General features: G+C 40.7%; 8 protein-coding genes across 15 annotated transcripts in view; 5 read left to right on the forward strand and 3 right to left on the reverse strand.

Moving 5' to 3' along the window:
• LOC127013044 (sodium-dependent neutral amino acid transporter B(0)AT1-like) overlaps window positions 1–17,365 on the reverse strand; it is a 22,924-nt gene extending 5,559 nt beyond the window's left edge. Inside the window, exons 1-7 of the mRNA XM_050891601.1 lie at window positions 17,164–17,365; window positions 8,374–8,514; window positions 6,689–6,826; window positions 5,220–5,401; window positions 4,601–4,711; window positions 3,724–3,836; window positions 1,273–1,401 (exon numbers count right to left, since the gene is read on the reverse strand). Coding sequence (XP_050747558.1) covers window positions 1,273–1,401; window positions 3,724–3,836; window positions 4,601–4,711; window positions 5,220–5,401; window positions 6,689–6,826; window positions 8,374–8,514; window positions 17,164–17,365 — 1,016 coding nt within the window. The remainder of the gene's footprint in view (window positions 1–1,272; window positions 1,402–3,723; window positions 3,837–4,600; window positions 4,712–5,219; window positions 5,402–6,688; window positions 6,827–8,373; window positions 8,515–17,163) is intronic.
• Window positions 17,366–27,945: 10,580 nt separating this feature from the next.
• Window positions 27,946–33,478, reverse strand: CCDC127 (coiled-coil domain containing 127). 2 transcript variants are annotated; one of them, XM_050892433.1, is made up of 3 exons: window positions 33,431–33,478; window positions 32,808–32,936; window positions 27,946–32,130 (listed from the first exon to the last, which is right to left on the reverse strand). In XM_050892433.1, exons 2-3 carry the CDS (start codon window positions 32,926–32,928, stop codon window positions 31,457–31,459), a joined length of 795 nt encoding a protein of 264 aa, XP_050748390.1. In that variant the 5' UTR covers window positions 32,929–32,936; window positions 33,431–33,478; the 3' UTR covers window positions 27,946–31,456. The 2 variants fall into 2 exon arrangements, with proteins under 2 accessions (XP_050748390.1, XP_050748389.1); XM_050892432.1 differs by lacking the exon at window positions 33,431–33,478 and adding an exon at window positions 33,221–33,243.
• Window positions 33,479–33,737: 259 nt separating this feature from the next.
• SDHA (succinate dehydrogenase complex flavoprotein subunit A) lies at window positions 33,738–50,363 on the forward strand. Of its 2 annotated transcripts, none has more exons than XM_050891869.1 (15): window positions 33,738–33,809; window positions 37,128–37,214; window positions 37,523–37,684; window positions 38,138–38,281; window positions 38,428–38,592; window positions 39,810–39,958; window positions 41,259–41,383; window positions 42,656–42,824; window positions 44,018–44,213; window positions 45,012–45,183; window positions 46,558–46,676; window positions 47,062–47,173; window positions 48,336–48,466; window positions 48,994–49,107; window positions 50,014–50,363. In XM_050891869.1, exons 1-15 carry the CDS (start codon window positions 33,738–33,740, stop codon window positions 50,098–50,100), a joined length of 2,004 nt encoding a protein of 667 aa, XP_050747826.1. In that variant the 3' UTR covers window positions 50,101–50,363. The 2 variants fall into 2 exon arrangements, with proteins under 2 accessions (XP_050747826.1, XP_050747825.1); XM_050891868.1 differs by having other exon boundaries at window positions 33,738–33,803.
• A 1,311-nt stretch (window positions 50,364–51,674) lies between these two features.
• On the forward strand, window positions 51,675–68,556 carry FH (fumarate hydratase). Of its 2 annotated transcripts, none has more exons than XM_050892098.1 (10): window positions 51,675–51,791; window positions 57,269–57,403; window positions 58,181–58,291; window positions 60,118–60,294; window positions 61,268–61,450; window positions 62,437–62,602; window positions 64,469–64,672; window positions 65,881–66,008; window positions 67,620–67,773; window positions 68,349–68,556. In XM_050892098.1, the coding sequence occupies exons 1-10, from the start codon at window positions 51,675–51,677 to the stop codon at window positions 68,489–68,491; spliced, it is 1,518 nt and encodes a 505-aa protein (XP_050748055.1). In that variant the 3' UTR covers window positions 68,492–68,556. The 2 variants fall into 2 exon arrangements, with proteins under 2 accessions (XP_050748055.1, XP_050748056.1); XM_050892099.1 differs by lacking the exon at window positions 51,675–51,791 and adding an exon at window positions 55,361–55,553.
• Window positions 68,557–69,008: 452 nt separating this feature from the next.
• CHMP5 (charged multivesicular body protein 5) lies at window positions 69,009–79,254 on the forward strand. Its single transcript, XM_050892491.1, has 8 exons — window positions 69,009–69,077; window positions 74,103–74,207; window positions 74,969–75,015; window positions 76,613–76,706; window positions 76,787–76,858; window positions 77,963–78,071; window positions 78,465–78,577; window positions 79,064–79,254. Exons 1-8 carry the CDS (start codon window positions 69,009–69,011, stop codon window positions 79,112–79,114), a joined length of 660 nt encoding a protein of 219 aa, XP_050748448.1. The 3' UTR covers window positions 79,115–79,254.
• A 1,088-nt stretch (window positions 79,255–80,342) lies between these two features.
• Window positions 80,343–100,465, forward strand: BAG1 (BAG cochaperone 1). Its single transcript, XM_050891462.1, has 7 exons — window positions 80,343–80,385; window positions 83,788–83,916; window positions 84,067–84,149; window positions 84,864–84,977; window positions 85,484–85,591; window positions 97,042–97,104; window positions 99,566–100,465. The coding sequence occupies exons 1-7, from the start codon at window positions 80,343–80,345 to the stop codon at window positions 99,653–99,655; spliced, it is 630 nt and encodes a 209-aa protein (XP_050747419.1). The 3' UTR covers window positions 99,656–100,465.
• Window positions 100,466–103,674: 3,209 nt separating this feature from the next.
• Window positions 103,675–115,877, forward strand: ZNF830 (zinc finger protein 830). The gene is made up of 10 exons (XM_050890791.1): window positions 103,675–103,796; window positions 103,944–104,043; window positions 105,192–105,312; window positions 105,872–105,905; window positions 107,289–107,509; window positions 107,859–107,949; window positions 108,600–108,663; window positions 111,677–111,757; window positions 113,105–113,181; window positions 115,086–115,877. The coding sequence occupies exons 1-10, from the start codon at window positions 103,675–103,677 to the stop codon at window positions 115,267–115,269; spliced, it is 1,095 nt and encodes a 364-aa protein (XP_050746748.1). The 3' UTR covers window positions 115,270–115,877.
• LOC127012593 (poly(rC)-binding protein 3-like) lies at window positions 110,531–178,249 on the reverse strand. 5 transcript variants are annotated; one of them, XM_050890794.1, is made up of 12 exons: window positions 178,127–178,249; window positions 164,356–164,379; window positions 164,225–164,257; window positions 160,311–160,427; window positions 154,249–154,380; window positions 150,184–150,312; window positions 147,871–148,014; window positions 142,923–142,964; window positions 142,349–142,424; window positions 140,493–140,545; window positions 130,915–131,084; window positions 110,531–112,679 (listed from the first exon to the last, which is right to left on the reverse strand). In XM_050890794.1, exons 1-12 carry the CDS (start codon window positions 178,202–178,204, stop codon window positions 112,619–112,621), a joined length of 1,059 nt encoding a protein of 352 aa, XP_050746751.1. In that variant the 5' UTR covers window positions 178,205–178,249; the 3' UTR covers window positions 110,531–112,618. The 5 variants fall into 5 exon arrangements, with proteins under 5 accessions (XP_050746751.1, XP_050746754.1, XP_050746752.1 ...); XM_050890797.1 differs by lacking the exon at window positions 110,531–112,679 and adding an exon at window positions 122,881–122,984 and having other exon boundaries at window positions 147,940–148,014; XM_050890795.1 differs by lacking the exon at window positions 110,531–112,679 and adding an exon at window positions 122,881–122,984.
• Between the last annotated feature and the right edge of the window lie 110,109 nt (window positions 178,250–288,358).

Raw genomic sequence — 288,358 nt, forward strand, 5'->3', positions numbered from 1 at the left:
GCACTCTAGGGACCTGCGCAGAAGTTAGGCGCCCATCTTTGCACTGCAGACTTGGCACCAGTTCCCAGACCGGGCAGCTTCTGGGAATGTGTAAGGTGTCTGCAGTTGTGTATCATGCACTTTTACAGCTGATGTGGGGAACTTGACTGGAACCCACAGGGTCTGGCAGCCCCGGTTAGAAGGGAGTCTGAATTGCTCTGGTAAAATTAGGTACCTCTGATGAGACCTAAGCATTTAAGCTCTCCAGGAGGCAACCTAAATACTGAGCTGACACAGGGACCAGGGTATATTACATTCGTGTCATATGTCAGCTCAGCGGGCATCGATTATTGTGAATTCTGCTTTTTTTTTTTTTTTTACAGAGTTTCTAGACAATTTTCCAGTGGTTGGTAGAGCTTCATCTAATGAATTAAAATGGGAAGAATTTAATGAATTATTTTGGGTAATTTCCCAATGTAGCACGCAGAGTCACTAGCAGTAACTGAGGTGCCTACTCCCAGTCCTGGCTGTGGCCAGCACTCTGTCAGAACTGCCTGGTCACAGGGAGCTTTCTTAAAATGGGCAGTGCTTTCAGTGGCTCGTTGCAAGTGATCTCCAAGGCAGAACTGCATAGTTTGGCCACTATGTCAGGAGGCCTTTGAGGATTTGGCATCAGCCATAGTAGAAATAGCAACAGCAGCAGCCTAGTATCCTTTGGTTGGTTGGTTGTTGTTGAAGTATGTAATGTAAAATCCAATTTTTCACAGAACCAGTTTTATTGAAACTTGCCTTATCCAGTTAAGTAAATACATTCTTTCAGAATGTTTCATATCCATTGCTGCAAATGAATACTTTTTCACATTTACCTCTAAAACTATAGATATTCTAGCATGTTTTAGTGAAATAATGTATCACAAACTGAATAAACCTTTATGTAAATAGAAATTGTTACATAAACTGCAGTTATACTTGAAAGAACTCTTTCAAAAAAACACATTAAAATATGGAATATCCTCTTCCTCCCTTGTTACTTTTTGAAAATGTCAGGGAATAATGTAAAATATGGTTGCTTACGCAACATCTACCTAGGAGATAAGGTGGCTCAAATAATTATCACTCGCTATGGGGCTGATACCACATGATTTAAATTTTTTGAAGTAATGAGTGGTCTGATACCACGTGGGTCAGGAGCTGCAATTGTTCAGAAATAATAAGTCCATTATCATCAGGCTAACAGAGCTGCCTCAGCCAAACAAACACCTGTATATTCTGGGGTTTTTTTCAATAACTTACTTGTCAAAACAGTCATCATATCTTTCTGTGGCTCTGAATCCAATGATGGAGTATATGACAGTTGCTGCATAGATGGATGTGAAACCATTGATCACTGAGATAATCAGGGCATCTTTCTCACAGTTATTGCTGCAATTCAAAGAGAAAAAAAAGAATGGATTTCAAACACATTCCCAAAATAAATACTAAAAACTGGCTAACAAGACTAACAAAAAAGTAGTCTACAGATGGCATAGGTGCATCAGTACGCTCTCTAAGAATATACAAGTACAGGTGTTCAAGAGAGATTTAGTGAAGTTAAACTTGGTGCTTTAAGCAGTTTAATAGCTATGCTTTTTTTTTTCCCCTCAAATAATCCTATTCATAAAGAATAACTGCCTGAGTTGTTGCCATGTCTGGCTCATGGAAAGTAAAACATGAAGGGCAAAAAAGTATTTCTCCTTTTCATGCCTGGCATGCATGTGTGCAGACATACATTGGCATCAGCTGTACCTTAGCTGCTGGGGTGTTCTGTTGTAAGGTGAAAAATTTGGATTTGAATTTGGACAGTCAGAAGGGAAAAGTGACCAAAAGTTTCCATAGCACTTTGTTATGGTGAAGTTGCAGTAGCCAAGAGCACTTGGGAACAGGGTTTTTTGATCGTTGGACAGAAGGTGGTTCAAAATGTCCTCAAGTTTTGGAAATACAATGGGAAGTTATGCTGATAAGGTCGGACAGACAAGCTATTACATTGTGAAAGTTAAACTGCTTTGTAGAGACTTCTGCGCTGCAGGCACTTGCTAGTGTATCTGTGCTAAGATGTAAAAATTGCAGAGCCAGAAAGAGACTTTCATCTGAGAGAGAAGATAAAGAATCAATATTAAATTAGTTAACGGTTTTATGTGAAGGCTGTAAAGCTTTAGATGTTGTATTTCTCTCAGGCAAGAGAGCACTGTTGAGGTTAACTTGATGCTGTTATATTTAATTTTCTGATCACCTTCAAGAGGAGAGGAAAGACAAGCCTGTCCAGCCAAGACCTGTGACATTGTGACCTTTCCTCGTTGCAACCTTACAGCGTTGCAAACAGCTCTCTAGTGGGCATAAGGCATTGAATTGATTTTCCTTGCTGTACTCTCATGTCAGTTTTTTCACTGTAACATGAGATTCTCAATGACAGGCTTGATAAAAATATTTCATCCCTTCAGAGAAAGTAAGATGCTCAAGCTCCTCCTGGTTATGAATGAGTGAATCCCTGACGGCATTGAAACCTCACAGTATTTCCTGAGATATTTATACTCCCAAACCTCCTGGGAGCGGAGTCACTCACACCTGATCCAACCGGTGCTGGACTGCAGCACCACAGTGTAACACTATGGTATTTGCACATTCTTTTTCTTATATCTCCATGGGAATTTCATTACTTTCCGCAGTTTCCTCCTTAAGAAGTCGTGAATGATTGAGAATTGAAAGAACGTGGCCTGGTGCCACAGCCCTGTGTGTTGGAAAAGCAGGAGGACACTGCTCCTTTTCTTTGGGTCTTTTGGAAAGATGCAGAACATTCTCAGCCCTGTTCCTCACAGTTGTGGGAACATTGACTTGGACCTGAAGCAGGGCTTGTCACCTCGCACTGAGACTCGCAGGCACCAAACGTTCCAGATGAACTTTTGAAAAACATCTGAAATCAAGAGTGGTGGCAGGGAATTACACCAGTGACCGAAATGGTGGTGTGGTGTGGTCGAACCTGAGCCAAAACTGAAACACAGATTTCTGTGTGCATGACCAAACCAGATGATAATGAAAACTTAATTCAGAGACATTTATAAAAAATATTAGGTTCAGAGAATGCTGCACAGTTTGACTTTCAAGAGGACAGTGCTGAAGGGATGGAAGGCACCAAGAGGCACTGGCGGTTGCTCCAATATTTTGGGAGGGTGAGTGTAGAATATAGTACCATGTCGTAATTTGCTGACTGGGTCATTCCCTGGGTGGTGGGAGTTTGCACTCCATCTCTTCGCTGGCCCCATCGCATATATAAAGGAAGGAACTGAATTTGAATTTCAAAACTCCTAGATAAGTCTTCTAATCTCTAAGCTAAAGATTTAAACTTTGGTCTGTAAATTGCTTTGAAATGTGTGTACCATCACCCAGCTCCAACAGTGTGGAGACAAAGGGCGTCACCGTGCATTGAGCACTCCCGCAAAGGAAGCTCCTGCTCAGCAGCTGGTGGTGGGCAGCCAGTCCCCTTCTCCCTCGCCTGTGCCACCACATCTTTCTGCAGGAAATCAGCCAGCACTGGGACCTGAAATCTTGGCTCGGGAGAGCTATGATCAGTCAGAGATGTGCCTTACATAGCTGAGGGGATGGTGTCCCGGTCCCAAGTAATTACTGTGTAACAATGGGGCAGAAGTGGACATGCCTCATTTGGAAGAATGAAATATTCATATGAAATTTGGCTTTTGCCGGGCTACTTACTGAACAGAGTTGTAACTGGAGAATGAAATGAGGCCTCCAAAGGCCAGGGAGAAAGAGTAAAACACCTGAGCACCTGCATCCAGCCACGTCACTGGGTTAGCCAGCTCGGTAACCTGAGGCATCAGACATACAGCTTTAAGCATATGCAACGTTGCTATTTAGACTGAATATGAGGGATTTAAAACAATAATTAAAACAAGAACACTAACCATGCAGAACTCACCATTTTTGAAGAATGTTAACAAACAGGTCAATACTTTTGTCAAACTTACTTTTTTTTCCAAAAGAAAACCTATGTGTAGGTTTTCTACAAGTATTTTGAAAACTGATAAACAAATTACTTTCCATAGCTGACAGCTACCATGCCTGTTTCCAGAAAAGGTGTTTATTATTTAGCATTAATAATGACCATTCAGAGATGTTCTCATGGAAAATGAAACCCCTTTTAATTTTGTTCAAAAACTTGTATAGTTAAACAATTCTCTTAGGCCTTTTGTCCATATAGCCATACTGATTAGATGGGTTCTACTCCCAACGGCACGATTTGTGCTTTAAAGTTAGACTTGTCCTTAACTGCAATACAGGAGAAGAAAGCAAACCCCCTTAGGGCAACCCCATTGCATTGCTCTGTGATGATCCTTCCATTTTTTATAACAGATTTTGATGGGGGGTGGGGGGAGAAAGAGAGAGAATGTGTGTGTATGTGTATAGTTTTTACATCCAATGCAAAGGATTCACCTCCCAGAATCAAGATTTTAAAGGTCTCTGAAGGATAGTTAGAAAAGCACCAATGGAGGGGACTAATTTTCAATTGGTTGTTAATTACAGAGAGAACTACATTGTGTTTCACTAAGGGACGAACCATGCAGTGACTTACATTAGGGGTGAAGAGATACACAATTCCATTGGTTGATCCTTTCAGCGTCAAGCCACGGATTAGAAAAATGGTGAGCACAAGGTATGGAAGAGTTGATGTTACATACACGGCCTGCACAAGAAGCATGTAAATAAAACACTTAAATAAAACAGAACACGTGAATAAAAATAACACTGCAGGGAAGAAAAGAGGGGAATAAACAAGGTACTGTGACTAACAATAATGGCAAGTTTCAAGCGAGTCACAGTTAACATACTACAGAAAACTATGTTCAAGAGAAACAGTATGTGCAGCACATTTTCATAATAAAAATTTTTACAGTTATAGTGCTCTATTTAAGACAAATCATCATTGTTGAAATTCAACTCAGATGATTCAAAAGCAGCATAAAAAATAATCTACACCCTGAGATCAGGTTGATGCTCCTGATGCAAGGATGGGCTCTTAGGGCTTCGCTGGGCTTCTTTCTTCAGAAAGCAGCCCCAGTGATGACACACGAACTTTTAGACATGCTTTTACTCAAGAAACGGGCAGTTTCTGCAGTATGATTAAGTCTGTATGAATAAGGAATCACAACAGCATAATGAATATCATCTCATAAAAAAACAAAATAGAGTACCTTTCCGGTTGTTTCGATGCCTCTGATTGTGCACACGTACAGTACACCCCATGCGCATGTTAAACATAACAAAAGCCACCACTGTATAGTGCCTGAATCGTCAATGGAAGTGGAGATGTTTAATGTTTCTCTGTACCAGAAATAATCTACAGGAGAGCTCCTGGCACACTCTTCTATGTAATCTGTAACCACAAAATGGTTGTCATTCTGTATGTCTTTTATTTACTTGAAAAAAAGGAAGTTAAATAATAAACACCAGTGTTCTAAATTATACCACCTAATGCCAATGAATTTGTTGTTGGCAAATTTCAGATTCTTAGAGGCTGGTTTCATGGAAAAATGAGAGATTTAGAAGAGAATTGTTTAACAGGGATTTCAATACAGATTTTATTGTTATTTCTATTAATTCAACCATGCATATAAAACCTTTGAAGCTCACTCAAAGACTCTTCTATCTTTATAATTTTTCTTTTTTCCTATAAAAATGTGAGGCTAGAAGCCTCTTGTGCCAAAGAAAGTGTGGAGAGGATTTCTGAGCATAAATGTATGTATATTGCATGGAATATTTTTTTTTTTAGTAGAAGAAAAGCAGTTAGGCAGATGTTTTTCAATGATTGTACACTTCCTACCTCATCTTAGAAAAAACCCCAAACAACTTTGGGCTTTCCACATGCATCCTGCTCTTTCTTGCCTGACGGAGTGTGGGCACCTGCCCACAGCTTCCTGCAGCCAGGCGGCTCTTCCCCTCCCACACCTCCTTCAGATCAGCACTACTTCGTCTTTCTGTTTTGTGGGGCATCGTTCAAGGTCTTGTCAGCTCAGGCTGGATTCTCATCTCCCTGCAATGCGCTGACCTGTGCAGTATTCTGCCCTGGCCTGCCCTTATATGAGGCTATTTATACTTATTCTGGGAGGAGAGGAGCAAAGCTCTCTGAAGAGCTCTTCACTGACCCACCAGAAAAACCTGCTTCATACAGTTTCATGCAGGGCTGACTATGGAAAACAAAGCTGCTGTCACCAAGCAGTCTCCAAGGAGCTATAGACTGTTGTCATATTGAGAGATACAGGTGTTTCATATGGATTATGCATGTCTCTTTCTTTTTTTTTCCTTTTCAATATGCTAACGGAGGGCTGTTGGTGAAGAGATGGATGAAACACATTGTCTCAATTTGGAAAATGTTAATGTTTATGCTAGACTTGCACTTTGTGAATATTCTATATGTGAACACACCTGTCAAAATCAGCCCTGAAGTTTCATATAAAAAGTCAAAGTTTGTCTCAAAGATTCAGCGTTGATCACATTTTATATAATGTGATTTTTTACAAAACACAGGTATTAAAATAGCACAATGTTCCTGACAGGACTGCCATGCCTTACTGTTGTTTTACAGAAAGAGGCTCAATTAGGCTAGTTGCTAGAAACAGAAAAATGTGCTGCGCAACAAAATACAATATTTCATAAAATATACCTGTTCTGTTGTCATTGAGAGGACAGCTACTCCAAGGCAGGGGCTCTTGGAAGGAGTTGAAGAAATACCACATTACCCAGGCAATAATAGTATTATAATATAAACCCACCAGGAAGGATACAAACATTGCTGCTATGCCTGAAAAAAATAAAACCAGAACACAGTGTAAATTTCAATACTCTTGTCTTCAAGACATATCAAAATATATGACATAAGCCTCAACCTTGCCCTACTCTTCTCCCCACCCTAATGCCATGGTTTATAACCTTTCCCCTCTCCTCTATTTTGGATGTAGGTTTAATCACTGTGAATTTGTTACCTAAAGTTTGGACAGGTGAGTTCTACATAGACGTACAGCCTAAAATTACTCTGGGCCTGAAGCTGATACCCACTTAGGAGCCAATATTATGGGTGGACTAACTCCCTACAGACACCAGACAATCCTGTTCACACTCTTGCCAGCTGATATCTAGGGAGTTTGGGATGCTGGGTACATGTAAAGCTCAACTGACTTGGGATTTTGCCTAAATGAGACCCAGATTGTCTTCCTCTTCCACAGTGTCACTGCAGAGGTCAGCAGAGGTGTTGCTGTATGGGATGGATGGCTGCCAGGAGGCACAGTCCATGAAAAAGTGCAGGATTCAACCTCGTATCTCTCCTTCTCCACTTGCTCCCAAGTAATCAACCTCTGGTGACTTCTCTGGTAGACAGTAAATGCTAATGATTAGCTCTTGAGGGCTCTAAAGAAGTTTGTTAAATTCCAGATGCAACGACCAAATATCTTTTGTAACTGATTTACAGATGCAGTGGATGCCAACAACAGTCCTAACTGGCTGTGTTTCTTCCCTTTCAAGTGTGTGGTAATCACAGAATCACAGCATGGCTGAGGCTGGAAAGGACCTCTGGACGTCATCTGTTCTAGCCCCCTGCTCAAGCAGGGCCACCTAGAGCTGGTTGCCCAGGACCATGTCCAGGCAGATTTTGAATATCTCTAAGGATGGAGACTCCACAACCTCCCTGGGCAACCTGTGCCCAGTGCTTGGTCACCCTGCCAGTGCTCCCTGATGTTCAGATGGCACCTCCTGTGTTTCCTGGGTAATGAGGTATCTCTCTGTGGAGTTTTTTATGCTCTGTGCATAATGCTGCTTTTACTACATTGCTAGACTGAGTGTTTGGATACTCAGAAGTCTAGTACAGATGTGAAGAAGTATTTTCTGCAAAATACTGTCTCCGTGGCTTTTGGTATGGTACCTCTCTCAGATGTAAGAAAGTAACTTTACACGGAGCTGAAATCTGGTAGACCAGCTTAGAGAAAGATTCAGCTATTATTTATCCACAGAACAGTTACAGAACAAATTTTTGGCAGACTTAAACATTCATCCTACTAGTAAAACCAGCCAATATCGATAATATAGAAAATATCTCTGAAGCCTGAAATTGGTCTCAAATTAGAGAAAGGTTTTAACTGGACCCACAGTACCTGGGAATGTGGACACAAAATTGTCGTAGTGCCTTATCATGATTACTTTGACCTATCAATGGAGAGCTAGTGAGAAGGGAAAAGTAATAGATCCTGGAATCTTTTATGGCACACTGGAATAAAATCCTGAAGATTTGCTCTTCAGATTGTCAGTTCAGAGACTTGTGCTTTCCCAGGCGGCTTTTTGTATCCTCTTCAGACTTACCAACCCCTTTCAGGGTAGGGTGGATAGAGCTCCAGACACCCACACTGCCTTTCCTCAGCCTTTGACCAATGGCAAACTCAAGATGAAGCAGGGGGATACCCTCCAGGACTAGCAAAATCAGGAAAGGGATCATAAAGGCTCCTGAAATGGATAAGAAAAAAAAAAAAATATTCCCATCAGTGAAGTACTACAATAAAACACAAATATTAGATTTGTGGGCTTTTGACATAGTAAGTGACTTGTAAGCATACTTGTGGAAACCCTTCTGTGGTTTCTGAGCAATACTTTTGCCTGATTGCCCAAGCAGGGAACTTGATTACGTATGTGGTTTCAAGTAGGAATTCTTATTCTTCCCAAGTGACAAACATAAATACAAATTATACACTCCCAAGGTTAAACTTTGAAGAAGCCACCTTTGGATTGCAAACGGAGGAAAGGTAACTACTTTCCTGGAATGTCTTCCTTTTTCTTCTGCAAAAGATTATGGCTTTATAATTGTGAATCATGCAAATTATATGAAGTAGTTGAATGAAGTAAGCAACATGCCTTGAAAGATTAGGCAGGAGCCTGGGGCTGTCTACATAAAATAAGCAATAACTTCCTGGCAGCTGTGTTCAACAGCTTTTATGTTTGAGTAGAAGAGATCTGAAGTTCAGGGTTCAAACCTTGTTAATTAAGACAAGGTTGGTTAGTATAGGACAAGTTTTTTAAATTAATTTTTTCCTGAACAAAGTGTACCTCGGACATGGGAGATAACACATAACACCACACTGGAATACCAAAGTGCAGAGTCAAATGCTTGAATATTGCTACATATTAGAATTATGGTTACCTGTCATTACAAAAAGCCTTTAACGTTCTAATCATAGGCAGTAAATAATCTAAGTGCATTAAAAAAATGCAAACCAGTACGTGAATGGTTCAGGTTTGGGTATTTGCTGACTTTTTCCTCAGGTATGCAATGAAAATCAGATCGTGAGCGAAAGAGGAGATTTGAAGAGTGGAAACTATAGTTTTGAATTCAAGGAAGTTAAGTGTTTTTTGGAAGAGCTGAACTGCATGCTTGTCTGCTCCATCAGCTATCTTCTTGATGTCATCTACACCGGGTTAGAAACGATCATTGCTGCAAAGTCTTCATTTTCTGTGTACTTCAATATAGTCTGCTAAAACCAATATTGTTGTATCAAGTGGCTACTATTATAATGAAATCAGCCAACTATGCTTTCTGCTTTCCACTCCTATGGAATTCAAGTAATGCTAGTTAGTTACTCACCTGTCTTTCATTGACATTTTTAAGATTTGCTAAACAAAATCAGTAGTTTTGAATACATAAAATGCTATTCAAAGTGCTCAGCATTTTGAAAATGCACATGCCACACATCAAGTTGAATGACTAATCACTGATGCACCAGAAAATATATTTTTTTGTTGAAGCCAGTTGCCAAAGGTATCTGTATAGACATGATATTCTCAGACTTCTATAAAACATGTCATTTAGCAACACAAAAACTTCTTACTAAACATTTAACACTTTTTAAAATCAGTGTAGCTCATCTTGCATGCATTAAAAACTAGCTATCACTGTAAAAATGGAGACTGACAAACTGAAAAGGTTTCAGAGGAGCGCCAGAAGAATAACTGACTCGGGACATATTTTTTATTAGTTAAAAACTGAAGGACTCATTATGAATTGTTATTTGTAGAGAAGTTTGCTAAACTTCCAACTTTGCTGACTCTTCCTCTCTTTCATCTGTGTCAATCACCTCAGGAAAAGGATTATATGGACATCATCACCAAGGAGGACAGTATCCTATTTGTTTTCTTCCCCACTTCTCACATCTAAGCTACATTCCCTTTTCCAGAGACTATGTAGTCTTTGCAAGAACAAAAGCCTTGCATTACTGGGGAGCAGCTACCTGTTAGATCTAGGAGCCTCAAGCTGGTACTCTCTCATCTTGGAGGAAAGTGGCTATTTTGTAATGCCAGAAAGGAATGAAGTATGGTGGTCCACCCTAGATTTGAGGAAACTGAACTCCTCTAGTTGCAAATTCAAATTTAGCACTGTGGTCTTAGCTGAGATATCATTACAAATGGTGTCAGTGCTAAAGCAATCAGTTCCTGACTCGTGTCTTTCTGAATATGTATTTTCATATCACAAACATGTGAAACATATAGGGCATATTTCAATTTTAGAGGGACTAGGATCACTTCCAAAACAAGGTTCTTCCCCTCTGTCTTCCCACCACTCCAGGGACTTCTACAAAATTATTGACAGCAAGAGCTACTAATGTTAGATGTAATGGGGCAGTCCTCTCTCCATGCTTTGTTGACTGGCTGCTGAAAGGCAACTATGCCAGAAATGGCGATGTACTCTTCAGCTGCCTGTGCCCCGGTGTCATTGTTGACAATACAAAAGTCTTAACCAATGCTGGCAGAGGTTCTGGGATTCGTTGAAACTGTGTCAGACTCGGTCACTGCAAGGAACTGACTCCCTCTGTCTTTTCAGTTTCTGGCATTTCTAAAGGTTTGTCCCATTTTGTCTGTATGGACTTGCTTAGCTGTGCTGGAACATGCACAGGCATGCACGTAAGGACCCCTCTTCATCTGATTAGACATGCAGTGCATGCAGATTTGGCTTCAAAGAGTTTGCTCTCTACTGATAGCCCACCCTATTTCTGTGAATAACGCTTCTCCCAACTGTTTTACTCTTGCTTTGATAGGAAACAGGATTTTTGCAGTGTACGTGATGAGTGCCCTCTCACTGTTGAGCTCTGTCCCCCTACATCCTGATGGCTTCCTTCCTACATGGGAGGGTCAGTGGGACAACCTCCACACACAGAACCTCTGGCCTTCCACAGAGACAAAGTTACTTATCAATGCGTGGAGCTGCAAGCAGCCAGCAATATGTCATGTGCTCCAACCTCATCTCAGGCTGGCACAGTTTCCCTCCTGTTGCACTCTGTCCAGGAGCTGTCATGAGGGTAAGATGAGATAAGGACAAGATAATTGTGTTTATACCAGCAATTTTTAGTTCCAGAGCATTCTCTCTGTTTTAAGCCCAAGACACCTCCTAAGAGTCTGAACCCTGACCCTACAGAGTTTGTATGGCTGCTCCATCTGGATCTTTTCTTTTTACCTCCCCTTTCGGACGCCAGAGAGGTCTCTGCTGTACCGCAATCTCACTTCTCTCTGGTAAAGCCCTTCCTCAGCAATGGTAGTATTTAAGTCCAGAAGATGGATCTGCACAGCTACCTGATCCAAATACTCCTCATGTGCACTCAGGGTAAGTCCTTGTCACCCTTTGAAACTCAACTTGCAGTGATTTTAGATCGTCTCTTGAAACGTAACAATGGATTGGCAGTTAGTTCTGCTAAGGTGCATTGCTCAGCCATCTTTGCTCCTAATGGAGACACGTCACTTTTTTTTCATCAGGTCACAGTAAGATTGCTTAAGGACTTGATTAGAAATTCTCCCCCTGGTCAAAGATCTTGTTGCGTAAGGAAATACAGAGCCTTTATAGTCCTTTCAATCTATGACCACTTGTTTCTTATCATACCTGTCAAAGAAAATACTTTTTTTGGTAGTTACCATCTCTGTTAGCAGAAGGGAGGGAAGATCAGGCCATTTCCTATGAAGCATTAGAAGCATTTCCTTTAGAAAGCATTCAAAGGTAGTCTCAACTTTTCACTTTCAGTAGAAAGCAGGCTGATTGATATTCTGATTTGGGCTCCATTTTTCTCCATGCTTGAGACATTCTTGCAAACCTTAAATGCAAAGTGCACCTCCACTCACACAGATCTAGCAGTCTGGGTAGACATCATGCCTCATCTTCCAAGACAGCGAGATTCAGCAGCAGCACTGTCCCTCCATTATAACTCTCCCTGTGGACAGCACAGTGCATCAAATTTGCTGCAAGACTCTCAGAACTGAACCATCTTCTGTGGTGGACATGCCATGAGCTCCCTATCAACCTCAGGGGATTTCCTGAGGTCCCGAGATACTTACAGAGGTACCTTTATTAAGATGTCATAAAAGAAGGCTTTAAGCGTGACACACCTTTGACAGAGCAGTCAGATAAAGGGACTTCATGACCTTCCTTGCACAGCCACAAAAAGGGGAAAGGATGTCCTTCGAGGAGACATCTATCACATGAAAAAGGTGTGCTGCCCAACTATGTGCTCACAGCTCCCCAGCTTCCTCGCTACCTTGGAATCACTGGGAAATAGATTTCAGGTTCTGGGATGGACACAAATGGAGAAGGTGAGTCTCTGTCCACCCCTTTTGTTATCACAGACATAAAGTACATGGTGTGTGTATACACCTGCAGTGCAGAATCTATATCCCCACACAAGCAGATACAACTAAAACATTTATGGCTTAAAAGGCTAGCCATGTATAGTATGGTAGCTCTGATGGGTTAAAAATGCAGGGTGTGCCATGTCAGAACTGGGCAAATTAGTAAAACTACCTATATTTGGGTGTAGGAATATTGGTATATTTTCAAGAGAAATAAAATGGCAGTTCTCAATTATGTGTGCCACTTTTTTCTCTTTCTTGTATTCTTCTTTTTCCAGGGTTCAATTCTAACAGCCCGCTCAGAAATCCAACTCTGCTGTATTTTCCATTTATCTCAATTTCTCCCCAACCTTTCTGAAAAAAGGTATAATGGAAAAATAAGTGATAATGACTCTGCAAAGCTGCTGTATGGGACATAAAAAAAAAAATCAATGCTTTTTAAGCTGTCACAATTTTATGAACCTAACAAATAAACCAATGATCTGAAAATAAATGCTGTATAGATGTATATAAACAATGAGTAATCTTCCAGTCTGAAAACCTTACAGCTAAGATATTAGATTCTCATGCAGTTTCAGTACTGTATTTCAGAACACATAATATTTGGTTTGAACATCTGTATAGCTATTAATCTCTCTTTAAAAGTTTCTAATGTGAAATTGAAAAAAATTATTACTGCTTTCACATAATTCCTCATAAAGGGAAGAGAGAGAGACTTCAGACAGAGATGTTTTTCTATACTATCATATTCTTAGACCTCAGCTGTAGTGAGGGTACCAGCACCAGTGAGGAACTGCTGATGTCATTACTGTCACTTCATTCAGTGTGGCATGCACAGAGATGAAAAAGTTCTCCCTCACGCAGCGGCAAGGTTTACTGCAGGCGTATGTGAGCTGTAGACTTAAAGACTTTTTTTTTATCAATGGTTTAAACATTAAATATACATCCTCTTTTTTACAATACTAATCAGAGATGTAACAAAAATGTTTAACAGTTGATTAAATGACATGTTGCTCAAGAAAGATTAAACAAAAGCTATGTGTAATGTCAGAGATAGCTATCAAATGAAAGGAAATTTCAATGTCATTAAGCTGGTGAAAGCACTGAGGCAAACACCATAGCTTTTACATTGTGTGTATATTGAAATCTACTTCACCTGTGGTAATGATGTATTTTACAACTTTTAAGACTTGAAAAGGATAAAGTGTGCTTTACTCTACTAAATTTTACTGGAGCAAACACTCCATTTTTAAAAATATAAACTCATAATCTATGACAACAAAAGTAAGTAAATTATGTAACTATTGATTTCTTTTTGTATACTTGGGTATCACAGTGTTAAAGCACTATCATAGTGTTGTGTTTAGGAAGAAGCAGCCCTCAAATAATTCTAGATTTAAGTTTGAACATCTGAAAATAAGAGTTATCTATAAACTCAGTGTTCCAAACTACCTTCACTACAATCTGCAGAGAAAAAATCCACTTTCCTTGAAGTCCAAGTACTACAAGGGTAAATTTTATACTTCACTATAGTCTATTTATGTTTCATGAGGGATATAAAACATGCAAACACTGATTCACAAAGTAGGTGGACATCCAGTCTCATTTGGGCGTGTCCTAGCTGAAATACTATCTACACCCTTGCTACCAGACCTCACTCATGCTAAATGACTCCAAATGTTCATCCATATAATTCATATTTCAAAAAGAAAGAAGTTAAGATAGCAAAGCCAACCCTCAGAAATTAGAAACTATTTTCATGAGGTAGTCTATGCAACCTTGATTCTGCATGCACCTTATGAGACAACCTCTAATTATGTGATCACATAGGACTTTTTCTCATCCTCTACAGATATTTACTGTGTGGTAAATAGCTGTATTTTTTTCTATTTCTTAATGCACGGCCATAATCCACCATCATATCCGAAGTGAGCTTTAGGACTCTATAAAATAATCATGCCAGGGACAGACTGAGGAGCAGCATAATCCCCACCTCCAGTGAAAGAGAGCAGCAGCAGGGATACCTGCTGCTCTGCACCCAGGATTCAATGAAGACATATCTTGAAGACACGAAGTGTGAAGACATACACCAGCCAGGGTAAAGGCACTGGACAGATTAGGGGAAAATGGAGCTTCCTCAGTGCACTCATGAGTGTGGTGTATGCTTTGTATTAGTTAACTTGGAAGAAGGTACATGATGTTGCAGTTTTCCCCTACTGTGTTACAGGGGCACATCTGTGTCCCTGAGTGGGCCACACAAATGCAAAGATGAATGAATCATCTTGGCCACCATGTTGAGTGGCAAAGGCTAAGGCAAAACTTGTCCAAAATGTCTAGTAAATACGTATTTCCAATGAGAGGTAGCTGAAGCCAGACTTAAGAGTGTCTGTGCAATCAAAGATGATGCAGAGTGCCGCATCTATTGGGTGTTTGCTATGCTGTGAACATGGCTGAATGGGAATTAGAGATGCAGGAGCCAGAAAACCTCATGAGGCAGAAAATGTCTCAACACCAAAATATCTTCAGAAATAAGAACTTCAAGATCTGTTTTTACAATACAGATAGCCACATGTTCATTTTCAAAGCCATCCATCCAAAGAACAGCAAGAGCTATTTTTTTTTCTGATTCAAGGGAGAAGTTGGAGAACAGGCGCTGTAATGAGAGGATGGCAGTGGTGGCAGGAGTTGGATTTAGACCTACCAGAAAAGGCTGAGGTGCACTGTACAGCAGGGAGGGAGGAGGGATTGCACAACAGCTCTCCACCCTCACGTGTGATGAAGTTAAGGAGCCCTTTCTAGAAAGCCACGGGAAGGCATTGCTGCTCACTCTTATGTATTGATATGAGTCACAGCGTTTGGTGTTATGCAGAAGAATTGATAGAGAAAGTAGCAACTCTGGCTACAAGGACCCATATCTGTATAGTAGCTCTAAGCCCAGAGCCAGCTACGTCATTTCTTTGCTATATGTGCTGCCTTTCAACTTTTGCCTAAAATTTGAGTGAGAGTGTCCCAGGGAAGCAAGAAGCCGGGGATAACTGTTGTTAGTGTTCCTGAGCGAGGACAAGCCACAGGATGATGAGAAAGAAAAATAATTGCTGCCAAAGGATAAATTAAAACACAGTACTGACACACTCACACAAGCAATTAATAAATCTTCACTGACATCAGTCAGAAAACCATGATCCATACCAAGTTCTTTGCATGTTCATTTTTCAGCTGCATTTCATACCGCTAGAATACAAGAGAAAGGAAAGACAGACAGAAAAGCAGGAAAGTGCCTATAAATCAACCCTGGGAAACAGGGCATGTCCACTTTCTAAGACTAAGTAGAAGAACCCGAGAAGCCAATGAGTGCCATGAATTTTGGAGATATCCATCCACTTTTTCAAATTAAAATTGTCACACATGGAAAGAGGGTTATGATTTTTTTTGTGTGCCTTGTAACTTTTTTGTTACAAGAGTTGGCTATGCTGCAAATGACCTTCAGTTTGCACTGCAAACTGTAAACATCAGCCCGTGTTAGAAAAATCTCAACGTTAAAAGCATCTCTTCTTGCAATTGAGCCATCTGTTGTTAAATGTCCCTAAGTTTGCACCAGCAACTCCCCACAGAGCCCTCGTTGGTCCCTACTCTAACTAGGAAGAGCAATTTTTAAACATCTCACCTTGTACCTTTAATGAAAATTACTTTGAAATAAGCCAAAAGTTTTCTTTCAAGATCAACCATCACAAAGCAACAAACACTTTTTACATGTATCCCAGCGTGAAATGCAGATAACAAGTAGATAGTGGGCAGAAAAGACTGTCAGAAAATGAGAAATCTATGTTGTCATGTAATATTTAAGCAATGGTTCAGCTCAAGATCATATTTAAAAACAAACAGCAAAGCAGTGAAGCAAAATTTTAATATGGTCCTTCAGTTCTAATCTGAACCCTAAGGAGTCACAGTAAATTATATGGTAAATAGCATACATTTGGATTTTATATTACTTAATAACATCAACTGCTAAAAACATTCTTAACGTTAACTACTTTCACGCTGTTACTCCTATCATAAATTACACACACACTGACCCTACAGCCAATACACAGATCAGTCCAAAACCAATGAAAACCCTATTATGAAAAGATCATTTGGGATTGTGATCAGAATCATACTCGCAAGTAGTTTATTAATATTTTTAAACATACATTACATATATGTATGTATGTAAAGTAACATTAGTTTTAGATTGAGAAAATATACTTGACAGTGCAAGACTGATGTGATCAATCCTGTGTCCCAAAATAAAAACAGTCCCTTCCTTTTCTTCCATCACTAACATAACTTCACAACCTGTGAAATAACCTCCTTCATTAGACAGTCTGCTAGAAACGAACATCACCGTTCTTATAGGAACTGACCAGGTCTAAGCATATTCCATTATTTGTTCCCCAAAAGAGAGATTAAACCTAGCTTATAGCCAAAGTTAGATAAGATATATTAAAGACATACCTCCTCCATGGCTCTGACAGAGATACGGAAACCGCCACACATTTCCTAAGCCCACACAAAACCCTACGCACGTCAGCATATACTGAGCCTTGTTATCCCATTTTGGTCTGGAGTCTGCCTCTTCTTTCTCAAGGACCTCAAGTTCTGCATGGGAAGGTATCCTGTCCTCCAGGCCAGGATTGGGCAACTGTAGCTTCACCATATTTTAAATTTCCTGACTGAAAACGCTGCCCCAGTGAGGAAATAATGAAACAGGCAGCTAGTTAGAAATCTGCGCAAAAAGAGAACATCTATTTGCTGTCTTCAGCTATATATAGTGAACCTTTGGCACTAAACTTGAAAGTGCAGGCTTGTGGTAAAAAGAAGCGTCAGCAAATCATTCGATTGACCAAGTCAGCTCTGACACTTATTAATGCTTTATCTGTCAAGGTTTTATGGAACAGTCTGTTCATCTAGTAGAAGACATCGATTTCAGCTAATGTAATTCAGGAGATAATTTGGCTATAAACTGTAATCGCCTATAAGGTTAGGAAACACCCCTTGCCGCTCCCCTGTTTAAACTCACTTAAATACATATATAGCCCTAGCAAATATGGAGTAAAAAGATTCCACTGGCCTCAGACTGAACATAGAGGTTTCATACTATTTCTTATCAGGAAGATAAACTGCTTGTGAATCACTATCACATTCGGTTTCCCATAGTGTATGCTTACAAAATTGTATGTTTCGTGATAATTACCGAAAGATGTTCTTCCTTCTCTGTAAGAGACCTTACTCTACTAAATGCTCTGACAAAAAGGATGGAGAATGAAAGGGATTATAAAATCTGACCTTTAAAATCATAAGCGTAAGCTGCTTACCCTAACACATCTAATCATTATAGAACAAGGTCTGAAGAACATAACAGTTTTCTTGTAAATGGGCTTGAAATCAAAGGTCCCTTCACCTTTTCAATGACCCTATGATACACCAGTCAAAAAAAAAAAAAAAAAAAAGAGACATTGGTTAACAAATATCACAGATACTACGCACATCCTCATTCTTTCAGTACAATCATAACAAGACTGTTTCGCTTGTACCTCAGTGTTATCAAAAGGTAAGTACTTGCCACTGAAAACTATATATAAAATCTAACACAGTATATGTCGTGAGAAAGAATTTTGTCAGCTAAGCCCTACAGGCTCATTGCATACAATGATACAGGGTGGTCAAAATAAAGAATTAGAAGGGATCTTGTAAGTCCAGCCCCTGCCAAAGAAGGTGAACACATCACAGCATCCCTTTGCAACCTTTTCATGTTGATTCAAAATTGATTTTTTTGTACTCCCTATTTCTAGAAGGCTGGTCTAGAATTTCAGTCCTCTTGTGCCCCAAGAAGGCTGTTCATTATCTTTTGAATAGAAAAGTTACAAAAAAAGTCTTCATCCTTGACATGGACAACTGTATACAGTAGCCCAGATGGATTTTCCCTGTGCCTTGTAATCAGGTATTAATATTTCCCTAACTTGACTTGAAATACCTCTATCAGTCTGCCTAGCGATAGCACTTGCCTTTTTCATGACCACGTCAGTTCTGTGAATGAGCTGTCTCCTGATTAACCACTGGATCAACACCTTTCTTCTCCTTTGGCGGTTCCAACTAAGGATTCCCTAGCTTGCAGCAGGACTTCTTTTTCTAAGTTACCAAAAGCATATTGTAAATTTCACCCAGTTTCTGCTACTTCAGTACACTGAGCTACTCAGTTCTTCCTGAATGATACTTTTTCAGTATTCACAATACTTCTGAGATTGTGTCATGAGTATTTCACTAACATGCTACTATTTTTTGTCCTTAGTTATTAGTGGAAGAATGACAAAAGACTGTTCCTAAACTGATCCTTGAGGAACTGCATTAGTAACCTCCCCTTAGACCACCATTTCTGCTTTCAGCACAGCTAACCATCATCATATCTTCACCTAGTTCTTTGTTCACATTGTATCTCCTATTGAGCTCAGGTAACATATGCAGTTGTGGTCAAGTGGCAACTGGTCTACTGAAGTCCAAAAGGACTACGTTTACTGTACTTCCCTTGTCTAGAAGAATCAAATTTCACTTATAAGTGGCAATAGAGAACTTTCAAATTGCAGCTCTTCAACTTCCAATTTCACAGAAAGACATTGACCTATAGGTCAATAGCAAGAAACTGCACGGTCCAGGAGCTCCCAAGTCATCTGTGTTATTACTCTGCCTCCTGAATCATTGGAAGATAATCCTAGTATTCATGCTATAGGGAATATGAGGCAGTAATAAAGAGCAGACAGAAGACAAATAGGAAATCCCAACATCCTCCCCATAATATTTCTACATTCCCTGATTTGTAGGCTTTAGTTCTAAATCTTTGCAAAGTCGTATGTAGAATGTGTTTCAATAACTGAATCAGATCATGGTTACATGTGTCCACACAACATATCTTACAGCTACAATCTAATGACTCTTTGTAATCAGAAATCTTTGACAATCAAGAGTCGGTATAGAATTTAGTGAACCTGAAATAGCATGTTTCTCTTTAAGCACAGTGCAAGCTGACATGGAAGGAATGAATGTAGCTTCCTTTGTGAATCAAATTATACGAGGACAAATTGATAGGATATGAAATAAATTCACACTTGTGTTAGGATGATCTGAAAATTTCTCTCTGCTAAGTTTCATGTGCAAGCAGTTTTCATCAGGATCCAAAAATATATTCCAGATTGCTTTCTGCTGAAAAAATCCAAAGTGTCTTTCCGGAGAAGTTTATCTTCCTTTGGTAATGCCAGGTTCCAGTGGTTGTTAGTTATCTATCAGTTGTTAAATATTTGCAGAAGCAAATATGCTGGTTTTTAAATTTCTTTATCAGTGTAATTGCATGGCTAATGATCTTGGAAGGCACAGCACCTTTTTCTGAAGGACCTGCTGTAGCAATGACACCAGCTCGAACACGACCCGCAATTGCACGGAGGGGTTGTCTATATTGCCACCCTGTGGATTTGAACAAACAAGTTGGGGCTGCTCTGCGGTAGTCACAGTCACTCGCTTATTCGACAGAGCCCTTTCCTTTGCTCTAAGGTAAACTTCTCCTTCAAGTAATGCAAGGCTTAGGTTTGGCACATCCCACGGGGTTTGTTATGGCTAATAAACCTCTATGAAATCAATCCTTTCACAATATAGGCTGCTAAATAAGACATGTTTTGCAAATTGCTAATTATAAATGCAGGAGAAAATGGATCGTACATTTAGATTGGATTACTTGTGCTAAAACATTTCTAATGACACATTTGTCTTTTTGTCTACTACTCCCATATTTTTAATGTACTATTTTTTCAAAAGTTGAAAGAGGCTATACAAAAAAGTAAGCCAACTTGTCTGTAAGTAACTCACAATTTTACAAAACCTCGATTAAAAAGGAAAGATCCCCTTTCTAAGTCATATATTTTAATGGAATATACACACATACACATTGGTGGAAGAATATGGGCATATTCCTTTTCTTAGATGAAAATGTCTTTCATCTTGCAGGACAATGACGATGTTAGGAAAGAGTATGAGAGGGGGTAGCAGTAAAGAAAAGAAATGGCAGTAGAAGGATATCGGGGATGTAAATCAAGACAACAGCAAGGATGGAGCCTCTTGCTTCTCTCTGCGAGGCCAGGTCTGGGCATGGTGCAGTACCCACCTGGGTTGAGGGGCTCCTGGCTACAGGTAGCCGACAACGTGTCTGTGGTAGCCTGGGCTCCACGGGGACTATCCCTGGCTGGGAGACAAGCCGTCCTCCCCTGAAGTGCAGATGGGGCCTGACACCCTCTCCCAAACAGACCACCTAGCAGCTGCTCCTGCTTCTGACCTTGCAGGGGTCTCTCTTCGTGCTGGCGTGGGCACTCCTGGTCCAGCACAGCTCACTCGCCCTTGCAGGAAGCCATCCCTGTATGGAGAACGACAGGTTCTTCTCTCCCGTGAACGAGTTGAGTTGACTGACTGAAGGACCTGGCTGAAGCGCCTGTCTTCTTCTGCCCTCCACCATGGGCTGGAGGGGACTGCACTGCGGGAACCTCTTCTGGCTGAATCCTGTGAAGGGGAGGACAAGGAGCAACCAGCAAGACAGGGCAGGGGCTTGTTCTTTAAGAAACCCAATTCTTTTCATTTAAAGCCATTGAGAAAAGCAGAGAGCCGTGGCAATATATGTGGTTTGCATCCAGTCATAGTTTCAGGAATGAAATACAATATGGTCCTTTCCTTGTGATCCCATCATCCCTGGTATGACATAGGACAAGTCGGTAACTCTCCAAATATTTTCAGAGTGACATTTACAGAGCGTTGCAGCTAAAGGCAATTAATCATAAACACGAAGTTTGTTCTCTAATCTTGCCTTACAATATACCATGCTATTAGGATTAACTACATTATTTTCTGACCCTTTTTAGTACTGTAGCAGATACTGGTGCGAAATCTCTTACCCTAGTGATTCTATAGCAATATCTCACCAGCATTAATAATTTTTTTTTTCAGTCAGCTTCTACTTTGTAGTCAAAGCAACGTATACAGCAACCACAATTACTGTTGGTTGTGTGATAAGCCTAAAATAGGAAAAGATGGAAATGTAAAGATGGTGGTAACTATACAGCCAAATGCCTAAAGCACAGGATTCTCATTTCGAAGCATAAAGTGGTAAAGATGTAATAAAAGCAAAGAAGAAGAAGAAGAAGAAGAAGAAAATTCATAGGTTAAATGAAATGCTCTCTCTGACAGCCTGTCCCTGGCAAAATCTGCTTGGACCATCTTTTAAAATATGCGGAGAAAACACAAAATCCTTTTATGAGCTGCCAGTGGGTAAAATCCTTGGCCAGCTATGCAAAAAGGGAGCACTGAACCCCAGGCTCAGGAGGAGACTCAAAATCCCCAGCCTAGGGGACACTAATGATCATATTAGAACAGGAGATAGATATGCAGGCAAAATGTTTCAGAGTTGCTTAGTTTTAAGGCTAATAATCAACGGCAGGTGGTTACGGAGTTTACTTTGCCAAGAAATTTTCTGTAGATCTTTAACTTGATCTAAGTTTTATGCTCTGTTGTTCTCAAACTCTACCTGATAAGTAACCAAAAGACACAGCTCCTCAGCTGGCATGATTTGATTTCCCGTGTGTGTGCTTCAAGGCTGCTGCCATCAGCCCACAGCAGTTCAAGCAGGGATATCTTGAAGGCTTTGGAGAAGTCCAATAAACTTTGGAGGCTAAATCTCTTTCCATGCGATTGTAAACTTCTCCAGATGGGAGAGAAGTCCTTTTGGGCCAGCAGGTATCACTGCAGAGGAGAAACAGGACAGCACTGAGCTGTCATTGAAACTCTGTCTCAGGCTATTGGGAATGCAACAGAGGTAGGATGTCTTATACAATGACTCTCACAAGCATCCATTCTGGAGTGTTTTTATGGTATCAGGGAGTTTCCTTCAGCAATCTGACATGCCTGGAAATTGCCAGTCCATGTTTATTGTGGAAGTAGCAGTGTCCTTAGCCACAGAAGAATAAAAGGGAAGAAGCTACTTACATCATGTCTGCTTAGTTCATCCAGAACTGAGCTGACACTGATGCCCATGTGACACTTTTCTCCTTTTTATCTTCCAGAAATAGGCACGATCTTTATTTTTGTATATACTGGTAGTTTGCATAATACTTACTTCAGCTTTGTATATAAATATTTCACTGAAGTAATATCAGCTCCAGCAGCATCATCCTTCTTCTTTGTTTTGTTCTTCTTGTTGACACCAGAGAGGGAGATGTGCTGTCCTTAATGTTGCACTGCATACATTCAGAAGATCCCCAAAATACTGCTTTCATCTTTGAAGAATACATTTCATCTTTGGAATCACTTTGGGGGGAACTACAGGTAAGGTGCATAGGTGTAGAAATACTTCTGTGGACAGCACCATCTGATCTCATGATGGCCAGCGTCACCCTAAATTTCTTAGCCAGTAAAGTGCTATTGCTTGGATCTCTCTCACCACATGCATCTCTTCTTTAGCAGGCAGCAGAACATATTGACAGTTGTAGGTTGTTGCTTGCCATGTTCATTAAGCAATGAACAGTGTTCTTTAATCAAGGTTGTTACTGTTTTCTTTTCCAGTGCTGTAGTATACAGTGAGATGCTAATAGGTTGCTGAACTACATCCAACTCCTGCATGCCACCTTTGCATAGAGGTCTACCGCAATACCCACTTTGGTGGAGACAAGTTCATTCTGTCTTGGTCACCAAACCCCGCGTTTTTTCTCATCTTTCTTGTTATTACACTCCAGTTGTGTTTGGACCAGAGAGCTCTGATCGTGTAGCGTCGGAGATGTGCTCCAGAGGAGCTCACGGGAACAGAAGGTGCCGCTGGGGCTGCTGGCTACAAGAGCCATTAGCCACAAGGGGGAGGTAGCATTTCATAATACAAAACACCAACCACTTTAGCTGAGGATTTCGTTCTGATTGTGTAAGTCAAGTTTAGAAGTGAGGTGTCTCAGAAATACAAACCTGCAGGAAAAGTTAGAAAGAGCAGGGTGAAGAGGCATTTTTCCAGCAGCTGGATGGCTGGGGCTGGGATCAGCCTGGAGCACGGGGCTGTTGGAGGTGCACGACAGCAAACGGCTGTCACCGCAGGTCTCACAATCCCTCTGCACTCTTCAAACTCTTCCACAGAATGTTTCCAGAGACATCATTTACTTTCAGTTGTTTGGTTGTTGCCATTAGTATTATACACAGTAGCTATCACTTTCAGGGCTATTTGACCAGTTGTCGTGGTTTAACCCGTCAGCAGCCAAGCAGCACCACGCAGCCGCTCCCTCACTCCCCCCCCCCCCCCCAGTGGGATGGGGAGGAGAATCGGGAAAGAAGGTAGAACTTGTGGGCTGAGATAAGAGCAGTTTAATAACTAAAGTAAATTATAATACTAACAATAATACTAATGAAATAATAATAGCAATGAAAAGGAATATAACAAAAAAGAAGAGGGAAAAAAAAAGGGAAAAAACCCCAGTGATGCACAATGCAATTGCTCACCACCTGCTGACTGATGCCAGAGCCATGATCCACTGCTCCCAGCAAACTCCCCCCTGTTTATATACTGAGCATGATGTTCCATGGTATGGAATACCCCTTTGGCTAATTCAGGTCAGCTGCCCCGGCTCTGCTCCCTCCCAGCTTCTTGCACACCTGCTTGCTGGCAGAGCATGGGAAACTGAAAAGTCCTCGGCTTAAGATAAGTGCTACTTAGCAACAACTAAAACATCAGCATGTTATCAACACTATTCTCATACTAAATCCAAAACACAGCATTGTACCAGCTACTAAGAAGAGAGTTAACTCTGTCTCAGCCGAAACCAGGACACCAGCAATGTTTCATCTTTTCACTTTCTCCGACGGCTATCCATAATCTGTCTGTAATTAGTCTTTTTGCACAACTGCTTCCCCAGTAATTTCTCAGGCAGTGGTACCTTGTGAGTAGGATTGTATGCTAGGACTGCACTTGTCCATTTGAAATAAAGCTTGCCACACAGGTGACTTGTTGGCCACCACCCTTAGTGCCGTTGTACAGTAGGCTATCATGTGTACAAGCTGGGAGGTGTGACCATTCTTTAACAGCCCTTCTGATGTTAAGGTCCACGTTGCCCCCTTTGCATCTGCATGGTTCGCCAAGTATGTGAGTCTTGGTACTATGTAGGTCTTCAAAGCTGTGAGCTTTCTGTAAAGGTTTTGACAGAGCTTTTCCCATGTTAGAAAACCAAGAATCAAGTTTCAACATTCAGATTTAGGTGTCCCTATCCAGAGGTAAATTTTCAACCCGGGGTATTTTTCAGAGTCTCCTGGAGCAATTGTGTTCGGCTTATATTGAACATCTTCCAGTGGCTGCAGTCATTGATCGTGTAAGAGTCATGGGTGGGGTTGATGAAAAAGCCATGACATTCTCCCTCCTCGGTTTTTAGATCAGTGCAGACACAGAAAGGTTGCTACAATGGAGACGGTGTTTTGCATCCCCTCCCATGTGCTGCTTGGCAGGACCAAGTCGTCAACAGAGGCCAAGGTGGTGATCTGGTTTTGCCACATCGCGGCATTTGCTCTGGTGGAATCCATAGCCATCTTTTTCTAGGCTGCAGAGTAATGGATTGATTTGGTGACATTGGATCCCCTTGTTTGACACTGACCTTGATGGTAATTGGCTCAGCATGATGCTTTTTCAATTCCAGATGAGTGGTGGCACTTCCAGATCAAGTTTCATCTGACCACATGCTCAGATAGTGTTTTTTACTTCAGAACCAGAAGGTATGTTCATGTGTCACTGAGTAGCAGGCCTTGGCTGATTCTGTGAATACTGCCCACAAGGGTTATGGTTTTTCCTAGCATATTGAAAGATGACTTAGAGTGATTGTACACTCTCAGAGAACCCAGGTTCAGCTACAAGGCCTCTTTGCCACACATTGACCATTAATAGGCCAAGCTTTTGTTACCCGTGTTGTCAGAATCCATGGAAAGAGTATTAAGATGGTTGATCAGGTTGTGATAGGTCTCTCAGTTTTGCCACATAAGTTGATTTCAGTATTAAAATAGTTCTGTGTTCCTTGATACTACTCAGTACACGTTGCCATCCATAAGTCAAAATTCTGCTAATACCAGTCCTTTGGGGGTCTGTCTGTATGAGGTCTTTCAAACTTATTTGATCTAGGTCAGGTGCTGAGGTTTTACTTGTTTATTTTATCTCCTTCAAAATGTATTTAGGTGTTATCAGTTTAAAAGGCCAATTTGTCCACTTTACAAGACTTTGAAACTTCACTGTGCTGAGAAATGGTTTCTCACTCTCTCACTTGGACTTCACTGACTGAATATACTGCTGCACACATTCACAGACGGAACGTTTATTATTTTTAACAGGATATTTTGCACAGGGTAATGCTCACAGGGGGAATTGGATCTCTTGACCAAGACAGCTGCCTGGATGCTGATGTTGCAAACATCCCTTAATGGTGTCTTCAGCTAGATGGACTAAGACTCCCCAAACTGTTGTTCCGGTGAATTCTGTGTGATCACTACAGTGTACGCATGATCAGTTCTTGTTGATTAGCTTAAACTATGTAAGAAACTATGAACAAAAGACAGCCGCATGTGCCCATCCTTGCATAGGCAGGAGCAATTTCCACTGACTATATAAAATTATGCATGGTTTGGTCAATTCCTTCATCGACAACAGGAACTGCTTGGGGAAATCCCTGGCTGTGCACTAGATCTTTCACCCCAAGTGGTTAAGCAATATTTCTAAACATACAGACAGTGTCTATCAGCTTACAGAGCAGAGCTTCTGCGTATCAGCAGGAGCTCCCTGGGGAAACCTCTGGCGCGGCCACAGCTGCTGGGAGAGCACCTGCAGCAATCAGTGGGTTGTTTTGTTGTGAAGTGGCTGGCAGATCAGTTGATCTCCTCATTGTCAAGCTACCCTAAACTTCAGTGAGTTACTTCTTTGCAGATCCATCTGTTGTCTCAGCTATGCAGTGATCAGCTGGAGAGCTCCTGGACCAGGCAGTCAATTAATGGCTAAGTGGCCTTGACGTGCACACAGGCAAAGCCTTCATATCCAGCTGCACCATGACTGTAACTATAGACTAAACTTGAATTTCATCCTTTTATCACAGCAGTAACTTAAATTCCTTTGATTTTGCCACAGTACCTCAACCGTCGACCACTGTTTCTGCCTTCTATCCTCCACAGAGGAACACTTGCTATTTTCTCATCCTCACATAGGAGTGCTCAAAAGCATGACTTAAAGAGCAAGAGGCAATGGGCAGCTTCCTAAGACCCTTCCCTTCAGGGGGGCTTGAACCGAGCTGTCACTTCCAGAGCACAGCATCCCTTTGAGCAAGACATGTTGTCATGTCAGCGGTCTTCTGGCAGCTCCTATTTAGGCAAAAGAGTGAGAGAAGGCCAGACCCTCCAGGCTGCTCCTCTTTACCCACCCCTCTACAGGAGCATTTTCTAAGGAAGATTTCCCTTTTCTAGCACTCAGTCCAAGTTTGTGAAGTCCAGAGTGTGTTTTGTGTTTCTTTTTGTGCTGCATGCACCCAGGACAGCAGCTGTATTGCACAACAGACAGACCAAGCAGAACGTGTTTTTTGCTTTTATTGAAAGCACAAGATGTCTCGGGGCGTTTCCTTACCCGTGTCTAAATGTAGAAAGTCATATGAACACAGCTACTGCCCTGCGGGGCATGGACTGGGGACAACTTAGCTGTGACGATGAGGGATGGGTAAATGCGAAGGACTGTGTCAAATACAAAAAGATTAAGGATCTTTTACGAAGGGAACGAGGACTTCCAGAGTGTCTGAACACTGTCCTAGAGCAGCTGGATTGTAGTTCCTCACAGAGAGCAGGAAGAGAAAATCCACACGGGAACAAAAAGGAGCTGATGTGCGGAATGAGACATCTGAGGGATTCTGGAGGAAGGCAGAATACCCTATGTAACAACCCCAGTCTTTCAGTGGGATGGTCATCTTTAATCACTCATCTTTAGTTAAAGCTGCTGCACTTATCTGTTTAATGACGCTGTTCTTTCCTAAGAAACAAAAAACTTTCCAACAGATTCTCTTCTCAGCACCAAGACCAAAACTTTTTACATGCCAATTTAAAAATTGTCCAATTTGTAAAACCTTAAAATTGTGCAATTTGCTTGGAAAGTTGGAATAAAATAGCAAATTCCACTCCTCCCACCCACCTTGCCCAAGTTACAAAACAGTGCAGAAATATGCAAGGGGTTTTATTAATTGTTATTATTCAACAGGTGAGTGACCATTTTCATAACAAAAAAAAGTTCATTAAATATTTTGAAAACAAATTATTCTTGCATTCTACATATATATGGGCATTTCCAAACAAATAACCAATTCAGAACAATAGCTGTTGGGCAATATAAAGCTCACAACAGAACTTTCAACATAACAACCTACAAAGGGGGAATGTTTCAAAAATATGTAACGCACCAACAAACATGAGTTTTGGTAGAAACTAACAGGACCGGTGCTTCTAAATCAGTTACACACTTTTAAAAATCCTCCTCAAATAACTCTTCAGTCTTAATATACTGATCTGCAAAGTGTCCATGAACAATAGTTTAACAATTAGTTGTACAAATAATTGACACTTCTAAAAAAGTGAAAGCAAATACCAAACATTTATTACATTGCATCCAACCCTGTACAATCGAGCGTATGATGCTTCAACTTACATATTTATACTGAAAAAAGTATTTTACCCTCTTGATTACATTTTCTTTAAACATTTTGAGTGATGTCAGTGACCATGAAAAAAAAGAAAAAGCATAAAATGTTTGATCATTTAATACCAAGAACTAATGAATATGTACAAATTCAGGGCACGAATCTCAAATACACTGGCATTGATTCACTGGCTGCCGTTTGTCAGCCGAGTCGCTTAACTGCCTGTACATACGTATGAAATGCACCACAGCTGTGTGGTCGGACACTCTCCGCATCCTGGAAGAATTACACACAGGGTAAGTTATTCAAACTAATTTGTTCTATTGGGCAATTAGGGCATGTGCATATGGCCAGCTACAGCAGCTTTGCTCAGGCTGTCACACAGGAGTAGTAACTCAATTGCGTTCTCATCTCCCAACCCGCATACGCTTGGCATCCAGACAAACTTCAGCCTTTCTGGTGTTTGTGATGGTATCTCTTTTTTTTTTTTTTCCCCACGTCTGTCTATCTACTTCAACTTTATTTAAAAAAAAAATAATAATAAAAAAAAAATCAGTACATAACAGACTAATAAATCAATACAACAGTATAATTAGCACCACCAAGGTGAGCAAAATCACAACTAGAAAACTGAGTAGTTGGGAAACATGCATTCTGTTTAAGAATTTTGTTTCATGTTAGATATTTTTGCTGAGTAACTGGATCAGGTTGCACACACTACTTCAAAAGATTTATCTGCTGTCTTCTGTGCCCAGACTGAAATGAAACCAGGAGGAAATAATAAGAGAAAAACCCACATCTGCTGGAGTTCTCTGTTAAACTTGGATGGGCATGCACTTAGCTGGGTTGCTTCCAAGCCATGCAGTAGCTGATTGCCTAGAGCAAACATGTTTGTCAAGTCTAGCCCTCAGTAAATACAAACCTGTTAATTAAAGAACAGACAACCTACCAACACTAATTAAAGTCAAGTAACAGAGAAGACTGGATGTTATAAACAAAAGGGTAAACACTGCCCCTTGAGGTCTAAGGCTGGATTAGAAAGGAGGAAGAAAAAAAAGTTATTCTCCAAAATACATGGCACATTTGAAAAAGAAGGTGGTTCCTACTGCTACAAGGACCCAAAGAATACTCAAAAGTTTTAAGGGATTTCAAGCATGGAAATGCACTGTTTTGTTGTTGTGGTATTTTTAATCTAGATCTGTTTATTTTACTGTGCTAAGTAAATTAAAAAGCCCCCTTTCCTAAATGTGTGCAAAGCTTGTATATCTGTAGGCTTTCATGGTCATGTGTACGTGAAGTGGTGAACCATAAGCTCAAAATTTAAGAGTCGTAGAAAAGTATACTTCAGTTCTGGGAGAACTGAGGCAGTCAGAGAGGGAGGTAGTGGTTACCAGTGCAGGTTGCATTTAGGTTCCTATCTGCAAATAACAAACAGGACCTGTCCAAGGAACAGAACCAGGTGCAATGGCTGTAACCCATGGAGGTTCCTGCAAACTAACCAGGTAGCAGCCAGTGCACTGGGATGCAGAGGCAGCAGCACGGTGACATCTATAATGGAGGCACACTGTTGGGTTACAACTAAAACCTTGACTGAAAAAAACCCATAAGTATTCTTAACATATGTCCAGTATGATGTGAATATCATTTCAACTTTATACACTCTCTAGTATTCAAGCATAGATCCCTAGCTCCAATGAGACTTTCATCAATCTGTTTCTTTATGTGTTATTTTAATTAGCATCTTTTGGATGTTTCATTCATAAAGTACTATCTGTATATTAAACTGGAAGACAATGCAAGACTGATTAATTTGAAACATGGTCATACTATTCCTCCCCTCAGAATATATACATTTATACACACACACATTCACACATATATATATATTTATATAAATGTAAGTATATGTCCTGGTTTCGGCTGGGATAGAGTTAATTATCTTCTTAGTAGCTGGTACAGTGCTGTGTTTTGGATTTCGTGTGAGAATAATGTTGATAATACACTGATGTTTTAGTTGTTGCTAAGTAGCGCTTAGCCTAAGTTAAGGATTTTTTCAGTTTCCCACGCTTTGCCAGCACGCAGGTGCACAAGGAGCTGGGAGGGAGCATAGCCAGGACAGCTGACCCAAACTAGTCAAAGGGATATTCCATACCAGAGAGCATCATGCTCAGTATATAAACCGGGGGGAGTTGGCCGGGAAGGGTGGATCGCTGCTCAGGCATTGGTCAGTGGGTAGTGAGCAACTGCATTGTGCATCACTGGTTTTTTTCCTTGGGTTTTATTTCTTTTTTTTTTCTTTTTTTTGTTATATTCCTTTTTATTACAATTACTATAATAATAATATTATTATTATTATTGTTAGTAGTAGTATATTTTATTTTACTTTAGTTATTAAACTGTTCTTATCTCAATCCACAAGTTTTACCTTTTTTTTATTTTCCCTCCTCCCCATCCCACTGGGAGAGGGGAGGGGGAAGTGGCTGCATGGTGCTTAGTTGCTGGCTGGGGTTAAACCATGACAGTATATACACATAGGATTTATGTGGCAAGCAGCTTGCTCAAACACGGTCTCTTCCAACATCTGCCTCAAAATCAGTCTTACTTAAACAAACAAACTTTAAAAAAAAAAAAAAAAAGGCTTTGAGACACCATGTAAAACATCAGGGATAAGGAGCACAATGTGCTACCCCACTTGGGGGAGACAAATCACACTGTTGATGGAGTATGACCATCAGCTAGGTAAATCACTCGAAACAGAGCTGTGTTTTGCTGCTTCTGATACCTATTGAAGCTGGTGTATGTCTATACTACACTGCAGTCTGTAATACAAACACACTCACAGAGTTTAAGAGCATGCATAGCTCACTGGAACATCTGTTGTTAAACAGTGAAAGGAAAGGCACCAACACTGCACGTCCCATGCAAATACAAGTGCAACACGGAGGAGAAACGGAAACACAGTAGGAGAATTTAACAGCTTTAGACTACAACTGTGATTGTCCCTACAATGCACAGCGGATGACATGAAATCCCATTACTTCCCCTACTCATCGTTTCCCTAACATGGCCTTTTCTGCCCTCTTGAACTTCTGTAGTTCAATAGCTAGTTCCCAGTATCTCAGATACAGCCACATAAGTCTTCCGTTTTGACTTTTGTTTCTGTTCAGCAGATTGCCACAGCAGTTATCATGTTTGAAAATATCTTTTAAGCCACTTTCCATATGTAGAGCCACAGCAACAGGATCAGTTGCTGCTTTAACTAGCAGATTTTTCTCTATTTCTAGTCTCTGGCTTCTGGGTACAAGAAGACTGCAGTAGATGTCCTGTCTTTCTTTAAGTCCCTCTTCAAACTCTTTTAGTAAAATATTGGCTCTCTTTTGCCACTCTTCTTCCTTTGCCAGACAACTTTGGTACAAGTTACCTTCTGCTCCTGAGCGCAAAAGGACTTGTTTTTCTCGCTCTAACTTCTCCTGCTCCTGTTCTAGGATCCTTCTTTCTTCTACTAGTTTGCGACTCTGGGACACGAGGGCTTCACGGTAACTCAAGGTTCTGTTGCGTTCCTTTTCAAGCTCCAACTCCAAATGAGCAACTGTGCGACGATTTTCTGTGATTATATCCCGGTACTTGGCTTCCAGGTCTTTTTGTAAAGATGAATGTTTTTTATAATATTCTTTTTTTTCTCTTTCTATTTCTTTTTGACATTCTCTGGTCCAGATCCAACCTATCATATATAAATGAGACTTCAGACATGAGTATAACACATATAACATTGATGGGTATGATTAATTAACTATGCCTCTAAAGAAGCTATTAAGTGATAAAAAACTTTCTCTCCTGCCCTCCCCAGTGATATTCACTTCTATTCACATGTCCCACAAAATGTATGTCTGTGGGTCCATGTTTCACAGTAAGTCACTTTAAATGATCATGTCTCCTTTGAAGTAAAATCTCCCCTAGTCTTTTATTGCTAATACATACACTTCTTGAAAAGAAGAAGGAGGAAAATAAAGTTATGGGGAAACAAACTGGAGGTTTCCAATGCAGGAACTGCACTGAGAACTTTTCAGGTCCAGTAAATAAATACACCTAAGCAGCTCCTTGGGTTGTTACCTTTGGGCTTTCTAGCACATCATATGTCCACTCTTCTGAGAGAGCTCTATAAATTGGAGCTAATTAAATATGGATTCAATTCCATGTATGAAAAATGGCCGTTGCCTTAATGCTATAAACAGTGCTTACTCTTTATAACATTATAAATGAGTAGACCAGAGGAAATCCCTAGATGGGCTATTACTTTATCACTGTACTGCTTCAGAGATTGCCCTTTGGCTGGCGGGTGAGACGCCTGAGCACAGCCACGCACTCCAGCTCCAGCAAAGAGGCCTGGATGCTACTTACGGAAGGCGGCCAAGCCCAGCATGGGGACCAGCAAGGCGTAGTTCCATCTGCTGCCTTCATCCCCGGGCTCTCGTTGATTTGGCAGGATGTTCCAGTTGGGAGGGTCATTTAAGTTATTCATGAAGGCACCTTAGATGTACAGGAGAGAAACACGGCGTTACTTGCGTGCAAAGGACCAGGACCGCTCCCACAGCCACCCTCTCACCCGGACCACAGCTAACTCTGGGACTGGCATTTCCGCCCCAGACCCTCAAACGGCGGCCTCCTCACTTTGGAACTTTGCACGGACGCCCTTTACGTCCAGCGAGAGGCTCCCCGGCCTGCTCAGGAACTACCGGCCGGGGCGCGGCCGCGACCGCACCGCGGCGGCCCCCCCTCCCCCGGGCCTCGGCGCTGCCGCTGTTACCGCCCACCCCCTTCCCCGGCCGGCGGCACGTTAGCTGATGTTGCCGCCGACCCCGAAGGCCTCCAGGCCCCTCGGCGTTGCAGGCCCCGGCCCCGACGCCAGCCCAGCGGCGGCCTGGGGCAGGGGCGCGGGCCCAGCCGGCTGTCCCCGGAGCGGGACCGACACCTACCAGCCCGGGAGCGCGGAGCCGCGGCGGAGCGTTGTCGCTGTCACTTACCTGCCGGCCCCGCCCCCTCCCGGGCCGGCTCATTAGCCTCGAGAAAGAGGGGGGAAGCCTCGGGGTACAACAAGCGGACTCGCCCGAGTCCTAAGCGCTCCCGGTCGTCTGGCCCCGTCCCAGCCCGTTCAGATGGCGGGATGAGGCGGAGGACTCGGGGGGGACCCCGCATGCAAGTATGCACGCACCCCCTGAGTCCCCCCGCCTCCAGCACAATTGGTCTCTCCCGCCGAGTCTTGCGGGTAGCGGCGCCGTTAGCGGCGGTCTTGGGCATGCGCCCTTGTTCGCTCCTCCGGGTCCGTGCGAAATGGCGGCAACGGTAGCGGCTTCGCGGAGCTTGGCGAAGCGCTGGCTGCGGCCGGCGGCGCGGGCGGTGAGTGTCTGTCCTCGGCCCGCTCTGCTCTGCCCTCTCGCCGGCGTCCCGGCGGAGGGGAAAGGGTCAGGCCGCGGGGCTGGTGTGGAGAAGCCCCTTCGGGAGGGAGATGGGCAGGCTAGGCCTGGGGACCCTCTGCGTCTCCTGCCTCTCCCCTCAGCCGTGATGGGGGAGCGTGCCTGGCCCCGTCCTGGCTCGCCCTACCCCGCGGCCTGGTGCGTGGCGGCCGGCGGCGGCCCGTACCCGCTGTCTCCCCCGTGACCTTGGCGGGGGAGCATCCGCCCCGGGGCGGGGAGCCGCGGCTGGGCTCCGGGAGCGGGGCAGCCAGGGCCGTGCGGGGCCGAGTGCCCCCTCGGCAGGCTCGGTCCCTCCGGTTCTTTTTTCGGAGCGGGGCTGTCCTTGCTCTTCGGGTCCTGGGGCAGGTTACTGGGAGGTAACTGACTGTGGGCATGGCCGGGCCGCTCCTCCTGGCTTGGGAAGCAAGCGCCGTAGCCTTAGGCCGTGAGCAGGCTCACTGAGGGACAGAGGAAGGCAGCGGGTACGGGATGTGCTGGTGAAAGGGTCTGGAAGAGTCTGGCGGGTGCGGCACCTTCCAGTCCCAGCGCCTGGGTAGAAAGCTTACTGCTGGCTCCTTCTGGACCTGTGTGGGAAGCTGGTGTATATCTGTATGTTGCTTAAATCTGGCTAGCAGTTGTTTCCAGGACGTGCTTCTTAAACGTTTGACATTTTTGTTTTAGCTGATCGGTAAGCAGTCCTTAGTGAAGGCTTGTTTTTCCCCTGTGGCGAAGTGGGAGTTCTCAGTTTCTTTCCGCTGTTCTCACCGTGTGTGTCCCTAATGAGCTTGGGATTACAAAAGATAAATGCGTGGGAAAGGAACCCTTGTAAATGCAGCTGTAGTTGTCCCTGTCTTGTAAAGCAAGTGCGGAAACGACAGCCTCCTGAGAGGGAGAAAGGCGTAAAGAATGTCATGATGTTTTAGATGGCGGTGAACTGGCCCTGGCGGGACCTTTAATTTCATAAGAGCCATGATGTTCCTGGTAGCATAACAATTCAGGATTAGTGTGACCAGTGTTTACTTCAAATTTAGTGGAACATCTTTTTCTGCTTTGTGGACTTTTGTTCAGACTCATTCTGAACAAAACTTAGTGGCAGCAGAAATTCTTATGTATAGCTTCAACAAAAAAGTGTATGTGGACGGGAATAGCAGTTCTGAAAACTCTTGTTTTGCGAAGACTTAGATGTGAAAAGCAATCTGCTAAACAGTTGTGTGGTTTTGGGTTTTTATAATATATTTCCAGAGTCCTCTGATGCAAAATATATTTGATAACTGTTTATAGCAACTTCAGAAAATAACAGTTTTTTAAAAGGAAATGAGTTGCAAGGCATTGTGGCAGAATTCTGACTAGAGATTGTAGCAGGCTGTTTACTCTGAGGGGAGAAAAAAAATGGGTCAATTTCTTTTGGGGCTTTAGGGCATAACCACAGTTTATAGCTCTTGGGGGTTTTTTTGTGTTGGTTTTTCCCCTCAGTCATTTGCACTTTCTTTAAGCAATGCTAAGTATGCACAAACCTGTTTGTTGTGTGCTGTCTTTACATACAGTAAAGGTTTTCTTTGAACTGCTTTATGCAATAACCAAATGTATTGTTGCTCACCTATGAGAAATAATTTATTGCAGTAAAAAGAGCTGTACTGTTGCTGGAACAACATTTTGGAAATAAGCAGTAATAGTATATGCTAGAGAGTGTATGGCTGCTGCATTTGAAGTGTGCAATGTAGCCTGCCACGTCAATTAGAGTTCTGCTAGTCTAACTTCAGTTGCACTCAGGCCAGTGAAAGCAGTTTTGCTTCAGAGGACACCCCGTTTGAGCTTGAGCTGTGATTGTTGGGAAAGCTGTTTTGCAGATAAATTGCATCTGATACTTAGGTTTCATCTGGCTCTTGGTGAACTAGTTGATCTAATTCTGTATGTGAAGTATTAATGAAGGTGATTAATATAGGGATTAAGATGGACATGGAATTGCCCCAAAGCATGGTAACAGCAGGGTGGAAGCGGGAGAGTAACTGCCTGGAGGAGGGTACTCGTAGAACTCCTTATGAAATAGGTGTTAAGACTGATCTTATTTAAAGATGGCTGTAAAAACCAGAAGCGTGTTAGCAAATATGATGACACATTAGATTCACTGTTATGCAAGAAGATAATTTGGGGAAACTGGTATGAGCAATGATAAAACTAGGTCAAGGAAAGTGTACTGTAGTTCACCTCAGGGATAGGGGAAGAGATGGATATTTGGAAGTGATAAGGAGGGAAGACCTGCCTGTTAGCATATTATCGGGTGATTGAACCATGAATATAACTGTTGCTGGAAAAGGCAAATATCACTCCAGTGCATTTTAGGATATATTTCAAATAGGGAAGTGCTGATGTTACTGCACAGGTCACTAGTTTGGCTTTGTGTTGCTGTTGTCATCAATTAACATGGTGAGTTAGGTGTATTTTTCTGAATGGTGTACAGAAGGAATACCAGGTTCCAAGACATTGGAGATTTATATGGTGGAGACTAAAATTCTGATTGTTTTAACCTATCAAAGCAAAGACTGGATACTGGGTAGGTTTGCGTGCTGTTGTTTGTTTTTTTTTTTTTCCTTTTCCTTTTCTTTTTGAACATGCCAGGGGAGGGGGAATAGCATTACAGAAAAGGAAAACTGTGCCCTTGCGCTTCATTTAATAAAGGGTTCTAAATTGGTCAATAATTAATAGAGAACGAAAGCAAGAGAAATATCTCTGACTTCTGAAGCAATGATGAGCTGGAACAGCTTTCCCTACCACCTAATTTTTTTATCTTCATTACTCTTGACTGCCTGAAATAATTCAAATTCTGAGGATTGCTTGACATGAGAGGTATTTTCCATTAATTCCTGTGGTTCCCATAAAGCTGTCTTCATCTTTGTTTACTTATGGAAAAAATGCGAGAATACTACAGCATTAATTGCAAACATATTCTTCTGTCAGTGCAGCCTCAGATAGGTCTGAGAGACTGGTTAGTGTCAATGAAGTAAATAACAGATAGTCTGTGACACCCTGTTCCTTACTTGCAGGCTGTTCTCTCATCCAGTCAAAACTTTTTTTTTTCCCCTGAGTATGAATATAGGAAAGCCAGAACTTCATTGCATGTAGCTCTAAAATGTGTCGATACAATATTCTCGTATATGTGCTATCAGTGGTAAGTAAAGGTTTGTTATAAATGTAGGGTAGCCGAGAATGCTGAAAGTCTTCCTTGTGGAAACATTTGTTCTATAATAGTTGTCTTGACTTCTTTCCGTAGTGGCCAGCGGCATGCCAGACTCTTGCACGCAACTTACACTTCACAGTCTATGGAAAGAAAAATGTTTCTACGAAGGTTTCTGATTCGGTATGTTTGTACTTCTTTATATCTTAAGTAACAGGTTAGATAATACACGTAATGCTTGAGAGACATGAAACAACCAGATACTTGGCTTTTAGTGGAGTGTTGTGTTCAAGTACATAATGAGATTGAGTTGCTGAAATGCATGGCTTTTTTTAATGATAGTTTCCACCCAAGAGAGTATATAAACAGATGTAGCATTTGCTGCAGGAGTCTATTAAGAACATTAAACCTATACTGCTTGTGACTTCATGAAACTTAAGTTTGACCTAGTTTGAAATATGTGATCATAACAAACTGACTTATTTTTCCAGATTTCTACACAATATCCAGTAGTGGACCATGAATTTGATGCAGTTGTTGTGGGTGCAGGAGGAGCAGGTCTGCGGGCTGCATTTGGTTTGTCAGAAGCTGGATTTAATACAGCATGTGTTACAAAGCTGTTTCCCACCAGATCTCATACTGTTGCTGCACAGGTGAGAAATGAGGTAGAACAAATGTTTAAAAAATGCCTGCTGTCAGAAAGCTGATTTGGATATGCACATGAACATCACGTTTCAAGGCCACGCTTCCTTTTATAAATATTGCATATTTAGTTGAAACTTTTGGAGGGCAATATATGTTTAGATTCTATTCGGTGCTTTTTCACTGCATTCAGTGTAACTTTGCAATTCATTATGTTACACAAAACAGAACAAGATAAGAGTGATTGTGAAACTGATAAATTGCACAGGTTTTTCACAGCCGTGTTAAATCTGACTTTACTGTATTTCTTGTACACCTCTGTGTACCAATAAATATGGTATATTTACCAATAGTTATGGTATATGTACCAATAAATGGTATGTGATTTTTAACAGAAATGAGGAAAACCTACTAGGACTGTATTTCAGTAATATAATTCCAGGAAAATGGATTTTCATTTTCAGGGAGGGATCAATGCTGCTCTGGGAAACATGGAGGATGATAACTGGAGGTGGCATTTCTATGACACAGTGAAAGGGTCTGACTGGCTGGGTGACCAGGATGCCATACACTACATGACCGAGCAAGCCCCAGCTGCGGTAATAGAGGTGAGGCTCACTGGAATTGATGTCAGCTCTAAGCGTTTATAACACGGACTAGCTTCCAAAGAGATCTCCTTACTAGGAACATAGTAAAATAACTTGTTGGATTGTTATGCACAAGAGTTTCTGATGCTTGTATTTGGGTTCAACAGCTGGAAAATTATGGGATGCCATTCAGCAGAACTGAAGAAGGAAAAATCTATCAGCGTGCATTTGGTGGACAGAGTCTTCAGTTTGGAAAAGGAGGACAGGCTCACAGATGCTGTTGTGTTGCAGACAGGACAGGACACTCACTGTTACATACTCTGTATGGCAGGGTAAGCAGCTGTGAAGTAAACTTGGTTTGGGTTTTTGTATTTGCAATTAATGATTTTTTTTCTTTTTCCCCCTGGAGTTTGGAAAAAACAAACAAAAAAACCACCCAAAAAAACAAACCAAAAAAACCCCCAACAAAACGTGTAGCTGTTCACATGTGAATGAGGAATCCGGGGAATGACTGATAACAATTCTGGATTTCCTTCCTTCCTGAGGCAATGTGGAAGGATGTAGCCTAGGTGATGCTTGTTTTTTGTCAAGAGTATGCAGAAATAGAAGAAATTGGCAGATCGTAATTGTAATGGCTCTGGTGAAGACAACGGATGTTAATTAGTGTACACTTAGCTTTGTGGTCTGTAGTAGTTCTTCACTGTTAATACTTTCGTGTCTGTTAACTAGACCCAAAGAGAATTTGTGTAAAACTTCCCCAAAAAACTTTTATCAAAAAATCTGACACAGCAGCATTGGGGAACTCTGAAAAGAGGTACAAGGCAGTCTTGTCTTTCCCTCATCTTCAAACAGGGAGCAGGGGGAAACAAGAGGTGTAAATGCATGAAGGCTTACTGTGCACTTCTGAGCTTGCTCTATGGCAAGTGACTGGTGTTCCAGCATCTGTTCCTATCAGTTCTACAAACCATAACTGAAGAAAGATTTGGTTATTTTATAAATGGTAGTAAGCTACTTGAAACCTGAAATTAAGTAGCTAGTAGCTATGGGTTTTTTTTTTTAATTTACTTAGTAGCTAGCTAATTGCTCTCCTTCAGGTTCACACTATATATGCTGCTGCAGTAGAAATGCTCAGTGCTGCCAAACACTGATCTGATCCTTGAGGGCATGAAAGAATGTTTGACTTGATGCCTGCTGGTATAGTAGGCTCCCAGAGATGTATTCTGCTTCTCTGTGAGAGGTTAAGTAAAACGTGCTTGTACATGTATCAAGCACCGCAGCTGACTAAAGTGTTGCCAAATGTAGAGGGAAATAACAAGTCTTGCTGACTAGCTATGACTTCTCAGAATTAAGTGGTTTGGTAGCTACTTGTGTCTCTAAGCTAGAATAGATTCATTAGCAAATTTTTGTAAAGGTTTGTGAGGAAACTGGCTTGCCTGACGGTGGGGGTGGTTTTTATCCTCATACAGCCCATATGCATTGACAGTTTTTAAGAGAGGTTACTTTGGTTTCTGGATTTTTCTTGAAGTTCCTTTTTTTTATCTTCCTCCAGTCTCTAAGATATGATACAAGCTACTTTGTTGAATATTTTGCCTTGGACCTACTTATGGAAAATGGAGAATGTCGTGGTGTTATTGCCCTCTGCATAGAAGATGGCACTATACATCGTTTTAGAGCGAAGAACACTGTCATTGCCACAGGGTAATGTAGTGTTTATGATGAAGAACAGAAACTGGAGAGTGCTACTAGTTGGAAGTCTGTGTGTTTGTACATATATTTGAATCCACAGTGTAGAGATGACATGTTGGCGTGAAAAACATAACTATATGTTCATCTCTTTTCCCCACTTTGATCAAAAGCAATATAACTGAATTCAGTCATTCCCTCTGAAAGAAAGCACCTATTAATTTTGTGACCAAGTATAAATTTAATATGAGGTCTAACTTTGAATTCTAGAACAATGACATAAAGATGAAATGTGTAAGAGCAGTATTTGTGATCCAAATGGTCTGAGATTTTTAAAATATGCTGTTTAAAGCAGACATTGTTGTAATGCTACCAATGTGTATATATCTGTAGAGTTCTGTTTCCTGTAGGAAACAACTTTTTTCAAAATTTGGGAGAATCTGTTACCTTAAGATAACAAAATTTTAAGTCTAATTGTTGTAGGATGAAATTATCGGATGAATGTAACTTAACATTACTTGGTTGCAAAAGTATGTGTACCTTTATTAGAATGCTATGTGCATTAGACACCGATAAGCAGCAAAAAATCTCTTATCTGTTTCGGTATGACAGATATGTTTACAAATATCTTGCATAGCAAAATACTGAGTTTAGTTGCCTATATAATTTGGCTTTATTAAAGCTGAGGCTGTTTTCATACTTGAGTACTTTGAGGTACATAAAATACGTAGATTGATATTTCTCTTGAGAGTTTGTCCTGAAATTGGGGGTACTTGCAGTGCTCAATAACATTGGAAGCTAAGATGTTTGTTTTAGGCATAAGAATTCTCTTTTAATATCTAATTTTTGGCAACTGAGTTTTGAAATCTAAGAATATAAAACGAGGGCCATATTGAGCATATACAGTGGTTTAAATCCTATTTTTGATAAAACTGCTAGTAATAGTTCAAATGGAGTCTAATGCTATCGGATTGTATTGAGAGAACTTTCTGAAGTAACTCTTTTTCTGGCAAAAAGACTTCTGATACTAACCTAACCATCCTGCTTTGGAATTGTTATTCCTTTTCTTGGGCCTTCTGTCACCGGCCACTTTTCAAATATGGTTGAGCATACCAGGACAATACCAATTTTCTTTTCTTTTGTTTGAACTCAGTACAGGCGATGGCAAAACTTATGCATCTTGCTTATTAACCCTCTGCTCTATTTGCACTTTGTGCAAAGAGCATAGTTGAGTGGTATGTTCTAGTGATTTTTTTTTTTTTTTGGGGGGGTGTGGGGGGCACCTGCTAATTCTCTTAACTTTTGTGTCCTGTAGTGGGTACGGCCGCACTTACTTCAGTTGTACATCTGCTCATACTAGTACGGGTGATGGCACTGCTATGGTCACACGAGCTGGTCTTCCTTGCCAGGACTTAGAATTTGTACAGTTTCACCCTACAGGTACAGAATATGAAATAATACTTACAACATTATTTTTAATTATTTGAACAGATTTTGTTGTTGTTTTAAAACGTGCTCAAGTCAGTTTGCACTTTTCTGCAGCACTTCATTAGTTCATTAGTTGCTTGTGACAGGTGTTCAGACTTGTCTGCAACTGCTGTGGAATATAAATCTGAGAGTAAGACTTACAATATGAGAGAGAGGTCTCAGCTGTTCTAATTTAAAGGCCAGTGTTAAATATTTTAAGGTGCTGTCTTTACTATACTAACAGGTTTTATGAGTTCCAAGTTGAAACCACTTCACGTCTTGAACTTATGTTTCCTCTCGTCTTTAAAATATTAAAGGGTTTGATATTCGATACAGGAGCAACGTGATAGATGCAAATGTTAGGGAGTTATATACTAGAATCTTTTGTGGAAGTGGGGCAGTTGAAGTAAAGGTATATATTTAGGAGTGTAGTTTTATAGCACAGGATCAGTATCTAAACTATTCACAACAATGGTCACAGACTAAAAAGTGAAGATCTGCTTTTTTGGTTGTAGCTAAATAAATGCTCAGTTTTAACTTGTGATTTTTTAATTGTTCACTTAATTTTACAATGTTATCCTTGTTATATCATAGAGATCCAATGTTCATTTGACTTAGCTAAGGTTTTTCTAGTCAAAGAAGCTTCATTGCTTGCCTGATAATTCCATAGCTTTTAACATAATTATCAAGTGCATAAGTTGGTTAGCATTTTTGTTTTCTGTGATGACTGGTGCTGAAGGCTAACAGGTAGGCCTTCCTCCTCTAAAGGAAAAGAAGACTTACTGAGTAGGCTTTGACATTCCACACAATTTGAAGCCGTCCTGTACTGCCTTAGCACAGGAGAAGAGGAAACAAAGATGAGTAAACTGGCCTTGAGATAATCAACTTCTGGTGTACTTAAAAATCTTGAACAAAGTAATTGCTGAAGGTCTACAAAATCTTTGTAAAAGTCTCCTTACATATTGCTGGGTGCAGATCTCTTCTAGTTCTAATATTTTAGACACCATGGGTGTTCTAAATCAACTTGCTCACCTTCCAGGAAGAGTGTTTGAAAGGAATAACAGTACTTGTTTCTGAGCAGTCTTGGGGGACAGTTACTAGTGGTATGAGAAGGGTGGAATAAAATCTACCCCTGTGACTTGTTTGCAATATTTTAAGACCACCTTGTTTATTCAGTCCTGTTTGTCCTGATTATGAAGCTGTTGAGAGAATATCTCATTTGATGGTTATTTTCTTTCTTGACAGGTATCTATGGGGCTGGCTGCCTTATAACGGAAGGATGTCGTGGAGAGGGAGGCATTCTAATTAACAGTCAAGGTGAAAGATTTATGGAGAGATACGCACCTGTTGCTAAGGATCTGGCTTCCAGGGACGTAGTATCTCGTTCTATGACCATAGAAATCCGTGAAGGAAGGTTAGTTAAATATTCTAACGAAGCTGCAGAATGAATATTTAATCATACTAGACTATGTGGTACAATAATTCATTTGATAAGCACCTGATAATTCATGGGAGTGAGCTTTAATAACTGTTAGCCGAACACTGCATGTAGGGCAAAAATTTTGCTTGTTAATTCCTAATGATACTAAAAGGGAACACAATATGTTAGGAGCATCCTGTTTGAATTTGGTGCATCTAGAGACAGTTGCCCCAACAAGTTGTCATGGTTTAACCCCAGCCGGCAACAAAGCACCACGCAGCCACTCACTCACTCCCCCCCGGTGGGATGGGGGAGAGAATCAGAAGAGTAAAAGTGAGAAAACTCGTGGGTTGAGATAAAGACAGTTTAATAGGGAAAGCAAAAGCCCCGCACGCAAACAAAGCAAAACAAGGAATTCATTCACCACTTCCCATCGGCAGGCAGGTCTTCAGCCATCTCCAGGAAAGCAGGGCTCCATCACGCGTAATGGTTACTTGGGAAGACAAATGCCATCACTCTGAATGTCCGTTCCCCCCTTCCTTCTTTTTCTCCCAGCTTTATCTGCTGAGCATGACATCATATGGTATGGAATATCCCTTTGGTCAGTTGGGGTCAGCTGTCCCGGCTGTGTCCCCTCCCAACTTCTGCACATCCCCAGCCTCCTCGCTGGTGGGGTGGTGTGAGAAGCAGAAAAGGCCTTGACTCTGTGTAAGCACTGCTCAGCAGTATCTAAAACGCCTCTGCATTATCAACACTGTTTTCAGCACAAATCCAAAACATAGCCCCATACTAGGTACTATGAAGAAAACTAACTCTATCCCAGCCAAAACCAGCACACAAGTTTAATGTATATGCTCTTACTGCAAACAGTGGAAATAATTTGGTGCTCTGTTCTCTTGATTAATTATCTTCAATTCTTACATATTTCTGCAGTGATATAGTGGTTTAAAGTCTTAACTACTGTGAATTATTGTGAAAAGAAAGTTGGGAGGTGAAAACTACACGTAAATTCTGCCAGGTTCAACAGTCTTCTCAAATATGCTAGATATTAATTTTTGTCAGATAACCTTTGAAAAAATTAAGTTACATTTTTCACAAATGAAACAAATTGGATTAGAAATATTACTGATGTTTGCAGAATTCCTGTTGTGTGTTCCAATGTTGACCTGTTTCTTTCTTTTTGGTAGGGGGTGTGGTCCTGAAAAAGACCATGTGTACTTGCAGTTACACCACTTACCACCGCAGCAGCTAGCAACCCGTCTCCCAGGAATTTCAGAAACAGCTATGATATTTGCTGGAGTTGATGTCACTAAAGAGCCTATTCCTGTTCTGCCTACTGTGCATTATAATATGGGAGGTATTCCTACTAACTACAAAGGACAGGTAAGTAATAGATAACTTTTTTAGGATTTTTTTTTCCCAGTGTGATAATAGGAAATTATTTTCCAAATAGAAAAGCATTAGCAATTTTTTTCATAAATGTAAGGATGCTGAATAACATTAGCTTAATAATAATATTATAATAATGATGTTAGAGTACTTAAAACATGCAATCTCGTTTGTTTTTGTAAATAACTTGAGAGCCATGTTCCAGCCCATCTGGAGATGGGAGTCCAAGAAACATCTAAAATGAAGTTACTGTCACGTCTGACAACAATTCTCTTGTTTGTCATATAGTTGAACAGGGATCAAACTAGGGCTCTATTACAATCTATAACTGAAGTTAATGTATATTCTCTGTACCTCATGTAATCTCTACACTAAAGCAGATTTCTTCAACTCATACTAGTTAGAAATCAATGTGATGGTGTCAGCTGATTTTTTTCCTGTTTCAGTGTATTGTACTTGTTAAATTTTTTTAATGTAAAATTTTGCCTTAGAAATGTGTGCAGATCAGATTTTCTTCCTGTGCTTTTCTGACTTGCTGCAGAATTGTGATGAAGAGTACATGGTTCTGTTTTATAAGCATAACTAAAGAAATCTTAGATTTTAGTGCCACCTGTATTTACATAGTATTACTACTTACCCTTTAGAACTAAGGTATTTATGGTTTTAGAGTTGGAGAAAACTCTAGATTGCTGTGTTTCATCCTTACATGCACATGGCCGTTGCAAATAAGGAGGTTTGCACTGTTATAAACTGTTTAAAAAATGAGTATTAATTGACTGTCTGAAACAATAGGTGATCACACATGTGAATGGTGAGGATAAAGTGGTGCCTGGTTTATATGCTTGTGGGGAAGCAGCCTCTGCATCTGTCCATGGAGCAAATCGACTTGGAGCAAACTCACTTCTGGATTTGGTGGTCTTTGGTCGTGCTTGTGCCCTTACTATTGCAGAGACATGCAGGCCTGGTAAGTTTTACAGTTTGTCTCACTTTTTTAGAGACATTTGCCTTTATGATTACATTTCTGCCCAACAAAGAGTTGTTGCTACCTAATTCAAATTCAGAATGCTAGACATAGACTTTTATTTGTTAGAAAAGGCAGAAATCAGTGTTTATGCTTTTTATAGGCATGTTCTTTGCGATGCAAATGCTTATCATTAACGTTTGCTTTGTGAGTTGATCTTCTTAAAACTAGAATTGGGTCAATGCTATTGGCAAAAACAGTTCAGATTTTTCACAAACTAGCAAAACAGAATATTGAACATGAAGACTGACTTCTCTACATCCTGCATTGCATCTTCTACATCAAGATGTACTCTGTCTTATGCTTGGCACTTTACTATAGTGGGATTTGCTGCCACCTTGTTGATTTATAAGGTGGACTGCATATGCAAATGATGAGAGAGTACGATTTTTAGTATCTGTCTCATCCCCTATATGTGGATTATCACGGCTGAATGTTATCTTTAAATAATCTCGTTCAGCAACAGTTACTGAGCTGAAAAAAAAAAAAAAAAACCCTAACCAACCAACAAACAAAATACTGTAAGAGGCAGTTATATTGCCAGAGCAGCTCAAGTCCAGAAGTAGTCATCTATTTTCTTACTGCTTAATGTCCAAAATAATAAGACTGTTTTTTCAGTCTGACTCTGCACAAAGTGCACAGAGTAATGGTTCCTGATGGAATCAGCTTGGATCTAGCAATGCCTATTGGCTCTGGCTTTGTGCAGACACTTATTTGGATCAGTCTTTCTGTGGCTCCTTTGATTTTGAAGTTGCAGGAAGGTTTTTATTAGTCTGAATGCAAAGCTACATGAGAGATGAAGTGTGCTGGTAAGATGCTGTGTTTGATTTGTTACCCAGTAACAGATGGGTTCCAGTATTAGAAATAAGATGCAGAGCTCATGTGTAACTGCCAAGCTTATTGACTGATCCCTGGTCCCTTAACAGGTCCAAGAGAGGGTGGGAGGTTTGGTGGTGAGGAGACAAGGGAAGTGTAGGAGAAGGTGGTAAGGAGCCACGAGCTTATTCCATAGTTCAGAAGAATTTGCATCAAGTGCTGTTTTTAAGGAATTAACAGCAGAATTTAGCCAAACCTATAAATTCCCTACTAACTGTCACAGGAAAGAATGTGATTCATACATTCCACTGAGAACTCTATTTTTAAGTGTATGGATACTATTGGTGTGAGTTCAGGAAAGTTACAGTTAACCTGTACCTCAGAGGAAGAAAAGAGATTGTGTTTTAGTCAAATCTGACTTTTAGTAGTTGCTAGTCTATGAAACTGCCAGAAACCAAAACCAAACCCGACCTACTAAACTTAATGAAACTTTCTTATTAGGAGAGCCAGTTCCCTCCATTAAACCAAATGCTGGTGAAGAGTCAGTTGCTAATCTTGACAAGTTAAGATTTGCTAATGGAACCATAAGAACTTCAGAAGTACGACTTAACATGCAGAAGGTAAGCCTGGTGAAGCTCTCAAGTATAAGGTGGGAGAAGCTATAAGCAACGGAGGTGGTTTGGTCACTTTGCGAAGTACGCTTCAGGATTTGCTTTGCAGAAGTAAAAAGCAGTGTGAGAAGATTGTCTGTGTGTAGCAAAGGCTGTATCAGTTTTGCTAGTTTCTTCTTCCCTTCATGGTTATTCCTCTTGGGTAGTTTACCCACTGTGTAATAGAGTGGCGTTTCCTCTGTTTGGGGTGAACAGAAGAATGTTTTTTCTTCAGGCTGCAGACATGTCTGAAGTCAAAACAGCTCTGTATCAAGCTCTTCTGGAACTAATGAAGTTATGTGGGATATTATACATATGCAGCATATGAAACTGATTTTGTTTTACTGTCTTGCAGACAATGCAAAACCATGCTGCTGTATTTCGTACTGGCTCTGTACTCCAAGAAGGCTGTGAAAAACTTAGCCAAATTTATAGTGATCTGGCTCATCTAAAGACATTTGACAGAGGTAACTCGATAGCAAAGAATACACATTGGCCAGAGTACTCTCTGGGAAAAGTGGTTTTGTTTTGTTTTTTTTTCTTCTGTAAACCTTCTTATGTGTTTCTTGAAACTTTGGCAGAAGACTTTGACCATTTTGAATCTTTCAAAATATTTTGTAGAGCCCTACTTGCTAAACATGGTAATCAGTAAAGTACTTGATCTTACTGGTCATTTTCTGGTTGCATACTCTTTCAAAGAAGCAGACACTGAAATCAGATTTAACTGTATAAGGTATTAACTGCTCTTCTCTCAGAACATGATGTGAAGTTGTTCAAATACTAAGATGAACTTTGTAAGTATCTTCTGAAAAGGCCAGGGAGTTGCAAAAAGGTGGCAAGACTATTCATAGGCTGAACACTCAGTTTTCATTCTTCAGCTGAGCAGATAGCTCTGCATACAGATACAATGTGAGACATGGCAGTATCTTAGGAGAACTTGGTTAATTAAGTACCACCGGTGATGTACCTTTTGTCTACTCACATTGTGTGTTTCTCTCCAACTACTGCTATTGGACATGTATCCTAACACTGAAAGTAGAACTGGCTTTCTTGGACAGCTCTCACTGAGCTTCAGGAAAAGTGTTACAATAGCTTAGAATGTAGGGATCAAAATGAAGATACATTCATGTAAGTGAACTTGGGTCCACCTTGGAGATACAAGGTTCTTCTTCATTTAAGTATAACTAGCAGGTTGGTTTTTTCCCCTCTCTCTGGGGGTGGGAAGGAAGGGAAAGCCCTGTTGTCTGGATCTGCTAGGGATCTACTTAAAGAGCTACCGTCTAGCCAGATCTTGTGATCTGAAATGAGGTATGGGTACTGAGTTGTAGGTATGATATAAAGCAGGCAAGAATCTACAAAATTACAGGTGTAATTTTGTCTCAGTAGTACACACGCAACAGGGACACCTGGTGGAACTACTGAATTTTTCTAAGATTCATTACAATTGTTAGGGTGTAGGAATTGTTACTGAGCCTTGCAGGCAAGAGTAATTCAGTATTGCAGAGTACTGTGACTGCAGTAGGTAGAGCATTGGCTAGTTCAATTCTAAGTGTCAGCAATAGGACAGAAGTAAATTGAGGAATAAATTGTTTGTAGAACATCTTCCATAGTATTTTAATATTTTACTAGGTATTGTGTGGAACACTGACTTGGTGGAGACCCTCGAACTGCAAAACCTGATGCTTTGTGCTCTACAAACCATTTATGGTGCTGAGGCTCGCAAAGAGTCCCGGGGTGCTCATGCCAGAGAGGACTACAAGGTATAAATATTTTCTGTGACCTGGATGTAGGATTGCATTTCCTTGTTACGTGTCCTTGGATGGATTATTTAAAAGTTGTAGTTTCTTCAAAGTACAGTCTTCAGAGTCTTGAGTTAAGATTAGTGTAGTATTTGTTTGGAGTCCCATCTGCTCCGTCTTATCTGTTCTTATTTGTTATATATAAAATGACCGATGCATGCAACATTGGGTGATGATCTTGAGAGAAGAGTTGTTCCATGTGTGCATCCAAATGATTAGAGAGGTCTAAACCAGGACTATAGTAGTGATAAGGTGATGCATGAACAGGACTTCAAGCAGAATAATTGTCCTATGCAAGGAACATTACCTTAGAGCCCTTGTTAAGCCTCAGTATTTAAAATTTGACAAGGGCAGTGTTAAGATCAAGCTTGCTGGCTATTAGGAGACACATTGTGTTACAGTTGTAATTGGAATGCAACTAATCATGTGGTTGTAAAGTGATTTGCAGATGTAACTTCTGGTCTCTACTAACCTAATTTTTTCCTTAGTTACGGATAGATGAGTTTGACTATTCTAAGCCACTCCAAGGTCAACAGCGGAAGCCATTTGAACAGCACTGGAGAAAGCACACCCTTTCGTATGTGGATGTCCCATCTGGGAAGGTAGGTTGACTCTGATGCTTGAAGGTCTTTCTCACTGTCAACAGACAGCTGCTGTAATAGACAGCTCTTGATATCACGATAATACTGCAAATGATTGTCACTGTCTGAGGTACCTAATACAGTTTAGTCTATTTAGAGCAAAAAAAACCCCCACCAAACCCCAACATTACTCTGTTGTTGAACACTAGGCATAACTGGGAGAAGTTACTGTTGATCTTTGGGAAGTGATGTGCTTTGAGCTGGAATTGTTTTTCCCCTTGTATCAGGCTAGTTCAAAAGCTTTTTTCTTTTCCTCTGATGGTGACAAAACCTGTTTTTTGGTGTTTAGCATAAAGTTTTTACGGTATTTCAAAGATAGAACTGAAATCTGACCCTATAAAAATCTTGAGTGTTGTTTTTTGTACCCCATTCTCTGAATCCTCTTCGTTTCCTCTCCCCCAGTTCCAGCTTCCTTGAACCTAGTTTGAGGACAAGTGAGAACACTTCACTTCCTGAATAGCTGCTGAGGACAGAAAAATAGTGTGACACAGTTCTGTCTCCTAACTGATCCATTGGGTTCTCTTATCTTCAAGACTTTCCTAGCTTAAAGAACTAGGAACTAGCTATCTTAGCCAAAACTTTACTTTTGTCCAAAAGGCCTTTTTAAAAGAGTAGTCATCTTATACCATTTCTGGTCAGGCTTTGCTTTTAAGGAATTCAGTCTTGAATTGGTGGAACTTAAATGTTCCTTGTAGCTTACTAACTGTTCATTTTCTATGGAAGGAAAATAATAATGGAGAAATTAGCTTAACATCAATTAAGTCATTCAGTTATCTGTGTTATTTGGTCATTCCTGTTAGCTGGGCTGTCTTGTTTAGATAAAAGAGGTTTGTTTGTCTTAAAGTTCTTTGTTCTCTTTTACTTTAGGTTACCTTGAAATACAGACCTGTGATCGACAGAACTTTGAATGAAGAAGACTGCTCAACTGTCCCACCTGCTATTCGCTCATACTAGTAACTTACATTTAACTGGCAGCCCTCTCCCAGGGGGGGTTAGTGTACATAAGCATAGCACAAGCAAATCAAAAGAGTACTGTCGCTATCAATTAATGGAAAATGCTGACTAAACTTTTCTCCAGCTTGTATTCTGCTGTGGCTTACTGTACAATTATGAAAATGGAATGCAGGACAGCTTATGTTCTTTCACCCATCTGTCAAAACTGACAGGGAAAACACAAAATGTGTCTAAATAAAGTGATTAGAAGTCTTGTATTTGTATTTGTTTGAATATGCTGTTATGTATATAATTACAATGCTTTTATTTTGAATGTATAGTTATTTCTGTATTTTAAGAGCAAGAAATGCATTGCAGTAGTTGTAGACAAGATTGAGATGCTGAACTTTGTGATATGGGGACTTAAAATTTTAAGTGTCATAGTTGCTGATTGTAAGTAACATGAAAGAAAAGAAAATGATGCACTAGTAATTATAACTTTGTTTTTTCTAAAGCTAAAATTCTAAAAATTGTCATACTGTTGTTTTCTTGAAGGAAACAAGATACTTCTACTCCAGTTACTTCCTCCAGAATATACCACAAACAGAATATAATTTTAATAGCTAATCTCTGCTATCTCTGGAACTTCCGAAGCCATTTTTGTGGCATGTCCTGTGTATTTCCTCAACTGTCTCTGCTCTCAGAGGAACCAAGGGGCAGTTTTGCAGACTTACCTAAATGTTAAAGCTTGCCAGACTTGAACTTAAGTGTGCTTTAGTGCCAAGATGTAACTTGTAAGGCATTAGTATTGCTATGAATAACTCCCTGTTCTTCAGTTACACTGAAGTGTAACTATGCAGAGTGCAACTGAATGGAGCATTTCTGGATTTTTGACAATTTTTTTGTCTTCTCAACTGCTGAATGGTGGCTGTTGTTGGAAACAATGAGTGTTGGAAAAACTGGAATGTTTGAATGTTGCTGATGGTGGTCAGAAAAATTGAATACACCACATTTCACTCTTGTAGTGAACCAGGGAGTTGAGACCGGACTCGGAGAAATGTACCATGTCGAAGCACTACCCTTGCACGGGCAGGAAGGGAAAAGGGGACTGTATCTTGACCTGGCTTTTTTTACGGAAAGAGTCCTGACTGTTGTTAAGGGGGAAGGAAATAATGTTTCGTACATCTTTAAAAAGATCACAATAAAGCAGCATAAGCTAATACCTTCTTTCCATCGTCTGGAAATCGCTGTGCTGGCGGCTTCCCCGCTGCCCTTCGCACTGGGCAGGCGGGTTTTCCTCAGGCCGGGCGGAACCTGCCCTGCGGGGGGCGGGAAGGGGCTGAGGGCCCGCGCTCGGCCCGCTGCTGCGCAGGCGCCGGCACTTCGGCCCCGCCCCGCCGCGCAGGCGGTTCTTCCGCCGCTGGCTGTCCCTCGCCTGAGCCCGGCTCCCGCCCCGCCCGCGGCAGCCGATTGGCGCAGCGGAGCCTCTACGGTGATGGACGCCGCTACCGCCTTGACGCTCGTCCGGGGCGGCCCCGCTCTCTGTCTCCCCTCCCCGCGGCCGGCCCCCGGCGGTGCTCCCCGCCGCCGTCACCATGCACCGCTCACTCCGCGCCTGCCGCCGCCTGGGCTGCTCCGCCGGCCTCCTCGCCCGCCAGCCGCCCCCGCGCGCCGCCGCCGCCCGCTGGGGCCCGCCGCCGCGCGCCGCCATGGTGAGCACCCGGGCGAGGGGAGCGGTGACCTCTAACTGCCACTGCCCGCCGCTGCCGCCGTGACTCCTCCCCCTGCGCCCGCCGGCGCTCGCGACCCTCCGTCCGCACCCTCCCCCCTCTCCGGTCGGGGACCGGGAGGGAGGGAGGGAGGGGCGAGCGGCCGCCGGTGGGGCCGCGGCGGGCACGGGGGCTTCGGCCCGGTGTGTTCCCCCGTGGGGAGGGCGCCGCCGTCCCCTGTCAAGCTTGCGCGGCCGTTTCTCTCTTCCGCCGGCGAGGCTGCGGGGCCTGTTCCCGCCCGGCGCCGTGCGGCCTGCGGCGGAGTGCGTGGGCAGCGCCGGGGCCCGGCTCGGACCCGGCTCGGCAGCGCTGGCGCACCCAGATTTGCAGCCCCGGGGCGGTGGTTGCTCCCGGTGACGGGCTGGCTGGTGGTATCTGCAGCGCGCGGCTGTCCGGGTGCGCTGCCCAGGGGATGAGATTTAGGTCGTGAGCACGGCCGTTGGCTGTCTTGTCATGGCCGGGCAGGGCAGGGGTGGCATCCGACCACCGGCAGGAAAGGTGTTAGTGCAGGACCTGCTGTGACAGAGCTGTGGCGTGCAGCAGCTTCTTCCACAGAAATTGCAGGCCCTTAGAGCTGCTGGGGTACGAATAAGAAAAAAGCTGTATCCTCGCAGAAATGGGCGTGTCTGGAAAATCTTTGGGGCTGCCTCAAAACTAGGAAGCTTTCAGCTGAGAACTGCCCGTGGCCTCTAGCAAGCATCCTCAGTTATTGTTCAAGTATAGTCAGTTGACTGTCAGGCTGAAACGTGAGTGGGATTTGCTTATTGCACGTGGCTCGATGTAGAAATGAAAATGCTGTTCGAATAGGGAACTTTGAATCTCAGTGCTGCCAGCTAGGACATTGCATGGAAACCTTAGTCTCAGGTGCATCTCTGTAAGTTCACTCCTTAAAACAAGCGGATAACTTGAGCGTGTTGGAAGAATTCCAGCAGAAAGTGGGATGTTTAGGATTTGATTAATTAATAAATTAAGTTTATTACTTAGTTTACTAAAGTAGTTAATAAATTTAACTAGAACATTAGTTCCCAGTCTGTGATATTTATTATGGTATAGAAAATAGCATTAAAAAACAAACTTCCAAATGGGCCAATAAGCTGCCTGGTAATGAAACATACCTGTATAAGAAAACCTGTGTCAGAGCAGACTATGTAACGTATAAACCATTGGCCTGTCAGATGGTTCCCTTTTTTATTTTTCCGTTTGGCATCATCCAAGAAAAACATTATAGATCGTGGCCTTCATTAACTTGCTGAAGACCTGGTATTTATGAAAGGCTGCAATCTTACAAAAAAAGTATGTGTTTTGATCTTTGCTGGTCAGAAATATGACCTGTCCTGTAAATAGGCGTTATGAATTGCTTGGGTTTAAATAACAGCAGTAGTTATAGCAGAATGTCCCTCAGTGAATTTGGAACTCAAGCAGCTGTTGAATTCTTACAGGAAAACTTTGCATGTTTTTATTTCCAAGAGGACCACCAAAAAATGTACCAACCAGTATATAAATTTAAAAAAAAACCCACCACTTTTTGATGTTTGTAGAGATTTTTCAGCAGCGAGAGTTGTTTTGGAACATGTCCTGTAGACACAACCACACGTACGTGTTGTCCTAGGGTATGACTATTGTGTTGCCTTAACTTAAAGCTAAATTGCACAAGATGTTTTAAATGGAATTGTGGTCATAATGTTGTAAAATATTTGGTATTGTTTTCTAAAGAGTAAATTTCAGAATTTGTGACTAAATGGATATTATAAAGGAGAGATGATGCTTAAAAGTGGAAACATTCTTCATCTGCTAAAGGAGAGCAGTTGAGCACAAATTCCATTTTCCCCTGGCCTTGAAAGATTGGTTTTGACATGCTAGAAATGATGATTCTTTGACTTGAAATACTTATATCCAAAAGTTGCTGCATCCTTAAATCAGAAAGTAATTTTCCACGGGAAGCATTATTGCAGCCGTTCTGCCATTTGAATATCTCCAGTGCGTTATGGTGCAATCAGTTCTAAATGATTAGTTCCCTTCAGCAAGGCAAAAGTACAGTTATATTTGCCTAACTGTGTCAGCATTGGACTATGGGTTCTTGGGATTTTGGAGGGCAGAGCACACCTTGTCAGGCCTCTTTAAAAAAAGAAAATATGTATATATTTGTTTTGTAAAGGTGAGGAATAGTAGTTTTGAGCTGAGACTTGCTGTAGCTATGATAGAAACTAAGTGAGCATAGGAGTTTGCCTTGGCTTGCGACAGAGTTGCTAGGTCTCCTTTTGGCTTCTCCTGTGGCCGGCTGGTGGGGGAGTAGAGGGTTGACGCAAGTGTGCTACTGTTGCACCATTTTACAGCAGGTTCCCTAGGTCAGGGAGTGACTGCAGAAACCGCTTTAGATAGGGGAACTGGGACCTTCAGCTCATAAAGCCACTCAAGAGGGTGAATTCTCTCTAAGGAGTGAGGGAAGCATGTTTCTTACATAAAAATTCAGACAGTGACTTCTGCAGGCTGCTACGTTAGTCTGAAGGTAATGCTGAAGTTTAGTTTAGTTACTTCAGTATGTATGAAAAATATCACTTTGCTTTTTTACCTAATGACACTTGTTACTCTATTAATTAGCAAATGACATTCAGGTTAAAGCACCTTACCCCATTAACTTCATTGGAGTTTGTGAATGTGTGTAACGTGGAATTGGCTAGGGAAGTAATTTTTTTTTTTAATAACGGCGTTTCGTTGTTAAAAGGTACTTGTACGAGGAGGTACTGATCCTATTTATCTTTGTTTCATCACTGTTGACATTGGAATTATGTAAGTTTGAGGAATCAATTGTGCAACTGCTAGCTTTTTTGTCTAAAAGGTTACGGGTAGTTTAACTTTTTTATATTGTTTGAGTGTGCATACTTTTGGTGATTGAACCACTGATGATATCGAGAGCTGGGCTTGGAACTGAATTGGTTCTGCTTATCCAGCTCTAGGGGAAGCTTGACATTGTCAGATTACACAAGGCATCCAAATATCAAAAGCAGGGATTTCAGAGACCATGCATCAATGATCCCTACTGTTGGAATATTAGTATGTGCACATGTACAGTAAGACTCACAAGCATCCGTATTAAAAGTTTTTGGTAGTAAGATACTAAAGAAGTGTTGACTATGTTCTGCTTCTTGTTAGCGTGTAAATGAATGCTAAATGACTAAAATAGGATAAAGAGGATTGAAGAACATAGGAATGGCATACTGGTCCACACTAAGCTTTGTATTCTTGTGGGGTCAGTGTCTGTGAGAGCATCAGCCAAAACACAAGGTGTGGGGAGTGGGACAGCAATGCGAGAGCTAACCCTTGCTGTTTGTGGGCTGGGCTGCAGTTTCTTTTGGGTCACGTGCACCACCTACTCTGCAAGAGTGCCCTAAGCGAGCGGGGCTGGTGTCTCCGGTACTCGACTGCTGGAGTACCTGATGGCAGAGCATCTCCACCTGGCTGGGAAGGCTGCTTAGGACAGTGAAAAGGCTGGAACAACCCCCGCCCCCCCTGCCACTACCGCCTGCAGCCTGCCATCTGGCTGGGCAGGCTGCTGCAGAAAGTCAGTGCTGCTGGAGAGGCTGTTCTGCCCAATACCCAGCTGTGCTCCTGCCCAAGAAGACTGAGACCCACCAAGCAAGGAGCAAGTAAAACGGACCAAGAAAAGAGAGGAACAGTGTGACTTCAGACGTGGACACCTAGGGAAGAGTAAGAACTGTGCAAACCTATATGATGCTTTCCTCTTATTCTGACCCAGGCTCTTCATTTTCACATCAGAGGATTTCCTGAGTCTGTGGTTCGACTGTATAATAACCCAGTTTAGATCTTTCTTCTGAGTGCTTATCTTGCTTTCCCTCAACTCGTGCAGGCTTCTTGCATTGGCAGCATCAGTTGGCAAGGAGTTTTGTCCGTCTGCTACTTGTGTGAAGAGCTGCTTCCTTTTCCTTGCTTTGAACCTGACTCCTACTAGCCTAATGTTATGGCTCCTGTTTCTTGTACTGGAAGAGACAGTGAGCAGCTAATACCCATCACCATTCTACTGATGCTTTTATTGACATAAGGTTTTCCTTCAATCCCCAAGTTGTCTCTTTTCTGAACAAAAAAGTCAGTTGTCTTAAGAAAGCTGTTCCCTACCTTTCATCAACTTTATTGGCTTTCTTTGAACTGTTTCCAATAATAAGCTTTTTGGCGATGAAAGAACCAAATCTGCACAAAGACTTCAAGAGTGTAGATGAACCATGGTTGCACAGCAACGTTTCTTTTTGTATCTTCTGGTTTTCGTAATAGTTCCTAACATTTGATTTTCTTCTTTCACTGCACTGCAACACTGACTTGATGCTTGGATAGAGCTTTCCCAAGGACTCACCCCCGAGGGTCATGGTTAGGTCAGAGCCCGGCATTGTGTATGTATATACCCTACCTATGGAGCTGGGATTGTTTTACTCTTATCTATAATTGAGAATTAAAAAAGACTTCTTCCCCTTCCTGAAGACTCTACAAGAAGGTAACCTCCTCTTCTGGGGAAGGATGAACACCTTTCTCACAGAAAACTGGGACTTTGCTGGCCAAGGCATGGGGAGAGGAAGAGTAAACTGCTCTTGTTTCCTGTCCAGTCCCATAATCTTTGTAGAGCTGCATGTGAATGTGATCACATCATCACAAATGAATGGGTTGTTTCACAAAAAGTAAAAAATTACTTTTTAGTTGGTGTATGTCAGCTAAAATTAATTTACCTCTGGCTGTGTTAGATAATAATGCATGCTAGGTGTATACATGATACAGAAATATTGCCTTACATTAATATTGCACAAAGTATACTTAGATGTAGTTTCTTTGTGTTCTAGTTGCAGCTAGGGCAACTGTGTTCCTGGTTTATTAGGCTTAAGAAGAGAATTAATTGTCAGTAACTTGGTACTGGATTAGTCAGTTGCTCCCTTCTAGTATTTTTCTTAAGTCCCATGTGCAGTGTGGATTTCAAATAGGGATTGTGTTACATGTATGTTGACTGGGCGGATGCTACCTGAATTCTTACCGTGCTAGTTCTTCGATTTGGTTTTAACAAAACACCAATTCTGTAAATTCTAAGATAAGTTAGTAATTCTTCGAAAAGAAGAAACTGAGTCAGGATGACGTGTTTCGTACAGTGGGCAGCCGAGATCTTAAGTGTTGCAGTGCTGCCTGTCACCAGTGGGTTTGCTAGGCTACACAATGTTAGTAGTTGTGACTTTCAGTGAGACAGGTGCTCAAACTAGAAAAAGTCTTAACTTTGAAGATGTAATTAGAAAATACGCATGACTAGCTGTGTGTCTTTGTTTTGGTTTTTTCCCCCTTCTTGCACATTTTTCTTAGCTGTATCTGCTTTCCAAAACGATGTGCTGTTTACCAATGTTTGAAATACATTTCTTTTTTTTCCTTTTCCATAGTCCACTCAAGAGGCTTTTAGGATAGAATATGATACCTTTGGTGAACTGAAGGTCCCGAGTGACAAATACTATGGTGCCCAGACCGTAAGATCTACAATGAACTTCAAGATTGGAGGTGTTTCAGAAAGAATGCCAGTAAGTAATTTAAAGCTGTGTTCATTTCTTCTCTTCAAGTATGTTTTGGATGTGAGAGTGAATACCTTCTTCTTAGACTTCTGCTGGGAATATGAGCAACTTTGAATTTTAATTAAAGTTAGAAATTCCATGGCAAGATGTTGTTCTGTGTTAGAAATATTTTTTGCTTCATTTAAATAAATTGAATGTTGCTTTTGAATAATTATTTTACTGCGTTGCTTAATTTTTTTAATAACCAGGATGAATAGAAATCTAGATTTCATTTTTCTGAAAACGAGAGACTGAATAGAATAGTTTGTTTGCTATAGCGTTATGTAGTTTGTTATTGAAGATGTTTAGTGTAGCATGAGTTGATATGAAGTTACTTTTTCATGTGTAGCTGAGCGTAGAGCATTAGTGAGCATGCACTTTGTCATGCACTGGCCTTCCATGTAGTGAAACATATCAGTTTGCCCTCAAAAAGGCTCTTTAGAAATAGAACCAGTTCTCCTTTTCTGTTCATTCTAATGTATGTAATCTGTTTCGATACACAAAGCATGTACTTGGACTTACAAAGAAAGGATGAGCTGTGTACTGCTTTCTGTACTGTTTGGATAAATATTACTGTTAATGGGACCATAGGTCATGTGACCTGATTGCTCTTTGGTTTGGTTGATGGACTACTGCTGGATTTAAGTTCAGAAGGAGTTTATTTTAGAACTAGACCTGTGCTATACGTTCCTAAAATGTCCTTTGGGGAAAAAAATTCACATATTTAAATGTACTCTTGTGTCTCAGGTTCAAGTTATAAGGGCTTTTGGCATCTTGAAGAGAGCAGCTGCTGAAGTAAATCAAGATTATGGTCTTGACCCAAAGATTGCTGATGCTATCGTAAAGGCGGCAAATGAGGTAGGAACAAACTGTTGAAAATACTAGAACTGTCATTGTATTTTTGTTAAGCTTTTCACAAGAAGTTTGGAGGCTGAGGGAAGACCTGTTGCATTTCTCAGATTGTTAGAGGAAGGCATTTATTGTTAGTAAATTTTGTTCATGGGTTCTGAAAGTTGTTTGGGGCTTTTTTGTTGTGTTTTGAAAAGACCCCTGCAGTGCTATCCTTTCCCTTGCCTCCAAAATCATTTTCTAATGTAACTGAAAAAGAAGGAGATACAGCAAGGAATCAAGTTACTTTTGGAGGTGGGAACTTTGCCCCTGTAGAAGATGGGAAATACATAAGATCCTGTCCTGAAAAGCATGATTCCAGGAGGACTGGTGTATCCTGATAATCTGGAGATAGTTATCTAGCCTCAGAGTTGTGACAACAGAGCCTTTGCTTTGCATTCTTGACTTTTCTGAGGCTAATACGCATGGGGATGATACTTTTGAGCACAGATTTTGATACTATCACAAACAAATATTTAGAAAAATCTCTAAATGCATATGAGGTTCAGCAGGCTCAAAAAAATGTAGATCAAACAGGAGAGTATTTGTACCTGTTGTTCTGTTTTGATTTCAGATGGTAGTTGTCATAGCCTGCCGACAGAAGATGTAAGTTGGTATAGCCATTTTTGGCTGATCAGGACCTTGTTCCCATGGGTAATCAGCAAGTCGGTACATATGAATCTTTTTAAGTCCATGTGATTCTCTTACTTGATTGTATGTGTAACATATTCAGTTACAGTTGAGGTACAGTAAAGACAGTCACAAGTCCTTTTTAGGCACCTCTCAATTTGAAGCCATGTAGGTCCAGGGCAGTATTAGGGGAAGCATGCCTTGCAGGAAGAAGGTGTTTGATACCAGCAACCATCTGCTGGCTCATTTTGTGGATGCAAAATCTAATGTCTACAGGTGTAAGAGGTCTGGAACTTCCCTGTATGAAATGTCTTTCTGGAGAAATTTCACAGTCCAATTATACAAATATCATGTACTGCATGTGCGTGACAGATGCCCTTTGGCAAAAACACCTCCTCTGGGGGACTATTTCCCATAAGGAATGGACTTCTGAATGCCTCTAATTCAAATTGTTATATAGTTGTGATCAGTGTTCATGATGAAACTGTGCAGCTGTTGAGCTTGATTTCCTAGGAGAAAGCAGTGCACCCATGCTGATGAGGAGTTTGTAAACAGATAAGCGTTATCCGAAAACTGATGTTTCTCACACCCAAAGGATGGTCACAACCCACGGAGACACACAACACTGAATCTGTACCCTGAAGCACCTTACGTGCTCTGATTGAGAAACTACTTAAGATATTTTCCTTCCCCAGGAGATCTTAACTAACCTGAACAAATAACTGTGGAAGGGAGAACCAGCATGTACTACCTCTAATCCTACCTTTGGATTAGAATCCAAATTGCTTTAAAATTTGGGAAGGGGAGGGATGTTTTTGGACTTATAAAATGATCTGCATTGTTTGGGAAACAGAATATATAACCTAAAAGACCTTTTAAAAATCTTTTATTTCTATGACTACAGAACATGAAATCAAATTATATATTTCTCTGTGTTTCAGAATTCAGCATCTTCAAAAAGCATAGCAAAAGCTTTTTGCCCTTTTAATATCTAGTATTACATCAAATTCTCCATTATTCTGGTATAAATTCACAATTGTTATATGTATATTTACAAATATAATGAAGAACATTATTTGAATTATAGCTATAAAATTCTCAAGTTTATGCTTTTTAATTTTTTTTGTTCCAGTAGAAGGACTTTTCTCTCTCTTTTTTCACTATAGGTAGCTGAAGGAAAATTAAATGATCACTTTCCATTGGTGGTGTGGCAGACTGGTTCTGGAACTCAAACCAATATGAATGTCAATGAAGTCATCAGCAACAGAGCCATTGAGATAATGGGGGGCAAACTGGGGAGCAAAATCCCAGTACATCCGAATGATCATGTTAACAAAAGCCAGGTTGTTATACTCGCATTATACTTCTTTTAATGTCAAAAGTATTTTTTTTAATTGTGAATTTTGAATTGTCTTATAGCCACTGTTTAGATTTTTAAAAAAAAAGGAGTTTTGTGTACGGCTTTGGCAACAATTTTCCAGGTTTTTCAGTTTAAATGAACTTTAAAATGTTAGTCGGTGACAGTATGAGCTTTTTAGATTAAAAATTTTGAACTTGTTCATGACAGATGAATTCATACATGGTATAGTGGGCAGAGGTGGCCTGGTGGCAACAACTGCTACTGCAGACAGTCTTAAAGAAGTTAAATAGAGATCCAGTTTGTAAAGGTGGGATACTTATAACTGTTACCTCCATAATGCATTACATAAAGCATGTAGAAAGAATAATAAAATGGCTAAAGTCCTGTAACGGGTAAATGAAATAAGAATTTCATTTCCCCCCCCCCCCCCCCCCCCAAGGATTGTGGTAGACGCTTTTATTATACTTCACTCTTAATATTTTCTTCAGATTAGCTGAAGTTTAAGCCACTGACTTGGTTGTATCACTTCCTGATATTTTGTGCTTTCTCAGTATCCTGGGAATGGATTTAACATTACCGAAGCAACACATAGATGTTTTAAAGCCACCTACAATTGGTTTAAAATCATCTGTCCATTTGTTACCCGTGTCTCATAACTACTTCAGCAAGTCTTTCTCTTTTTTTTGGTCCCAGTGTTGTTGTGAACAGTCTACTCAAATATTTAACTTTTTGTGGGTTTAGTTATAAAAAGTTGACTCTATCAATAAGGTACTGGACTGGAGTTTAGAAGATTTGATTATTCCTGCAGATTGACTTGTGGAACCCTGCTAAGTTGCTTACTCTTAGTTTAGTTTCTTCTTGTTTATAAAATAAAGAGAATAAAGCCATACATGTACATCTTAGAGCAACAGTGGTGAGAAAAGCTTGTAAATAAATTTCTTGAACTTCCTTCACAGAGTTCAAATGACACTTTCCCAACGGCAATGCATATTGCTGCTGCCCAGGAGGTTAATGAGGTGTTGTTACCAGGACTAAAGAAGCTACAGAATGCACTTGAAGCAAAATCCAAAGAGTTTTCCCAAATCATAAAAATAGGACGCACTCATACACAAGATGCTGTTCCACTTACGCTTGGACAGGTAAAAAAAAATAACTATGCATCTGTTTGGAAAATTCTTGTAAATATATTGGAGGAAACTGAGGCAAACTTGAGGAGGCCTAAATTATGTTGATAGCTGAAGAGAAATAATAGGAAACTGGCTGAATCTCAGTCAGAGTATTTTCATCTTTATTGGAGTTTGCTGGATGCTGTACTCTAGTTACTGCATCATAAATTTTCTTAATTTTTTCCATGTGTGTTTTACTGCTAACAGTAGTAAGATATAAATGATTTTTAAATCATGTTCCATTACTAAATAACATGACATGATATTTCTATTACACTGACATTGGAAGGAAGAAGGTAGTTAGTCTGTAATCTGTAAGCTTATATAAACGAGTTTTTACCAACACACAAGGCTACTAAGTGTTTTGAACTAAAATCTTTGATATATGATTGTGTGTGTATATATATGTGTATATATATGCCTTTATATATGATAGCAAATCTTTGTTGACGTATTGTCAAGAATGGCTTATATTACATTAATCTGGTAATGAATTAATTTAAACTGAACTGATAAAAATCCATGTAAAATTTGTGGGTTTTTTTTCCAAGAATGCACAGGTGGGTTTTTACTAACTAAAATTAAGTGAAAAAAGCCCAGGATCTGTTTCTCTAATTGTACCTTGAGAACATTAATTTAATCTGAGAGCTGATTTACCTTGGATTCAGATCCTGCTAAGTACACAACCGAGATAAAAGGCAAGAGAAAGATGCATTGTGAATACATTTTTATGTATGTAGGTTGTTTTCATGTGTAATTGTTCATACTGTGAGAGCAGTCTTCTAATACATGTAAATTTTCGGTCTTAGTGAAAATATGCTAAGATTTAGCATCTGTGTGAAGTTCAGTGCCTTCAGGTTTTTAAAGAAATTAGTCCAATTATGTTAAAAATCTAAATAATTCTATTTATTCTTGGTTGTTGTCTTTGTTCCTTTATTTTGTCCTCCTTTCTTTCAAAGGAATTTAGTGGCTATGTGCAACAAATTAAATATGGTGTGGCTAGGATTGAGTCAACCATGCCAAGAGTGTATCAGCTGGCAGCTGGCGGGACTGCAGTTGGTACAGGATTAAACACAAGAATTGGCTTTGCTGAGAAAGTTGCTGCTAAAGTGGCTGAGCTGACAGGTGAGGAATGGTATTTCAGAGTTACCAGTAAAGCAGTGTATGTAACATACAGTCAAATTCAAACTAAATCTTTCAGTTTCCATACTTCTCATAAACTTCTCAAATTGTCTTTATATTTTAACATGAAACTTTCTGTTAATGCTGTATTTTATATGCCTTATACTTAGGATTTTTCCTGGAATGTATTTTTGTAATTATACCGGATGCATTGAAAGTGACTGAAATTACCATGGTTTTCTTAGCAAGGCTTATTGGAGATGGATACAGTTTCAAGCTTCTGTTATTAGTCCAGCTTCTGTCTTGACCTCTGCTCCTCTGACTCACTTAATCTACAGTGACTTGGCACAAAAGAAGAAAAAAAAAAAAAGACCTCCCAAAGCCACTACATTTTTTCATGTGAAAGTAATAGTTAGCTGTCTGGTTTTTGATGCTGTCTTTATAGATCTTAAAGCTTAATTTACAGAGCCACTGAGTTTTTTGATCTGTGAACCAGTTCTTCTGTCACAGTATCGGTTTTAAAAATGCCCCCAAAATGAATGCGTATGTCTTTCACTTAAATTTGCTGTAAAACCTGAAACTGCTTATCAGCCGTATTTTTGTTTTAATGTATCAATTATTCGCTGTCTCATACAGGGTCAAGATTTTCTTGTACCCTGACAGGGAAGAAGTAACTTGTCATAACCAACAGCTGCTGAGAAAGCAGTACAGGGCTTGTTTTGGTGCTTGAAGAAGCCATTGGTGGTGTTAGGAAGCTCTCCCGTCTTAACACTTGTTAGATGTACCATATGGGCAGGTTGTATGAGTTTAAAACAAGTAGAGCAGACTATTGAAGTTCCACGTGTTCTTATAGGGGAAGTTTATTGGCAAGGGCAAAATGGAAAGTTTGGAGTGATCTCTGCAACTGAGAAGGCAGCTATGCAATTCAGAAGCCCATGCAAACTGGGTGGGATTTCGTGTTTGACAGGAACTGCAAAACATAGTAGAAATTCTGCTGTTTCTCTAGCAAATGATGTTATGCTACTATTGTTTAAACTGGCAATGTAAGCTCAGACAAGTAGTTTTGTGGGGCAGAAGTCCAGCCCACAGTCAGCATCCCTGCGCACATCCTTAGTGATGTCCATTACCACCAATAAAATTCTGCTGAGACTTTTCTTATAGGGCAAAGTCCTGAAGAAATGTTTTTCGTTATGGAACCTAGCCTTAAATCTCAGGCATTTAATTAATGTAAACAGAGCTGTTGCTTCCATTGCTCCTGTGCTCTTGCTGTTGGCAGCCGTTTCAGGCATTCTCCTGAGTCTGAGTCAGCTTTCACATGTTCTGTCTGGTTTGTTGTTCCCTTCCAGTGCTGATACTCGGATGCATCTTTTTTCTTTAAGTAGCTAATTCCATTGTGATTACTTTTTATTTATCCTAATGTCTGCAACTGTGCTGCAAAAACCTCTTATTTTCATAACTGAGAGAAAGCATCACAGCAATTGACAATCTAAAGAATCTAACTTGATTTAATGGAAGAAATACATAAGTTTGGGCTAACTTGTAAGACATTATTGCCATTCACAAAATATTGTGGTGCAAAAGCAATGCTTAGTTTGCAGTGCAGTATGAAAGCTTGAAATTTGTACTGTTGTTGTGGTAGATGCTCACATTTCATATTCTTCTGTATTTTAGTGACTTTTATTGTGTCTTTTGTATTGAATTTAATCTATTTAAGAAATACGTTTGTGAGGAAAGGTCTGGAGGAGAGAGATGATCTTACAGTGTTATTAATGTTATTTTTTTCATTAAGCTAATTATGTGTTTGATCATCTGGTTTAAGTCTGCAAGGAAGTGCCTCACAGGTTTAATATTTTCCCCACCTCCCTGTAGGTTTGCCTTTTGTCACTGCTCCAAATAAGTTTGAAGCTCTTGCGGCTCATGATGCTCTAGTTGAACTCAGTGGAGCTATGAACACAGTGGCATGTAGTTTGATGAAAATAGCTAATGATATTCGTTTCCTGGGTTCTGGACCACGCTCTGGACTAGGAGAACTCATCCTGCCTGAAAATGAACCAGGAAGCAGCATCATGCCAGGTACAGAGAAAACATACAGAGAAAAATTGCCTGTTTCTTTTGTTTTGGACCGCTAATTCTTAACAGATATTTACCAAATACCACCACAAATGTCAGCAAGTCCATGATTCAACACTTCTGTCAGTTTTTATCTTCTGCCGTGTTTTACCAAAAATTGTGTTGGTAAAAATACTTGCTTGCACAGCTGTGTGTTGGCAAGTATGTGGGCAAGAGTAGTATCTGTAAACATATGACTTTATTAATACAAGCATACTTCTCAAAACCTTCTTTTAGAATTGGAAGATCTCTACAATTTTTATGTAAAGGCTTTTCTGAAACAAGCTTTAAATGATCTAATCTATGAATTGTAGCAATATTGTGATGTAAATTTACTTCTGTCTTTACTTCCTAGCATGATTAGTGTTATGTACTCACATTTTCCCTTCTGCAATGATCCCATTGGATGGGAGAATAAGAAAGGAAGGAATAATATTAGTAATCATTCCTTGCCTCTCTCCTGAAAAAGTATGTATATGTGAATATTGTACATCCAAAACTATTCTAAGCATGTTCTTCCTGTATGATAAATTAAAAAGAAACAGGTCGTGAGCATATCTGTCTTAAAAAAAGCAGATAATAAATGTTCTTATGAGGATTATTTCTAGAAATGAAATCAATCATAAAACTTCCTTGTTAGGAGGCCACTCTAATTTGTTTTGGGTTTTTTTTCCTGACAAAGTAAACATAGTGTACTAATTTTATTACAAAGTAATTCTAACGATTTAGTAATACTTTTCTTAAGTTTATTGAGATTTGGTAGTGATTTACTAAAAATGTCTACTTGCACGAGGAAAGACAGCTTATGATCTCTTGACTATTAAGAACTGTGGTAATTAACAGCTGCTTAGCTCATGCACATTTGATCCAGCTCTCAAAGTCTTGGTAGATTGCTAAAGCATCCATAGCTGTTTTAAAAATCCTAGCTGAATTACTGGAAGAGTACAGTCAATTTAATATCATTTATGGAAATTATTTATTTTCTGTGGTGCACAGATACAGATAAGTAAGACATGTTACCTCCCTACAAAACATCTTCTGTTGAATGTTATTTGGTAAATGAGGAAACTACTTGTTTTTGGTTGGTGTTTTTTTTGTTTTTGGTTTGGTTTCTTTTTTTCCCCCTTCCTCCTCCTTCTTTGGTAACCTTTTTCTCTCCCTTCCACAACCAGGAAAAGTCAACCCTACCCAGTGTGAAGCTGTAACCATGGTGGCAGCCCAAGTTATGGGAAACCATGTTGCTGTAACTGTAGGAGGTAGCAATGGACACTTTGAACTGAATGTTTTTAAGCCCATGATGGTGAGTTCATGAAGTTTTAAATATCTAGGACTTTTAAAATCATTGTTTGTACAATCAGATAACTTGTGGGGAAAAAACCTCCGTGAATATTTGGTCAATACAAGCACCAGAGAAGCTAATGAATTGTGAGAACAAATTTTATTCTTTTGTGTGGTATGTCCTTGTTATTTTGACAGGGAGCTGGCAATCTTTTTTATGTAAAACTATCTTCAGCTTTTATCTTAACAATGTATGCTTATCATCAGTCTAAGGAAGTAGGGAGAGAGGAACGCAAACTGAGACAAAATTTTGTCCAAAGCCGAAGAGAATTCGGTATTTTAGCTAAAAATGAGGATTTTTTTTCTTTAGCAACTATCCATTACTAATTTCTGTTACTGCTGAATACTAAAGGATTACATGCTTTTGGCAAGTGAGTCATGTAAAATTGTAAATGATTTGTCTTAGACTTCAGTGTTTAAAATAATGTCTGCCTTCTACAGTGTGAGCAGGATACACCAAGATACATACTGCTGCTTCTGTATATTTAATTTAAAAAAGTCAAGTTAACTGAGTGTTACAAATCACCTTGTACTGAAATTTGGACATTTTGACACCAAGTCATAATTCTTATTTTCTTCTTTGGGCTATCTACTTTTTTTTTTTTCTCCTTAAAACCAAGAAGGAAAAATAAACAGAGAAGAAATTGAGGAAAAGAACATAAACAAAAGCATCAAATCAGAAGATTGCGGAGAACTGTGTATAAGATGTTGAAGGAATAGTATAGAGGTTAGGGTAGGGATGATGGTTTAAAAAGAATTAAGGTGACTTGCAGAAAAGATCCTAATACTAAACAGAAATAAAAGGAAAGTTTTTGAGTTTTTGTCTTGTTAGACATAAGAGGCACAAAGGGAAGCAGCATGTCATATGTTATTTTTCTGCACAGCCTATACTGACTGATACTGCTTTTTTATTCTGCTAGTTAGAAATTATTGAAAGAAAATTGAAATTTTATAATAAAATCAGTATTTGTCTCTTCCTTACTGTGTCTGCTTAGAGTAATGTTTTTTTTCCTGCTGATCAGAACATATTTCTTCTAAGCATATAGCACCTGATTTTGAAGGGGGGGGGGGGGGGGGGAATCATATTGAACAGCCAAGAGATGTACCTAGCAGAAGATAAATTTTGATAGACACGTCTCCAAAAAAAAAGAGTGGCATGTTACCTATTGTCAAAATAGAGGACTAATGCCAGATATTATTGTACTTCATATTTTTAGATGTCCTCTCATGATTGATACCTGAGGGGGAAAACGACAATGAATCAAATGCCTTCATGTTTTTTTTACTTGGTTATTTGTGAACTGTTATAACAAAATGATTATACATACTGTGGTTGTCTTTATGCAAGAGTTCCTCTGCTATTGAATGTTTCTCACAAATTACTTTAAATAGGAGTGGCTGAGCTTACCCTGCTAAAGGAGGAGGGTGTACTATTTACTGCACTCCTTTTCTACAAATAGCATGTTAAAGAAGTGGATATTGCAGGGGGACACTGGTTATGAACAGATGTGCCAGACTGTGCAGCTATTAATGTCTGAATGTAATAGTTGGTATTTCTTTCTTTTTTTGTTAGATTAAAAATGTTTTAAACTCTGCAAGACTTCTTGGAGATGTTTGTGTTTCTTTCACTGACAACTGCGTAGTTGGAATCCAAGCCAATACGGACAGGATCAACAAACTAATGAGTGAATCTCTCATGTTGGTAACAGCCCTGAACCCGCATATAGGTAGGTTTAAGGCTCAGAAACTTCTCAAAACATTATCCTGAAATATTTTGCGATAACGTTATTTTGCACACATTATTTGTATTGTCACAGTGTTTAGGAGACCAAGTCATGGTTCAGGCCAAAAGTTAATTTACTTTAACATCACCAGCTGCTATTACTGTTGAAAAAGATGTGCCCTCCTTGCAGTGGCCATACCAGTGCATTATAAAAATAATTCTGACTAGAGTCAAAAAAAAAAAGGAGACTGGGAGAATTTGTGTACCTGTCGTCCTGATTTGACCACTAATAATAATGAAAAGTGAAAGATAACAATATGAGATTTTTTTTTTTGAAGGAGAAAGTCGCATAAAACTTTGATCTAAATGCATTAAGACCAGAATAACAGAATTTACCTTCACATTAAGTAAGGAGTTGGTGTAAACATTTGGCGCACATTTGCTGCAAATTGAGTTAAGCAGTAATAGCAGAATCTGGCAAATTAATTCTTCAAAGGCCAAGTGTCCCACATTTTTCTCACCTCTAACAAATCTTCTGAAACTGCAAATGGCTAACTTGTTCGTTTTGTTTTGTTACAGGATATGATAAAGCAGCTAAGATTGCCAAAACTGCGCACAAAGAAGGTACAACGTTAAAGGAAGCCGCTATAAAGCTGGGATTCCTGACATCAGACCAGTTTGATCAGTGGGTGAAGCCTAAAGATATGTTAGGTCCTCAGTAACTTCTGTACAAAAAAAAAAAAAGTGTTCTTAACATAAAAAATAAACACGGTATGCTTGTGTTTCACATGTTTTCATGGTATTACTTTGTAACAGATCAGATGAATTGATCTTATGGGGAAGATTCTACAGCTGTATCTTTTTTATATTAGAAAATCAGTAAAATGTCAATACTGATGTAACTTAAAAGGTATTTTTCTAGGAGGCGACAGCAATTTTGAAAAGGTGGGACAAGCCCAGTAGTACACGTATAGTTCACACAGCACCTATTGACGCAGAAAACGTCTTCCTGTGCGGTATAGCTGTCTCTTACTCCATTGGGCCCCAAGTGGCCAATCACAGCCCGCCGCCGTCGAGAGGAGAGCGGAAGTTCGGGGGCGCGCCGCTGTACAAGTGCTTCCGCCTTCGCCGCGGCCCCGCCTTCGGGGCGGGGAGGGGCCGTCGGTGGGCTTCCGGGTCGGCGGGGAGGGCTGCTGCCGTTGCCGGGACCGGGAGCGAGACCGAGGCACCGCCGCCGTCATGAACCGCTTCTTCGGCAAAGCGAAGCCGAAGGCGCCTCCGCCCAGCCTCACCGACTGCATCGGGACGGTGAGTACCCTCCCCGGGGGACCTGGCCCGCACCCGGACCCCCCCGACCCCCGCGAAGGGCCGGGGCCGGGCAATGCGCTGCTGGGCCCGGCCGCCGCCTCGGGAGGGACAGGGGAGCGGCGGGGTTGGCCGTAGGGGCGGCACGGCCAGCCCGGGCTGCGAGGCGGGCCCGGCCGGGTGGGACCCTCCGCCCCCGGCGGGTCCAGGGGCCTGGGCCCGGGGCTGAGGGCGCCCCTGGAGCGCCTGCGCCCCGCGGGCCGTGCCTGCCTTCGCTCGTATAGGTGCGAGCGTAGAGCTTCGTGCGTGAGTTATTGCGTGTCTGTGCGCCCGCCCGTACGCGGAAGTGTGCGGGTGCCCGCACCGAGCCGGAGGCACGGGGTGGGGTGTGGGAGTGCGCTGGTTTGGAGGTACAGGCTGTCAGTGTGCGTGTGGATGTGTGTGCGTGGCAGTATGCACCTGTGCATAGGTGTGCGTCTGTGTATCCGAGCGTGGAAACACAGCTGTGTGTGGGCACTGTGTGTGTGTGTGTGTATATGTACTTAGGTGTACGTAGATATATGTTTATGCTTTGGTGCAATGTGCTTGTATGTATGTGTGTATGCACACGTGCATTTTAGGGTGCACCTGTGCATCAGCACAGCATGCGCAGGAGCGTACGTGTATGCTGGTACGTACATTGGTACCCATGCTTATATTTGTTTCCTGTGCATAGGCGCACATCCCATAAATGAATGCACGCGATGTGTATGTGAGGCCTGGCTCTCCTTACATCCTCATGGATAGTTTCAGTATTTCCATCTGAGGACTTCACTGCTCTGATTGCACTAGCTAACTCCTGCCACGCCGAGTCGTGGGAAGGCAGGGACAGGAGCAAGGGAACCAGCCCCTCTGTCCAGTACAGAACGTGGGAGGGCAAATCTCACCTTCTGATGAAGATTGTTCAGTCTACTACAGACGAGCTTGCCGTAGGGTTGATACCGAAGATGTGTGCAGATGGATAGTTAAACAAGCCCAGAAAGAAATGCTGAGGAAACACGTGGTAGAACACTTCACGGCTGTTGTAAGGTCGGCCGGTCTGAAAAGAAGGTTAAGGAAAAGTTTTAAGAAGGGTAATCTTGTCATTTCATAGTCTTTTTTTTTTTTTTTTTTTGTTTTTAAGTTTGTGAAGAAAACCGTGGTATGTTTTTACAACTCCTTCTGTTGTAAACTAATTTTAAGAGATGAAGAAAGAACACAGAGGTCTTGAGTATTTGTCTGAGTGGTTAACAAAGTCAAGTGAAAGGTCAGTAATGGTTGTGGTATAAATGGAGGTTAACTAAGGCTAACTAAGCATTGTCCCTGGAACCTGACAACAAAACGTTTCTGTGGAAAAATCACCATTTTCCTCCCAGGAGTTTTATTTTGCTACCCAGTGAAGAGACTCTTTAAGTTAAATACCTAGTATTTGTCAGTGCTACCTACACAAACCCATGCACATCAGTCTCTTGCATATGCCAGTGGCTGGGATGAGGAGAGAAGTGGTCATGGTTAGTGTTTTTCCCAGTATGTTATTTTATTGGCGAAGAATCTGCATTGCTTTTTAGCAGTATTGAACCCAAACGTAGCTCCAAGTACATTTAGTTAGAATGGTAAATAAAGCATATGCTCAAAAATCAGGATGAGCTTTCCCGTTGTTACCAGTTAATGCTTTGATGGATAGCTAGAACTCCAAAATCCATCTGAGATACTGTTATTAATACTTAAATTTGCCATTTCAGCACTATAAGCAGAAGATCAGGAAATCTCTTCCTCACAGCAACCAACTCCATATTAGTCAGATTTTTGAGGGCTGATTTTGACAGTTCCAAGTGAATGTGCATTTTCTAATGTTGAGACAAATCATAACAAAACTGGCCAGATTTAGATATGCCAGTAGGCTGTCTTCCACTAGGAGCTTGTTCAATCCCAGTGGATTTTTGGGGTTTACTTTAGTTTTTTTAGGTTAACTGAAAAGCAGAGTTTCAGGTTTATTTTACATATGTGGTGACTTGGCAACCAATGATGAGTTACAGGGTGGTTTTTAAGATATGAAATCAAGAGCTTGTGTTGGTCAGCTGTTGAGAAATGAAGGGCTGGCTCCAAGCACAGGTCTTTGGCGTGAGGAAGTCTATAAACTGCTGTTATCATTACTAAGCTCCATGTTAGCTTTTTGCCCTGTTTTGAGAACTTTCAATTTCTGTGGACGGAACTAAAATTGAAAACAGTTCTGTGTACTAGTAAGTGTGGGGAGAAACATACTTCCTTTTACAAGTTTGAAGTTTATGAATTAACTTTTTGTTGCCAATTTACATGAAGTAATCTATCTGATCTGTGAAAGACTTGCTGTGTTTTCAGGTCATTTTCACAATAGTGAAGTCTCTAGTACAGGTCCTGCTAAAGGATTGGAGATATCATTAGATTTTTTTTTTCTTAAATTGCATGTGTATTATTATTGAAGAGAGTTGTCTGAGATGTTAAAAAACTTGCCCTGTTTCTTTAGCATGTTAAATTCAACAGTTTGGAGACTCAAGTAATATCACTTCTGTGTTGTTTTCAATCTTGGACACATTTCGTTGTACCTTTTGAAAGAGTCAAATTGCTTTGTAAAATCTCTTACCGTGTTACTTCAATGGTAATTAGCCATTAAATGGCAGCTACGAATTATTGTATTTGGCGAGCAATGATTAGTGTTCATAGTTACCATTTGTTAAAAATGTAGACAACCCTTAGGCAGTAATTATGCCTATGTTTTGGATGTTCTTTCCTGTGTACGCAGAAGTAGTATGACTGAACCCAGTAAGATCAGCACACAATACGCTTTTTTTCCTGTGGTAAGAGAACAAGCATTACCTTAACATATCTAAACAATTCAAGATTTTTGCATTTAAAGAGCTAGTTCTGTGGGATCACTAATCTGAAGTGTTCCTGGAGCCCAGGAAACACTTCTCCCTACTTTTCTTCCATGGCTGGTCACTGTCAAGTTTGCTGGCTGGCTGTGTGATGCCCTCCTGTCTCCCCATGGGTATGTTCCCACTCTCCCTTGCAGTTGCTGCTCGCTCTCCTGCCACGCCTGCGGTGCTTGCCTCGACATTGCACTAAGTGGCAGATTTTTTTTTTATCCTTGCTGGCTGAGCACAGTCAGATGACTCAAAGCTGTCATGAGGCTAGTAGGAGGAAGGATGCATCAGGAACTGTGGCATTGGTATTGTTTTTACTTTTTATTTGAAAAACCACTCCAAATTTATGTTTTTCAGAGTAGTAAGTAGGAAACGTAAGAACAAAAGGCTAATAATTGTGACAACAATGTTAAAATTCAGTCTTATATGTGATGTTCTTTTTTTTTTTAATTGAAATAAACTGATTTTGCTTAATAGGGATTTGGGATACCACGACCACTCTCTTTTGTTTAGATTGGGGCCCTTCTGTAGCAATGAAACGTACCTCGGTATGCCTTATTTATGAATAATAGAAAGCACCTCTTCAAGTCCTAATACACAGTTTAGTTTTCTTTTGGATAAATTAGATCCGTTTTCCCCTCTTCTGTCCGTTCTCATTTTTAAAAGCTGAGGTCCTGTGTAATGTGTGTGTGAAATTTTTATGTAGTTAATTGATATAGGAGGATCTGTCTCTGTTTCCTGCTAGTACTAGCTAAAAGAATGATTATATAAATAAACCAAATAACTGTTTTTCCCCTGTGAACGAGGCTGACCTCAAAGATGCATTTAGCTGATGAAGATCTTGAGGAGGTGCTACACTTTGAACCTACAAGAGTTTTAAAATCGCAAATATCTCTTTTTCTTGCTATTAGTAAAATATTTGGCATAATAGAAAGCTTAATACAATTTGTTCAATGCCAGCTGTGCCCAGGCACTTTAATGTCTTGTGTGGAGTGTTCGTACCAAATGTTCTCCTCAGGATGCCTCTGGCGAATGCATGTTGCTGTCATAGAGCAGAGATTTAAAAAGAACATTGAGACATCAAAATGAAAATCCGCATAATTATACATGTTTAGCCACACACTATTAGCAAGTCAGAATTGTAAATTTGCACTGATTGGCCTCACACTATAATTGGAATGTCATTATATTCTAATCTCTAGAGAGGCTCCTTGGAATGAGAAGTTAATAAGCTTTATTTTGTTGTTTCTGGAGAAATGCTGTGATAGTCGGTTCATGTTAAGGAGGCTTTCTTTGGTTTTTTATGAATTTGTGTATGCTGTTAGAATGATCTATACCCATGCTTGGTTATGTAATTATCATCTTTAACCCTCTTATGCAGAAGGGTTAAAATATTTCCATAATGACAGTTCTGTGATATGCTTTGCACCAGGGCTCTTAGGGTTGACTGCTGGAGGTCTCTTACTGAGCTATGCAGCTACTATTGGGATTTGGAGCTAACGTGTAGTAAGGATTCAGAGTAGCTACCAGGTGGAACTTCTGTGTCCTGGCTCCCTTTACAGGAAGTGATGGGAAGAGTCTCTCTCTGACAAAGAAGTTAGGCACTTGTGAAAAAATGGTTAAGTCTGGACTTCTTAAACACACCCAGTAATCCAGGTATCATTCTGAAGGATTAATGTTCTCTGCCGACCAAAAATAAACCTCTAGCCTTGCTGAACACATCCCTGTCCCTTATCTGCCAGCATGGTACATCTATGTTTTTCTTTTTCCGTTCCGGTTTAGTCTCTGGCACTGTATGTTATCAGAAATTCCTGAATAGAGATGTGACTTGAGTGGGTGTGCAAGGGAGCATCTCAAAATGATGAGAACATGTTACAATGGCAGAGCTTCCTGCAACCGCAGAATGTTTCTTGTGCTCCTTGTAGAAGGTGTTTCACTTGATTCTAGTTTTGGATTCTCTACAAACTTTAAACTGTTTATAAAACCACTGAGTGAAGAAAGAATTCAGTTAGAAGCATAATAAAACTGAGGCTGTTCTTTTTATTGTCCAATACCTGAATAAAACCTTAATGAATGTTCTTTTGTTTGTTTTCCCTGTCATGTATTAAAGGTGGATAGCAGAGCTGAGTCCATTGACAAGAAAATCGCTAGGCTTGATGCAGAACTAGTGAAGTATAAGGATCAAATGAAGAAGATGAGAGAGGGGCCTGCAAAGGTAAGAATCTTCTGTGGGATTTAAGCATGAGAGGATGTGACTCACACTTCTTGTCATGTAGTGGGGTGATTTAGCCGGTTCATCAGGTTCTTAGAATTGCATCTTGCCCTACTGGTGAGATACAAGATCCTGCAGGATTATTTTTATTCTGAAGCATCTCTTAGACATGCATCTTTGAACAGCATTTTCATTGGTCTTTATTTCTTCCAAAGTGTAATGTAATTCCTCAATCAGAACTAACTTGCTTCCCTTCTTCCTTCTGTTACCTGAATTAAGTCTGGTAGAGAGGCTGCTTTGTTCATCAGCCAAAATAAAAAGGTCTGCACTATGCAGAAAGGGAGTGGGAAAACCCATTTTTGAAAAAGGATGATCATATAATATAAAATGTATCTAATAATAAACATATCTAATATAAACAGTATTGTTAAAGTACCTTTTGCAGTATTATTTGATGCTGACCATTAAAATGTGTTGATGAAAGATGGTTCTGATGGACTAAGTTTGACTTTGTATTCTGCTTATCAAACAAAAAATGAAAAGCCAGAAATCTTGAAAGTACTTTCTATTAGAAGCTTTACATACAAGCCTATTTGGTTAATCATCAATGCAGGACAAACGCTGAATGTGACTGTTTTTAAACTCTTTGGACTAGTAACTGAGGAATCTTTTGGAAAACTTAAATGCAATACATTAGGCTTAAACAGTATAATCAAGAGTAAAGTCAAATATTTTTCCTAATGTAACAATATTGTGTCTTTCAGAATACAGTAAAGCAGAAAGCATTGAGAGTGTTAAAGCAGAAGCGAATGTAAGTTTAAACCCTTCTCAGTTTGGGATTAATGAAAGCCTGTTTTCTTTAAGGGGGGTGGCACAATTTCATTTCTCTTTCCAGTACTCTTGCTTCTGAGCATTCTTTAAAGAAAAATGCTGAACAAGCTAGCCAGCCTTTCAGAAGCATCTCCTTACAGATTTTGTGTCAGCATATTTGTGCCTGATTTGTATGTGAGTACATAAATTTGGATTGGGACAAGCTGACCTAAATCTGCTCATTATTAAAGCTATGCTTGGCCCCTAAACTTTCTGAGAGAGTGCCTCATTTTATATTGTTAATTCATTACTATAAATTGTGTACTTGATGATCTTGATCTGGTTTACTGGAAATGTACCTGTTCTCTGTGGACACCCTTTAGGACTTGAGCACATGTAGTGGCAGGTAATTGTGTCTATGCAAAAATACCAGAATGGACAGGATAGATGATGCTGTGGTCTGGTCTAGTCTACTGTACTGTCTTGAAAAGTGTCCAGCAACAAATACAAAGGACAGAATGTCAGAACATGGCAAGTGTTCAGGGGTGCTTCACTGGAATATCTTATACTTGCTGAACTGCAAATCTCTTAGGTGCTATCTGAGTCAAAGCTCATTTGTCTTGTATTTCATATCCATCAGATGAATTGTATCTCTACAGACTTGCTCAATTACTTGTTAAGTATTTGTGAACTCTTACCATCCAAAGTATCCTATGGTAAGGAATGCAATAGTTTAGTTAGATGTTGTGAGAAGGACTGCTTGGTTTTGGGTTTTGGTTTGTTTTTGGTTTTTTTTTTTTCTTTTTTTTGACTAGGCTGCCTGCTAATCTTACTTGATAGTAGTTCCCCTATTTACAGTCACTGGGCCCCTCATAATAGGCTATCATCATATCCCTCAGTCATCTCTTTTCCATCTTGTTGAACAGTAATGTATTTAGTCATTCCTTGTCCAGAAGCTGTTTTGTATTTGGATCATCTTTGTCTGGCAGACCTCCTGTCTTGGATGTTTGAAGAAGGACTCATTGTTTGTTTTTATGCTTTCATTTTTATGTTTAACTTGACATATTTTACATTCTTGATTGGATACAAGTTTAGCTTTGAGAAGGATGATTTCTTAATTTTTAAAGTCTCCCTTTTCTTTTTGGTTAGCCTTAACAGTTTCCTTTTTCTACCCTATCCTCCCCCTCGTCCCTGCCCTGCAAAGCTCCAGTGCAGAGCCATTGTGGTTTGGATAATCTGCATCTCTTCCGTTCTCAGCATTAGTGAGCAATGGCATGTGTCTCTAGCTTATAGTGATTAAAACTTTTGCTATATCCTCACCTGCTGTGTAAGCCTATAAAAATATGGTATTGCTGTCAGTTAAATCAGAAGCTTAGTTCAGGAGTAGCTTTATCAACTTTAAATACACAGAAATGCATAATGGCCAGATTTTTATGAAGCTGTTTATTCTGCGATTGTTTATAACAAATTGAAAAAAAAAATCTGTTCCCATCTTTAGACTACTGCTGCTGATTTTTCAATTTTTTAAAAAATTAACAATTTTTGTGGCAATAAATAGTGTGGTGTTTTAAAGCCATTATTTGCATTGTTTTTAACAGGTATGAACAACAGAGGGATAATCTATCACAGCAGTCTTTTAATATGGAACAAGCTAATTACACTATTCAGGCACTGAAGGATACAAAGACAACGGTACCAGTATATTAATCTCACATTTGTTTAATTTGTGTATGCTACATCAGATACAAGCATGTTGTTTGACTCTATTCTAGGTTGATGCAATGAAACTGGGGGTGAAAGAAATGAAGAAAGCTTACAAGCAAGTCAAAATTGATCAAATTGAGGTGAGCTTCTATAGTTTAAATTACTAAAGAACAGAAACAATGTACTGAAATAGTGACGAGTGGACTATGGAACTTGAAGGTAAGCTGACTGTTTTAGTTCACATGAGTTTGCCTCCCTTTTTTATGGGACCACCATCATAATTCCTTCTTGATTTCTCTGGTACTGCACAATCAGTTGTTGGCCTTATTGCACTGATTGTTGTTTCCTTGCCGGGCTAATCTTTAATCTCTCCCTTCCTTTCCCCTGCACTTCAGCATAAATGTTGGTGAATACTTCCTGCTGTGGCTTTTTTGTCCTCTCTTTTTTTGTTTTTCCCCATGTTAGCAACATGCAGATTAGTCCTTTGCTCCCCCAGTTCAAGGTAGTGCCTGATTCAAAAAAACAAAACCCGGAAAGAAAAACAACCAAAAAACCCCCACCAAAAACCAACCAAACAAAAAATTTAATTTCAAGAGGTCTGCAAGGCCTGGCCCTGTCTTCAGAAAATGCATTAAAAAACACCATAAAATCTCTAAATATAAAGTATGCTGCACTTAAACTCTTATCAAATGCCAGTGCTGAATTTCTTTAAGTTCTCTTTCCTGTGCTGTTTTTATATATGGCTTGCATTTTAAACCTTTAGGCAAGTATTGTCTCCTTACTTGTACCCAAGTACAGTGCCAATAGATATGCTAAAGTATCTTCTAAATTTTGCTGTGGCACAACTCAGGTTAGTGCTTATTCTCCAGATGGTAGATTTAGTTTCTCTAGATTTTGTACTCTCCTGCTTTTCAAGATAATGCTGGATTCTGGGTAATATATTAGAGGTTTTCAGTTTACCCTGAAGAGTAGTTAAAACAAAAGGATTTTGCAGAGATGTTGTTTCAAGGTTCCTCTTTTTCTACCTTATACATTTATTATAATTTTCATAGTAGTTAAGGCCACACTATAGTACTGAATGCATGTGTCTTGACTTGTATTAATGCTCCTTCAAAAAATGGTTTATGCATTAAAAAATTTGAGTGCCTTGTATGTTGGAATTATTAAACTGAATTTAATTAAGCTCTGATAAATTTAACTAAAACTATTAAATGTGGACCAGTTGAAATTGTTTCTTGCTTCAGGACATACAAGATCAGTTAGAGGATATGATGGAAGAAGCCAATGAAGTCCAGGAGGCACTGAGTCGTAGCTATGGAACACCGGAGATTGATGAAGATGACTTGGAAGCAGGTTAGGAAGGTGGAGGATGATTTTTACATTACTGAATGTAAAAATCATCATACAGTGATTTTTTTTATTTCAGTAGTCAAATACTTTAAATGTGTTTAAAAAAAGTTTTAATCACTTTTTTAAACATAAAAGCTGCATTTCCTTTAAGAGTAACAAGTAACAAGAATGAGAGACAAACATGAGATACACACTAATGGAATGCTACAAGGAAGGAAAGAAGGTTCTCTCCATTTTGTGTGTGTGTGTGTGTATATTCCTGACTGATGACTAAGTGATACTAAATGATTATGAATGTAAGCATTCGGTATGAATTCGGTTTCTCTGTAAGAGCAACTTTTCTTTTGCAAAAGGAATTCCTTGCATAATTTTTCAACCAACATAATTCAATTTTAGAACTGGATGCGTTAGGTGATGAGCTTTTAGCTGATGAAGACAATTCCTACTTAGATGAAGCCGCATCTGCTCCCGCAATTCCAGAGGTCACTCCTACTGACACGAAAAACAAAGTGAGTCCTTTCCTCTTTAAAAGCAAAATATGTGGGGGTTTTTTGTTTTGTTTTGGATTAATCACATTTGTGTTGGCTGCTTGATATTTGGAATCCTTAATATTTTGAACAAAAAAAAGTGCTTAATGTTTTATGTATTTTGGATGCTATATATGAGAGAATACAGTGTACTGGATGCTCTTTATAATAAAGAGCTAAAATGGCATTTTGTAACTCCTATCTAGCATTGTCAGACTGCAAGTAGAATTTAAGTGTACCATTACAGCTCCTAGTATAATTATTCTTAAAAACGTAAGGAAGTCTTCTGTATGTTTGCTTTTGGGGCTTTAATAGTGAGGAAGAACACTGATGCTCTCATTGTCATCACTGCTGTCACACAGTGACAATTACAGATATATCACTTTATAGAAATTGTAAGGAAACTTTTGTGAAATGTTCTGGTTGGTGGAGAGTTGTTAACCTCTTGCTTCTTTTTCTTTCTTACAGGATGGTGTATTGGTGGATGAGTTTGGATTGCCAAAGATCCCTGCAACATAAATGTTTCAAAAGCACAATGGATATAATGAACTACACTTTACAAATCAAATTAAGATTTTTTTTTTTTTTTTTTTTTTTAAATCCTGGAGAACTTGTCCTTCCAGTGTAACCTTAATATCACTACATCCTAGAATGCAGTATGAATGGCTGGTGGTGTTCTTTCTTTGAAGAAAGTTGTTCTACTACTGACTTTTCTATTAATGGAAAATTCAGCACAATTCCCTTCAGTGGAAGCAGTCAGTCTAATAGGTTTTGATTTCCGTGTCTTATGGACAAATTAGTAAGTGAAGAGTAGTGGTGGCTGTTGATAGCTGAGGTTTATTTTGACTTTGTATTATGTTTCTCTTTCTTGAAACTAAGACTGTACGTTGCTGCTTACTCTCTGTAAAATAGCTCCCTTATTACTATGCTTATTTGATAAAAGAATTGAAAGCAATTTTTAAACTACTGCAGTCTTGAGACTTTTATGCTATTGTAACCTTCTTGAAAGCTGTAATAAATAGGGTTATCGTTAACTTTATGTATTCTATGGAGACATAAAATCACGTAGATTAGCTGATCCTTTCGTGTGGTGTTTCTGGTAATTAATTCGGTCTTAACCAGCCCCCCATTCTTATCAGTGTCATGTGCTGCTGGAGCACAGGCTTCGCCAGAGGTGGAGTCTGGTTCTGATCCCAAAAGCATCTCTTGCTGCCTTTCGCAGCGTCGCGTATACGCCAGGCTTGCTTTGGCCGTGTCTCTGCTGCTGTCAGGAGTTGCTCGGAGCAGCAATAAAAGCCAACAGGAAAAACACCATCCTAGCAAAAACGGTCAGACAAAAACTGCCGGCTTTAATTCACCAGCCGCAGGTCTGAGGCGGGGCTCCGGTACCGAAGAGCAGTTTTCAGGCCTGGAGGCAGCGGGTCACGGAGAGGAGAAGCCACTGGTAACGCCACGGTTCGGCGTACAGGTAACGGCCGCCGGTCCTCTCTGCCGGCGCTCCGGGATCTGAAGCACTCAATCGTTTCCTCCCTCCCATTACAAACGCGACGGCTGATGCTGTCACCCCGTCGATGACGCCGGTAAACAACGGCCCTGTGTGAGCCCATCCCCCGGCGCCTGCGGACGTCACGTCCCCCGCTGCCCCACCCCTTCCCGTCTAGGGGGTGTGGCCTAGGGCGGAAGTGACACCCTACCGGCGCGCCCCGGGAAGCGCCCCCGCAGAACGGTTTCCTTGTGGCGGGGTGAGATGGCGGCGCCCGGAGCCCCGGTTACCGTCACCGTCACTTACAGTAAGGGCCGCCCGAGGGAGGGCGGGCGGGGGGCCCCACCTCCAGCCACTGCCGAGCCGAGCGCGGCCCGCGGCACCTCCCCCGGCGCCCCATACCCTGAGCTGGCCCCGGTGCCTCGGCCCCCAGCGGGACCGTGCGGGTCGGACCCCGACTTCGGAGGGCTGCTCCCGGCCCCGGGGCCGCCCTTCTCTGCTGCCCCCGCGCCCCGCGAACCTCGCCTCGCCCGTTAACGGTAGCCCGGCGCTGCGGGGCGTGCGGGCCCATGGCTGCCCCTGGCGCCAAGGGGTAAGCGGGAAACGCGCGGGCGGCGGCGCTGGAAGGCTGCCCGGCGGCGGCGGCGGCCCGCAGCGGGGTGTGTGTGGGGGGTGTGACTGCTTTTGGCGCCTGAGCGCCCGCGGCTGCAGCTCCGCAAAGCCTCGAGGAGACAGAAGATGCCGGAGCTGCCGGTGCGGGGCTGCGGCTGTCGGCTGGATGGCGGCAGCGTCCCCGGCCTCGCTGGGCCGGCGGCCGGGCCTGACTCGGCCTCGGTGGGCCACGACTCATCCTCCGCTTAGCCTGATCTCGATCCTAGCTGCTACCGTAAGGTTTCACTCCTCTACTGGCCACCTCTCCCCACTGTCTCCCTCAAGCTGGATCGCTTAAGCTGCTCCAACAGAAGGAAAAAAAAAAATAGCTTTTTCCATATCAACAAGATGATCAAACTCACCCCACGGGGGTAGATCTACTGTAAGGGTGATGGTGGGAACAGGTGACAAGGCTGTCCTTGCCAGAGAGCACCGAGCAGAGGTCACTTTTTTGGTAGTAATTTTCATTTAGATGAAATATATCACTGAAGTCAGCACTGTATGTTAAGAGCAGGTGCTATGCGATGGCCTCTCCTTTTGCTTGTTGAATAAGCTTGAACATTTGCAGTTAGTGAGATGCAAATTGCAACAGAAAGTGGTGGTTTCTTCAGTATGACAGTTGGGTGCTGACCTGATGAAACGAGTTACTCAAAGGCCAGCTGACACGATTCAGCTTTTTTTCCTTGGGAAGAGAAATAGGAGGAGGGAGAAGAAGGTAGAAGGAAAGATGTGGTTAAGTCTGCAAACAAATACAAAAAGTTACTGCAAAGAGGTAAGAATAGCCTGGACTCCACTGTTCTTAAAAATAAGATGGGAAATACCATGGTCAAATTTTGATAAAGTGGATCTAGGTGAGGCAGTAGGAGGAATGAGAACGATAGTAATTATTAAATCAGCAAGGTATTCATCAGCTGATTTTTGTTAATATAACTTGTTAGTTTTTTATGGATTATTTTTTAATTATTGAATAATACATTCTGCTTCTGTTCCTTTTGCACTATATTGGTGACGTTCTTTCCACCTTCAGAGCTTATTGTTTGTTTCTGCTTGCTCATTCGTGTTTTCAAACTGTTACATTATTCTGTGAAAATGTTTCTTTTATCACCTGGCAGTTTTATCTAAAAGTCTTTGGTGAGGAACTTTGTGGAATAATCTGTTTGAATCTTCATGATTCATGTGCTCATTGATGCCTTCAGAGAGCTCCATTTGATCTGAGGGGTTTTCATTTGCAAAGATGACAGTAACTTAACGATATTAACATATATGTAATTCCAACATCTTGCTGTTTGCCAACAGTCTTCTTATCTGAGAATGTTTTTATCTTTCCAGTTGTTTTCTTATCTGGTAATTACTTTGTCATTAATAAATAGCAAATAGAAGGCATTGTTCATCTTGGACTAAAGCTGTCTGATTTATACCTGTTGCTGTCAGATGCTGGTTTACTACTTAGCACAAACATTTTTGTTACAGTTTTGCATGCATGAGTGAAAATGGGGAAAGACGGAAATAAGGGTTAAGAAAAAGATTGGTAGTAGACCCACATGTATCACTTGACAATCTGCAAGAAATTGAATTGATCTGTTTTTTAATGTATTTAGGCTTTTTTTAAAAAAGATTTTGGAATTTTGCACTAGTGGTTACTTTAAATTAGTATTGTCATTTACGGAAGCAAACTGATAAGCTATGATACCAGTTCTAACCCATGAGATATTTTTCATGGTGATTTCACTCTGCTGTGAATTCACAGTAAAATTTTTGTTACAGTCTGCCCAAAGTGGTACTCATAATTTGTAATTAAAACTGTTTTTATTGCTAGGCAAACATCAGCTGTTCTCTTCCCCATTTGCTGTTTGTTTGTTTTTTCTCTCAACTGCTGACAAGCACAGCCCTTATACAAAGCAGTTGTATATATCAAAACAACCTTTTGAAGTATGTTGAGGTTAGGACCTAAATTTTTTGTTGTTTCCTCCCCCCCCAAACAAATGGGGAAGAAGGTCTGTTTATGGAAAATGCTTGGGGGAGAGTTTGTATAATGTGATTTTGAGCTTAAAACCATTTTGGAATTAAGAAATAGTGTTGGAGCTTGCAAGTTTTTGAGGCCACAGTGTCACTTGTCATGTGACTCTGGGAGGCTGGAACATTTTAGAATCGATGTTTCTAGCACTCTTCTTCGTCAAAGATACGTGCATTTCAAATTAGTGGCGTGAGAATAGTTTTCTTTCTGGTATTTGTTAAGGAGTTCTCTCTTCCTGCAAAGTAAAAAATGCCTGTCTTGATTTCCCTTGCAGCCAATGGTGGCTCATTCCTGTAGTGCTTTCATATTGACAGGCCTTAAGTGCGTGGGAGCTGAGGGTTATAGAAGGGGTCTATTGCAAAGCAGAGATTAGTACATGTACTCCTTTTTTCTAAGAACTTCCTGCTGTTTGCATGCAAGTAATATTAGTGAGTCTGAATAAGGTGCTCCGCAAGTGGAAGGTGACATTTAGTCTGAGACTTCTCAAAGTGGTTAAGGCTGCATATCAGCAGTATTATGGGGAGAAATAATTTTTGGACTGCGAGAATTCTCTCAGGTGGCTGGTGGAGGGGAGACAGGGTAGACGTTGATCGCTTGCTTCTCATGTATGAGGAGCAGGGAGCAAAGGATGTGATAAATTGTCTCAGATTCCCCAAGACTCATGCTATTAAAAGTTCCTACAAGTAGGAAATGGAATACATCAGGAAGGTGTGGGCTTTCATGCTTTAGCTTGTAGGATGTCTGGACACCATCTGCACTCTTAAAAAGAGGTGGGGAATAATATATAGCAGGAGCGTTATGCTAGTAGAATACGCCTGATCGAACTCTTCAGATCATTAGAATGTGAAACAAAATTTTCAGCTGAGGTAAGTCACTCCAAGAGGAAGGCAATGCAACAGAATCCTTTGATTGAAAATTATGATTGTACATGAGAATCAGTGATTTGAGAACTTTCTGCATTAATGGAAATAAATATTAGAGACAGATTCCCTGTAATACTTTCTAGGTAACAATAAGTGTTACTGTTGCTCTGTTTTTTGTTAGGTAATGAAAAACACAGTATTCAAGTTGCTTCTCAACAAGAAGATGGTGAACCTACACTACAAGACATGGCTGTACTTATTGAACAAGTCACTGGAGTTCCAGTTCCTTTTCAGAAACTGATATACAAAGGTAACGTATAAATCTGTCAATGTTTCTTATAGATGATACCTTTCATCTTAGTCGCTTTCAGGTGTCCATGTTTTGAATGCCTTCAAAAAGACATTCTTATGCCACTAACTATTTTTTAACTGTTTTTTTCCTCTCTCATTTTCCATTTAGGGAAGTCTCTGAAAGAATTGGAACAACCGTTGTCAGCACTTGGTGTTAAAAATGGTTGCAAAGTCATGTTGATTGGGAAAAGGGTAAGTGTTGCCTTTGGACTTTTTTTTTTCTTAAATTATTGTCATTTCTGTCAGTGATTCAGCTGCTGAACACAGAAACAGGTTACAGCATAAACCTAATCTTGTATACCTACCCACAAAGTTGAGTTCAATCTCACGTTGTACTGCAAATAACTCTGCAGTTTGTACATTTCTGAAATTACATTATTGACTGACTTCTGCCTTACATTATTGACAAAATTCTGTCTAATCTGTTGCTTGTCAGTGCTCATGCACCTTCTGTGCACTGATTAGATTCTGCTAATCTTATTTTTCTGGTTTAAAAAAAAAAAAAAGCTGTAGCTACTGAGTCTGCTGGGTTATTTCTAGTGAAATGACTTGTGGTTGGTTTTGCCAAGTAGAGGACAAGGTAGTATCTCGTGGTATAAACGTTACCTCTACTTTAAAGATGCTAAGCTAACAAAAAAAAAAAAAAGCTTGCACTTTTCCTTTTTTCCTTCAAATTAATCTCATTTAATGTGTTTGTATACATTGCCGCTTTGACTGTATGTATAATTAAGCTTTGGAAGAAGCTTATTTGATAGGTATTAAAATATGGAAAGAATAACCACAGTGTAGTATGTATTTTAAATCAGCAGAAGCCTTTATGTCTGTATCACCACTGTTGCTGCTTTTTAGCTGCACAGTGTCTCTATTTGTTCCATAGTTGTGAATGTTGTACTTTTGAATACACAGAATAGTCCAGAAGAAGAGGCTGAATTAAAGAAGTTAAAAGATTTGGAGAAGTCAGTGGAGCAAATAGCTAATAAGTTAGAAGAAGTTAATAAAGAGTTCACAAGTATCCAGAAGGTATGCCAGTTTTGTATTATTTTGTATCTTTGTAAAACAGTTTTGTAGGTATATGTATTTAAAAAAAACTGTTTAAAGGTTTTGAATAGTCAGTAATAGGCTGCCCCTCCTAACTGTCCAAGGGTCCTGTAAAATTCTTACTGAATTTCAAATGCTCTTTATGAGTTTGCAAAATGGAGACATGGCACTGTTTGGAAAAAGGTAAATATTGTTGCATATTGGATAAATTATGTTCTTTAGATCTGGAAAAACATGAAGAGTTCTCTCAAAGTCCAAAGGAGACTGTCTGTTACTTGTTTAATCTTTTAAGTAAACCTAGCAGACCTTACATTTAACATTTCAAGGATTGATAGAATACAGATTGAGATTGGAGTCCCTATCATACTTGAAACTACAGAAATAGTAAAAGATGTTTTCTGCTGTGGTGGATTGACAGATTTTCTAAGCTGAGTATTCTGTAGGGTATGGAATAATTTTGTCTTTCCTTCCCTCTTTTTCCTCCTCAGGGATTTTTAGCAAAGGATCTCCAAGCAGAAGCACTAAAACAGCTGGACAAGAGGATAAAAGGAACTGCAGAGCAGTTCATGAAGATCCTGGAACAGATTGATGCCATTGTAAGTAAATAACCACAGAAGAGGGTCAAATCCCAACAGAAACTTACTGTTAAGAATAAATCTTTCTTGTAATTTATTTGATATTTTAAAATACTAAAAAATTTATTTTGGCTTTGAAAATTAGTTAATTGGTTTACTCATTTTTTCTTTAATATCCAGCTCTTGCCCCTGTATGTCTCCAAAAGACTACTTGGCAGCATCTATTTCTAAATGGTGACATTAATGCCTGTGTATGCATCCCCATTCTACAGAAGAGCTTCATTTGGGGCAGCAGCCTGTTAAGACTACATGAAATGGGTATCCTTTACTCAAGTTTTACCCTTTTAGTTTGTCTTGGCAAACTTTCATGTTAAACTTCATGGTAACAGTAAAGGTCTGGGGAAAAAAAAAACCAAAACAGATACACTTTGTATTCTATATCGCATAGGAACAAGGAGGTCCTGAAGAATGAAGAATATTCTGATCAGTCATATGTGGACTGACAGTACTTGTATTTGAGATGCCTGCATATTGAGGACTGGATTCTTTCTTTGGAATGTACTGGGGTATATTCAAGTGCTTCACAGTCATTAATGGATCATAACCTTACAGCATATTTCCAGAGTATAATATATATCTTCCTGTATTATGTAGTAGCTCAGAGCTAGGTGAGAATAGGGGACTTGTGCAGACATAAATAGAAGATCGTGGCAACTAGGGTATTTCCTTATTCTGTTTCTCTGTCTGCTGGTCATTCTCTGTAAAATTCATTATATAATTGTGTTGCATATCATGATCATAATATCCTGCTTTGAAGGAAAAATGCTGCTTTTCTGTGGTAGTGATGTCTTTGGGTCTGCTTCTTTGTACAGTGACCCTTTATGGGATTGCTTCAGAAAGATTCCATGCAAATGCCTGTAATTGGTGAACCAAATGTAGTTTAATTGATGGACACTTTGAAAAAGTTCAGCAGCAGACTAAATCAAAGAGTAATAATTTGAATTGGCCATCATCAAATGCTATACAATATGGATGTGTTCCTAGGAATGGTGAGGAGCTTATTAACTTATTTCCTCCTTTCGTATTGTGCACCTTTAATGGTAAACTAGCCTTTACTGTTTGTTGTGGCCAACAGTTCTTAAATACTTCTTTAAAATTATAATATGCTAAGTATTTTAAAGTCTTAAAATTTCTCTTTCCTTTTCTGCCTCATATAGAGGAAAATATTTTGCTGACAGTTCTTGAATACTGTTACACATACAAACTTTGTATAACTGACTCCCTGTTTGAAGTGGCAGATTTACTATGTGTTACCGTGAAAATAGCAATAAGATGACAACTATTTCAATTGGATGGGATTAAAGCTTATTTCTGATCCCTTCAATTTCTGATACTAAGTCCTATTTAGAAAAAAGTCAGTACTTGTATGCTGGTGTACAGTTCTGGAACCCAGCAAGCGGCCTTGAAAAACCCTTTCACTGCTTCCTAATTAATCCAAGCTGAATTTCCCAAGTTTACTTTTGATTCTGGTACTTTTTGCATGGCTTAAACAGAAAGCATGCTATTATTTATCTCCTTATCCAAAATACTCTAAATAGTACTGGACAAGGGACTTTCAGGTTTAGTACAAGATTTTAGAAGACTTATAACCTAGTGACTTCATGTTTAGATTTAGGAAATAATGGAGTCCCTGTGCCTCAGTTTTGTCTCTTGTGGAAGTGGAGCAGCCAGAGCTAAAATTAATTATGATTAGTATCTTTTAGTATTTTTAACAGTTGTTTGTTACTTTGTTGTGTAAGAGCCTATGACATTGATGAGCCTCATTTTTTTTTAAAAGCAAGAAATAAGTGAGGGTTTTTATTACCAGTGATTGAAGTTACATTACACATACCAAAGTCCATATTTGTTTGTTTTAATATACAAAGGCGACTGTGGTTTTTGTCATGAAAACTGAACTTCTGTGAAATCTTGCAGATTAGATACAAGTAGTTGAGTGGAATCTTTACATAAAATGTAGCTGTTCAATGGACCGGTATTACACCAGATCAGATGAACAGGCCACCAACTTCCTGAGGTATTACTTAGCTGTACTGTAGTTGTGCAATATACAGAGGTAGCAACACAGAAGGGTAACGAGGTATGTACAGGAACAAAAAATGGGTTCCACTGAAGTAAAAAATGGTAAATAGAAATGCAAAGCAGAAAAGCGTAAAGCTTCCAGAAAGTATTTTATCTGTATCTCAGAATTGTTTTATACAGTATTTAGTAATCTTTTTGTTAGCCAAGTAAAAAGCAAGTTCTGACAAATCTCTTAAATGCTATTGACCATATAGATGTGCTATTGATTCAATCAACAGCATGTTAAAAAAAGGTAAGGGGAAAAAAGTGACCGAGGGAGCTGTTTTCTGCTAAGAGAGAAGAATGGATGCATTGTAGAAGTGAAACATACCAGCAAGCTCACACTATAAATGTTTCAGTTTGTTTCTTTGGCAGAATTGTTGTGAAAGTTCTTTAAAGCGTCTTGGCTGTCATACATTGTTTGGATCAATCAAAAACATCTAGCTTGATACAAAATGAGATTTGTATGGTTATAGAGCGCTAAGGGTGAGGAAGCCTGCGTATCATTTTCTATCTGTTCTAGGGGTGTCACTCTCTTACTGTTAGCAGACAAGCTCATTAATTAGAGGAGCTGAGTTTGGAACTAATACTCCTTTTTACTACACTCCATGCGTTCAACAACTATGAATTTAAAAGAAGTGATTTAGGAAGCGGAGAAGTAGGTCGGTAGTCATACAGTATTGGGGTGGGAGAGAAAAAAATACAGTGTTGTCACTGCCAGAGGTGCGAAAGGAGAGTCTTGAAGGGATGCTTTTGGGTAGAGTAGTTGTAACTTAAACATATTAACATTAAATGTGTTTAAATAGGTACTGCTTCCACCGCAGGAAGGGTGGAGGGATCTTATGAGCATCTTACAAATTTTTGAATGCTGTGACACAGTCAGTCGTTCCCATAAGTCACAGATCTTTGAAGTTTTCTTCAGGAGGAATACAAATTGAGTCTTGTTCAACAGTTGAAGATTTGTGTGTGTGCATCACCAGAAATGCCATTATTTCAGCAGTTAAAACATTTGGTCCAGGAGTAAAAGTCAAAGTACACTACTTATTACAAATCTCAGTGAGTAGAACACAGAAAATCCTTGACTTGATCAGCTGGCACATTTTTTTAAATAACTGAAAGGCTTTTTAAGGGGGGGGGGGGGGGGGGAAGGAAAGCTTTTCTGAGATCAGTAGGAAAATTTAAATCCACAGTCATGACACTATGTACTTCTTGTGAGCCTGCTCTAATTTACATGAAGTCTGTCACCAATATTGCAATCTGAAAGATTACTTTGTTCTCATGATGATTTCTTATTAAATGGCAGATTTGTAATCTAGAAAGACAATATTGCAGAGAACAGATTGTTCTAACAACTGAAAAAAAAAAAGCTTTCTCTTCTGAAATACCAGTCACTGATTTTGTTTACATAAATTCACGACAAAATCATCTGTCAAATTGCATGTATCAGTATTGAGGACATAGATAACAGTATGACTCATAATTATGTTCTGGTGGCCCATCCTCCTTTCTTGAGGATTTTTTTTGGTTGTAATTCCGCTGTAAAACTTACTTAAATTACTGTATTGTTCTGATGAAACTTTTTTCACTGTCTCCTTGTCCCTGCTATACTTGTCATCTGTTAAATCAATACCAAATTAACACTTCAAGGATTAAAAGAAAGAAGTATTCTGAAAAAAACATCATTGTGCCTGTAACAGTCATTTCCTAGGCTTCTGGGAAGTTTTGCCACTTACAATAAGATGAGAACTTATTACTAAACCTTTGAATTTATCTGGATAAGTAAACATTTGATAAGCATTTCTTATTATAATTTTTAAATCACTTATCATGAATCATAAACAAAACCAAAGCTTTGGGGGAAAATTTTTCTAAAGCACAAGGAGCATGAAAATACTATCATCCCTCAGTGAGGGTAGAATGCTTAGTTACCACTTTGGCATTCAGAAAACCCATTGACAAATGCTGCCATTTAATAGCTGCTTTTAGAGAAGCTGCTCAGATGTCTACTTAGATGAAGAAGATTCAGTGTCAATGTAATGTGCTTACCCAATTTACCAATTTATTTAACAATAAGTTAAAAAAAGTGAAGGGCTGGTAGTCAATAAAAACTACATGCTAAAATACTATATATTGTTCTGGATTTTTAAAAGAAACTAATGAAAAGCTTCATGTTAGATGGATGGGGTGTCAGCAAAAAATCCTTTTTTGGAACTGATTAGCATTGGTGCCATGTGTAGCAGAGTGATTTTTATTTTTTTTAAGCAATTTGAAAACAAACCAAAAATGTTTCTGGCTATTATTGCTAGTGACTGCTAGTGTAGGAGATTGCGTGTTTTAAGAATGGTGTCCCTTTGGTTCTGATAAGGTAGTCATGAATAATAAATTTGACTAGCATTTGTTTTGTTTATTAACTGACTACACTGCAATCCACTACAAAGCGGATTCAGGCATCAGTTATTACCTACTGGGGTCTATGGTTTGGTAAATAAGAAATAACCAAAGAGGAGAACAAAGATGTGGTGGTAACACTAAGCTTAAAAATTGTTATTGGAAGCACTTCCAAAACAAATGGAACTTGAGCAGAGCTGAAGGTGATGTTCTGTGGCAAAGGGAGGTGGTTTTATTAGGAGATCAGCTGGGAGAGGGGAAGGAAATGATGAAGAGAGTCTGTATTTTGTAAGAAGCAGTGCTCAGGAGAGAGGGATGCTGGCTTCATAGTTAAAAGAACACTCAAGAATAGAGAGGATCTAGAGGCAGGAAAACACACACATGAATTTATTACTGTGTAAACGGTCGTTGGTTTTAAGGATTTCTTGTATAAAGCATGAGTGTTGTGCATACAAAAGATGAGTCTTTGAGGATGTAACATGTGTGCCTCTGCAGTACATCTTGTCAATGTACTGCAGGGTGAGAACTCGAAGAGATGTGGTTAAGCAACACTGAACTCAGGGGCATGGGGTGGGAGATAGCCACTGGTAACAGGGGGACTCGGGCTCTGTTTCTAGGTGGATGGGGGTAGGATAAAGAACCTGTGCCCAGGAGTTCTACAGAGGTTGCTGGGGTGTAGCCAGCACTGCAATCACTTTTGAAAGTTTAAGAGCATACAGATCAAGGACTGTGAGACTTGAGCAGGGTTTTGTCACGGAGAAAGTGCAATGCAAAGAGAAGACCTGCTATAAAAGTAAGAATATGCTGTGCAGTAGAAAGCCATATACTAATCCAAGCTACTGCTCTGCAAGCAATGCTAGCACGAAAATGTATATTTGGCAAGAGTTTTGCATAAGCACTGCCTAGGCTTAAGCTACTCCTTCTTTAATTTGATTTTAATTAAATATGGAAATGTTATTGTGACTTAAGGTTTATTGCCAGCTTCACCTGTTAAACCCTGACTAGTTGGACAACGTATTCCTGGAGAGGAGACGTAAGCTGACTAAGGTAAAACAGAGAGACTGTGAGATTTAATTTGATGTTAAGATTTGTAAACTTTACTAATTTGATTGCAAAACACCTTTTAAGCAGCTTGATAAGTTAGTACATTTAAGCCTTCCAATTCCATGTCTGCCAAGGGGATTACAAGGTGTGATTTAAAAAAAAACCAAAACAACAGCTATGAGGGTGTGCGAGAAAACAGGAGTTTGCACGCACAGATGTAATTAAAAAGAACAGTTTTGAAAAATGTTGACAAAAATAGAAATAGTCTGAATGTTTTCTCTACTTAGATTTCAAAGTTTCCTCCAGTTACCAATATCTGTTTTAGAAGCAGACTTTGTGTGGTAAGCCCAGCTGGAGTTCCCTGTTTGCTATTAAAAGTTAACTTAGGCCTGTTCTGATGACAGAAAATTGTTAATTTGCCATTTCAGGTTGGTAGGAATACTTGCATAGGCCAGAATCTCTTTCAGAAAATACAGCCTGAAGTAAGTACTCAGCAAAGGGAGATGGGCAGTGTAACTGAGCTAGTACATAATTTCATTTTTAATTTGGTTATTAAGAAATTCCAAGTCATGGAAAACTTCAAGGCTTAGAAGAATTTCTGTGACAGTGAGATAACATCTTCATTTTCTGGTGAGAATCAGCCATTAATAATTAGTCCTAACCGATCTTTGTTCTTTCAGGCTATTACATATATGGAGTCAAAACAGTATGCATCAAATACTCTCTTTATGCTAAATGTTTCTTGTCCTATTTTGTTCATTTTAAAAAGTGAATTGTGTTGTTGAAAACCAAGGGAGAAATAGGAATGTTTTCTCGTGTGGTTACAGGGTCCTATGTCTAATACCCCTTAGAATAGTTCATATAACTTTATAATATTTTTTTAAACTTTTTTTCCCCTGTGACAACTATAAATACTCCGAAGGCTGCCTTTTTTATTTGTGAACTAGAACTGGTGTTTGAAGAGAATTCACCCTCAGCTTTAAACTAACTTCTCAGTTGTTTTGTAATGTCTTTGGAGCATTCAGTTTCTGAAAGAAAAGCACGTAATACAACCTTTTCACAGTGTCCTGCTTATTGGGAAGAGACATGCAGGTTTAGCATGCTACAGTGAGCAAGGGCTTATTGCAGTATACAGTACTAGAAAATACACTTTGTAAAGAGCAAAGTAGCTTCCAAAATGAACAATTTAAAAAAGCTATGCTTTGGAAAATGGACATATGCCACCTAGTAAAAAGGAGTTTTCATTTTAGGCAGACCATTGTTGAAAAAGTAATAACAGCTTCTGAACCTATTCTGTGCTGCAAATCCAGGGAAGTAAGGTGACATTACATAAATGAACAAGGTGACTAGCATAGAACAGGTTCCTGTAGGAGAATTTACATTGTGTATGACAGATTCCTGGCATTAACTTGGTAACTTACTTTCAAAACTACTTCTCCTCCTCTTTCTCACAAAATGAGAATTTGGAAAGGATAGATAGGTGATGGAATGCATCTTAGGACAAACTGAAGAGTGTTTTTGGTAATATGAAGGTTAACATCAATTAGAAATAACCCAAACCCCATAACTTTTAGTTTTTATACATTTCTGTCCCTGTTTATAAGATAACACTGCACCAGTTTGCATTTGGAAGGGTATCTCCCTTAATCCCCATACTGACCTCTCTTGTGTCTCTGATGCTGATAATCATTTTTCCACCTGTAAGACATATGTCCAGTTTCTGGTTCTGTTTCAGGAGGTGCAAACTGACTTAAAAGCTCTCTGCAAGGGAAATAGAAATGTTAAAAGTTGATATGAGTTTTATCCAGCTTAACAATGCTGCTGTTTGGGAAAACTGGTACTGGAGCAACAGAAATGGAAGCTAGAACTACAGGAACAGAAGATTCCTTCTCTTACACATCTTCCAAAAGCAAACTAACAAAATAAACCAAAAAAACTGACCCTGGGAAGAGGTTAGTGTAGTAGTTACTCCCACTTCCAACTTCCATACTGTCTTAGGAGACAAGAAGCAGCATTGTGCATTCCTCCTTCCAGCTGAGTGTAGGAGTGAGAGGGATTTTAAATCTGAAGCTTATGTAGAAGTAAAATCATAGAATAGTTTGGGTTGGAAGGGACCTTCAAAGATCATCTAGTCCACCCCCCCTGCAATTAGCAGGGACATCTTCAACTAGATCAGGTTGCTCAGAGCCCCATCCAGCCTGACCTTGAATGTTTCCAGGGATGGGGCATCTACCACCTCTCTGGGCCACCTGTTCCAATGCCTCACCTCCCTCATTGTAAAAAATTTCTTCCATATCTACTCTCATTCTGTCCTCTTTTAGTTTAAAACCATTACCCCTTGTCCTGTTGCTACAGGCCCTTGTAAAAAGTCTGTCCCCATCTTTCATATAAGCCCCCTGTAAGTACTGAAAGGCCACAATAAGGTCTCCCCAGAGCCTTCTCTTCTCCAGGCTGAACAACCTCAGCTCTCTCAGCCTTTCTTCGTAGGAGAGGTGTTCCATCCCTCTGATCATTTTCGTGTCCCTCCTCTGGACTTACTCCAACAGATCTGTGTCTTTCTTGTGCTGAGGGCTCCAGAGCTGGATGCAGTACTCCAGGTGGGGTCTCACCAGAGCAGAGTAGAGGGGCAGAATCACCTCCCTTGACCTGCTGGCCATGCTTCTTTTGATGCAGCCCAGGATATGGTTGGCTTTCTGGGCTGCGAGCGTACATTGCCGGCTCATGTCCAGCTTTTCATCCACCAGTACCCCCAAGTCCTTCTCCACAGGGCTGCTCTCAATCCCTTCATCCTCCAGCCTGTATAGATACCAGGAGTTGCCCCAACCCAGGTGCAGGACCTTGCACTTGGCCTTGTTGAACCTCATGAGGTTCACATAGGCCCACTTCTCAAGCTTGTCCAGGTCCCTCTGGATGGCATCCCATCCCTCAGGCATGTCAACCTCACCACTCAGCTTGGTGTCATCTGCAAACTTGCTGAGGGTGCACTTGATCCTACTGTCTATGTCATTGATGAAGGTATTAAACAGTACTGGTCCCAATACGGACCCCTGAGGGATACCACTCATTACCAATGTCCATCTGGACATAGAGAGATTGACCACTACTCTCTGGATGTGACCGTCCAGCCAATTCCTTATCCACGGAACAGTCAAGCCATCAAATCCATATCTCTCCAATTTAGAGAGAAGGATGTTGTGGGGGACCGTGTCAAAGGCCTTACAGAAGTTGAGATAGACGACATCCGTAGCTTTTCCCTTGTCCACTGATGTATCACTCCATCATAGAAGGCCACTAGGTTGGTCAGGCAAGACTTGCCCTTGGTGAAGCCACGCTGGCTGTCTCGAATCACCTCCCTGTCCTCCATGTGCCTTAGCATAGCTTCTAGGAGGATCTGTTCCATGATCTTCCCAGGCACAGAGGTGAGACTGACAGGTCGGGCCTGACTTTGCTCTTCGCCTGACCCATATCCCTCAGGACTGCGAACTCCACCAGTGCATGATCACTGCAGCCCGGGCTGCCCCCAGTCTTGACGTCTCTGATGAGCTCACTTGCGTTGGTGACCATCAGGTCCAGTATCGCATCGCCTCTGGTAGGGCTGTCTATTACCTGGCTTAAGAAGTTATCCTCAATGCACTCCGGGAGTCTCCTGGCTTGCCTACAGCTCATCATGCTGCTTTTTGGGGTGGTTGAAATCCCCCAGCAGAACAAGAGCCTGCAAGCACAATGCCTCCTGTAGCTGGAGTAAGAAGGCTTCGTCCATAGGCTCCCCTTGATCGAGGGATGCATTGGGGGATGCAGTGAACACCAACCACAAGGTTCCCTTTGTTGCCTCAGTGTCTAATTCTTATGCATAAGCTTTCAACCTGCTCGTGGCTATTCTTCAGAGACAGCTCTTCATAATCTATCCATTTCTTGATATAGAGGGCAAGCCCTCCACCCCTCTCCTTCCACGCCTGTCCCTTCTGAACAGCCTGTAGCCATCAATAGCCACGCTCCAGTCATGGGATTTGTCCCACCAAGTTTCAGTAATGGCAACTAGGTCATAGCTTTCTAGCAGCACGATGGCTTCCAACTCCTCCTGTGTGTTGTCCATGCTGCGTGCATTGGTGTAGAGGCACTTCAGCTGGGCTGTCGGCTGTGTCACCTTCTTAGAGGAACACACCTTAATTCCTTTGAGGTATTTCACTGGTGTTTCCCTTTTGGCTCCTGTTACCTCAGGAGCCCCTGGCTCATCTCCGTAAGACTTCAAGTATGCTGCAGTGTAGCCAGCACATCTCAGAGCAACAGGCTGAGGGCCCTCGCTAGCACCCCGTCCTTCTAACCTTGGCATGTCGTCCCACAGCTTGTCAGGGGCAAAGGTGATGTTATCCCCCACTCCCTTCAAGTCTAGTTTAAAGCTCTGTCAATGAGCCCCGCTAGCTTGTGAGCAAAGACCCTCTTCCCCCTTTGAGAAAGGTGAATCCCATCTGACACCAGCAGGCCTAGTGCTGTGTAGGCCATCCTATTATCAAAAAACCCAAAATTGTGGTGGTGACACCAGCCACGGAGCCATGTATTAATAGACTGGGTCCGTCTGTTTCTTCCAGTGTTGCTGCCCGCAACTGGAAGGATAGAGGAAAAAAATACCTGTGCTCCAGATTCCCTTACCAACCATCCCGAGGCCCTGGAGTATCTTTTGATTGCCCTTGGAAATGTAAGAATGTGTCCCAGCTCACTCTGTTGCATGCCCATTTCCTCCTCACCCACGGTTCTGGGAAAGCATGCTAAGCCTGGTGATTATTATTTCTTTGTCTTGTATCACTTAGTGTGCTAATTACTGCACAAATACTGGAGCAGTGTGATCCCTGAACTTCCTGGGATCTCAGTGATGCCTATAGTTTCACTTCCCTTGATGGACTGGTTTTTTGGTATGGAGTCTTGTGTATTTTTAACTCCTATACTAGGTTATGTACAAGATCATGTATATTTAAGACCATGTATGTTTGGCTGGACACTAAAAGAAAAGAGCACCTTTTTTTTTATTGTTATAAAAGATTATGTATCTAAACGTACCAGTGGGGCTTGCATTTTAGCTGAAACGAAACAGAGAGTAGTATAGGGAAACCTCTAGCCTTGATACGGAGTTAGGGTGGAAAATAAAAGGTATGCCAGTGAGAAACTCCAAGATTTTTATGCATCTTCAACAGTGAGAGCACAATGTTTCTAAGAATGTTCACATAAACTTTATATAATGATAATCATCTGTACAGGTGTTTTACCTGTTTCAAAAAAACATCATAAACCTGAGCACCATTCTCTACCAACACCCCAATTTCACATAGCTCCAAAAGGACAAAGCATGTAAGATTTGCTAAGATGACATACATGAATATATTGGGTGGTAGGAGTACAGAAAATGATGTAGTTTGAATTAAATTAAAAGCTGTCAGCATGTAACACTTCACATCTGTTGCCTTCCATGAGTAGACTGCAGAGAAGATCAGATGTACAGCTTAAACAGACTGGCAATGCCTGCATTACTGATGATATATTCTAATGATGGCGAGTGATTGAGTTAATGTATTCGTAAGAAATTAATTCATCTTATAGTCTCTGAAAAAAACTGAAGTCGAAGCTCAGCAGAACAGTTAACATACACCACAGTAGACAAAAGCAGTGTATGTAGTCTATTGCTGTACGTTACCTAAAGACATATGGTAAATTTGCTAGCTCAGTTCTTTGCAATCAGCATGCTGCATCCCTGACTTTTTGAATTCATGACTTTTTCTTTTAAATTCTTTCTTGTGTAATCATCCTCACTGAGCAGGCGTGATGTTTTGAGGATGCCTGTTCAGAGGATTCTTTGATACACGCAGTTTTTGCTGTAAGTTTAATATGTTAATTTCAACATTAAGCTGCATCGTTTGTTTATTTTACTGCAGAATCTGCCAGAGAATTTCAGTGATTGCAAACTGAAAAAGAAGGGGCTGGTGAAAAGGGTTCAGGTGAGTTTTTTGGGGGTTTTTTGTTTTCCATTAATGCTGGGCACTTGTATACCAAGAGTGTGTGAAAATGAGAGCTGTTTAGAGCTTAGATTTTTTCCGGTGTTTGTTCTTACATTGGGACCTCCCTTTGAGAGGTATTTAATAGCTTTATAAAACAGCATACAAAAATACAGATTTTCATAGTTCATGCTGTTTTCAGATAATGTTTGTAATTTACATTAGTGGTTGGCCTTATGGCTGCCTGATGTAAAGTAATTCTGATAACTTGTAAAGAAAACAGGATTATTCCTCCTTTCCCTTACCTTGGTGGGCTGGAGTAATGAATGAGGTCTGGGCACAAGTCAGTTAACAAGTTACAGTCAACTGTAACTCCTGCTGGACCTTGCTAGAGGTGTTCTTTGGAAAATTTAGCTTCTATTGCAATGTACCAACTTTCTATGGAGAGTAAGTCTCTAAAATAAAATCTGTACAGAAGAGCAGCTGTGCTGCGGGGTGAGTTTTGTAATTGCTTTGCCATTGTATGATGCTTATAAATTCCTAGGCATTGTTTCTTTAGAGACCTTGAACTGAAGGTTTATTAATAAATACTGGAATTCATCCTTCCCCCTGCCCCCCCGCCCCCCCCCCCCCCCCCCCCCCCCCCCCCCCAAGTCAAACTTCCGTAAATGAAAGGTAATGCTACTCATATTACTGGTTTTATTTGTATTATGCTAGCTTCAGTCACAGGTTAGATTCCTAAAAATTGTTTGTGAAAGTACCTTGCATTCATATATGGAGTTGAAAGGTTTTGTCTTTTACTGTAACCTTATTAAATACTTTCCATTAACGATTTTTAAAAATAGCCATCTGTTTTGGAGGAAGCCCTACCAAGAAGTACTTTATAGTAGAAATGGTTTTTGTTGTAGCTTTAGGGACAAAGCACTTTGTACTCAGTTACAGAGGTAAGTTCAGATAATGCAAATTGAAATGAAGATGGTTGCTGGCATAGCTATGTTATATGGGGCTCTGAAGATGCTCTTCATTCCACGTGCCTAACCAAAGCAGCGAAACTTTTTGTAATAGAGGTATGGCTATAAACCTCATGGCAAGCTACTAGAGCTCCACTCTTGGGTGAAGTTATTGCAGAAGTAAGTGGGGCTTTGTATAAGAACTGCTGTTAAAGCATAAAACAGACTCTGTTGAGCAGAGATCAGAATTATTGATGTGCTTTTATAGGCACAGTGTTCTGCAGCTGTAGGTTATGAACCCTTTGAGGACTGCAGAAGAATCTAAGGGGTTTCAGACCAGAGCAGTCAACAACAATTTGTTTTTCCAGAGCAAGAAAACGATGGCAAGTTATGCTTATTACTATTAGGTAATAATACTCTTATTTGTGAAAGCGAGGGGGAGCTATTAACTGCCTTCTGTTGCTGGCAATCACATATCTTCCAGAATGGGGAGACAGATATAAAACAGTTGCAGCCAGCAACTGCAATTGTTACCACCTTGACTTTTTCATCACTCAAGTCCTTACAGAAGTGCGTTGATGCCAGCTCAAGGGATTGGTTGAAGACAGATGATTCAAAACAGTGTGATGGTTGAGAAACATTCACCTGGCACAACAGTTTGCTGCTCTAGAGGGAAGGAAGTTTCTTAATGTCATTTTAATGTAAATAACATTAAATACCTGGTTTGACTGTTAAAGTCTAGTACAGACATAGCAAAACTGAGTGCAAGACGTGAATAGGTAGTGGGAGAGTCTGCTTAGAAACTACAGTGTCCTCACATCCATTGGAATTGGCCTAAAAGAACTTACTGGCTTCAAATGCTGGCACAGTGTGCTGTGTACAGCACAAGCAACGTGAGCAGTGGCTGCTGGCTCTTAATTGCTGTGTGTGGGTTGCTATACTTGTAAGAATTCGTGGGAAGGTTCTAAGAAAGCTTAAGGTGCTGTGGACTGCCCTTTTTGGAAAGGAGCCTTCTGTCTTTTGAGGCACACCAGCTACTTACTGATAAAGATGAAGGTTTAGGTTGCCCTGTAGTCCTGAGAAACAGAAGAGGCCTTGATTTAATGAAAGCTTGTTTTAGATTTGACTGAGTAGGTCTGTCACTCCCACCCTTGGCTACAGAAGTATGTGTTCTAGAAACGAGTTTAAAAGTCATGTTCCAAACTGAAGCACTAACTTATCTGAACCTTTATGATCCTTATTGTTGCTTATGAACTTTGGATCAACTCAAAGTACTTCAGCGGCAGGACTGGTGAGGATGGGCAACCATGTTATTGCCTTATGAAATATCATGTTTCTTTTGGATTCTGGGTAAACAAAATTGTGAATAAGCAATTATCAAAACTGAACTGGAAGGTGGTTGTTGAGTTAGCGTCTTGAAATTCATGATGGAAACTGCAGTTTCTGTTCTTAAGAAGCATCTACCATTGCTATAATTGCATCCCCAATAACATTTGTTTGTTTGTTTTTCTCAGGTTTTTCTTGCCCAGTGTGATACCATTGAAGGAAATATTGGTCAAGAAATGGACAAGCTACAGTCAAAGAATTTGGCACTAGCAGAATGAGGCATTACCCTACGTAATTAGGAAACATAATTGCTCTATGAGCAAGAAGAAAAGTTTGCTCTTTGTTTTGGAGCACGTATTCAGCTTTGTTTTTCGTTTTTTTTTAAAGCCCAGTCTGTTAGACTGGTACCAGTCAGTCATTTCTTGCTGGTTGTCTTGTTTGCCGCTTGGCTAGACCTATTATTTTGAAAAGAAAATCCTTCCTGAAGAATGGCAAAAATAATCTTTGTGGTGAATTGTTATGTATCTTATGGATGAATGTTTAGTTAACTAAGTTATAAAGTTTGCAGTGATGGGTAATTTTGTCTGATACGTCTTTGAATTTATTTACAGCTCAAATCAAAGAAGGTCTATAATCGTACGAGTGCCATAAGTTGCAAATGTAGGACTTCAGCTTGATTGAAAAAGGCAAACTGAGATGACATCTGGGAAAGTCGAACATTCTAGTAGAAAGTTCAGAGCAATAAAAAAAAAACCCTACACATTTGTATCTACTTAATGTTTGTATGCATTTATAAATATAAGAAAGCTTGACTGTAAGGGAGTCATACCTATTTTAGCCTTAAATTGTCATAATAAATGGAATGTACTGTAACATGTATGGTACCTAATTTTGAGTGGTGCTTTAAGTTGTTACTGAGCTCCTTGATACAAACGTATGTTTTTTACATAGATTTCTGATGTAATGTGGTTTTTATAGATTATTCTTATTTTTATTGTTTGTGTTCCATCTTGAGTTAGGATGGGAAATGAAATGAGATTACTCATGCTGCTCATATACCAAGGGTTCAGTTCAAGCAAGGTATAACTAAGGAGCTATTTTGAAAGGTTTTTTTATACTTTTTTTCTGATTTTACTGAAGTCATGATGGTATATTTAATGGAAAATTGCAGTGATTATTTCTAGTCTGTTAAGGTAATCGGTGAATTTTTATAACATGTTACAAAGTGACACAACTTTATTGTAGCAATGCCATGCAGCTGAGGATTATGACTGATTCTCGCAGTCAGATGCGTGCCACGCTTAGCCTTCTCTGTTAGGTGAAAAATAAGCTTTTGCAGGAGATAGTAACTGTCAGCAGGTGCAGTCAGCTTTGCAGTTGTTGGTCAGAGCCCGTAGCTAACATACCTATAGTGGGAGTTGCTTTTTCACTGATGCTTCTGGTCGGTAGGTCAGTCTTATACGTGGTGGCTGGTGAAGTGGTGACTGGTAAGGAGCCTGTTTCTGTGGGGAAGAAAAGCTCTTTTGTCTCAAATGAATCAGACTGAGGATGTTTAGAAATGGCCCTTAGGTAGTGAGCCTTTAGCCATATGTAACTGTTTTAAGATTAGCTGTCCTTTCAAGATAAAAATAGGAAATGTGTGTAAAAAGATGTTAACTTCTAATAAGTTATAAACCTTAAATAATACCTAAAGTAGTATTATTGAAGTATTATCTTTTGATGTTTGTAATTGGAGGAGCATTTCTTTAGTGAAAGATGCCATTGGATAAATGAAATGATAGCCCTGCATTAGAAAGGGTCACTTTTATTCTAAAAATGCCTTTTGACCATACCAAGATTGGAGCTGCCATATTTTTTACTGTTAACCAGTTTCTTCAAGGTTGTATTTTTTCCATATGTAACTCTCATCTCAGCATCTATGGAGTATTTTAAGGTCTAAACTCCTAGGAAGCGTGTCTATCATGTTAGGAAATGGTATGTTTGGTAGGACTGTGGATATTTTTTCCTAGGCTACTAGTCTGGTCATGCTGCATTTTCCCAGCACTTTAAGGTTAGGAGGAAGAAGAGTTGGTTGTAGCCATTTTTGTGAAGCCCTACCTAGCTTGGTGCTGCTTCTGGACCAGATTCAGCTGACTCTTAAACCACCAGCAACACTGTTGCCTAATTCAGGGAATGCAAAATTATTCACTTTCCTGTAGTGGAAAGGATCCTCACCCCCTCAAATGTAAGTCCTCTAATGCATTGAACTTTCACAGGTGCATGTGTAATAAGCAAAGTATCCTCTTGTGCCCATGAAGAGAACTGGGAGCTGTGGTCATGGCTAGGACTGTGTCCGTTTCTGCTGCTCCTTCGTATTTTTCTCTCTTGGGCGAGAACACTGAGGCTATAGGCAGACATCATCTTCCCAGCACTCCTTCCCAGAAACTGCTGCTTCTTGAGATGTGCTTGTGGGAGTACATCCTCAGCCTGTCTCAAAGCCAGGTGGATTAACTTTTAAGATGTTCCAAAGTAGATCTTTTGATAATCTGGTACTTGGAGACAAAGAGAGTGATGATGAACCTCTCCCACCAGCACATTGGATTCAGCAAAAGGTGGGTGTCCTGAACTGAAGTTACCTTACAGTGGTAACTCCTAGTATCAGAGTGTTTGGTTTCTAGGACAAAAGTATGTGTGTGAAGACAAACTTTTGCAGTGTAAAATTTTTTGTCTTCCAAATATAAAAATGAGTCATTTTGGAAAACGCATGGTTGTATTTAGAGTTATCGAAGACCTTCTAGAGTGGATTGACTTTTATAGTTAGTTTTGAAAGAGGAGTCCTACACTTCATTTTTTCATAATAGCTTTAAATTTCAGTAAAAGCAAACTTCTGTCCTTTTGATAAGTGCAGCAGACTACAATTGTGGGAGGAAGCGGAAGGAAGAGGAGATCTTAAATATTCTTCAGAATTTGTAAAGATAAACATAGATCTTAATCAAGCTTAAGCTATATTCTCACTGATTCTGTAGTCTAGGTGTACTGTGATACCTATTTTGCTACTGAATCATTTCCTCACCCCAACCATCTGCCCTGATCATGTCAAAAGAGAAGTTAACTCCCTTTTGCCTTAGTTGCACTTAGCCATCGTCTTCCTCCAGTTGCTGTGTTGCTCTGGCTGTGTTTACACACCTCGGATTTGCCATCTGGGCAAAATGTCTTACCACAAAGTTTGTCTTTTATGAAAATGGAAATCGAATTACACACTCCCTTGCCCCATTTTCTCCCCCGGCTCCTGTAGGCTGGTGCAAGACGAACCAAACCCGACATTCAGGGAGCTGTGAACTCTGGAGCCATGAAAGGGCTTGCTCTCTGGGAAGAGCGTAAAATGCGCTGCTTGTAGCGGTGTCCTCTGTGACCAAGTCCTCCTGAAGGTAATGTCGCTGTAAACCTGGAGTAACGCTTTTTTGACTTTTAAGGGTCACTCGTGGTTTGGAGTGGAGTACTTGACACGGTGGAGCTTGGGGCTAGATTTTTTTTTTTTAGTTAACTTATTTTATTGTACTATCAAATGAAAAGGTAAAAATAAAATATGGAAAGTTCTCTGCTGTCCCTGGTCGTGATGCGGTTACTAAATGCTGTGGATGCGCTGTAGATGGGCTGTACTTAAGTGGCGAAAATGCATGCTGCTCTCCGTGTGACCGTGTGTGCTGTGCCGGCGAGCAGGAAGCATTTGGGAGCAGGAGCTGGCCGTGCGAGGCCTCCCGAAAGGGTGCCCCGAGTCAAAGCCTGACACGTTACCGTGATTGGCAACAGGAAGCTTGAAGAAAAGCTGATGGTTGTTTTTTTTTTTTTTTTAAACGTACTTTTCACGGTTGTGTTGCACACTGAGGGTTTCTGGATCTGGGTGTATGGGATGTACCGCGGGGGGGAGGTGTTTATTATTTTTCACTTATTTTGGAGGGGTTTGGGGGCACTTTTTAGGGAATTTATTCAGAGATGTGGTGCACAGCTGGATTACCGTGCCTGTCTAGTTCTGATGGTGCTCCAAAGGCTTAACTACTGAAAAACCTGATCAAGCCAGTGACTTTAATCCTGCTCCTCTGTTGAGATAGTTTTGTTTCTCCTCCTCCGGGGGCGGGCCCGGGCCTTCTGGCCCCGCCCCCAGCTGCAGTCCCGCCCCCGGCGCCTTCGCTCCCGCCCCAGGGCGGGGGCGGGACTTAACGGCAGCTCCGCCCACCGGGCGTGCGTTGCGCCGCGGGGCGGAGCCGTAACCTCATTCTACCCGCCGGCCCCGCGTCTCCGCTCTGCTCGCCGGGAGAAGATGGCGGCGGCCGGGGTGGGCTCGGGGCGGAAGCAGGTGCGGCAGGAGGAGCTGCGGCGCCTCATGCGGGAGAAGCAGCGGCAGAACGCGGGAAGGAAGCGGGTCGACTCGCCCTTCGCCAAATATCCTCGGCACCGGGCTCCCTAGCCCTCGCCTCGGGGGCTGGCCCGGCGGGTGGGTGGGTGGGAGGGAGGGGGCGGCCGTCGCGGGGCGGTGAGGGGCGGGGGTCCGCGCCGCAGTGTTCTGCTTCCCTTAACGGCGGCCGCCACGTACAACAGCCTGGGACACCTGAGCTGCACGCTGTGCAACGCGCCCGTGAAGAGCGAGCTGCTGTGGCAGACCCACGCCCTGGGCAAGCAGCACCGTGAGGTGAGCGGCCGCTGGCTTCCCGCCCGGGGTGGCGGTGGGCTGCGGGGTAGGCGTGGGTGCCGGTCCTCCGGTGGTCCTGGCTGCCCCGTGGCGGGGGGGTACGGGCTTCAGGCCGGCTCAGCTCGACGCTGGCTGGGTTTTTGTTGTTCTGAAGTAAGTGGGCACCACGTGAGAAGGGGGCAGGAGAAGGGAGGTTACACCCCGTTAGCGGAGGCTAGGGGTTTGCTGCTTTTTCAGGTGTACGCTAATAGATAACGGTTGAGCATCTGCCAGGGGAGAGCAGTGTAAAAACAAGCCTGATTGTTTTGCCTTGTTTTGTTTTCTTAAAACCTATGTACCGATTGAAAAGCCAGCACTTGAGAGAATCGTCCCGTGTCTTTCAAGGGGCGTCCTCTTAAGATGAACCTGTTCCCACGTTAGCGACAACTTCTGACTGTCACTTGTCTGCAGCTCGGACTTGGAAACCCTCCTTGGGATTGCTTTGTTACCTGTATGTTATCAAGTGACAGCTTACGCATGGTTAAGAAAATATGCTTTTTTTTCTTTATAATTTAGCAGTAAAGATAAAGAATTTGTAAAACAGTTTCAGGGAGCTTGTAACTTGGATGCAACCTTAAATCTGATTTTTTATCCTTTTAAATTCTTCTGCCACTTCTTAGCGGAATCTAAGAGATTGCGTTTAATTTTACAAGTACTGAGGAAAAGACCAAGAGAACTGAGGGGTGCCTAGTTCATTGCCTGCATTCTGAGTAGATCACCGTCGCAAAGCACAGTGATGTGTCTTTAATACTACTGCTGTGTTTTAATTTTAAAACACTTAATATTCCAGGACTTCAGGATGAATCCAGTCTTCCTGCTCTTTCCTCTGGTGTCTTACTGCTGAAAATGTCACTGGTCTTAGTCTTTCCTTTTTCACTCGTACAGCCTCCCTTGTGCAAGTGTCAATTTCTCTGCCCCCATGTCACATCATTCAAGAGGCTGACAGAAACATTGGTCTTGATTTCAGTATCTGTGATGTCTATTTCAGTGATCTTGTTTGAGAAAGATATTAGCTCACTTTAATAAACTGTTCTAAAAGCGCTGTATTTTAAGCTGCAATCCAGAAGTTCCTGCTAGGAAAGCTTCCTGAATTTTGTACTTCTTTACAGAGAGTTGCAGAATTAAAAGGCACAAAGCAGACAGCAGCTGGTTCAGCTGCTAGCACATCATCTCATCCTGTCAAAAGAAAAACTGTTGACACAGAAAATACAGAGTTAAAGAGAGTAAAAGGTAAGGACAGAAAAATACTTATCAAGCACTTGCCAGAATCTAGCCATTTTACATCTTGAATGTTTTTGGTTTGATTTTTTCCTGTGGAAGTGAGTGTGAACACACAAGACTGTTGAGTTAATGTCAGCCTGTTGCTGCTGAAAAGGGAAAAAGTCTGTCTTGCTCTTTCTCTGTGAGTTCACTGATAAGGAGCAAACTGCACTTTTGGTAGCTTACCTAGTTTTCTTCTGGGTTATTGGGTTAAATTAGGTCATGGAGCTGTGGGCTTGGTCCAGACAGAATCAGAAACAGTGTAAGTTAAACAGTAGAAGCACTTGCCCAGAAGTGGTGTTATTCCTTTTCAGTGGGATCAAGGCACTGGTTTACCTCAAACCATGCATGAAAGTTCATGCTAAAGGAAAGATAGTTAATTTTTTCCCCTTGGTGCTACTAAACATGTAAATATATGACATATATGAAAGCGTGCGTTTGTGAACTTGCTGCTGTAGTAGGAGTCTGTTTGGGGGGTATTTCTTTTAAAAGCATGGATTGTATGAAGTGACTCTTGGCTGTTATACAGGTACTGATGAAAAGCCACATACGTCTACGTCTGGGTAAGTAGATCTTATTATATATTAGTTTTTTGTACCAGCTGCAGCATACTCACCCTGTTCTTCCTCGTCTCTCCTTCCTAGCCAAGGGTAAAGATTCAGAGAATCAGCAGATCCCTGCTTCTATTCATTTTCTAACATGGGTGTATATTCCTGAACATGGCAGCATTTTCCTCAGTGCAGATGAGAAAATCATGCTGTTAACTCTAGAGTCTCTGACAAAACAGGAATTCTTTTACTGTCACTATCAGACTTTTAAGGATTAATATGTAGTGGTATTATGCAGTTTGCTAGAATGAAAATAACTAGATTGTGGCATGCAGTCTAATCTTTAATGCTAGCATACTGCAGAAGAGATGGTAGCCTGAAATGAAGACAAATTTAAAATGTATATTTAAATGTACATTTAAATGATATTTATTCAGAAAAACTACTAACAAATGTCATCAACAGATCTTTATTAAGATGTTTTTGTCACTTAAAATTCATGTAAATGCATATCATGCAGTTGAGCTCTCACAAATATAGGAGTGTATTTGACTTCAAGGGATTGGGTTAAGCATCTTACTGCCCCTAAAGATTTCTGATTATATTTGGACATCTTTGTGGGGTCGGTAGATGTCACACGAGGCCTGCAGGTCTCCTGTATACTTCTTCACACGGTAAATGATTATTATCTTGCATAGATATTACGTGCTGTTATCTTGATAGCAGAAGACACTTACCTTGTAGAAATTTTGAGTCTGTGTGCAAAATTAACAGCTGAGAGGTTTGTTCAGTATTAAACTGATCGGTATGATTATTTTAAAATATAACCTGGAAAAATGTTTGGCTTGGAGGCCTGCAGCTATTCTAAGCAAATCTGGGTTTTCTCATTGCTGAGCCTGTATGGCTCTTCTGAGCTGCGGTTCTGAGCAGCAGCAGGTACCCAAACTAAGTAGCTGTGTTATACACGAAGGTTATCAAGGTTTACGTGACACTTTAGTGTGACTGCTGAACTATGAATTTTGTATTTAATGTGTTCACGGCGGGTATACTGATGCAAATAACTCTGAATGCGGAAACAGAATTACCTAAGCTGCCATTCCTCCAAATGCACTTTGTTACAGGATATTTTTGTTAATGTTTCTGATATTGAATATTCAAATATGAAAATAGAACTGAAATGTGTTTTCAGAATTAACCTGAGCATTTATGGGGAACTTCAAATGAAAGCAACAAGTATGTGCTGCCTTCAGGCAGTGGTGACATCGGTAGCCGTGCGGTTTAGGGTATTGCACAATATCTAAAAGACAGTGTTGCTTGCAGATCGAATAGGCTTCGGGTGCTAGACCGTAACTGATTTTTGTGAAGTTTGAAATAGTTATGTTGTGTGTTCATTACTAGGCTACCAGCAGATTTTTTTGATGAAACTGAGAAAGATAGTGCAAACGAACAGCTTTCAAAAGGTCCAGGTCCCAGTTTATTGTCAGGAAATTATGATGATGATGAAGAAGAAGAAGAAGAAGAGGAGGAGGAACAAGATCAATCAAACAAATCTTCTGTTACGCATAAAACTGAAATTCCACCTCCAACTCAAGAAGTAATAGCTGATTCTCTGCCTGCAGGTAATGCTGACTGAACTAGTAAGTGATTCAGTAAGGAGAAGCTGTGTTTTAACTGATGATGTAAGAGCTTTCATTTATTTTTCTAATTATTGCTGTTAGCTGGTTAGGGTCTTGTAATATTCGAAGTAGAGAAAGGAGATTCTTTGCTAGTTTGTTATTGTGTGGTGCTTTCTCAGCACGCTTATTGATTTTATGTTCTAATTATTTGAGGCTGTCAAGTGAAATAATGTCTGGCTGTTCTTCCTTTGATTCAGTAAGGTATTAATTGAAATTCCTGTCTAGTCAGAATTTTATAAAGAAGCTTGAACAGTTGTTCTTTTTGTTCATAGGCTTCTGTCCTTTCTTATAGACTTCTTTGACAGCAAAACTACAGCTGCTCCTATAGTTTCCCATTCAGGATCCATACAGAAAGCAGAGATACAAGAGAAGATAGTGGAAAGGTAAGCAGTCAAATCAAATATTGATAGATTTGGGAATTGTGAATAGACATTATTCTTCCAGGAAATACAAACTGTGATCACGTAGAAATCTGTCATATTGTTAACTTGTATTTGGAATAGTTTGTATATATGTCAGCCTCTACCATTATTTCGGATAGATATTTTGCACTCTAGGGACAGGGTAAGAGATGGAGCAATGCCATACAGTGTCTGTTAGACATCTCTATTTGCAAATTTTAACACAGGATACTTTGGAAGCTTAATGCCAACCACTGCTTTTAACTGTTTAAAGAAAACCATTTGCTTGTTCTGTAGTAATGGTTCAGCTCACTTGAGCACTTCTTTAGACAGTGGTTTAGGCTTTCAAAAGTAGAGACTGTGCTGTTAAAATGGGTGCTCAGCACACTGGAAAGAATAGTTTAAGAAGCCTAAGATTTAAACCTGTCTGTGCAGTCCCTTGTAAGTTAGGTAAGACCAAACTGAAGAAGCAAGTTTTGATGGTTGTAGTTAAAACTCGGGGCGTAAAAAACTTTCTCCGTTTCTAGGTCCTTTTATAAAAGATTATGGATTTTATTCTTGACTATTTTTAACTCTACAGTAAAGCAGGTTGTAAAGTGTTAACTTGGGATAATAGTAATCAAACGTTTCAGGAAAGAAAACACTGCTGAAGCTTTGCCAGAAGGTTTCTTTGATGATCCTGAAGTGGATGCAAAAGTAAGTGATCTGCCTTTTTTATGTTGCTGGATTTATTTCTGCCAGTTGTAATGATTTTCTGAGTAGTAAGGATGCTTTTCCGGGTAATTAGTCATACCAGAATATAAGAAAATAACTGAACTATTTAGAATAGAACAGACTATTTCAGTTGGAAGGGACCTACAACGATCATCTAGTCCGACTGCCTGACCAATTCAGGGCTGACCAGAAGTTAAAGCATGTTATTAAGGGCATCGTCCAAATGCCTCTTAAACACTGACAGGCGTGGGGCGTTGAGCACCTCTCTAGGAAGCCTGTGCCAGTGTTTGACCACCCTCTCTGTAAAGAAATGCTTCCTGATGTCCAGTCTAAACCTCCCCTGGTGCAGCTTTGAACCATTCATTCTGTATTAATTAGAAAACATGAAAAGAGACAGAGGCGGGCCAGAAGAGCTTGTTAAATCATCTCTCGGAAGGTATTTTTGATTGTGGTTCCTTTGTGGCTCTTAAAGAAAACCAAAGAAGTGTTATTTGTTGGTTAAAATGCTGGACTGAGATTTGGACAATGCACCTGTTACTTTTATTTCTTCGAGTCATCCCAGGAAAAGCATTTCACCTAATTTGTACATCCAGTTCTGCTTTGGAAATGAGGATATAAAAATAGTTCTCTAATGTCTTTTGAGAGATGCTGTTGAAAAGTGTTAAGAGTTACTATGTGATACTATACATCCTGTTAGAATGAAAGTAGCTAGGTTGTGGCATACGCTGTAATCTCTAGTACTGGCATACTGCAACAGTGACCTTGGTCTTCAGCCCTCTTGTCTTTTACTACTATGGGTTTTTTTGATGCTCGGAAAAGAAAAGAAAAGAAAAGTGAGCATTCAACGTGTTTCTTAAAACAACCCCACAACTAAAAATCTTGAAATTTTGATCAAAATCATTCATACTTCCTTCGACTTGCACAGTACCAAACGATGACCAAAATAAACACTGATATTTGAAATACAGACCTTTTTTTGTTGTTGTTGTTTTGTAAAATTTGCCACAGATTTGATGGCTTTCCTGCTTTCTTTATTGAAATAATAGTGCTGTAGGCTCAAAGTCTTTTTTATTTTCCTTGAATATATTTCCCTATTGTTCATACTGTGGAAGGCTGCTGGTGTATTTAAATTGGATTGTGAGGTTGAGCCATGACTGCTGATTTGGAGACCTTCCAAATAATGCTTCTTTATGTTCAGCTAGTCCCACTGTCCCAGTTGCAAGCTTAGGTGTCTCTTATTTGCTCTGGCAAGATTCTTTTGGCACCACTCGTGCCCACATGTTTGTATATGTGAATAGTTTTGAATAATGACATTTTGAATATTGAAATATGTAGCTGAAAAAGCCACGCTTTTTTTTTTTTTTGCATATGACTAATTGGAGTGTTAAATTTTTCAAATAGTTAGTTTCACCATGAGTTAGAAAGCTTGTACAAAGCGGGAATGCCTAGCAGGCAAAGGAGAATCTGCTTATATCTGTGAGGACACTGGTTAGTGATCTTTGTTCTGGTTATCGCCTCAGCTGATAAAATTTACAAGTGGATACATGTTCCAATAAGCTCTTCCTTGAATTGCTTGCAGGTGCTCTTATTTTTAATCAGCCCTTTCCAAGTTTAGCTAATATGCAGGGGAAGGAAAATGTTTGTGACATTGCTTATACTGAGATGGCTGCAGTGATTCTGTGTTGGAATCATACACAAAATAATTGTTTTCAGAATTAACGGTGAGCATTTGGAAGGGAGATTGTGGGCTTGTAAACTGTTGGTTCTTTACATCAGGAATTTATAAAGCACATAAATTCTGGATTAGATAAATATTTCAAGCAAAAATAATATCTTTAGTGTTTAAATTTATTGTAAGAAATACAAATAATTATGAATTACAAAAGACAACCACAATGCATAATAACACAGTACATACACATATGATAGAAATAATCACAGAACAGAAAAATGAAATGATGACTATTACTTCCCAGTATGCAGTTTGCTTGGAAGCTTCTAATATATTCTATAAACTTAATTCATACTACTGGATTTTGTATAATCATTCAGGAACAAAACATACCAAACTGTTGTCTTTACCGTGATGATGACTGATGTGTTACCAAAAGAGAGGAATGAATAAAGGAAAAATGAAACTAATGCAAAAAGATGGTGTCATGAATTATTCTGTTCAAACTGCTTAGTTCTCCTAGCTATGTAATTTCCACCCAGTCCAGAGCCAGGCATAATCTGTCATCTAACATATGTTATATGCCACATCTTCCAGTCTTCAATTGTGGAAGTTTTGGTTACACAGGTAGATTATCTTGTTTATTTGCTTGTATTAAAAGCACAATCTGATTTTGATTACCTTAGTTGTCGATCTTAAACACATTCTTACAGCTACTACTTTTTCAGCCTTCTTGTCTTAGTAATTAATGCCATCTACCACAGAAGAAAAAGCTTTGCATGTCTATGTAGCTGTACTATTTCTTCTGTTAGCCAACAAAATTAGACTAGATTTGAAGTATAGTCAGACTATCTAACACCAGTCAGACTAGTGACTGAATCATTTGATATTTTATGTTATGCCAAAGGCAAATATTTCACTGCTTTTTGGCTTGTGAGATAGCTACTATGTACAACTGAACAGGCAGCTTACAGAAGAATTTAAAAGTTATCACCTGACATAGTGAAATTACAGACCGCCAAATTAACAGACTTAGTCACTTTTGTTACTCCAAACGTTGCACACCATCCATTCTTAGTCAATTATTCTTTAATGCTACAGTCAAGGATGTTGTTTTAATCCAGGAGCAGAGTCAGATTTTTCCTCCAAAACCATTGTGCAGCTGCACTCTTTTATTCATATACATTACTTAAACTGAAGTATGTTGACCAGACTTTTCTGAGAACACAGCATAATTTGTCCTATTTCTCCAGGTGTTTTAGAGTGCCCCAAAGAGTCACTAGACATAAATTGTTAATCAGCCTGTTTTTTCATGTTCCTTAGGTGCGAAAAGTTGATGCTCCAAAGGATCAGATGGACAAAGAATGGGATGAATTTCAAAAGGCAATGCGACAGGTCAACACAGTAAGTAATGGAATCTATTTTTATTGATTCTAAATACTATACACAATAAGGAAAACAACAGTTTCATGCAGCTCTGCAGAATAACTGACATCTGCATTTGTCAGCTGTTTGTTGCAATGCAGTGTGTGGTTAGATGCACTTTATAAATGAGCAAAGGGTTCCTTCTGTTTTCCACTTAAGGGAAATTAAGTTGAAAAAACTTTTAATCAGGATCCAGTCATCAATATATATCTAGTTACACTTGTTAAACTGTGTTTAAATAAGATAGCATATACCTCAGATCAGCGTCCTGTATCCAAACAGAGCATAATTGTGGGCTGCTCTTTAGATGAGATATATTCATATTTTAACCTTGAAAAACACAGAACAAAACACCACCTGTTTGTCTGTCTTTTTCAAAAAGGATCTATAAAGTGTAGGTAACCTGAGTTTTACGGTTAATTTCAACGTACTGGAAAGGAACCCCAAAATTTGGGAAAGTGACAAAAGATTTTGTGTGTGAGACAGAGAAGTTGGCCACAATTTTTCTATACTTCCATTTTTTTTACTGTTTAGCATTGCATGGAAAGTCTTCCTGGAACAGGTTTTTATCTGCCCTTTTGTACAATATAAAACTGTCACTAAGGATACCTGGTGTTCTCAATCTTCCCCTAGAGTATTTGCTAGTTTTTTAATTTTAATTGTAAGTAATTGCTTATATGTCAACTGCTAAGAAAAGTGGCGCAAAAAAATTTATCATTGCTCATTTTAAAGCGGTCAGCACTATAAACAGAGCGAATGTTCATACAAAAGCGGTGGTGGATACATTTTGCTAGCATTAGCCATTCAGATAATTCTTCAGCTTAGAAGGAATCTTCTCAGTTATGCGTGGACCATTGATTGCATAGCATCTCCCAGACATTCAGATTTGAGAAAGTATATGCTGAAAAAAATAACAAGTTAGAAACACTTCGGGATCTAGCGGGAATATTTAACCAATACTTTCAATAAGCATCTGTAATTAAGTCCCAAGCATTGGGCTATATCTCCTATTTCAACCTCAGACTTTGAGTGCGCGTAGTTTTTTTTATGCTCAGTTTCAAATAGTGTATTGAAAAATTTGAAAGGTTAACCCCAAAGCAGCCAAACTACTTTTAGTTTTAAGAAAAAACATTTCCATTTCAAATTAAACCAGATCAGTTTTTTTCTGTATTTGCCTCCAGAGTCTTTTGGGAAGGTAGGAGTATACGTATAGGAGATTGACATTGACTTGAGGTAGAGGGGAAGAAGGGAAGACACAGACATCAAAAAGGAACAACAGTGGTATTCAGGATGAAAGTGAATTTTCTTAGCACTTTTCTGGTTTAGATTTCAGAAGCAATAGTGGCAGAAGAGGATGAGGAGGGACGACTAGATCGTCAGATTGGAGAAATTGATGAGCAGATGTAAGTAGATCAATTTTTCCTCAAACTTTCTCTTCTCTAGCAGTAATGGATCACTATTTGACTAGAGTGATAAAAACATTTTTAATCTTCTGTGATACTACCTTTCGTTAATCACCTAACTATTTGAAGGACAGAGACATACGCCCTCAAATTGCAGAATGATACCTAATAAAAACATGAATTTTGGTGCAAAGTCATGTAATTAGTTGCAAAGAGAGAATGCACTAGAATCGCTGAAAGTACAGCAAGCAGGGATGGGCAAAGTAAAGCAATAGAAGGCAGATTCTTTGAACAAACTGTCCCCCTTCCCCCTGTCAAATGTCTTAATTTGTATTTCTCTGTGAAGTCTGATTGATGTAGAATTTATGTGAACATTTTTAAAAAAACAAGGTCTGATATTCTGCACTGCAGTTAAAATTTCGATAATGAGATTTGTTTTGACCATCCGTTTGCTGTACTGAGAATGTCCTGTTCTGCGACTAACTCTCCTTGTTTCTAATAAAAGTTTACTTAAAGGTTTTGTTGAATGAAGGACTTCATTACATGAAGAAGTGGGTTTTTTTGTTTTGTTTTGTTGAAATGGTAGGCGTAGCGGTTGGATAAGTATTAGTTTAAACTCTAAGTAACCTGAAGTACAGCTTAGTGAAACAGATTGTTACCATTATCATGTAGCTTAACATGTTGATTAACAGTGATTATGGCAATGGTAGCGATTGAAAAGAAAAAGATGAATTCTGATTTTAATGAACCTTGCAACAAAAAGACGACACCAAAAATTAAAGCAACACTTAAGCCATCTGGACAGATTTACATGCTACAGATAATCAGCATATGATAACAGCATTGGGTTCAAACTGAGCTTTGGTAGTACAGGAATGTCTTTTAACAGTGTTCATATAATTTTGGAGAGGGCTTGAGCTAAACCTGGCTGTCGCAGAGCATTCATTTTTCCCAGTAGCTTAGGATGCTATAGTATGTAGAACCAAATTCAGAAATTTGCAGAGAATTTCAAGTTTGTTACCATAATCATTTTTCCCCAAAATAAAAGTTCCAAATAGATTTTTAAAGACTTTGTCTTCTGAGTGTATTTAAATACAGGCTATTTCAAATTAAATTAAAAATCAAATTAATTCCAGTGACATTCATGTTTTCCTTAGCCTTCAAATCTTCAGCTGTGACTGCCTGTAAGTAATCGTATTGCAGATATGCAAGGGGAAACAGGATCCAGATAATAATCTTTCCTTGTTGACTCTTCCTAGCAAATAGGAATGAAAGAAGGAAAGATGTATTTAAATCAAGATGATACTACTTGGCATTTTCAACAAAATACGCTGTTAAAATGGCTAGAATAATTGTTATAAAACATATTTCAAGGACAGAACTTTTTAAGTAAATGGAAAACTGAAACTTGTGGATTGTGTTTACTTAAAATGTTCTGTTGTAGCACACAGTAACCAGATAAAGAATCTGAACACTTGTGCTGCATTTTTATTTTCAGAGATGCCACCACTAAGTTATCAAAATTGATAGCCAGTTGATATCTCACCTTTCTACTATATATGAAAACCATAAGTGGAGCAAAGAATGGCATCTCTTCTTGTGTGGGAGTGTATATTGGTTCTGTGGTTTTTTTAAAAATTATTTGTGGTGGTATTGCAGTTGTTAAATATTTGGATTAGATCTCATTGCTAGAGAATTGACCACACCTCTCCTCTCCTCTGGTCTGTTTCCACTTGATTAACACAGAGAAGGTGCACTAGCATATTGAAAGCTTATTTTTTTAATTGATGGGAAGCTGTGGAGCTTTTTTTATCCAAAGTTGGAGAAGCAAAATCCAGCACTGTAGAAAATCCAATTAATGTGGAAAGGCCACAAGTGTTAACAGGTGGTTTACTTTTCAACAGTGAATGTTACCGCCGTGTTGAGCTTTTGCGTAACCGCCAGGATCTGATGAAGGAGAAGTTAAAGGAAGCCATGAGATTAAGAGCAACACAAGAGAAAGAGGATGAGGCTATTGGTAGCGAAGATGAAGAAGAATTGCAGGATTTGCTGTCTCAAGACTGGCGGGTGAAAGGGGCTTTGTTGTAGCATTTCTGCAACATGGTTGATACTCTCTTTATCTGTGATGTTACTTCCATTGTTAGAAGTGAGACGCTTTTGTTAAAATATTTATTTAAAGAGGATCGTGAGATGGTAAAAAGCCAAGTGTATTAAAAAAAAAAAATCTTTGCAGATCTACAATGGTGTATTACTTGCTGTAAAAACTGTATATTGCAGATGTTTTACAATATTGAATGCACCTTTCCTATTAAAATTATTGGTTTCCTACCAGAGGTATTTTAATGGGATTAATAAGGAACTGAAGAATCTCTAAGGTTTTGCAAGCATTAAATATACCTGGTAATCTTGAGACTTGGGTTATTGTGTATAGAAGTAAAGGACTTGCAAAAGTGATAGTGTATGGAGTTTCCCCAGATTGGGGGTTAGGGAAAGGAAAATATTATGCATTTATGTTATCTTAAAATTTATAAGTGCTCTTCTGTCCATTGCCCCAGCTCCCAATAAAATACATACATTATTTTCAGGATCTGTTACAGTTTCTCTGTATGTAAGGACTAAGCTCAGAAATGTTGAGCTACAGCGTCTCCACAGATACTCTGTGATGTGCCATAGAGCAGTGCTGCATATTTTTCTTTATAGTATCTTGTTTCGCTTAGTGCAGCCATAGTGTAGCATACCTCACGTTTCTTGAACCAGAGGGATAAAAACACAATGGTTACATATTTGCATAACTAAATGAAAGGGTGACAAAATGCCAGAGAGGAAGGTACTGCACTGGAAACCGATGAGGTAAAATCATTTAGCTGTAAATACTGGAAATTTTCTTAAGATACTATCTTAGGCACAGAGAGCATCTAAAATTGATTTCTGTTCTGATAAACACAGATGAAGTAAAATAAAGAACCAACAAACTTGACAAGACTGGGACATGGAAAGCAGAACTACCTTGAGCTTTGGTGAGTGTCTTTTTTTTTTTTTTTTTTTTAAATGAAGCATATATTTTTTACTTCTGCAAATCTTAACACATTTCAAATTTGCTGAGGACTTTTGAAAAAATAGGAGAAATGTGTGGTTTGATTTTTATCAAAAAGTAAAGTTCTGAAGAAACAGCTTAACGTTTTCCTTTTTTTAAGATTCTAGTTTTAAAACAAGTTAGTGAGGTTTTAAAGGGAGAAAACAAGCTTTGTTCTTATGAGAGCATTCTAGATACTTGCCTCAAAGATGTTTATTAACCAAGCAATAAAGAGAAAAACTAAAGCTAGATGATTGATTTGCCTGTTTTGGAAGAAAGACTTGATATGATGAGAGCTCTTTCTGTATTGTGAGATGCTTTTTTACCACTCCTGGTTTCCATGATCCTTGGGTTCAGCTCTTTATATTTATAAAGCTGTCAAAATTCAAGCAATGGTCCTTAGCAGTTTGGTGCATCCATTTATTCCTGCTCACATATGCTGGCTTACAGCTGTTGTTTTTTGATTGATTTAATAACCATAAGTGTAATCATAGCTGTTACTGCTAAAATGTTTGACGCAACACTGCAGTCTTACATGAATTAGTACTGTTGTTGAGATAGCAACATTCAGAGAGTATTGAAATAGAGAATACAGGAACATTCAGAGAGTATTGAAACAAATAATGAATGTTTTGGCAGGTTGGAGAAAATTTAGTTGCGCCAAAACTGAAATAAAATTCCCTTCTATAGCGTGAAACATTTGAATGTCAAGGTATAAGGTGCCTATCATGCTGTAGTGAAAGATCTTTAGATCCATTTATCACTATAAAGAGAACTTTCAGCTGAGAGGTGGTACAATATTAACAGACGGACAGTTTTTTCCAAAACAAAAGACAATCCCCCCAATTTCACTCTGAGAAGAGCTAAGCTAGGTTTCTAATTGTTCTCCTTATCTTTGCTTTTCACTGACCTCACTCACCAAAGCATACTAGCTTGTTAACAGTGAACTTTAGAACCAGTCTCTGCATTTGGCTTAATGTCAGAGAAACAGTTGTGACTAAAGTCAGGTTACACTGAGCGTCATGGAGATACATGTTTTTACAGTATAAAAATGTTAATCTCTGAGTTTATAACTTACACTTCCATTTTGTAAATATATCTGTAACTTTCATTTTGTACATGAATCTGCAAATCATGGTTTCAACTGCAGATAAATAGGAAAGGATCTGAGCATTAAAACAGTTCAGCTGTTTTAGTTCAGTTGCCCTCCTCTTTAGAGATACCTAGTGGTCAGAAGCTAAAGGCAGTGAGTTTAGTTACAGTGCAGGGAGCTTGTACATTCAAATCCAAACCAGTGCAGCCCATTGTTTTAATTCTTAAGAGTAGATGGCAGGAGTGAACACCAGGTCACTCATCACTCTATTCGTTATCCTTGCATAACTTCAGTTGAAAGAGTAAAGACAATGGACAAGCCGGTGGGTGTATGTATTGCTGAGGAAGTAACTGCCAGCATTGGTCCCTCTTGGTTGTTGCTTATTTAGGAGTTGGTGCTTTTTTTCTTGGAGGAGTCTCAGATCCACAAATAAGTGTTGTATACAAGTTTTATACAGCTTATTGCATACAACTGTAAATTTCTTCAGCATTTAAAACAAAGCTTTTGGAGAGCTTTGTGAAGAAGATAGGATGACTTTGCTATCTGTATCCTACATGACCATTGATGTACATGTGCTGTTGTGTCAAGAAGGCAAGAAATCATCCTGCTTTTTAGCAATGAAAGTAGCATGGCTGTAAGGGAGAAGAGGGAATTATCCCAACCTTACTGAATAGTCAAGCTATTTATCAAGGTAAATGATCTGTGTCTTAGAAAAGCATAGGCATAATTAATTTATATTTTAAGTCTGTCCTCAGTTTTAGAAAACAATTTTGTGAACTTCTGATGAGCTATTCAGCTAGATGATTAACCAGAGCAGGTAATTGTTTTTAAAAACATGTACTTCCTTAATTTCTTTCTAACTTCTTAACTTTCTTGAATTCTGTTTTTAAACAATAAAGATGAAAGTAGTCCTAATAACTAGTTCTGTCCATAGCCACTATTAAAAATTAAGTTTTAATCTCAGGCACAGTGGAATTGAGAAGAATATTTTAATTCTCTGATCTTCAGAACTTCCAGAAAACTGAAGAATCAGAATTAAGGGGGAAGACTTAGCATTTGTAGTCCTTATTTATTGATATAATAATGGAGAGTGTTGCCCAAATTTAGGAACTGTGGAATTTCACGCCACCAAAAAATAGTTGTGATTCCCTGGCTCAGTGGTTTTGAAACTGGTAAGTGACTTCCAGGGCCAGAATGCGTGTGCACATGTGTGCATGCGTGTTTGAAGTGGAGTTCCAAGTAGCAGCTGCGCAGGGAGCAGCTAACTGCAGCTGCAACTGCCAGTTGTTGGTAGTTAGCTGTTCTCTGGGAGGTGCAGTCAATCACAAATGGTAATCTGTGCGCTAACTTCTCTCCCACCATGGAAGAAACAAGCTGCTGCTGTCATGACTTAGAAGTAGATGTGGAAAAAGGGCTGTATTTGGTACAGAGGAGCCCAAAAGTGATTGCGCAAAACCAACCAAACCAAAGTAACAACAAACAAAACAATGTTCTCATTTGCTAACATGATTGTTTGTCATTCCTCCACTAAAGCATATAATTTTAAAACTTGCTTCAGAATTACAAATACTGGTTAAAAAGAACATTAACATTAGCTTTGGTCAGGCCCCCTGCCAATAAGTTCAATTTGAGGAGAGACAAATTTTGGTTATTACATGCCACTGTAATTAAATTCTCTTCATTTTACCATCTTAAATACACTGAGCTAGAAATAATTCGATGAGAAAAGTCATATTACTCAAATATTTTCAGCACTTAAAAATACTTTCTTTTTCCTTATAATCAAGAAAGCTTGTACTAGGAAATCAGACATTCAACCAATAGGAATCACGCTGTAGCTGTCATTAGAAACCATAATGTGAGTATATAATGTTTCAGAAATTCCCTTTTGTTAGGTACCATCAGATGAATTTGACACTTCTCTTTCATTTCAGTTACTGTCTTGAGACATGCCAGTCTGTAGAGTGACAGGACACATGCATTGATGCAGAAACTGGTTTAATCAACATTACTGCGTTCCTTCCTGGAACCAAGGAGTAAGTACACTTCAGTGGCAGGAAAGGCAGTATGTACTTGTATCTCTAGAAAGTGTCGCACAGGCCAACAGATTGAAATTTTCTGGTGTGAAGCAGTTTTTCAGTATCTGCCTTCATTTTATCTTCTATTCATCACTTCACTTAGAACTATCCTGGCCTGTTAGCTGGGAAAAGAAATGCGAGCAGTTCCCTTGTATAGACATCTAAACCAGGTCTGTCTTCCAAAAATATAGCAGAGGGGCTAATGTCTTGCATAATTGGTGGTTACAGCAGTTACAGAGGATATGAGATACCTGTTCAAATCCCTCCTCTCTACGCTGTCCTTTGAACATACAGTTCCTGTGATCTAGTTGAGCAGCCTAACAGTTTCAGTCTTTCCTGTAGAAGCTGTGCCACTGTAAAATGATTGAATTAGTGAGCGTATGCAACTTTATTGTTCAACAATCATGACACTCGCTCGAGAAGGGGAAGGTCCTGTTCCAAGTACATAAATAGTGCTGAAATACATTCAGCTGAGATTGAGGCTATAGAAGAAACTGGATTTGGATCTCCCCCATCCCAGAGAAGCACTCACGTTTTCATGCTATTGGGTATTTAAAATTGAAAAAAACAGGGACGTTTCCGTTTCTGCCTGGTTCGGGTGGGGAAGGTTCAGCGCATGCTTTAAGACTGTCTTGTGAAACCTAACAGAAACACCTTGCCCATGCAGCCTGGTGAGGCTGAGGCACTTACCAGGTGCCTACATTCATGGCACCGGTGGGGTTTATGCTGTTAGCTTCCTGGGAGCCTTGACTGGCACAAATACGCACCTTGGGGCCCATAGATGCCTTCTGGCTATGTCTAAGAACAGAAAGCACTCTGCGTGTTAGCAATGGACTAGGTTATGTGGCTGAATACCTCTAACTTTGTTTGTTTGTTTTCCTTCTGGTTGACTATTCCAGCCAGCATTCGTACTTTGTTTTTTTCACTTGAGAAACACAACAGAGCTGCTTGAATTCATTTGAGATGTTTGCCAGAACTCTGATACCGATTTGATGATGTGAAAGCTGCAGAACTTATGCAATCTTTCATTTGGAAACTCACAGTTGTGTGGGCAGTGACCTTTTCATATCAGCTGTACGCTTCCTCTTATCTACCTTTGGGCATGAGTGGTTTAGTTTTCTAGCTTGGATAATATTATTTTTTACCTTTTTTCTTTTTTCCCCTGCAGATGTACCTTCTTGTGTTTTGTTTGCCTGTTTTGTATATTAAAGCTATCCAGGAACTTTTTCTTACCATTCAGAAATCTTTTCCAACTAAAATAAATTAAAATGAGTCCTCAATTAGCCTAGATTTTATCACATTTCTGCCTGTATTTTTTGCAAAAACCCTCTCAAAAGACTTCTCTTTTTCCTTCCTTTGTCCATGTGTCTTTATTTTCCCTCTCCTCATTCCACACACAAACATGCCCCTGCACTAGTTTGTTTAAATCTCAGTCTTTTCTAGCCAATTCTGCAAGGCACATGGGAATTATTTATGTGAAAGATGCTATACACGACAGAGCTGCTGCTGCCGCCCTTTGCCTGGCAGCTTTACTGGGAGAGCAAAGCCTTGACCTACTTAGTGTTGAGCTGCAATAATGTTCTCTTTTTTCATTTACACTAGCCAGGCTAGCCAGAGAAACAGCTTTCGCTGTTGAGGAAATGAAGAGTATGTGTTTAGGAAATGAAGAGTATGGAGGTCTCTGCTGTGAAAGCAGCTTCAGCTCACCTTTCAAGAGTAAGAAGTTAAATATATTTTAAGTAATAATAACACAGAATTTTATCAAGGTTAGTACTACAGCCTGTAGTTCTTCCAACCTAAGGGTTGGAATGGCTAATTCAACATTGGATAGGGCTTCCTGGATGCTGGGATGCAATGAGGCATTCTGTAATCTTCCTCAGCAGCCCTTATTGTCAAGAGTTGCTCTGTGGCTGCATCTGTATTGAAAACCTGTTGACTTCTACAGGTTTCCAAGTCTGTATACACGTCTTGGTCATATCGTAGTTCCAGGCTCAGACTCAAGACCCAGACACATAGGAGCTCTCTGTACCCTAGAGTCCATGCAAAATAATAGTGATATGCCCCACAAGTACTCAGCTGGGGCAGTGAGGGGAACCGGCACCCCAAGCTAAATACCCGGAGACAAGTATAGACCTTAGTAGAGTAGGGGTGGAGGTTGTAGAATTAGTCTCACGTCATTAAGGATGCTACTCACTTGCACTGCCAAAACCACTGCTTTCTCATGAGGATAAAGCAGTAAATGTGAAAGTACTGCCAATGCCCTAAGAGGAGAGGTGGCCAGAGCGCAGCCAGAAGTGCTGTATGCAGCAACAACTGAGGGCCAGCCCCTTTCTTTCACTTCGGTGTGAAGAGAGAACTTGAGGCTGTGACTGCAGTGCTTCAGCAGATCCAAAGGAGGAGCTGAATGGCTCAAGCTGAGTGTCAGGGCAGGATGAGCCACTTCCCTGGGCCAGCTCTCCGTTCTCCCTTTCTAATGCAAATTGTCATGCTCCTCCCAGCTGCTGGGCTAGTTTCCTGGCGGGGTGAAAGGTGCTGTCTAGAAGCCTCATCACTGAACAGTGCAGCTGGGAATGGGAAAATATGAAGGGTCTTAGCAATAATGTACTCAGTACACAAGTCTGTTCTTTAGTTCTTGTTTTTCTTTCCCCAGTATCTGATCTTAAAATCAGTATGGGAAAACACAACAGATACAAACCAGTGGCTTCTTGTAGCAAGAAGCCAAATTCTGTCTTTTCTTTGCAGTGTGAGAAGTTCTCCAAGAGCAACTTGTTAAAAACCAAATAAGGTTTTGCAGAAGTACTGCTTACTCTACTAATTACACGATCTGGCTCCATCTAATCATGGTAAGACTCGTCATCCCTGACAATGGGCTAATGTACTTTCTAACGTTGCCAGTATTGCACAGTTGTTACACTCTTTCCCAATGAGCACTGGGACCTTAAGCGTGATGATATGAAACCTTTAATCGTTAATGAAAACAAGCAATTTGTCTATGATCTTAGTTTGACAATCCATAAAATAGTGTTTCTCAAATGACAAATTAGCAACTTGGTTACAAAGAACAAAGTTTAAACAACACAACAGTTGTATGCACAAAGCTACCACGTCTTTTTTTTTTTTTAAATCAGGAAAAAAATTTATTTATAAAAACGTCTCATTTAATTTACTGTCAGGTCTCTAGCTGAATACAGTGGTTTAGAACACTAACGGCCCATGCTTTTATACAGATTAGCCAAAGCATGAACATCAATGAAAATTAACCCCCGAAAAGTAACTTTTCTTTGCTTTATGTTATGAGCCACAACAGTGTTAAAACTGGAACAGTAATGAAAGCAACACAAGAGTTAGGAAGCACAGTTGCTTAAAGAGTAAAGGAAGTATTTTCTTTTGATGTCTCAGAATAATAAGAAAGTTAGAAATGGCAGAAACTCCTCTGTAGATTAGTCCATAGAAAGCATTGTCTCATGGGGCTTTGGAAAAGTCCTGTCTGGTGGCTAATGCACTAGGGCATGATGAGATACATTACAGAGCCCCCAGGCCAGTAACTTCTGAAGACAGCCTAAAATGTAGGAACAAAAACGAGGAAAAGAAAAGGAGAAAAAAAAAAAAAAGGCAAAAAAAAGAAAAAAAAATCTTCTCACTATTAAAAAAATAACACTTGAATACAACCAGCATAGAACAGCATTTCAATGCAGGCAAGTTTTCTCACACAGAGGTTGGTGGTTTGTTTTTTTTAAAATGTCAGTTATTGAAACAGTTACAATAGTCCAGAACAATTTTACAGCAGTTTTCTAGAGCTGTTAAATAGCTGAGGTACCTTGACATTATTTCCAGTTTTTCCTTCATTATATACAAACAAAAAAAAAAAGCCCAAAACAAAAGAAAAAAAAAAACCAAAACCAACCAAAAACCCCATTTGGATAAGTGCAAACTGTAACAATGGCAGTTCTACAAATGGTTACAGTGACAAAACTTAGTGCAAAGGTACTAAGGTGAAGAAAAGCCCACAGAATACAGAAATGACACAAAATACTGAGATAGTACTTAGCCCTATACAATAATAATAACACACTTTGAAATACCATGTTTTAAAAAGTATTGCATTTGCATTGTGTTTTTAGTTTATATTAAAATGCACTGAATACAGTTCAATTGTTAAAGCTTTGTGTCCAAGGAGTGCAAAGTGGATGAACATGGCGGACTAATGGGATTCTGGATTCGGAAGAGGTGAGGAAAACAATATTGCATTACTGAGTTATGCAACAGAAATTAAAAAGAAGGTGGATGGACAAACAGAAAATGCAGTTAAAAACTAGTTCCAACAGCTAGCAACCAGCCAGTATATCACCCAGCTCTCTTCGGTTTGGCTGCAATTAGGTGTCTCGTTTTAGTTAATCTGAACATCGTTAAGTTCTTGTTAAAGGGATGGTATCTGTCCAGGCAGCAGCCTTTGAATGCCCTTTGATAAGCACTAGATTTTGTTCGTAATTACAGTACAACCCGATTGCATGATTAGCGGTGAGTTAAGTAGGGATGTATTTTGTACAGAAACCTAACAAAAAAAATGATCATTTTGGCTGAACAAAATATATGCAGGGAGGGTGGGGGGTGTACCAGAATAGTGACTGTGCGTGTCTGATTTGTACCTACTATTAAGTACTTACAGAAATAAGTACTTTGTCGGTATATATAAAACATCTGAGTGCAAAAGGAGGAGCCTGCTCTCCCTCCCTAAAGTAGAGTTCTTAAAATTACTTTTCCAAACCAGAGAAAAATTGTTGCACCCTTTAAAAGAATGAAGTGGAAAGGCACAGGTGCCTGATATTTTTTTTCTTGTTGTCTTCCAATGATTTTAATTTAGCAGTTTTTCTCAGACCAGGAAGCTTCATTTGTTGTACGCAGAAGTACCTGAGGTGTGGTACTTTCTAGCCCCCATCTCCTGCTCACAGGCAGGTGTCAGGGCAGGGAAGACGGGAGTCTTCAGGCCTGTCGAGAGCAGCAGAATGACCGAGGGGGCCAGCACTTCACGTGGGATTTCAGGGGCGCTAGCAATCATCAGAAGTGCCAGATTTGCAGGCTCTAGCAACAGAAAAATTAATCAGAGGTGCCAGTTTGCCATAGAAAATGGTTCTGCGGTTGGAGGGATCCCTTCAAATGGATATAAGTGTGTTTATATGCCAGGCAGTATTGCCGGAGCAGGACCCTGCTGTCAAAATTTTGCCTCATTTATGTTTTTTCTTTCTCTCCAGGCGTCTCCTTGCTGAGGTGGGGGCAACCCTGCCGTGCTGCGGGGCTGCCGGAGGACCAGGCCCCGGTGGAGTGACGGCATCGGGGGGGGGGGGGGGGGAAGCCCCCAGGCTGGCGGGGAAAGCCCCCGGGCTGGCGCCTGCCCGCTGTTGGAACTAGTTGGTAGGTAGTGCCCGGGTGTTAGTCGTTATGGAGAGCGGAAGACGACTTGAGTCGGCAACAGTTAACACTAGCGATTTAACAGAAAGTAAAAGATGCCGTATTGTTTCCTTGATAACTAGGATCTACCACAGACTCTTGGTAGAGCTGGCAAAGCTTGCATTGTGTCTCATCCCTTCAATATGGAGCAAACTTCTGGCGGTCAGATTTCTTAACCCCGCTCGTCGAAGGAATTTTGGCAGTGTAAGCGGACAAACTCCCCGTGGCCCCCGCGGCGGCCGCGGCATTTAGTGCCAGGAGTGGGACAGTTTTCATGCCAAGCAGACTGGAGACAGGAACGGCATAGTGGGTGGTTGGCAGAGTTGGTAGGGGAGGGGGGGTACTGACGGTAACGGCGGAGGCGGCCGCCAGCACGGCCATGGAGGTGGGGGTGGAGGTAGGGGTGGCAGACTGAGAGAGGTTCATGTTGAGGTCAACAGGGGTCGTGACGGAAGCGGTCTGGGTGCTGACTTTAGCCATCTCTAAGCTGCAAACGAAGAGAGGAAGAGGAACAAACAGGTTGGGAGGGTCCAGCCAGGGCGGTGGGGCCGGGAGGAGGAGGAGGAGGAGGAGGAGGAGGAGGAGGAGGAGGAAGGGACGGAGGGAAGGAGAGAGGGAGGGAGGGACAGCGACCACGAAAGGGCAGGATTAGATCGGTGGACGAGGGGGACAGACGAGTGGGAGGGAGAGGGGGAAGAGAGAGAAAAAAAAGGGAAAATGAGGGTCAAAGGAGGAACATGTTATGTGTTAAAGAAGAGAAATAACAAAAGGGTTTTTCATGATTCGATGGCGAAAACATTACTGAGACTCTAAAGTTCTTTCCAAAAAAAAAAAGAGGTTGGGGAGGGTTTGCTAGTTCATTTTACATATGAAAAAAGAAATCTAAGGAATGCAGGTAATGGCAAAAAGATGGAAAAAACGAAACTTAAAAGAAAACTTAAAATAACTATGAAGTTTACTCCCCAGCACTGATATGGTGAATTTCGCTTTTCAAAATTACGGTATTTTTGAAAGGGGGACGCGGGGGGTTTTGGTAATTTTTTCAATTTGTCAATTTTGTGACATAAAATAGTACCTTTTGTCATTTTGCTAGGATGAGAGGAGACTGAGCAATGATTTGCTGCTTCCATCTAAGGCATGAAGTTTTGGTTTGGTTTTTTTTTTTTAGAAAGTTAGTTTTTCATTTCATTCCCTGTGAGGTCAATGTGCATTTTTCATATAAAACAAACCTGATTAGCCAGTGTATTCACTTCGGTTTGTACTTTCCCCAGACCTTTTTTTTAAAAATCACAACAAAATATTTATGCAATCTAATTATAAGGAAATTAGTAAATAAAGAAGACTGAAAAACACCCCGGCTTCCACAGCAGCGGTATCCTTTCTGAGCTTGTGGCAGTGGTTACAGTGAACATGAATGAGCTTACCAGCTGACAGACAAGGTACTACATGGATACAACACGCACATCGTCAGACGGACCCCACCAGCATGAGGAAGTTCAGATTGACCCAACCTCTGAGCCCAAGGCAGTGACGGGCTCTTTGGAGGATGTAGATATCAAACCACCTTCACTTTAGTCTAACTCAACCCATCGGCAGGCGAGAGGAGTTTGTATTTAGGCTTTTCTGTACAATTTTAGACATTAAAATACAGTAATTCCAAAGACTTTTGGAATCCAATTTTTTCAGATGACAAAATGTTTACCTAGGTAAATCCTCCCTTTGCTGTTTGTTTTGTTGCAGCTTGTGCACTGGCTTTTGGGTCGGCAAACAACCTAAATACTAATTTCAGGATGCATTTTGCATGTGACCAGCTGGGAGGTATGGCAGCCTAGCATATAAATAGGACTATGGGTTGGAAAATCTTTGCTAGCTACAGTTATACGTGTATTAATTCCAAGTTTGGGGTTTTTTTCAGTAATCACTAGCTTGTCAGGCTCCTGGGCTTTCTCCTGAGGTGAGCCACGGAGATGCAGCAGCTTCTCCCTCCCGGAGTAGAGTGCCAGCGAGCGACCGGCTGGCTGTGCAGAGGACCTGCGCGATGGAGGACCTGCTGCTTTCTTATCAAATCCCATCAGGCCCAGGGAAGCTTCCCAGCACGGGGTTTGTGCTGGTCCCTGTTGGTGCTAGGGGCTGGGTGTGCAGGCTTAGAAAGCAGCTGTAGCCAGGCTACAGGTTGGGGTGGGCAGCGTGGTCACCCTACTCAGGGCTTGGAAGAGCCTCACTTTTCCTCACCTTAGTCTTACATGCAGTTTTGAGAGTAAGAGCCCCTGGTCTGTTTGTGGCCAGAGAAAGGCAACAACCAGAAGGCCTGCCCGCTTTGCGCAAGGGCAAGGATACAAGCGATCAACCAGCGCTATATAGGGGATGGGGACGTTGGACTAAAGCTTCCCAAAGCACTGCTGCTGACAGTGAGTCTAAAGGATACCTGAAGCGGGTCTGAGCTGGGGAGAGGAGCCTGGAGGAGAGAGGGAAACACTTGAGCACCAAGCTCCTCTCTTCCCCACAAAAGAAAGAGAGCTCTTGGAGTATTAACTCCTCGGTGGCTTTTGCTGGGAAGTTGGAAGGCGTGCGTTGTCTCTGAGGGGAGGGGAGGAGGGCGAATGCGTGAAATGCAGACCCGTTTGTGGGAGGTAAAGCTTTGGTTTTCCTACCCCGTGGCGTTTATCTGTCCCCATAGATAAGCAGCTCAGAATTTTTCTAACCCTTGCAGCAGAGTTGTTCTTTGCAGAGAGAAGAGCATCTTTGTGCTGTTAGCTGTGCTACTTGCAGTCTACTCGCACAGTGGGATTCTTACATCAAGAATACTGAATCAGTGAATCCAACTCCAGTGTACATCCTCCACTTGAGGTGTAGGAGTTACCTGGTGATACCTTAGTAGGTTTTGAAAAACTCAGTTTATACAGTTGGATTTTTTATATTATTTATATATTTATTATTTATATATTTATTTATATATTATTCTGGGAGGAAGGCATATAGAAAGATAATGCAGGACTCATTCATTGAATGTGAAAGCAGATGAGGCAGCCTTCATACAAAATCTTGTGGTGCCAATTTTACACTGTCCCTTTGAAGACCTACACTTTATGAATATATACACCGAAGGCCACGTCCTGCATTACCCAAAACTGGTGAAAGGAATAAAGCTCAAGTGTAGCTTTGGCGGTCCTGTTAGCTCTGTGAATGAACCTCGTCAAAATGGCAGTGAAAAAATATCTTCAGGAAACTGCTCTTCAACAAGGAGCAAGTGCTGCTGGCTACAATTCATTTATAATCCAAAGTCAAATACTACACAGGAAACCTAAACTGCGGTTCATTCTTAATAAAAGCTAGAAGATGGAATGGATAATGAAAATCCAGTTACTACAGTGGAGACCAGTTAAGAGACAGAAGATTTTACAGGAAAAAAAGACACTTCTACTGCAAACAAGCTAGGACACGTTCTACTCGTACAGAGGTCAGCACTCGGATAATCAATACAGAAAATGATACTTCAGAAAGATTTAAATCTCTATCTTGATATTGTATCAATATACTTATATATCTATAACTTAGAGTATATTATGTACATATTCAACACTGGATTGCAATAAAAGTCTTAAAACAATTTGATAAATTATTCTTTAGATGGCAGCTTTGGTTGGAGGATAGTTTAAAGATACACACAGAACGTTTCAGGAATACTGTGGATAGATTTTTCTTTACATTCTGTGCTGCTGTGAGACATTGATTTATGCAGAAATACTGGCCCTGGAAACCAAATCGACAAGAATGACAGATCTTGGCGGGGAGAGAAAAAAAAGTCCACCTTACCCTGAATGCTTATATGGCTTTTATTTATTATTATTGTGACATACCTTGGGCAGTCTAGGTACTGTACTCAGCCATTCCCCAACACTGTTTATTTCGTGCCAACATCTTTAAAAGAGACGGCAGTACTTGTGGCAGGTTTAGGACTGACAAACACTGAAATTGGCTCCCAGCGTGCACAGGCAGCAGCAGCCTAGATCTGCCTCTCGGAAACCTACCCGAGCACCTAAACCCCAGCTACAGCAGACCTCCCTCTTGCCCGAAAGTTTCCCGGTTCTTCCTCCAGTGCGACTGCGAACTAGCACTGCTGCTGTGGTGGCACCTAACTGGACAGGAATTTCTCTTGTGAAAGGAGAAATCTGGAACTTTTTAAAATGAAAAAGCCACCTTAATGTCCTATGTTACCTTAGAGCTTAATTTATTATACATTACCTAAAGAGTCTTCATTTACAAATGAAGTCACTTCGTCTAAATACAGTGTCAACACATGGTACATAATAATATATGATCGTTTATTGTAGATGATGGTAACAAATGACTTCTATCTAGAAATTCAACAGGAAGAAAATAATACTTTGTTTCTGGTTTCACAGGATATAGATAGAGTATCCATGGTATATGACTGCTGAGAAGTTTTCTTCTTTGCAAAAGTATGTTAAAAGACCTCAGATATATCTCATTCCATCAAAAGAATCATTAAACAGTAATAAACAGAAGTGTGAGAGTTCACAGGCTTTTCTAAAGTGAGTCAAACAGAGGTTTGTTCACTAGAGTTTCTGCTGAGCAGCTCACTGCAACTCCATTAATAAGTGCATTATTTTATTTGCATACTTTAGCTGTCTTGAAGATCTTAAATTGTTATCTTCTGAGATCCAGATGCATGCCATATGATGTTTGTGCAACTAAAAATGAAGGGGTCTATTCTCGTCTCGATGTGTGGGGAATCCCTGAACACCAAGAGAAGAACATATCCTTAAGGGTTAAAGGAGGGAACACATTTTTATTTGATTACAGGGCTTATGGAAGTGACTTATATTTGCTACAAACAATATAAATCAAAAAAGCTGTAGGTTGTTTTAGGGTTTTGGAAACTGCTTATCTTAGGCTTCACGATGCCACCCCTCAATATATCTTTCCCTAGGAAACTACTTTCAAACTGAATTATAAAAAGTAATATTTTTGTTTGCTGTAACACAGAGCTGCACAAACATCCTTTTCCTCCATTAAGACATTTACAGTGGCTTGCAGTGGTGCACAACAGAGCTGGGCTGGAGAGGAGGCTGGACCATAGGAAGCTGTAGACCTGCTATGACTACAGCCTCCCATATAAATCACACACTTTCTACTACCATAACAGCAAACATATAGTTAAACACAAAGCTTGATTCATATCGCAGTATTATTTGGGGGGGGGGGGGGGGGGGGGGCGGAGAAAAGGAGGAAAAAAAAAAAAGCAATAAAATACATAGATACTCTCCCTCCCCACAATATATTGCCTTGGTCCACCATTTACAAGTAGATCTATGAGACAGCACTATATCCATTGCACTTTCTTCTCAGGATAATTGCAAATAAAGGTGGTATCAATTTTAATATTTTTCTAAATAATCATATCAAAACTGATAGAGACTTAAGCTGTCACAATGGCTTAGCTAAACAGCCAGTGCTTTCATTAATTCTGGCATCTAGAAGTAGAGAAGCAGGTAGTCTCACCCTGTCTCATTAGGGAATGCTTTTCACAAATTTGTGATGCTGTCTCTGAAAAAAATAAATCCCATGCCTCTTTAGCAACCAAACGTCAGTTTAATATCAACTCTGAGTGGCAATTTCCAGTTAGTAATTAAATCTGTTTTGCAATCTGTTTCACTGTATTTGCCATTTAGGACAGTAAAATGGGTCTGTGAAAAGTATTTTCTTCTAAAGAATTTATGATTGTCAGTTCATTTAATTTATTCGCCTATATTTTAGGTGGATGCTAATGTGAGTATTCAGATTTTTCAGCTTTTGTCATTCAACATATACGTGGAATTGCACTGGATTAAGCTCCTTTCCATCTAAACCAACAGCAAACACAGGTTCTAATGATACAGGCTTTACAAATCATTAGGCATTGAATAATACTATGCAAAATGGACACTGCGAAGCAACTTTCTGGATCTATCCAGGACAGACATTTGCTGGAGAGCAGACAGAGCAATCTCGCAGAAGCATTATCACTTACAAAGCAAACTTACCTTGCATTAATGAGGTACTGTGCTAAGCTGATGTTTGCAGGGGATCCTGTGATTGTAACTTGTCGTTCTGCGGAGCCTTCTGTGGCATTAGCAATCTTGATCTGCGCTCCTGACATCTGCCTGATTTCATTTATCTTACTGCCTTGTCTGCCAATAATGCAGCCTATTAACTGGAGCGGGACAAAGATTGAGATTAGTGCCACAGACACAAGCAAAAACCACTTAACTGCAATTTGTAGTGTTGCTAAAAATATGGTTATGAAAAGCTCAATATCAAAACAAAAGATTTTTGCTGTGCTGTTTGGAATGAGTAACTAGCGCAGTCTATTGGCTCAATGGTCATACGTCTCTAAATCAAGTTTCGCTGCTACATGGTTATCAACTCAATATCAGATTATTTCCCTGTCTTCTGTGGCAGAAAATGACAGCGTGCCGTGGTGCTGACAAATACAAAACACAGCCCAGCCTGACTTGCCAGTGGCAGCAGCAAGCCAAGAACAGCAGCTGGAAGTCAGGCTGACCATCCAAATCTGCCGCCGTGCGGCTCTGCACCGTTCCAGCGGGCTGCTAGTCCTAGACCTCCCTGGGCACATGTGGGCCTCGCTTGGCCAGGTACTGCGCTATTAAAAAGTCAGTGGGATTTACAGCTCTGTAACTGCAGGCAGAAGCAGGTGTAGGGAAAGACTGAAATTCGTCTGCGTTCCTTTACAGAAACTTACCAAAACTGATATTTCGTGAATAAAACAGAGCCTGAGTTGTATGTGTCTGTGTCCCTAGATCCCCTCAGTTTTTTTGGTAAAATTGCATTGGTGTTTTCAATTAACGGTGTTTTAAAGGTTGTTTAAATGCTTTTGGTGGAGTCACAGGCTTTTGGAAGCTGTGTGCAAGACCTCGAGAAAGTGTTTAGCAGCACACGTAACCTCTGCAGCTGCAGCTGGGGTAAGGGAGTATGACTGATACCTGAACCAGGGTGTTGCTCCTCCGGCACAGGGAGCCCCCGAGAGCAAGTGGGCACCAAGCCAGCAGCTGAGGCTGAGATGTTTTGGCTTCTGTAAGGGTGAGGAGGGGGACATTTGTTTTGTGTTAAGGGAGGATGGGTGCTGAGAAGCTCAGCAATGGCCAGAATGGGTAGAAAAAGGAAACTTCACTCCACAGGTCTGTTGACACTGGGATGATGTTGCCAGTCTGGCAGAGGGACGTGCCAAGATGCAGAGACTGCCTTCCCCTCCCACTCTTCCCACTGCTTCAGGCCCTGACATGTTACCCTTTCTGGTACTGTAGTACTTGGAGTATCTTGCCAGAAACAGATCCACATTGTCCAGGCATTTTAGCAAAAGAAGAAACCCCCCCGCCCCCAACATAATCCTTGCTTCATGCTCAGGGACAAGCAGAAAGCCAAAGCAGGTACTTGGGTAGCCGAAACAGAGACCAAGCACAAGAGAAGCACCCACAAGGGGGAAAAACGGGGTTTCAGGAAATGCACATGGGATTTCCCGTCCTGTTCAAACAGGAGGGCCTCGCTGAGCTCCCTGTCCTTATCCCGAGGACCTGTCTTAGTGTGTGACTGCGCGTGCCAGTGCAGAGAACCTATGTATGTGAGCTTCACCAGGAAGCCTCTAGCCTGTCTCCGTGCGTGCACGAATGTGCCTGCATATGCTAGCTGTTAGCAGCACAGGGATCCCTAAGTGTCTGCTTCCTACGCCTCAGTCTCACTGGCCTCCACAGTCCACAGGTAGTGAAGGTGAAGCAGGAGAGAAGAGTGCCCAGAGAACAGGTGGTAGCACCAGTGCCAGCCAGTGGTGGGGTTTGTTTTTTATTAGAGTATGACATCAGTGTGAGGAAAGCAAAGGTAGTCCTACCAGAGCATCATTGTACAGCAAAGCTGGCAGCACTAGATCCACTCTTATCTGTTAAAACCTGGTGAGGGACTTCCATAATTTTGTTCCTGTGAATCATTTGCATGCCACACTGTAGCTATAATTTACCCAAATCTGGTCAGAAGCATTCACTGCTGCAGAAGCAGAATAGAGCACAGAGCGGGGAAAAACCTTGGGTCGTCTTTACTTGACTGCTAACCAGAGTTGTTCCCCCAGATATTGGAGTGGCTTGAAATGGCCAACAGGAGTGGAGGCTGTCAGTAGTTCCTTCTGCCACAACCAGCATCTACTCGTTTTTGCGATGATGGTCTTGAAGCGACTGGTCAAGAATCCATCTATTGCTACTGATGATCTTATGAAGCAGTGACCAGGATTTAGGCTCTGTGAAGCAGCTGTTACAGTGCCTGTCACATCTTCAGATTCCTGTGATACTTCTCACTCGATGTGCAGATCTGAATATGCTTCTTGTTGCTTTACTAATTATGTCCCAAGTGTCAACAGGAAAATGTAGACCGCACATATTCCCTCAGTCTGTCCAAAGCAGAAGAGTGGAAACCTGATAAAATAATTGCTTGGTGTAAAAAACATGCAAAAATATATAAAAATATATTATTTAGAAGAATTTCAAGCAGTCCACTTCACAGGCATGGTTGTCATTGTGGCATTCAAAGCAGAGGCACTGCGTGGGACCGCTGGTTCTTCAGGCACGGTGTGAGACATAGTCTTACATGTCTGGTTCACCAGCTCTGAGAAGGCACTTGCTGGGTCACTCAGGAGGCTGTCACTTGTGCTGGAGATCCTCCAACGAGGCTTGTAACCCAGGTGGGTCAGTACAAAGAATTTGCAATCTCCTAGTTGACTTTGAGTTAGGTAGAGAGGATTCAGTCCAGACCAGTCAAGGATATTGGTGATGCAAGCATCTGGAAGAGAGGTTCTGTAACCTTTGGTCTGAAGCTCTCCAAAGTCATCCTTTGTTGCTGTGACAATGGGCTGCTTGAACATGCTCTGCAAGCATGCAGGTGACACAACCTGCAGCTCATGCAGAATACACTTCTCCATTTGCCACGCAGGAAGGACAGTAGTGCTGGGGTGCCGCTGGGGTGCCTTTTCCATTACATATTACTTACGCTGAAATTTGTGCAGTATCTATCTGAATACTCAAGAGCTGATGGGTTCTGGAAGAAGTTCAAGGGACTGGTTTTCGTCTACAAAGCTTTGATCAATCAGGCCATGGACATTTGGTTTTACATAAAAACACCTGCCCTGCCTTGCTTTGAGATGAAGCCATGTCAAATTGCATCCAAACACATACCTCTTTTCAAGACTGACCTTTCTAACGCCGTCAGCTGCCCCCCATGTCGTTCTGTAGCTGGCCATTTCACATGATTTGGCAGGCTATGTGTAATTCAGTCCCACAAAAGTCCCTCACTGCAAAAGAAAGCTTCCCCAGACTTTGAAAGTTGCTACCTTGCATGCAATTCTCTGTGTTTCACAGACGTGGGTTCACTGCTTTTCCAAGCTCAGTAGACAGAGTTAGGGAATGTGGAGGACAGTAAACATAGAGCTGTTTTCAAGGACTTTAGGTGCTACATTATTTTTGATGCTCACCTGCTTGCTCAACATACAGTGAGCCTTACTCTCACTTACAGAATAAATCAAGAGGAAATTCTCCAGAAAACAAGTGATAAAGCTGGCCCATGTGAGGGAGGAGCCAAACCTACTATAGACTGTACCAAGCCAACTATGCACTGTAGTATAATACATATACTATAAATATATATATGCATAATATATATAATATACACATATGTACATACAAACACACACACACATAATATGTGTATGTATATGCATATATATTTTAACTCTCTCATGACTTGAGCGGAACAGCTCAGATCAGATGTGCACCTTGCCCAGCAGCCTGTCTCTGACTGGCAGTAGCACACACTTACCAAAAAAGCATAAAACCAGTGTGAGGTATAAAAAAAAGTTTCCACTGGTATCCCAAATTCCCACCTAAGGCTTACAGAGTACCTGAGCGGCAGCTGGTATCTCTGCCTTTATGCTCAATAGTCCATGTGTCTGACAATTTCTTTTTGAACCCATTTCTCCTTCTGCTGCCCAAGAAGGGCCATAGCAGTGACCTGCAGAGCTTGCTCGTGTGTTGTGTCTAAGTATCACCATTTGTCAGTACGCCTCAAAATTTCAGCTGACATCCCCTCCTTCTTGGACTGTGAGCGCCAGGGAAAAACTGTTCCCTTTTCACTTTCTCTACACCGCTTCCGATCTGTCTTCCCCTACCTCAGTGTAGCTCATTTCTGCTCATGAGAGAAAAACCAAAAAAAGCCAAAAAAACCCCAAACAAACCAACCCTAAAACATGGATTCTGCTTTTTGCCTTTTTCTAGTTTTACTCTGTCCTTCAGTAAAGTTCTGCTGGTACTGATGTAAACAGGACTGAATCAGGAGTCTGGACTCTTAAAGGATGGGACCGGAAGGTCTTCTGTGATTCCTCCCACCCCAAACTCTTGATGCTGACAGTTTCTCCCAATACGCTATGCCATCTCTGGGTCAGGTCCCTCTCTTCCATTTTTTTTTCTTCCCCATGATGCTAAATATAAATGCTAAATATATATATTTTTTTCCCATAATGCTAAAGTCACTGACAGAGCCTAATAATAACAGCTTTCTGCTAGGTATTTCCTACAGGTTTGTTCCTCTATGTCCATCACACTGCATTACTTCTGTGCAGCACTGGGAGCAATCAGGCTTTTAGGTTTTGGTTTATTATCCAAGTCCAATGCTGCAGAGTATAGCTTGTCACAGGAAGTGGCATGGAGCTCACTTTCTTTTCAAATACTGGTAAAAAAATCAGAGTCCTTTCTTATAATGAACGTAGTGCTGGTAAAAAGGGCCAAGGAAGTAGCCTCTGCAACCTGATATCTGCTGTCTGGAGCAGAGGGGTTGACCATACCTGTCCACAGGTACACATGGTTCCCCTTGGTTCCCCGCTGCCAACCCAGAGCAAGTCCATTGGCTTTGGCAAAGCCTCTGCATTAGTTGAGCAAGTGAGTGCTCATCATGAAGGAGACTCTTCAATCGCTTTTCGTAAGGATACAGGCTTTCTTAGTTCCAGGTTTGAGTTGGTTTTTCTTTTTTTTATTTAGAAGTGCTGGAGCAGAGTACTCTATAGGGAGAAATAATCTCCTGAAGTATGATTACAGTTCTTTATAGACTTACTGCACGGCCTGGAAAGAGATGCTTAAATAATCTATGCCTCTTAAAAAAACAATAATAATAATAAACTTTACTTTCCTTGCCAGGATAATGCAAAATCTGGACTATAATAATTTCACAGGCTTTGCAAGAAGGCATATAGAAAACTGAGAAAATATGTTCAGAAATGAGCCTTATTACTTGTTTTGTAACCCAAATGACTGCAGATTTGTGTGCATTTCAGTTTGTTGAGGGCCCAACACCAGTTCCCATCCTGTTCCCCAAAGTGAGCAGTAGGTGGTTCTGGGGAGGAATTACTTTTAATGCTAAATAATGCCTTGTCCCACAAATGGTCTCACTTTGCTTCTGATGGATATTAAGTCTGCAAAATCTTTCTGCTGATTCTTGAGCTCATCTGGACACGTCTACTTGAGGAATCAAATGCCATTTTCTTAGGTTAAGGGGAGGCAAAAATCAAGCCATGTGCAAACATATAAAAAATAATAATTTTTTTTTTTTTTTTATAACATCCCCTTAAACATTGCTAATTGACAGAATCTGGTTAATTCTGTATTTTTGCTCTGGGCATTATTTCTCTATTACATGAGAGGCTCTCAGCAGTAAGGTAAATTTATTGAGGTTGAATCCACAGGTCCCTTGCCTTCAGTAGAAGTGCTTTGACTTACAGTACTGCAGGACCTTTCCCAGCATGTCTTGTGTGGATTATTAAGTCTTTGCCTAACCATTGCTTTTAAACCCTCTCATACAACTGGAAGGTTTCTGAGCCAGGGATGGACTTAACCAGCAGCTTAGTTTTATAAGAACATGGCACTTGTTCTCAGGACTTTTCTGGAAGAGGGCTGTAGGGAGGGCGAGGTGCACTTTTCCTGTAACGTGTAGGTGGTGGGTGGCCTTGCTGGAAGTCACAGCTAGGGTCGGATGCTGCCCTTACGTTCTCCTTATGGGCTTGCGCCAATTCTCCCCACCACAGGCGATGGATTGGGGATCTGCAAAGATGAGAGCGCAGTCCCTGCAGTGACCGCTGGTGGAAGAGGCAGTGCCACGCAGACCTCCGTGGAGCATCACGTGGATCCGACGCTGGATTTCACTGTGGGCTGTTCCGAGAGCATTTTGCACATGTAGGTTCCCCTCCGTCGTTTGCAGGGAAGTACTTCTGGCTCCATGGGGAAATAAAGGCGGTTCTTCAGTATGCCATTTCCAACTTGGATGGATTGACATTTCTGTTTCTATGGAGCATGGATCAGATTTATAGTATTCTTAAAATGTTCTTGGTGCTTTCTGAGGGGGAAGCTGTTTTCCTGTTACTTGCTTCTGCCTGTCTCTCCCACTTATATGCAAAATACGCATAATTTTTAATGAGACAGATTTTTTTTATTATTGGTTTGTTCATTTACTCTCAATGGGCATTTTGGGGGATTGGATCATGAAATCTTAAGACATCATCTGTTATCTGTGCCCAATCAGCTACACTCAGGGATACCATCCCTTCCGTTCCCTTAAGGATCTGCCACCGCTAACACCACTTTATTCTGGGATTTATGTGAAACACACTTATATTGTGTAACTTAGGCAGCAGTGGCGGGGCAGACGATCCCAGCAAGGAAAGAAAGGCAACCAAATGCCCCTATAAGAGGTTTTGATGAGGAAAAGGAGATACTAGATAAGGATTAAAGTGACTTCTGAGAGGGACCTGGAGAAATGTCCTCTCTGTTCTCTTTTTGGAGATACCCAGAAGTTATGAGGAAACCTAGAAAGGCAAATCTTCTGAATTCATTATTTGGAGAGGAAGCCTCGGCTTTTAGCATGTGGAAAATAACTTTCTGTAAAATGCACTTCTTTGTTCTCCAGTATCTCTTTGTTATTGAGCAACAGGTTAGTTGCAATTATCAGCATACTGTATGAAGAAAGCAGTATGATATTGTTACAGGAATTATTAATAACAGAAAAAAAAATTTCTGTCACTGCCTTAATGCCAGAGGGAGTAAGGAAAATTTATTTTAATATGAAGCTATGCAAATTGTAAATGGCTATTAATACATACCTTCTGTAGACTAGGCTAAAGTCTGAGCTCCTTATTCTCTTTATATCTGATTTTGCTCCATCAGATTCTTACTGAGGTTTTAGCTTTATGTGCTTATCATTATCCTGGTTTTAAAAACTAAGTGTAGCACATGTGGATATACACTGACTTCTCTGGTAGCTGCAGAGCTTGTAGATATTTGGAAGTCTCATGTTCTTCTCATGCATGCTGCACTTTTGCACACATAAGCACATATGATAAGAAAGCCAGGGGACTCATGCAGCACAGGGGATCCCTGGAGTCGGGGCAGGCAGGAGACTGGCCACGTGCAGCCTCAGGGCTGCACCACAGCCCCATGCCAGGGTCTGCAGCTTCCTTCACCTTCAACCAGATAAATTATCACTGTGCCACAACAACTGCCTGTCTATCAAAACCAGGACTAGGAGATGCTTATCGGGAAAGCGAAATCAAATTACCCATGCAGGCTCTGCTGCACAACTGCTGTTGCCTCTCCCGCCCTGACCTCCCTCCGTGCAACAGCATCTGACTGACAGGGCACACACGAAACACAGGTCCTGGCGCCTCCTCACCTGGCTCCCTCTCTGCCCCATGTCCCTCCATCTCCCTCATCTCCTCATTTTTGGCACTGGGCTGGCTGGAGAGCAGCCTTGCTGCAACGGTGATGGGGCCGCAGGACACCGGTATGCACGGTTACGCTGAGAGACCCCAGGGACGGTACCCTCTTGCTGCTGCTGCCCAAGGACAGCCTGGCAGGGCACTGCTGACAGCCTGAGGCACAGGCAGAGCAAACGCCTCAGGGAGACATACAGGGAAACTGTTTTTCCCCCTGCAAAATTCCCAAGCAGCCGCTGATGCCCGACAGGACATGAGAGCTCTTCCTCCCCTCTGCGCCGGCACTGCAGCTCTGGGTGCAAACACACATGCACGCACACAGACACACGTGGACAGCTCTAATGCCTTTTGGTCCTTTAATGCACACCTTGACACCATACGTCCATCAGAACTCCCTTTCACCACCCGTAGAGCCCCTGCAGGCTGTTTCTAAGCCTAACCCCATTTTGGCCTTGGTTTTGCTCCTTTAGCAACAACAGCAAGGCATGCACTGCATAGCCAGAAAAATCTTCTATTAGAAACAACGCACGGATGTGTGTTTGCTTTTCAGAGGATAGTGCTGAGCCGGGGCATTTCATATGTCCTGGATGAGAAACTGATAGTTTTTTTAAATTTTCTACTGCACTACGGGACACAAGGCCAACTTTCTCCCTCTCTTTCTCCACTATGAACCCTGAAAGAAGTCAGAAGAGTGACCTTGGATTTATATCACTCATGGCAAGAACAACATCTGTCTGAAAGTGAGATTAAAAAACTTGCACTCTAAGGATAAATAGGGTGCTCCCATAAAAGTCTCAACATACAATAAATTGGGTTGTAAAACAGGTACTGATAAATCAGCAAGGCATCTTTTAAGTAACAGAAAGCTTACAAAATCACAGCACTCACACCTTCGCTTCTTTGTTATTCTATATTTTTTTCTTACTGTAAATCATTGCCACTGAGTTTAATAGGGCTTACACAATATTGTAAGTATCTCTTAAGTAATATAATTGCTATTTGTGATCCCACTCATGCTTGAAAGCCTTTTTTACTGGAGGGGAAATCTTCAGTTTTCCAAGTGACTCATTTGTATTGAAAACTGAAAAAAAAAAAACCCTGTTTGCAATGAAAGTGAATATAACGGGAAGGCATTTTTATATGACAGACAGCATATCAGTTGGGCATTTTGAGTAGCTCTTTTAAGATTCAGCACCATATTGCTCATGGAGACTGGGTCTGTTGATCACAGCCGGTCCAGAGCTGCTGGAGCAGGAATGTTTTTAGCCCTTGTTTTTCAAATACACCCTTCTGTTGCACCTTTACATAACTGAAGTAGCTTTTTTGCTCAGGAAAAATGTCGTCTCAGATAGGTGTGGGGTGCAGCGGAGACTGGCACGGCACAAGCCGTTGCGATGCAAGCTTGGCACGGAGGACTCCAGCCCAACACACAGCACACGGGGCTGCACATTTTTCCACCTTCTTTAGCCCCTCTGCTGAGACCGCCCACGCTAGTGCCACCTGAGAGATGAATTTTGCTAACTAACTCATCTAAGACCACTGTAAGCAGCAGGCACCCAGGCTTTAATGAAGCCGGTGAAGCACCGCGGCACTGGCACCGTCGTGCAACTAAACCAGCATCGCTGGAGACCTGACACTGCTGCTCCTGTCCAGCATTTCACTAATCCCTAATGCCCCCTCCCCGACAGACTAAATGCCATGCAGTTTATTCTGGGGAGTAGTGTTTACAAATCAGCCAAAGATGAGAGGTTTCCCCTCCAGTGGCAGAGGAGCGAGAGAAGAGAAAGTGATACTGACTATTGGTCCACTTACATCATTGGGAATAGTAAGTTCATGGGAACTGGTTGGAGTAGTGGCATCCAGTCCTATTCAGGGGACAGAGGGAAAATGTTAAGCCAGTTGTTTGCAAGAAGGGCAAGACACAACAAATGATATTTTAAAGAAGGAAACATACAGAAAGAAGGAAAAAAAAAGAGAAGCAAAGAAAAATAGAGAACTGCTAGTGAAACAGAAAAGAAAGCAAGAGATGCAAAACTCAGAGGGCTGGACTAATTTTAAATGAGTCTTATTTTAATTAACCTTTAACCCACCAAAGCAACAAATGTCACATGAGATTCCACAGGGTCACAAAAAGCTTCTAGAAAATGAAGAGTTTCCCCTAAAAATAGTCTCTGAAGTTTGTTCTAAACACATCAATTGAGAAATTAATGGATGGCTGAAATTTGACCTGTCTACCAGGAGTTCTAGAATATAGAAAATGGAAGTCAAATGAACAGTTAGCAGAACAAAATATATAGAAATGAAAATGAAAAATTAATAAATTAAAATAAGGATGAGGAAATTAACCTAGGAAAATTTGGAAATTATATGTGGGATTAGTTGCTGAAGAAATGTTGGGAAGGGTAATTTTTGAAGGGAAATGTACAAAATACTCTAAGCTGCATACATTTGTTTGTAAATTGGGTGGACAAAAGGAAAATGCTCAGGAAAAATGGAATTACTGCTCTAACACACAGCAACATTACAGAAACATACATCTCAAATATAATCAGGAAAAGATTAAGGAGCAGCATGTTAATGACAAGAATAAGGAAAATATAAAGCTAGGAAAGGCAATTTAGTGTTACTTGTGGATATTTTATCAGATACATCATGAAGAAAGAAAGTATATTTTGGATGTCATGTCTCTTTCTCTCTTTTTCTCTTTTTTTGGTGTTTATTATTATTATTATTATTATCTGTAAAGACATGCCAAAAATACTCATTTCCAACTAGAAAAGATGGAAAAGATACTCTTACAAAAAAGTGACTCACCTACATTTTACTTATGTTTACATTCAATTAAGAGTTGCATATGCTTATTTTACATTGAATATAAAACAATCAGGTTGCTCACAGAATTTGATGTATGTGATAAAATGTTATTTGCCATACAAAGCATGTACCAGTACATATGTACTTCTGTTCTGTGAAGTTTTTAGATGCCAAGCATGTACGTAGTGAAGTACAGTAAAAATGATTTTTTGCATGGTTAACTGACTTCTCACTCTTGAATCAAGAATTCAGCTTCAGCTTTAATAAGTATGGACCAAATTTGCAGTCCTTAATTTAACTAAATTGCCATTGCATTTTGTAGCTATATCTGCATATCTAGTAGGAACAGAGGCACTTGTCCCAGCAGTGACGATTACAGATGCTCTTAAGACATTTGGCTCTACAAGGAATTCGAGTTTCAGCGTGCCGTAATTTCTTTAATCAGTATTTCTGTACCACGATTACATACTGTTTTCTTATGTTTGCTTCTTTCTGAACCATGTTACCAAACTGGAAATCTGACAAGATGCACGCCCAAGTGCTTCACTCGGGACCAACTGGTACATACTGTATGGTCCATAATAACTTTACAAGGACTGAACAAAAGAAACTCAGGGCTTTTAGCCAATGGCACAAATAAAGCGGTTTTGATTAACAAATGTAACAAACAAAGCACGTTTTAGTAATGATGAAAGGAACTGTAACAGAGGTACGGGAGGGAAGAACAGAGATTAATGTGTAAAAACAGAAGGATTGCTGGTCATTGACCACATTTATTATTAAAATGATGTAATGACCACGGGAAACAAAGCTGTTAAGAAGAAGGACATCCCCAGGGGGTCATGGGTACGTACCAGGGAAACCAGGGGTGGTCTGCCCAAGGGGAGTAAAGGGGGGATGCTGCATAGCCAACTGGTGAAGCTTGGTCAACTGCAGGGCAGGATGGGAAATTAGAACTAACCAATCAAATGGAATTATTTCAGAGCAGAGAAACCATCTTACATGTTCTAAAACTGGATTAATTAAAATTATATTGAAAAAAAAAAAAGGTTTAATCATTCATTCTAATCTACCGTAGAGAAAAAAAACCCAAAGTGGTTATAAATGACATCTCTACTGTTATTACATGTAATGGCTATTGTTAATATTAACTAAATACTGTAGAATTACATATTAAGAGAACTCAAATATATCACATGCAAAAAAGACCAAGATAACTGTCATTTGTTGCTGGGCCATTGTACTTTCTAGCAGTTATTACACAAGGTAGGAGATGCAGCTGAGCTAACACTTGGCTCTACAGTGTGTTGTTCAGGAAAGGTGCCCTTAGGCCGTGTCTTTATTGCTAACTGTAGAAAGCAAATGTTGCCCAGAACAAATAAGAGGGAGAGGAAGAAAAAGGGGGTAATTTACAAGCGCTGGACTCACGTCTGGATGAGGGATGGCATACTGCCCCTGAATTGTGAATGCCTGAAAACAACAAGCACAATTAAGACACAGGTCAGTCAGGTGGGACAAGCAGCGTTCCTGTTCTCATCAGAAAAGCTCCTCTTGGCTCCCCAGGCAAATGCCACCCGCATCGCTTTCAATGCTGAGTGAAGCTTAATTGTCTTGTGCTGCTTGATAAAGCTTGGCATGGTATGGAAAGGTCTCTGTCGGGCTGCCCGCGCACCCCTTGCAAGCAGGGGATGCCAAGTGCTGGTGCCTGAGCTCTGATGACCTTGGTCCTCAGGACCTCTCCTTAGTCCAGCTCCGTCTGCCGGGAGCAGAGCTGGGGGCACTGCGGGGGTCGAGGAGCACGGGGGGGTGGCCACTTCCCCTCCCTGCTGCCCCATCCACCCAGTGCCACCGATGCACGCAGGGAGATGCTGACGCCGCAGCAGCAAGGGGGGCAGCAAGGATGGGGCAGACCTGCCTGGGGGATGCCCTGCCCTGCCATCCAGCTCCTGACTGCTGTGTGCAGGGACACACACCAGCCGGCTCTGAGCCACCCCGTCTGGCTACTGACAGCCACAGATGCTAAGTGCCAGCAAGCGTGTGCCTCAGTGCACCCCACGGGGCTTGTGTCCCAGGCTGCCATGCCAGCGGGTACGTGAGCACACATGCTGGATGGCAGCCTGTCCTGCAGTGCCTGGGCACGGGGCCAGCACGCCAGTCTGGAGATGATAGGAGCATGATGGAGACTCCCAATGTGGTGGTCTTATCTTCCACAAGAAGCCAAATATCTCCCCTCCAAATCCAGCCTCTCTGCACCACAAGAGCAGTGCAAGGGGTATAGTTTCTGGCATCACTTCTGGCAGCACTGGGGTGAGGTGGGGGAGGGAAAAAAGCATGTGAGCGAGGAGGGATATGGTGGCATGCCTGGCACCAGTTAGCACAGCCCTTTGTCTCTCCTGCTGGTTCTGTTCAACTCTCTGTAATGGCCTACAAAGAAAAAACTATAGAGAGTTTATAATTTTCTATTATGTTCTGTAGGGTTTTTCTGAAAGGAACGGCATGTCAGAAAAATTTTAATGTGCTTGTGCTTAGACAGGCAGGAAAGCAGAAGGACAAATTATAACGTATATATATTTGTAGTGGGAGAATTATAAACGGGAACAGAGCTGATGATTAGCTTAGTTTGCAAAATGCTTATTTGACAAAAGGCCTCTTAGAAAGTAATGAATCCTCTGCAAATGATAAAACAATTCATTTAATGGAGTTCGGATATTAAAACCTTTAATGCCTCCACTGCTTGATGCACATTTCTGCAGCAGAATTTCCCTTCTGGAGAAGAAACATTTCATTTAGTTTTTAAATTAGTTATAAAGCAAGGCTGCAATCCGGCAAACATTATGCACATGAGCAATTTTCAGGCAGAAGTGTGTGCGACTGGGCTCAATGGGATGCTCGTGGGCAAACATACTCACATGCATCTATGGGGGATGGCCATTACTGATGGTTTATAAATGACAAGAAAAGGTTCCAGTCCACCAAAAACAGGTGATCACTGCTGTCAGTGGGTCTTAAGCAAGCATGTATTCAAGCAAGCAAAGCATGCGTTGAAGTGTTTTACCAAATGAGGACAACCTTAAGGAGATGTTACGCTGCTTTGCTGAGTGGGGGCTCTGTGCGTAGCCAAGCACAGGAGCAGCCTCAGGGAGGTTATAGCTGGAAACAGCGCTGGGCGGGCGCTTAGGTCCATGAGCAAACAGCAGGTGTGGAAACCACGCTTTGGTTGCTGAGCCTTTGTGCTGGATCACAAGTGTCCTTTCTGATCTTGGCTTTACTTCAAACCCAGCTGAGAGAACATCTTTTACATGGGTGCTTCCCAACCAGTGGTCTGCAATCTAGCAAGAAACCACTGCAAGAAAATCACCAGCGAACCTAATAGAAGTCACCCCTTTCCTCATCACTCTGCTCCCTCATACTTCCATGTATACATATGAGGAAGCAAACGAACTGGAGAAATAACAAAAATAATGACCATTCAGAGCTCAGACTAGCTTTTATTTGGTTGTCAATGAAAACCATCAAAGTAGCATGGACAAGATGGGTCTTGAATTTTCTTTCCCAGTAAAAAAAAAAAAAAAGCTCTTCATTTCTTAGGCTCCCAAAAGGTCATTTGATTGATTTAGGTTGAGAAAAACTGTCTTTGACTGTTTTACCCCTTGGCAGAGGAACTGTGCCCTTCTGTGGCTGAGGCATACTAAGTACAAGACTGGTAGAGGCTACTGAGACATCTGTACTGCAACGTTTCACTAAGGACATAAGCTATGGGTCTGCTTCCATCGAAGTCAAGGGCAACTTTCCTACTGACATACTGACATTAGTAACAGCAGGAATGACCTGGTCTACAAATCTTCCTCAATTTAAACCATAAAACTGCTATGAGACATAAAGCAAAGCTGTACCTGGTGACTACCCGTCTAAACAGCAATGTAGCACAGCCGGTAGAAATTTCCAATTTGTTTCCATCAGGCAGGAGTGCTGGATTTATTTTTTTTTTTTAAACCGTTGCATATGCTAAATGTTGGTAAGGGGCAGAGCAGGGCAGGACAGTGTTCAGCTTCCTTTTAGTTCTGTCATGCAACACAGTATCGAAGAAGCACAAGAGAATTAAAAGCAAAACTTAAAGCAGAAGAACCCCAACTTGTTAAGGAAAATGAGAAATTTGATTTTGCTAGTGTTGCTTGATATGCAAGCATTAAACAATTCAAAACCTTTCAAGATAGCTATGATGTAATTTAGAATGGAAAAATAACTTCTGATAGCATAACCAAAAGGTGGGATGGAATTAACACTGCTGATAAAATTTTATTTTCAGTATTAATTCCCACTTATGAAACATGGTTAAAGTGTCTTTCCATACTGACACCCAAACACACCTTAAGCATTTTCTTAAAAAGTCTGCTTAGTCAGAGCATACAGAAATTCAAAGCACACAGAAAGTGTCTCTCACACTCTTTCTCACATCAACAAGGTTGCATTAGAAAAGTGAGAACACTTTTTAAACTGATAAAACTCAAGATAAGAGCTATTAGACCTTAAAACAGGACACTTTCAATTATTTATACAAACTGCTCAGAGCACTCTAGCAAACAGTTTCAGTAGTTTTGAGTAATCATATACAGAGACAGTCTTTGAAGGTAGTGGCAATTACAATACTGGTAACATGGGCTGCTGCTTATATACACACATATTTCTTAAAGGAAAGCACTGCAGTGTAAACTTATATATATGGAGTAAATTATTCTGAACTTTCAGTCACAGACCTATTTCTGGCAAATTATTTTAAATTTCAGTTCAACTTTTGTCACTAAGGAAGCAGATTTCTTATTTTGAAGACAACTAAGAGTGGTAGGTTGAACACCAGGAATTGAAAGCTCCTACATCCAGATTATGAAAATCTGGATATACATCACAATGTATCATTGCAGAGTAGAAGGTAAAACTCTCAGACAAAAATTCAGAGAAAGCTCATTACAAGGGCCTGCAGAAGCAACGGTGCTTTGGCGTACGCTTGAGATGTGCAGGAGCTTCCTTACAAACCGGCAGATGGTGGTGGCGCCGGTCATCATACCACCAACAATACCAGCAGCACCTTGTGCCCTCTGCCCCACCAGGAACTCCGTGTCCAGCTTCTCGTATGACCTCCAAATTGCCTACTGGGGTGAGACATGGTCTCTAGGGCTTCTGGCACAGCAGCCTACACTCCACACCCCATGACAGGGTGATGACCTGGGCTGGGCTAATGGGATGGGAGGTGGGACCTGCCTGCAGATGTTCCACCATGCAGGTGAGTGGCTCTTCCCACTGGGTAACTACTTAAGAAGAGGCCTTGCCGTCATCTTGAGGAAAAGATTTGGCTGGCTGGGGGTGCCCACCAGCCAGAGAAGCTTCACATACGTGAATCCCAAGTAGAGAGATGGCTGCCTTCCTCTAGGCCAGATTTAGGAGATCAATTTCCCCTTGAGTTGGGCAGGACTTGCAGCATCTCACTCCTCCACCACTGCGCATATGTGGGCAGTGCTGCTTTTAGCCTTTTGGCTATATGTGTCCCCTTGTGGGCCTCCTATGGTGTTTTTGGGGTACATATCACCTGAGTTCATTGCTGGCTCATCAGTTATTAAAACTGCATTGCCCCTGCAATGAATGATGGCAGAGCAAATTCCCGCCATGTCTCAGTGGCAAGTTGCAGACTCATTTCAGAGCATTATCAAAAGACAAGTAAGAGTCACATTGCACACGGGGGTTTAAAGGCAGATGAGAACCCTGACTGATACAGCTTAAGATGAAAGGGGAGTCATCAAAACTTCACTATATAAAAAAGAAACAGGAATGCTGTTCTTGTGTTATCAGTCAGGCTGTTGCACGCCATGGTTGGGAAGGTCTACACTTGCATGTATGTAGTTCCTGTAACCTCAGAACACCATTGCTACTTGGTCCTGAGGGACTATAAGCAGCAGAAATTATATGTGTGTAAATTTTTACTGCAAAACGCACTATTTGGTCCTAAAAAATATGAAAACTATGAGAGAAAAATTATGCCTTTCATGAGCAGAGACATCCTGCTGTTCGATCATCTCTGAAAATTGACAAAACTGCTTATACTGCTAGTGGAGCTGCAAGTTAAGAGTGAAAAAACCAACCCCTACAATAAGGAGTTTTGTCCCACTCAGGGAGCATCTGATTTGGACACCTCTCAATTTGCAGAAGGGCAAACTTTTCTTAATTACAGAAGTTAGTTTTAAATCTTGGTAAAATACCAGTCATCACAATTTTGCGTCAAGTTTGCAATGCAGTGTTCTCCTTTCCTGCAAACTGTAAGCACACAGAGTAGACAAAGCACATCAATACTATACCAGGCAAAAAAGAGTAAAAGTTGAAAACTAACAGGCGCTGGCTGAGGTTGGGCCAAGACGGTGTGGTTTCCAGCTGAAGCCAAAATGGTGTCTGCTCTTACCTGGCCACCTGCAAAAATGATAGGTGCAGAGGCAGGTTTGGGACGGTAGGGGATGGTGGCACCTTTGGGTGGGGACTGCAGACAAAAACACAAAGCGATCAAAATGCAGAATGAAGCAGAGCTCATATTAAAAAATCACTCCTTGTCCTGGTCACCTCAGACAACAAGGCATGCAGCTAATATAGTCCCGTCCACCCCACCCTGCCCTCCACCCCATCAGCCCAAAAGCAAGCCGAAGGCCGGTTGTCCGGGCTTCGAGGGGAAGAGCCGAGGTCCCGACTGCACAGCTGAAACAGGCAGTGCTGGCACTTGTAGCTTCATTACCGCTGTCATCAGATGAAGCTATGAAGCTTCATTAAGCATGTCAAGGCATTTCAGGAAACATGGGCACAATTTTGAAATTTGTCGATGTTTTGGAAGAGTCCGGCCTGTGCTCTCGCTTTGTTAACACAGAGCACATCTCCTGCTTATCGATCTTTCCTACACTGTTACACATCAAGGTTTCTTGTTTTACCAACTCAATTAAGTCAGCTGTTCAATTGCAAATGACAAGCCTGATCCTGCCTTTCGTCTGACTGAGCTGGAAGATGGGAGAAAAATCCTCCCGGCTTCAGCAGGAGCATAACCACGATCCTCGTAATGCATGGGAAGGGAGTTTGTTCCCTGTAGCCCAAGGCAAGGACCCAAAGGGAAAACCCCTGACCGAGGCTAACTTTCTCCTCTTAAATAAAGCAGGAGCATGTGTCTGTAAAAAAGGTTTCAAGCTGTCTGTGCAACACCTAGCAGAATGGTGCCCTGATTTCAGTGCATTAACTGCAACTAAAGAAGTTAACAACAATATAACTTCCATTAATTAATATCATATAATTAGCTATTTCATGTCAATGAAAGTGTTTGTTGCCAAATTAAATATATGTTGCAAATTAGAGCACATTCATTTTCTTAAACATTTGAAGCAGCAAACTGTAGTTAAGCCAGTGTCTTCCTAGTGCTGCTTGTGATTTGCCTAATGCTAAAATTACATACTTCTTATGTCAGAACTGGTTATTTAAAAAGTGGCTCTACCTGTGGGAAAATAGGACTGTGTCTCTCTGATTTTGAGAAGTGGCTTCTCTCATCTTCTTTAGCAAATAACTATTTATTCCACTAATGTCACTTGGACAATAGACTACACTGTATTCACAAAGCTGATAACTATTGCCATCACGTACTCCATCTCTAACAAACTAAAATTACTTTTTAATATTATCTTTCTGTTCTCTTGCATTTTTATAATGAAACTCTTTCCTTACAGTAGTCCAGCAAAAACTGAAGCAAGAGTCACTTTTCCCCAGTAAAACACTGGGGATTTATTAGTTTTTATGCTTTTATTTGCATTAGGCTGTATGACATTTTGATGCGAAGGCTGTATGTCATTTTGATGCATTGCATACTTCTGAACAGCCAATAGCTATAGTGCTGTCTCAAATACTCCACTGTTTCTCCCCTCTTTAAAGAATAACAGAACAGTAGGGTGTCAGAGATCATCAGGAGACAGCTCTTGACTAGACTTCGGTAAAAAACCAAATGAAAACAAAAAACCACAGAAAATTTTCCAGCAGAAAATGTGATAAAAGCAGAGATGTTTCATGTTCCTTGTCAAAAATTATGGTTACTAGGTGAAAATATTTAATTTTGATTTGCTGCATTTTTTTTTTTTCAAACTTCTATTCAACTTAATCAGTTGAGAAATGTACTTGCACGAAATTGTGGGCATTTTCAGCAAGGGTTAAAATGCCCAGATTTTTATATAAATTAATTTTGTATCATTTCATCTAAGAGCTAAAAAACTGCTGTCAAAATGAAACATTCTGGCCTTATGCAATGACCTGACCCTAAGGAAGCAAAAAGTCCTGGTAAATCTAAATTACGCTAGTCAGAATTATTTCTATTTAAAACAAGAGCTAGATGTTTTCTGCCCTATTCTGCATCAGAATAAAATGCTTTTCTTGCAGAACAGGCTGCAGCTCCATGCTGGACCTGGTTTGTTGTTTGACAGTGTCATGACAGCCCTGGTCTTTGATTGCTAAACCCTGCTGTGAGAGGCTCTCAAACACCAGGAGAGGCACAGTCTAACAGAGTCCTCTTGAAATCCCTGGCACGGGAAGGGCAGGCAGCACCCCTGGGGAACCCAGGGCAATTGAAAATTAATACTGTGTTTGAGCATCTCCCAAGTGAGAGGTGATATGCCAAGCACTCACTTACCTCCAGCATAACGACGCATATTTGTTTCACGCACTGGATAATGGCGTCGGGAGTGCCTGATATAGTCACTGCGCGCTCCGTCGAGTTTGGCAACATGTCCCCTGCTACCTGCACCTGGGCTCCTGTGGACTTGAGCAGAGACAAAGCAAAGAGAGCGTCACCGTTGGGCAGGCAACAGCACCTCTCAAAAGCCAGTGATTCACTGATGTGATGGAGGGGATGCACCTCTAAACTTTTCGTCTTTTCTTTGCTAGATACGTGGTAGAGCGCATATGTAAACTCATGCCCAGACAGGGTTATTGGGATCTGGCAGGACATGGATTTGCCTGTTCAAGCCAATTTGCAAACACTCCCATCCTAGGAAGATTAGTCCTCAGTAGCTGTTAATGAATCAAACTGTGACCTGAATTTCAGGACAAGTCTTTTAACCCTCTCAAAGACAGACAGTTGCAATGCTGACTAAAAAATGAAAAAGGTGAAATGAAGTACTTTTCAATAATAAAAAAAAAAGAAAGGAAAAAAATGCTGATAACTGAAGAAGGTCTGCTAATCAAATGAGTTGCAGATTAATGGCTCTTTAATCCACTGATGGCTGACTTGTGTCTCTGGATGAAATTTGGGGCTGCCTTATGCTCTGGAATATCTCAGGATGGTACAGAAGCACTTCTGAATTATAATTAGTGTTGATTAAATATATGCACATCATCAACTTCTAGCTTATTAATGAACCCAAGGAGCTAATGAGCCAGTTTTGTTTTCTTTTTTTTTAAAATTTGATCTTGGCCCTAATGTATCTTAGTTAACCAAAAAAAAAACCCCAAAGAAAGAAAAAAATACATGAGGCCAAAACAATCCCTGGCATTATTTCACAAACATCCTGGAAGACCTTTTCAGTCAATAGAGAAAAACCCAGGCATTTCATATTGAGTTAGCACTTTCACGTATTATAAACAAAATCTATTCCTGACTGTTATTGCAATGCAATATTTTGGGCTTTTTAAAAAAAGTATTTTCAGTAACCATTGACTTTGTGTCAGTCAGCAAGGAGTTAATTTGTTTTCCTGCTGGTTACATACAACACATGTTATTCTTCTTTCCAAAGACTGATTAAATTACTGATTGCATCTTCTGTTCACTAGTGGTGTTTAAGGACAGAATATCAATTCCTTGCTCTATAATAGGCTTTGGAATTTTGCCATAATTTGATCAATCAGTCATGCTTTTCTTTTCTTTTTTTTTTTGTAATCTTATCTTGAAAATAGTACTGCAACCCTACATGTTGTTCCTGGGTACATGACTGAACACAAAAGACCATCCCTTGTGCAATTGCCACTCAGTGTGTTGTCTAGTGATGAAATTAGACCACATCTCGAGCTGGATGCTCCTTTTTTTTTCTGTTTGATCGTATTTGCTGTTTAACGTACAGTTCTGGGTATCTGTACCTCTAGCCCAAAATACTCTGCCAAATACTGCAGTCATTTATGCACTTGCTTCCAGTGCCAATCTTGTTTATTTTTTGACTTTGGTCCTATGTCAGAAATGAAAAAACGAGTAATATTTTGTCCATTACCCTTATGCTTAAGAAAATGTGCAGTGTGACTTCTTGCTACATTAGCCTTATCAAAACACCTATTTGGCCAAACACTATCCTTTTACTTCCTTGTACTAGACTAGTAGGTAATTGCTTCTGAAACTGTGCTCACCAGAATAATCACTTCCATTTAATGTACACAGACCAACAGACCAATCTCACCTTTAAAAACCTATGTCCTAAAAGCACTTACTCAGTGCTCTGGATGAGGTTACCAATATTTAAAATCAAATCCAAAGTATCGACAGCTGTAAAACCTAGATCTAAGCACTCACCAGCACACGGTTCACACTCACGCTTGCTCCTATTTTAACACAACTAAGAAATCACCTGAATTCCTGCTGCCTGACAGTTCTCCTGGACACCGAAGAGATCTGGAGAACCAAGAGAAATCATGTCTCATGGCTGAGGTTGCCTCTGACCATGTGCTCTGACAGTAGCTCTGCCTTCTCCAGTGGCAAGGCTTTAGCCTGGCTTCGCTGGCTGCCTGCCAGGGCGAGAGTGTGTAACCACTCGGCAGGCTTTCTGACTCACCCAGACACAAACTGCTGCAAACACTGACAATCCAGTGGCTGTCCAGAAAAGTCCCGTGTGCAAGGCAAACTGAACACCTTCCTTCCACCCAGAAAATGCACTTCAACACACAAGTATCTTCTCCCATCTATACAAAGCTCTCTGACAAAGCTTTTTTGGGATTAAAGAAAAAAAGAGAGAGGGTTTCCTATGACCCTAACATCTGCACAGAAATAAAGTTTTCTTCCCCTCGGTGTCATCAAGTGACTCCTTTCTCCCACATCTCAAAAGGTGGTTTAACAATAAGGACTACTGAGAGGCATAGCTCCCGGCTTCTTTGATGAAAAATAAAGTAACAGCATTCCAAGAAAAAAATACCTGATTTGTAATTGCCTTTTATTTACAGGTCTCAGTAAGCACAGAGACCCCCTTCAAATGGCAGGGCTCTGAATTGTTTTTCTGCGAGTTCACAGCAGACAACCTATGCATATTTTCACGAACACAGTTTACAAACCAAGAGGCACATAGAGGAACAACATGTTGTTTGCTTGGCGACAAAAACTCTGAAACAGCTTTTGGCAGCTCTGTCAGCTAATGGCAGCGGTACACGCTGCTTTTACTTCCCTGTGTGCAAGGAGAGAAAAGAGCCTTTCAGCAGCGGCCAAATCCTGAAAGGTGAAGATAAGCCTTCAGAGGGAACTTTGTTAAAAAAAACTCCTGGGACAATCAAGTTGGAATCGACATGAAATAATTTGGAAGAACTTGAAAGTCAACAGGATGAGACCCTTAACTGTCCTCTATCATCACCTTTCCTTCCAAGGCTACCATAAACTAGCATTTCATAGCAAATGCTGGATATAAAATTTTGGTCAAAGGATTTTCCACTCCTTTTTGACATTTGATCAAATTTTCTTTGATGGAAAAATATCCATTAACTTTTTTTCACATTTGAAATGAAACGTAAAAGCTCACTGAAAGCTACTGTCTCGAATCTACTTTTTAGATAAAAAAAGGAAGTTTCACTTTGGTAAAGCCTGTCAAAACCTTCTGTTTTGACATAGTCAAATGAAAAAAATTGATCAGCATGTTATCTTAATATTTAACACCTCATCTCATGTTGGAATGAATACAAATTTAGAAGGAGTACTGTCACTTTCTCCAGAATAAAAATCCATTTTTCTGAAATGTCCTATTCAGATTTTCTCTACATAACTGAGCATGTACCTGATTTTCTTGTTTGACTGATTACAAACATTGGATCCTTGGCTTGGCATGTGCTATGTTGTTACAGTCATGCATGGAAGAATTAAAACTGGCACCGTATGATAATTTTTGCATTTTCTGGTTAAAGGAAAAAGTGGCTGCTAGCACAGCACATTGAATGAATACCTTTATCTAAAGTCTGGATTAAAAAAAGTCAGTATGGGTTTGGAATACATGAAATCAGGTCACCTGTGGCACTGAGATTAGGGAGAAACAGGAAAGGAGTATGAAAATAAATTTTTTCTAAAACGTAGATCAAGCATTTGATCTACTAACCTGGACTCCCCAGTGCTACTTGGGCCTTTCTCTGGCTGCAAGGGTGGTAGCTAATTTGGAAATGGCTGCAATGCTCCAACTCGGGATCACCTGAGTATTGCTGGGGAGAGGGCTGTGCCTGAAGAGAAACTGGACGAGCCATTTCTGTCGCTAAACTGTTGCTTTGCTAAATTGTGCATCAGAGACTAATACGTTGTAAAGCTGTTTCTTTATTTCACACACAGTCTTTAGCTTCAAGGAAGGTAGAAGGGTACAGTTGTGCTGGACCCCTGCTTCCCCCAGAGCAAGGCTTTTCCGGGCTTTTCACTCAGCACATGCTCACACGCGTGCGATGAGCAAAGTGCAGTGGCCGATGCTGGCAGGGAAGGCTGCGGTAGGATGCCGAGCTAGTCGGTGTTCCCGGCAGACATCCCAAGACTTACCTCCCTGATTTCTTTGATTTTGGAACCTCCTTTTCCTATAAGGGATCCACACTGACTTGCCGGGACGACGAGCCGCAGTGTTACAGGCGGTTTGCTTGTCACCGTGCTGTTTGTCATTGAAGCGTTTATGTCCTGTAATCACAACGTCAGTAAGAATTAGTGGAGGATATGTCATTCCTGGTAAGCACTGACAGGCTCAGAGCAAATGCTCGAGCTGTTCGTGGAGACCTGAGGGGCGTGCAACCAGTCGTGGTTTGTTTCTGTTGCAGGTAAAGCTGCCGGCTCTGCTGGTGGTACGCCATAAGCACGAACCGCAGAAGCAGCTTGTGCCAGAGGAACCCTTTTGCTGTCTGGCATTGCAGGTCCTCACTGCAGGCCCAGAGGACAGTCTCTGAGGCAAGATTAGGAGGAGGAGGAGGTGGTATCTGTCATTAGAGCAGCCGAAGCAGATGGAAAAGACAAAGAGGCTTTTGAGTTCACAGGCCCCAAATGCTGATTTGGTCTCTTTTCCACCATTTCAATTAGAACACTTCTACTAAACGATATGTCTTTACATTTCACGCAATTTCTTGTCAGGTTTGATACAAAGAAAAAAGGTTAAAAAAGGGAATGACAAAGAATCTGTGAATAATCTGAAGCAGAGAAAATCAGATTATTTTGATATTTTGCTGCCCCCCAGGTTTATTTTCTCTTTTGTAGCAGATCCATAAGTAGTTGTAGTGTTACATAATTTCTAAAATCTTTTCTATCACAGCTGTGTAACCAGAGTACAAAGAGCTCAGTAGAACAGCAGTTACCTGTATCCAGGTAATGTAACCTGTATCCGTGTATCTCATTATCCAATGAGACTACACTGCAGGTTTTCATGAGCATTTCAATATACTACTTGTCACAAGGTTTACATTGTTTCAAATGTATTTTGCTAGTTCAAAATCTTCTAGGCAAGACAAAACAATCCCTCTAATGTCTTCATCACAGAGGAAAAGATAAAGCTTATCTTCCCACTGATTGATGGGATGCTGTTGAGAGCACTTAGGATCACAAAAAAAAGCCACAAGCTGCATAATACCTGTCCAAGGACTCATGAGAATCTCGATGTCATTTGCTAACACCAGCTGCAAGCTAAACAGACCATCTCATCCATCTGTGAGGTGGCATGGCACGGCCATTACCCTTCACAGAAATGCTACCCAAAAGGTTAGGACAGGAACAACAGGAAGCATGCATTTCATATTCGTTTAACTCATTTATGACGCAACAGGAGTTCCAGCAGACAGAACTGATGTGTTTCCCTACATTCCTGCTTATCAAGAATACCACTTCATTAAAAAAAACTAAAAACCTGTCTATATTGTGTGATCAGGACCACAAATTAAAAAAAAAAAAAGTACTTTAAACAACTCTGCATGCCTTGTTGAACCGGTGCAGGAGCTCAGTGACACCAGCACTGATTCCTGCAGTACCTCTGCATTTGTGATGGCAGCATTCTTTTGTCCAAGAAATGGCTCAGTGTGACCTTACTTTGCTTAAAAGAGAAGAAAAAAAATCTTGAACGGAATGAAGCATTGCTGCATGCCACAAGACAGCTATCAAATAATTCCTCTGCCAGCCAGTAACTCACTTTGTGTTTAGTGCCCGTGTCAGTGAGAGATTGCAATCCAAAATAAAGTGAGAGGGATAACAGAATTTTGCAGCGCCCATGTATCTGAAATAAAGCGCAAGTCATGCCAATTTTTCAGCTGGGAGATGCCATCTTAATATATCACATTTGTGTCAGGTGGAGGCACACAAGCATCCAGATGTAGGTAAATAACCCTCTTCAACCACCCAGCACGACCCTGATAATGTCTCCCACGTCCATATCATGTGTGGCCTGGCCTCGAAGCCTTCACTGCATTTACTGCCTTCACAAAAATTGGAAGCCACTATTCTCTTTATTTTCTCCTCATCATTTAAAAAGAGCAAAATCTAAACATGCAGGCTCAGCAGCATGGAGAGCATAAAGGAGTTAGTCCAGCTTAAAAACACAAGAAAAGAGAAATGAGCAGGAAAAAAGTCCCCTCCAGAACTGCAGGCTCCCAAGTAGGGCTGGCTAGAGACTTTCTCACAGAACAGTCATCTTTCAAACTGGAAGATTCCTATTTCTTTAACCTCTAACTTTCTGTGGCACTGCATCCATTTCCTCAGGGCTCTGGCAGACACTAGAGACGGACCTTGCATGGCTTTTCTGGGCTGCTCCTCAGCCAAGAGGGCTGGGGTAACTGGGAGCCTGGAAGTGGTGGGAGAGCCAGCTCCCAGTGTTGAAGCCTTGCAGCATCCCTAGCTCCTGGCGTCCCAGAGTCACAGTGTCTAAGGCTTCCCAAGGCAAGCAAACCTGGCAGCTCAGAAATCTACCAAACCTCCGGGGAAAAACTTATCAAAATTCTTCTTTAGTGGTTTCTAAATGAAATGTTAAACCTGCCAATTTCCACAGCAAGTATGACGAGTCTGTGAGGTGGCTCCTCACTTGGTAATGACCACCACAGGATTTACCTTAGGTAGCAGCAGGAGTTAGTATTTGTCAAAACAGCATCACCTCAATTGCTTTTATCACTTGCATTTCTCTCCTCCTTATTCCTAGAGCTGAGCAATTTCTTCATAAATGTTTGCAAATGAACAAGGGTTCCACCAAACTTTGTCTTCTTTATTTGGAGAAGGTCTGACCACTGAGGTCTGCCTGCTGGTTTTTCCAGCACTTAACTACCACATGCTTCCAGTGGATTATGCATATTTATACCCAAAACCAGAGCTGCCCCACTCACCAGTGAACTTACAGCTGCATTTCTTGGGTCACAGCCGCCAGTCTGGAAATCACTGCTCTAAAATGTCCTCTCTTGCAACTCCAGTGGTCTGCCTGGGTTAGTGCCATTTTTTAACAACTCCCTTCTTCCTCTGCAGTGAACACTTTAGTTGTTTATGTAATTACCTACCTAGCTTGTAAATTCATCATCAGGCTGCTAGAAAATCAACTTTTATTAGGAAGGTTGTCAAAGCAGAGTAATATAAGGCTGCAGAGTAACTGCACAGAGAACACTCCTCCAGATCTTTCCTTTTTCTATCTATCATCTGATGCATTTTGAGATTTTTGCTAACATTAGAAAAGCATTCCAGGGCTCCCATGTCTTCCTAGACCTGCTTATCCCCAGCTATATAGCTGTAAGGTTGAAATTAAGGGTTCAAGGTCTTCATGTCAAAATGCTTCATGTGGGCATGCATAACAAATACCAAAAAATCCCTCAAACCATCAGTCTCACACATGCATCTTTTTTGCTCTGTTTGAAGGTAGCTGTGATAACCAGAGCTGGGCCAGGCACTGTCTGCTCTGGGATTTTCAATTTTTTGAATGGCTGAAGAAATCTCCAACAAAAAGATATGCGTGAAAAATAACATTTGGTAGCTAGCTCATTTGTAATTTCTGAAACAGTACTTTATTTTGCCTTGAAAGTGTTACAGCTACCTCATTTTATTGACAGGAATAATGATAGGAAACCTAACTGATTATATGAGACGTTTTTGTTTACTGCTGTTCTTTTAAATATACCAGAAACCAATTATATTAAAAGTAAATACAGATATTTCAGAATATAACCGCAGTACCTTATCTGCAGAGAGTGCCAAGACCCCTTTGCTAATACACACATGAAGAGTCCAGACTACCCTCTAAAATCTACAAGGGTAAATATGCATAAAATCCAGTCAGATGCCTGAATTTCAGATTTCTTTGCCTATTGCTAGCTACAGCACTTTCACAGACAACGTGGTGTTGGGTGGTGGGGTGGGGATCTGATGCTGTGCAGTGTTTGATGTTTTTATGAGAAATGCGGTGTTATTTCCACTGGGTACTTGTTTTGCTGGGAACTGGCAGGGATTAGCTCTGTTAACGATTCCCTCAGCATTTTTCAGGATGAGGCCTTAAGCAGAGCATGTTTTTCATGTAGAGAGCAGAGAGACTGCTCTCTCCAGTTCTCTGTGGATTGGAGGGTATGGTACCATACAGGAACCTGCCTTTTAAACTAGAAGAAACAGGGATTCGTACAAGATGCGTAGGAGGTAAAGCTGAGAAGGAGATGACAACAGGTGGTTTTAAAATTGGGCTGGAGAGAATTACATGTGTGGTTCTGCAGGATTCAACCTCAAAATCATTATTACCTCATTAATAACTGGTAAGGAAAAAAAATTAGAATTCTTATAAAATATACCATGCCACAAAGCCAGGGTACTTTATCAACATGTTGAAAGATTGGAATATCACAGAGGAAGATCTGAAAACCCATGAAGGATTGGCGAAATATAAATGGGATTAACATTTGCAGTATAAAAAAAAGGGTCATTTGTCTGGAGGCTGACAGGAACGTCTGCCGAGACCGAAGAGGTTCCCACTGAAAACACCTGAGCAGGAGCTGGGGATACCTGCCAGGCACAGTAGGAGGTGAGGCATTTCCAGCAGCGGTAGGGATATGTTAGCGTGATAGCCAGGACAAAGGACTGTTAGCACCATTAAATAAGCCCTTGTGGAACTTCATTTGCAACCTGTCCACAATTAACACATACATTTAATACAAACTGTAACTGGGAAAAGGTAGAAAGGGACTACTAGAGTCATGAGAGGGGCGGAGAATGCATCCTCTGAAAGACTGAGCTTGGCTCACTTACTCTGGCAAAAGCAAGGGTGCGAGGGGATAAAACTAGTTTCTAAAAATATGTCTAAGAGGGGAATCCTCAGGGATGGAAAGGCAAGAATTATTTAAACTAATGGCCAGTGCTGGCACAGAAACAAAGCTGCATAAACTGTTCATGAATAAATTCAGGTGAGGAGTGAAAAGAAGGTGTCTAATTATCAGAGAACTGAGGTTGTAGATCCAATATCAGGAAATAGAAAAAAATCTAACTAGTTTTTGATCATGCTGTGAAGTTGCAAGTTGCAAGACATACTGCTTATGCTAGAAGACAACTGCATCTGATGATCCACAAGCTCTCTTCTAGTCCTGTTGCTCTAAATGTGAACAATCACCATGGGTAAATAAAGGCAGACGCTGACATTTCCCATCAATGCCAGCATCTCCCAGTGCTATGGGGAGATGCGGAGGCTAACCTCACTGACTTGGAGAAATAAGTACTCTTAAGAAAGGGATTCACATCCCTCTAGTTTAATCATCGATGGAGAGACACAGCCCCTGTCTCCTGCTGCAGGTGATTCAGTCCACCTGTCTGTAGGCTTTTCCTTTAGAAGAAGGTGAATTGCCTTCTACAGGGGCCTGTGTCTCTCCAGAGAGGACAGGAGAGATACCTGGACTAGACGTATGATTTTCAAAAGTAGAGGGAGTTAAATCCTCTCCTGAGTGACCAAGGTTTGTGTTCTGTAGTCTCCCGTCTTTTCTGTGAGGTTTCCCATTAAAGTGGTGACCATATCTATTTGTAGTTGGTCCATGAAACTTGAGGAGATACCAGCACTTTAGGTACATACCTGCACAGAATGGTTATTCTACAGTAAATTGAGCTCTTGCCTCACTTACTCTTAGTGCCTTTATTTTAATTGATTTTAAAAGCCAAGCTTTAAATATGGTAATTGGTAATTGGTAATCATATAGTTTGTTTTTAAAATAAAAATTTTCTAGTTGAGTTATATATTCATTTTGACATATATAAAATTTACATCAATACCAAATGGAATCATATAAAAACGGAGCTAAAAGTTAGGCAATTATTCTTTTCAAATCAAACACACAATGGGACCAGAAATTTTCCAAGACATTTTTCCTGCCATTAGTGCACATTACTAGAAGCAATTGCTTTTCCCTGAAGCCTCCAAAAAGCAAAAGATATGATCAAACAGCTTGTAAATTGACCCATTATTTTTCTTCAGCGTTATTGCCAAAAGCGTTTATAAAAATACAACCACTTTCATTGCTATTAAATAGAACATTAAACAAATCATATTTAACTTTAAAGCAAACATGAGAAAATTCAAACAGTGTTTGTATTTCAACTTGAAGAGAGGAAAAAAATGTATTTTATTTGCTTACCTCTTCAAATTTTAGTGCAATCATAGAAAAAGCTTTAAAAATTGCATCTGTTGGGCCTGTTATTGTCACAATTCTCTCTGGACAGGAGCCTTCTGAAATATTGATTCGAGCACCACTCTGTCAAAAAGAACAATTTTTCAAATTTATACTTCCCAGGTAGCAAACTAAGTAGGATTAGGGATATAGTTTGGGAAGGAATATCTTAAGACATGTAATTCCCTCCCCTACAACTGCAGCCCCAACATCATATAATTTCAGCATAAACTGATCACACTACAAAAATTCATCTAACTGCAGGAAGCCGGATTCTGTCTGGGTAAATACTTATACAGCCTTCATCGCAGTATGCAAATAGCGCCTCTGTAACTCCAAGTTGCAAATAATTGTGTAATCAAGTCTTTTCCCTTCCTTCTTGCAGGGTTAACCTTAAGTAGGACCGGAGCTGCAGAATTTCAGACAAGGTTGTTGTCTCCAGGGAGCATCAACATCTCCCAGGAAAGATGCACCTCTCTGGTTTGGACACCCAAAGGCAGGGCTTGATCTATCTAGCCTGGGGCATTGCTTTGCACCGTGGAGAAGATTCCTTATAGATGTGTCTCATGTGAAGGCAGTCAATTAATACGCACTGAACAACCCTTTAAAGGTGTAGCGGTACGACTGGAACAGTAATGGTGCTATCTCCCTAAGGCAAGGAGCCTGTTGGAAGGAGTTAGAAAACCGTAAGTCTTGGAGACAAGCCAGGATGGCTCTCAGATATACTTAGTCCCCTTTATGCCACTGTGGCAGTGCAGAGAAAACTCCTAAACCAGATGTAAATATATTTAAGAGGATCTTGGTGTAGATAATTGTCCTGGTTTCGGCTAGGACAGAGTTAATTTTCTTCCTAGTAGCTGGTGTGGTGCTGTGTTTTGGATTTGGTAGGAGAATAGTGTTGATAACACACTGATGTTTTCAGTTGTTGCTAAGTAGTGTTTATACTAAGTCAAGGATTTTTCAGCTTCTTGTGCCCAGCCAGCAAGAAGGCTGGAGGGGCACAAGAAGCTGGGAGGGGACACAGCCAGGACAGCTGACCCAAACTGGCCAAAGAGCTATTCCATACCATATGACATCATGCCCAGTATATAAACTGGGGGAGCTGGCTGGGAGGGGGGATCGCGGCTCGGGAACTAACTGGGCATCAGTCAACGAGTGGTGAGCAATTGCATTGTGCACCACTTGCTTTGTATAGTTTAATTCTTTTAGTATTACTATTGTCATATTATTATTATCATTATCATTGTTTTTCATTCCTTTCTGTCCTATTAAACTGTCTTTATCTCAGCTCACGAGGTTTTTTTTTTCCTGATTCTCTCCCCCATCCCAGGGGTGGGGGGGCAGTGAGCGAGCGGCTGCGTGGTGCTTAGCTGCCGGCTGGGGTTAAACCACGACAATAATGATCACATCCAGTTCAGGTAAGACCCACCCTACACTTTCCCTGAGGTTTCAGGCATGGAAATGTGTTAATGCGGCCTAACAAGTCACTGGAGCCTCAACTCATCCACAGGCACTGACCCGCTCGAGGATCTGGGCCTGTGTCAGACGTGAGACAACCTGGGCTAATTTGGCCCTTTGCCTTCAGGGTTACCACAAATCAGCCGATGTGCTGTGTGTTTGCGCCCTTATTCACGTGCATACTGTGGCTCAACAGCAAGATATCATATTTCCCCATATGACAGCTACCAAACACAAGAAGAAAAAAAAACCCCAACCCTACTAATAGAGAAATCTTGCTGCCACGGACTCGGCTGGCAGACATACTCAGCGTTCATAGGTAAGAAAGGGCAGCAGGCACTTCTTCTGACAGGCCAACCTGAGTGGGACTTGCCCTCATCAAACACCCAGCACTGGATCAGGAAGGAGATCAGGGCCAAGGGCTCGTTCATGCTGGTGGCAATGTCGGGCTGCTGCCAGCACACACAAACCCAGGGCCATGGGACTCAGCCCCGCAGGGAGCGTGCCGGGTGCCATGCCAGGCAGAGCTGCCCGCGGCAGGCAGGCCTGCCCGTCCCACAGCCGCCTTTGCGCACAGCAACGGCTCTTCCTTTGAAACTGGAGCCATGGGAGCTTGTCTGAAAGATCGCTCCACTGTGGATCGGTGGCAGCCAAAATTCACAGATGTTACTCCTCCAATAGATGACCGGTCAAAGCACAGCTACGGCAATTAAAATGTTATGTGGCGGCCTCCATATTTGTGTAGGAAGTTAACAACTGCAGGGCACAGAACTGAGGTTTTTGTACTTTTCTTTAGGCCCGAAGTTATCTCTGACATTTCCCCAATGACAGAGCAAGACAGAGTTGCATTTCATTCCATAAAGATGGCACGCAACTTGCCGCATCTGTCAGGAAAGTCAAAATAAAGTTGCACTTTGCTTTTAAAGAAGTGCTGAAGAAGGTAGTCATTTAAAGGAGGACCAAGTTATCATCATGTGGGGACATAGCCTCTTAGTCCTGTGCTGATATAAAGATTCATATAATTCCTTTATTTTAAAAAAACAACCAAACAAGTAAAGCCTCTTGTGACTATGTGTACGTGACAGTAGGTTTTCAGGAGCGGAAGAATAACATTTGATATTTATCTTGAAAAACTAACCAGGGATCATAACTCTTCTCTAAGATGTTTAACTCAGAAGTTAGGAGCACTCTCCAATGATGGCTTCCCTTTTATGCATGCAATTTATATCCGAAGATATCTGCCCATGATCGTAATTAATAATTAAACTAAAATGTGTTTAATCAACTGGCAGGATTACCTAGTATATTGGAAACATTTTTTTCTTGTTTTTTTTTTTAAGTCTTAGCAAATGTACTTATGTGTGAAAACATGGGTGAAAGCTCTTATCATCAAAAAAGGAGCTCTGAACTCAGTCAGCCTGACAATGAACTCCCTTGTTGTGTATATTTAAAGACGGATCTCAGCAATTTTCTTTACTACAAATACTTTGAGATTTCCCTGCTGCAGACCTTCTATCAGTGTATAAAACAACAAAGCAGCTGACATAGTAACATACTGCAGATTTACCAGAACCAAATTGACGTTTCTTGAGGCATCCTCTACACACTTTGCACTCCTAAAGTTTTAAACAGTAGGATTTGTCTTTTGACTTATGCTTTTAGCACTTGCTTCAAAGAAGGAAAGTTACATGGATCTCCAGGTAAGATGCACTGCCTTGCAGGACAAGTGTGGGTCTGTAACCACCTGGGCACAATCCTCTGAAGACAGTACAGCTTGCTCTGCAGCAGGGAAAGAAGCCTGTGGACACTGGGGAGACTGAGGTTTATGCAATGCCCTGTTTCAGTTAGCCATTTTGTGTTTATAACCTTTTCAAAGGATGTGAATGGTGGGTGTGCAGGTCTACCCTGTCTACATCCTACTCACAGCTGCAAAACGATGAAAAGTTAAGGCTTTGCCAAGACATAGTAGAGGGATGCTTTGGCTTATGCAAGTCTGGCTCCAGCTCTGCTGAAGCTTGTGTCTACCTTCAAAATTTACGCAGCATCAGTCTAATGCTTGGTTTCAGATTTTGGAAGCTCTCTACCAGGAGGCCAAGCCACGTGCAGGACCGATGTTGGTATGCTAAAGAAAGATACAGTGGTTTTGATGCACAGAATCATGCTGGCTAAGCTGTTCCTGAAATAAGACAGGAGCAGGCTCATTGCTATGGGAATGAAAGACTCCAGACTGCTGTGGTGATAAGGAGGTTACACTAAACAACAACGTTTAATTTAGGCCAGCACATTTATACACCACCACTTGCAAAGAATGGTGATGTTGAATTAACTGCCCACTTGATGGCAGTGTGGGTCTGCACACGCTGAATTTCCCTGTTCTCTGAGCTGGAAAGAAAGGCAAGTAAAGACATCAAGGTTTGTCTTACCTCCTCCCTCATCTTCTTAACTGTCTCACCTTTCTGTTAAAGAAACAGAAAAAAAGTTAGCCTGGGCTGATGAAGTGAACTGATATACAATATTTTGACATGAAAATAAAGAGAGAAAGTAATTTCCTGACCTTTCCGATAATGCTTCCAACCTCCTGAAACAAAAAAAAAGACACTGTGAATGATACGATTCGCTACAGAAGAGCATTTGCACGGCTCGTAAGCTATTTCACTATCACTTATTTCAAACCTGCAATGTGAAGCATAGCCCCCTTCCATTGTTGCTGTATACAAATATGCCATGTTACATACAAAGAGGCGGACTAAAAATGCGGCTTTATAGCTTACTGATTGTGCAAGAAAAATACCTTTAACAGAAACTGATCTTGTGGTTACAGATCAATCCTGCTACTATAAACACAGATAAACCCCTATCAGGGAATGAAAAGTTCAAAAATAATAGAACTGCACAACCTGCTAGAGAAAATGGGATATAATACAAGCACAAAAATAATTGCTGATCTCTCTGAGGGCAGGCATTTACCCTCTTTACACCATGTAATAGCTAGAGCTGAATTTCCATGCTGCCGAGTGTTATTGTGTAAACACCTGGTGGCCTGTCTTAATCTCCCTATTAAGCACTTCCAGAACAATAACTGCTAATCACTTTTTAGGGATTTGGGGATTGCTACTGGGCTCCCACAATCTTCTATGAAGGGACAGAAAATACTGAGAAATGTGGCTGTGAACATACAATAGGGGAACAATTTGGCAGTTCTGGCAACATCCCAAGTGTTAAAAGCTTGGTGAATAAAACCAACAGGTAGCAAAAATGAAGCTAATAACTCTAAAATGAATAGTCTGGACACATTACACAAATCACACAGGTGTGACATCAGACTGGAAATCATCTGATGGAGAGGAGACCAGCTAAAGGTAAACAAACTCCTCTCCAATACTCAGATTATGAAGTCTGGTTCAATGGTTAAAGACTGTCTCACATGGCTGATCTGTCCCAGACATATGATATACAGTTCCCCCCTCCCCAGTCTATATACTAAGTCTGACCCATCCTGAAACACAGTCCAAAGAGTAAGATTTAGGAAACTGTCCTCCATTGCTCTATCCAATGATGGACTCGTGACAAAGTGGTACTAGCTTCACTCTGCACTAAAGAACTACCAGCAGTGACCTTGAAAGAGCTATTTCTCACCAGAAGGTTATTTATAAGCTCATAATATGAAGCTGCTTGTGCTTGCAACTCCTCGCATCCTGCTCACAAGACATAAAGACACTTCAGTGAGAAGACGATCTCTCTCAATGAAGAACTTTGGCATATGGTTCCTTTGTGCTCTCTGCAAGTCTGCACATAACACCAGACTGGGGGGAACAGTCAATACACTGCTGGACAAGGCTGTTATTCGGAGTCACCTAGACAGGCTGGAGAAATGGGCTGAGAGAAACCTCAGGGAGTAGAACAAAGTCAAATGAAAAGTCCCATGTCTGGGATGGAACAAGCCCATGCAGCAGGACAAGCTGGGCAAAAACTTGCTACATACAAACTGGCTTCGCAGAAAAAGTCCTGAGGGTCCCAATGCACAGCTCCAACATGAGTACCTGAGTGCATCAGCAGTGCATCCCTGATCAAACAAATGCTGGGCTGTGTTAGCAAGAGTGTAGCCAGCAGGCTGGGGCGAATGATTCTTGCCTTCTCCTTGTCTTTGTGAAACCACACCTGGAGGATTGTGTCCTGTTTTGGGCTCCTAGCACAAGACAGGTAAGGACACACTGAAGTGAATCCAATGCAGTGCCACCAAGATGGTCAGGGGACCGGAGCACTGGACACATGAGGAGAGGCTGAGATAACTGCGTTTGTTCACCCTTAGGAAGAGAAGTCTTGGGGGAATCGTATTGCGGTGTACAATAAGGAAAGCAAGTTGCAACATCAAATTCCTACTCAATATGAGGAAAAAATTTTTTACCATGGCGATGGCTGGACATTGGAACAGGCACTCAGAGAAGCTGTGGAGTCTCCATCCTTGAAGGTGTCCAAACACAGCGTGGGCAAGGCCCTGAGCAACCTGCTCCAATGGGATCTGCTTGACTCAGGAGGTCAGACTGGAGACCTTCGGGGGTCCCCTCCAACCTCCATGGGTCTGTGATTCTTCAGGCACGGCCTTTATACCCACTGAAGTCAATGCCTAACTAGCCACAAAGTTCCTCAACCCAGTGAGGCCCCTTCTCAGGTTTATTTTCAAACTTTACTTTTTCTGTTTCCCATTTCCCTTTTTTATTTCCTTCCTACTTCTCTTCCAAGATGGGATTCTGCTCTTACGTACAGACTGACCAGAGAACAGATGTTGTCCAGACAGGCATTGCAAATCTTCCAGAGGTATCTGCTTTGCAAACCTATAGTTCTGCTGGCTGATGTACAGTAGACCTTTACACGTCACACATCTGTGTGACTGTTCTTGCTAAAGCTTGCTGTGTCCATCTGGGACTGTGAGACGTCTGTACATCTGCACATATAATGCAAAGAAGCAGCTCTGTGAGAAGAGGAATGAATGAAGCAGACTTGCTGCAGTTTTGTGTCTTGTGACCAAATTATCCTATGTCTCTTAATATGTAGGTTTAGGTCATGCCTTTTCCCATGGCTGAGACAGCCATACCAGCAGGCTGTGTAGGCTTTCTAATGAGGTGCAGCTTTTTTGTTAGAAGTGACACAAATTTGGGACACCCATTCCACAAAATTCTTAAGATCTTAACTATTTTTTTTATATTATCCCTCTAACTCTGCCAACCTGCCTGTAACTGTTGAATGGGATTAAACAATACAGGGAGTAAGAGTCTCAATGATGTTAAGCCTTGGGAACCCCTCATGTCTAGTAGTTCCTATCTGCCCACTCAGTACATTCAGCAGTTTTACCTTGAAAACTTTTTCTATTCTTCTCAGTCTCAGCTTTCAGAAATAATTTCTTTCATAAGACAGATTCTTAGGAGGTAGAAGGACCTTTTGCTATGGGTAAGCATATTGTGTTTCAAATGCTATGGGCAAGCAACCCTATTTCAGTCGGTGGTATAATTTCTGTTTTTGTATATCTGAGGTTTCATTAGAAGCTGTAGGCCTGGTCTTGCACCTGCAAGGCCAGGTTCATACACTTAGTATGAACCAAGCACACACACTTAGTATGAAAACTGTCCTAATCCATTTGATCATCCTGGGTCTTAATGACAGATGCTGTTCTTTCCGAAATGTATGGGTGGGTCATGGCTAATAAGTACAAAGATATCTTCCTTGGAAATAGGAAAAGATACTTTCACTTTGGAAACAGAAAAGCAATATACTCTTTGTAGCCCTAGTGAAAAAGATGGTCCATTTCAAACAAGAAAATTGGGAGTGTTTAAACAAGCAGAGTAGAACATAAAATATTAGGTTTCTAAAGCTGCTTGTTCCACTGAAGTCTGTGGGAGTTTTGCTATTGATTTCAGTGGGGACAGGAATTCTACCTGACTGATCATCACCTTGTTATTACCAAAGGGTACAAGCTGCTGAAGAACTGAGCGAGTGAACAGTGTGAATCCCACTGAGAAAAAATATTTCAATGAGACTAGTGACCAGTTCCTTGGAACATGCTAGCAAATGTCACTGTAATGCTATGGAGTACTTCAAACCTTCCCCTCCTCAAAGGGTGAATTTAAAGCTTATTCTATAAGGAGGTAGTTTCAAAACATCCAAGCAAATGCCACATCTCCCCCTGCACTGGGAGCTGGGATTCTTCTTGGAAATGTGAGGGAAGGGTGCAAGGGGAGAGAGAAACATTAACTTCATGTGGATATTCCTAATTTTTCCAGAATTTTTGATCCATACAAATTACTAAAAAAAATTAGAAATCGAGAATGGTTCTAAACGGGTCACTTCAGACTTTTTTGGGGCCTTAGCTGTTTCTAGAAAAGCTCCCATAAGTACTGGTGACAACAGATCATGTCTTTAATTATGATGAGAAACCTGCTTCAGCCACAGATTAAATCAGAAGACTCTCTACACCTCATTCTCCAAACTACTGATGCTACTTCATCAAACCTTTAATGTTTCTTTATACAGTCCAATATTTATTTCATATAGATTCTTATATCACCCTAAATTATGTTTAGTGCTTAATGAGATACCTAACATCATTTTTATGACATTCAAGTTTTATCAATATTTCTAGCCAAGGTTACTTTGAGGGCTTTATCTTCTTCAGAAAATGTTTCTAAATCTGCCAGACACCAAACTGTGCTGCAGTTACCTGCATAAGACTAAAGGGATGGGATGTCTGTCACCTACATCAGTTCATTAAAAGTTAGGAGTCTAGTGTAAGCCAGACACCCGGCCTCCTCTGCAGTCCAGGGAGAGAGATAACAGAGGATGGTTTGTTCCTAAAAGAGGAGGGAAGAAGTGTACTCCCAAGGGTTTCGTCTTTCTCCATCTGCAGTAGAAGAAGCCTAGACTCACACTAACATACCTGAAGCGTGGTGAGAGGAATGCTACAGTTGATGTCAAATTCAGCCTCAGTGCAGGTCAGACAGGAGTTTGATTTAGCTGTCCTAGCAAATAATTGCCTACTAGAATATACTAATAACTCTTGAACTATTTGCTGTTTTCCAGTGCTCAGGAATATAAGCTAAAGGTAAGTATTTATGATCAATTTCAGATTGATTTATTGACTAACCATCTATGCATAAACACAGTGGGAAAATAAGTTATATGATAACAATTACTGGGTTTCATATAATCACATTTCAACAGCTGATCGAAAAGCAGTGCACAAAAAAAAGAAGTTATAAATGGGGGAACTAAAGCTCAGAGGGAGAAAGACAGGTCCAAGGCAACCCAGCAGAGTGATGCCAGAGCTAAAAGTACTACCCAGGCTCCTTGGCCTCAACATATAAACACCCACCCATGAGAAGCAGATATGTCACAGCAACTGTGCTGGATGAATAGGATGCCTCCGAAAAGCTGCATGTGTGCACGTGCCTACGTCCACTGATACATATGCATACACACATACATACATTTATATTCTTGTGTGTGAAGTCAATATATACATACAGGCACTAAATAGATAGAGATCAACTTTCCTTCAAGAAATGACAGGAATTTGGGGTGCCTATCCTGAGATTCTTCAAAGGGGCCAGAGTTTCAGATTATGCTGAGTACCCAGGCCAGGTAATGCCTTCCAAAGGGCATATCTCCAGGTGACAGCATCTCAAGCAGGACAGTCTCACAGTTGGGCTCCAACAATGTCACTTTGGAAAACCCCAGGAAAATTTGAGATGTACATGCTGACTTCAGATAGCCTGAAAATAATTCCCAAGCCTAGGGGGGCTGAGTTGATTTATGACTATGATTTTCTTTAGTATGCCATTTCTAATGAAATAGACAAAATGAAAAGAGGTGTATCTCACCAACAAACACTGGAAAACCGCTCAGTATCAATAAAGTGTATTGCTAGCCAACCACCTAATTCATTGCGGATAACTTGAGGAAAAGCAATGGTAAAAACAGGGGATGCTTTCTTTCATGCTGAAACGCAGCATATAATACTATTTGCACATCTTATTCACATGAACGGGATGAGTTTTGCTCTTAACAAACACTTGGGGAGTGGTGGGCCCATCAAAGAGCAGAAAGCTATTTCTGCAGTTTTTGCATCATCGGTGGTGAGAGCAAGGCAGCACCAGCAGAACAAAAGGTGGCAGCAGAGAAGTCTGTGAGCCAAGGCTTTCACAGGGCTCTTGATGGTGCGAATGACTAAACAAAGATATAAAACAGGCTGTAGGAGAAAGCTATTTCCTAATCAATTATCTGGTGTGCCTTTTGAATAACAAGAGAAAGAAATTAGTCATGTTAAGAAAACAAGAGGCTTAACAAATGGTAACAAACCTTGATTTAAAGATTAACCTTTGATCTATAAACATAATGTGTGAAATTCCATCATTTTTCTAAGTGTGAGGCTACTTTAATAGTTACTGTGTCCCAGGAAAACAAAACAAAACAGGTAGCTATTCCAGGACAATGGAGAAGCACAGGCCTTGCTCTATTACTATGGGGCATGCAGCTTCTAATATCAATGCTACGGGGCGAATGGAACACTAACCTCACAGAAGCCCTGAGATAAAGCCACGTCTAGAAGGAAAACACGTTTAATAAATAATATATGAATATATACTTTCACCCCAAAGCATCTGACAAAGCACAGGCCACATCCTAAAGCCTGCAGTTCATTCAGGCAATGCTTTGATTGCATACGCTTACCTGCTTTCTATGAGCAAAGATAAGGCAGAACTGTCCAGTCCAGTAGGACTGGACTCTTCAAACAAAAAAGCCTGCTAGAAAAGCATTGAAAGGAAAGAAATACAGCCTTCCATGGTGGGGAAGCACATCTGTCATGAGACAAGGAGGGATCCTGGCAATGGCAAACAACATCTGCACTGATAAAAGTTTTCTAGACCAGCAGCAGTTGTCTTTCTCCCATCCATAAAGAGGCATAACAACCCAACTCTCTCTCTTCGCCTTGTTCTGAGGATGGATTTGCCAATACTTGTATAAGCTCATGAATACACTTGCATGGAAGACCCCAGGAACATGTTCCATGAAGATGTTCTGAACAATGTGTTTGCATGGAGCATGTGGGGCATCAGCATTTTTCAAAGACTGGAAGAAAAGTCAGTTTTGGGAAACATGATGTAACATGTCTACCTCAGGGAACAAATGGCTGCCTCAGATAAACTGAGAGTCTGATTTGTGTTCTGGGATTATGTGGGATTAGCCTCACTGACATGGGAGATCTCATGTTCCTAGGTGATGCTTCAGTAGTCACTGTCTGATGCTAACAGCCCTAATTTAGTAAGGCACTGCAGTCCAAGCCCTTACTGAGACAGATCGCATGCTAACAAATGTGGTAGTGTATGAGAAAATCTTCAAATTATGGTCTTTCTGACAGAGATGCCAGTGTTATGAATCCACAGGTCCTTCTACCATTTTTTGGGCAGCTGTGCCAATGGATATTTCTCATTTGCTTTTTGATAGCAGATGGGTAACCAATTTACATTTAATTTCACACCAAACCTCCCAGCCTTCCCCCAAAAAACAACCCCAAAACTGGTTCTGTCCCTTTGCTTGTCCCTCCACCTGTGATGCTGAAGCAGCAGCACTGAGTAGGGTGTGTGCCTTCTGCAATCTCAGTTCATTACAGCTGTGGACCGATGAGGAGATTCTGTTTGACAGAAGTGGGAAAATTCAGCTATGGAGATTGTTTTTGGGGACATACAGTGCCCAGGGGCTGGGGGAAAAGACCTCTGTCCTTTCTGTTGATTTTTTAGGCTAGTGAGAATCTCTCAGCTGTTACTACAAACACACTAAGAGGAGATCCATCTTGTGTTGTGTATTTGCACGCAAAGTTTTGTTGCATGACTAGAGCTCTTAGGTACCACAGTAATGCAAACAAACAAAACAAGAACTATAATAGCAATAGGCAGGACAGTCAATCCTCATAATACCCTGACAGAGTTCGTGGAAACTAGAAAGAACAGAACAAACATTGGCTTGGTTGGCATTTTACGGCTTGGATTAAATTACTGACAAGGTGATTCTTAAAGCTACTTTGTTGTATTCTATATTTTAATAAGTAAAAAATAAAAGAAAAAATGGGGAAGGAGAAGGGCATTACGCTCAAGATGGGGAAAAATTATTTCTGTGCTTGCTTTACAGTCTTTCAGGGGCTATTAAGCAGGCACAAAAAAGTGGCCACTAAAAGAAATCCCTGATGCTAAAACTGTATTATCTATACTGATGAAAATGGCAATTTTCTCCATTATTTTATTCTGTCTATATTTGAGCTGTTAAGTGTGAGCAATCACCTTAATGAGTCTAAATTTTCTTTCTTTTTCTTGTAAAAAATTCTATATATAGTATCATAAAATAATCACCAACATGTCTGAAAGTCACCACTGAAGCTGGATGTAAGTCCACTGTAACCTGTCCTTCCAGTGCCACAAGGCACCCACTGATCCTGCTGAAACCATTGGGAGATAGAGTCCCTCAGGGCATCTAAAATTAAGCTGTAAGTACTGGAAGTTTAGCGCCTAAAAATCAAGGCACTCATAGGGTATTGTCCAAACCTGAATATTTGACTGCAGGTACATTTTTCTAATTCACTACTGCTGAAACTATGAGAAACATATCATTGAGCAAATGGTATCAGGGAAGGAAAAGCTCTACTCAGTCATCATATCTTTTCTCCATCAATGCAGATTATACATTCTACATAGTACATGTGCTGCTCTTCCCCAGACATGTTTAAAATCTGCTTGGGAGACTTCCAGAACCTCATAAAAATCTCAATACCAGGAATTTCTCTTGGGATTCCCTTATTAGGATTTATTTTCAAAAAAATATTTTGTCCCATTACTTCTAGCCACAAGCACTTGTATCACTCAAAATAACAACACTCCATTACACTCGTACTTATTCTCTCCAGGTATTTATGAGAATGTCTGAAGAAAGCTAGACACAGTCTCCTCAGCCTCCTAAAACTTTGTTATTTTTCTGCAAATTCCCCCTCTGCTCAGCCCTCAACATCACTCACACACATGGCACCTGCTGCTGAGCACAGAACCGCAGGTGTGATTTTGCCAGAAGAACAGTAAGGTAATTACCATCTTTTTGCCCCACGATGCACCAACGCTATATATTCAAAACTGCATATGCTTTTGCTGCAATAGCTTTCCTCTCCAACTCAGTATATCCCAAACGTGCCACTCTCTAGACACTGCCACATCTGATGCCTTTCAGCCTTTTATGCTTTCCAGATTTCCTTCTCTCACTGAATGTGTATCTTCTAAATTACCTTCTCCAGTTAATTGCCTCAACTCTCTAATTTACACCTCTCAGTATTTGGCAAGAGTCCTGCTTCCCTGCCAGTTTTCCCTTCCCTCCTTCATCCTACCCGTAAATTATTTCCTTGTTCTTCCTAACCATCTGACTTTATTAATCCATTTTGTTTTCTATTTCTGAACTCCTTCCCCTTTCTTTAAAAGATTCCTCAGACTCAATAAATTAATATATTCTACTTTGGTTTCTTGCAGACTTCACTGCACCCAATATGGTTTCGTCGACGCACACCTTCACGCAGTGCCTTTGGAAACGATGCATTTTTTCTTCTGCAGGTTTGTACTGGAAGCAGAGACTCCTGCGCCACCACTACAGGATGGAGACCAAAGTGGATTCGTGACCCTACTGCCCTTTACATGCTGGCACATTTGAACAATTTCTCCTGTTCCACTTCATAGACCTGACTTTTAAATCTCCATTAAGCTGCTTTCCTGAAATTTAACATCTTTCTACCGGCACAGTCTCTTTGCCATCCACATCTAAAATTAACCTTTAATGGTGAGTTTCTAAGGTCTTAATCAGCCTGTTAGCACTGGCTGTGTACAAATCCAAACCAGTCCAAAATGTAATCATTATCCAGTATAGTCAAAGTAGGTGCTTTTCCAAGAGTTATTTCTTTCTGGGCATGAACTGACCAAAACTAGACCAAGAGCACTGCAGACGTCAAGTACTAAGGTATGTTGGCAGATACCTGTGGGCAAGGCTATGATTTTCCACAATCTTCCAACCTCATTACCTGTGGCAGTAAGCAAGGGAAAAAAAAACAGCCACAAGTCATGGGAATAAAAAATTCAGCAAAAGGTGAGCAAGGAATGATAAGAAAAAACATCGAGCTCCATCAAAGACCCTGTAACACGCAGATAGCCAAAAGAAGTTTGATTTTGACAAAAATTAAAAAAGGAAGAAAAAGTGAAAGGCACATTTCTTTTGGAGCCTGAGCTCTGCCTCTCCTTACAGAGGGCTCTGATAGCTGGGGACTGTTTGCCCATGAATGCACACACACTCAGTTTGTGTTCCTTAAGCCCTTCAAAAATGTTGATCTGATCTGGCTAAATGCTGCCACTTTTGCCTTCGCTGGAAGCAGAAATCTTGCAATCTCTGCAATATTCTAATCCTGCCCAGAAATTACACTTTTTAAGTAGACAAAGGTAAAAAAATATCCGTACCCATTCACCTCTCTGCCCTACACAGTGATTTTACTCATTTTACTTCAAGAAACAGCAGGAATTAGATGGAAAATACAGAAGTAGGGCAATGTAAACAGCCCCGGCCCATATTCCCCATTTTTCTCTACTGAAATGCATGGAATGGCTTTATTCCTTGATGTGGTGCATCTTTCTCATTAATAAAAGATGAAAATGCAGCTCTGCATTATTTAATATACTCTATATATCCAACTCCTGCACATGCTTCAAAAGGCTCTTCTGTTCCTGCCCTCTCTGGAGCAGCATTCAGGTAACTCAGTCAAAAAGGTCCCGAGCAGCAGAGGCCGCAGTACCATGGCAGCTTTACGGGATGTATTCATTTTTGTCTAACTTGTCCTTAAAAACCTCCAGTGATGGATGGTGCGGCATTCCCGGGCAGCCTCCTTCCCTCCTCACACATCCGCATAACAAGTTTTTCCCAATTCTGCTTTTAAAATTCCCTGCAAACAGAAACAGTTGCTTCTCTGTGTATGTGAAGAACATCTGAGCACTGCCCTTGTAGCGTAATTCCTAGCACCTGCCCTCTAGTTCATCGCAAGAAAGTATGGCAAATATTTTGTGTTGCTCCTGGTTTCTCTTCAGGGCTGTCACACTATCATAACTTTTTTATTGATGTAACACGGCGCAAGATGAAAATTAGGCCTTTCATCTTACACCATCACACACTCTCTGAAGTCCTGGCTCAGGAGGACACCTTTCATATCAGGCCCTGGAAACATTTACCCTAAGGTTAACCTTGTATACCTTGCAGTGGTTAGCTTCTTGCTGGGCCCGCACAAGCCTTTTTGCTGCTTCAACAGATAAAAAAATTGCTGCCCTCCCTTAACATCACATTTTCTGCCCTGAGAGAGTCAAGGTTGTGCCTTGCCTCGTTGCCAGCCAGCTGCTCCCAAATCTTGCTAAGCTGCGGAAGAGGGGCTGAGCTGGTCCTCCAAGTGGCCATCCCAGCCTCTTCGGCAGGAGGCTGCACAAAGCCCTGCAGCAGCTCAGCTGGACCTACAGCCACTTCTTTCCCCAAAGCAAGAAAAAGCAAAGGGGCTGATGAGAGGTGTCCTACCTGCAGGAGGGCACTGACCCTGGGTTCTCCTGGAGCTCAGGACTGTTCCCATCTATTTTCCTTTCACCAGACGCTAATGTTGTCTTTGATTTTTGCTACTTGTTTTGTTTGTTGTTGTTAAAGATGCTTTTTTATTCCCTGCCCTCTTGCAGACGTCTGTCCATTCATACAAATCCTGATTTTTCTGTCTGCAGGTACAGAATTTAGCTTAATTGCCTAATTAAGATGTCCATCCTTGACTTAAAGCCCCTATACAAATCACAAGAAAAGTACACGCTGAAAATTTCCTAAGTCTGCAGGATTTACAGTCGAGATAACTAAGCATAGTAGCATATGGACTTTCAATCAAAATGAATGCAAATATCACAAAGCACATAGACCTTCCCTATGCAAAGGTACACTGGTAATAAAGGTTTAGAGACAGAGTTAAGGTTAGTGGGGATAGACCCTCATATTTCCATGAAACACACTAATAAATAAATAACTTTAAAATGATCTTATTTTAAAATTACCTAACTGAATCCAGTTTGCTACTGTTATTTTTAAAAACAACCTTTTAATTCCCCTCTTCTCTTTCAAGTTATGACCAGTTATTTACAGCCCAAGCTCTGCTTCAGTTAATTGTTTTGCCTAGAAATACTAATTAGAGATCAGCAATTTCCACTGATGTCGTTACCACAACAAATCTTAAGGAAGAGCGTAGAAACATGTTTCTTCTTCTTTTTCAGAGGCACGTACTGCTTTCAGAGTGACCTTCTCACACTGAGTTCATATTGACTCAGACATCCTTCATTCCTCTGTATTATAATTTCTAAATCACAGAAATGACATCAAAGAAACCATAAGGGTCTGACTTTTATCACCAAAATAAATTCTGATTTAAAATACTCTTTGCAATACTTAGGCACAATAGGATACATGATTAGAGCATAGTAGAGTTAACAGTATACCCATCGTGCCTTGTTAACTGAGGATGCATGGTATACTCCCACTTAATATTTGAACTTCATAACTTTTATGGGTTTAATTTACACCCTTGGGGCTACATATGCATTGAAGATTGGACACATAACATCCATTATTGTTAAAAGTGGTTGCACACACAATCATTGATGTTTAACACAGAAAATTATCTTCTTCTAATTTCATTTCTGATTTAAAAAAAAATGTTTTGTTTCAAAAAAACCCCTAGCCCACAGTTTAACTAAAATGTCCTGAAAATGACAGATACTTGATTTTTGCTTTAAAGGCATGATTCTGAAAGAAGCAGAGCTGTCTGACAGTGGTTAAAAAAAAGCACGCCTAAGCACGTGGGAATTTGACTGAAACCAGTAGGGCTACTTGTACCCACCAGGATAAGGATGTGTTCAAACGCCTTTCTGGACTGGGACCAGAACCTGGCAGAATCAACCCCTAAGACCTAATTTTGAGTGCAGACATGCGTACAGATTTTAGGTGGGTTTGGTGAAAGAGACTGTTATTAAATTTGCTTGACAGATCCCTATTTAAGATGCAGATTTTACACACCAGATGCCTGCCTGAAGCTGAATATTTCAGAGGAAAAAAATCAAACAAAATGGCTAGAATATTTCTGAGAAAATACATAATTTGGTCTGACATAACCTAATTTCTGAGTTTTTTAATTTGCGAATTTAAACTGTACCCCCTCATACTTCTTAGCAGCTCCGTAAGGAAAATACAGTGGGAGATACCATATTCTCCTATTTGTGCTATGGGTATATCATATGTGTGTTCATGCTATAGGTCGAAAGCATGCACTGTTTTAAAATGTAAATGTATTTTTAGTTACTAAATTAAATTCTAGGAGTAAAAATACTTTTTAGATTTATATATACAAATTTGACCTCCAGAATGATATCTATATATATTCACTATTCCTTCTTAAGAAAGAGCCAAAACCACCTCCTTTATATAACATTCATTCATTAAGCCTAAAAATGCCTGGTGTTGCCTGATGCAAATAATACAAACAAACCTATGAAATGTGTTTTTTAATTAAAAGCCCATTTTGTGATCTGGCAATATGAAATAAACAGCTATCAGACTGTTAAGTCTGACAATACTGAATTGGCACTTTGTCTATGGCACAGATTTCACACTTATCTGCATGCTTAAGTGCTGCGCTGGACAGAAACGAAATGACAGTCAACCTTCCAAAACAAACCCACAGGGGACTTGGACGAATGCTTGGTATATCAGGGGGTTCGCTCTAATAAGATGCTACATCAGAATAACGAAGAACTATCCCATTTGCGTTCAACAGAAATAGACAGTAATTCTGTGGCAATTATTTCACACAAGTCAATGTTCTGGTGTCTTAAAAAAACCCTACAAAATCCAGCAAACGATGAGAAAGGCGAGCCGTATGCAGGTCAGCCTTACGCAAGGGTCTGTCTAATTTGGCTAACTATCAATGGAAGAACTCTTTTTTTGCTGCCAGATCTGCTCAAAAAGGGGTTTGTTACAGGCAGGGTTTCTTCCAATGAACTCGAGCTGCAGTGCAAACTTATGTATGATGCCTTGAAAGGCAGGGGGTGATTTTTCAGTGATGGCAGCGGTGCTTTTGACTCAAGTCGGGGGAGGAGGAGCAGACCCTCTGGCAATGCCTCTGTCAGGCTCTGATGGTAACTGCACACACTCGCTCAATACACAGGCAACTGCTGTGGCAACAGTAAATGCTTCACCTTGCCATGCATGAGAAGGCGTATGGTAAGCGTGACATTGAGACCTCCTTCAGTCACTTTTGTGTCCTTCGTGTTCATCCTGGCCTTGTATCTTCAATACTTGAAAGCAGCTTCGTTTTTCTTTTTTTTCTATTCACTTAATCAACCTACAGAGAGAGAGAGAGAGAGAGAAAGAAAAAGTACCATTGAGTGGCTGAAGCTACTCTGAACTGAGAATATCATGTTCTACAAACCAATTAACATTCTTGCCTTTGATTTTCTGGACTACAGTTTAGTGCTGAAAAGGCTCCTTTGATTATTATCCCTCCCCAACCAACTCCTTAGCCCTTCATCAATTACAAGATAAACTCCCTTTTGAAACCTTAAAAAATGTCTTAACTTCCTGTATTTCAAAGCTGAAAATACAGAGCACAACAGAGTGAAATACAATGTTTTCTTCTGAACAGCACTTTCTCTCTGTTAACCTTTGCAGTGTGTATATGTAATATATATCTGCATTTTTATACGTGCCTGGTGCTGTCTTCATTTCTCTCCCTGTTACTACCTCTTTCTCTTTTTGCTTTTGCAGAAGAGATACTTTTGTTTTCTCTCCAGCTAGACAGAAATTAATTCTGAGCCTAAACACTGATCCCTGCCAGCAACAGCGGATGACACATTATCAAAGACATCTGAGTAACTAAGAGCCACTTGCTGCTGTAAATCTGGGCACTGTCTGACTTTGGTTTTGTCTACCAGGCTCAGAGGTGGCTCAGTCCCTCAAAGGCCAAAGCTGAGCTTCAGCCCTAAGTAGAAGGAAAATTTTTCTTAATTCCTAATGATAAATTGCAGATTTTCAGCCATTTACAAAGCCATAAATATCCTAAAATGCTAATGAAAGCTGCAAGGACTGGCTTTGAAGGGATAAACAAGATACATTATGAGTTTATTAATGCAAGGACATTTATCAGTACAAACAAAAATGGGGGCAGGAAGTAATATTACCAATGGCAGGCAAATTCCACAGTAGAAAAGGCTTAGAGACTCCTTATTCAGTTTTGTCCTTTTCAGGCCTATCTTATAGAGCATAAAACCCTTAAACAGACATCACGCCTCTCAGTAACCATCCCTTATTAACGACAACCCTATTAGCTTCGCATCTTGGAGCTTCCCAAATATTTGGCTAGCTTGGGCGCTGGCTAATGAGCAACCCTAGGGACAACCATTTTGTGGCTCAGAGCTTACAGCAGTGTCTCACCGGGGTGGCAGGCTATTGTCCCCTTGCGGAGATTGCTCAGGCATGGGACCAAACTACTGGAGGGACCTACAAGATCATTCCCCTAAAAACACCAGAGGTAGTATCATACAGACTGTTTCATCAACTGATTAAGCTCCATCTTGAGAGCCACTAAGCACTAACATACTAGACCAAAGTAAAGCACATCTTAGTTGAGCACATTATGTGTGAGAGAAGTCAACAGCAGTGCTTAAAGAAAGAGCACAAGAAACATGTATGGAGTCATCCCTGACAGACTTGCTGAGCTGCCAGCAATCAGCAATTCAAGATCTTCTGGGAGACTGCATCCAGACCAGCATTTTCAGTAGCCATTGGTGGACCATTCCTCCATGAATTTGTCTAGTCCCTTCTTGAATCCCTACATCTGGTCTCCAAAAGTTCTGGTCTCACAGATTAATTAGTGTGGGAAAAAGTGGTCCACTTTATCTGGTTTAAATCTGCTGACTGTCATTTCCCCTTGTTACATATTTTGCCCTCTGTGTATTATCTGAAGACCATCCCAGAAAGTCACTCCTCTGATGGCTCATGCTTCTCGCTTCAGCCTGAGCCTGCGAGTGGCCAAGCCACTCCTGATGTTTTTGCTGCTGGGATATACACTGGAAGATGCAGAGTTTTCTCTCAAGTCGCTGCAGGAGTACTTAGGACCACAGAGAGCTTCTGTGCCTTCAGTGACTGCAAGAATAAGAGGCAGACAAGCTTGAGGAGAGGTGAAAAGAAAGAGACAGACAGAGCAACGTAAAAGCCTCCTTCCTAAAAGCAAATTCATTAGTCGCTACCACAGAGCATCTCCCACCTACCTGCTCCATTGCCAGGGCTGATTTTCCCTAACTGAGAATGGACTCAGTGTATTTCATACCATATGTTCTACCACCCAGACCACAGCCACTGAAATAAATCCATTTATTCCACATTTTTAGGCTTATCACTTACATTACATATCACCTATTCAGATGGAGAAAAGCAGAAGAGAAGCAAGGTGCCTGGGTGAGAAGGCAGAAAACAGAAGCAGCCTGGGCACGCCTCTGACGCACCATGTGTACAAGAGGGTGAGAGGAAAATGTCCCAAGGCAGCCAGTAGGAAATGACAAAGAAAGGTATTGGGCTGTATTCTGCTTCTTTAAGGTTAGACCAGGACTCACAGTAAAATCTGGGTGACCACAACAGTCCCTTCTGACAAGTGCAGAGGGAGGAGCAAAGGAGGAGACTCTGTTTGTTCCCAGACGAATGAAGGAAATGGTCCCATGGTGCTCACCTGCTCCTTGCTGCTTGCTGAGGGAAATGCTCTGGCTCTGACAACCCAAGCATTTTCTGCTCAGCTCTGTCAAAAAAACCCCCCAACCACAAAACACCAGCCAGAAGCACTTTGGTACATAAACAGTAGAATATATCTTGGCATTCTGGACTTTACAGGAGCAATACTGGCCATCTGAGATCTCTAGAAACCCATGGTAGCTTAGGGCATGCTTGGAAGATTTCACATAGTGGATGTGTTTCAAGTAGAAGCAAGGTATTTAAGACCTTCTACGGACTGAAATTTAGTGATAAAGGTACAGCTATGTTTCTAATGAAATGTATTCCCATGTGGGAAAAATAATCCCAGACTGGATACAGGTTTACAGTTGCCATGGCCTTTTACTGCTGTGATGCTACAGCAGTATGCTCACTTTGGTAAAAACTTTGGAGGAAAGCCTTTTCCCAGACAACAAACCAACCCCTACCCAAGCCTGACTTTTTCCAGATAAAACCTGAAAGAAATCTGTATTTTTAGCTAAGGCCTTTTGGGTTGTTTTTAAAAACAGAGGTTAAAAATGAAATTCCACCACAAATATTGTTAAAAATATCACTGCCATCTTATTTTTTTAATAGATTTTGTCTTTGCCCCTCCTCCCAACAAGCTCAAACTCTGGCACCTGGTACTGAGAAGCAGAACAGATGTCTGGGGGAGGGCTGAGAGCTTGTGTGCCTGCAAGGAGTTAGGCAGCTGTGTGAGATACAAAGGGAATGAATTCAAAAAGGCATCCTCACATGATAAGGAAGAATACGTGTAACCTATAGATAGACCATGAAGAGAGAAGGGTTTTTACTATGCCAGGTCATTTACAACTGCCCCAGTTGCCCTGAGAGTCCAAGTATTCTGGTAAAACATTTACAGCTTTATAAAGTAAACCTACAGGACTGTTAATTACCTGATTATTTCAGTTTTAAAGACAGATTAAAATAAAATGCATTGTTGTACTCTATTATTATTTTTAACTAACTAAAGCAAATTTTTCCACAGGCATCATTAAAAACACATGCTGGTCTAGATCTCTGTGTGCATGGAGATGTCAGATCATGGCACAAGGAAGCAAATGGTTTCCTCTACAAAGCCTCCTACCAGCCAGCAATACATCCATGTATTTATAAACCTGCTGCTGTAATATATGAGCACATCATGAATATTTAATCAATAAAATAATTTCCCTCTCCTTTGCAAAATCAGCATTTTGAACAATTTGCTATGTTCCTGGCTTATGCATGCCTCTGTATGAGCAAACAGAAGGCTAAATACACAAGGCTTTCCTTTCTCAAGCTCTGTGTGACAAGGTCTCATGGCTACTCTGGGGGCTGGGAGAGTTGAGTCTCAGACTATGAAAAAAATCAATGTGTCACACTTTTCCTGATGCCAGAGGAAAGTCAGGGGACTCCATAGGTGAGCAGAGAGTATCGTGCACGCAGATACAGTCGGTGGCGTGGCTGAATGTTAAGAGTGAATGTTTATGCATTTTACGCTGCCTTCAGCAGAGAGCTGAAGGAGGACAGCTGGACAACATCCTCCTTCTGACCTTGGGACTCTGGACTAGAATGCGCAAAATCCAAGATCCAGGGCTCTGCAGCTCCACGTAACAAGCAAAAAAACCCATGCCCAGGGAACAAAGGAAAGTAGATCACATTGGATAGTTCCCAGCAAACAGCAGATCTTTGCCTCCTGTGAGGCTGAGCGTGATCTTTTGAGGACATTTCTACTGCTGTTTATCATGTAAAAACTGAAAATTTCTCTTTAGGTAGAAAAAGGCATCCAAATGCATTTAAAAAAAAACCCAAAACCAACCTTTTGAAAACTAGTAAAATGGACATGTAGTCTTATGCAAATGCCTTTTATCTGTAAGTATGTGTTTCTATACATTTTCAATATTAGCTATCACAAGCTGGCATAAAATGGCATGTCCTATATGCTCACTATTCATTATATAAGGACCATCAATTTTCTAACATGGCTTTTCAATAATTGTTGGTAGATTAAGTGACTAAACCAACAAGCAGCTAAGCCACGTGTTCATCAGACTACTACAAAGATCAACACAGTTCCTCAAGGATCTCACTGAATTAATAAAAGCTACAAGATGAACTATACAGCTGAAGGGCAGTGCCACAACCCACACCCACACACATGGAGGTTAGGAATCCACATGTCCGAGGGGCTAGTGTGAGATGGCTGCCTGAAGCCTGAGACATGGAAAGTCAACGTCATGAGCCCCGTTCTTCCTACCCCTCAAGCCTACTAATCCCCTCCCAAGAAAATAAGCAGACCATTGCAGATAATACAGCCGCACAGTGCTGGGGTGGGAGGGGGGGGAGTTTTAAATCTCTAAGGTGACCACTTCAGGCATGAAGGATAAGAAAGCCTTTGACACCACAGCAGGCAGGGATGCCAAAGATGAATAAAATCAACATAGTACCAAGGTAGACATCAGGCAATTGATCTCTGAGTTTAAAGACACAATAAATTATTTGACATCCATGAATCTGCCAAGAAAGCTACTCATCTGGAAGATCCAGAGGAATGAGAGGGAGGAGGGTGAGAAAGAGAGAGTGTGCATGGGGTGAAATGGGACGGAACTGCACAGTCACAGAGGTGTGCTGGAAAGGGAAGAGATGCAGAGAAGAGAGAAGGAGAAAGGCAGGGAGAAGGAGATGAAGCTTCAAATGGCTGATATGAAGAATAATGTGAGAAGAACCAATGTGGAAGTAAGAACCACCTGAAAACGTTCAAGGAGGAAGCCTGCTCTGGTATGTGAAATCTTGATCATATAGTTGTTAAATCTGAGCCTGTCAGGAAAGATGAAACTGGTCAGAGCACTCAGCACAGCATTCCCGTGCTTGAGCCTCAAAAGGGACTCTTGAACCTAATTATCGTGCTTCATCACCATCAACAGAAAGACGTAATTATGAAGAAAGCAAGGAAGAATCTACAGATTGAATTAAAAAGAACAAATTCCAGTTGTTCCACTGGAAGAAAAAAAGTTTTATAACAAAGAAAAAAGAATGGGGGAAATTATAGTGACATTCAGCAGAAGCCATGTCTAATTTAAATGAGGACACTTAAACTCAGTCATCTAGTTCCCATGTATCTGTAGGTTTAGAAAAAGAAAACTTCAGTAAGGGAAACATAAGAACATCCAGTCTCTCACAGTAAATCTGTCATTTCCATAATATACGAAAACATCCCAAAGGAGCGGTAGCTAAGCAAATGATCAAGCCATTGGGATGGGGGCTGGAAAAGACAGAGGCTGAACAAGGAGACTAAGACATGAGCACAGTAACCTGAAAATGAACAAAGAGAATTGTCATGAGTTATGAAGAATTGGATGTTGGACAGTAAGACACTGATGTTATGAAGAAATAGTTCAGAGTTTGGTTTATTTAGCAAGAACTCTTTAAAAAAAAAAAGTGTTATTACCAAAAAAAAGAAAAAAAAGATAGTAAGAGTGAACAAAAAAGAATGGAGAAAACTGAAACATGGGAAGCCATGAAAAGGCTGTAGCTAAGTTCTCTTGATCAGAAGCCTCCAGGTGGATGGAGGCTCCCAGGAACTGGAAGAACCACACTGCCAGGGATCATGATGAGAAGAAAGGACCTGTGCTTTCAGCAGAGCAGAGTTCTTCAGGGACAGATTTATGCTACTTACATGATTTTAGTCTTTCATTTAAACTGGAGGGAATACAGGAAATGAGAAGGAGACTGAAAGGAACATAAGAAAATTACTACAGGACAAGAATTGATGACATTATCAACAGAAATTGACACATTCAGACATATATGTAAGGTTTAAATTTAAAAATAAGCTGTCTGCCACAGAAAGGTTCATGCTATCAAATGAAGAAATAACTACTTTGCTTTCAAGTTCTTTGATAAGCTAAGCAGTTATTATCTATGGCTTTTCACTTGAAAGTAACATCTCTGGATGTCAAAGGACTAAACAGTGTAATTATACAGAAAAACACTGGCAGGAGTTAAAAAAACCCCATAACCCAAAGTGAAATCAAAAGCAAAATCAGCTCCAGATGTACTATTTTGTTTCAAGGAACTTCTTTTTAGAAACAGTGAAAAGTGATAACGATCAGCAGCTATTTACAGTCTCAGCTGAAGCAAAAGAAGAAGACTGGACATTTGCTAAACATACACTTCTTCAGTTTCTGTGTCAACCGAAGGATGAAGACATTTACTGTTATTAAACCATATCGTTATGAGGTTACTAAGAACAAAAAGCTCACAGGATGCCCACAATAACATAACAGTAATAACAACGACAACTCTTCAAAGGATTTCTCTCCCAATAATAACTATTTGGAAAAGGAGAAATCACACTTTGAAGCACTCAATTTTTATACAAAAGCCTCACCAGGAGAATCTGATTAATGAACAATAGCTAGGGAAGCGGGTACAGTATTAACCTTTCTACTTTATCAGTTCCATCTCCCAAATTACTTGAGAGGACTGTACACAAAGGAATGAGATTATACATTTTATTCACATCCCTATCATTTATATCCCAAAATAGATTTAATGTTAACCTCTAACTCTTTAATGAAGTGAACAAGATCTGCAGAACCTGGCTCCACTAAATCATCATATCATGTCCCATTTTAAGTAAGTTGATAGTTAAGATGGATCCAAAAATCCAGAAATGAGAAAATTAATTCTTTGTGTTAGCAGAACAAAGCGTGGGGGGGGGGGGTGGGGTGGGGTGGGGGGTGGCAAAATGGGTTTTCACTAAAAAGATAAAATAAGATCAAGGAATAGCTCAAGAACAAAATTTAAACAAACACTAGAGAGAACAAGGTTTCAGGAAATTCATAAATCACATGCTCAAAGAGATCTAAATAACAATTAACTTAATAGGAAAGTAAGCTGAATATGGGCCACTGAAAGAGCAGCAATTGAGTATACAAACAGATATACAAAATATCTGTTTTACAAAAAAAGTAGTAAAATATTAGCTCAAAAGTCAAAGGGGATTAAAGAGCAGCACATTATTCCACCAGTTAACAGCTACCAAGAAGACAGTTACACACCTTAGCAAGCCACGTGCTCCTTTTACTAATTGTAAAATTTACTAATTTACTAAAATCTTTGTATCTCTGATATGCTAAGATCTGTAGTTACTACAGATATCTGGAAGTAGCAGGTTTGCCAAAGACGTGAAACTGATAAGGAAATAACAGATTGAAAAAATAACAGAACAACTTTTAAAGGCAATAACAAGTATAAAAACTGGCAAGACTCCAGCACCGCTGCCTTTCGAATGTAATTTGATGAAGTATGTAAACCGGTACTAGTTTTTCCTTGAGGGATATGTTTAATGCTATTTTGTCAGAGGAAGAACCTATCCTATCTATAGAAGAAGCTGTCTTTGTGTTCTCCCTAAAACAAGAAACGCTCTTACCCTATATGACTAACGTCTCATTTGCTGAAGATCACTAGGTGTCAAATAACCTTTGAAGAGAACAGCAAAAGATTAGAGACTTATTTTTTCTTTTCTCAACTGATGGATGTTTAGCTGCTGAACTTGACGTATATGAACCCCATTCTTCAAATGGATCACTTTTCTTCATGCTGGTCAAAAAGCGTATGCTTCAGCCAATGGCACTGGTTGTTCCCTTTTTGATTTATTAAAGGAAATGAATAGCAACATATTTATTGGCTCTTCTACTTATAACATTTCCTGTAAAGCCTTTTGAGTAAACAATATGGCATCGTGAATTTATTACAGGAAGAAAACTCACAGAACCACAATAAAGACTATTGTCTCATTGTTCAAAAAACTGTTTCCTAATATCAACATTCAATGATGAATTAGTTATCTAATATAAATTAACATCAAAATATTATGTTGTGTGTGAATAAACAGTTAAACACTTTGCCAAAATATAGAAAGTTATCTCCTCAGAAAACATCATATATCAAACAGGTAATAAATGCTATCAAACGACTGGAAATCAAGTCTCAGGAAATCTAGAAAAGCTGTATAATGGCCTTCAGCAAATGCCAAACAGATCTGGGATCCTGAGGGAAGTAAGTAATTTCCAGGCTATGGAAAACACAGTGATTCTTTTGCCAATGATATCTTCCATCCAAGTTGGTTTTTTTCTTCCTTTCTGTAATTATTCCAGAAAGAATTACCTTGGCAGGAATGCAGAAAGCATCTTTACAGTTCGCCATGAACTAAAAGAAAGCACCAGAGCGTGCATGTCAATACTTTGTACAGATCCTCTAGCCAATTAGCTCTTCTGCATATGTGAAAAAGCCAGGCAGCTAAAAGCTCTTGTAGATGGAAGCTGCCACGTTAGACTAATGAAACATAAACCCCTCCACAAATAAGAAAGTTGTGGCAGCCCACCGTAAATTATTCTGTACAAATATTCTCCAGGAGGATTCAACGATGAGTTCAGGATGGACCAGAAGGTGCTTTCTTTCCTTTCCTAATGGCGTGCAATGCAATTAACTCTAAGCTTTTTCATGGACCTGGCAGTTTGCAAGATCAGGGAAGACAATATACACATATGGTAGACCAGCTATTTACCAAAGAATAATTTCTAATCATAGCTTTGAGCACAAAATCAGCTTTACCTGCCACTTTATCCTGTGGCTTCAAAACCCTCAAGTTAAGCATCATGTTTCTCAAATCTTTGTTTGTTTTTATGTTGCTCAAGTTTTAAATAAAAATTTTGCTTTACTTGCTTATGTTCAACTAAGAAACAGACACTCCAACTAACTTGCATTAATCATTCCATATGGTCTGAGATAATAAATCTAATAAAGAAATGTACATATAAGTCCCAGTGAAGGTGGGGAAAAAATTGAACAGACCACCAACAGTAGCAGAGTGGTCTCTCCAGCACAGAGATGTTTACCAGAATGGTCGACCATATAAGAACAGATTCTCAGTCCACACCTGTTCCTGGAAAAACCCTAGATTCTGATGACCTACACATTGTGAATGTGTGTTATATTTGTTAAATTATCTCTGTCCCCTAAAGTCAAATGCATGACTTTGACATTTCATCAATTAAATATTTCTATTTTGAAATAAAGTTTCAATTGTAAATTTACCTTAATTTAATTCAAAGCAAATAAAACAACTAAAAATGTTCTGTGGCATACAAACTTTGCTTGTTGATTTAAAAATAAATGCACTTGCACTAAACAAATGAGAGTTAAACCTAAACAGATGTTCTTTTTCCCATTTTTTAAAATCTCTAACAGAATAGCGAAATCGTTCACATGGTCTATTTCCAAGACATTTTAAGTGAGCAAGATTCATATACATATATATAAAAATATATTTTAACATAGTATGCAAATATGCATAGAATATGGTTAAATGCTGGAAAGTAAGCAAGGTACATTTTTTACATGACAGATGTGGACAAATGTTAAAAGATTACTGGGGCATAATTTAATTAGCAAATATTAAGAATAACATGATTTTTTAATGATGTTTTTATCTTCAGTAAAAACAGTCTTACAGACGTAAAGAAGAATTATAATTGTCTTTGCCAGTATATACAAAAGTACAGACAGCTTCTTATTGATCAAAGGAAAGAATGCCCCAAATCAGTAAAATAGTCCAAGAAATATGGGAGCTTCTTTAATGGGAAACATTAACCCATCAAGTATGTTCCCACTGGGCGCAGAATAAACAGATATTTAAATGTATTTGTATTTTTATAATTCCATCAATGTTGAAATGACATCTGCCTTAGAATATCTATTTGTCCAACCTATTTGTAAATTAAATGTTTTGTATACTTATAAACATGAGTCAGTTGTTTCACTCAATCCAGTATAAAACATGGTTGTTGGTTAGGGAAAAGAGGCTAATGATAATAATACATTTCATTTTATTAAACAGAAAAATATTATATATTGATATAATTGAATCTCTAACACAAACAAGCAAAAATATCACTTTTGTAATCACCTTAATTATGTTATTTACAAGGCTGTGATTTGAAAATCCATTCAAGCTCCCTAGATGAATAAAATAAATACTCATTAAAAAAAGAAGGAAATTCATACAGCATCTAAGGGAGGGAAGAGGATGATCTCCCATCCTTCTGTCGCAAGGGGATTGGTACCAGCCTCTGGAATGTGAGTCACAGGCTGCCTTCTGGGACACCACACTCGTGCTCGCTTGAGGCAAGGATGGATTGGGAATTGTCTGAGAAAGAGAAACTGGTCCAACAGCAGCACAGCTGTAACAGCTGCAAATATGGGTGAGCGCTGCGAAGACTTCCATCATTCACGGGGATAAAAGGGAAAACAAAAAGCAGCGTTGCAATGTCCTGCCAGGTCGCTGGAATTGTTGCCTTCAAAAGCCATGCTCACAAGATGGATATTTAAGTTCACAGTCACTGATGGTTAGTTAAAACATATAGCATTATAAGAATTTTGCTATGAAACTCAGGACTATGCAGTGGGTAAAAAAACTCAGTAAGTTCCCAGAGCTTCATTTGAAACTAGATTTAACAAAAAAAAACAACCAAAAAACCCCAGAACCAGCCCACAATCAATGACTCTTTTATGGGCAGTCAATACTCAGAGTAAAGAGTCAAACACATGCCAAGATTTAAGCCACTTAAATCAATATTTTTGTCACTGATTTAAACCAGGAGAATCTTTAAAACTCAAAAGCAAGTCTAATTGATGAAGTATTCAAAAGCAAAGAAAAATCAAATAGTTTATTTATTAATAACTTCAAAGTGCCATCTGTAAAGTGAATCACTGTATCTTGCTCTGGCACTGGGAAAAAACAGTGCTAAGGCTATCCATTTGCTACTTCTGAGCAACCTTTACAAAGAAAAGAGCCTATTTTTGCGTAAACAACTGTCCTGGTTTCGGCTGGGACAGAGTTAACTTTCTTTTTAGTAGCTGGTACAGTGCTGTGTTTTGGATTTAGTGTGAGAATGATGTTGATAACACTCTGAGGTTTTAGTTGTTGCTAAGTAGCGCTTATCTTAAGCCAAGGACTTTTCAGTCTCCCGTGCTCTGCCAGCAAGCAGGTGTGCAAGAAGCTGGGAGGGAGCAGAGCCGGGGCAGCTGACCTGAACTAGCCAAAGGGGTATTCCATACCATGGAACGTCATGCCCAGTACAAACAGGGGGGAGTTGGCCGGGAGGTGCGGATCGCGGCTCGGGAACTAACTGGGCATCGGTCAGCGGGTGGTGAGCAATTGCATTGTGCATCACTGGTTTTTTTCTCACACACCCCCCCCCTTCCTTTTTTTTGTTATATTCCTTTTCATTACTATCATTATTCTATTTCATTATTACTATTGTTAGTATTATATTTTACTTTAGTTATTAAACTGTTCTTATCTCAATCCACAAGTTTTGTTTTTTTTTTTTTCTTTCCTTTCCTCTTCCTCACCCCACTGGGAAGGGGAGGGGGAAACGGCTGCGTGGTGCTTAGCTGCTGACTGGGGTTAAACCACGACAACAACTCATTTGCTTCACAAAGTTACTCAGCGGAAACAGTGCTTCATGAAGTATCTGTCCTTTTGTCTACCCTTCAGTCCTTTTCCTTACAAATACATGCATACCTACCTACCTATATATATATATATGTATATATAAGCTCCTCGACCAGTTTCAACATTTTTAAGAGATACAGGGATGTCCGATGTTTCAAGTTGACAGACGTTCCACAGAGCCGCAGCCTAACTAGAGGCGCAAGGCTGTGGCTCCACCGCAGGAAAAGCTTTGGTGTGAACCCAGCAGTGAACGATTCCCAGTCGGGCTGGCAGCGGGTGGGTCAGCAGATGCACACTGGTCACTCAGCAGCTCACAGCCGGCCACGCCACGCGCTCGCCTCTTCTCAGTGAGCATCACGAGAGAGCTAGGTGAGAGGAGGGGGCTCTGGAAGTGAACTAATATAATCACTAAAAAAGCCCCCATGTTCAGAGGAACTCTGTACAAAAGGTGCTTTAAGCAGACATAGGATGCACGTTTGATTTTTTTTCCCAGCTGCTCCAGTAGCCTTGTTGCTCATATGCAATGCCACTGCCTTTAACAGAGTTTCACAGATGTAACTGGATGTGGAACTTGGACTTATGTTTTTTATGAGAACAAGACAGGACCCGTGCTAATGAGAAGGATTTGATGCCTTCCTTACCTTCCCACCTTTGGCTTGGGACCACAAAGTGGTCCATTTGCTCATTTGAAAGAAAAAAAGTGAAGATCAAGAGAAAGTAATTGCTGACTTATTGCGGAGACTCCAGAAATGTACTGAAGAATAAGTTACTATTAAATAAAAATAAATATAAATAAATAAATAAAGCGTTACTGAAGTTTTGGTAGTATCTACATCAATAACTAGAAGAGGGCATCAGCAGCAGATTAATAACAGTCAATTGGAAGGACTGTGGACATTACAAAGGAGAAGGGACCAAATATGAGCAGGAAGATAACAACCCAAAAAGAAACACAGTGAAAAAATGTATGGCAATACATTTACAATACAAGTGATACATTTACATTACAATACATTTACAATACAAATACGACAACTAGGGAAAACCAGTTCTTAATAATGAGTCAAGTCTTGACGGCATTAATGATACAAAAGACCTGAGGATGACATAAGGCTGCAAATTAGAGGTTGAAAACTTATACTTTGGAGCAGAAGAGGAAGCAACCACGTTCACATAACCATATCTTGTTTCATATTTGGATCTGGACACTCCATAACCACGGCGGGGGGGGGGGGAAGAAAAAGCAGGAGTTCATTAGAGAGAGTGGAAAAAGCTACTAACAGAAAATTATACAAATATGGAGGTGGATCTCAGCCAGCAACAAATGCGACAGTATTTGAATAAGGCTACTGATATTGGAGGGAATCAAAGAAAAGGAGAGAAACTAGGATGCTGCAAGTGTGGCTGGCTGATGCAAGGATGACTTTACTTCCCAAAAAGAAAGAAATTAAAGCTAAATTTCTATCCCAAAAACCTGTTTGGGGTATCTCTCAGGCTGAATGACATTCTCCAGAGGTGGCAGTGATTCCGGCGTTTCCATGTAGAAAGGTTATATAAAGCTTCCTGGAAGCCTTATAAGAAATACACTGCAGGCAGCCGAGACACTCAGCACTGGGAATGCCGGATCAGGTCTTAAACAGAATTTAGACACAGAGTGCCAATTTTATAGGAAGTTTCACCTTGCAAAGTTTGCTTTCATTCCAAATTGAACCATAAGGTCAAATTTTGAAACATTTAGTGTGTGAGTGTGTGAGTAAGTGTGTTTGTGTATGTTTTAATATTTTTTGTTGATCCAAAGGAGTTATTTTTCTACAACTAAATTTTTGTACAGGCTTCAACTTGCTGGTTTTATATTCTACTATGTATAATATATCTCAAAGTAAAAATATCTCTTTGCAATGGAAAACCAAAATGGCACAACTTTACAATTTTGCGAAGGCAGGATGGACAGTCATTATGAAAGTCTTTCATTTAATTTTTTAATAAGGAAATCAACACATTCCTACAGAACATTTAGATCTTGACAATCAGCAAAAAAAAAGAAAAAAATTTGAAAAATTTCTATCTGTTCTTCTATGGACTTACTTTGTAATGGAAAAGAAACAGAGTCGAATGAACTAATGAGGTCTTTTCAATCTCCAGTTTCCAAGACTCTGTACATTTTCTCTCTCTTTTCCTTTTTTACAAGAGCCCTGGCATTATCTTTATTGAAGTTAGGGAGAGGAGGGATGTTTTAGAGACTTTTTTACTATTATTTAGTCAATAAGTAAGTTAACTTAGTAAGAGAAAAAGGAGGTCATATAGTATTCAAAAAGATACAATACTTGTTTTCTTTTTTCCCCTCCAGTGCTCTGTATTGAAATCTGAAAAGCCCTGTTTCAGATTCTGCACTTTGCTATTGCACATGTAATAATAGGGCACACTGGCCTTTGATACAATTCTCTTCAGGGAACAAAAGCTTCCTTTGGCACAACTACAGCCACTGCTTGTTGTAGGTTACACATGTCTTTCCAGTCAAGCATGATTAATAACTGTTAAAAAAAATGCTCATGACCCATGGCAAGTATTCTTTCAACTATAATACCAGCATTATGGGCTCTGAATCTCAGTAATTTTAAAATGTGCTTCTACAATGGAACTATAATTTAATTACTTTTTCTGCAGCCTGTTCCATTTTGTTTCATCACTTTGATTGCACCATGCGCTTGGCAGCTTATGGGAGACTGCATCTGCCTCCAGGATTATTTCGCTGGGCTCTTTCGACATCTGTTTCTGAAAATGACTTTATTTGCAGTGGCATAAAGAATAATCAGAGACTTGTTTAATCCAGATAAATTGGAAAAGAGAGAGACACAGAGACAGAGTTGGAAGCAGGGAAGAGACAGGGGAGAAAGAGAAAGCAAATCTATGCTGCATGCTGCAGAAGACATCAAAATAATCTGACCTGTTCCTGTGCTTCTGAAAATGCTGTTATCTGATGGATGATATGATACATGAAAAGATGAGTCACTGCGTCAGTTCCTTTTAATGTTTGGGTGGAGTTCATAGATGCAATACATAAGGCATCCTAGCTAAATCTTCATGTTGTGCTTGATCAGTTTAATATAATTTTCATGAAGTACATTTGCAACCACATCCCTTGAGAATCACAAAGCAGTCTGAAACGATCTGTAGCAGTTGACAAAAGTCCCTATAATAAATGAGCTAAACCCAGGCTCCAGCATGACCTGACATCCTTCCAAACGCGGCTACAGCCAACACCTGTTGCAGAGTGCCATAGCACGGGCCGCCGAGCACACAGTTTAGCAGTCACCCTGATGGATAACTTCCCGCATATCAGCAGACGTGAACTGGGTCACCTGTGTATCAGATGAGCAAGTGCAAGGCATCTATAACTTGTCCGTGCCTGTGTCAGCTTGTATTCAACACAATGGAAATCACCACTGGCGACTGCTGTTTATTTTTGTGTTATGGGTGGGTTTGTTAACCCACAAACCTGCAGACCGTCATAAGCATTTAAGGAAGTGCTCTATAACAGACCACAGGTGTTGGTCAGGTTTCATTTTGTTCTTTCTCTTTGTTTATTTTTCGCAGGGGGTGAACAGATATTTGTCAAGAAGCATCCACTGCCTCAATGAGGAAGTGCTGCAGGAAGGCACCTCTGGCAACAGAAGAAGAGTAACGACTGAACAAGCCATACAATGTGGCTTTAGGGACCAGGACCACTAAAATTCAAAGCACCAGAGTGGGCAGACCATAAAGATAACAAGCAAAACAATCCCCAACATGCCCTCACTTTCGAGAGTTTAAAATCTTGCCTGTCTTGTTGTTCCTTTTCTTTTGGAGATTTTTTTCTGTGTTATTTGATGGTCTTCTGGGTTCTATTGCTGTAGCAGGCACATCAGGAGCAGTCGCACTGAACAGATTATCCAGCTGGTTTGAACACATGTATTTTGCTAGGAATTACTTAAAGACAATCCAAAAGGAGGCCATACAGTTCTCAGAATAATGAAGAAAAATCATTGTCCCTGAAAGTAATAGGTATCATGCAAACACGCAATAGCTGGACCTGAACTTGGTAATAGCCTGATTCCCATAGTCATGTAGCCTTAATTAAGTATCACAAGCATTTGGGCTTTCCTTTCCCATATGGCCAGACTGACTCTTGCCCCAGTCAACAGCAGTCCCAGCTTCCTTCTGGGACTTCATCCATCCAGGGCATGTAACTCCCTGCGCCTCCAAAGATGTGCTCTTATGAGGTGCTGATGCGCTATGCTGCTGTCCCCGTGGGAAGGTCACAAAAAGGAAAGACAAAAAATTCCTCCTCTTCTCTATTTCACCGCCTCGCCTTTCCTCAGCAAAAAACAGCAGGTGAGCTGAGGACGTTGAAAAGCTCAAAGCTTCCACGTTGCTGATCTACTTACAGGCAATACGAGAACCAAAACTCCTCCGGCAACCTGGGTGTCTAGTAACTTGGCAAGCTTGACACACTGCATTTGGAAGCCTGGTTATTTTCATAAAAGACTTAATCCCAAAAGCAAACATCTCAAGCTTTTGGAAGGAAACACAGAGCAAAACAAAAATACACAGCTAACAAAAAGGAAAAGAGCCATCAGAGTATTTTGCTGAAGAATTATCTGAAACCCAAGAGAACAAGGTTCTCTCCCCACCTTCCTAACCAACTCCCCGATATCTCTCTGATGTCTGAAGAAGACGTGAAGATTTGATAGAAGACATCACCTATTCATAGAAGGTTTCTATTTGGCTAAAACAGGCAGGGAGACTGCCCTGAAGAGAAATAAGTTTCAGTGGCAGGGCATGCCTGTGAAAATCCTATTAACAGATATTATTAACAATTATTTTCCTTTTTTCTTTCTTTTTAAAAAAATTTAGATAAATTCTCTTCCTCCCTTCATTTTCTACCTCACAAGCATGGGCTGTAACAGAGCAGTTGCGCAGGGCCAATGGCCATGCAAAGAAATTACTCATTGCTTTTCTAGAGCTTCAAAGTAAACTGTACACAGCATAAGACATGCAGAGGGTTATTACAATTTGACAAGGCTTTGTTGTCTTGCCAGTATTACAAAAGAACAAAAGCCATCACGCTTAATTAGAAATTCTCCCTAAAGAATTTATAAGAATTTATTGCTCAACAGCCAAGGTGAAAACAGGTTTGCATCTGAAGCACCAGCTAGTGACCGCTATTGGACAATGAGCAGATGTCTGTGCCGTACTGCTGGTCAGAAGTGGCTTGGTAGCACCTCTGTGCCCAGGATGTTTCACAAAAAGTGTCCTTAAAGACAGGATAAGTGTTTGAACATACAGATGTTTACCTTAGCTTAGTCACATGAACTTGGGAGGAAGCTTTCAGACTGTTGGTAGCAACTGAAGAGACAGCAGACAATGTAATCCCTTAAGCACTAATAATAAAAGCAGTTTGTAAGGTCAGGGTCAAGTCAGGACAGGGCAGCACGGGGTAAGTGGCTCTTTACTCAGGTTACTTAAGAGAGCAACACAGTTGTAAGCTTGTTGCCTGTGCTGATGCCAGTTTGGATGCTGGTGCTAGCATCTGCTCAGATGTTCAGAGGTTGGGTACGTGCTTCGGTAAGCAACTGAACCAGCATCGGACGGAGTCTCTTGCCAGCAGGACGCAGAGAGGGAAGGCTGAATGAGGAAAGAGTGGGAGCTGCACCCCGACACCAAGGGAGCAGAGGGTCATGTGGAGCTGACTCGTATTCCTACCGGAGATGACTGGAGAAGTGAAAGGAGAAAGGGTGAAAAGGTGGCACTGAGTAGAGAAGGGTACTTTTGCCATCAACTGAGGAGGGACAGAAGGTGCCTGACACCGCAAAAAGAAGAGGAGACAGCAGCCAGCTAACTTGGCTATATTTTTTTTTTTTTCTTCAAGGAGCTGATGAAAGTAGCATTGAGAGAGACAGGGAAAGAGTCAGTGGAGATGGAGTAATTGACAGGAGGGAAGAGACCAGCCAAACTGGTGCTAGGAGTCTGGGATTGCATCAGCCATGATCAATATTAAGAATGAAGTAGGCATAAAAGTTGAAAAAGCATCAGGATTGGTGCTCCTGGCACGGCATTCAGAGCCCTGGAAACAGAGTATAGGTATGGTCACGTTTGATTCATACACGCTTGAGACAAGCAGCGTGAGGATAATGTGTCTGTCCTCTTAAAAGCAATTTTTTAAGAGGTAAAACTCGCGTTTTGAGTAAATTTGAATAACCAGCTTGGAATCTAGCTATTTAAGGTTCAGACAGGGAATTTCAGCATTCATTCACAGCAGCAATACAGGTCTCCTGCCACCATAAGACTACGGCTTTGCACAGGACTGCATTTAAAACAGAAGCTCCCCCAAGGTGGTAACAGAGCCACCCTGTGTCTATTTTCAACTGTCTGTAAGAGTTAAATTCACTGTTATGGCTTCACCTGTATGAAAATGGTTTTACCTGTTTTTTGGTGCAACTTGTGGGTCAGACTGGGCCACAGAGAATCTTTTTCAGCAGAATTGCTGGACTGTGATTATCAAAGTGTTAATGTGGGTCATTTGCATCTCTATTTTTTGCCTTCATTTAAGAAAAGATGAAAATGAAAAGTAAGAGGAGGTGACCACTCTACCGTAGTATTTCAGGTTCGGAGTTTCCTCCAAAAAAGATTGAAGATTAATTCCCTTCCCCAGTGAGGACTGCTGACCATGTGACAAGACCCAAACCAAAGCTCTCCTTCTCCCGTCACCGCAGGCTCACCCACAGGCACGTGAGACCCATCTCAGGAAGTGGCAGGAAGAACAGTTCATGCTCCATCCAAGACACTTCCCCTGAACTCCAGCAGTAAGAGAAATTCAGTTTATGCAAAAGTACAACCTGCCTTTTACCCACCACCCTGTCTTAGGCAGGGCACAGAAACACTTTTTGAAGGCACTTTAAAGGCTACACTGGTAACAGGGAGTAGCTCCTCCAAAAGAGAAATCAACTTATGTCAGTAGAAACAGCAGACATGCCTCCTAAGTGTCTAGATGCTGGAAGGTCCTTAGTTATTTAGGTGCAGCTGACTGTATAAATGGGTGATTTAGGCCCCTTAATCCAAGCACATGGAGGATCCTGGAACCTGCCCAGTGTGGGCATAGCTGCAGCCAAACCACCATGCCATCAGATCTTGTTACCGTGTAACAAATGATGTCTGCAGTCATTCTATCTTAAAAAAAGATCATAACTATAGGACAGTTATCCCCCAGCAGCTATGCACAGAGACTGTCCAAGACTGCCTGGAGCCAACTAGTTACACCCAACGATGCATCTGAAGAGCTGACCTGCTCAACAGAGTTGCTTTTAGGTCAGCACAGAAGGAGGACCACACGATAGCGTATTAACTGTTCCTCCTCCCTTTCCCCTTGACATGGTCCATACAAATTAACCATTTTTCTTGCAGCATTTAAGGAAATCTACTTAGAAATTGCTTTCTGATGCTCCATTTCTCAACTATGTAATTGATTTTCATCTACAACTTATATACACATCCTTGAAGTGAAATCAATTAAGAGCAGCTGAAATGAAAATGGACCCTGTTTCTAATGGGCAGATCTAGTTCCTGTCTGTAGCTATTCTCCACCTCAATAGGGGAAGTGATAAGATACAGAAGGAAAATAATCTGTGTGGGAGGCTTCACTGTGCTGTGCTTAATTAACTGCTGTTCAATATGTGGAACACACAGCAGTGTGCGCCTTCATATACACACACATACTTACATATAAAACCAATGTGCACTGGTAACCGGGTTGATATATTTTCTATAAACTGAGATAGGACACCAAAACATTGCCAAGAGGAACTAGTCTGCATTAATTTATAAAATGAGTCAAGATTTTCCCAGACTGTAACAGCTCTGAGCCTGTTTAATACTGAGTTCACGAGCAGGATCTTTTTCTTCAGGATCTAAGTCTTCAATTGCTACCATGAAGATGAAGGTCTGCCTTTGCAACGGCACTCAGTCAAGCTATCTAGAGTCTTCCCAACCTGTACTGTAATATAAAATCAAGATAATTGAGAGATTAGCCATGCAATGCACATATACATATATATATTCATTCTGATGGAGTCCTACATGCATAAAACTGCCTGTGTTAGCCCCAACACTCCCTCAGTGCTCAGAGATAATATTCTGATCACATAAAATGCAGCAGAAACCACCGTTTTATCACACAGACTTTCTATACACAAATGTCAGATTATGTATTGTTCTTGCCAATGCAAATGTCAGTTTGGATCGTTCGTAGGCTACAGACACACCCCAGGTTACTCTGGGTCCTCTGTGGAGCTGAGGCATGAATTCTCAGCACCATGCAAGACAAAAAACCTTTGCTGCAGTGATAGGCAAGGGTACATTGGTCCTGCCTTTCTGGCATGAAGGAGGCCCAAATAAAATATTAAGTCCCTGCACTGTCGACCCCTAAAATGCAACCTCAAACAAAAACAGGGCAGGACGACTTCTGTCGATATGTAAAATTAATGATCCAGCTTCTCTGGTCTGTGAGCACAGGCGAATGGGGAGTGGAAGGTCACAGGTAGGGCTCTTCTGGGCACAAACTGGACCTTTAAGAAGGGATGTCAGGCATCTAAAAACCATGGAATGGACAACAGCACAACGCTTGGTGGGTGACTTCTACAGATAACCACTCCTTTACTGTTTCTACAGCAATCTGTTGATTATAAAAGGCTGCTGGTGGATGTCTGTAAGATAAGAGGGTGAAAAAGAGGGCATTTTAGGGAAAGGAAATATCAGACATACACGGCATGTTAAATGTTTCCCTCTGTTTCCCTTGACTTCCCTGTGCTCTAAACAGGAAAGGTGGTGAACCACTCTGAAGGATTTCCTGGGCTTTACCGATAGTCTCCAAATGGCTCGACTTCACAATTTCTCATCGTGACAGATTTGGTTAATGGCAAAATTGAGGAAAAAAGATGTAGACAGCCTGAAAACGTTGAACCTAATCATTTTGTGGTTTTGGGTTTTTTTTTGTGTTAAAGTCTGAGAAACATAAATTCTGTTGAAGTATTAGGACCTTGGAGAATTATACAGGTAATTTGTTATTATGGCTGGCTGAATAAAAACCCCCAAAACCTCCAACAACACATCATTGCCTTCCAAAGTATTTCTTCAAAGATGAAGTTTCAAATGCTACATAAAGCCTAAGACATCATGTTTTATATGAGGCATGTACGTGTTAATAGAGGGACATCTGTGATGATATCCCAAAGTCCTAGGCAAACTAACAGTGCCTCTCCTCCCTCCGAGCCATGCTGCCTGCTTCCTTCCCTGCATCAGGTCTCTGCCAGCTACTTCAAGAGACTCAAACCCAAATATTCTGAATTTCTGCAAGCTATTTTGTTAAGAATTCCTAAATGAGAAACTAGTCTAAAAGTCCTATTTCTATTACCTAAACATTTGTCAAATATCATCCATTCCCAGGCATTTTTGCTATTAAAAAACAGTGGAAGCCAGCTGTCCCGGGAGTACAGATAACCGAGATAACCACAGTACTGAAATGTTACTGTACTCTAATAGTGCTTGAGAAGACGAGCAAAAATAATAGCAAAACAACAAAAGAGTTGCAAGTATGAAATGCAAAGATGACTAAATACTTAAGCAGTACCTTTCAGGTCATGCAAATACATAATGCAAGTCATTCCCTTTCTATTCCATGAATCACAGAACCACAGAAGCTGATGTAGAGGAATAGTTACAGCTACATGTTCTCTTCCCCTGTACCCCCCTACTCCACCCCCCCTCAGCTGCTGACAACCTAGCACTTCTGGAAACGACTGCTTTGCCATCCAGTTTTTGGAAATACAAAATGCAAAACTCAGTGTGTCTTACCTCCTCCTTACTGATGGACTATTAACACAACCTGGCTTGACTTTACATGCAGACTGAATATGCTAACAGCGGCACTCTTTCATAAAACAAGATACAGAGTTATTAATTTTGCCACCAAAGTCATCAGACCAGAGTTTCTTACTCATGGCCATGAAATTTCTTTCAGATGACATACTTAAAAAAAAAAAAAAAAATTAAGAATCCATAGAGGGGAGGATAAAATGACTCATATATTTTAGCAAAACATAAGCTTGCAACTCTGAGACATGTAGGTTTGGCAGGAAGCAAATTTGTACACAGCCTATTACAAAAGGCATCTTATTGGTCTCTCCCACAAATGCATAAGTAACTGACAGGCTACTTGAAAAACTTTCAGGAAAACAGCTTTTTCATGGAAAACTGAGTTGTTCTGTTGTTGTCTTTTTTTTTTAAATTTTAAACAAAGAGTCTTATTTTTTGCATGAAGGACATTCCAAATTCCACTTTCCAACTTTAATCACAAAATACATTTGCAGCACATTTTAGAACAACAATGGCTCTTCACAGGGAGAAGGCTTTGCTGGATGAACTGGCAGCTAGCAGATATCATGTAGCTGCTAGAATACCAAAGAGTGAACCCACTGGCCAGGCTCTCTCCTTTCCCCTTTTCAGATCTTGCCCAAAGCAGTTGCAGTCTGAGCTTTGAGAGAAAACTCCCTTTCCTCATCCTGTTCTCCTTTGCTCGAACGTGAATGCACCTCTGGACTGTGACCAGGAACAAGGACTTCTGTCTCGGTGTGGAAGAGGGACACTCTCCTGTCCCCTGTCCTCCTGCTCCACAGAGGAGCAGCTCAGAATGAGCAATGAAACACAATTATGGAGGGATGGCTGGACCAAAACTGCTAGCAATGACAAAAGATAGGCATGAAGCCCTACACTGACAGCACATGCACTACAGAAAATGGCAGAGTTACCCTGAAGTCCAGGTTCAGGTGGGTGAAAGTCCCTGTGCCCAGTATTTCCTGTTGGGTAGGTGCCTCTGGTGGATGCAGCCAGAATATACAGAAACTGAGTCCAAGGTCTCAGGTGCAGTTGAAGCCATCTGAATCCAATCACCTATGCCATTTCCTACACCGCAGCCATCTCCTAGCTCCTGCAGGAATTCTGGCCAAGCACAGCCTTGCTATTTAGATCTATACATCCTATGATTGCAACTTCAAGACTCACAAACTTACAGCTCTGCTTTCACTATCAAAAATGGTGCTGCAAATTCTGCAGACATTTAAGACAGTAACATCCCATGGATTATCTGTGGACTTACCTAGCTCAGAGCAAGGGGGCAAAAGGCCTCCCCACTCATTGCAGGTAGGTAATAATTGTAACAGCTATGCAGGACCAAAGCAAATGGAAACAACATCTAGTTCTATATGTAGGCTTAACTGTGAGAGCATTAGTCTGCACAACAGGCTTTCTAGTAAGGGCTAACTAGATCCATACTACAAGTTTCAGCATGGGCTATCAAGGGACAAGACGATGTAATTTTTGGGTGCTAAAGCTCTGCCGATACAACCACCTTCCAGGCCAATAGATGCTCAAAACCACATACCTACCAGAAGTAGTTTACTGTCCTTGGAGATTGTGTACAAGCTAGAATGTGTTCACTTGCTAGTCCAAGCTGTAAACCCACAAGGGGTGCACTCGTGGTACAGTACTGCAGGTTTACAAAGCCATGCTAGTGTTTACATCACCTGAGCACATGCCCTTAATTTTGCTGGGACTACTTAAGTGATTGAAGGTATACAGGATTGGGCCTTATCCTTGTGCTGGTAACATTACCTTGAACTCTGCAAGGTGAAGAGCCATTTACATCTTCAGTAGATTAAAAGTGTTGACTTCATTTGAGTTTGCTTTTCAAACAAATTTAATTTGGAGGATTTTGTGTCCCTTTTGTTCCTGGTACGTAAAAAGCTAATCCACTTATTTTGGTACACATCCCTGCTTTAAGATGCTTTATGACTGCACACGTTTTGTGATAGAGTTACAATTTATCATATGCTGGCACTGAAGGAGATTAAATCCAAAATCTTGCAATACTGTGACAGTTAAGTGTCGCTATGAACACTGAAGCTAGTTCAACCACTGCTTGTCACCAGTTTGATAAATACAATGTTTTTAACCTGCTGGTAAATTGTCTGTAAAGAAAATAAAGTTTTTATAAGTGTGTTTGCCATTCTCAGGTGTACTGGGATTGATTTATCTGGCTACAGGTTTATCCTGAACCGTTCACAGTGAATAACAAATTGACTGGACAACATATGGCATTTGGTATTCAAGGACAGTTGTGTGTGCAACAAACTTGGTTTATTCCATCATAGGGCAATCTGGCTCAAATTAATATCACAAAACAATATTACTCTATTTAATACAACCTGGTTTATATGTACCTTCAAAAGGTACTGATAGATACACACAAAACAGTTTCTAATTTAACAGTTTGTTTAGAGGTTTTTAGTTTCTGACTCTGGTTTCATGCACAATGTAACTAGCCTTTCGAAACACTGATAGCTCTTTAAATGTGTGCACGAAGCTGACATAAAATTTCCATGGACATGGAATAAAGAAATAAATTCAAATTAATCAAACATTCTCCCTCTATCTATGTACATATGTATTTAAGAACTGTAAGTGACCCTGAGCCAGTTCAGCTCAGACTCCCAAGCTCCGGGTATCACAGCAGGCAAGTCCACGTGCACATTGCACATCCTTATCTCCAGTACACATGCTATTGCTTTCACATCCTTAGCAGCCCCCTAGGTAACCTCACAGATAATGAGGAATATTTCATTAGAAGATGTTGAAACTGCTTTGTTTCCATAAAATATTTGGGTAGTGGCAGATAATGCTATTTCTGACAATTCTTTCTTTCTTTCATTAGGAAACTCCCAAGAAGGTGCTGCCACATCACAACAGTGGCACTGCACACCCTCACACTGTAAAAATGAAAGCAGAGTTACAGAAACATTTTATGTGATGACATATGCAGTTTAAGAAGTCTCCATCCTTTTTTCTTTATATTTGTGTTTTTCCTGCAGCCCTCTATCCCCTCAGTCAAGCTGATGCAACTGTAAACTGAACAAAACTGTACTGATTTGACTTGAAAACCAAACCAAATTAAAAAAATAAACCCAAAATCTGGATCTGGTTTATAGCACAACCCTGCAAATAATCATCTGGCACAACATGGAAGTAGGTGAACAACAGTGCAGGAATGGTGACTTATTAAACTGTCTTTGCTGACTGAGAAAATGTTTGTGTAACCATACCGGGCTATACAAAATGGATGGTACCGAAGAATGAGATGATACCTTCTTTCCCTAGCAGTTTTGCCCATTTCTAGTTGGCCAGGGTTAAAATTTTCTGCTGTTTCTCAGGGACCACAAGACAACTTGGTACTGGTCTGTAATTCCTTGCTGTTTCTCAATCATGCTGTCTCAGTTCCTGGAAGGGACGTGTTCGTGGAGCTGAGTTTCTCAGCAACGTGCAGCGAAACTGCCTTTGTGTTAGCAAAACAGGAGGAGTAGTCATTGCTTACTATTGCTGCCTTCATCAGTCTTAGAGCTGCAGTGTTAGTAGTTAACCAAATTGGAAAGACGTGTCAAATCGGGAGGCTATATTAACCTGCAAATCTTCTTCAACAATTTACACATCAAATCACAGGTCTGATCTTTCTCTTTTGAAAAGAGCACCATACATTGTTTTCCAGCTAGCTGTGACAACTAAATGCTCAATACAGACTGAAAAGTCAAAAAAAAAAAAAAAAAAAATTACTGTGCTTTCTTATATATTAATTATAACTTTTTAAGAAAATAAAAGCTTTGTTGCAAACACATTTTGATCACTGAATGAAAATGTTCTTTCACATTTCCGAAATGTTTTGAGATCCCTAGAGAGAAGATAATGTGTAAGCCTTACCGTTAAAATTACCACCTCCTCATCCTTAGAGAAACAGTAAGCAAAATGCCTATGGTGAATTTTAACGCAGCAGAAATGCAGACACTATTTCTCCATGAAAATTTATCTTTTTTTCCCCATTTCAGAAAAGTAGTTGGGTCCAGATTTTATCAGGTGAAATTCAACAGTAGATGTCCTGTCAAAGGCATGCCAAGCAAGCTGAATTTATTTTAGTGATCTGCTGGCACGCCAGTGTAAATGGCTCAGTGTTATTAACTGAATTCTTCCTGCTCACCTGAAGTGGATTTAAACTAATTTTTGTTTTGCAGGAAGAACCACACAAGAGTAATCTGATTAGCTTAGAAGCTGCTGGAATGATTAAAGAAGATGCTTAAACTGAAGTGTGTGGCAAGGAACAACAACTAGTACCAGCAGGTTTCTTGCTTTTCCCATCAAAGACCCAGAAGCAAACTTTACCATCCCATTTCTATGCCAGTGTCCTGGTACATCATTGTATAACCATCTTGTTCTGACAGTTTTGCTAATGTGATTTTTGGAGATGGGTTGAAACCAAGACCTGAGCTGAGAATGCCAGACTCTGAAGTGGCACTTCTTCCTAACTCTACCCACAAGTATTTCCACCAAGCCGCAACAGACAGATCAAAGCTTCAAAACGGAGCCTTATCTTTCTTTTCTTTTTTTCCCCCTCCATTAAAAAAATATAATTCCCTATATTATATTTTAATAATCTGCAGTGTCTTGCCCAATGAAAATAAGGCTCTGCAAAATATCTGCAGTTCCTCATTAAGCCTCTCTAGATCAGGAAAGGATTGTTGCTTCTGGCTAGCTGGAGAACACATGCCAGTGATCACAAAATCACAAAGATCTAAGCAGCTAAGGATTGCATGCTCCTAACATCTCCCCAGAGGTCCTGCTGTCCTCAGTAACTCACTGGTTCAAGCTCATGACCCACATCCTGCCCACTAAAACAAAATTTGCATTGACACTTGTGCCTGGCTCTCAGATCCAAACTTGCCTTTGCTGTCTTCTGCAGGCCTGGTAGGCTGGTGGCCTCCTGCCAGCAGCATCTTTGGACCAACTTGAATTTTTATAAGTCTTCAAACCTGGACAGACACTTCCTCTCCCTGCATAACAAACCACAGAGAATGACCATTTCTCACCATTGGCTTGCACCCTCCAGACTTGGGATGACAACATGTCCAAAGCTCAGGCTGTCCCACAGCTGGGCCCCCCTGCTGCCATCGCAGCTGTGCACACTGTGTTGGGAACCTTGGGGAGCAGATCAGCCTGGCTTGCCCGTGGGCAGGAGCCAAAAGGAAAGGATAAGCCTGGCTGGACTTCTTCCTTCCCACGCTACCCAGAGCCAGTTCCTAGTCCCAATGCCTTCCTTCTCCCTGCCACCCTGGGGCAGTGCCAGCAGTGAAGTCTCCTGCCTCAAGTTCATCTGATTTAAACACAAGACCGTCATTTCCTTTCCTGAAGTCATCCTCCCTCTTCATCACACAATTGTCAATTCCTAGATTAACTTCTTCGACAACATCCTCATTCATTACACCAAACTGATTCATGCCCTGAACACTGCTCATCTCATGCCCAAAGGGAATGCTGCTCCTCTGGAAAAACGGCTGCAATTATGTCATTCATGACTATAACACGATATGTAATAAGGCCAAATTGAAGGCACAGAAGAAACCACACATCTGGCTTTTCCTAGCTTCCAAGAGCTTGTTTCTGCCACTTTAAAACTCTTTTCATGTTGTTTTTCAGTGCAATACTACACACTCTTTGTTAAGCACTGACAGTGTGGTTAGTGCCACAGTGGACACAGATATAGAGAGAGTCTCTGTCTTGAGAAATATCCTTTCAAGCAAAAAAGATGCATGAAGAAAAGAGCCTGAACCCTTTTGGCCTCACAGAACTTCATGATCTTCACCTCCCACTGCCAGCAAAGTGAAACCTACAGGCATAGCAGCCCTGCACCACTGCTAGGGGACACACGGGAATTCCTTCAGATGGAAATAAAACTAAACACCACCTAAGTCTATATTGTTACCAGTCTACAGTGTGGCAGCATTTACAGCACAGATATTAAATCCCCAGTGTTCCACCAACCTTCATTCATAAACACAGTCTGGGGCTTTTTTTTTTGAGCAAACAACTTGCACTTTGAGCCTCATCGATATGGAGGCTATACCTTAACAATTACTTCATTAAGCTTCATTGTTCTAATCAATATCATGTCCACTTTTGTTCTGCTTTACAATTAGCGTCACATAATGCACAAGTCATCACACACTGATTTTTTTAAATAAGTCAGAGCTGTACTGCATGCAAGTGATCAACACCAAGAAAAAGCAGCACTACCTTTGGTTCTGCCCTCTCCTTCCTTGGAAGCCAGAGTCCTCTCCCTGCTATGCTCAGCCTGTTTCCATTTCTAAAAAGTGCAATTTTAATATGCTGAGAATTTTAGGCACTCCAACAATTTGTAGACACGTTTGGGCTTCTGAATATGAAGGGTCACTCTAGGCTAAATTAAAAAGGACTGAATAATCATTTATTTTAAACAAAGACTCTTTTGTTCCCTGAAGTTGTTGCTATGCACATTGATGCGGGAATATAACTTGATCACAGGAAACAAGAAAGCTTTGTAGCTTGCATTTTTTTGGCTTACAAACCCAGTCCTGTTCACAGTGGTCACAAAGACATCACTTGATTTTTCACCAGTATTAGTAATGAAACAATCTTTTCTTGCTAACGTTTAGTGCTGCACACTTAATACACAACTGTAATACAACAGACCTGTCTTTATGGGGTTTGGGGCTTGAAAGCCTGTTTTTTGCACAGTGTTAGTGATTCAGACACTGAATGGTACCAGTTATGGGCAATGGGTGATGGCTTACAGTCAGTCCAGCCGTGCCTCTTCATAGCCAGTTCACACGGTGCAAGCCAGATCCCAGACCTGCTCACGCTGCCCCCTGCGACCTTTTGCTTTCCAGTTTGGACAGGCCATGAGGTACTCCATAGCATAAGGCAAGGCTGCCTCAGAGAAACAATCCTCTCAGGGCAGACTTGTGCCAGGAGTGATAAAGTTGGAGGCAGAGAAGACCTACCCAAACCCTGGAAGCCATCACAGTCTGGTGCTGCTGTGCTGTGCAGTTGTGGGTGCAGACAGGCGGTCGAAGGAGCTCCCTGGCCTCAGACCAGACCTGGGACAGCTCTGGGCATTTCAACAGCACGGGGTATTTTCATTTGTGGTCATGTAGGTTTAAGTGCTCACTTGTATATGGGCCTTTAGCTAAGGAAAATTAGCTTACAAAGTGTATTTCATTCAAGAATAAATGAAACAGAGCCATGGATAAGTGAAATGACTTTGGGAGCTGAGGCAAAAAAAAACCCCAAACATTTCTTGCTGTTGAGTGGGTCTTTAGTAAGCCACTCAAAGCCTGGAAACAATATTTTCTCCTCTCTGACCACAACAAACTGCATCTTCGCTAACCCTAGCATCAGAGAAAATCAGCTATTGCTGCCCTTCTCCAGTTACAGCTGAATCACTCTTGGCTCCGCAAGCAAAGCAAGGATGGGAACTTGAGGCTGGAGAGGCAGGAAAACTTCCTCGATCCCCTTCCCAAAGAAGGAGCTGTACTAAGTGTCTGCTTTAAGACTGCCAGGATGTGAAGGTATTGTCTTGTTCTCTGCTGGAGCATGAGCATATATGATGTGAGGCACCAAGTGGCTTAGCAATTCAGGAATAGCAAGCAATGCAAATCATCTCACAAAGCAGCACATAAGGAGACAGTCTTTTTGCCACCGCACGATATCAATGACAATTTGGACAGAGCACTTTTCATCTGTCACTGATCTAGAATTTGCTTGATTTTGTCACGCTGAGTTATCATATGGTCTTACACTGAAAGCAACTTCATTCATCAGTTACCCTCATCTCACAAGAGGAAACTGTAATACTATTGCATTTTACATGAAAGAAAATAGCATATCAGTTAAAAAATTGGAATGGACTGCCTGTCTTAAGGACTTTTCTAATAAAATGAGTTAGATGCGCTTTTCTGGCATTGCTAATACCAATTTTCACTGTGTATGTATTTAGTGATATTCTGTATCAGGAGATGTCAAAATGCACCTAATTTGTTCACAACAATTCTGCAAAACCGTTAAAACAGGCAGCCCACAACAACCTTCGTTGGTTCAGTGGCAAAATTGTATCCACTCTAACCTGAAGCACACTTCCAACCGTGTCATGGACACGTTAGGTGAGCATTCACACACTGGTTTGCTCAGGCAGTGGGATTAGTGCAGGAAAAGAGAGAACACTCTGTTGCCTTAACATGATGCCTTTACCCTAGGGAGACCCTCTTTCCTTCTTATTTCCTCTGCAAAGAAAATCTAGCTGTCAAGTGTCAGTCTGAACTCAGACTAAAATGTTGATAAGATTTCAACAACATAAAACTGCCTTGTTCGTTTCCGAGCTTTGCAACAACTAGAAATAATCTCAGGAAAATAGAAGTACCTACTGATAACGTGTGGAAGCTTGAATTAAAATCAACACGTCATGATTTTCTGCCCCCTACCCTAACGTACAGGGACTAGAATAATGTATAAAGTCAAATTCTGAGGATGTAGAAAACCCACCAACAACAGAGCTCTTGCTTGCCTGTTTTTTTGGCTCTTCAGTTTGGTTCTGCTCTGTTAAGCTAGGATGAAATCACAGCAAACACTACACTAACTCTTCTGTTAATTAACAACCTGCTTCGCAACTGCACTTTTCATTCCCACAAAAAGTGCTGCATTTTCACAAAGTATCACTTGTAGTAAGGCATTCAAACATGCTAATGGCAGCTTTGCCTCCCAGGGAGATGTATGGGCTTACTCTGCATTAGTTAAAGACTTCTGAGTTGATTTCCTTTTATTACTGTTACTATAACTATTTGAAAAAAAATAGAATTTGTTTTATTTTTGCAAACTTGCACAAATCCAGCTCAAGAACAGATAAAATGATACCTTGATATGCTTTACAAAGATACACATAACCCAGCTGGGTTTATAACAGTATCACAGAAACGCAGATAGGAGGGGGGCTGGGAAGAAAAAATTCGTCAGACATCCTTGGTTTTTTCCACATCACAGAAATGGAAGACAGGCTACTCTGCATTGGCTATGATGGGAATGGGACAGAGAAACAACTGCAGACTGTGCAAAGAAGATGTGATTGTAAATTGCAACATATGCAAATTGTTCAGTGTAGCTGCCTATAAACATTGTTGTTTTTTTTTTTTTTATGATCTTCACTTGTATTGTTATTGAGTATTTCAGGTTTTATTCCTTTGCTTTATTTTTATCTGGTTGCTGGGTAGTAATAAGAACGATTTAAAAGTTTAGTCACAAGACAACAGGATCCAGCACTTGGTTATTAAAAACTCCTGTTTACTGCAAACACTGACGTACGCAAATAAAGAATCTGGGTCAAAAAAGCACAACAGAGGATGCTACCTGTCTTTGTACTGAATAGCAGGCAGCTGGGAAATTGGCAAGCTTTAGCACAAAAACAGTAGGAAACTGCTTTAATGTGATGATTTATTTTTTTATAAGCGCATTTTTAGATGTTCAGCTAAAGTAAGAAAAGTTGGTGTTTCCTGTTGAATTAATGCTTCACTTTCCAATAGATCTAGGCATCTGTGGCTCCTATTTCAGTGTCCGTGCAGTAGTGAAATTCATTTTGCTAGGCACCTCTGCACTGATTGTATTGCTAAACAAATTAGCCAGGGACAGGACTTGTGGGTCTGGGAAGAAGCACTCTTCAGAATAGTTGTCCACTGCTAGATAGGGAAAGAGAGAGAAGAGATGCCTTGGAGAACATGTTATTAGGAAACTGCCTGGGAAGAGAAGCCCCAGGGATCTTGCTCTATTTTGAAAGCAGCTGCTATACAGATAACATATAATAATCTGCCTGGAAGATTCTAGGGTAATGTTATAACTAGAATAAAATTGATGATGCAATTTTTGACCATGTGTAAGTGGTGGGAGATTGTACAATATTAAGAAAAAGACAAAAACCAGGCCACTGCATGAAGAGAATATCTGGAGTGCATCAGGAGTAAGTTAACAGAGCATGGAGAAATGAACACAATGGGGCCAGAGAGCCCCAGACCAATTTACAATGATTTGTAATGATTCTCCAAAATAACAAATCAACATAGATGTCATATCCAGTCATCATCCAAACAATATGGCACTTTCCCAACCAGATCTTTAAGAGAGTAATTTGTCCCTTGAAACTGAGCATTAGGATGAGCCATTTTTTAATGAAATGTGCAAATAATACCTTTAAAAAAAAATTCAATAGACAAACATATTTGATTATAGATGTTACTTGTTGAAGGTGTAGCCCGACTTGAAAATGTCATGCATCAAGACTTGAAGGCTCTTCAGAAGTCTACACACACACAGCACATTATGCATTGTTAGTCTTTTAGTCGTATTTGCACACAAATTTGGTCAAACAAAGCTAGCAGATTTTTTTAAAAATTCATTTTCTGAAAACATATATGCAAATCACATATATAAAGCCTTTACTACCTTGATCTCACTAGATGTTGTTTTCAGTAGGACTAATAAAAGTCTAGAGTAAATTGATTTAGCTTATTGGTATTACTGCATAGGGAAGGGCAAGGCAGATTATGCTCTAAACTACGTTAAGAATAGTTAGATACACTCGCTGTAGGTGTTTTAAAAAGAGGATCTAATTTTAAAAGAAAAGAAATAATTTTAAAATGTTCCTCTAAATCCATATGACCTGCAAAAATTAAGTTCTTGAAAACTAAAATTAAAAGCCTCAGACTCCTCTCGTGGAAACCATCAGGAGCTCTGCCGTGAGAGTAAATGGCAGCCACATCAATGGCAGCAGAAATGGTAGATAAATTCATTGCCTACAAGTATAGCTTTATTTAAAAAAAATCCATAGGCATAAGATTAATTTGTTACAATGTATATGTTAGGTGTTACAGATTCGATCAGTGAAATGAAAAGTTAGGATAAATCCATCACTGCCAATTAAGATGTATTAAAGATAATATTGTCTCTTTGGTGTTCTTACAAATTTAAAGGCATTTAACCTTAGGGTATTGTTATTCAGCCCCTGTATGTGAGCATTAGCCTATGTCTTAATGATGCTTGTTAATATATACACCTTAACAGGCTGTTTTCTTCATTTAAAGGTGAACCGCCAAGCAAAAAGACTATGTCCCTACCGTTGCTTTAGGATGTATTAAGGAACTGAAGTAGCAGGACTGAGCATTTTTGCTTAAACATTGCGTGCTAACATATTTTGTCTTGTTTTCTCTTTCAGCCCCTTCTTCAGGGAGGGGCTCTGAGCAATGCAGCATCTTGTTTTGTTGAAGTTTTATCGTTTGCTTCCTTTGAAATGCACAAGCTGCTTTATCTTTAGCTTTGAGAGGATTTTTTAACTTGCCCGCTGTCTGGATCTGGGTGTCTCCTGCATCTCGAAAAAAAAGGGGCAGTTGGGTTTGGGAACTTGCATAAAGTCTGGATGCCTGTTGGCTTCCGCTCCCACGCCCCTCGAAGAGGGGAAGCGTAAGCCCAGGCTGCTCAGTGAACAACTGCGCTGTTGCACTTGAAGGCACGTGCACTGCCAGTCTGGGAGGAAGAGGGAAGGCCTGCAGTCACCCTGCAAGCTGAAGGTGTGTCTGGTCCCTGCTGTTGGGTTTGATATACTTCTGGAAGTCCCTAAAACTTCTTTGGATGACTTTGTTCATTTATTGTCCTCAAGAATCCCACTGCTATTGCTCAACCTACAGTGACAGGCAGACCGTTCCCAATGCATGATTAAATATATACAGGAGCACAAAGTAAAGAACAAGAACCTATATTCTCCCTTAGGAAATCAGGACCAGTTATCAGTACTAGCAGTGATGCAGACAGACACTTTATGGAATGATTAAAAACATTTGAGATGAATGACAGGGCCTAGTTTTCCAAGACAACATCCCACAAAAAGTGTCAGCTTCTTGAGTGGGAACTTCTTTGTTTAGATAAAGAAAACCTTTGAACTAAGCTCTTCCCTGGTACACTTGAAGAAGGCTTTCTATTGCACCACACTTACAGAAACTGCTAGCCCTGACCGGGCTGGCCAAAAGGTAAGACTAAAGGTGTCCTTTGCCTCTCCCTGTAACGAAATGAGAAGCGGTACTCACCCTGCAAAGAGCAGGCTTTGCCGTTTGTGAACGTGGCAGAAGGGCTGTCCTAGGCACTAGCATTATAGCAGGCAGGTGAAAGAGACAGTTGTCAATCTCTCAATGCCTTGCTTGTATAAAATGCACTATGTTAGAACTGAATTGTGCTGCTAATGAAATCGTATTGTTAAACGAAGCCATTTAACATGGACAAGCATTAATCAGAACTAATTACTTCATTTTTAAACAGTGTCCATGTTAAAAATAGAAGATCATTGAACTCTTTCTTTGTTAGGAAAACACAATTAATACAAGACAGTACTCCCACTCCCATTAGAGGCTTACATAGGCTCACCGAGCTTACATAAGAGAAGACAACAGATGCTGTGGAGAAAAAGACATTTTTCTCTATATGCCACCCTGCTGTCCTCTCCCATCCCTGCCCACCAGCTTTGAAGAGGGCAAGATACAGCTCTCCATTGATCCACTGGGCACAGTTTCAGCCATCTCAATGAATGAATCTGAAGGTAGAAACAAAAGAATCGTAACATTTTGTTCTACACACTGAACCTCAAAGGTCTTGATCTTGAAATGTCACTGGTCAGAGATGTCCAAACAAATATGCTTCAGCCAGAATTGTAACCTTTAACAAAAAGGTACAACTACTTTCTAAGGACATATGTCTGCAGCACAAATACAATGTATACAAATAAAAACAAATCCAACACCACAGCTTGTCTTTAATAGCACTTAATTTACATAACAAAACCAGAATTGAGTGTTTATGGAACTGGCAAAGGATTGAGATGACGGTTTTACCTTCAAACTGCTGCTAAAAAAAGCCTCAATTTCCACAGACACTTCCCAATGCATTACCTTTTCAGTAATGAGTGCTAGGAGATCTAAAAAGAGATGGGTGCTTTCTGAAATACAAATCCACAGCCAGTTGCTCCTTCAGACAGCAAAATTCACCTCAGAGTAATTTCCCTTTTTGCAGAGGACCAGCAAGATTTAAGTCCCTCTTGAACTTTCAAACTAGGGTTTAAATAAGACTTAGGAGAGGTACAGTTGCTATGCTGACCACATGCCTGAATGCTTAACTTAGGTGTGAAGTAAAGCATACGGAACACGAATCAACAAGCCTTGTGATCAATGGTGTCAAAGGCTGACAATACAAGCTAATATAAAAAATACAAAAATATCTAATAAAAACCAGCACAGGCACCTCCATATTCATCATCCATTGCTAGTAGTCAATTATCCACAATCTATGCAAGTGCATTTGAAGTCCTCCTTGTGTTATTTGAACATAAAATTGCACCAGGTCAGGTCAGTTTAAAAGGCTGGATTTCTTGTTGGCTGAAGTCCACATCTCTTTTCTTGCTGTACTTCAATGCCAGCTGCAAACTTCTAGTAAAGCTGCAGTATTCTATTTATTTATTTATTAAAATTAAGCCTCATATTAACACTAACAAATAATCCAAGTTAGCACTCACAGAGCTCAAAACTCCTTGGAACCAGTCAGTTTTGTTTAGGTTTGGCACCAGTGACTCTATTCAGCCTTTCTTTTCTCCAGCAAAAAGAAAGTCCCCAGCCACATTTTCACCCCTTCAACCCAAGTTCAAGCTTTTAAGAGCTCCTCAAGTGCTCTGCTACAGCTCTCGTTTTCAAATTGTTGAGGTTTGCCACCAGCCTCAGTGAGACGGGAAGCCCAGGACCCCCAACACGTGAGCTCCAGAACAGGGAGCACTGAGTGAGCTGCTCTAGAAGTGCTTTCAGCAGGCTGTCATCCAGCTTTATTCTCGTCTCTCTTCAGTTTCAATATCCTCATTCTGATATAAACTCCACATAATTTCTCTGCTTTTCTCTTATCCATTTAGATCACAAAACTGGCTTTTCCTTTCAACTGCTTATAAGCTGATCTGCTACATCATCGTCAGAAATTAATACCCCACATAGCAAATTGCCACAATTACATTACTAATAAGTTTTGATATTTCTACGATGACAAAAAACATGAGAACCACCACTTTGTGAAGACAAAAATGACACTACTATTTACAGGTGTGTCTGTGCAAAGGGCAATTTTCTGACACTCTGTTTTATTCAGTGAGTTGAAAAGAATCTCCCTGCCCAAGGTATGCTTAAGGAAATGCATGCAATAATTTAATTAGCTGTTGCAATTGTGTAGTTCATGTAAGGTTTTCTGTAGAAAACCCCCAGTTCGTGGGACTTCACTGGAAGGACTTGAGGAGTTCTCTTCATGCTGCACAAGAATGTTTCCACCCCACATTATTATGTGAAAAAGCGTCCCCTCCTGACAACATACTGTTCCAGTACTATTTGTGCTTAGCATGGGAGGCACTGGTGGCACAAATATTTGGTGTAAATAACCATATGTGGAGACAATGGTGTGGATTCAGTCTGCCATCCTGGATTCTGACTGAACGCCTCTAAACCACAACCTCTTACACGAACTTCATATCAGCTCACACGTAGTGTCTGCTACCAGGTAAGGCTATATCATTTCTATTTAGCACAATAACAAACAAAAAAAAATTATCACTAAGCACAGAAGTTAAAAACATCTACCTCTTTACACTACCGTGGAAAAATCTTAATGCAAGTAATCATTCCACCATGACTGGAGAATGATATCCATCAAATAAAGAAACTACATAGCTGAGCAGTAGTATTCTATCACTGAACATGGAGGTATGTGCCCAATCCATGTATATGTTGAAGAAAATATGGTATCAGAAAGGGGCAGGATGGCCAGCTGAAGAGAAGCTGGTGCAACTTCCTACTCTTCCATAGATCTGCTGGGTGATCTTGGGTGACCGCTGTTCAACGACCCCTCCTGTAAGCATGGCTAACAGTCTTGATGCTTTTCTGATCAAGGCACTGAGAAATCTCTTGGGGAGACATACTATAGCTAGAGATGTCCCGTTAAAAGGCCAGAAAGAGGTTTCTGAGCATTTCAGTTCTAAGAGCCTCTCCATGGCATCAGGTGGTGTCTTGCCCTGCTGTAGGGATAAGGTCATTTTGATGTGAGTAGCTGAGAAGCAGTTGTGTCAATACCTTCAAAATTCAGTAAAATTCTGGTTTGATCATCTTTTTTCCATTCCTTCCAGGAAGGCAAAATTTCAAGTCAAGGGTAAAACTTTGAGGTATCTTACATCCTTCCCTCTTCTCCCCCAAGAAAGTTTAGGACTGAGTCTTAGATGGGTCGATGCTGGTTCAGCTGTTCATACATTTGTATTGAAAAACAAAAAAAACCCTTCATTTATAGTTAGGAAAGTCATTCCAGGAAGCTGTGAGAAAGTAAAACATCATTGGGGAGCTCATTTAGAGAAAGCACAGCAGGACGTGCAGTCACAGAAAAACAATATTCAAAAAATCTGACCTAGATAACAGTATTTCCTAGTGACTAGAATTCATTTAAAAAACAGATTAAAAATGTACTGCACTGGATTCTTTGAAGCCTGAGTGTCACATTCAGTTTAAATAACCCAACCCAGCTAAAAATAAAAGCAACTTTTGTTTTTGTCTTACAAAAAAACAACAACAAAGCAAGCTGAGAGTTCTGCTATTAAGAAGAGTCTAATAATAAGTCAGTATGAAACAGAGCTCTGACTTTGTAGGGTTTTATATGAGTGAATGCTTTCTTTGGCTATGAGTGGAGCTGATAAGCTCACAGACCTGAGTGTTGGGTTCAAAGGGATTCCAAATGCAAAAGCAAAACTCAGCAGAAAGTCTCAAAGTTTCCATACTATAAAACTAAAGCTCTTTCACATAATTTTAGTGGAAAATCATGATTATTAAATTATGCTGTCTCATGGTAGCAGTGTGTTAGGAAGTCTCCTTCAGGCCTTTCCTACTTCCCTGCTTCTCCCTGAGTGCTACAGTGAAAATCCTTCTTACAAAAGGAGGCTCAGCTGTGTCCCTCACAGAGAGGAAGAAGGGAGAATCAAACTCTTTCCTCCTTGAGAAAGCTTTCGAGTTGTGTTGAATACAGCCCCAGGTTACCTCTCCATTTCAAGCAGCTACTCATATGCTTCTACACTCAAAGTTAAGCATGTGCTTAAGCACTGTGCTAATGCCAAAGTGCTTTTCTACATCAAGCATATATTCACCTTACAAGTAGATACAGTTTACTTTAAAACCTTTACTGTTCTGTAAGCATGAATAAAGGGATGAAGTTCATGGACTTGTCCATCTTTTCCTGTAAAAATAACATGATTCATTACAAAATGTTTTGTAGTGTAAATTCAAAACTTTAGATCCCTGCAGAAGGTCCTCTGGACATCTCTGTGTCTGAAAAAGACACTCTCCCCACCCAACAAAAAACATAATCAAATCTCTAGTTTAAAGTTTGCTAAAAGAGAAGAATCACAGAACTGCAACCAACATAAACACACCTTCATGCTTACCACATTCAATGAGTTTGACAGTTTCTTAAAAATGACTCCAGAAGCAGCTTTGAATTGTGCAGCTGCTTTATACCTACTGACTGCGTGGTTAGCCACTTGTCACTTGACAGTATTTATTTTTGCCCTGAAACAGTTACAGGAGCCAAACTAAGATCTTATCTTTTAGAAAACACTAAAATAACGTAGGTAGCTGAGTGTGCTCCATTCTAGTCATTTTTTGCTTACTACTCATATTTGATATTCACTTCCTATCCATCAAGTCTTTTCCAAGCAAACTCATTAAAGAAGGTCAATTAGAAGATGACTACAGTTACTAGCTAATATAGGGCCCATTCATCCCCTGAAGATAGCAAAGTACCGGTCAACCATGTTGCAGGAAACAAAAGGTTCATTGCAACTTCTGCAACCTGGACAGTAAGCACTCCGCAAAACAATCCCAACTGGAATTAACAGCAGCGACTGAAGAGGTTGCTGGTCCTCCCATCCTCTTCCCACACCACCCCATTGCCACAGTCAAATCTGATGAGTTAGTGGCTCAAAGTCCCCAGCCACCTCAGCTCACACGCTGCCTCAACACCAAATAAAACCTGAAGGTGGATTACACTGCTGGGAGCTGCAGTGGCTGGGGAGCAGGCGTGCTACTTTTTGCTATTTTTACCTCAAGGATAAGGAATTCCAGCAGAGGCAGGGCAAAGTAATTGGCAGTAGCTTCTTAAACTGCCTCAGCCTGAATCAACGGAGCTCTTCAATCACAGCCTGTGGAGCAAAACCCAGCCCTGCTCTCCATCCGCTCCATATAAGTTACCCACAAAAGGATTTGCTAGAGTATATTGCAATTGGCTTTCTTTTGTTGCCCCAATCACTGACAAATCTCTGGAATGAAACTTGCTATAACTCATTTCACCAAGTAGATGAAAACTCTTCTTAGACAGGCAGTTCTGCCTAGTGAGGCAGCTACCTGCATGGCTTTGGATCCTGGGCAAGCTTGCGGACTTACCAGAATGAAATTTGAGCAAAACAGCCTCGTGTGTTTCAACTGATGGTAGTCTTGCATTTTAGAGTTACTGTTTTTAGGCCTCGCAGGCTGACATCTTTTCCTTGCAGGGCCAGTAATCAGAAGTTAAACTTGGTATCTTGGAGTCAGTGCTCTTCCACCTGGAATTTTTGCAGATTGTCTCGGAAGTCCTAACACAACTGGCACCTGTCCAAGTGTCTCTAGTGACAGTGACTGCTTGGTAGTCACCTGCAAGACCTCCCTAGCATTTTCTTTCTTACTCTCAAGAACAACACATTACTTCGCTGTATTCAGACTTTAAGCCTATCTATAATGTAAAATTGCTACAAGGTCCTCCTGCTGCTTCGAAGATCTCTGGCAGCAACCTTTTGCTGGATGTTGATTTACTCTGTTTGGTATCTAGTGTTTCTGCATCAGTTTCCGTTATCTCAAAGTTCAAAACATGGTTACAGGCTGAATGGCTAACACAGACTATGCTGCTCTCCTACTGTCAGAGCACATGCTGCCTTCATCCCTCTGCCCAAGAACTGAAAGATAAGGTTACTTCCAGTTTTTACCTATCCCTTCCTACTTGAGAAGCTTTGAAAAACACTGTTCCAAACTATTTTGCTATTTTACTGTTCAATCAGAATCATGATGCTTTTTTCCTGTAACTGGATTGATGTTTCTCCTTTGGAGGACATGATTTCCATTGAATAGCACACAGCCAAATAATCCTTCCTCCCTGCTTGATGTTCCAAATGACTGATTTGGGACTCTACATTAACCTTGGCAGCTAAAATTGTCTAAACTGTTTAATGCTTAAAGGAGTTTCTTCTTGCATGCATGAATCTGAGGTTTCCACTTTCAGCCCCTCAAACTCCAGAAAAGGGAATGGCTTGTTGTTCCTTTTTATTTCTTTACTTCAGTTTACTTGAGCCCCTTCTCGTGAGGAACTTTTCAGTATGAGTTTCGATGTTAAGAATTAAATTCTAGGAGAAGCTGGCAAGAACAGTAGGAGACTGACAACCCCAATGTGCCATGGCACTCGAAGTAAATGGATTTATATTAGGTAGGGATAGTGCCGCTTAAGCTCTGAAACAGGAGCTCATTCTGTGGGGACGTGTATCTGATCTCTATTACAGTAGGGGCAAATCAGGAGCAACTTCAGGACATTGACTGGATTTACATCAATGATAGAGGAGAAGGAGATAACTGGTTTTATAGAATATACTTCAAAAAGTTGAAGCAGCCTGTAGGTCTGTCATCCTCCCCCCAACCCCAAGCCTATACAGGCTCACAGGATGTAATTCAGGAGGAAAAAAAAAAAAAACAAAAAAAAACCACAAAACTATGACTCTCACCTGCAGCTTTTGTTTTTTCCAAGATATTGTTCTGGTGCTAAGAAATACTCCATTTTCACACTAAGGTCAGCAAACAGTTAACCAAGTATCTGCTGTATTTCCTTGAATTCTCCTTTGTTTTCTCCATAGGGAAATACTGGAAAGCCTGTCCTTATGGAAGGCTGCCCAAAATCTGTACTTAGGCTGTGACTAAGCATTGCTTTGGATCGCTCAAGTCCCAAATTCAGTAAAACAATTAAATTTATGCTTAGGTTTGTTTCTACTGAGCTAGAGGCTTACCTATATGCATAAGTCTTACTGAAATCAAAAGGATTTAAAACATGTACTTACATTTACACAAGGGAGATGGATTTAGGCGTTATGTTCAACTGCTGTATGGAGATGGGGCTTAAGCAAGTCAAGGCAAGTAGCAGATTAAATTTAAAGGTACTGCTCTGTGCTCCTGTGATATCACAATAATTAAGATGTGACTGCAGAAGTGGCAAATCACACTCTGTACCCCTAACCTACTTCGCAGAGAATATACTTATAAATTAATGTAATTAAGGTATTTTAGACACATCATTGGTTGTACCACGCTCTTGCCCCTCTCTTTTGGGATTATTTTACTATCTTTCTGGTTTACTTCACCAGCAATAGGAGATTCCCAATTTCCACATGAAGACTTGCTGTCATCATTGGGACATAACATATTTTCAAGTTCAGATAAGGTAATATTAATGTGCAAAAATGCAGGTAACTCACCTGAGGATAAGCCCCCTCAGACTAATATCATAAATTATCATTATTTCAGTCCCTACACCAGAGAGACTGGAAGAGGCTGTGGCTGAAGCCATTGCCTGAAATACAATTTTAGTGACTGTAAAATCCAGTCAGATTCACAAGTACAAATCCAAATCATCCAAAGTGATTGATAGTTATACTGTTCACCAAAGTCTTAACATATGTCAGAAAAGTTGATGTATGTAGAATTTACAATCAGAAATAACTTATTTAAAAAAATGAAAATCTAATTGCAGATGGATACAAGTAAATGACTTTTAAATGATTTTAGAAAAGCTCTTTTGCATTTACCTAAGCTATGAATTTTAAGTCGTACATCTCAGGCTTGAAAGCCCAGAAGCAGCTGTTTAGCAAGGTAGAGTAACAAGTGGAGATCCAGTAAGCAATTGACACATTTATAACATAATTCTGTGATGATCATCACATGATGATCTCCACATATATGTATATATATACATAATTTTTTAACTGTATAGTGTATATACTTTATAAGGACATTAAAATACATACATAGATTATGTGTAACAATATTAAAATTGCACCAGGGTGTATATTAAACTAATGGAATTTCCAATTATACAAATATTAGTACTTCTTCTGAAAAAGTAGCAAAAAGGAATTATCTCTTCCTTTTAATCTTATAATTTAAATTAAAAATATACTGAAATTTACATTACTCAAAACACAAGAAAGTACGAGTTTCACTGGAGATTTTATAAAAATATTATTCTCTGCTTTGCTTGTGGTTTTGCTCCTCAGACTTATTTCTGCAATTCTTTTGCAGTTCGGTTAAATGTCAATGCTCCAATTACTTTAATAGTCAAACTGTGTGCTATTTTCACCACACAGTCATTCAGGCTTGTCATGTTTGACAAATCCAGTAATTGAGACGAACTCTTGGAGAACACTGACATGTAACCAGTCATTTCCTACTGCAGAACATTGACCTCTGCAGCGTAAACCACAGAGGATTTATTCAGCAGCTTGAAAAAACAAACAGGCTTGTTAAGATCATCAATTCACGCATCTCCACTCATTTCCTTGTTTATTCACTTTATGTTCCATTGGGGTGGGAATTAAAACATTAGGAGCACTTTGAATAAGCGCAGAAAAAGGACTCAAGCAAATATTCTGAAAAACTATCATAAATTAAAAATTCCCTAACAGATTACTAGAGGCTGAGTGTACTGTCAAACAGCTTCAAATCCCGCCTCAATCCTCCCCTGTCCCCGAGCAGCTGCACCTCACCCCAGCTTCAGCTCATTAACAGAGGAAGGTATTATACGAATTACATAAAGTGTTTATTGAACAGTGCTTGTTTCAGTCAGTCATGACAGTACATTAACCCTTACTGGGGCCTTTTTATTTTTACCATTCCTCCACCACAATGTCCTGCAGCCAATATGTAGGCAATGCACTGAAGCCTCCGTACTATCCCCGTTCACCTCGGATTCACTGAGGCAAGCACAAGCGCTGCAAAACCCACCAAGTGTGTACTTGCTGGGCTGGCAGGTCCTTGGGTGATGCCTTTGGGACAGCCATCAGTATTTGACAGGTCTGGACAGCTACAAGCCTGTCACATTTGTATTGAAAAACAAACAAATATTTTGCAATGTCAGCTCGTTACAAAGAGAAAATGCGAAGGTTTGGGATGAGGTTGCAACCTAATTCAAATGCAATTCTGAAGCTCCCCTGTGATTTACATCAACTGGGGACCTGACGCTACTTTTGTTATAGTTATGAAAGTTTTTATGGACCTTTCTACCAGAATTTAGCCCTTCTTTGGATGAAGTGCTGACATTTTATATAAAGAATAATGAGGAAAAAAAAAAAAAAAAGACTTGTGATCAAAAGCAAATGGTGGATAAAAATATAAAGAAGAAATAATCCACACAGACAATACCAGCTTCCAAGAAGTGACCTTTGCAGTTGCCAAAATTAAACATCCCTTTGAATGCTTCTGACTGCCTTTATCAGAGACAGTGGCTGGTCTAGGACACATATTACCAAACTGGGATGTAAGAGACCTTGCTTCATGTCCCCTCTCCCAAAGACTTTTTGCTTGATCTTGGGCAAGTGAATTCATTTATCTGTTTTACAAGATGATTGATTGCTCCTCCCTGGAGTCTTTGAAAGAAATATGTTATCTATTACAGGTCACTTAGATTCTGCAGGGGATAAACACCTCTTAAGTACCAAAGACAGACTGTCCATATAATTTTTTTAATACATACTAATTCACAACCAAGTGTATGGCAACCACCAAGGCTGAAAGGGCAACAGGAATCATCTGAGAAGGCAGAACTAAGAGCAAAAGACTGTTGTAGAAAATGAAGAGCTAGAAGTTACTTGTGCAAAATTCTATTTGCAGGAAAAAGAAACAGTTCAAATACCCAATAGAAGGGGAAAGTGAATAACTAAACAGCTGCACTCTAATTAAATTACTATACATTTATTTTCGTACTGTTTCCTTCCCGTATTACTTTTTCAATCAGGCAGGCATTGCCCACCTAATTAGGTAGAGACCAGAAACCTGTAAGGCTACTTAGAGCACCTGGTAGCATACAAAGCCTAAGAGCTGGTGAGTGAGAACAACGCCCTCTCTCACTGCTGAGGTGACTTAACCCTTACCAAGGAGGAAGGCAGTAAATGTCCCTTCAGCTGGAGGCTCCAGGTTCTGGTCTTTTCCATGGGAATGCACAAGTTCTTTATGAAAGACGGTGGCTGGTTACTGATACATCATGCATTCAAACAGAAATTAGCCTGTGGTACAGTACTCAGCTGACTGAAGCAATTCACCGCATTTGCCTTGAGGAGTCTGACTCAAAGAGGAATAGAGGACTGACTCTAAATCATAGTCCTTACCACGGTCTCGCAATCTCCGTTGGTCACATGCATTGTATGTCCATCCTTACCAAGTAGTGCATTTGCAGAGATCATGAATTAACTTTCTGCCTATTCACATGACACAAACCCAGTTGAGTCTTGTGATGTGGAACAACCAGTAGCAAGAAGGTCATAGGGGAGACTAGGCGCTCTCCCAAGGTACTGCAAGCTGAATAGCAGTGTTCCCTGACGGCAGTGTGGTCTCTCGCACCATCCGCGTGCGACTGCAGCTGCTGAAGGAGTTTCCATAAGTGTCAAAGCACTACGCAGTCCTAATCCACAGGGCGTCTGTAGGCACCACCACAATGCAGAGAGGACAACTCCTTGGGTTTAGCTATGAACACCCATGGCTAATACGCATTAGGACGGAGGAGGGTTGCTACCTCTCCAAGGCAGAGCCACAAAGCCTGAAGAACTGCACATGTGCAGAGTGGTCAGTGCTCTGCCTTCCTCCCCACTGTACAGCAGCCCCCTGCTATAAGAGTCCCCGTCAGTCTTCCTGACTGAGGGAAAGCAGGTTATGTCCCATCTGCCACCATGTGCTGGATCGATTTTTTTTTTTTCTTCCTCCTTCCCCATCCACCTGCTGGTAGATGATCATATTACATCAGTAGTCCAGACAACTTCACACCACATGCACCTGAGCAGGACACGAACCTTTTCCATCCAGAGACACCAGCCTTGCTACTCACCCTCCATAGCTTCACCACCTCCCATAACAGTGGGGCTCTGGCAGAAAGCCTTCCCCTTTCTGCTAATGAGGAGTAAAGCAACATGCTAATTGAGCATACCTAGTGCTTTGAGGTCTGCATTGGGCTACCTACTGCTCAGCAGGCAGAGTTTGAGGTGTTGGTTATCATGTGTGAAGCTGTAAACAGGCATCAGACAACTGGTCAGCCCAGTTCTGCAAAGTGGGGGAAAAAGCATTTTCCTGTCACAAGACAAAGCAAATCCAAACCTGTGAACCCCCAAAATATCATCACCCTCCCTTCCCCAGTAAAACTAAGCCTGGTCTGATGTATCCAAGTGACTGTCCCTCTCCCTGCACCTTCCTGCCATAGCTGTAGAGTGGATTCTCACTGTTGTACAAAAAAAACGGGATTGCAACTCCAATACACTTCATAAGGGCAAACAACTGTAGACCACAGCAGGGAGCAAGTTCTTCAAACAAACTGGAACATGATGACCTTCAGGGTATGATTAAGGAAAGCTGATCCTTATGGCAGCGGGTCTGCACTAGATGACCTTTTGAGGTGCCTTCCAGCACTCTTTCCTATGACTCTGCTTGCAAAGCTCTATTTATTAGACAGCATTTGTGGCAAAGGCAGAGCTTGTGTTCCTAGGTCGTACATGCAATATATTGGTTTGCTAACTTAATTTGTTACCTGTGTAAGGTTATCTATGTTACCTGGTCACTAACACACAATTCAGATTGGTTGCCAGCGGTATTGAAAATTTTATTCACAGGGTTAGCATTGATAAATCACACAAAAAAATGACACTATTATTAGCTGGTGGCTAATAACTAAGGAAGTGTCTGAGAAACTGCTTTCCAATGTTTCCCTTTTGCTGCCATACAAAGCAACCTACTGTACAAGAGACAGTTGCTAATGATTATGTGAGAAATAAACATGCTACAGAAAACTCCAAGTTTACATGATATTTTTTCTGCATAAAAATCCAGGGAAAAATGTGTTCACAATATATCTGCTCCTGATAGTTGGAGGGGGAGGGGGAGCTGTCTCATGAAATTAATCTTTTCTTTTAATAATCAGTCATCAGTATTTCTCAGGGCGCATTTTCAGGCCCCAGAGGCTGTCAAAGCCACTTTTGCTGACTGGTTCAAAGTCAGCCATATCTGACAGTCTGAAAACAGATTATCACATCCTGTATTTTTTTTTTTTCAGGCCATATCCTTCTTCTCTGCAATCAAAGTCCCAGCCAGTCAGATGTTTGAACGCCTAGTCTGAAAAAAAGGCTTTGCTCTTGCAGAAAGAGGCAACAAGGAGGGAGGAGCAAAAGGGCAGGAAGAAAGCATTATTTATGGTTCTAAGTTGGGAAGATGGGCAGATGGAGAGAGGAGCAAAGACACATGAGGATCAACTAGGAGGATTGTGGCTTATGCCTTCCAAAGATGCTACTTTGCAGGGTGGCCTGCAAGACAGGCAGCTGGGTGTCTTGCCTTCCAGGAGACTCTAGGATGGAAGGAGAAGAAGTAGTGATATGGGGCACTTGTAATATGTGTTTAAGGATATGTGTTTAAAACTGTAAGTCTTCAGGGGCTAAATACAAGACAGACATCTTGCTGCTTGGTGGAAGAACAGGGATTGTATTAGAGTATTTGCCCAGAGCTGTGACAATTTAAGGAAGTGTAAACAGCCTTTTGTCAATATTAGATCACCAAGGGGCAAGAAAAGGCAAGTTTATTTACAGACCTGAAAATATATGTATGTTTGTGGGCTATTGATCATACTCAAATGTTTAACCACAGTGTATTTAAACAGTGATTTGCTCTCATTTACAAAATTAACGAACATTCCTTTCCTTAAAAATACATTTGTGTTTTTCTCAGAATGTTATTTCAGGTTACTTCATGGATTTTTTGACTCCTAGATAGTTCACTTGATTCTGGCTTATTAAAAAAAATAAATCAGAGCCCAAATTATCTTCTAGATGTTGAAATGGCACTGCCTTGTGAAAGAATTCGTGACTGCCACGACGATCTCCATTCATGTCTCCAAGCTCCTGAATTACTTAAATCTGTCTTAAAGCACCCTACCTAACATATTCTAAGTGGAATGGTTACATCTGTGAAGAATGTCATAAATTGGTGTTAATAATAAAGGACTTATTAACACATCTGGAATGGAGGAGCCAAAGGGCCTGATGTCCCATAAACAACCACGTGTTCTTTTGAAATCACAGTAACCATTTCAGTCTTGGAAAAAATTAGTTTTCGTTATGTACTGAATACATCACTCATGCTAATATGAGTGATCTTTAATATTCCTTACATTTACATTGCCAACAACTGTACTAGGTTCTTTACAGAACAAAAGGTTTAATCCTTGCCTTGGCAGGCTTATGGTCTTCAGAGACGAGAAGAGTGAGAGTGGAAAGACAGCAGGAAAGAAACGGGTTAGTCTGTGTCTCCCAAGCTAGAGGTTACTAAACATTGTACATACATTACTAAACACATTTGTATGCAATGCAATTACTAGAGTGCATTTTCTTGAAGTGCCACTCACAGCCTCACACGTAGGAAGGTCCGTTCACATCAGTGCTGCATCCCACGAGTTACAGGAAAAAGGGAAGATCCTTTAGGGATAGTCCTAGCAGGATACAGAGGGCTCAGTGAGTAACTATCTCCTCCCATAACCATGGAAAACTGAGATAAAAACACACTCATTTAGCCATAACGCTGCTTTCAAACTTACTGATGTAGAGAGACAGAAAAAAACAAAAAGACAATAGAAGAACAGAAACTAGTCAGGGCTTTTCTTGATGCTAAACAACACCTCCTTTTAATCACGTTTGTTTTATATGGCTCTGGGGGCTATGATACTTTTACTAAAATCTTGTTTGAGTTGCTAAAGCATAATCTCACAGCCCAGACTGAGCTTCTCCATTTACTCTGAGAATTTAAACCATTTTGGCCATTCTAAGACAATACATTCCATGGCACCTTTCTGTCATAAATTCTGTGCATATTATACAGAATTTTTAACATATAAACATACATAGATAGATGTAATATGCAGTCTACTTTGTATGTATACTTGCATATAACTTGTATAATATGTAATATATTATGTATATATATTATTATATGTAGTATACTGTACTATGCCCTTTTCCCTTAATACATTGCAAAACTCATTGTACTGCCTAAACAACAAGTAACAATAGAGGATGTCTATTATGTGTCTTGGGCTTGATACATAACTATGTTTTTCCCCTTTTACACCTATTTAATGAAATTGAAATGACAGTGCTACATAATTCTAAAACTGGAAAACCCGAATAATGAACTGTACCAATAGCTGTACGGTACCATGACTCTCTAACACCTAACCTCAATATCTTAAAAGCACTTTACAAACTTGATCTGCATATTTATCTGTTTCCCTTTCAATCTGGAAAAGTGGAGTAGCTGTTGAAAATTTTCTGTTAATTGCCCTCAAACATCTGTTGAATAACTGTGAGAAAATATGAAATCAAAAGGGCATCTTTAATAGATGTTTTTTCTTTATGTCTCTTTCATGTAGACATTCATAAGCACATGCTAATATATCAGCCCTTAAAAACCAATAGAAAACTTCAAATTGCTTTGAGTGGAAACTGAATTTATTCCTAAAGGCACAGACCTGCAGATGCCCAACTCTACTGCCTACACTGAAAATGAAGCTAACATAAAAGTTTCCAAATGAGAAGGAAAAAAGAAAAAAACTCTTCACACAATAAAAATAAATAATACGATGCAAGAACACACTCACACACAGAGGAAGCCTGTCTTGGTGCTACAGTCAGGAATCATTTGAACTTACGTTTCTGGTTGGTTTTCATCCCACCAGAACCCTATCAACAAAATGGTAACCATGTATTACAGACTGCCTACTTACTGTTAACACACACTTAATCCTGCCAATGCCGGTTTTACAGAAAACATTATCAGTGTGCAACCATAAATGAACAAAATTACCATCTGCACACTGAAGAACAGAATTGCAAACATAATTATATCTTACTTGTTGTAAGTACACAGTTGTTTTAAATTTGGACTTATGACTTGTTTTTCAAATAACAGCTTCAGTCTGCTTCCAAGTCACCAAGGTAATGGCTGTAATAAGTAGCTATACCTCCTAATCAGCGAATGTCACAATAAGCATAGTGCGTCTATCTATCTAATCTTTTTTCTCATGTTATTATGGTTTATGAGCAGTTTTACCACCCATATGTTATGCTGTCATGTTCTTCTAAAAGCTGGTTATCAGGATTAACTGGAGAAAGTGAAATATAAATGCCTGTATAAATTGCAGAGCTGAATGCTGCTAAAAGCAAGGTGTCCTAGGTCAGAGGAAGACATGTTATGCATTGCAGGGCATGCCACTTATTTCGGTAGGAAACCCACAGAATTTGCTTGGGCCTCTGTGAGGCTGACTCATTGCCACAGTTGGCTTCATATGGAAGACAACAGCTGACCCTCATTTATTTCTACTCTACTAATATGTACCATGGACGTCTGTACAAAACAGTAGAATCAATCCTTCTCACCAACTTTAAAGCCAGATGCTGTAATGACGATGTTATTCATCACATTAAGACCACTGTACCTTATGAAGAATTATTGATATCCCTTTCTGACCTTAACCATACACCAAAATTCAGAGGACTACTTTCATTAGGACAAAAAGTTCACAATGAAATCAGACATCCTTAGAGGCAGACACCTTCATTTTTGGTACAAAATACAAGAGATGCACAATGGGGTATAACTAGAAAAGAAAAAGAAACCCCCAAAAACCAAAACCCACAAAACCCCTTGGGCATCTGTGACCCACAACGAATTATGACTCACGTAAGAACCAATACTGTAAGGCTGTTTGGGGGGGGGGGGGGGGGGGAGACAAATCTTATTCTGTGACTTAGTAGAAGTGCTATATGCAAAAGACAGGAGGCAATTATTGTCCTCTGCTCAGCACTGAGGAGGCCTCATCTGGTGTTTGGGGCATTGCACTTGCGGGAAGTGTGGAGAAACTGGAGAGAATCTAGAAGAAAACTACATGTTAAGAGAGTTTCTAAAGCTCTGACCAGGAAGGAGAGACTGAAAGGTGGGGTTTCCTAGTCTTAGTAAAAGAGGAGAGTTTTCCGAGAGGAAAATGTTCTTATAAATGAGGACAGTGCTGTTTTTCTCCATGTCTGGACAAAAAATTGCTGGTTTGACTTGCAATTAAAAAAAAATTATTATTCTGTGATTCTAATTAATAAAAGGATAGACCTTCTAACCAAAAGGACCACAAAGCAGAGAAGTGGACTACTGCATGCAATCCCCTTCGCTGCAGATTTTTAAGAAAAAAAAATCCCGTAAGAGATAATGTAACTATAAATAATTCTCCATCCTTGCGGAACTAGGTGACCTTTAGAGATCCCTTCTAGCAGAAGCAGCATAAGAACTGTGGTGGCCCACACAGCAGAGGGGAAGAGATTAGCCCCTTCCCCCTGTAGCATGGCTTCCCATCTCAGCTGAACAAGAAGGACTGGCAAGGCCCCGTGCTCCCACCCAATGGCCCGGAGGAGTCACCCTCACAGCTTCTCTGCCCTCTAGTCTTGTATTTCTGAGACTGAGAAAACAGGGCTGCATAACGGGGCTGAACGACAAAATTGCCATCTTCCTGCATGCAGGAGTCGTCAAACAATATACTTTCTTCATGAGTCCCTCTGTCAGCACATCGTCCAAAAGCCCTCTGCTCTTTCCTGGAGCCATCTTCCTGGTGTTTCTGTAGCTACCTCTGGCCCTCCCTGCTGCCTTTTCTCCAACCCTCTGCCCTGGCCTTCCAAGCCTTCTCAAAACTCTGCATGGACAACAGCTCCCTTTGGACTGTGGGGAGCAGTCTGCTGCTCTTGTAGGAACTGGGCTACATAAAGAAGCTAAGTGACCTCCTGACGCCTATTCTGACAGCAAGGCTGAGATCTACCCACAGTACACTATGATGTATTTATGAGTAAAACACTAGCTAAGACATTTCTGTGACATCTCTCGCTACATTATTAGAGTGGCAATTTCAGTATTGGAAGTTCACATACTTCTCCAGGGTGGGCTCTTCTCTGTTCCCAAGTTTCAGCATCCTTCCTTTCTGACATACGCATCTTTAAATGTCTCTTTTGTTACTGTGGAAGGATTCCTTCAAAAGAACATGAAGCATATTAGAAAATGAACATAATTGAAATGAGACCTTTTTTGTAGCTGCCTCTGAGATTCAGGAAAAGGTCTTTGGCCAAAATTGCCCATGTCCAGTTCCAAGGAGTTTAATTCTGCACACGATCAGCAGCGCTGTACCAGAGACATGAAGCTAGCATGTCAGTCTGTAGACCGAACAGCATCCATACCAGTACTTTGATGACCTTATACGTTGAATGAGCCCACAGTTGGCTGCTAAAGCAAATGGGATGCCAGCTGATGATGCACAGCATAGGCGCTGTGTGTTCACAGTGCTATCCCTACTAATGAGGTAGGCTGCTGCGCTCTGCAATAGCTGAAGTTTCTATGGAGCTTTTATCTTCAGCTTCAGTGAGTTACAATAATCCAGCCTGGTTGTGCAGAACGTGTTCATCAGTACTGCTAGATCCGTGCCAAAGAAAAGGAAGCATAGCTTCTTGAACAGCCAGAAGTAGAATAATTAATTTCTGACTATTTCTAGCATCTTGGTATTGAAGTACCAGCTAGAGTAGAATGCTGTACAGAACTTGAAATGCTTTGAAAAATGAAGGTCAAGTGCCTTCCCAGAGAAAAGGGGTCACTGCCTCTTCTAGTTCCGTCAAACTGCTCACACTGGATACATTTCTGTGCTGTGGCTTGGATACAACCTGACCCAGTCGCTCTTGCTGAGTAATTTAACGCTATCTTGTGATCTACATGTCAAAACCAGTAGGAAGATCAAGTATGGATGTTAATATGATTTAAAAAGTACTTTGCAGTAGCAACAGCTAGAGACACAATTAGGTCTCTGTCTTTGCTAGTCATGGAAATATAATGAAAGATTAGTATAAGTAATTACATTACAGTGGTCAAAATAAAAGAGCTAAGCACTGCATTTTCTTTGGTGTCTGTACTCATTTGCAAGTTTGAAACAGCAGTTCCTTAATGTCTTAGCCATGATAATATACTGTGGAGGCTGTATTGCAGATGTACCTGCAGCATTCTATTTGCTTCTTATGAAACGAAACTAAATAAAGGCAGCACAAAATGGTACTTTGTATTATATATTGGAATAAACATTTCTCTGATACACAACAGCTAAACATTACGGTATAGATGTATGAGAAGACAGGCAATGTTTGGTACTCTGCATTAGAAGCTGCTAGTAAAGTAGCACCTCATAGGTGAGGTGACAGCTTAAAATGTTCAATATAAACCCGTCTTGGTTGGTTTATCCAGCAAATTAATCCTTGAAGTGGTCCAAACCCCACAATGTTCCAGCAGTGTTCCTCTAAAACAGCTTACCTTGTTAGTTAGTACTAATGCTTTTGAGCAAAGGGAGGTTTGGCAGCAGCTGGAGGTAGCTGCTGGCTTTTTACCCCAACAGAGGGAAGGCAGGGAAGGCCTGGCTTTTCCCAGTGACAGAATCTCGAATATGGGCTGAAGAGGCTAGAGGGCATATCCTCACAGTGTTAATGACAAAAAGGGATTACCAGGATGTTTTCCCCTCTGAGGTAACACAATGAAAAAGATAGAGTTGCACATTTAGCGAGATAAACATCTGACCCTCCACGTAGGCCCCAAGACCTGCAGTACTTTCTGCAGCAAATAATACATTGTAATGCAAAGACCTTGAGTCAGTGAATGTGACTGATGGGCACATCTAGGACATGGTACCCACACAGCCAGACATTATCAGAGCGTGAGAACTTGCAACCTGAGCAATATGCCAAAGCGTGCCTCTGCCTTATTTATTCATGCCTTACTGGGATAAAAAGGACTTGCCTCACAATACAGTTTTGCATTCGGAGAAGAGACATGACTTTCTGATTTCTCCATCTATTGTGGCCTGTTGCTTTCTATTACCAGCTGTAACTGCGCAGCCGGTAGGAAGTTACAAGCAGGTTGGCAAGGTAATGCCCTGCAGAAGATGACTGGACAGAAGAGAGCAGCTACAGCGTCCATCCCATTCCCACTCCAGCGGGGCAGCAACTGTGACTTGTAGCCGCCACCTGCAGGTGCAGCCATCGGCACAGAAGCCCCCAAGGAGCAATCTCATTTTAGAGATCCCAGGCATGTCAGGAGAGCACACCTTCTTCTACACCCCTTGGGGCTGCAACACAGAGTGGTGGGATGCACACCTAGTCTCTAGGAATACTCTTCTCCCCATTAGGGGCTTACAAGGGAGCTCAGCATAATCCAGTCCTACTGGTGATGGTCCACTGGGCATCACTTTCTTACATGCTGCCAAAGATTGAAAGAGTTCAGGTTGCTTCCTCAGCCCACAAATCTCATGTAGTATCACCAAGTAGTACTCAGTAAATCCTCAGCTGCTGCTATGAAAGGAAATAAAATGACCAATAAGCACTCTTTTTAACGATAGAACGTGTTACTTATTATGCAATGTATGTTTCTGTCATTCTCTGAGGGAAAAATGCCTAATTGCTTACATTATATCTCACCGGAAATATAACAAAGAAAACAAGACAGGCTATCGAAGGATGAAAATAACCATCATGGCAACATGTTGTACAGGGGCTGACCCTAAGAGGGAGGTATTTATTCTGAAGACATGTAAATTATAACAGAAGTTTTGAGAGAAGCACTGTCAATTAAGGAAATCGTCTGACTTGCGTCAAGGAAGTCACAATTACCTAAACACTATTTGCTTAAGCTTAATCCATACTGTTCTGTTTCTTGTGTGCAGGGGTGGAAAACAGTGGCATACACGATTGATGGAATCTTGACTCCCCCCCCGCCCCCCCCCGGTAATATCCTTTCTGCTGCTCTTTGGGACTATAACTCAGTGTAATACAGAAAAGTAGTTTTCTGAAAAATTATAGTGGCCGTCACTTACCTTTGAACATATGGTCAGTTTGACAAAATCTCTAGCAGTCTTATGGCTTAATAGCTGCATACTTATATACCTTGGTTTTGCCTCAACAAGCAATGGCATAAACCCCTGTCTTTTTCCTTTCTGCTGACTACCCATCACTCGCACACATTTACACAAAGAGGAGTATACAGGGAACAAATAATAATAATAATAAAAACTGACATTACATTTCTGCAAACACAATGGCTAGCCATTTCTCAGGAATCCTGTATGTCCTCTGCACGCAAAACTTGCAGACCTCCAGCACAGCTGCTACTTAGTAGTAGTCTATAAATCTGCACACCCATAAATGTGTTGGATGTGCTTGGTTATCTATCAGATATGCAGAAAGGTAATGGTGTGGCACACATTAGAATTCATGAATGCACTTTTTGTAGTGCTTTCCCCCCCCCTCCACCGAGGTATATTCAGGCCAAATCAATGGCCTCCAGAAAGTGGTGATGATGCAGTGCACAGCTTGGAAATCCATTCACGAGGGAGGGTGACATGAAAGATTAATTAGATATTTGTACTTTCTGGGGCCACAGTTGTCATTTTTGTGGAAAGGCACCTGTTACATGCAAGTATTTACCAGGTTTGACAAAATGGGGCATAACTGGACATGAAACCTTAAAAATTCATACTTGCGAATGAGAGAGTAAGCGTTTAAAGGACACCACAGCCACCCTTTTACACACACGGCGCGCCACATGGAAGAATGGTGATGCACTAACATTACTGTTAAAAGGTTTGTAGCAATGACTACCTGCTAAATACAATATAATTAGAGAATACTTCCCTGTGAATTAAATTCAAATTCTTTGATATGTGACTGAGCACATTTAGTTACTATTAGCATATTAAATAAAATTTAAACCCCATTCTCAAGCACCTGAATTTTTTCCTAGAATGGCAGTCAGGCAGAATACAGTATTTCCACACCAGGGGCAGGAGGGGGACTGGAAAGCTTGGTGAGGCATGAAAAATTGAATTTCAGCAAGGCAACGGAAAGGACATTGTTGGGCAATTACAGCGCTCCAGTGTTTGCAGTCCGCAAAGGCTGCAATCATCTACAGCGACAGCGTGGTGTACGACTCCCCCAAGGCAGTGCACTCTAGTTAAATCAATTTGTCAGAAGCAGGGCTGCTCCCTCCCTTCTGCAGAGGAGGCCCACCGGAGCAGAGGACAGCTGGGGTGCACAGCTGTCTCTCTGCAGCAGATCAATTAGAACATCAAAATTCATCTGCTAATTAGCAAGCATGTACAGAGGGGAAAGAAACCTCCCTTAAATGAATCATTTCCATGTATTAATGAATTCAGTGACATCCCAAATTTAAAGCCTAGCCCAACAAGAAGAGACACAGCCACGCGAGGCACCGGCTAACATGATGAGACAATTTCATTATCGCAAAAGTTGAATCTGTTGCTGAGGTGAAAATAAAACTCGCTAAACCTAAAAATTTGCACTTCCAATACCAGTGAAAGAAGACCCACATCTAGTAGATGTGTAGACCCAATCTACTAATGTCTGATTACAGTGTAAACAGTGATCACTGTAACGTGGCATTGAGAGTAAATACGAGTGGGACCAGGAAAAATACTAATCTCGGTCAGCCTGACATACTGCTTGCTTTGAAATACACTGAAAAGTCACTGGACTTCTGTGATTGAGGACTGGGCCTCAGGTCAGCAATTTTTATCCCTGCTTTTATTTATTTTTATATTCGACCTTTGCGTTGTTATTAGAATGACACTTATTGTTTATTCACATGTTGCAATGTTGCCAAGGGGTGTTTTTACAAGAGAACTTGGCCGAAGTCAGCTGCTGATCCAATGCTGTTTCAAGGCTTAGCAGGACAAGGTCACTAATTTTTTTTTCTGACACTTTTAGCATGATTAGCAGAGACAAAAAAAAAAAAAGTCATACTACTTTTTGCATCAAAGCTCAGAGCATAGCTGTTAATTCCTGCATGTGCAGCTTCCAGCCCAAAGAGAAGCCAGGCACATTGATTGATAATACATAGAAAATTAATTTCTTCAGTTGGGAAGTGCACCACTGGCCTCCCTGGTTGTTTCCAGTGCCTCAGCCATCACAGCCTAATCGCAATGGGCTTGAGCGGCTCTTCTCCGGATACCGAGCACAAACCCTTTGTTCTTGGAAGTTTGTCCGAGAACACTAATACGATGGGTATACTGTCAGAAATTATTAAGGAAAAAAGAACATCAGGGTGGAGAGGACTAAGACAAAATGAACTCCCAGAAACAGTAGCATAACAAGGGAAACGGTAAAACTGGCATCAGCAATGACCCTACTGCTCATTTGAAGCAGTTGGTTCACTACAATTGAATCCATTTTCCCAAGGTGTTTATTTCTTAAGGCTCCTTTTTCTTACAACTCTATGTAGATGCAACTTTTAGGCCATTTGACATCAAATAACCAACTGTGAATCATTAATTTAAAATACGTTATTATAACCTGCAGCATGGAGAAACCACAATACACAATACCTACTTGGAAACCATAGTCTTTAACCTGACACACAGGTGCTGACTGCTTACCTTGTTCTTAGTCATTTATTTGCCTCACCAAGATTTTTCCTCTTTTGTTCTTTTAACGGCACTCATTAAAGCCAAAACTGCATTAGATGGCTGAAAACACAAAGCCACACAGCAATGCCAGTACATGAGGAGCTGAATTCTCTAAGGGAAGGCTATGAAATGTTATTGCTAGCTGTGCTGCAGTAAAACAAACTGCCGCAGAGTGCCACGTCCATTCTCATCTATTGAAGGAGATGAGCTGAAAATAAGTCACAGAGGAGGTCAACCAAGATAGTACAGTGCCTCACTTGGCCTGCAATAATGAAGAGCATGTATGAAAAATGTTTAATAATATGAGGAAGTTTTATCACCGCCCTCACTTCTTTTCAAATCCTGCATTGGACTTCCATCTTGCGCTGATTTCCATTACACCCAATGAAGCTTATGCATGAGCAGGAAGAGTATGACCCACCAAGTTTTACAGCTCTAAGCTGCCATTTCGTTCTAAATTTCTTTCTTAAGTGAGGACTGCTGAATACAGCAAGCACCAAGCTGTAATATATACTCTATTAAAAGCAGTCCAGAGAATGTGACATTCTTCTTACCATATTACCTCAGTTACTGGCAGAATAATATAATTATGATTCACATTGAAGTGGCCTACAGAATGAATTTAATCAAATTTTAATATAAAATATGGCCACTTAGAACATATTCCATTTAACAGCTTGTTCAGTCAAGATGCTGTGTCGGGAGGGGAAGTGCACAGTTGTCATTCCCAGTAACAAAACAACAATCTCTTTTAAGTCAAATATGGCATCAGGATGTTTAAGCAGACATTAGGGGATGCATTGGTGTCACTGTGTTGTGGTTTAACCCCAGCCGACAATGAAGCACCACGCAGCCGCTTGCTCACTCCCCCCACACAGTGGGATGGGGGAGAGAGTAAAAAAAAAAAAAAAAAGAAAAAAAAACAAAACACAAAACACACCACCAAACCAAACTTGTGGGTTGAGATAGAGACAGTTTAATAGGACAGAAAGGAAGGAAAATGATGATGATAATAATAAAATGACAATAATAATACTAAAAGAATTAGAATATACAAAACAAGTGATGCACAGTGCAATTGCTCACCACTCGCTGACCAATGCCCAGTTAGTTCCCGAGCAGCAATCCACCCCTCCCAGCCAGCTCCCCCCAGTTTATATACTGGGCATGATGTCATATGGTATGGAATATCCCTTTGGCCAGTTTGGGTCAGCTGTCCTGGCTGTGTCCCCTCCTGGCTTCTTGTGCCCCTCCAGTCTTCTTGCTGGCTGGGCACGAGAAGCTGAAAAATCCTTGACTTACCATAAACATTACTTAGCAACAACTAAAACCATCAGTGTGTTATCAACATTATTCTCATCCTAAATCCAAAACACAGCACTATACCAGGTACTAGGAAGAAAATTAACTCTATCCCAGCGAAACCAGGATACAGTGTTACTGTGCTGTACTCTGTATATAATTTGGCATGGATGACTGCTGTGTTACTTTCAGTCCCTTATGCTTACAATACAAAGACAGGGAGAAACATAGTATTTGAGTGCTCCTAGCAAGGAATAAGTAATTCATTCACTGAGAAAAACTCTTCTCCTACCTATATTCATGCAGACCAAGTGGCTGGATTCTGTACTGAAGGACACCAGTGCAAATTCAGAGCGTAGTCATCGAAAGCACACCAGTTGCTGCACACACTGTTCTGACTGAGCCGATATCTACTGATTTGATAACTACATGACTTGAAAGTTGAGTGCGTCCCATTGATTAGATCTTAGGTAACTCCAAGTGCAAGAAGATAGTGCATAAGTGTGTAAAATTCTCACCCCGTAGATAGTTCCCAAGTGGATTCTCTGAAAAACTATGGTTGCAAGTGTTCAGATATAAAACTAAATGCGGAAAAGACACAAAAGATAATAGATATGAGAGGTACTAGACACAAAAGGCATTTGTGCAGGAATTTAAGTTCATTACTGTGGACATCTGCAGCGTATAAACTTGGGTTTGCTGCTTTTCACTTTTAAGGCTCCAGCAAGGCCCTCACACTCTAGTAACACAGGAAAAGCTGTGGTGGGCTAAAAATTCAGTGGAGAGCTACATTTTAGTTTACAGCATCTGAGGATCCAGCCATGCAGTTTACAACTATTTACAACGTTTTAGCTATTTGACTATGATTTCCTAGCTGTTTATGAGATTTTTCTTGAAGGTGGATTAAGTCCATGAATTCCTTGGATGTCATTCAGAAGTTTTGTTGTTAAGGTTTGGTGGGGTTTTTTTGTTTTGTTTTTTGTTTGTTTGTTTTCTTAAAAAAACCTGTCCATCTGCTATTCTCCTAGGGCTCTCACCACATCCCTTACTGCCTCATAGCATCTGTCTCCTTTATCCTTTCCTTACACTAGCTCCATTTGCTCTTTTCCCTTTGCTTTCTTCTGTTATTTTAACTTCTTTTTGGTTCCTATCTGCTACGTCTGACCATCTTTGTTTATTCTCTCTTCATTTCCCCTTCTCAGCAATCCTATGATCCCACATCCCCACTGTCTTGCCTCTGGTGACATTCTCCCCAGGAGTAACCCTCCTGCCATTTCCACCTTCTACTTCCCACCCCAGTTTTGGTATTACCTGAAGGCCTTTGGTAACATTATTCTTACCTGCACATCTCCTGTCTCAGCCTCTTGCTTTCTCTCCGTCTCTGCTTTTATTTTCTCCTCAACTCTGTAATTTAAAATGACCATAACCAGCCACAGCTTCCTTACAATTCCCCTTTCCACCATTCCCTCAGAGATCAAGATGCTTTCTTCTGAAACTACTCCTTTAACTATACTTTCTGAGTGATTTCTCCTTCTCCCTACCACTCTCCTTACCTCTGCTCAGGTGGTCATGGGGATATCGGACTTTCCTAGCTACCATTCCAAAATGTTCTCTAGTCTGGAGTTTTGTTCAATTATTTTATTTTAGGTTTATTTAGTGTCACATCCAGCTCTGCTTGCATCTCCCCTCCATGTTACTGTCATCTGAGGTCCACCAACTCCTTCCTTCCCTTCTTCACAACTGAACTAATTTTTGATGACTTGGTTTTCCACTCCTTCAGTTCAACACATCACCCTCTTATCTCCATTCAGCCAAGAGCATTGATTCAATTCTTCCACCCTGCCAGACTAACCTTTCATTTTACTTTGTTCCAACTAAACAATAACATGTTCCCTCTTGCTGCCATGATAGCCTTCTCCTATCTTCTTCTGGTCTCAGCCAAAACAGAGCATCAACCCCTCCTCCTCACTCCCTATCACTGGAAGTCCCTGTGATTTCCAGGTCATGAATGCTGACGACTTTTTGCCTCTTCTCAGTTTACTCTTGCATTCTTTGGCTTTCTTTGCCCCTGTGCATATGGCTGCAGATCATCTCCCTTTTCCACTTATTTCATCCTCAACTCACTACTACTTCTGCCTCATTACAAAGCATGGCAACTGTTTGGATACCTCACTTCCCACAAGCATTTCTACAAATACTGTAAAAATTTCCATTTTTTACCTGCTGCAGTCTGGCTTCTGCTTCTTGTACAAATTCCTGCCTTCACTGAAGGCTTTAGTGTCTTCTTTTTGGTCAGATCTTTTAATCAGTACCCTGGCCATCCAACTGCCTTCTGCAAAGTCAGTCAGAAGCTTTTTCTCCAAGAAGTTTAATGTTTTTTTCCTACGTCTCCAATCATTACTTGAGAGTAATCCTCACCTTCCCCCATGATTTTCAGAAAAGATCTGACATGAGCATGTCTTGTGTTCTTCTGCCTTCTGCATCTTATTCCCCAGGTAACCTCATCAAGAAATCGGACTACTGTGCTGATATTATTTATCATACATATCCATATCCTTTTCTCCAGTCTATATTTTGATCTTTCATTCTGACAGCTCCTGTAATGATCAGCAAGTTCAAGAAGAACAGGGACAAAGCACAGTAGATCTTCCTGCTCTCTCTTTCCTTGAACACCGCAAGGGCTCTACCATCTTGTCAATCACACAGTCCTTGAACAGGATGCCATCTTCAACTCTACCCTTCAGTGTGACTTTTTTTCCTCTAGCCACGTCCTAATCTTGCAAATGTGCCTGAGATATGACCTTTTCTATTCATCCTCATTGCCAGAACTTGCAAGTTGTGGTCTTTTGCTAGTTTTTACAGCTCTTAGTTATTCTCAGTTCATGCAGGAATTCAAGAATTGTGATCTTCTTGTGGTCATGGCAGACAATATTAGATGCGTTTACTGTCAGGAAAACCCTTGTTCAGATCTTTCACGTTTTACTCCCTATCCCTACCTAAGGGGTGAAAGAAACAGGTGAACAGAGAGGGACAGATTCATACGCACCTAGAGTGTGGGACGAAGTCCGGTATCCAATCTAGAAAGTGAAACGTGGAGGGAAAAAATAGACAAAAAATAAGGAAGATGTAGAAATAAAGAAAAGCACAGAGAGTCAAAGAAATGCAAACACAGTTAGAAAGACAATAACAAATGAAAGAAATTGTGTGCAATAAAAAGAGAAACAGAGAAAAAGAAAAAAAGAAAAATCCATCAAAAAATAGTGGGAGAAGTCTTCAATACTTAAAAGGATATTTAAAAGAAATTTAAGTACGTAAGCTCAGTTATAATTTTAGGAAAAGAAATACAACCATTTCATATAACCAGACGTCAACCAAAATCACTTTGTCTTAGCAGGAAGTATATAAAATGTAAAATATTTCCAAAGTTTTCATTAATCTTTAACTTATTCTTGAAAACACAGAAGAAATGGGTTTGGTTTGAGAAGATATTCCAAGTTAATGGTGCAACTCCACAACCATGGCAACAGAGAGCTGACCTCCTCCTGCTGGGGTCTGACATGGGAGCTGCAAACGCAGTACAGCGCTGGGATCGTGATCAATACCAAGAGAAGTGCTGTGGTGTCACTGCTTTGCAACAGCACAGCTGCTTCATGTGTTTGTTACCACGCACGCAAGTCATAGTAGATCCTCACTTGTTTTAGGATTATTTTCCAATGAATTTAAACTCGTAACAGCTTTTTAAACGTATCAGCATCTTAAATTAAAAATAAATGGTTTCACCTCAGGGCTAGGCAAATAGCTTAGGAAAACCTGTTTTGTTTAAAAATATGTATCTTATCTCTAAACAGAAGATTTTTTTTCTAGGTTATTCAAAAGAAACAAGAAATCCACTATATTTTAACTGAACAGTGGCTTCAAAAACAAACTCAAAACTACTATAGATTACTCTAAACAAAATATTACCTGTTTGAATTGATTTCTACACAAATTCTAGTTAATTAAAATTATGCTGAATTGTGAATATCCAAACCTACTATTTATAATGAAGACAGATCATTAAATACTGTGATTGTTGTCAGAAATACTAAAACAAACAACAGAAATATATTGTACAAAATTAAGATATTAGATAGGTCATCTTCAAAATTAACACACGATATTCCTTTCTCAAGATCATTCTTTTCTCAGGGAGAAGATTAATTTTTGTTTGCTTCCTAATCCACACATTTTAAAATAATCTATCGTGTAACTATAGTACTTCCATCTGTTCTAGAAACATGTCCTTTCAGTACTACCTTTTTATTTATCAAGACCATGATGAATATAAAATCAAAACTATCATAAATTATCACAATCAAGCCACTGAATATACTAGAATTTCAGTAAAGAAAGATGCTGAAATACTTTGTCTTGCCAAGTGAAATGATGGAGAAGTAGCAGTGCAGGGGGCAATACTATGCATGGAAGAGAAATAAATGGAAGGGTCTCCGCTTCACTGACTGCTCAGTATATTTTTCTGTCCAGTTCTCTCTAGTAGGTTAATAGCTGGGCTGTCTTAACCATGATAGCCTTGATGACTGTATTGACAAGAAATCATGATCTACAGCAGATCTGCTTTTATGAAATGGCTGGATAAGCCCTTCCATTAACGATACTAATCAGATGAAGTATTGCTAATGGATGACCCTGCATCTGGTTAGCATGAGCTGTTCTGTTTAGTATGTATATGCTGTATTTCTCATGCAAGATCAAGATGTCACTGCTATAAATTTATACATTATGTTTGGAAAATTGTTTATAATTTATTCTTTACATCTGCTGCAACTTTGGAAAACAGAGAGCTGGTTCTTTGTTCTTGAATAATCAGGTTATTCTCATGCACTGTTAAAGGTTTCGATGACCCAAACAACGAACAAGGGACCAACATGTAAAGACACACTAGGAATTAATTTATATATTCACTTTTCCCTCCTGGTGTAAAGGATTTATCTGTAAAAAGTGTGTCCTGATAATCACATTTCTAGGTAAAACATATTATTAAACTGGAAGTATAATAGCCATTTGACAGATATGCTGCATAAAACCATAGTGCCCTGAGTGCCAATCCCTTCATGTATCTATAAAATGTTTAAAGTACACGGTGTTTACAGGCAGTTAATAGACAGCAGTGATAAATCCCTTTCAGAAAAAAACTTGTCCTGTGAGCTTTATAGAAATGAGAGAAATCTTAAGAGGTGCAGCATCCACAAAATTCACATGCCAAGAGATCCCCCGTGCTCTTCTCCATGAAAAGAATGGCATCTGTGCCAAAGTGTATATGAAAACGGTTTTCCTTCAGTCCTGTGATGGGTTTACTACCAGATCAGTGTATGCTATCCACAAAAGCTTTTACTGCATTTGTCTTCAGCGGGTGAAAATCTCCCTTACCGGCAGCACAGATAACAGAACTTGGTTGGCTTTGTTCTCTTTTGCAACGTCACATGCAAAAAGAGAGCAAAACATCACCAATTTATAACAGCAACATTTTATACCTATCTTGCAGAGTCAGTGCAAAGTCTGTTATAGTCTGGACATCAGCAAGAAATTGGAACTGAAGTCACGTTGTTCTGATCCTTCCAACTTTAACATTTGTTTTATAGAAGAGTGTTGCACTCCCTGCAGATTGTGGCTGGCTTTCGTTTTAAAGCAAAATTTAGGACTCTTCCAATCTGACCCAGAAAACAGACTTTTGCTGTTTTGATTAAACCTGCAAAGGTTGCCAGGTTTACAGTAAAGATAGAGAGACATGTCTTTGTAAAGGCTAACATAAAAATAGGAAGTTGCAAACTGTTAAAAGAACCTATCCAATTTAAACTTACTATTTTGCCCCCTAAAGTTTCATTATTTTTCCTCTACATCAGAAATCACTTGCTACTCTACTAGGTCAAACTAGCAAGATCCTCTTGAAAAGCCAAGCCACAGAGTTCCTAAACCCCTATGCCTAAACAAATCCTCATTTATGAGTTTCTTCTCCTTAATAAGGACCTCCGACACAGAGGAACAGTTTCTTATCAGCAAGGTGCTTGGGAAGTTAAAAGCTCCGCTCCACCCATGGATCTCGTTTGTTAGGTGGAACTGTGATGCTTAACGCACTTATGAAAGAACATAAACCATGCCCTGAACTTCTATTCCTTTGATATTAAAAACTCGAGCTGCATGAGCTGGGAAGAAAATGGGCATTTAGAATAATAGTGATTTTTTTTTTTTTTTAAACACATTTTACTTTGGCCCCCAAAAGTTCTGGAACTTAAATGACTTAAACCCAGTAGTACTAGCAATGCTGAACATTGCATGGCTAACTCATCACACACACTTGTCGACTCACATATCATACAAAGAAGCTAAAAGACGTTTTCATATCAGGTTACTAATAATCACTCTATAAAACAGAACAGACAATGCAATTTCATCCTTTAAAAGTGGCTTTTGCCAACCTACAAGTCTAAGTTTTCACTTTCAATCAATGCAAACCTCATTTTTTTCAAAAGTTATCTCCCCCTCCCCCCAAAGGAATACTGTGCCAAAGCTTTTACAAGGGTTACTTTTTTTTTTTTTTTTTTTTAATTTTAGGTACAATAAGGTTTGGATGCCCTTTCAGCTTTAAAGCTTTGATCTAAATATTGTCATGCCCCATGTAATTTTGATGTGGTCTAGTGCCACACAGAAACAATGCCTGGGGTTATTTCTGTGCACCTTTTTGCCAAATTATGCAGCCTTCCACATGTGGATGGAAACAGATGCCAGATACTACCGACTGTAAGTGAACTCTTATATCTCTTCTCTATAATTAATCTATTTTTCTTTAAACTTTAACCTCTGCTGCTGCCAAGTCTGGATTCCCCCCCCCCCCCCTTTTTTTTTTTTAAATTAGAATGAAAATCAGGGTCTAAATCCTCAGCTTTGAGTCTTACAGAATCCAGCCCTACAGGACTATGCGAAAAAGTACAACAACAAAAGAATCTTAACCCAACACAGTTTGGTTGGCTCCTTTAAGGCCTGGGACAGATCCAGACAGTACAAGTGTTTGCCCTTAACTTGCTCTAGTACTTTCCAGCCCCATTGCACAACAAGAGGGTGGATAAAGCAAGAAAGAAGAGAGTTTTGGTAAAAGGAGGAATTGAGCTGCCAATTCCTACAGTTTTTAGAGTTTTAAGGATTTTTTTCCTCCCTAAAATATATATATAGCAAAGCAACGAACCCTTTACAAATGAGCCAAGCTTCTCTTCCCTATCTTTATGAAGAGCATCAAAAAGCACAGACTGGAGGAAAGCCAAAGGGGAGCTGCAGCTCTGCGGCAGCTCAGCAGTTCTTGCCTGGGCTTCTGCCTGAGCACTGAGCCCAGGAGGACCCTATTACAGAGGACCAAGTAGTCCAGACTTTGTACAGGGTGATGGACAGAATTAGCTTCAACACGCCGACTGCTGTAACTATGCTCTTCCATGAATGCTCTTCAACACTGAGGTCATACGTACAGAAAACTGTTTCATATGTGTTTTGGGGGTTATATTGACACTGTATATGCTTTTGTAGTGGATAGGAAATTAAACAGCTGAAGAAGTGCCTCTCACAACCTATAGGTATCTTTTGGCCATTGCTTAAAGGCAGGTGCTTTCATTAAAGAGCTGAAAGCAGCATTTGTCTCAATAAATTAATGGGTGTAAATTGTCAGGAATCCCTGTGGTTATTCTTACCATTAACATAGCATCGCAGTGTTAGTGAGCTGCTGCTTAAGTTTTAATAGGTCTGTGACTTAACTGTGAGAAATTCTTAGCATAGTTCGTGCTGCTCTCCCAGCGTCTTAAGCATGTGCCCCAGAGTTCAATTACTCAGCTAAAATGCAACAGTCACCTTATACAACATAATGTAGGAAAAAGGTGCATTTTCACACAGGAACTCATCTATCCATTTCCTTTCAGGGTGGACTTTAATTTGTTACTCAGTTGTCCTTTTATTTTAATGAAGCCTCTTTGTGTTAGCAATTGCAAGATGATTTGAGGTCGAGGGTTTTTTTCCCCCCAGAAAAAAAAAAAGGTAGCTTGGTGGTGGTACTGGTGGAAGGTGAAAGGATCTTTAGGAAAGGGGGATGATTTGACGTTTTGCTTTGGGGCTGGCAAGTTATTTGGATAACCTGGTGGCTCAGGCAACATCACAAAATAAAACTATATGGTCTCAGATAAAGGAAAGGAGGAAGGTCATAAATATCACAGCAGTGCTCCAGTAAAATGCAGTACAATTAACTCCATGAGCCGCAGCTTCCCTACCTGCATTAAGAGTGGTCTGCAACAAATACAAGCCCCAATCACCTGAACTGGAAGAATGTTTTCCTGCTCAAGACTGCTGCCAAAGGCTATGATCAGACACGAGCATATTTCATGAAGATGACAGTCACTTTGAGTGCAACAAAGTCTGGGCTGATGTCCACCCTGGGCAACCCTAGTGATTTCAGTGCATAATTTAGGTAACAGCAACCTCCTATGCGTGCCACGCTGAAAAAAAAAAAAAAAGGGGGGGGGGTGTGACACGACAGATCCCATACACCAAAGAAACAATGTGAAACAATGCTACATCCCTTAAACCTGACCTTCTGTCAGAATGAAGCCCAATTCCAACCTAAACACCTTTTAGGGGTAACCTCTTCCTGCAAACCTCCAAACAGAAATACCACGTGTATACATAAATTAAAGAACTATAATGTAATTATACATGAATGAGCTCTGACCTTTCCTTCTGGATTGCCCATATGACTAAAATAACAACATCTGCTTAAAGTCAGAGGTCTGTAACATACGAATGCTGTGCCTGTAGTACATGTGTTCCAAAGGCAGGCTGCACTGTCATGGATAATTATGATATCTAGTGTAGACGCACCTCAGTTTCATTTACAGTAGTCAATTTTTTTTTTTTTGAGCATAAATAGAAATAAGCCTTGATCCAGAACTATAAGACATCTTCATTATAATGGGAGATCTCTTTGGCAAGACCGACCATTTAAAATTAAGTGAAAAACACGTGTTTTTTTTTCAAACTAATCTAACTTTTCATTTGTATTTAAATTTGCAGTACATCAGATAATTGTACAAGTGGTCTAGAAAAGCTCCATGCTGATGTTTCAACACAAAAAGATCTCATTAGAAAAGGTTTTGACCATAAGAAATGAAAGGCTATATTCTAGCTACAAACCATGTGATCCATTAGTAGGATGAGGGGTAGGGGGGAAAGGCATCAACATCACCATAGAGAAATGTTCTGCTAACTCAGTCTTGCTGGTTTTCTGAAAACAAGGGAATATATTTTCAGGTCAGTGATTTTCAACTGTTTTCAGTTCAGATCCCTAAATATTTTCCAGTGAAGCTGCAGACCTTTGAATAGCAAAATTAAGCCCAAGGCAAAGTACTTGCTTTTCATCTTTACCTGCCATGGGTTTCTGAGATACGATTCACAGACCATAGGCTGCAAAACATTTTTTAAAAGATATCTTTTTATCACATTTTAGCTGTTTTGCTTAGAATACTGCTATCCTAGCTTCCCCCAAGAGGAAGGGGGGAGAAGACAAGACACACTACCCGTGCTCTGTGGACAAGATTTCTTTGAACTGAAATCACAGATGCTTAACGTTTTCAGGTCCCTTCATTCTAGATATGTTTAGGTACAAATTACATTGCAATCCCTCTTTCTGTAGTTTATCTGCCTTCAGTTATACAGGAAAGAACCCATGTCTAACTACCTGAGACTGATCGCGAGATCTGTGCCTGGTGCTGGTTCAGAGTCAGAATGTCTTTGGCCAGAACCACAGGCTCAATTTACAGCACAAAGTGAAATGCCAATACACTATCTGGGGCCCAGGGAGGTGCATACCTTCTACCCTGGAGCAGTCTTGTGTGTCATCTCCAGTTGCCCAAAAAAAATCACCAGACATGGGACAAACTTATAAAAGCCTTTTTGTTTGTTTGTTTTAAAATATCTTTCTTTTAATTGCCTGCAGAATTCTTTCCTTCCCTCATTTCCACTGGAGCGAGGGGAGGGCCCGTTGCTCTGATAGAGGTTTACACTACGTATAGTCCTCTCCATATTTCCTTCGGGAGCATCTCATGCATCCATTTAGCAACAGATATAATTCACCCAAAGGACCCAGGCCAGCATTATGTGGCCTATATGACGAGTCCTCTACATGACAGATATCCCCTTAGGCACAAACATGGAAACAAAAGCATCTTTGTGCCCACTGATCATTGAAGACCCTGGAGCACTTCTTTCAATCCATGTTTTGTACACGTGTTGGTTCTGAAGACATGCATCGCTTCTGCTCTTTATAGAGTGTTCTCAGTGCAGGCATTTAAGAGAAATGTTGATTTGAACAGGGTTCTTCCTGGCTGTATACTTTCTCTTCCCCAGTCCCTTTCCAAATTTTGACTAAAGGTTTGAGCACTAAGTGTCAGCTCTAACTGTGGTATTTGGCAACGGCACATCATGGCTTCTGGTGATACACTGTATTACAGAGAGGAAAGAACAATACAGTCACCATGCACTGGCTGGGGCCCAATCTAGATGATTATGCAGGCTCTTTCCAATAACAGCATCCTCTCCTCTGCATAATTTATACAGGAAATAATGATTAAAAAAATCCTCAGACTAATTTGTATGTAGGGATTGTGCAATTTGATAGAAAACATGACAAAATCTTGATAGAATCACCAGAAAAAATTCTTACGAATTTATACAGTGCAGACAACAATAATTTAATTTTTTTCCACAGTGGTTTTGATGTCACTTATTCCCACATCTACAGTGTGTTAGCAGTCTTTTCACCTGCTAACACACTGTAGAAATCCCTTTCCTGGCAAACATCATCAAGGGGACAATTTCCCAGAGAAATGTGGCTCAAATTCAAGATTCTTTGGTAGGATCAAAGACAGATCAAAAAAGGGGGAGGGGAATTCATGAACACATCAACCAGAAAATTTGCATGCATCTACTCTTGCACTTGATAAAAAAAAAAGTTTTGTTTTAGTCGCTGTATGACTGATTAACATTGAGGCTGAGTCAACACTTCTGATTTGCAATTGGGAGCAACCATGCTTTCAGAGAGATCCAGATCAAGTACATGAAATATAAACAAAGATCAGCTAGCACCAGAAATCTTCATTGTGGAATAAAAGATGCGGAACAGGGACTTGTACACTTGGGGTTTTTTTCCCAAACAAGTGATGCATATAACTGCATGACAGATTCATACTTGTATTACTATAAATCTGCAAAACACTCCACTTCAATAAAAACTTGATTTTGATGAGCTAGAAATCAGTGGTCCAGAATGGCTTCAAAGAATAATGGACTACTTCAGAAATCCTTCAGATTTTTGGATGAAATAAAACATAAGACTTTCCTTTATGTGGCCATGAAAGCTTACTAAATATCTTTGTTACTTCATAAAATGCAGTCGGGTCACTTAATTAGAGAAAATTGAAAGTAATATTAATAAAACTACTAAAAAAAAGCTAAGTAAAAGAACCATGTTGTTGGAAATTGCACTGAAATTTATTACCTTTGTTCATAAGATATGAAAAATGAAAGTGAATTTGAAATACACAGGCTTGTCTTTGCAGAGAATACTGCCAGAGTAAAATAACTCAGGTGACACTAGAAAGGGCTTCCTTACCATTGACAACTGCCTGATCAGTGTGCGCAGAGGAGAAATTGAGAGTTAACCTAAGTGACTTAACCCTACCTTGTATTGTTATATTCTGCCCAAGCCCTCCCAGCATTATCAACTGATACTTTCCATTGGTCTTAAACTGTAAATGTTTAACAGCACTTTGCAACTTAACTCTCCTGAGCTGATCTCTAAATGTGCGTGTCAAGAGCGCACAAAGCAATTGCTACTCCGATCTGTGTGTCGCATTTTCTTTGGCAGACGAGGGAAAAAAGAGAAAAGAAGGGAGGAAGAAAAAAAAAAGAAAAAAAAGAACAGAGAGAGAGAGCAGAAGGGATAGCAGAACAGTTCCTGCCTCTTCAAGCGTCCTCTGTGCCATTTCAATTTAAAGACAGACCTTAAGACAAGCACCATGATGGTCATGTTGATCGCAAGCCAAAGAACAAAGCAATTAAAGAGCAAGGACTACCAAGGCACAAAAAGCAGTTAGGAGACAATATCTGTAAACCCATAGTGGTATTGTGGCATCAACTTCTGATGTCCTAACTTTCCACAAAATTGCCCTCTCCCGTCTCTGATTCTCTGTCAAGACGGATTAATGCACTGTCAGGGGCTCCCAGCTGCCTGACTCCCAGCTCAGCACCAGCAAGGTTTGGTGACTTTGTGTGCCAAATGCAGCTGGGTCCCAGCTCGACCCGAGACACATGCCACAGCCTGCAACTTCAGGAGGCATGGCCTCAGCTGAGGGAATGGGAAGGGGAGCGTTACACCCAGCAGTCACTCCTGTCTTATGACCACCTCATCTCTGGCTCTTCTAATGGCTATAGACCTTTTTTTCCCCCTAGACACCAGAAGCCAATTTTCCCATTTAACCTTGCGAGGACAGTTCATTACAATGCAAGCGAACTTAGTGTAAGTTACTGCTCAGACCTTGAAAATCTGGTTCATTTGCAAAGGGACCCCCCCCCCCCCCCCAAACACACACACGTGACTGCTGGCTCAGGAGTAGCTGTAGTTGCATTTCCAGTGTCTGCGAGATGAAGCTGTTTAACAGCCATTTCTGCTCATCCCAGAAGGTACGCAGACACTCAGACAGCAGCTAGTCTGTGCAGGCCAACTATCTGCACTCGACAGACTAATCAACCTGGGTGACTTAGATTAAAAAAAAAAAAAAAACCCACACAAAAACACAAACCCAAAACCACAAACCCATACCAACAAAAACCAAAAAAACCCCAAACCAACCAACCCACCCACCCACAAAAACTCCCAAACACGCATCTATTCTCTCTTGCTGACAATGTGACCACAAGCAGCATGACCGCATGCTCCCTGCCTCTGCCTTGCCTACCAACAGCGCTGTAAGAGCCTATAAATACCACAGGGACGCACACTTGTGGTGCAGAGCCCACTCACGCTGTCTTTCCGTTCTCTGGCCTCATTGCCAGATGCCAGACAATTCTTCAGGGCTGCAAGGGGACTCCCAGGCTTTTGTAGCTGACCGGAGTAACATGGCAGCATCATTTGTTTCGGAAACAAAACAATACAGAACGCTTCAGCTGTATAAGTAGGAACCAAATGGTTTCTTTTAATCTCGAGAACCTGTTATCTGTACATATCTGTCTTGCACCGCACATTTTTCTTTTGCTATTTATGTACTACAACACAAACTCCCTGGACAGGCTACTAACCTTAAATGATGCCAAGTAAAATAAATAAATAAATAACCCCCTCCAATATCGTAAACTCAGGCACTCATGGAACATCCCCCCAACTGCCCCTCACCACCCTTCAGTTAACAGTAATGTCAAGGGCATTCAAGAGACCTGCTCTGAGGATGAGGGAGGCAAACCAGGAATAACCATCCCGAACTCCTCTGCTCCCAGCACAGTGCAGCAAGATGAGCTCCACTTCTAATAGCCCGAGATGGACATTAGGAAGGAACTAGTAATTTACCGAGGAGATGGTAATCAGAGCCATGTCTCTGCAGATTTGGTGGCAATGAGGTATGAGACAAGATTCCAGCCCTGGGGCTAGAAAGATGGCTTCAAATGGCTTAAATTTTCTCCCTAAAGCCTGTTATTTTCTAATTCCAGTTCAATTTTTGCAGCAAGTCCCCTTTCCTTGGGCTTCCCTTGGGACAATAGGACTGCGTTTCAACTTTTCAGGACTAACACTGCTCACCCAGATCTCAGCAACTGCTAACTTCAAAAGGGAACACACTTAGTTCATTAGACTACTTAATGACATTCATTTTGGCACTAATCTTAAAGCACTTAATGCATTTAAAACTTTTTTTTTTTTAAATAACTAGTATAACCTAGCAGTCAGAATGGATTTGCCAACAATTGTCAAGGACCTCCATCACAGGAGGAAGCAGGCACATTTTAAAGACAGCTTGCCTTATTCAACTTTCATCTGAATTATGATAAAACATCATCCAGAATCACGCATCAAAATATTTTGTACAATGTTACAGCAACACTTAATTTTTTTCCAACTGAAGATAATGAAACAATTTAATCTCTGGCATAGACTAGTACGGAAGCAAATAAGAAGTGTGGCCACTGATGCCAAGGATAAATCTGGATGGGAAGAGTAAGAAACCACCAATGGTGATACAATCAGCACAAAGTCTTTAAGTGTTTACATCTGGATGAGAAGAAGAATGTGATAATCAAGGAACAAACTGCTTTCTTACTAATTCTGAAATTCTAGCATTCACTCAGGCAAAAACAATACAAGATGCCAGTAGTGTGAGCTATTTCACACAGATAAGCAACTCTGGAAGGAAGCAAAAGGTGCTGAATGTTACTCAAGGGAGGAGAAACAGCAGTAGAGAAAGAATTAGACACGTAGGATAAATTTAGCAGAAAAAGACTACTGACTTGGAAAATGCACATTACAAGAAAACTACAGAAAGTTAAAATAAAGATTTTGTTATAAATATTATTACAGATGTCGTTAATAGAACCCCATGATATTTCTATGTAATTTGATTTATAAATGTAATTCATTGTTGGATCATGCTGAAACTGAAAACATCTCAAATTCAAGATAGATAAATCAGACACAGTTCAGAGGTTTTGTGTGCTGGGGGGGTGGGGGTGAAGAACAAAACCAACCAAGCCTATAAAAATTTAGAGGCCTCCTAAACACAGAAACTGAATTTGATTTTGAGAGACTTCTGGTACGTCCAGCAGCTGGTCTTACATGCAGTTGGTTTCTCTCTATTTTAGAACTATTACTTCGTTGCTCTCTTGAAATCAGAAATGACAAATATGCATGAAAATTAACCAAAACACAAATAGTTCTCAAGATGAATGATTTTTTAACTTTTTTTTTTTTAAAAAGTCCGTGAAAGTTAAGTTCATGCGCTTTGGAGGAAATATTTTGCATCTTCCCATTTGATTTGCCTTTGTCTACAAAGCCAAAGAGGACAGCAATCCACAAACATTTGAAATGTGCTGACACAGAAAACAAGGCAGCGTTTACTCATAATAAATAAAGCTATTCCTGCTTTAGGTTGGAATATAAGCAGCACTGACAAAAACTGTAGTTGTCTAAAAGCATCGAGCGTGATGCCACCTGAAAGTAGGGTCAATATTTGATTGGAGATTGAAGATCATTTTGCAAGTTTGATCTGTTTGCAGAAGAAGCAACTGCTGGTCTTTGATGTGGATGTATCTCCTATAAATCCAAGGAGGTAATAATTCCACAGTACAAAGCCATGATGTGACCACAAATGGAATATCGTATGCAGCTCTTATCTCAACGGATTGCAAAAAAAGATAAAATAACTAGGCATATACAAAGAAGGCTAAGTTAAATGATATAGGAATTGGAGGATAAGATACTGAATATGAAGACAGACTAAGGAAGCTAAAGTTATATAATCCAGAAAAGAGGATTGAGCAGAATATGATCATAGTCTATAAATAACTTACAGGTAACAATATAGATGAAAGAAGAGAATTATTTAGAGTCCTGGTAGAGGATAAGATGAGAAGCAATTTCCTTTAGCTAAAGAAGGAGAAACTGAACAGAAAAATGTAGGCCAAACATTTGTAAAACCTAATACCCCACAGCAGTATGCATGGGACTGCATTTTAGTCAAGGTGGAGCCATTTCACACGCATGGCAGTTCCAACCAAACTTGTGAGTCTTGTGCCTAGCAGGACACAGCCCAGCCCTATGGTCACCTGCCAACAGAATGGGCCGGGGTTTGTTTTGCTGTCTGGGTATCCAATAGCAGAGATGAATTCAAAGAGACATCAAAGTTAAGTATAGTTTTAAAGTTAGAAGACAGGCTGTCCAAAAGAAGTATTTTTATTTTCCCCTGCAACTTAGGGGAGACAGGTTGCTAATACTAACCACAGACAGGAAAAATGGCATTAACATGGCAAATAACCCATCATAACTGTTAAGTATAGACATACAGCAAGTGCCCAGGATGCATCTCAAACAACACGAGAATACGTGCTCTCAATTAATCCAACTTGCAAATTTTCAAATAATGTCGATATAAGCAATACCTGCTCATAGCAAATAAATTGGAATGAGTAACTAGAGATTTACCTCAAAGATTGAAAAAAGTGAAGTTTGACTTTGCAAATACATTCAACAGAGCAACAGGAGTCTACAAAAGATGACAAGAAGCTGGCCTTAAGATTAATATGAGATCCAGAAGGCTGCTGCTGTACCCCTCAGGCTGCTGTACAGCAGCGTGGACTGAGCTAACTTGAGAGTAATTATTTCCCTGGGCACCGTGCAGGTAGTGTAGCCATAACCACGCAGACGTAAGCGCAACCTGCAAAAACACATTTGGATGCCCATAAAAGCTCAGGCTCTTCCCTGGTTTTGTACTGCTGTGGCTACATCGCTGTCACTACACAAGTAGCCTGCTTAATGGTAGTTTTAAAAGATCTGCAGCAGGGGGGTGGTGATGCACTAGTCTGCATTGCAGGCAACCGAATACTGATGTATTCAAGTGGACTTATGTTCAGGCGTTAACTTCGGTCTAGCAAGGCTTCCCAATAGTCAGGGGAGAATGGCTGGCTTCTGAGACGGGCAATTCGGAGCTGCTCTGCTTGGATGTGCTTCTCTCTCCACCAACTACAGACTGAGCCGAGAGTGGGGGGAAGCCTCGTTAGGCAGCTTGGGGGAATACCCCTCCTTCGCGTCAGACATACCTTACTCATAACGAGATATAACTCTGCCCACTAAATTCTTGAAACAGCAGCATTTTATCTTGGATTGCATACTTGTAATACTGTTAAGTGTGTGTCTGATAATCCAACTGATTTACAATGGCTTTAGAAAGAGGCAAGCAAGACTTTTTTTTATACTTAATAGCATTGCTGCACACATCTTGGGAAGATTTTGTTACTTGATTGCCAATTGTCATGAAAGCTCACATGAGAGTGGAACAAGAATACACCCCTTTGCCCCGTAAACACGGCCATTTGAGACATTTTTTCTGCTATGGAAATGTCACAGGTTCAAGAAAGGTAATTGACTGGAGTCCATTGCTGACAAACATTTGTACAGTGGTATTTTTCTACAAACACACCCAAGATGCATGATCATAATCGGCTCAGAAGAGAAACATTGCAGTAGTTAAAGGTGTAACTAGAGCTACAGACTGTCCCTCACTGCAACAGAGGTTTTTTGTTTGGGTTTTTTTTATTTTTACATCACACACTTGTGTCTACAGTGCTATTACAGTACACTAGATAATACACCAATGTTTACTAGGGAGGATCGGTCAACAACCAACCAAAGCCTACTTGTTCCATCTCATTAAAAGTCCCTTGCTAACGCAGACATGCCAACATGCACAACTTCACACAGAGGTTTCAGATGCACTGGATGCCATCCAAGACTGTCTGCTCATGTGCCAACACAGCACCTTCTTGTGGCATTTATTCCCATTTCAGCTGGCATCAGAAGTACTGGGGCTGAGACAGTTTTGAATGGGGAAAAAAAACCACCAAACCTGCCTAGAATATGATCTTTTAGGTATTTCACTGCTGAATGTTCCAAGTTGTTGAAAGGAAAATACACAAGTTTTGGAAAGCCTGTATTCCTACTGAAGTGAAGTGGTGGTGGACACAATACAATATGCGTTACAGCGTAGCGTTCTTGTACTAACCACTAGACCTTTCCCATATCATTAAAAATATCCCCTCTTAGGGATGTGGAAAAAAATCCACATACCAAGGTAAGCATTTTCTACCCAAACACATTGCAAAGACTTTCACTCTCCCTTTCTAATCTCATGGACATACCACTCTCACTCTCCTTTTCCACTGGTCCCATGACTGAGACAATGTATCTTTGCAAACCCATTTCTTTCTTCTTTTACCCCAACAGAAGGTGTCATCCAGGCTTAAAACTCAGAGGACCTTCTGAAAAAGGGGAGGGAAAGTTAGAAGAAATGGATGGGGGAAGAAGACAAAGCCTGTGAAAACACAGTTTCCATGGATCTTAGAATCATAGAATCATTTAGGTCACAAAAGACCCTTAAAATCATCAAATCCAACCATAAACCTAGCACTGCCAAGTCCACCACTAAACTGCGTCCCTAAGCGCCACGTCTACACATCTTTTAAATACCTCCAGGAATGGTGACTCAACCACTTCCCTGGGCAGCCAGTTCCAATGCTTGATAACCCTTTCAGTGAAGAAATTTTTCCTAATATCCAATCTAAACCTCCCCTGGCACAACTTGAAGCCGTTTCCTCTCGTCCTATCACTTGTTACTTGGGAAAAAGCTCGTATCTTATTCAGATAACAGCTGGAGCAGTATCACACATCACTTTCACAATGAGATGCCATCTTGCAGCCCAAGTCAACAGAAGTGGCTGGTAACATCTTCGTGTCGTCACAAAGATGAATGTTCCTGGGATGTAGAAGCACAGAGGATCCAGAAGCCCTCGAGGATTAGACAGAAAACTGTTCTCATCCTACTGTTCCAACAGAACAACCGAGGAGAAATTCTGTCAGGGGCTCTGTGGACATCTCCTCCTCCTCCTCAATGCCTTCCTTGGATGTTACAATAGGACAGGGCTACCTTCAGCTCAGCCGTTTATCACATCTGGTCTTCTGCACACATGTTAAAATTCAGGACAACCTTCATAGTCTGTCCCAAAGAATTAAGGCAGCAAATGAGTGGAATACGTAGAAATAGCTGTTTCAATTTGCAAAAACTAACCCGGTAAACTGTATTAAAACATGGCTACTGTTACAAATCTAAGATCATCATTGGCTAAGAATGCAGATCAATGGCATTTCAGATTGCCAAAAAAGAGAAACAGAAGAATATATTTACGGTTCAGAATACCCTCTAATACCATTTTTGTCACACAGTCACTATGTGTATATACAAGCTACAGGTAGGTACATAAATCAGGTGCCCAGTGCTTACACAAAACTACTGACTTTGACTAAATATTAATTGAACAACATTATTAGGTTAAAATTAATAGAGATGAACTCCATACTTTGTTGATTACACATCATAAATTAAAGAGAGATTTATCTGAACAAATACAGTTCAATAAGTCCTTTTCATGAATGAGAAGTGGGAAGGCAAGAGACACTGTTACAAGCAGCAGTTATTCAAAGCTGCAGACACGAAAGCTGGTCTCACAACATGAGCTATAAACCCATTTTTGTTTATTACCATAGCCTACCCATTTGACATCTACCCTAATAAATGGTTCTCAATGAAAAGCATGCAAGTACACACCATTTTCTCTGGCTTTCCCCAGAGTATTGAGGATCATTAGACAGATCATCAGCTTTCTGCAAGAGACAGTTTTCAACTTTTGACTAATAATCTCTTGAAATAAGGTTTGCAGCAGAAGACACGCTGAGCCAAAGTCATCACTAGTCTGAATCTGTGAGGATGTGATTTTTGAAGACGACTTTGCCCTCAGCTTTAGACGTATTTGCAGGTCCAAAGTGGTTTTATTCTGTGGATATCCCCACCCCCCAAAAAATTGCAATCACTATCAAGAAAATAAAAGTACCATTCCAGAACTACTTCAACTGAGATGTTTCTGTGACTATTCCCAGCAACAGACCTGTTTCTCAGAATTTCCTCAGAAAGCAGAGATAACAGTGCGAATTCATTTCCTTTTAAACTTGGGAAAATATGTGCACAAATTTTACTTGATTTGCCCAGATTCTGTAAACAAAGGCATGCAAGAAATTTAATGTAGTATAAACACGATAGTTTTCTTTAGAAAGTTGCCAGCCAAGGTTTAAAGTTGTAGTTAAAGTTCCCAGTTAAGTGTTTCAAGTGAGCAAGAATTAATATCGTTGAAATCAACACAGCCAAGAAAGGATTTCGTAAAAATCTACTAAGCTCCACATAAGATAATCCCCCAATATAAAAATATATGTATCTGAAAAATCTGAATTGCATTAGCGGCATAGGAACTATAAATGAAACACATTTTAGGCACATCTGCAATCTTTTATGCTTGTCCAGTATATTTTAACTATATTATTTAGAAATACATTTCTTTATCTGTCAACTCAGCCATATTCTCATTGAGAGCATCAGATTTCAATGTATTTTTAAGTATGATCTCAGAGGCATACAGAGCTAAAATGAAGGTGACATTTTATTAGTAGCCATAGGCAACCCTAGTTCTGGTTACTTTCGTTATTATTTATCTCCCAATATATATATGATCTGCTGCTTTTAACTTTATTGACTAGACTAATAATAATATTCACTGGAGACTGGGTCTTTCCTGTCTAGTGATAGGAAAGCAGAAAGGTCACAAGGTAAAAGAAAACTCCATTTTCATAGGCACTTTAATGCATTGCTCCTAAGGGAATTCAAGTTGCTTTAGAAAGGTTTAGATATATATTGGTGGGCCCTTTACTCCTGAGCCAACTAAAAGCCCATCCATCTGTGCACAATCCAATATAATAAAAGCACAGTAAAAAGGATGGTTTCTGTACTCTTTTTTTGTAAAGCCTTGCTTGCATTTTATTGCCGACTCCACAGTAACTTCACACACCCACTCAAAGTAAGATCAGGGTTGATTCTTAACAGGAGGTACAACAGGCAAGAAAAGGTCACAGTGCTGTGAGACTTCCTTTCAGACAATGAACAGGATTAGAAGTGAATAGGTCCCAGTGAGCAGATTACCCTAAAACAAAACCCAGGGATGACAAGGCAAAGCCCAGGGTCCAAATCGTGTGTCAGCAGTGTCCTCCCAGCAAGCCTGGGGTCAAGAAGTGGCTACCAACAAAACTGGCATACATTATATATATGTGTGTGTGTGTAATCCACCACAAGTGGTATTAATACATTTTCCCAGTCAAACAACAAAGTAAACAAACAAAACCCTCTAAGAGTTTAGCAAATCCAAAAGTTAAGGCTCCCTTTGTCAGAAGAAAACTAGTATCAGAAAAATATGGGAATATCAAGATAGGTTGCCTAAACAGCTGTAACTCTGCCCCTTATCATCTTTTCATTGAAAATGAAACCCAAGAGAGCAGGAAGGGTGTTTCCAAGAAATCAAAAAGCATCATCCAACCACATTAAAGTATGTTCACACAACTGCGAGGAGATTGTATCACCCACTGGCTATAAAGTACGGCCCATCTATCACTCATCAGCTGACACTCAGTAACTGGTCATGGATGTGATCCTACGTGGGGGCAACACGAAGCAAAACAGGTGAGCTACCGTTACATTCAGTCATGACAGTCTTTATAGCTGCAGAAGGAAATTATTTGCGTTGCTAGTGTTTAAGCTAATGCATTCTGCTCCACAGCCAGTACCAGGAATAGGTAACCCTGAAGTTACCATGCCACAGCTGGTAGATCAGTGTCTTCTTAAAGCACGCTTTTTAAGACATGCGTGAAATTACTCACAAACACCAATTAGCTACCAATGAGAGACTGAATACCTTGATGTCACATATTAAGTTACAATAGGCTATGCCAACAGATTAATTGGTACTGAAGATCCCAGAGATATATAGGCAACTATGGCTCCTGTAAGCAAATAGGAGGCCAACAGCAATGCTGGTTACAAGTGTGGGAAAGAGTCACACCCAGTATGTGATGGTTACTGGTAACAGACACCCCCAGCATGTCATGGTCACAACAGGCACCCCCAAGTGCACATGCATTTCTGTCAGCATTGGAGGCTGTTTGGGGAGCTGTTCTAGTTAGTGACGGGAAAGTACAGCTTCAGGAGGCTCCACCACCACGGCTCACGTTGGAGGCTTTTGTCAGAGATGTGTCATTCCCACACAAACAACAGAAGCCTCCAAAATTTGAGCAGTATTTTAAAACACAGGGTCAGATTCAGAGTATCTTACTTATCTGACACTACAAACACTGAAGGGACATTAGACTTTGTTACAAGCAAGTTTTAAGAGCTCTTATAATTTTTATTCAGCCTCCTCTACCCCACCCCAGTCCACGGTGAGCATTGTGGGATGCTCACAGTACTTAATTAACAGTGACAGTCTTTCTGTTACCTGCCAGGCATCTGTATTGGTACAGTGTGAATGCTGATGGGGGAAGGAGGGAGGGGGAAACAAAGTGTATCTCTGTCTCTCAGCGTCTGCCTGGAGCCCTTGCTCTTCCTGGAGAAATCTAATGGTGTAACTTCTGATGTTCCCTACTACTCCATCAAAATCCAGCAATTTAAACATCTCTGAACTGAAAGGAGTTGAGACTCCAAACCTGATTTTCATCACTTTGAATGAAAACTCTGAACTTGCATATTGGAACAACAGTAGAGCTCTCATGTTTTCCTATTTGCAGGAGCAAAACATTTTAATTTATTCTCATAGGTATAACATACATTAATAAAAAAGGTAAACAGTCTTTTTAATCACTTTGATCATATGTAAGCAAATCTCCACCAGATCCAGGCAGCTCAGGGACTTTCAGTATTTAATCCAGTACTATATAGTAATTATTGAGTGGTTTACAGCATTTACAAAGGTTGCATCTGCCCCCAATGTTTTTACAGCCTTTTCATTTAAAATCTCTGCTGTTGTTCTATAGAATGTTTAATGTTACAAAACAGCCGGCAGAATTTCCATTAGCTCTTCTGGCTAGATGCTGGCACGCAGCCACAATCATGCTAATGAGATCCTTGAGGTACGCACACAATTTTGTTAATTGAATGAAATCACAGAAAAGTCATTTTATGGTCTTCAAAGCTCAGATTCTGTCTTTCTATTTGTTTAGATCAGGCTCAAATGCTGAATAGGTGTTTTACTGCCCACCAATGAGAAAATACACGCCAGAGGTAAAGGTGATAGACCATCATAAATACAGGACTAGATGGTGTGGACATTGCACCAAGCACTTCATTGCCATGTAGCTACATCCAAAAGTATTCTTTTTTTGGAAGACGTATCCCTCTTCGCTTGTCTGTAGAGTGCTCTGCGTCTGGGATGGTATTCTGCTTCCCTTGTTGCCACTAGGACAACCAGACTGTTCAGATTTCATTTCATGAAATCCTCAGATTAGCACTAATATCTTATCCGTATTTGCTTACCAACAAACGCATACCTATTTGTATATAAAAGATGACAGGAGTCTTTTTCTAGAGCTCCACTTGCTCTGTGTGCAGCTGCCCAGAGTTTTGCTGCGTGCCTGGGACTGCGGTTTTGACAAAGCCACCCGCATTTTCTAAAACTTGGCTGAACCTTCATAAAGCCTCACTTTAAGCATCACAGTTAAGCGCTTTTGGTTGGGTTTTTTTTTTTTAGTGAAATTATTCTTTGTTTCTTATTACAGACATGTCCCTAAACTAGTCTACAAGTATACTCAAAAGTTTTTCAGTAAATGTACTGTGAATCTAACAGAAATAATGCAGTACAGAGCAAGGCAGAGAAGTGCAAGCAGTGTTTTTCTAAACATTTTCATTGCTTTTTTTTTTTAATTATTTGAAAATGTTTGTCTTAAACTGTTTGTGAGGTCAAAAAGAAACAAAACCAAAAATCACACATTCTAGCTTTTCTCTGAACCATTTTGTAGAAGTTTTCAGGTGTCACTGCAATAAATCCTACTAAGAAATGCTGCAGCGCCTTCCTCAAACACTTGTATCAAGCCATAGGCTGTCTGAGCAACTAGATTATGCTGAGAACAACAGGTACGTGGACTCTTTTTACTCATTTTATAAGTCTGCTGCTTATTTATTCCATACTGGTACAGTCAAATCCTTCCACTGATGCCCACGTCCTTCTCAAAAGGAAAGTTTGTTGAGGTCACTGAGCTGAGTCTTGACAGTCTTAATCGCTGCTCAATGACTCCCAGCAGTGTCCGGCTACAACGTCAAGCACGGACCTCCGAGGGGGCGGGCGGAATAAGAAAGTTCATCAGACTCTAAATGACCATTACAGCTTTGGGAAAAACAAGGTCTGATCTGAGTAGGAGCCTGGTCCATAGGGGAACGGAATTTAAAAAAAAAAAAAAAAGCATACATTAGCCCTCTTGGAAAAGAGATCCATTCATGTTGGTTTGCATTTTTTTTTGAAGTATAGATAATAACCCTTTATATTTTAAATAACAATGGCTTTCTATACTAATTGTTTTTCGTGTCTCTGTGCTGAAGGCTTTCAGGGCTCGGAAAGCAAGTCAAGATGCTGAACAGCGTGTGTGTACACAAGATGACAGCCTTTGGCAGGGGACACAAAGGCCTCAGAATACGGGTGAGCACAGCGAAGGGCCACCCGTGTTCATCAGGGACGACGGGGCTGTCTGCTGGAAATCTGGCATACTGCTCAAATGGGAGTTTGTTAACCTGAACTTGATTTCTGTGCCTAATTGATGAATGTTAACATACAATTGCACTTGCTGAATATTTTCATGGCTTTATAACCCTTTATAGGCACTTGGATGTATTATCATCTCCTTCTTCCCTCCCCCTAGCCGATGGACACTAGACTCCATAAAAACATATACCCTTAAGGCTAGGTGAATGTCTATTACAAAGATTTTCTGCTTGATTTTAATCCAAAAGAGCTGGCATTGAGCTGGTATTTTTTAATTAAAACCTCCTTCACTCAGTTCTTTTTTGTCTTGTGGAGCATCTATCAATCAGGAGGAGTCACTGCAGGATGCAGCCGGTGGCAGGAGGCTATTTCATCCCCTCCCCCAACCCCAGACACTGACTTTTTTTTTCCTCTCCCTCCCCTCCCGCCCCCCCCTTCATTAACTAAATGCACTGAATAAACCTTAACATCCCAGCTAAATCCTGTTGCCCCTGGATTTGCTGCTTAATGCTAAAACCCAAGCGACCCATTTTTCTCCTGTTGATACTTCTATTGCTGATGGCAGCCAGCAGAGAAAAATACCCAACCTTAAAATATTTTAAGGTGAGGAGCAAAACCCAGAGAATTCATCACTCACTCTTTCTGCTGCTGCTCATGAACTTTACGTAAGCTGTACTTCGTGTGTCAAAGCCTCCCTTGCTTTTGTGCTTCATAGGCAACACAGTGAGTCTGTTGCTTAGCAAATGAATGCAACAAAGTGCTTCTGTTATTAAAAGTGCGACAAGGTCTCTTTTAAAGAAAAATGATCTTGCAAAGTCTATGAAAATACATTTCTGTGCATTCTACAATATCCAGTCACGACATTGTTATAAACTTCAGAAGATGGAGGCCCCACTAACTGAAAATCTTTGCGAAAGACTAATGATGAGAGTAAACAGTTTCAGTGCTACAGATTCATTTGGAGTTCCTATCCTTACGTTTTGCTTTATACCGTAGTAGTTTGTCTTCCCGATTTCATGTATGCAACAGAAACAGCTAAAGATTATTCACCACCCCTCTGCCTCCTGACTGCCAGCCCTCCTGCTGCGCCCCAGTTACAACTGCTGTACCTAATCTCACCTCGGCTCGGCTGCCCAACACTTCCTCCTCAGTCTGTGATGAGGAGCGGGAATCCCGATGGTCACTTCCCAGCTCTTGACTCTTTATTCCCAAAGCGAGTTATCTCTCCAGCTGCAAAGTCTCCCTATGGTAGCATTAAGAGCTTTGGCTCCTGGCTGCTCCTGGGGCCACCAGCCTGCCTTTACTCCCTGCTCCATCAGATCTCTGACCTCTCTGGCACCATCAAAACATCACCGCCATGACCATCGTGTGTTTTGCCACAGTACCTGCCACTCCAAAACACTTCCCTCCTGCAAATACCTCTCTCACACTTCGGCCACACACACCTGTGGCTGCAGCCACATCCTCCATTAGCTTTGCAAGCTTCTCCACAACTTTCTGCCACAGCGATACACTCTTGCCCTGTCGCAGGGTCCTTTGCAGTTGTCCCTGCCCAGCGTGCTCGGCCCCAGCCTCCCAGCCCTCCCAAGCAGGAAGGCCAGCTCACCATCTGTTCCCGTGTCCTGTCCTGCTTGCCCCAGTATGGAGCACCACGAGGGGTGCAAACCACCGCGCTTCGGCTAGGACAGCCTCTTGCCCTGCAACGGTGCCGTGGCAAGCGGCTTCACGCGCAGAAAACTGAGCGCTCCCCTCATGGCTTGCAGAAGTCGCTCATCACATTTGCAGTAAGCTTGCTCTTGGGTATCCAACAAACACAGCAGTCTTCAGATTTGACTTATATTTTTAATACCACATTTCACTTTACATTAATATCTGACCTCAATGCCCTACAATACGGAGGCCAGTTTCTGAGAAGAAGGGCTGTATCCTGAAACGCCTACCCCGTGCACACCCAGTCTTTCGCCCGGCAAATTCCTGCGCCATTCAGAGTCTGCAAAGGCTGAAAAGAAACAAGGAGCCTGGACATCTGGTAGAAATTCAGTTATCCTGAATAAAAATTGTATTTACAAAGAACCTAAAAGCAAATCTAATCTAACACTGAAGATATGTAGCACAGGTTACACATTAAGATTATTAGTACGATGTCCGTTATGAGAAGGCTTTCAAATAAAAGCGCTTTCTTACTGACTGTGCACTTGCATTAATTTATTTCTTACCAATACCACTAATGGAGCGTTCATCATGTTTCTAGCTTCTCTGAAGTAACAAGAAAAATATATTGAGCCATGTAAGAATAAAATTAATATATTCATATCGCTACATGTTATCATACTGCACACACTCTACAGATGTGTTTAAATATGGTCCTTGAAGGAAGTAATGGCAACTGACTTCAACACTACAGAAATATTCAAACCAGCATAAATTGGAGACCAAGCGTGATAAGGAACGGAACCAGTAAAACAAACAGTTATATTCTTGAGGACTTCTTTTTGCAGCATGGACACAGATAAGAGAAAGAAAGGAGCAAAGTCTTTTGTAAGAAACCAGCTATTTCTGATTGTAAGAAAGTAAAATATTTTTGTTCACCTGATTATAGATTAAGAAGGTATGGAGTAATAACCACATGATCAATCAAGTTTTTCCTTTGCTTGAATACAATGAGTAGAATACTAGATAGATGATGTATTTATTCAGAGGTTTATGAGTAGGCAAGCCTCAGCTTTTCAGTTTATTTTATTTTTATAAACTCTTGCCTGATTTTAATATGGCCTATTCCTGGATTCCATTTTAAACCATCCTCAGTGATAGTTCATGAACTTGGCACCAGGAATCTTTGTAGGGATAAGCAGTGGACAAATGGATTACCAGCTGCTCAACTCCGTTTTTTGCTATTGTTCTACTTCTAAAACCGTATATAAAAGAAACAAACAAGACCTACAGCTAGAGTGGATGGTACGCACACTTCTAACAGCAATTTTTTTTTTTAACATTTGAAGATAGACATTCACAGCAATTTCCAACTGTGACTGCATTTTGCTATCTATAATCTACACAAGAGCTGTTAAAATATGATTAGGTAATATGTGTTAACTGAGTGTTTATTTTTCCAGTAGTACTAGTAGGGTTACTAGAAACACAAATAGAAGTTGTACACTAAACATAACCATATCCAGTGTAATAGGACATTCTAGCAGATGTATCAAAGAGATTAAAGCATAGTTTTTGGCGCATGGCAACAAAACTTCTTGCTTCTTTGAAAAATAATAATGTTATTAATAATAATAAAAAAAGGCATGAAGTCCAGAGTCCTCTCTTATTACTGTTATCATAAAGCTACCATATATTTCCTAACTTTTCTTTAAGAAACACACACTTTGAAGTTCACTTTTTCCCCCATTGCACACCACACAGAATGACGATAACAATTGTTTACTTAGGCTGTCGACATTAGCAACTTAAAAACCAAAAAAAAAAAGCCTCCAGAAACGTTAACAACTACATGAAAGGAGGTAACTTCCAATGCTAATACCCCCCAAATATGGGACAATATTCCAGCTCGGTTGCTTTTGGCAGTGATGCTGGTTTACAGTACGTCAGAAACTTCTTAGCCTCTGCCTTTCTAATCCCTCCGCAGCCCCTGTGATTTTCCTTGGCCTCTCCCCATTTCACGTTAAACTTGCAGGAAACTATTAACCGGGGACACGCACACACACACACCAGCCTCCAGATGATATTATCGCATTTAAACCCTGAAGCTGCCGGCTCAGGCGGGGTTACTCACCCAAGGGAAGCCCACACTTTCCAACTGGCAGTCCCTAATACATATTTTAGCGCAGCTCACTTGTGCGGACGAAAAACCAGCCCCATCTCCACGCAAACCGCTCCTACAGCAACTTGTTGGTTTCAATCTTTCAACGACTTTGCCCGTCGCAGCCTGTCCCAGGCAGGCAGAGGAGCGAAGCGCAGCCCCTCAAGCACCCGCAAAAGCGGCATGCTCGGCTCCTGCAAGCTCAAAACAAAGCGAAAGCCCCAAACCCGCCCCCCGCAGGCAGCACCCCCTTCTCGGCCGCGCTACGGCCCCAGAGAGCCGGAGAGGGTTTCTCCCGCTCCCTCCCCTCTCGCATCCCTGCGCGGGGCAGAGGTACCCACCTGCTGAGCGGGTCCCCAAGCCCGGCCGGAGCCCCACGCCGCTCCCTTCCTCCCGTGGGCTTGTGCAGCCAGCCGGCTCCCTCCGTGCCGCCCTCGCGTGGGGCTGCAGCCAGCCGGCTCCCTCCGTGCCGCCCGAGCGTGGACAGATGGCCGGCAGCCCTGAGCCCTACCAGAGTGAAGCAAAGCTGGGCTTTTCTTTTCTTTTTTTCCTCCCCTTTTTTCCCTTCCCTTCCTTTTTTTTCCCCCTTTCCTCCCTTCTCCCCGTTTTTCCTCCCTTCCTCCCCTGGCTTAGCCCCTGGCAGATAAGCCCGAGTCAGCCAGAGTGCGCTCACAACACCCCCTCCACCAATCATTTCAATTAGTGCCACATGAGAGGAGCTTCTGCCCAAAATCTGCTTAAGAAAGGGCCAGAGGGCAGGGCAATCTCCTTTGCTCAACAATGACCAGAAGCTGCTATAAATACCCAAACAAAAGCACTGTCAAGGCCAGGAATGTCACATCCTAATGTGATAAAAATTGTAAAGATCCGATGTATGCCAGAAGTACAAAGGAGGAAAAATAATTTAAAAAAAGAGACAAAGATTAAAAGTAGTCGCCACCTTCCTGCCCTCTCCCCAAATATGTAACCTCGTAATATGTTATCAAAGTTGTATGTTTCTGGGTGCCAAGCTATTATGTTTTCGAGGTCCCAAACGGCTGGCTCAGAATCCCTTTGTGACAGCTGCACGCTAATATTTATAGGTACCCAAGTCTATGCATCTTATATAACCAAGTACAGTGACCAGGGCTGGTCAGAGGTAGCCTCCAACCCCACAGATACATTGCATCACACAAATAGTATAAGCAAATGACTTCTCTAAATTAAAACATTAACAAGAGGTTCCCAATACGCCAATAAGTAAATCAATACATTAATAAAGTACAGACTTGGGCGGATTTGTATCAAAACTGGGGGATTTAATCTAATTTGATTTAGACACATTTTACACCAGCAGATTCCAGCACTGTGAGTGAGGAGAAACTCCAGCCTGAGGTTTCTAACTATACAGTGAATTAGAGCTGAAAACTAACAAAAAAAAAACCCCAAAACCCCTTGATCAAGCAAAGTGCCTCCACCAGCAGTGCCCAGACCTAGAGCTTCTGCACCACTTTGTAAACCTCCAGTTTGCACTGTGCAAGTAGCTGGACGCTGCCTGCTCCGGCATGAGGCAGGCAGGGCAGGGCGGGAGAAGGGAGTGGTTTCGGTCCCATTTGACTGCTTGTAAACTCTGCAATGCCTTTGAGATAGTAATTTCCAGTCTGTTGATGGCAGGATGACAACAGTTAGGTTCATCTGAGGGGAAGCTGATAGTCACTGTCACCTAATTCCCCCCACAGACGTTCCCGAATGCAATCATTGCAAAGGGAGGGCACTCAACTGATGTCCCTCCAGCTCTCGTGTCTCAATGTTTATGTACAAATCTATGTAAAAGTAGTTAATCCTATTGACTAACCTCATGCTCTTTTAGAGCTGAGATAAAAGCCTCTGAAATTATCCCTGTGTTTCCTCTGTTTGGTTTCCACCAACTCAACAATAAACTTCTCTTCTGCTACAAATAAATGTTATTTTTTCCGTTTCATTCCCATGCCCTCCTCTGATCATACTTGTTTGTCCCGCTGCAGTGAACACTGCTTTCTCATACTAAACCCATTCACATACAGGCTTATCCTCAAAGCACCCTTATCCTCAAAGGATGTCCAGAGATAGTTTTTGCTGGTTATTAATTCCTTGAATTTAAGCATGTGCCCTACATAACAAAGAGTGTGCTTTGTGGAGATGATTTGAAGAAACACATTTAAAAGAGAGAATATTTAAGTGAAGCTCATGCAAAACCCTAGTCCAAAAATCACGTGCACAGGCTTGCAAGAACAAAACTGCCCGCAAGATTTCTAGACTTCCTAGATTTAGCAGAGACAGAAATATTCTTTATTTCAACAAAGAGCTTTCAGTAACCCAGAGTGCACAGATGCAGAACAATAACACCAACACGAACAATACAGACTAAGCATTGTCGGGCCAAAGCCGACGGCCTGCAGGCTGACAAAGCCCTCCCTGAGGATGGGGGAGAGCGAAGCAGAGACCCCTGTTCTGGCACAGGCAGGGTGGAGGTCCATGTAGCTCAGCACAGCAGCTGGAGATATGGCAGGATGTCCAGCTGTATTTGCAAGGTATTGCAACATAGCTAATAAACTCTGCCAGTTCCACTGGCTGATCTTTACGTAGGGTCCTGCTTTTACTTCAAGCATGGCCAAGCTGGGTGTCCGCAGCAGCAGAACAGACATGCTTTGCATTGCAAAGGAGTGGACAGAACCTTCACTGAAGGAAAAAACCAATAATCCTCAACAACAAAAAACCCCTCCACGTAAGCAGTAAGAGATTTTTAGAATAATGAGCTTACCTGGGAAAAACATGACCTATGACTTAAATAGCTGCATATTTGTAACTGAGTAACAAGACAGCAAAAATAAGTCATTAATGGAGTGAAATGCAAGATTGTGTGCATGGTATAAAAATCTAGCCAGCCAGCCAGATGAATAAATTGGCGGAACTGAGCCACTGATGCCAGAATTGAAAGAAAAATATCCTTCTCTCTGAATTTTGGGTGGTTTTTGTATCTTTCACTTCCTCGATCAGCTATCATTACAGAGTTCAAAGAGGAAAAAAAAGGTTATAAAAAACCCAATATTTTCTCATTTTGCCAAAAGGCCCTGTTTGAGTTACCTGTCTTGACCTGGCCTTCATTGTTTTGCGTGCTGCTTTCCTATACCAGTTTTTCCAACCTATGGATAGAAATGGTGGAGGAATCTTGCAACCTCCCTTAAGGATGCTGAAAATGTAACATGAGGAAAACTGCATGTAGGGAAATACGCCTCACAGAGAGGTATTCAGAAGGGCTCTCCTTTGTAAGCTTGTAAGTATTCAAAATGCCATTTGTTTTACAGATCAAAATGCTGTATTTGATGATAAATCTGAGACAGATGACAGAAATCTCCATAAGCAATGTCCCAAAAATAAAATGTATAAAGAAAAGATAGTGTTTAGTTTTTAAGCAATCCACTGTATATTTGCAATTTTAAACTGTTTATAAAATATTCCACCAATAGGTCAGAGTAAGACTTCTTGTTTTACAGAAAATTATGACTACTACCTGGAAGTGCTTTAAGTTAACTCATCATGGAAATGGAAACCTGGAGCAGATGCATTGGGTCCTCGCATTTGACATGTCCTGGAGAAGCAAGCCTATATATGGAAAGCTATCCTCCAGCACTGGTTGAAGTTTTCCCTTAAACACTGTTTTGTTTGATAAGTGAAAACTGACAACACCACCAAATCATCTAGTATTAGTGTTCTTTTCTTTTACACGTCCCTGCCCTTGGAAAAAAAATAATAATGGATCATGGTATTTCTTTGTCTGAATAAAATGTTGCAGTTCCGGAGATAAAGATGTATTCAGCTGAGCAATTAAATAGCTAAATAAATGAATCAGCAGAGCAGAAGTGACAGATTTAATTACTGCTTAGAGCTAGGAAGGGGAACTAATTATGGGGTTCATGAACCACATGCCATTCTTCTCCTTAAGCATGTGCTTCGATTTTTCTGGATCAAGCTCTGCAAATGCAGTAGCACCATGCACCAGATTAAAAAAAAAAAAAGAGAAAAAAAAAGAAAAAAAAGCTATCCAAAATCTGGAAATCAAGTCTAATCTTTGAAGAAAGAATAGTCAATACTGTTTTAAAAGCCCATGTTCAATAGACTTGATACCATGAGTCAGAAGAACTTTCTTTTAAATAGATAAACACTAAAAATGTAGTTTTCCAAAAAGTGAAAGCACAATGAAGTTCACTGGATATGAATAAACCAAAGATTGCAACAGAAAGCTGTGGTAATTGAGGCATAAAGCATATAGCTATATCAAGTGATTAGGAGCCCTATTCATCAGAAAGCACCAGTAGCTGGGAAGCCTGAGAAAGCTGTTCCTCTTCTGCTTTGGTCAGTCCACCACAGCAAGCAATACAGTTCAAAAAGACAGTTTTGTGGCCACCAACTGCAAAGCCACTAGTGGTGGAAAAAACTGTTCCTCAATTTCTGCCTTCTGTCCTATTTCTCTACTTTGCATTTACTTTACCATCCTAATTTTATTCTTGTTTGATAAGACTGTCAATGCCAATTATTTGAACTTCATTCACATTAAAATCATGAGCCTTGCGGTATAATCCCACAAACACAGAACTGTTTCTCTCATTAGTGGGAGGGAGAAAGAGGAAAAAACCCCACATGTACTGCATTTCAATCACATCTTTCAATGAATTGCATAATTTTGGTGCGTTTACAGTGCTCTTATGCAGATGAAGAGAGACAGGTATCATTTCAGAAAAGAAAAGAAAAGAAAAGAAAAGAAAAGAAAAGAAAAGAAAAGAAAAGAAAAGAAAAGAAAAGAAAGAAAAGAAAAGAAAAGAAAAGAAAAGAAAAGAAAAGAAACACCAAGCTATATTAAAAAAAAAAAAAGAATTAGTGGAGGTAAGAGAGGAGAATTCTTTCATTCATAGCCAGTGGTTTTCTAAAATTAAAATCTCAATGTGTTGTGATGTCTGTTGTAGCATAATTTTAAAAATCAACACACTTGCCTCTTTTCCTAAAAATACTGTGAAGAAAGAGGTAAATAACTCTGCACAGCTGACCTCGTACACCATTCTGAAAAACAATCAGACTTTCTACTCCACTGACTTTGAAAATTTTTAAAAAGCAGAACATGATGCAAACAATAAAACATCTTATGGCTGGGAAAGATCTAAATCCACCCCAGCTATAGCCATGTTCTCCTTCCACACCACCAGTAATTTTGTCGGAATGAAAATAATTGTGTCCAAACCCAGAGATGTAGGCTGATCCCTGGGAAGGCTCACCGGTCAATCACAAATGCCATCATCATCCAAGATTACAACATCAGCTCTGCTTGGCTGAAATTCTGTTCTCTGAAGGCAGCCAAAACCAAGGTCTATTGCATCAATAAAATTGAAAATTAACCCTATCTTGAAAATCAGTGTCTGGGCTTCTGTATCAAGGGAGACTGTATCTGCAGGGAACCAGGAGCACTGTACATCCAAGACAAGGTAAAAACGGGATTTTTTTTTTTTTTTTTTAAATGAAATTATGGTATAGCTGTATAAAAGTGACATCCCCTGCCTGGAATTCCAATGCAGTTAGATCAGAAGAAAATGCACTTTGTACCTAGACACACAGCAAAGCAGAGAGGAGCTGATCTTCAAAAAAGACATTATATCTGAAACACTATGTGCAAGTTGCATTAGCACTCATACCATATGAATTTTACAGCATGTGTTATCCATGCTAATAAAGTGTGATGTCTATAGAAAGTCACTAAGGTACCAGTGATCACGAACCTTGCAGAACATATGCACAACTGGTATCTCATAATGGAGATATTATGATTGTATCAATAACCTCAGTGGAGCGTGAGGAGTTGAAAAGGATCCCATGGGCAGGCGCAGCTAGTCAGCAGACTGCCGAAGGACAAAGGGAGAATACAGTCTTGGTGCACAACACTTCTGATCTCAGGAGGCAACATCAGCTGTATTTATCTGACAGCCCCTGCCAGGCTCACATGGAAATGACCATTTAAGTATCTGAGGTGTCCCTCTCAAGACAGGACATGATCAGCATTTGCATTTGCATCCAAAAGCACAGCCCCAAAGGAATACAGGGCGTCTGAAAGTGGAAGTCATGCAGAAGTGAGCTCTCCACCTGGGAGGAAGGCTGACTCTATGAATCCACCACCTTCTGCTCTCACCACAGGGCAATGAAAAAGAAATCCGTTGCAGGATACTTGAAACAGGAGTAATAGTTAAATATAGACCAGAAGCAAATTTGTCATTGCCTTATTTATACCCTTTTGCTCTCAATCTTGCACTTGGATGTTTGCCCTTAAGTCTTGCTTAACATAATTTTGCAGTGTTTTGCCACCCAGCCAGTCTGGTGCAGTGGAGAGACAAGATGAAACAGAGTAAAACCAGCAGGTTCTCAGTAGAAAACAAAGACAAAGAAGGGTGCACAGAGTGTCTTGAGACATCAGTGTCTCCTTCAGCAGGGTCATAGAAGCCCAGAGCTGGCAAGTATTTCGTTCCTATTTTCAAAGGGTCACTGGTGGATGGACGAGAGGAAGGGAGGACTTTACTAGCAGGGAAAAGATTAGCCCTAACAGGCATGAACTAACTCCTGTCCTGCAAGAAGCAGATGGCAAAGCAATACTCCACAGTTCTGGATGAGCCCTGGATTTTCAAACAGGCTCCGACACGGTGTTTGGTTATTACAGGGAAGGTAGAAGGTCATTTTTCACTGCCATGGGGAGCATGCCAGTTTATCAAAGCTACCCTTGGGTAAGTTTGCTTGTGATGATTTCCAAAAGAGGTGACTAAGTATGCCAGTGGGTGTAAGAGGAGTTGCTAGTTGACTGGTACAAAGAAGAAATTACTGTGTTTTTTGTATAAAGTTTAAATAACATTTATACACTACTAATCACAAAGCTAAAAATAATTTAAAATCACCCACCCTTTTCTTCTTTTAAAACTCAAAGAAGTGATTTTTTTTTTTTTTGAGCGCCCTATTGCATTTTCCTAATAGTTCATCGAAGACTAGAAGCAAACATCCAGTCTTTACTGAGGACTAATGTAAAAAACAATCAAGCTCCTTGACAATAATAACAACTGAAATAACGGGAGCCACTGTCCAAACCAAAAGCTGAAGTAGGCATCCAGCTGTGATGCCCAAAGGGTTTTCACTGAGAAGGGCAAGGATGCCTGCATACAAACATCAGAGCTTGCTTACTGTTGGATTAAGTTGTATCTGAGAAAAACCAGAAATATGCCAGAAACAGAGGGAGCAAGGAAGCATGTGAACTGGTTAGAGGGCAGCCCTTGAAGACTGAGCCTGAGCAAAACTCAGAGAAAGTTCCTCCTTTCTCCTAGTGCAGTGGTACACCAAAAAGGAAACAGCCATAAGGACTATGAAATAAGGAGGAAGAATTCCCATCCTCACGAGCCTCACAATACACCTCTCGACCTAATACAGATGACAAAAAGGGGGATTATAATATGGCTCACCATGACATTTTTGAACAATTAGAATAAAAAGCTGTCCTGATTTGTAAAAACAGAAGCAGTTATGTTGTAAAATTCTGCCACTTTGAAAAACACTGGCTGCAGCATGAGGGAATATCACAAGCACAGGATGGACCAAGAGAACAATTCACAGATCTAAAGGAACAGTTCAATTCCATCACTTAAGGTCTGAGGTTTGCCAGCTTGAAGGAACAAAGCTCCAGGGCACAAAAATCAGTCAGACAGTTGTGGAACAGCCTTGGGAAGTTCCACTTCTAGACTCTGAATTTGGCTACTGAATTTATAATCTCTGAAAATTCCCATGGCAGAAGGTGTAGAAATTACCAAGCTAAAAATCCCCAAAACACAGGGAAGTTGGAAAGTCAAAACTGAACCACCTTTGTTGTTCAAATCTCAAATGCAGACAGTGATAGCAGAACATCCATCCATCCATCCAGAATGAAAATTGTTTTTAACACTAACCTGTTGAATTCAACAAAGAACCTGGGATAGAAAAAGGAGAAACTGAGATAGCCAGGAGTGGAGAATGAAATGCTGATAATGTCATCTGCATTTTGGAACGAGTAGCATGGTACACACAACATTGAGACTAAAGATGTTCCCTGAATTTCTAAATATAAGTAGTGCCATGATTATTCCTCATTTAAGACTATAAACATTTTGCATGTCTTTTATTCTAGAGCCAGCACAAGACTTTTCAACGACTCAGACAAAATTGACAATCAGTCCTCCTAAAATAACAGACGGGACAGGGCCACCCCTGCCTGTGGCAGAAAAGTGGGGAATTGCAATGGAGAGATCTAGAGGATCCACGGTGCTAATCTGGCTGCCTCCAGAGACTGATACCAGTCAGCTATCACAGCTGCCGGCACTGGGCATTCTACCAATAGTTTCCACTCCTACTTTAGGGGCAGCAGCAGTTTCAGACAACCTGTTTTTCCCTGTCCTAATATGGACAAAATTAGGAGGGGCGGATGTTAAGGGACGTGCACTTTGTCTCCCAGCAGCCTGCTACCTTAGGCAATTTCTGCTTTGCTTGTGCTCACAGCCAGTCCCGTTTGCTGCTGGAAGCTGAGGACTCAATTTAACTTTGCTGCTTCTGCATTCTCAGAAGATTCAGCAAAGAGTACGTTCACCAGTGTCATCTTACAACTCTTCTGAGATTCAGGGGCCTTGACCCTAAATGTACAAAATCCACCTTGTGTCAGTCTTAATTCCATCTCCAGGGACATCAGTATAATATCATTCTCAAAAAAGCAAACAGTTAATCTCTAATGATCAAGAATTTTTTAATATGCTGTCCGTATTGTGCTCTTCAAGTTCCTTATAAAAGAGTTTGAGTGCAGTGAAATTCTTGACGTAAAAGGCTACTGTGAGATATTTCAATATGCTGGTGCAACATAACAGTTATCAGTGTGCCAGGGTAGAGCTTGACTAGTTTGATCAGGAAACTACTGAGCCGTAGAGCAAATAATAGCTTTTAAAACAGGAACAGCTTTGAAGTGTGTATTGGCAGTTGCTCATTGTACAGTACCGTCAGAACATGTATTGCATCAATATTGGCAGATAACACTCAAATTTCAGTCAGTATTAGTGTTTCAAGCTAGAGTTATTAAAGCCTTATGAAGGTGTATTTGTTACAGCTTTTCTGACAGATTATACCATTGTTAGCCAAGTCCACTAGCGTAGCAACAACAGGAAAAAAAATGCAGAACAATAATTTTGTTCAGCATAAAATCATAGCTTGCCATTTCATAATGACTTTTTATATCCAACTTCATACCCTACTTCATTCCATTATTTTTTTTTGTAATGTCTGAAACTTTACTGAGGGAGAAATACCTCAGTGATACTCACCAAGTTCAGACCCCTTCTCCACCTGCAGATTTCCACTGCGCCCTCTTGAGATTCACCTTGCCTTTCAGTGCCTTAGCTCCATGGACATAAAATAATAACCTTGTCCTACCTCACAGGGCTGCTATTAGCACAGCCCATTTAGATTCTGGAGCGTTGCAGCATTATGGGAGAAAAATGGTTTATCTATGTACCATTTTGTGTGTACATTTTCTACTGAGCTTTTTTAAAAAAAATCTGTCTCTTGAACATTTGTTTTTTAATTTTCTTTTCTAACTTCCATCACTTTGTCTTGCTTTGTACTGTGTTGTGTCTCCTGGCACAGTCTTCTTCCTCCTTCAGTCACTTTTCTGTGTCATATAACTGTGATGAGGTTTCTCTCCGTACTTCTTTTCTCCACCATTGCATTCTTCTTATTTCTCCTATATTACCAGGCTCTCTAGATTGAGAATAGACAGCTATTCCCAAACTTATTCGCATCTTTGTATCTCCTTTCTTATTGCTCTGAGTATTTCCTTTCCTGTCTATGTACCATCGCGCTTCCCCTCCTGAAAGAATTTTCTCCCTTTACAGGGGTGAAGGAGAGCCCTGCACCAGCAAGCATTCATTGATGAGGAGAAAGGGAAATTAGAAAGACTGACTGATCAGAGAGCTTTTATTCAGGATACATGTAAGCCTTTAGCTATGTGTAGAACACTTCAATGAAAGAGACAATGAGTGCTTCAGGGCAGGGATGGTATCTGCCTGAAATAAGCATTTCTCCAGCGCTCAGTGCAAAAAAGCTGCTAACCTTGCAGAGGCCTTAGAGTTGCTACAGCTCAAACCCCAGGAGGCTTTACAGGTTAAATCTTACATCTTGGACCCAACTGGGAAACAAAATCAAAGCTGCTGCATGCTACAAAGCATGTGGTTTATGTGCTGATCACAGCCCAGGTGCTGATGGCTCCCACCTGCTTATTCCCTTGTCCTGTGCAGTGGACTTTCAAAAGTGCAAGTCAGAAGCAACCAATGCTGTCATTTACCTTGATTTTACTCATTGGGAGGATCTAGATCTGTCCTCAGAAAAAGAAGTTAAAAGCCTCATTGTTAAGCCTAGTTAAAACATGATGCTTATGACTGCAACTGCAACTTGGCCTTTCAAAGGAGAGCTCAGAATCCAGCAAAACTCCTAGAGTAAGAATAGATATATTATTTATATGTATAGTGATATTAATTTTTATATTTACTTCCCTTTCAGGAGTGGTAAGTGCATTTTTACAGTTTGATAATTGCTCAGTTCCAAAAGGTAAGATATCTCCTCCCTGCAAATCTGGAGAAATGTTAAAGTTGGCAACACATTGCTGGAAAGCCTTACCTTGTTAGGGCTCAAAACAGACCCACCATTTTTGTGCAGAGCAGCAGGCTTGGGGAGAAATCAGTACCTCTCCTTCCGGAGTGGCCCATGAGCAAAAGCTCACAGGACTCAGTCCTGCAAGGCACTGACATAATCTTTGCTGCTTCAGGGCGCAGTGCTCAGCCACTGGCAGGATATACCCAGGAATCATGTCTGTATACACTTGTATGTTTACAAGAGATGGAACCTGTCATTTGGAGTCTGCTGATGAGTGAGGAAATCTGGGCAGCTGCCCAAGGATGAAATTTGCCTCTAATTTGGGGGATCTGCTCGCTATTCAAATACCATCAAAGCATCTGGAAGCTTTGCTGTCTCAGTCTTCCTCTCTTTTGAGGCAGGACATACACACATGCATGCGCGTATATCCATATCTAAAACTCTGTCTATAGCTGGGTATAATTTTCAGAAAACACACAATTTCATAATTTCAGAATATTTCTAGGACTCATCCCACTGAACTGTAGTGCAAGCTGCACTGAATCCTTTAATATTTCAGAGGTGATTATTTTGGTATGATCACTTTTTCATTTGTCTGTGTAAATTTTCCCAACCTCTTCTTTCCTCCTTCCACTCCTTCTCTCTTATCCATGCATGCATGCTCACACCAACCCTTCCTTTCTCTATTCATTTTTGCAAATGGTTTCCCTTTGATTTTTTTTCCCCATGATTTGAATTTTATGAGCATTCCCTTCATGTTTTAGTGCCTTTTCTGAGGAGACACAAAAGAGAGAGAAAGCAATTCAGAAAAAGAACAATAATTACTTTATAACTTTAACTACATACCTGATGTCAGGTCTTTTCTGGGGGGAAGGCAGGGAACACGGAAAGAGAAACTCCCCAGAGTTCTCATTTTTTTCTAGACTATTTCAATACACAGCACAGTAAAGGAGATTACTAGAAGTTCTTCTGAAAGTGGAAGTCATTTCCCAACCAGAAAAATAGAAAAGAATATCAACTCTGGCAAGTTAAATTTAATAAGACCGGCAAAAAAAGATTTTGAAGAGCAATTTGCTAAAGGCATAAAACCAATAATAAAATGTTTTTTAAGCACATCGGAAACAGGAAGTCTGCCAGAAAGTCTGTAGGGCTGATAAGTAACTGGGATATGAAAGGGAAACTCAAATAAGATCAGACTGTACACCAGCAAAGTGAAAAGAATTCTTTACACAGGTGTTCACTGTGGAAGGGACGTCAGAGGTTCCCAGGCCAAAACCTCTCTTTAGAGGGAACAAGCCCTTAAAACCGGTTAGACAATAGGAAACACATACTAGAAGTAAATGGTCACTCTTCACAATGCAGAGAGATTTGTAGTGGAAAAGTGAAGGGAAATACACTGTTCAACATGGTCGTTGGTAATTTGGATAAGGCTGAATAGTGAGGTGACAGTTAATCACACTAAATTATTTAGGGTAGTAAAACCCAAGGGTGGCTGAAAAATTGCAGAAAGATCTCAATTCTGTGTGATTGGTGATAAAAGTGTGGATGAAATGTAATGCTGATAAATGTTGAATCTGGAATGAAAACGAAGAGTCCTAACTATACATACCCAGTGATGAGCTTTAAGTTAGCTGTTACCACTCTGAAATATGGCTACTGCAACGGGAGAAACCACGTACCATTCTATGAAAACATCAGCCTAAAGCAAATGGAATATTATGAATTATTAGGAAAATTAAATGAAAGAGAGCAATCTTACTGCCACAGAGAGAACGTGCCTTATCTTCTAAGCCCCGAGGGACTCACCTGAAGTAGAAAACATATAGACAACGATGATAAATAAGATAATTGACAGTGAGGGACAGTATCTGTGTAAGGAACAATAAGCAGGTTGGGATAACTCAGTTTGGAAAAGAGATAGCTCAGAAAAACATGCCAAAACTACTAACATCATGTGCCACACTGAGAAGGGTAAAACAGGAGAGGCTATTCACCCCTACTAGTAATACAAGAAGGAAACAGCAGCAAATGAAAAGTTGAAGTGTCAGATTAAAGCCTAAAAAAGGGAATACACTTTTTTACAGAATGAGTAATTTATGGAATGAAGTGTTAGAATATATTGCAGATGTTAAAAGCCTGAATAAATTCAAAAAGCAACAAAACAAACTCATGGGACATCCCTCTCCCCCACCCAACATTTATTAGAAACAAAGGTATAATTTCTAGCCAAGTCCCTAAACTTCAGACCAGGAAAGGCTGAGAAAAGTACTGGAAAACATATCCCCCTAAAGCTGCCATCTTACACTCTTGAAATATACGTTACCATCTATGTTCAGAAAAATATACCAGGCCTACCCATTAGGCCCAGCAGAGCCATTTTTCTGTTCTTACCCTCGGGAGAGCTGTGCTCTGAGCAGAAGACCTGCACAGTTCAGCACGGAGGCACAAGGTTGCCCAACCAACCACTAACAACGCGTGTCAGGACAGCAAAAGGGGGCCAGAGGGTTTCTCATCTCATGCTGGGAGCTCTACAGCATCTGTACCCAAGTCTAAGAGCTCTCTGAGCCTGGGTATTCACCTGGTACAGTCAGAAGCTCTGACCACCACTCTGGCTGTCACCAAAGCTAGGCATTTATTTCACTCAGTAACGTAGGTTTTCCTCGGAGGCGTTCTGGGACCATAAGAGGAAGGAAAAAGTCTTGCCCTCTTGAGAAAAATCCCTTCTGCTCACAGAACCATTGGACAGTAAATTCTCTTATTTTTAGGTAGGTCTTGGTACACAGCTAGTGAAAGATTTTGAACGAGAAATCATTGACCATATTCTGGAATGAAAAATCCCACCCAAGTCCACAACATTTTCTTCCCTTCATTTCCTCAACCCCCAAGGCCCATCAGACTTATTCTCTAAGCAAAAGAATATTTGCAAAGATTGAGAAAAATGGTGAAGAAAGGGGTTTGGATTTTAAGCAGAAGAAATAAGCAAGACAGAAAAATATGAAAATATATTTAAATTGTATTTGTCCAGGCTAGTAAATCACCCAAATTGACCTATTTTTACCTTGTACTTGTTTACAAGGTCTGCAGAACTCTTCACTTGTATGGATTAACCATGCTTCACTGACTTTTTTGTTCTATTTAACAAAAAACCACAATCCATTCTGGCAGCCTGGTATACATGACCACTCCTACAATATTTCCTAGCAGCAATGACTTACATTTTGGTAATAATGATGATCTGCATTTTCACTGTTCTTTTTCTTCAAAATACAAAGTGCCCCAGGAATATTATTTAAATCCTTAAAGCAGCCATTTAAGTAAGCAAAAACAAATTTTGTTGTAATTATCAGGTTGGAAGGGATCTTTGGGGCTCATCTGGGCCCACTCCAGTAAGATCAGCTTTGAAGTTACATCCAAGTTCAAAGGTTGCTCAGGGACTTGCACAGTCAACTTTGTCATATCTCCAAGAATGGAGATGCCACAGACTCTCTGGGTACCTGTGCCAGTATTTGACCCCCCCTCAAGACAGGAAAGATTTTTCTGATACTTGGACAAAATTTCCCATGTTCTAACTTGTGTCTGTTGCCTCTTGTCCTATTAGGTGCACTGCCTAGAAGAGTCTGGCGTCATCTTCTCTGTACATTGCCAGTAAGTAGTTTAAAACAATTAGATTCCCCCCTTATTCTCATCTTCAGGCTGAACAAACCCAGTTCTGTCTGCTTCTCCTTGTATGTCCTGTGCTCTAGCCATCTGGTGCTCCAAGAGACTCATTCCACTTTGTCCACGTCCATCTTGTACAAGGGAATCCAAAACAGGACACAGTCCTCCAGGCAGGGTCTCACAAGTGCCAAGCAGAGGGCAAGCAAGAATCACTTCCCTCAACCTGCTGGCTACACTCTTGCTAGTACAGCCCAGGATGCAGTTGACCTTCAGGATGCACTGCTGACTCATGTTGGAGTTGTTGTCTGCTGGGACCCCCAGGACATTTTATGAAAAGCTGCTTTACAGCCAGTTGGTGCCCAGCCTGTCCTGCTGCACAGGCTTGTCCTGCCTCAGTTTCAGGAATTTGCATTTGCCTGTGCTGAACTTCCAAAAGTTTCTGTCAGATTACTTCTCCAGCTGGTTGAGAGTCCTCTGAATGACAGCCCTGCACTCCGGTATATTAGTTGCTCCCTTAATTAGGTATCATCCGTGAACTTGCTGAGGGTGCATTTCATCCCATTGGCTACGTTTCTAGTGAAGGCATGAATGAACGTCAGTGTCAGTATTGACTCCTGATAGATGTTACTAGAAACCACTCATCAATTGGACTTTATACAACTGATCACAACTCCTGGAGCATCATGATACAGCCAGCAGTGCACTCACCTTGTAGTCCACTTCTCAAGTCCATGTCTCACCAATTTGGCTTCAGGAATACCATGTAACAGGTCTTGTGGAAGTCAAGGTAAATAACTACTGCGCTTTCTTCATCCATCATACCAGCCATCTCCTCAGAGCAAGCTCTTAGGCTGATCAGCCACAGTTTGCCATTTGTGAATCCATGCTGGCTGTTCCCAATTGCCTTCTTGTCCTCCATGTCCCTGGACATGGTTTTCAGAAGGGTTTTCTCCAAAATCTTTGTGGAGACTGAAGGGAGCTTTATCAGCAGATAGTTCCCCAGATCTGCCTTCCTGTTCACATGTATGTAATGCTTGCCTTTTCCCAGCCCTCAGGAACCTCTCCTGATCCCTAGAGTCGTTTTGAAGAAGATACAAAGCAGTCCTTGCAGTGACCTCAGCCAGCTCTCTCCACATCCTTGGATCCATTCTCTCTTGTCCCATGGACTTGTGTATGTCCAGTTTGCCTATTTGGTCACTAACTGAATCTTCGTAGATCCCGCCTGGGAGATCTGAGGACAGAACTTGCCACTAAAGACCAAAGTGAAGAAGATGCTGGGTTGCTCAGGCTTTTCTGTGTGCTTTGTTACCAAGTCTGCTGCCTTGTTTCGTAGCCCCACATCTTCCTTAGGCCTCCTTTTGATTCTACCTCTAGAAGCTCTTCTTGTTGCCATTCCCATTCCTCACCAATTTCAAATCCAGCTGAGCTCTGGCTTCCCTAATTCCCTGCCTACATGGCCACACAATGGTCTGCACTGCTCCTGAGTAGCCCTCCTTGGCCTCCTCTGCCCTGTCTTTTGGCACTGGAGACCAGGCTGGAGCTCCCTGCCCGTCTCTTGTGCCTGTGTGACTGCCTTGGCGGTGGGCTGGGCTGAGCCCAGGTCTGGGGAGGTTGTCCTCAGAAAGCAGCGTCCTCTCCAGGTCCCCTTCCCCTTCAGGGCAGTCTCCCATGGGAACCTGCCAAACAGTTCCCAGAATGAGCTGTTGAACTCTCTATTTTCATTTGCTCTTATCGTTCTGAAAACTTCCCATTTTTGCTCAAACTATTTGTTCATTTCAGACAAAAGATCTGCGAAAAAGGAAGTTTAAGAGTAAAAAAAAAGAAATTAAAATGAAACTTTTTTCTCTATCAAAGTCAATTTAGATGCATCTGAACTTTTACAAGGAGCCATAGTCACTAAATTGTGTTCACTGACTAAGCTGAAATAAAAAGTAATGGAGTAGCCATGCTTAATGATTATTGACTATAAATAATGTAAATTATTTGTAATTTTAAATATTAATTTGTAAATAATGACCCATGGCCAAGTCTGACAATATGGCTGGAAAATAAAATCAAGAGAGATTACAAAAAAACCCCTCCCAACTCAGCATCTCACAAATTTTTCTTGCTACCTGTCAACATCTGTTTCAATTTTCAGCAACCTAATCTCGCCTCCTTTGCAACTCACTGTGCTGCCTAATTTAAACATTCCATAATCGTGTTTTTTAGTCCTAAATCATGAGCCTGTGAGATGTCCAATTACTGTTTCTTTCATTTTATTCACAAAAGACAAGCAAGAGGGAGAATACTGGTATTTTACTCCAACCTGTTATGCTAAGAGAAGCTGAACAAGTGTTTGACAGGTAAAACTATAAGTGATGAACCCCCAAATTAAAACACTATCGGAATTAAATTCACATACGTTTGTGAAAGTTTGGGCAAGTTCCAGAAACTGACAGCATTTTGCTTTTTCTTTGACATGTATAGTATGTTCAAAAAAGCCTCCATTAAAATGCCATGTAATTAACTTAGGATACAAGGGATAAAACGGTGAAGAGAACAACAAAGATAATTTGTCATCAGGATTTTCATTAAAACCCCCAGTATTATAGGAATTAATTTCAGCAGTGCTTTGCCCTGATTACTGCCTGTCAGATGGTATACAGGGACCCAACAGGATATTTGAATGGGAAGCGTTTGCAGAATCTCATCCTACATCAGCATTATGAAGGTAAGTGGTTTATCTACATTGGCTATAATTCATCATCTATATTTTAACATTGCAAAAACTGAAGACTTTGCTCTGATTTTAACTTCCCCTAGCATTACTATTTTCCAGTAAATGTTACATTGATAATAGCTTTTCCTGACACACATTGCCATCTCCATCTTGGACAGGGAGAAAGATCAATGTGCTTCAAAATCACAATAGTCATTAATTTGTTACTTTTGTTTCCCACACCTTATAGTTCACCACATAGTGTTACATCACACAGGCATACAAACCTTATTGGCCACGGAAAGGAGAGAACCAACTCTGATTTCAGATTCTGAATTGTCCTACCACTTGTACAGCATCTAGGCAGTGTTCTTAACAAGCCTGCACATTTTTATTTTTTCAAAATGTTCCCCTTGTAAAGCAGACCACTTTGGAGTCTGCAACACATTTTAAAGTAATGACTAAACACTAATGCACTAACAGATTAAAGTGGCACTTGAGAATTTGGCAGTATCACTTTAAATAACCTCTTAGCCTACTGATGTCTCTCTCAGTATCCTGTGTTTCCACACATAGTTGATGAATAGAATTATTTGAACTAATCTGTGCCTATACTGTACTTCACACTATTTCTTGCATGAAAAGCAAATGATGCAACATATATGGCTTAGAGTAAGGAAACGTGTAATGCAACATACAGTCAAAATTTCAGTATCTATAACATTTTTTCCTTCAAGTTATCTAAAAGTATTTTTATAAACAATCTCACCTTAAATCTGAAACTGCCATTGTGGACTGTATTACAGAAATTACTTTGGTGACTTTTGGCCAAAGCAATGCAGGAGTACAATGTCACAAGTGGGGGAGGGGAGGGGATAGCAGATGGAGAAATCAAATTCACCCTTACAGCATACACGGGATATGCAATGTTACTGAGGAACAACAAGTTGCAATATTGTACGGTGTCTTATAAAATCATGTTAAGTGAACACAGAGGTAATCGGATGTTGCCTTGAGTTCTTTTTGCTCATTGGCAGGAATTTATGATTTATTCTCTGCAAAAACTTGACTGAATAATGTCTGTGCTGCACACAGCTGCCTATAAGGCATGTAGGCAAAGTATCTTTTATGGCTTAAAAATTATTAGGGGATCAAGATCCACCTAGCTCCTTGAGCTGAAATGTGGCTAAAATCAAAGGACTAAGCTTTTGATTCTCCCTCTTTGAGTGGGGAAAAAGAAGGTGGGAAGTGTCCTGATCCTTGAGCAGTATTTCAAACAAAACAGCAGCGTTCTCTAGCACTGTGCTTTAGAAGTTGTGTTGGTTCACTGATTTTCCATCAGTTCCCAGCTTTCCTAAGTGCTGTCCCAACTTGCTACAGGTATCGGGTTCAAACCTGCTTTGCTTGCATCTTCTGTCATAATCGCATTATGAGATGACACATACATTCATTTGGCCATAAGGGAACTTTTAGAGAATTCAGGTTAAGAAGATGACTTAGTTGCCTTATTTAGATGAAAAATTCTTCTGAGTATCCGGCACATTAAGCCATTCATTAAAGAAGAAAATGTGCCATCTCTCTTTCTTCTCTCTGTTCTCATTTTTCCATTTCCAGTTTCCTGGTCCTTCTATCATTGCATGTTTCCCTTCTCCCAGTCTGTTGATCTCTTTTCTCCTCTTTGCTACTCCTATACTTGCTCTTCCTCTTGTTCCTCTTCATTCTTCCCATACTCTCTGCTATCCTACTTCTACATAATACTGTCAGTCATTCCCAGCTTCTCCTTCTATTCACATCCATCCTCCTTCTATTTATGCTGTTCCTTTTCACGGAGCATATATACATGGCAGGAAACCAGCAGCTTTCTCATTTTCCAGTACTTCATGTAAGGAAAATCCATGCCATTACATAGAATCTAAACCCAGTCTACAGCAATGCCCCATTCACCCGGTGCCCCAGAAGCAAAGGGCCACCATTTATTTTAAATGTCCCGCAGCCTACAGAGCTATTCTAGCCAAGAACAGGTCCTGTAAGTGACATGCATGACAGCGGCTCCATGGTAAACAGTAGGTCTTGCTCTTCCCTGAAACTCTTCAAGACTGCTGAATGCATAAAACAAGTTACGTTGGGTCAAACTTCACAAAAAGTGTTTTTCCCCTTCTCTCCCAGTGCTAGATTTGCCTTTTAAATTATTAAAGTTACTAATCAGAGCTCGTTCTACTGGGCAAGGCCCGGGGCTTCTGAATACAATGATATCACAGGCATGAAAGCATTTCTTTTCTGCCACAATGGAGCCATAGAATGGAATCTAAAATAAAAAGTAGAAAATCTGGAGACAGAACATTAGATTTTTCTCTTTGATTTTTCTTCCTTAGATGTAAAACCCATTAAATAGGCCAGTATGTAGGCAACCTCTTATTTAACTAGAATTATGGCAATTGCATCCACTCCACATGAAAACATATTGAGTAGTAATGGCTAATTATTTCAATGGACTTTTTTTCCAATCAATAATTATAACTCCCAGGTATTGATTATAACCCATATCTTTAAAAATATCAACAATTATTGCTAAAAGACTGAGTAGTTGCTTATAGTGAAAAACATACACATTAGGAGAGAGGAATTATTCAAAATTATGTGCGTTCTGCAACACAGAAAATCTATTAGCGCACACAAATTAACAAGCTACTTTGTGTTTCCACTCAGGGCATCATGATAGTCTGTGACTGGTAACCTAGAGCACAAAAAAAGCTGTGAATTCCCTATGCTAAAGTGCCACCATTGATATTCCTACATTTACTGTGTCTTACATAAATGAACTAGTCCAAGAGGAAGGTGGTCGGATGATGCTTACTTACATTTAGATATTATCCTTCATGTACCAACCATAAGCCACTGTCACAGGGCCTATATAGGGACACTAATTTCTGCGCCTAATTCTTTCCGCTTAGTTGGCTCTAAAACTTTAGGTAACATCTGACACAGGAACTTACATGGAAATTAGGCCATCTGAATATGACCTTCTCCCCCCAACCCATTCTCTCAGCCTCTCCTCAAGGCCAAGCAATGGGATAGATTATAAGAATAACCCAGCTGCCAAGCATGTCCAAAAGCATGTCTAATGCATAAAGAATGGTGAGAAGGACTTCCTCCAAATTCATCTCCCATTTTCAATACAGCCACACCAGTTCTGCGTGCAGGGCAACACCATGGCTGCAGGGACATAACTTGCTGAAATTACCTTAATTATGCTTTCTCTCACCTTTCTTTATGGATGCTGCTGATACCAGTCAAAGACGACTCTTTGAAATCCCATCTGTGGAAAAGGCACAGAGAAGGACTTCCACACTACACTTTTGGAACAAATCTGTCTCGCTAGACTCCAGGTTATAATAAATCTGAAGCAATTTCTGTTCACTATGCAAAACTAGTGCAGCAGAAACATGATTGTTAACAATGTGACAAAATACATTTAAACCTCTGGCAATTAATGAAAAGCACTGGTTTCTTAGTGCAATGCTGCCTCCATACAAGTTCACAAGTATCACAAAGTCACACTTTCCACTGGCTTCAGTGGGAACTGGTCATGTAAATAAAATGTGGTCTTGGTACATCTGGATGTACTTCTGCCCTTGCTGCCTCTATGCTAACAGACTTCTCAGCACCTAAAGTCATCTGGGCAACAGTGAGTCTGTTAACTCCATGAAAAGCTGGAGGTAACTTGGCAGTTTTTTTCTTTTGTTATGTTTTTTCTTTCCTTTTTTTTTCTTCTTCTGACAATCAGTGCAATTTCCAGGAATTAGAGTGCATGGGCTAGAGGAACACTGACGTGCTTTTCTATAAATCTAATGGTAATCAGGATAGCAATGTCACACAGTTGTGGTCTCCCCTTTCACAGCAGGAATATGAGGAAACTACAAAATATTGCGATATACACCAATGTCACTGTGAGCAGAATTTGACCCACGGGACTTTTTTTAACTAAAAAATCAATAAATGTCAAACAATTATAATATGAGTAACTTTTCCCACCATAGTCTGTAATGAAATTGTGCTTTAGACGTAAGACTAATGCAAGCCATATTTTAGCCATGTTTTGGAGTTAGCAAAAGGCAGGGTTCTTTAGAATTATCCACTATCACCATGGCATAACCTGAAATTTTAGTTTTCTGTCTTCCAGATAAATTTTCAGTTATTCTTTTATTTATTTACTTATTTTACTTCTTGCCACATTCTCTGGATAGGGTTGAGTTTAAAAACATCTCTGTTTTGGTTTACCACACAAGTCCAATAAACACTTATATACTTCTTAGCATGAAATATTAATCTTTTAAAACATATACTGATGCTTTGAACCATCACAGAACTGACTGTGAAGGTGTTCAGAGCTCGTCTGATCCTGAGCTACCCAAGGCTGGGTCCTACTGCTTTACCCAAGGCAAATGTCAGAGAGGAAAGTGCAGTTAAATAATAAAGATAACATATTTATACCACTTACTACATGTACATGTGTGCCTGTGTGTATATATATACATACATTCGCTATAGATACATACGTACACACTCTATATGTATATATTATACCTGTAAACAAAATCTTATTATGATTAACTTAATAACTAATTTGACTGCACTTTCTTTTTTGACTTGAATATGAGATATCTCCATTCTGTTAGTACTTGATAGTGAGCTGTAACTTTTCCTCCTCTCAGAAAGAGGGGTAGATAATTTAGAATTGTTATTTCACTTGGCACTGCTCATTTGGAGTGAAAAAGTAAATCCTCAAGGCTCACAGATATGCTTGGTACAGTAATTACATGAATGAAAAGAACAGCAGTTTGCTCTAAGTTTCGGAGACAATTCAGGCTGATAACGTCTGAAATCGGGAAGGCAGAACTGATGTATAAAGCCAGTGTACAGCAACGAGAAAAGATCACCCTGTGTCCAACTTTAAAAAAGATATGCAAAGCCCATGCTGCCTGTAGCAAGTGATACCCATTGTCTGGATGGTGAAAATAATACAGTCCTTCTCTTTCAAGAAAGCAAAGCTGCAGACATGCAGAAATACACACCCCTGTTGCCTGACACAGGAAAGAAGAATGAGTGCTGAATGCATATATATACATACATCCTTCTACTTGCAGCGCTACCCACAGCCAAGAGAAAACAACCATCCTGAGAAAAACAAAGAGGAAAGAGATGGAAAGTAAAATAAAGCTAGCCAATCCAATGCAATAAAAGCCGAGGCAGGTTTTTAAAGGAGTTCAGCACCCACGATAAGGGATTCTGTCCTGCTAACAGGTCTCCTGAGCTCATAGAAATGGTGGGGGATAGAAGAGGAACAGCAGAACTGTTTTGAAAGCTTAGTGAGAGTGCTGGTGGACTACCTTACACTGCACCCTAACGCAGTGTCTCAACCTTTGCACTGGGCCCCTGAGAACACCCAGGTGTGTTTTTCAGTGTCTCATGTTCCGTATTTATGTAATTCACCAGACTCTCTGGACATTTCAGAAGGAACTTTCCTACCTGACGTCCATGCATATTTTACGAGCATGCATGGAGAACCAGAGATGATCTATTTCACTGTGTTCATAGGTTCACAGCACAAGAGGTTTGGGCCAGACACCCTTATTATCGTACAATGCAACGTGAAGCACTTCAGAGGGTGACACAGCTTACTGTAGATTTAGCGGTTACAATTTATGGAATCCAGCCCTGGGCACTGTGAGTCCTGAACTGGGTTGCTGTGATGCTGACCTGAGCACTAGTAGACAGGCAGGGCTGAGCAGTATGGACACTCATTCTCTGGCTTAGAGAATGAGTTAATTGGGTTCCTCCAAGTAGAGCGTGAGTCTATAAATCTCTACAGAGGAGACATGCTCAGCAGGGAATTCAGCAGCTGACAAACAGCTGAATGGAAACACCCCACGGAGTGGCTAGTGCATCCACACAGAGCCATATGTGGGCACAGCAGGGTAAAGCCAGCGTCATCTTCTGCCACAGGCTGTATTAGCAACTGTGTTGGAATCCTTTGCTTCATAAACACCCACTAAATATCCAAGTTCAAAATATATATAAGCAAACATTACATAGAGGTGCACTCTTACAACATTAATGTAGGGTGAGTTTTTCAGCAGTATGCCTTGGCATTTCATAATGCTATCTGATCACTTTCCCAAAAGAAAAATAACAACAACGTACAGAAATAAGTGGTTTTGCTAAAGGTACAGTGATCATGAAGGAGAGAAAACATAAAATCCAGACACATAACAACTGCTTGGGGTGTTTCCTGGCCTAAATTGCAGCTCTCCTCATGTCTAATATCCTGGATGCAGAAGACAGTTAAGGAATATCTAATATCTTGGATGCAGAAGACAGTTAATGATGATCATAAAATAAAATACTGAAATGACTATTCAATTCCTATTCTCTGGCAGAAATTGTGATGTTGGTTATTACTGGCCTTTCATGCTTGAATAAAAGTCTTTAAAATATCACCTCTGACTTGACTGATGTGCTTTTGAAGTAGTTTCTTGAATCAGAATACCTCCACTACCAGCGTACTACAGAGTTCCCTTCAGAGTTCCTGGCTTTTGTATTAACAAGTTTTCTTTCTTAATGTTTTCTTCTCTCCTGTGGTCAAGATTTGGAAA

Source organism: Gymnogyps californianus, chromosome 2 (genome assembly GCF_018139145.2).
Source record: "Gymnogyps californianus isolate 813 chromosome 2, ASM1813914v2, whole genome shotgun sequence".
Classification (NCBI taxonomy): Eukaryota; Metazoa; Chordata; class Aves; order Accipitriformes; family Cathartidae; genus Gymnogyps; species Gymnogyps californianus.

What these genes read in the sequence shown, in the direction of transcription:
- FH (XM_050892098.1), top strand. Translation starts at nt 51,675, where the DNA reads ATGCACCGCTCACTCCGCGCCTGCCGCCGCCTGGGCTGCTCCGCCGGC. An exon ending in ATCATGTTAACAAAAGCCAG is followed by an intron (nt 60,295 to 61,267) that starts GTTGTTATACTC and finishes CTTCCTTCACAG; the next exon opens with AGTTCAAATGACACTTTCCC. An exon ending in TAAAGTGGCTGAGCTGACAG is followed by an intron (nt 62,603 to 64,468) that starts GTGAGGAATGGT and finishes ACCTCCCTGTAG; the next exon opens with GTTTGCCTTTTGTCACTGCT.
- BAG1 (XM_050891462.1), top strand. Translation starts at nt 80,343, where the DNA reads ATGGCGGCGCCCGGAGCCCCGGTTACCGTCACCGTCACTTACA. An exon ending in TCATGTTGATTGGGAAAAGG is followed by an intron (nt 84,150 to 84,863) that starts GTAAGTGTTGCC and finishes TTGAATACACAG; the next exon opens with AATAGTCCAGAAGAAGAGGC. An exon ending in TGGAACAGATTGATGCCATT is followed by an intron (nt 85,592 to 97,041) that starts GTAAGTAAATAA and finishes ATTTTACTGCAG; the next exon opens with AATCTGCCAGAGAATTTCAG.
- CHMP5 (XM_050892491.1), top strand. Translation starts at nt 69,009, where the DNA reads ATGAACCGCTTCTTCGGCAAAGCGAAGCCGAAGGCGCCTCCGCCCAGC. An exon ending in TGAGAGAGGGGCCTGCAAAG is followed by an intron (nt 74,208 to 74,968) that starts GTAAGAATCTTC and finishes TGTGTCTTTCAG; the next exon opens with AATACAGTAAAGCAGAAAGC. An exon ending in CTACTGACACGAAAAACAAA is followed by an intron (nt 78,578 to 79,063) that starts GTGAGTCCTTTC and finishes TCTTTCTTACAG; the next exon opens with GATGGTGTATTGGTGGATGA.
- CCDC127 (XM_050892433.1), bottom strand. Translation starts at nt 32,928, where the DNA reads ATGAATAACTTAAATGACCCTCCCAACTGGAACATCCTGCCAAATCAA. An exon ending in GCTGGGCTTGGCCGCCTTCC is followed by an intron (nt 32,131 to 32,807) that starts GTAAGTAGCATC and finishes TATATATGATAG; the next exon opens with GTTGGATCTGGACCAGAGAA.
- SDHA (XM_050891869.1), top strand. Translation starts at nt 33,738, where the DNA reads ATGGCGGCAACGGTAGCGGCTTCGCGGAGCTTGGCGAAGCGCTGGCTG. An exon ending in TACATACTCTGTATGGCAGG is followed by an intron (nt 38,593 to 39,809) that starts GTAAGCAGCTGT and finishes ATCTTCCTCCAG; the next exon opens with TCTCTAAGATATGATACAAG. An exon ending in TGGATGTCCCATCTGGGAAG is followed by an intron (nt 49,108 to 50,013) that starts GTAGGTTGACTC and finishes CTTTTACTTTAG; the next exon opens with GTTACCTTGAAATACAGACC.
- LOC127012593 (XM_050890792.1), bottom strand. Translation starts at nt 178,204, where the DNA reads ATGAACACGAAGGACACAAAAGTGACTGAAGGAGGTCTCAATGTCACG. An exon ending in TATGCGTCGTTATGCTGGAG is followed by an intron (nt 148,015 to 150,183) that starts GTAAGTGAGTGC and finishes TTTTGTCTGCAG; the next exon opens with TCCCCACCCAAAGGTGCCAC. An exon ending in CCCAACCTCAGCCAGCGCCT is followed by an intron (nt 142,965 to 147,870) that starts GTTAGTTTTCAA and finishes TGTTGTTTTCAG; the next exon opens with GCATTCACAATTCAGGGGCA.
- ZNF830 (XM_050890791.1), top strand. Translation starts at nt 103,675, where the DNA reads ATGGCGGCGGCCGGGGTGGGCTCGGGGCGGAAGCAGGTGCGGCAGGAG. An exon ending in GTCGACTCGCCCTTCGCCAA is followed by an intron (nt 103,797 to 103,943) that starts ATATCCTCGGCA and finishes GGCGGCCGCCAC; the next exon opens with GTACAACAGCCTGGGACACC. An exon ending in TGGGCAAGCAGCACCGTGAG is followed by an intron (nt 104,044 to 105,191) that starts GTGAGCGGCCGC and finishes ACTTCTTTACAG; the next exon opens with AGAGTTGCAGAATTAAAAGG.